General features: G+C 47.2%; 1 protein-coding gene across 5 annotated transcripts; it reads right to left on the bottom strand.

The window, feature by feature from the left end:
- Positions 1 to 1,244: 1,244 nt before the first annotated feature.
- On the bottom strand, positions 1,245 to 221,831 carry LOC129383544 (uncharacterized). Of its 5 annotated transcripts, XR_008611424.2 has the most exons (7): positions 221,573 to 221,831; positions 147,948 to 148,060; positions 90,709 to 90,925; positions 74,695 to 74,773; positions 60,233 to 60,327; positions 56,771 to 56,981; positions 1,245 to 1,345 (listed from the first exon to the last, which is right to left on the bottom strand). XR_008611424.2 is itself a non-coding variant. In XM_055068133.2 (6 exons), the coding sequence occupies exons 1-6, from the start codon at positions 221,666 to 221,668 to the stop codon at positions 1,319 to 1,321; spliced, it is 759 nt and encodes a 252-aa protein (XP_054924108.1). In that variant the 5' UTR covers positions 221,669 to 221,831; the 3' UTR covers positions 1,245 to 1,318. The 5 variants fall into 5 exon arrangements, 3 of the variants coding, with proteins under 3 accessions (XP_054924108.1, XP_054924111.2, XP_054924109.1); XM_055068133.2 differs by lacking the exon at positions 74,695 to 74,773; XM_055068136.2 differs by lacking the exon at positions 56,771 to 56,981.
- Between the last annotated feature and the right edge of the window lie 66,527 nt (positions 221,832 to 288,358).

The following is a 288,358-nucleotide window of genomic DNA, read 5'->3' on the forward strand; positions in this document are numbered from 1 at the left end:
ACAAAGTGCTGCATGAGCGGAGGTCTCTCTGTGGCGGCTCCTGTGAATCTCGCCCACGCAAAACACACGCGCTGTCTCTGGTGGTCTCCCGATAAGCGAGGCAGTCGCACAACACTTCGCACCGTTTGCAACGTGAAGCACGGGACGGGTTGTCCGAGCCAGCTAATATATGGCGAAATGAAAACGCGTATAGAGCTGCGCTGAAATATTGAATTACGGAGTATCGTACTAGCCGGTAATTTTTTCAGGGAAGTTTCTAGGCAAGGCGGATATAGTTTGTCGCTATTACCATGAGCGTCATACGTATAATTATCACAACTTATTTAATCACCATATTCTTAGCACCATGGGGCCCATTGACTAAATGGCGAATTTGAAGGCAGCGACAGTTTGATGCTTACCCATCATTTAAAAAATGAGATTCTTTCGCAGCATAGAACGCTAGCAGTGGGAAACACATTGTAGCAAGCAACGCAAAGTTACTTCTGTGCTTTGAATAGTAACCACTAACTGCAAACTGTTCAGGCTTCCATCGTACAAGTTCTGTTGATTACGGCATTGATACAGGCCTCTTCTTCTGCTGATTACCTAGATTATAATGTTATAGTTTACCTATAGCGTACTTGTCACTAGAAAAAATTCTGAGCTCATCTTCGTTACAAAATCAAACCCCCAGCCACGCTTGCACAGATTGTCATCGAAGTGAGCTATTCCAAATATATTTTCCCTGTTTGCGCAGAATTCCACCTAGCACGTGTCACGGCGCCAAGGTATGAATGTAACATGAATCACGGTTTACTTGTTCGTAAACATGATAGTAATGATTGTACTTTGAAGCTTAGCGTGATGTGCCTTTGCGGAAGTGCTTTCTCCTGATGAATCATTCATATTGTTATGGTGATCAACCGGATATATCACAAGTTTTCTTCCTATAAATTTTAATTGGAAGCAATACAAAATTATTTTCGTGTGTTTTACGAACAGCCTAGAATGTGCAAACTGCATTTCCTTTTATATAATATTTAGTCACACATGATGGTCTTTAGTATCCTGAAAAATATTCACTGTAAGAGAACAATTACCATCTGGGGCAAGCTGGTAAATAGGCAAGAACGTTTGCAGTATTCCTGAATTTACACTGTGATTTGGCAAAGTCGAAACTGAGTGGCTTCCATTGCCAAGCAAACTGTTTAAACTGAAAACTTTAACCGCAGTAGGAACAGAACGATTAACGGAAAAACAAGAACGAGCTGGTGATTCAACTTTATTTAATCATTTATAAATCGTAATGCGAAAAGATTGAATTGGTGCTATTAAGTCAGTCATGAGGGCGGCGACCAGAGTGCTGTAAACGAAGAAAAATACAAAATCGTGACCGATTCAAAGCACATTTAAATGATCTTGTGCAGTATAACGTGGTGATACAGTTAGGCAGGATGTCTCTTTGCTGAGAATCCTATACACGCTCCGTAGTTACATTTAAGTGTTTTGAATAAAGAACCACTAACATGGCATTTCTGGCTTACGATTTCTTGCGAGAGATGGGAGCCGATACGCTCTGACAACTAAAAAAGACACTTGCAATGAGTGTCTGAACGTCCAAGACAAGTTACTGAAACATTTATTTTAATACGAATGCCGTTCTTTGCTTGCTTCAGCGGTTACGAGTCTCAGTCTTCATTATTACTTACAGCCAACCTATCTATCTATCTATCTATCTATCTATCTATCTATCTATCTATCTATCTATCTATCTATCTATCTATCTATCTATCTATCTATCTATCTATCTATCTATCTATCTATCTATCTATCTATCTGTCTGTCTGTCTGTCTGTCTGTCTGTCTGTCTGTCTGTCTGTCTGTCTGTCTGTCTGTCTGTCTGTCTGTCTGTCTGTCTGTCTGTCTGTCTGTCTGTCTGTCTATCTATCTATCTATCTATCTATCTATCTATCTATCTATCTATCTATCTATCTATCTATCTATCTATCTATCTATCATCTATCTATCTGTCTGTCTGTCTGTCTGTCTGTCTGTCTGTCTGTCTGTCTGTCTGTCTGTCTGTCTGTCTGTCTGTCTCTCTCTCTCTCTCTGCTCGTCTACCTAGATAAATACCTATTGTCAAGTTGCAAGAAACCAGGCCACATTTAGTTCAAGCGTAGAGCCCGAGTCTCTAACCGTCAACCGAGCAGACAAAAAACTCAAGCGCCCGTGCCTGGATCAATGGGTCTTCGTCTGATTCTTCACTGGCATCCGTTAAAAGAGGTGCCGGTACATGGCCAGAGCGTGGACAGAAGCGTTTTCGCCTGCTTCGCAATTCAGATACGCCTGTTGCAAGGTGGCATTATTCCCTCCACTCAAAACATCATCGATCGGCTGCTAAAAGAAGCGCCCGCACTACACTGTGCGCGTATAAGTAGACGCGCAGACACATGCACAACACAAACGCTTGCTGACGCGTACTTTTAGAACGACCGGTAGGGTCTCTAGGAAAACAAAAATAAAGCAAAAAGAACTACATGGTCCAAAAACTTTGGGGGTTATGAAGTGCGGTACGGCTTCAGCCGCACGACATGTACACTCTCGGATAGTGTTTATCGACGTCGGGCTGGTTTGCTTCCGCCAGGAAGAACTTCATAATTGATGTCGATCACTCGACGCAATACTTTTTAAAGGCCGAAGTACTGGGTGAAAAGTTTCCAGGATAGGCATTTGAAGCGGACAGGGGTCCAAACTAAAACCCGATTTCCTGGACAGCACTCGATTTGTCGAAGGCGGAGGTTCTGTCGTGTGTGGATGCACTGTTGGTTCTTTAGGTTCATGCGACGCAGTTGGCGTGCTCCTTTGGCGCGCTGCACTAAGATCTCGGCGTCTTTGTCAAGGTTATAAAAGTTGGCGCATGGGAGCATTGCTTCAAGCATTGTCACAACTTCACAAGCATAAACAAACTATAACGGTGTGAAGCATGTTGTCGCTTGCGTAAAGGTGTTGTACCCAAAATTAAACTATGGAAGTGCTTTATCCCACATTTTGTGCTGTACGTCTACACACATAGACAGCATGTCAGTCATGGTTTTGTTGAGCCTTTCAGTCAGGCCATTCGTCTGTGGGTCACACGCAGTTGGCTTTCGATGAGTCGTGAAACTTAATTGGAAAAAATGGCTGTGGCTTAGCTAAGGTTAAGCCCAGGATGCGAAGCATACTAGCCTTTATTTTAGTTGTTGGTGAACTGCTGTTGCTTGGCTATATTTGGTTCGGCTAGTAGAAGAAACAACTCATGCGTTACTCTGCTTCGCCTTCAAGAGTGGAACGCGACAGCGTTCCCGTCGACCCGCCAAGGGGTGTAAGACAATGGGCTACGGCGCAGCGACTACGCGCCCCGCATTGGACGCGGTGAGCGTCGAGCAACGCAGCGTTCGGCGCGGCAACGAAATGTGCGCCTGAGCAAGCGACGCACGCCTGAGCCTTAGAAACAGCTCGTTTCTAAGGCAACACCGCATTCACTAGAGGCGCTTTTGTACCGCTTCGAAGCATCGTACTCGTGGCTCAGTCATTCTTCTTCCGGCTACCGTTCGGTGCGGACGCGGAATCATGTGCTCCAGCGGAGCGGCGACAGCGGCCTCTGCAAGCCGCGGAAACAGGATTGAAGACAATGACGGTCAGGACTACGAGATCATTTTGCCTACATTGCCCACCGGACGTGTTGTGGTTAACACCGTTTTTTTGCACGGCGACGTACGAGTTAGGCCCTACAGGGTTGAGGATTTCCGCGACGCCCTAGCCAACGCTGGTGCGCTTCCCGACGTGGTGGCGTTGGGGGCGTACCAAATCAACCATGTTTGGGCGGTGACTCTCAACAGCATCGAAGCAACTAAGAAGCTGGCCGCTCTCAAGGAACTGGAAGTAAAAGGACGCCGCTGCATTATCTTCGATCCAGATGACCAACAGGTGAAACTACGGCTGCACTGGATGTTGCACGGCGTGGCGGACGACGACATTCGGACGGCTCTCGCTGCTTACGGCAACGTATTCGAAGTGACCCGGGAGCGTTGGCGTGTCTCAGGCGTCAAGGAGAAAGTGTCCACAACGAGGACCGTGCTCCTGAAGCTGAAACCCGGTTTGAAGGTCGATGATCTACCTGACCAGCTACGCGTTGCAGGAGAGTTGGCCCTTGTGGTGGCGCCTGGGCGGCCTATGCAGTGCCTACGCTGCCGTGGAACGGGCCACGTTCGACGTGAATGCAAGGTGCCACGGTGCTCAAAATGCAGACGCTATGGTCACGTCGACAGCGATTGCGTCCGCACATATGCGGTGGCTACGGAGCCGGCATCGCAAGACAAGTCGACGGAGCTGCTGATGGACGTCGACGAGGCGGAAGAGGCAGCGAAAGGAGCCGAGGAATTGGGCAAGCCAGCAGGAATGACCGACCCGTCGGGGCTTGCCAGTGGTGACACAAGCACGTCTAGCAACGGAGAGACGCACCCCGATGAGAAGGAATTGCCTGCCAGAGGTGACACAACCAAGTCAAGCAACGGAGAGACGCACCCCGAAGAGAAGAAATTGCCTGCGTCTCGGGCGAAGGCGTCAGAGAATGGGAAGAGCGTTCCGGCACCCAAGGTCGGCGAACCAGGGAACAGCTCGCCGAACGCGGACCTGAGCGGTGGCCGCGCAGTCAGCGTCTCCGCGCCAGCCAAGCGCCCTTATGGCCACACCGGCAACGAAGGGGATAAGGTGGCAGCCACCAGCATCGAGGAGCCGCCTGCGAAAACAACTCAAGCCAGGCGGGCCAGTCTCCGGCAGCGACCTAACATTTCGTCTGAGAGGCGAACTGGCGATACAGCACCTACGCTGCAAGTTTCGGAGCCTGCACAGGGTGGCTCCGGCATCAACGATGGCGTCTAGCCATGCGCTAGACGCGGAGGGTAAGCACCATGCTCTCGGCCTTTTCACTTCCTTGCGAAAATGGCTCCTGCATCACCGTTGAGGGTAGCTACACTTAATGTCAGGGGCTTGGCAGGAAAGAAAAAGCAAAGTCAGGTGTATTGGCTTTTAACGGAGCGCGACATTGATATATTGGCCGTGCAGGAAACAAAAGTTGACGGTGAGGAAGAGACCGGGAGCATGGTGCGACGTTTCACGTCTAGATTCTATGCTATTGTAAGCAAAGTCAGGTGTATCGGCTTTTAACGGAGCGCGACATTGATATATTGGCCGTGCAGGAAACAAAAGTTGACGGTGAGGAAGAGACCGGGAGCATGGTGCGACGTTTCACGTCTAGATTCTATGCTATTGTAAGCCATGCCATCGGCACATCTGCTGGTTGTGTCCTTTTTATTAAGAAGTTGCCGGCTTTGGTCGTGCATGCTGATTTCTCGTGCTTGTCAGGTCGGTGTGTTGCTGTCGATTTCACACTCAGCGATACAGAATGGCGGGTTTTATGTTTGTACGCACCAAATGTTGTGGATGAAAGGGTCGATTTCTTTAGAAGCGTTGAGCAGCGTCTCAGTTTCGATAAACAGCTGAATATCATGGGCGACTTCAACTGCGTCCTGAGTGCTTGCGATAAGACTAGTGATCGGGGGTTCAGGGACGCAAGTACTGAGGTACTGTCGCAAATCATACACAAATGGAACCTTGAGGATGTGGCGGAGTGTATACAAGGCGCGGGTGGTGTGAAGTACACACATTTCCAGCGTGCAAGTCATGCCCGTCTGGACCGCATTTATGTAGCGCTGGACGTGATTCCAAAATGCAACAGTTATCAAGTAGTGCCGGTGTCTTTCTCAGACCACTGTTTAGTAGAGTGCGGGATTGGGGCACAAAAACGTGGCAGTGCTTTTAGCTGGGAACTGTGGAAGATAAATAACAAGCTGATTAAAGACGATGCTTTCAACCGTGCGGTAATTGAAGAAATCGGCAAAATAGAGCCGAATAAAGAACTGAAAACATGGCAACAGTGGGAGCTTTGTAAGGAACATCTTAAAATAAAAGCAATAGAGTGGTCTTGTTCTATGGCGTACGAAGAGAAACTAAATGAACGTAATCTAAGGTCTATGCTTGTAAAACTGCTCGAGAAAGAATGCGAAGCGCCTGGTAAATGGATCGATGACATTAGGAAAACGAAACAAAAAGTTGAAGTGATAGAAGAGGAGCGTTATCGTGGTGCGCTGGTCCGGGCGAGAGCGGAACATGTAGCTGCTGGGGAGACGCCGTCTAAACGAGCGCTCGCAATTGAAAAAGCCCACGCTCGTCGAAATCACATAGACAAAATAGAATGGGGAGGCGTCTTATCGTATGATAACGAACATATTAAGCGTGCATTTTTTCAGTACTATCAGGCGTTGTTCGCTTTACATGTTGCCAACACGAACACGTTTAAGGATAAGTTCCTTGGGGCACTGCCGCGACTCAACGATGAGCAGAAGGATAGGTTAGAGCTGCCAATAACCGAATCAGAGGTAGAAACGGCGATGGACAATTTAAATCCTGGTAAATCCCCAGGACCGGACGGGTTAAGCGCGGCGTTTTACAAAGCTTTTAAGCGTGGAATCGCGCCAATATTGACGGTAGTGTTTAATGAAGCTTACGAAATTAACGAATTGCCTCCGTCTTATGCTAGATCACATACTGTCTTAATCTCCAAAACTGACGAAGCAGAGAAGTTACGACAAGTAACAGCGTACAGGCCAATCGCACTCACAAATGTGGGTTACAAAATTTATATGAAAGTTTTAGCGCGAAGCTTACAGTCCGTAATCCAGGAAATCGTTGGACCGCATCAAACGTGCGGGATTAAGGGACGATCTATTACGACTAATATTCACACAGCAAGATGCGCGCTGGAGTGCTGCGATATTACAAGTAGCCGCGTGGCCATCTTGCAACTAGACCTTGAAAAAGCTTTCGACTGTGTCGCGCATGAAATTTTGCTTTGCATACTAGACCATGTTAACGTTGGTTCTGTTATTCGCGAGGGTGTCGCCCTGGCGTATCGGAACTGCACGACGAGATTGATCGTTAACCAGAGTCTGGGGGCCCCAATTAGCGTGCAGCGGTCGGTACGCCAGGGTTGTCCCCTCGGCCCTCTTTTGTTTTGCATATACATAGAGGCGATGTGCTTAAACATCGTGAAAAAACAGACAATTCCCGGCTTTCGGTTGCAAGGAGCGGAAGTCAAGCTGTTGGCATATGCGGATGATGTGGCGGTTTTTTCAACCAGTAGGGAAGGTGTAACTGAGGCTATTAAATGTGTAGAGAACTTTTGCCAAGTCACAGGCAGCAGAGTGAACTTAGCAAAATCACTAGGGCTCTGGCACGGAGAATGGCAATCTACGCCCGACCGCTTTGCAAACGTGTCCTGGGTTACGACCCCAACGAAGTATTTGGGAGTACCTTTAGAATGCTACCGTGATAGCGCGACATATTGGACAGCGCAGACGCATGATACACGTGGAAAGGCGGAAAGGTGGAAAGGAACGAACTTATCGATTTTTGCTAGAGCCACCGTGTGCAATCTGTTCTTTATTAGTAGGCTGTGGTATGTAATGCAGGTGTTACATTGTGCAAGGCTCAATGTACAGAAGCTGCATCGAATTTTCGCCATTTTCGTGTGGGATGCGCAATGGGAAAGGTGCAGCCGAACAAATTTGTTCAGAGGAGTCAAGAATGGTGGATTGGGCCTGGGACACCTTTTTTTTGCGGCAGATTCTCAACAGGTTTCTTTTCCTTCGCGACGTCAGCGATCCTTTCTTGCGCACCGCATGCCAAGTAAGGCTCGGGCGCGCGTTGCCAGACTGTTGTTTCAACCGAAACACTCACGGGAGGCATTTTTGGATATTTTAGAGAAGTTGTCGCAAGTGTACGATTCCTTGCAACGAGGTTTTCAAATGAATATTTATCTACTGTCAAAAAGAAAAAATTGTACAAGGATTTGTGCGACGTTGTTCTGCCGGAGCCAATGTACAGAGCCTTGTACAGTGGAGGCCCTGGTAGGGATGTGTTAAAGAGAGTAAAAGAAATGCAAGTTGCGCCAGGGGTTAAAACCTTTTTTTTTACGTTACACACTGGAACGTTGCCAGTAAAAATGTTTTTACAGGAAAAGGGCTTATTTCTTCCATGGGGATCTCACTGCCTTATCTGCAAACAACCAGAAACGATAGATCACGTTTTTCCTCATTGTTGGGGAGGGGTATTTTTTTGGGACGTACTACAAAGAACGTTAAAGAAACAATTCCCCCTCGACCCTCATGGAATACGGTATCTACCCATTACTAACGAGGATGGTTTTCCGTTTGATTTAATAATGTTAATTGGCCTCCACAGTATTTGGCGCTCTCGAATGGCAGGATACTACTGTGATCCCGACGCACGACCTACGCGAATTTATTTCCGTGAAACTGTGCATCGGTTTGTTGAGATATTGAAGGCCGGTGGCGATACCCCCGAGTGGCTGTCAAGGGTGGAGCCATTGATGGCTCTAAATGAATTTTAATGTGGCGTTGCCAGCCCCCTACCAGGCTGTTTATGTCAATACTACGTGTTCATTGTATGTTTTATGTCTTGTTTTGTGTATTGCTATTGCTGTTGTTTCTTTGTCAAAGTCAGGCATTAAAGAAAAAAAAAAGTACTCGTGGCTCAGTGGTAGCGTCTCCGTCTCGCACTCCGGAGACCCTGGTTCGATTCCCACCCAGCCCATCTTGCAAGAGTTGAGCCAAAGCCACCTAGAAAAAGCGCAGCTGCTTATATACCGCCGCGACGTCGCGGGCGACGGCGCGAGTTGGAGCCCCGTTTCTCCTCTGTCGTGACGTCACGGTGTCACGTGGTATTGAAGGCGACACCGCCGCGCCTGAGGAGCTGGGTTGAGCTCTAGTAATATGCTTCGCATAAAAGTATTGAATAAGCCGTGCCACAAATGGCGTTCCTTGGTCTCGAATAGCATACGATGGTGCGGCCTGTCACAGTACAGCGTTCTCCACAGAAAGGTGCGCAACCTCGGAAGTTGTGCTTCGAGGGAAAGCCTTTCTTCAGCATGGCGCGTTAAATAGCTGTGGCGATGATTATCCGCTCGTTTCCCAAAGATAACAGAGTGAACGGGCCCAAGAGAGCCATGCCGACTTGGTCAATTGGTCTTCGACGTGGGTGAATGCCAAAATTTCAGTAATCCTGGGTTTCAGTAATCCTACAGGTTTCACAGCTGGGGGCGTTCGGCGCTAGCGCTGACGACAGGCTTGGACATAGCGCTTAACACGTGTGGCAACCTTTGGCCTATAGTACAATTTTCGCACTCTCGCAAGGGTTCTGGTGCAGCCTTGGGGGCCAGATAGAGGGTCGTCGCGGCCCGCGAACATAATTTTGTCATCAAGCTCTGCTGACACAATCAAAAGTGATGTTTTCTTTGCTGGCAACAGAGTTCTTCTTATACACTACGCCTTGTCGTAAACAATCTGACGACAGTCCACGAGATATTTGCCGGGGCAGAGAGGCGTTGCGAGTTCGAGAACAGACCGTAATTCCTCACCTGCGCGCTGTTGTAAGGACAAACCTGTCACGCTTACAGTCTAAAGGAAACAGCTGCCGTCCTCACTCTCTTAATAATTAGGTTCGAGAGGCGCGTGCGACAGTGTGTCTGCGGCTTTGTGTGTGCGCACAGACTTGTGCGCGATGGTTACGTTGTATTTATGAAGGCGTAGGCTCCACCGTGCCATTCGACCGGAAGGATCCCCTAATTTTGTGCGCCAGCACAACCAGTGGTGATCTGTGACGATCTTGAATGGGCGGCCGTAAACGTAAGGTCGAAACTTTCCAAGGGTGCACACGACGACAAGGCACACTTTCTCTCTAGTGGTGTAGTTGGACTCTAGGCGCGACAGAGTGCGACTTGCGGAAGCGATAACCCTTTCAACGCCCTCCTGACGTTGCACGAGTACCGCGTCCAGACCAATCTTACTGGCGTCTGCATAAATTTCAGTCTCTGCCTATTCGTCAACGTGTCCAAGAAAGGCCGGCGACATCAGGTGGTGTCGGAGCTCGGTAAAGACTGCTCCTTGTACAACGTTGCAAATGAACGGTACATTGTCTCTTGCGAGACGACTAAGTGGTCCAGCAATCTTTGAAAAATTACTTACCCGTAGTACGCACCCAGACCCAGGAAATGTCGGAGAATTTTCTTATCGGCAGGGGCGGGATGGACACCTTCCACGCTCATGATATGAGCGTTAAACCGGAGCTCTTAGTAGGCGAAGCCGCATCCTTGAACTTGAAAAAGGGGTACCAGCGAAGCACAAAGGGACGCGCACGTAAGTGAAAGACGTTAGACTCGGGCGGATGCTGGTCCGTCCGTGTGTAACTCTTTTCCTTGTGTGCGCGTCCATTGTGTTTCGCTGGTACCCCATTTTTCAAGTTCATCATGCAACAGCTGGCCCAACAGCTTGCGCTAAGGCATCTTTGAGGCTTTAGCGTAAGTTTAACCGATCGGATTGCCTCAAATACTTGACGTAGACGGAATAGACGCGCGGAAAATCTGGCTGAAAAACGAGCAGATCATCTAGGCGGGCGACACAGCTTTGCCACTTCAGGTCGGCACGCAAAGATTCCATCATCCGCTTTAATATTTGTGGAACAGAGCAGCCACCGAACTGAAGCACCCGGAACTCGAAAAAACCATCCGCAGTGAAATAGACGTCTTTTTTTTTTTTTTTTTTTTGCACAGTCCCGCTCGGCGACCTCAATCTGCCAAGAACCGCTTTTTACATCAATGGATAAAAAATACACAGCTTACCGTAGCCAGTCGAGAGAGTCATCGATGCGCTGTAGCGGCTAAATGTCTTTTTTGGGGCGTTGTTGAGCTTTCGGTAATCAACACGAAAGCCAAGCAGGCTATCCTTCTTTTTGACGAGTACGACTGCTGATGACCACCGGCTGCTTGAAGGCTGCATAGCCCCATCGTAAATGGTTTCCTTTACTTGTGCTTTGAATGGATCATGTTTTTTTCTGAAAGACATGATGCGGCTGCTAGTGGATAGGACGTACCTCTTCGTACGCGATTATTCTTTGTTGCGTGATTGGTATTTTACTAACTTTAGACGGACGAGCAAAGCACGTCTTGAATTCTAGCAATAGTGGCCGTGGTGCCCTCTTTGTTTCCTCCGGCGGGTCGCTATTGATGTCAATGCCTGCGAGCAAGGCTTCATCGACGTCGGCTCCTTCAGAAGCAAAACAATCAATGTCCTCCTCCAAGTCTTCAGCATAGGCGATGGCAGTGCCGCGAAAAAGGTGTCGATGCTCATTGGCTAAGTTTGTAGGCAATAGCTAAGCCGGGCCATCGCGAACGTGTACGATGCCTCGTGCCGCATCAATTCCTAGCGTCAACAAAAGGGAAATGCTGCCTTCTGCTATGACTTAACCATTGCTCGTCCCCTCAAATAGCACCCGAACCATAACGCTGGAACGGGGCGCTATCATGACGTGGTCGTCAGAAACGCGGAGACAGGCTTTATGGCGGCACGAATCATTTCGTGTCGTAGCTTTCGTCGTAGAGAAAGTGATGCAACACTACCTGAGATTGATGATGGCACCATACTGCCGGAGAAAATTCATTTCATGTAATAAATCACGTGCACATTCACGCAGAACAATGCAGCTAAGCAGCAGCTTGGACTTTCAGATTTGTATTATAGCAGTGTTCACGCCTAGAGGTGCCACAACGTGTCCGTCAGCTGTACGAATTCGCGTCCAAGTCCGCGGTGTAATAACTTTCTCGAGAAGGCTCGCCAATTTTCGGGGAAGACGAGGAAGTGGCTCCTGTGTGGAACCCCGTTTTCTACTGCTCTCATTTTACGAGTATTTGTGCGTGTGTTTTGGAGGTGCCGCTCCCGACACCTTTGGCGCTGGAAGCGGAACCAGCTAGACGTCCGGAGGAGACCGACGTCACAGCGTCAAGCGCTCCGAGGAAGCGAAATCACCTGATGAGCGACAAAGGCAGCGAAGACACCTTGCTGTACTACTCTGCTTCAGAAGAAGATCTGTCGGATGGCGGAGACATGACAGTTGTGAGGCAAAAAGGAAAGAGGAGAATCGTCACTGCTTCCTCGTCTTCAACAAGGACGACGGCGGCAGCAAGGGCCAATGAAACGTCTCATATCATCCTCTTCTTGCCCGACACGCCGACCAACAACCTGAATCGGCTAAACAGGCAAGCCAAATCTGTCACACTGGAGGTTCTTGTTCCAAATGAGATTACGGATATGAGAATTAACACCCGTAAGAACATTCTCGCGGTTGATGTCAAGAACAGAGCAGCATTGGATATCTGGAGTACAGTGAAAATGCTGGGCAAGATAATTGCTCGCACCCTAATACCACAGGACAGCAATACCACATCAGGTGTGATTTATGATGTCGATGAGTTAATCGACGACAACGATCTACCTATTTTGGCCAAACCTGTCACAGCAGATATAACTCTTATTGAAATCCGTCGCCTAGGAGGTTCACACTTTGTGAGGATAACGTTCAAGGGAGGTAGCTTGCCGTCCCACGTGAAAGTAGGATTTTTTCGTCATCTAGTGCGACCGTTCCTTCCAAGACCACTTCAGTGACGTAATTGTTTGAAGATCGGGCATGTCAGCGGCATATGCAAAAATTCGACTGTGTGCGCAAGATGTTATGAGCAGCACAGCGCTGATGCTTGTCATGCGACACACTTCAAGTGTGCCAATTGCTGTGGTCCCTATGAAGCATCGTCGAAAGACTGCCCGACACACAAGAGAGAGCGGAAAGTCCTACAACAAATGGTGAGAGACAACTCAACTCACAAAGAGGCCGCCACCAAAGTGCGACGGCGTCGTGTCCACCGTCACCACAGACGATCCTCATCTACTAGAAATACTGATACCGCCGCAAGACAGACGCTACTTCCTGAGGCTGGTGCTCCCAAGGCGCTCACCCACACTAACAACACGGTGTCTGATGATGCAGTGAATACCTCTAATGCAAACGAATGGCCTGCACTTCCGACATTAAGTCCTCCAGCCCAACAAAGGTCGGTGGTGGACTACCAACGCACCAATGAGGGCACAGATCACGTGTGAGGTCAAAACAAGCAAGTACTCGCCCTAATTAAATCTATAATGAAAGTCATTCGCGTGCTGATAAATGACATGCAGACACCATCGGCTCGAGGTGCACTACAAGTGCTGGACGGCCTGGATCCGGTTCTTGCGAGCCTCGAGTAGCAAGCGCAATGGTTCTACCGCGTCAGCCGTTCTTCAGACAAGTCAAGGAAGCATCTATTATGCAATGGAATGCCCGTGGCCTGAAATCCCGCGTTGATTTTCGCCATCACGTTTTCACCAATCGATTCCCCATTGTTGTCGTCTGTGAAACGAAGCTACAGAAACCCGTCCGGATCTCAGGCTATGAACCTCAAGGGTCATCGACATGTAATGACATTCGCAAAGTGATCATCTACACACGGTCTGAATTGACTTACGTTGTTCATCCAGTGTGGCCACATGACAGTAATCAGTATGTGTGTTTGACTGTGAAAAAACAAAAACTTTCGTTTCCTTTAGTGGGCGCTTACCTTTCTCCATGAAGTCGTTTCGATAGGCAGAGACTTAATGACATTATAGATGCGACTCCTGGTCCATGGATGGTTGTTGGGGACTTCAACGCACATCATTCACTTCGAGGAAGCAACAAGATAAATTCCGAAGGAAGAAACCTCGTGTCCTTTGCTTGCGACCACGAACTTTGTTGTCTAAATGATGGCAGTCCCACGTTTCTGCGCGGCCGGACGTACAGTAGTTGTTTAGACTTAGCTTTTGTTTCGCGATGCCTCACTCGCTGCGTACATTGGTTCGCAGATATATAAACCCACGGAAGTGACCACATTCCTACCTACCTGAAGATAAAAGGCCAAACCAAATCCTCTCAATCAAATTTTAAACAAAGAATAGATTGGCCAGTGTTTAAATCACTTATGGAAGACGCATGCCACGAAGGTATTTCGTCCACACTCGAATTTGAGATCGCCAAAGCTCTGCAGGATGCTATGCGCTCATTTCGGCCATTAGAGAAATACACAGATTTTGATTCGGAAATACAGAGCCTCCGTGCAATCCGCCGGCGAGCGGAGCGACGGTACAGATGGACTAAATCGTTCCACGACCTTAGAGAGGCCAGACGCATTCAAAAGAAAATTCTGCGTCGCCTTGCTGTACTGCAAGATCAACGATGGAAATCGTTTTATCAGTCTCTCCACCCGCGTAAACTTCTGTCGGTTGTCTGAAGAACAATCCGTGGATTTCGAACAGCTTCTGAACAGCTTCGTCCATTTAAGTCTCTAGCCCTACATCAAGGACGCCGAGAAGTCGAGGTAGCCGAAGATTACTGCGCAAGGATCGCGGGTCCGGCGCTCACGTATTCACCTTGTGCACCTATCCCCATTGTGCCCCCTTGCTCTCGACATCCTCGTATGGACGCTCCTTTCTCCATCGAAGAATTGGAGTCCGCACTTACTGGGTGCAGGCGATCTTCGTCACCAGGACACGATGGCATCACATACTCTGCGCTTGCAAACCTCGGTCAAGAGGCCAGAGATGCCCTTCTTGGCCTATACAACGCATCATGGCGTGACGGCCTGGTCCCTACAACGTGGAAATCCAGTCGGCTTGTTCCACTCCTCATGGCTGTTCCACTCCTCACCGACTTAGAGAACAATCTAGTTTTCTTTTTTGATATAGCCATACGTATGATCCTTACTGAAAGCCACTGGTAGTGCTGCAGAAGCGAGCAATTCATTAATTTTTGTCGGGTTCAGATTACGCAGCCTCTGTCAAGCCACTCTTTAAGTGACATCAAATCATGCTTCGTAGCCTGTTATTAAGCTCTAAAACTACAATTAGGGTGTATAATTGTAAAAGTAACAATTGTCCGCTTCACTTTATCTCGTTTGTCTTCCCTATTTCCAACACGAGTCTACGAAGCCGCCAACTTCTTGCAGCCACTTGTAAAAAAGTGCTTATGGCAAAAGGCAGCCGTCTAGCGTTGGTTGCAGTCCATGCGACAGTCTTCCTGTTCAAGTGAAACGGAGTAAATACTTGTAAAACTGCTCAAATATAATTTCTCTCTCTCTCTCTCTCTATCTCTCTCTCTCTCTCTCTCTCTCTATATATATATATATATATATATATATATATATATATATATATATAGTTACAAATAAGATTGATGCAAGGATCCAAATGCTTCACAAGTATTTTCATAAATCTTGAACATTTAGGCAAATCATGTCCCTTACGCATTCAATGTCAATCGCGAAAGCTCCCAGACTGACAGATTCCGAAACAGCATTTTCGTGCCGGTCTTTCAGGTTCTACCGCTGCTGCAGCACATTCTCTAAGCAAGGCTTCTGTGAGAAACTCGGTAACTCGCATATGCGGACTACGAAGAAGTCAAACGACAAGCTGCTCTTGACAAGCCGCATCAAATGACGGATCTTGTCATCCGGCGTGCTAAAGTCGGCTCACCTGAAGATACGCGTCATGTCTTCCGCGTAGATAGTACCACTTTCATAAGGCTTCTGAGCGCGCAATTGAAGAGCCCGTTTTCATCGATCTCGGCGATCAGGTCTTGAGTAGGTCTTGAAGAGTAGCCAACGTAGCACATGCCATGAGGTCAGGGCCTCTTCGCGGTTTTTGAGCCAGGTGCGAGCGCCATCCTCGAGGCTGAGATACACGTTCCTTAATTTCGTTCTGTCGTCCCACTTGTTGAAAGCTACTACTCGCTCAAGGTCGCCCAGCGAGTCTCCCCCGTCTTCAAAAGGGTTGCTGTCGAAGGAACTTGGCCCTCGTGAGTTTTTCTGCGTGTACACAATCGGTACTCTGACCTCCATAAATTTCGCAACTGCCATTGTTCTCCCCGAAGATAGTACAGTACAATCTCAGGGGCTAATCCCCGGATTCTCCAGCTGGCACGGTCCACTGGTGTAAGCCCCGGTATGGCACTGATGTTCTTGCTAGGGAGAGGTTTGCTGCATAGGTCGGGGTTACCCAGCACCTCCACCAGAATTGTCACGTTCGAGGAGAGCAAGCCCCCTTTAGCTGAGGCGTTGAGCCCGAGCATCTGGCCGTCAACAGGGGACACAAAAACCAAGCACCCGCGTTTAGACCGATAGTTCTTCGTCTGTTTCTTCTTTGGTGTCCGTTAAAACAGGAGCCGGTGCAGGGCCGGCTGCTTCTTAGAGCGGCGCCTGTTGCAAGTTTATATATCTGTACAGCCTCTTACGCCGACTGAGTGGCAAAAGTTGCCTACTTGTGTGGAGCACTAGGTATGTGCTCCAGGCCGTGATGCTGTCGTGGTCCTTCCATCATCGTCATTTCACCGTCATGATCATACTATCTTCATGCCTATCGTCTTCACGCGTTCTGCTTTGGGCCCTTGGGTATGGGCACGTGCTCCTTGCATCGCTGTCATTTCAGCTTTGTCATCCACCTCTTATCATGCCGTCATCACCACACCATTGTAGCCATGCAATACTCACGAATGTTTTGTGACACCGTCATCGTGATGCAGTCGTGTTCGTTCAATAGTCCAAATTCCAGTTTATGACATGACTCCCGGCATGCTGTTATATTCATACCTTCTAATCTGAATCAGGGCTCCGAGTCGTCTAATTGCTTGGCCCACCAGCTTGTGTAGTCGGGATGCCGTCATGGTCATCACATCGTCGTCGTTTAGCTTTGCCACTTTACTCTCGTTATGCAGTCGCCATCCCACCATTGTTGTCACACAGTCGTCATCACGCTGGCGTTTTATTGTTGTCATCACTGCAATAACGTCATCCCATTGTCGCCGTGCCGTCATCATACTACCACACTCGTGGTTCCATCGTAGTCAATCTTTGTCATTCTATTGCACTCTTCCTGTCGTCATTCAATCGTGATTATGCCGCCATTGTCTTGCCGTCATCGTCAAACAGTCGCTATCATGCGTCCATTGTGAGACCGTCGTAGTCACTGTCATGACAGCGCCATCGTCGTCACACTAGATTCGTCATCCTACTATTGTCGTGCCGTCGTCATCACGCCAACCTCCTCATGCATGTTTCATGATACTGTCATCGTACAGCCATTGCCATCAAACACGCGTAATCAACCCATTGTCATGCCGTTGTCACGCCATCGTCGTCATACACATGTCATCTTGCATTTGTTGTACCGTCATCGTGATATCATCGCGGTCATTACGTCCAAGTCATTATAACTTTGACATCGAACACTCGTGATGCCGTCGTCGTCAGCCATCGTCGTCACAGTCTTTGTCATAGCGTTGTCAGCATGGCATTGTCGTCTCGATGTCGTTTTACCATCGTCATCACTTCAGTAAGGTTCTACCACTGTCATGATCCCTTCGCTTGCCTACCAGATTAGTCGATCCATCGACGTCATTTCTTTTTAGTGAATCTATCGTGAACATGCGGCCATTATTATGCCATCTCCGACGGTGTGCCGTAGTCGGAAAAACGCTATGATGCCTTCGTTGGTAAACCGTGGTCATCATGCTGCCGTGGTCGAACCATCTTCATCGGATTGCCGTCATATCGCCGTCGTGGCTCCATCGTTCTTATCTCACTGTCCTCGTTGTCGTCACGCTGTTGTCGTTACACCTTCGTAACAACTTAAGAATGGACTTCTCGTCGTAATGATGCTGTTGTCGTTATACCGCCGTTGTCATCCTATCGATGTCATTTCTTCGTCATTCCATCGTCGCTACGTCGGCGCCATACAGCCGTTGTCAAGCCGTCATGGTCATGAACAACATAGGCAAGTGAGTGGCATTGCATAGTGGGACGATTTCAGAGCATATGGCATATGTCGGAAGTAAAAAGGTCTCAAGATTGCCTATAAGCGTGTTAAGTAAGCGTTACTTCAGGAATACGAGGTGATGGTGGGGGTGTTGTTGGGCGGTAGTAAGAGGAGCGGTAGGCCTGGCCATCGAGCCCGGCCACTGCTCTAGTGTCCCTTACGATATCAATGTCGCGTTTCATCACATTTCCATCAAACCAGTCTGTCTTAAGAATGTTATAAGAAAACATGAGGACTTTTTGCGGGCTAAAAATGATCTTTCTGGAAGCACGTGGGACTTCTTTGCGGGCTATAAGTATTCCTTCGGGAATACACAGTGTTTTGCAGACAAGCATGCGGTTGTGGTGAGTAATACCGGTATCGTTATGGATCTCTACAAAATGCCGAAAGTACAAGTTTGCACGCTGAAATATTCGGCTACAAGATTATAATTATCATGTTAGCCGCCCTGCTGGAGTACTAAACCAGGTTACAGACGCTCTATCACAAAACCCAAACGACGAAGGCGTCCTGAAAAACCCAGAGGGCTGCATCATGTTGTCCCAGCAGCAAGTTTGAAATATCCAACGCGTAGACAGAGATTTGCTGCCCATAATTAACTCAGTTACGGGAACAACAAGCGATTCCCCTTTTTTTACGGGAAGGTATTTTATCCCGTATGCATTTGATTAATCAGCAAGACGAACGCCACCTTTTAGTAAGCCCTGGCTCTTTGCGTTCCCATATTTTACGTGCCGCCCATGACACCCCATAAGGACGCCACATCTGTCAACAATCCAGTGTGCGGAAGATACAAGAGCACTTTTTGGGCGACCAAGGATGAAAACAAGCACTCGTGCATACCTCGCAATCAGTGAGGTATGCCAACAACACAAACGGCTTCCGGGGCTGTAACCTGGCCCCCTTACAGCCATTACACCTTCTGAGACACTTTCTATTACAGTGGGAATTGGTTACCTTAGCCCTTTGTCAACAACGACCGCGGGTAGCTGTTACATTATAACCCACCGCGGCGTTTTAGTGGCTAACGTATTGCGCTGGCAAACACGAGGTTGCAGGATGGAATCCCTGCCGCGGTGGCCGTATTTCGATGGGGGTTCAATGCGAGAATACCTGTGTGCCATGCATTTGCGGCCCGTTAAAGATCCGATGGTGGTCAAAATGAATCCGGAGTTCCCCACTGTGGTGTGCCCGTAAGCGAATTGCGGTTTTCGCACGTAAGACCTCACAATTCAAACTGTTACATCGCAGTCGTTGCAAAATAGTTCCAAAAGTTTTTGGAGGTCGCCGCCGTGCCTTCGCTTGCGGCCAGCTGCGTAATAAGGAATACAGAGAACCGCTTCGAATGGAGACAGGGCATACCAAAAAAAGCTCATCTCCGACAGGTCGACTACTTTCCACAGCCACGACATCCGTACTTATCTCATTCAGGCTGGAGTTGAGCACCACTTTGCATTAGCCTACCACCTGCAAGCCAGCGGTCTGAATCAGAGATTGAACCAGACCATCCTTGCCCAACCTCCTATATGAACACAACAATCATTACCAGTACTCACGTACGGGGCAGAAACCTGGAGGCTTACGAAAAGGGTTCTACTTAAATTGAGGACGACGCAACGAGCTATGGAAAGAAAAATGATAGGTGTAACGTTAAGGGATAAGAAAAGAGCAGATTGGGTGAGGGAACAAACGCGCGTTAATGACATCTTAGTTGAAATCAAGAAAAAGAAATGGGCATGGGCAGGACATGTAATGAGGAGGGAAGATAACCGATGGTCATTAAGGGTTACGGACTGGATTCCGAGGGAAGGGAAGCGTAGCAGGGGGCGACAGAAAGTTAGGTGGGCAGATGAGATTAGGAAGTTTGGAGGGTCAACATGGCCACAATTAGTACATGACCGGGGTAGTTGGAGAAGTATGGGAGAGGCCTTTGCCCTGCAGTGGGCGTAATCAGGCTGATGATGATGATGATGATGATGATGATCCTTGCCCGACACACCCCATTTTCTACACGGAACAAGCCGGGAGAAACAGATTAGGACGAGCATCTTCCAGCGGCAGCACACGCAGGGAATACCGCCTTGCCGAGTTCAGCTGGAACGTCCCTCTATGAGTGTTCTACCGTCAGCTGCGAAATCTGGGTGCTACACTTGCCTTAAACACACAGGTCAAAATCGCGAGTTCATCGCACGGCAGACAATCTCCCAAAACATCCTAGAAGAGGCACGCAAGAGAGTTTCTTATGCGCAAGAGGCGCGAAAGGGATACTACAACCGTCGCTACCGTGCAACACCGCAGTACAGGATCTCAGGTAAGTCTGGGTAATGCGAGGCCGCTAGTTTCCGATCCAGAAGTTGCATGCGAAATACGAGGGACCTTTTTTGGTCACTGAACGGCTGGGAGCAACACTTGGTGAGTCGGCTGAACCGGCTTCTGACGCACCTGCGGACAGAAGAAAGTGTGGCAATTTTGTTGTGCACGCATCTCAGTTGAATAAAACGGCTCGTCGGCAAAACTTACATGCTCTGGCAAGCTGTGCTCTCTTTCAAATGAACAGCATATGCAGTCGTGTTCATATGTAATGAAAGAGGCGCACAAGCATGAGCCGTGCGGTAGGAAAGGACGAGGACAGATCTTTAAAGAGCAGCTCAAAGGAACCGGCGTTCTGTCTGTCCTGTTTCTTCCGTACATATTCTAGGGTTATATGCGCCAAAATCACAATCCATTTCAGAGGTAAGCTGTTGTGGAGAGCTCCGGATTAGTGTTCCCAACGCGAGGTTTTTATCGTCCGCCCAAATGTAACCGCAAGGGCCTATTTGCATTTCGCCATCAGTGCGGATGACGTCATATGTGCACGCTACACATGCATGACCAAGTAATCGTTTTTCCCTCTACATAATGGTACTAAAGTAAAGCGCATGGCTAGTACGGTTGTAAAGTTATATGTGGTAATAGTGTTATATGATCAGGTTAGGCGTGGTGTTACTCGTTTTAACTAGCGGGCCCTGTGCTGACCAAAGTGAAAGACCTTTCATGTAAAAAGACACTAAAATGTTAGTACACTTTCGCAGCACCGTTAGTATTTCCTCGTAAAACAAAGAAGTAAGTGTTTGGTTTTCACAATATTGCGATTAACATTATTCGCCTACTTCAGACATATTGAGCCTGCCTATCTATCTATCTATCTATCTATCTATCTATCTATCTATCTATCTATCTATCTATCTATCTATCTATCTATCTATCTATCTATCTATCTATCTATCTATCTATCTATCTATCTGTCTATTTACCTTATTCCGACGGACACAGTGCCTCAAGTTGTCTACTAGCTTGGGCCACTAGGTATGGACTGTTGCGGTCCTTCCATCATCTTCCTCCCGTTTTTGTGATCTGTCTCTAGTCAAGCCGTCGTCGTCACGCCTTCTACGTCAATCAAGTGGGGAAGTCGACCCAGCGGCCTTGATGCCATCATTCTAGTTTCCCATCAGGTACTGATAATGCCGTCATTGTAACGCCATCGTCGTAATGCATTCGCCATGCAATCATTGTCAAACTATTGACGTGAGGCTTCGTCATCGTTCCATCGCCGTTACTACAGCTTCGTCATTTGATTGTCGCCATGCCGTCTTTGTCACGCCGTCATCGCCCCACCATTGTAGTCATACCTTTGTTGATACGGCGTCGTTGCCACGCGGAAGTCTTACTATCGTCATCACTTCGGTAACGTCATCCCATCGTCGCCATGATGGCGCCCTTGTGATGCGGCGTTCGCAGTTCCATCGACGCGTAAACTTTGCTATTTTACCCTTATCATGGCATCAATAACTAATATTAGCGTTATGCTACTGTTTCCATGCCATCGTCGCCGTTACGTTGTCGTCAGAAAATTGCTATAATGCTTCCATCTTCTTACCATTGTCGCCACCCCAGGTACGTCATCCGAGTCTTGTCATGCGATCGTCATCATACAGGCTTCGTGGTAGTGACCCGTGTGCTTTTCTTTATCGGGTGTCTGCGTTTCACCGCCTATCAAATGTTATCCCTCAGCGTGGGACACGCCTGCATGTATCGCAAGTTTCTCGAATGTTGTCGATGCTTCTATCAGCTGTCGTCACCGAACGTTATGTAATCTAATTGCATGTATGCGTGAAGCGAATTTTGTAGTACTTTATGAAAGACACGAGGGCACCAGTGATTACTCCGGAAGCTTCAATGATTCATGTATAAAAGCCCACGCTCTTGACAGGCTGATCAGATTTTCGACGACTGCCGACTCCCTTCGGCGCTGTCGTTCTTTCAGTGTAGCCTGTCTTCGAGGGCACAGGTTCGCCCAATAAAATGATAGCTTCGTCATCCACAGCTATTCTGCTTTCTTCACCGTTCATACTGCGTGACATCTGGTACACGTGCCCGGTACGCTCATACACCGAACGCCCCCGAAAAGCCGTGATCCAATCACGAACCCGGAAGACCAGGCGAACATCGCTCCGGACAATCGAGCATGCCCTACGCTACCAAACTTGCCCCCGGCGCAAGCTCTTCTACCCGAGTAGAGCAGAAGGATCAACACCAAGCCAGCAGCAACAATGACAACAGCGTCGCCATCAATGGTAGTGCTTCAGCAAGCCAAAGAGCCACCTACGTTCCGCGGAGCTTCATCAAAGACCCGGAGGCGTATATACAATTGCTTGTGCGGGGCATGGCACTTGCGGAGACGCCGGTCGTTTTGGCGGATGCGCGAGTAAAAGTGGGTGTGAGAGAGGAAACGTGGGGACTTTCGCTCCTTGAATATATGACTGCCTGGGCACTATGGAGGAGTTTCTTAGCGCGTGTTGTATGCATTTGTCCCTATGCGTGCCGGCAGAAGTCGCGGGGGGCGGTAGTGCTAAACTTAACGTAGCAAGTTGGTGACTGGACGTAGATATATTTATTCAATCGTGTTTCTTTTTTTTACAAATTGAAACAACGTGTCATTATTTAGCATTATTGGCGGCGCCTCCAGGACACCAAAGTGGCAACAGGGTTACTAAAGCTGGAACCAGGACTAGTCCGTGGGTTGGGGCTCGCCAAGGCGTTTGCGTGCCAGGAGTGTATAAGATCAGCTGTCAGCTATCGCGGACATCCAATTTTTTATGCGAACACCCCCTGGCATGCTTCGGCCTCCGCGACCCCAACCCACGGGTCATCCTACTTCCAGCTCTGGTCCCCCCGCTACCCCTACAGTGCCCTGGAGTCCTCCGCCACCTGCTTTATTATAACCTCAGGTGCTCTCCTGGGGCCTCCATTTGCCGGTTACATGTGCCTTCCTGAAGCAGTGCTTGTGAAACATTCAATCTATCTGCGCGACGAAAAAATTGACCCGTGACTTATACAACACCAGTCAGAGCCTTGCCCCTTCAGACACAGCGATCACCAGGTGGGGCGTCCGTGCGCACACCGCGCGGGCAGCCAGCGCCGGAGCGTAAACAAACTTGACTGCACTCCGCAATGCCGTCATGTCTAATGCAGAAACGCATACAACACGCGCTAAGAAATCTCCTCCGTAGTGCCTAGGCAGAGTCCCATATTAATGGAGCAAAGGTCCCCAGATTTTCTCTCTCGCACCCGCTCTTTCTCGCACCTGCGCAGAAACGTCGAGCGCCACGAGAAACGCCATGCCTCACTGTACCTACTAGCGATTGTAGAGATGCGACCCGGAGACCTGGCTCGAGAAATTCGAGAGTGTGTCAGTCCAGAACAAATGGAACCCTGAAGACAAGTTGGGTCACATCTATTTCTCATTGGAAGACTCCGCCAGTATTTGGTTCGAAAATCGGGAGTCCTCTTTAACGACACGGCACTTGTTTGCAGCCAGTTACTGAAGGCTTTCACAAGCGTCAAAGCCTATCGAAACGTCGCCGTGTTCACGGAAGAAATTAGTAGTCTTTTTCCATGACGTTGACCCACAAATGTCTGAGGAGAAGAAAGCACGTCTCCTCATGCGCGGTGTAAAACAAGAATTCTTCGGAGGTCTTCTGTGCAACCCGCCCACGACTGTGGCAGAATTTCTACCAGAAGCAACGACGATTGAGAAGCTGTTAGAATGGCACACCAGGCACTTTGATCACCGCTCAATGCTAGACTCTACACAACTTCAAGCCCTATGCTCTGACGACTGGCGATACGCAATCAGACAAGCTGCGCGGAAACTACGGAAGATGTTCCCACTGCCACAGCCCCAAATTAATTTGATTGCTGACGTAGTTGGGGAAGAAATACCGCAGTCATTGGGAGTTCCGGAAGTACAACGGAATTGCCATAGCCTCAGCCTGAAGCAATGGCCTAGCCACCGACGGGGGGGTGAGGCGTTTCCCCCCCCCCCCGTGCGCGCGCCAGGGTTCCGCAGCGCTGCAATTCCGTCGTCCACCGCCACCATTGCCAGCATGTCCTACGATCGCTCTGCGCTGCATTCTAAAGAAGACCGAAGTATGGCGCGCCTCGGACTACCGTCCGCTTTACTATCACTGCGGAGAAGCGGACCACGCCTACCGTCGGTGCTCATATCACGATAAGCGATTACGAGCTCCGCCGTCAATGATCCCCGTCCACAGATTGGTGAGCAGTCACGTGACATCGCCGTATACATCGCCGCAATGCAGTGGAGACCCCCACAACCTTCGTGCTCATCGTCGCCAGAATGCTGCCCGTTGCCGCAACGCCCACCACACACCGGCCCACCCCGGTGCCGGTCCGTAAGCCCCTATATGATTAAATAAATGCGGAAACCGATGGAGGTGCGGTTTCTGTAAGTTCAAACTGGCGAAGACGCTCAGCTGCCGACGATGGCCCTTCAAGATTTATTTCAACAATGCAGCAACGACACGCCGTCATCCCTACGAAGCCTGGGACTCAAGAATACGTTGACGAAAGCCCACCTAACGACGCCACGTACTCGCCGTGATCCGACACCAAGACCTAATTGGAACGGACGACAAAGAATCACTAACGTCGACGTTCTTCTCGACGGCCACAACGTCGCCGCGCTTCTAGACGCTCGAGCCGGCTACTCTGTCACCAGTGGATTATTCACCGCCAAGCTGAAAAAGCCGGACAGGACGGCATTGCAATCTGAACCTGGAAACGTTTACCGCTCGAACTTTATCTAGTGAGGCTAGTCTAGAACTGCTATTGGAGGAATTAGAGGGCAGTAAATGGGATATAATAGGGCTCAGCGAAGTCAGGAGGACAAAACAAGCATATACAGTGCTAAAATGCGGGCACGTCCTGTGCTACCGGGACTTAGTGGAGAGACGAGAACTAGAAGTTGGATTCCTCATTAATCATAATTTAGCTGGTAACATACAGGAATTCTATAGCATCCACGAGAGGGTGGCGGGTCTTGTTGTGAAACTTAATAAGAGGTACATATTGAAGGTCGTACAGGTCTACGCTCCTACATCCAGTCATGATGACCAGGAAGTCGAAAGCTTCTATGAAGACGTGGAATTGGCGACGGGTAAAGTTAAAACAAAATACACTATACTGATGGACGACTTCAATGCCAAGGTAGGCAAGAAGCAGGCTGGAGACAAGTCAGTGGGGGCATATGGCATAGGCACTAGGAATAGCAGGGGAGAGCTAATAGTAGACTTTGCAGAAGAGAATAATATGCGGAGAATGAATACCTTCTTCCGCAAGCGGGATAGCCGAAAGTGGACGTGGAGGAGCCCGAACAGCGAGAATAGAAATGAAATAGACTTCATACTCTGCGCTAACCCTGGCATCATACAAGATGTGGACGTGCTCAGCAAGGTGCGCGGCAGTGACCATAGGATGGTAAGAACTCGAATTAGCTTAGACCTGAGGAGGGAAAGGAAGAAACTGGCACATAAGAAGCCGATCAATTAGTTAGCGGTGAGAGGGAAAATACAGGAATTCCGGATCAAGCGACAGAACAGGCATTCGGCTTCAACTCAGGAAGAGGACCTTTGTGTTGAAGCAATGAACGACAATCTTAGAGGCATGATTAGGGAGTGTGCAATAGAAGTCGGTGGTAACTCCGTTAGACAGGATGCCAGTAAGCTATCGTAGGAGACGAAAGATCTGATCAAGAAACGCCAATGTATTAAAGCCTCTAAACCTACAGCTAAAATAGATTTGGCAGAACTTTACAATTTAATCAACAAGCGTAAGACAGCTGACATAAGGAAGTATAATATGGATAGAATTGAACATGCTCTCAGAAACGGAGGAGGCCTAAAAGGAGTGAAGAAGAAACTAGGAATTGGCAAGAATCAGATATATGCATTAAGAGACAAAGCCGGCAATATCATTACTAATATGAATGAGATAGTTCAAGTAGCTGAGAAGTTCTATAGAGATTTATACAGTACCAGTGCCATCCACGACGATAATGGAAGAGAGAATAGTCTAGTGTAATTCGATATCCCACAAGTAACGCCGGAAGAAGTAAAGAAAGCCTTGGAAGATATGCAAAGGGGGAAGGAAGCTGGGGAGGATCAGGTACCAGCAGATTTATTGAAAGATGGTGGGTAGATTGTTCTATAAAAACCGGCCACCCTGTATACGAATGCCTCATGACCTCGAGCGTACGGAAATCTTAGAAGAACGCTAACATAATTTTAATCCATGAGAAAGGGGACGCCAAAGACTTGAAAAATTATAGACCGATAAACTTACTGTCCGTTGCCTACAAAGTATTTACTAAGGTAATCGCAAATAGGATCAGCAACACCTTAGACTTCTGTCAAGCAAAGGACCAGGCATGATTCCGTAAAGTTTACTCAGCAATAGACCATATTCACACTATCAATCAGGTTATGGAGAAATGTGCGGAATATAACCAACCCTTATATATAGCTTTCATTGATTACGAGAGAGCGTTTGATTCTGTCGAAACCTCAGCAGTCATGAAGGCACTACGGAATGAGGGTGTAGATGAGCCATATGTAAAGATACTGGAAGCTATCTATAGCGGCTGCACAGCCACCGTAGTCCTCCATAAGGAAATCACCAAAATACCAATAAAGAAAGGAGTCAGGCAGGGACATACGATCTTTCCAATGCTATTCACAGCGTGTTTACAGGAGGCATTTAGACACCTGGATTGGGAAGAATCGTGGATAAGAGTCAACGGAGAATACTTTAGTACCTTGTGATTCGCTGATGATATTGCCTTGCTTAGTAATTCAGGGGAACAATTGCAATGCATGCTCACTGATCTGGAGAGGCAAAGCAGAAAAGTGGGTCTAAAAATTTATCTGCAGGAAACTAAAGTAATGTTTAACAGTCTCGGAACAGAAGAGCAGTTTACGATAGGTAGCGAGGCACTGGAAGTGGTAAGGGAATACATCTACTTAAGGCAGGTAGTGACCGCGGATCCGGATCATGAGACTGAAATAATCAGAAGAATAAGAATGCGCTGGGTGCGTTTGGCAGGCATTCTCTGATAATGAACAGCAGGTTGTCATTATTCCTCAAGAGAAAAGTGTATAATAACTGTGTGTTACCAGTACTCGCCTACGGGGCAGAAGCCTGGAGGCTTACGCAAAGGGTTCTACTTAAATTGAGGATGACGCAACGAGCTGTGGAAAGAAGAATGATGGGTGCAACGTTAAGGAATATGAAAAGAGCAGATTGAGTGAGGGAACAAACGCGAGTTCATGACATCTTAGTTGAAATCAAGAAAAATAAATGGGCATGGGCAGGACATGTATAGCGGAGAGAAGGTAACCAGTGGTCATTAAGGTTTACAGACTGGATTCCAAGGGAAGGGAAGCGTAGCAGGGCGCGGCAGAATGTTAGTCGGGCGGATGAGATTAAAAAGTTTGCAGGGACGACATGGCCACAATTAGTACATGACCGGGGTAGTTGGAGAAGTATGGGAGAGGCGTTTGCCTTGCAGTGGGCGTAAGCAGACTGATGATGATGATGAAGCTGGAAAAAAATTAAGACTGCATAGGACGGCCCTTAAACTCAGAAAGCTGGAGGACACATCCTAATGCAGACGGTAATCTCCATGGGTAGAATTACAGTTCATGACCGGACTAATCCTGCGACGTTCGTTGTCCTGCAACACTGCTCACGAAACGTAATTTTCGGCATGGACTTCCTGTACTAACAAGGCGCAATCATTAACATGATGTAAAAGTCGATAACGTTGTTCACAGACCGAGCAATACCGACGGAGGGGCCTTCCAGTAAGCGTGCCTTGAGTGCACTTGATGACCAATTTAGCATCCTGCCTCGTTCCAGCATTGGCAATACCGTGGTAGAAGGCCACCTCGAGGGCGGCCAACGTCTAATGCCCGACCATGACCAAGAGGGATCGCCAGACTGCACGGAGGAAAAGCGAAGGTGATGCTGACAAACTTCATCCAGGAGTTAAAGCACATCAACAAGGGCACGACGATCGCAAACATCCAGGGAATTGTGGAAACCAGTAATGCGTTTCTCCTCTCGGATTCTGCCGCATCTTCCCCGACGACCATGGTTCTCGAACCAGACTTCAACTTAAATACATGTCTCCCCCTGAGTAAACAGCAACAGCTCAGAAGTCTTCCCCGACGATACAAAGATTGCTTTTCACGTTATCGAGGATTCGACAAACACCAGTCGCAAAGCATTGCATAATAGCAGAAGAGTGCGCTCGACTACTCCGCCAGAGCCGTTATCGAGTTTCGACGGGAGAACGTTAAGCTATAAGGCAACAAGTCGATGAAATGCTGCGCGACATCATACAGCCGTAGAAAAGCTCGTGGGCATCTCCTGTAGGACCGGTGAAGAAAAAGGACGAAACCCTACGTTTCTGCGTCCACTATTGTCGACTGAACAAGGTCACGAAGAACGACATATACTCCCGGCCACAAATAGACGACGCATTGGATTGGCTCTGCAACGACAAGTATTTCTCGTCGATGGATCTAAAGACTAGCTACTGGCAAATAGAAGTCGACGAGAGGGATAGAGAAAAGACCGCCTTCATAACCACAGACGGTATCTATGAGATAAAGGTCATGCTATTCGGACTGTGCTCGGCGCCTTGCACATTCAAGCGCGTGGTGGACATGGTGTTAGCAGGATTAAAGCAGCAGACCTGTCTTGTTTATTTGGATGACCTCTTCGTCTTCGCCAGAAATCTCTACGATCACCTTAGGCCGCTTGCGACAGCACTAGAGGCCATCAAGACATTAGGGCTCACTTTGAGGCCGGAAAATGTCATTTTGCTTACGATGAGCTTCTGTTCCTAGGCCACGTCATCGGGAAATGTGCAGTCAGCCCTGACCCGCGGAAGACAGCTGCCATCGCAAAGTTCCAGCAACCTATCGACAAGAAGGCAGCGTGTAAATTCCTGGGCATATGCGCATAACACGTGCGCTTTGTGAATGACTTTTCACGCATCGCTGTGCCCCCGACACCTCCAACTAAAGGTGCAGTTCAAGTGGGAAACGCCGCAGGCTGACGCATTTTAAGAACCCAAACGACGCATGCAGTGGCCACCAGTAGTTGCGCACTTCGATGAGGACGCCGATACAGAAATCCACACTGACGCCAGTAGCCTAGGCCACCATGCCGTCCTAGTCGAGACGAAAGACAGACTTCAACAGGTGATAGCTTACGCTAGTCGGTCGCTGTGAAAAACGGAAGGCAATCATTCTACGGCCGAAAAGGAATGCTTCGCCATTCTTTGGGCTACAGCAAAATTCCCCCTTTACCTATATGACAGGCCGTTCAACGTAGTAGGAGACCATCACGCGATGTGTTGGCTAGCGAACTTAAAGGACCCTTCAGGACGCTTGGAGTGGTGGAGGCTCAGGCTGCACAAATGTGACATCGCTGTCACCTACAAGTCCAGACGAAAACACTGATGCCGACAGCCTGTCTCGCGCTCCCGTGGAGCCACCACCCCAAGATGACAAAGACGAGGACGCTTTTTTAAATACAATAAGTGCAGACCACCTTGCAGAACAGCAGCGAGCAGACCCGGAGCTCAGAAACGTTGCTGGGTAGTTGCAACGCTAGACCGACTTTATCCCATGATCATCATCATCCTTTATTGGCTTTTAAAGACCCCTGTAAAGCATTACATAAAGGAAGGGGGCAAGGTGAACACAAAATATAACGAATATAAGTGGCAAAATGAAGCAAATAATAGCACACAGGCAACTATAGTAAAAATAAAAGGAAGTGTATATCTTAATGCAGGAATTTGAACATTAAGATAAAGCATCAGGTTTTCTTTAAATATGCAGGGTCACGCTCAGTGTCAATAGAACTCGGAAGCTGGTTCCATTCCTGAATTGCAGGAGGCAAGAAAGATTGGTTAAATGCGTTAGTAAACATAAGATCCTCATGGAGTTTAATAGATGGGATGACGTGCGAAACGATGGAACTAGTAGTTAATCGCGCAGATAAGGAAATTTGTGGTACAATTTGTGGAATAGGCATAAGCGAGAGAGTTTACGTATAAGGGTCGGCGGGCTCATGCTGAGAGATGACTTAATATTACCAAAGTCATTGAATGCTTTTCTGGTCACGAAACTCCACCGTTACAGCTTGCTATATTGCCGCAGCTGCCGCGAGGAGGATCTGGGAGCACGGTGGTAGCTAGACTAAAGCTGCGCGCTGCGTCAGGAGAGCTGGGCCCCAAGGAATACGGCGGCATCGGCTGTCCGTTTCCCTCATTTTAACAGCTTATTTGTTGATCTGACGGCTTTGAGCATTGTGTACGAGGACACAGGGAACGTGTACGCGACCGACGATGCGTAATACTTGCTGTGTACCACGTTGTCACTCCGGCTTCAGAGGTAGGAGCGAAAAGGTATCGTTTTTTGTTTGCCAAGGGACGCCGATGAGCGTGAGAAGTGGAAACGTGCAACAGTGGGATAGTAAGCTGGCGGCTTTACCTTCGAATCTCAACACGTCAGAGTGAGCGAAAAACATTTTGACATCAAGGACGTTATTCGAAGCGATAAGCTCATTGTGGGGGGAGATGCTGTGTCCTAGCGACGCGAGAAGGCTAAGCTGCGACCTGGCGCCGTTCCTAGGCCGATCGAAGGGCTGCCAGTTTACTTAAGCAAGCCGAAGCCCTGATCCCGATCAGCGAGGATTCAGCCAGCAGCAAAAAGACGTCGTTTGTTGTCGTCTGAGTCTGCAGAAGAAATTCTACCCTCTTCAAGCACGGAAGCATCCCATACACCCGAGGCTGGCAATAAAGGTAAGCTAAGCACCCTTGCCTGGCGATGCTGCACGTTTTGCCCATCTGCTTGCTGCTCTCAAATGCCCCAAAAGTACATAAATTGAATGTTGCGTCGTTCCGCAGATGCGATAGTAGACATCTATGGGTGCACGAGCACAGCCTGCCAAACGTAAGAAGGCGTCTGCTGCTTTTCAGAGTTGCGGGCAGTGAAGTGCCAGCTCAGGAGCACGAAGCCGTGACTCCGCCGTTGCCAGATGAAGCTCGTGAAGATGACCGCTTTAGCAAGCAGACAAAAACGAATGGATCAGTACATTCAGAAGCTGTCTTCTCGCAAAAAGCTGATGTTTGATTAGTGCATCATGAAAGCAAACGCGAAGTTTCCAACAGCTGTTAGGTAAGCTACTGGTGACGCGTGCAAATGCTCTATTACCTTATAATGACCTCATATTGTGTTCTGCGTCATTTTAAGGGACTCGGATGGGACCGAAGCTCACAAAAAAGTGTATCTAGTGCATTGGCTTTGTCAGCTTGGGATACTACCTAATAAAGTTCTAATTACGTGTGATTCGCATGTCACAACGCATCAGTTTATATGGATTGTAGTAATTGCTTTGCATTTATTTCAGCATTGCATTTTCTTTTTGCATTGTGCTTGCACGCATATGAGCATTCTCATAAACGCAAAAGAAACCAGTAACCCTTCTATGGTGTAGGACGCTTAGTAGTATTCTACTTTACGATAGACAAACCTTTTCATTGTTGCTTGTGGCGTTAGCACTGCACTGCATTGAATGTAATTCTTTGGTTGTTGGTGGCCTCTGTCATATACTGTGGTACTGCACGCAGCTCACACTGGCAGATGCACTTGGTGCGTACTGTCATCAGATACCTCAGTATATTTCCACTGAGCATGCACATCGCCACTCAACCACCACTGCATGCACATCGCATCTCAACCACCACTGCCGAGGATAACCTCGGCAGTGGTGGTTGAGATGACCAGCGCTATGGCAGCCTCCTCCGCCTCTATGGACGTGCGCGCCTGTATTGTGGCAGCTTTGATGTAACCAAGTTGTTGTGACACGGCACTTACGGCATAGGCTGGTTTCTGTGGGTTGCTAGCGGCGTCGACACACACAGTGAGGTGGTCGTGTTGGTGTTGTTTGTAGAGGGCTTTTGCCCTGGTCTGCCTGCGTGCGTCGTGATGCACGGGGCAACGTTACTAGACTAGCTTTTCTAGAAGCTATTCTAGTAACGTTGGCACGGGGTGCATGTTTTTAGGCAGGGGGAGAATAGTGATGCAGTTTTGTATGTCCGATGGTAAAGGACATGTCTGATGGGCCTTGGAAGTCGGGATTAGTCCTAGTTCGTCCACGATGTGCCGACTTGTGGTGGTAGAGGACAGCCTCTCAATTTGGGCTGTGCGATGGGCTTCCGTGAGCTCATCAAGTGTGTTATGTACCCCCATGCGAAGGAGGCGCTCGTTTGGCGTGTGCCTGGGGAGGTTAAGTGCTGTCTTATACGCTTGACGTATAAGGGCATCCACTTTTTCCGTTTCCGCCCGGTTGAGATGTAGGTATGGAAGCGAGTATAGTACTCTGCTTATGACAAAGGCCTGCACTAACTTTATCAAGTCATGCTCCCTCATCCCATTGTGTCTATTGGCTATCCGCTTAATCAGGCGCATAGTGTGATGTACTGTGGTGGTGAGTTTGTTCAAGGCCGCCGTATGTCTGCCGTTGTTCTGCATGACCATGCCAAGCACTCGTAGCTGTGTGACTTCTGGAATGGAGTACGTCCTCATGTGGATACGGATGCTGGGGTTTGGAGTTGGCTCTGTCTTCGGAGGTGAATAACAAGAAGTTCCGACTTGGTGGGGGAGCATGCGAGACCTATTGCCATAGCCCGCTCCACCACCACATCGGCCCCTGCTTTTAAGGTCGCCTCCATGTCGCCTATGCTGCCTGTAGTGGTCCGCAAGGTAATATCATCTACATACAGGGAGTGTGAGAGGTTGGGATGAATTGCCAGGTCTCTGGCCATGGGAATGAGAGTAAGGTTGAAGAGGACTGGCGAGAGCACTGACCCTTGCGGTGTGCCTCTGCTACTCAGTTGGACCTTGTCTGTTGTCAGTTCTCCCACAGTAAGGACCGCAGTCCTAGCCTGTAGGAAGGCTGCGACATAGGCGTGAGTTCTCCCGCCTACGTGTAGATCGGATAAGGCGTTCAGCACTGCGGTATGTTCCACATTGTCAAAGGCCTTGATCAGGTCGAGTGCTAGTATGGCTCTTGTGCGTTTGGCATGCCGGGGGTGCAGGACTTCTTCAGAGAGCTGAAGCATGACGTCTTGCGTGCATAGATGCCCGCGGAACCCAATCATTGTGTGAGGGAAGAGATTATGTGTTTGCGTATGCTGTTGGAGTCTTTCTAGTATGACATGTTCGAAGAGCTTACCTAGACATGAAGTGAGTGAAATTGGACGTAGGTTTTTTAGATCTAGCGGCTTGCCTGGCTTGGGAATAAAGGTTATCGTTGCATTGGTCCACTGTGGTGGGAGGGTTCCTGCGGCCCAATGCGAGTTAAAGAGTTGGGTTATCGTCTGTATCGACCTGTCATCAAGGTTTCGAAGGGCTTTGTTCGTGATGTTATCCTCCCCTGGAGCGGATGTGGTTCTGAGCTCATGTAAGGCTGCGCGGACTTCCCAGACAGTGATGTCTGCATCTAGTTCTGGGTTGTCCTGGCCGGTGTAAGGATGTAAGGGGACCCTTGTGCTGTCCGTCAGATATAGGGTTTGCACAGAGTCCAGTAGTACTTTGTCTTCCGCTGGGTTGCTGTGCAGCAGCCGCGAAAGGCGTCAGCTCGGCAGTTAAAGGACCCCTGGAGGACGCCACAAGCCAAGGAGACAAGGTCTGCGCGCGCAGCATCGAGGGGCCGCCTGCGAAGACACCAACGAGTAGGCGCACGAACCTCAGGGCAAGGCCTGGGGGCACGGCGCAGAGGAAAGTTAACGACAAGCCACTTTCGCAAAGTGGTGAGACCGTCTCACCGGGCGGTCCCGGAGGCGTCTAGCATTGAGCTAGAGGCGCAATGTAAGCGCCATGCTCCGGGCCTACCTTTTCCAGAAATCAACGATGGCTTCTCAAACGTCGCTTACACTGGCCACTTTAAAAGTTCGAGGTCTGGCCTCTAGGAAAAAACAAAGTCAAGTGTACTGGTTGTTAATGGAAGATCTTGACGTTTTGGTTGTGCAGGAGACGAAAGTGGAAGGAGAAGAGGAGATGGCGAACATGCTGCGGAGGTTCACTGCACGGTACCACGCCGTTGTGAGCCACGCTATCAGCAGGTCCGGAGGGTGTGTGCGCCTTGTTCGAAGGAATCCAGGACTGTCAATGCAAAATGTTTCTCCTTGTTCTTCCGGTAGAATTGTGCTGTGTGATCTCACATATAGTGATACTGCGTGGCGTGTTTTGTGTGTTTATGCTCCAAGTGTGGCGCAGGAACGCGTAAATTTCTTTTGTAACCTAAGACAGTATTTGTGCATTGATAAGCATCTTATTTTGGCTGGGGATTTTAATTGCGTTTTGAACTCAAGTGATAGGTCAAGTGGAAGAATGGTTAAGGACAAAAGCAGTGATGTGTTGTCACAAATTAGAGCAGAGCATGAGCTAGAGGATATTGCAGAGTGCCTGGAGGCTCCCGAGCTATGAAGTACACGCATTTTCAGGGCAACAGCCATGTTCGCCTAGATCGACTCTACCTGTCAGTGGATACGGTCCCAATGTGTCGCAGTTATGGTGTTTGCCAATTTCTTTTACTGATCACTGCCTCATAAAATGTCAAATAGAATCAAGGAAAGAGAGCAATAGTTTTTCATGGGAGCTATGCAAACTGAATTGCAATTTATTAAGGGGTGAATCTTTCAATGAAGCAGTGATGCATGCAATTAAGAGTATCCACGGAGATACTGGGGACAAAATAGGAGAACAGTGGGAAATCTTTAGGCAACAGATAAAAATTAAAGCGATAGAAAGATCCAGCATTTTATTGTTTGAAACCAAAAACAGAAAGGGTTCAAGATGATTTTTGAAAAGCTAACAGCGCTTAAATGCGAAACGCCAGGTGTGCATGTCGAAGATCTGCGTAGTATCAAACAGAAATTGGAGCTTTATGATGAGAACCGTTATCGCGGAGCGCAAGTGAGAGCAAGGGTAGATTCGAGACTTCGACTCGAAAAAGGTCGCGCCCGGCGGAACCATATAGATGTTATTGAAGATAAAGGGATAGTAACGAGAAATAATAACAGCATATGACGTGCGTTTGCTCGACATTACGAAGCGCTCTTTGCTTCTAGACCTGTGAATGCGGAGAGGTTTAAAGAAGAATTTCTTGAGAGAATGAAACGGCTCCAAGATGACACCAGAACAGAGTTGGAATGACCCATATCACAAACGGAAGTAGAAAAGGCTATAGATAACCTGAATCTCGGCAAGTTGCCAGGGCCTGATGGTCTGAGCGCTTCGTTTTACAAGACGTTTAAAAAAGAATTGTCTTATCTGCTTACAGTTCTTTTTAATGAGGCTCACAAACTAGATGTCCTGCCCCGGTCATTTGGGGAAGCACATACTGTATTAATACCAAAGACAGAAGAGACTGAGAAGTTAAATTTGGTTTCCTCATGCAGGCCTATATCACTAATTGTGATTATAAAATTCTGATGAAAGTGCTACCAAGGCGGTTACAGAAAGTAATTAAGGAATTGGTTGGTCCTCACAAACATGTGGCATTATGAGGCGGTCGACTGTGACTAATATACATCAGACGCGGTGCGTGTTGGAGTGCTGCGACATTATGCAAGTAGGAGTAGCAATTCTACAGCTCGATCTGGAGAAAGCGTTTGATTGTGTACCTCATGGTATCTTGCTTGCCATCCTTGACCACGTTAATTTCGGATCCATCATTAGATATGGGGTAGCTTTGTCGTACCGAAACTGCACTACGCGTTTAATTGTTAACAAGTTAATGGAGGCCCCCATTAACCTAAAGCGTTCTGTACGCCAAGGCTGCCCCCTGAGTCCCCTTCTGTTCTTTATATATATTGAAACAATGTGCCTAGTGATAATTGAAAACAGCAGTATTCACGGCTTCAGATTAAATGCATCGGAAGTTAAAATTGTGGCGTATGCGGATGACGTCGCAGTTTGTTGTACAGATAAAGAGAGTGTAGCTGCAGCCATCGCTGGCAAGGTAACTGGAAGCACGGTAAACTGGGGAAAATGCCTTGGATTCTGGCACAGAGAATGGCCTTCTACCCCGGTCATTTCACCAACGTCAAGTGGCCAACGACACCCGTTAAATACCTAGGCGTACCTCTGGAATATTACAAAAATAACGATGAGTATTGGCAAGATCAAACAAGAGAAACACAGATAAAAGCGAACAAGTGGAAAGGTGGACGTCTGTCAATGTTTGCAAGAGCTACAGTTTGCAATATATTTTTTGTCGCCGAACTGTGGTATGTAATGCAGGTATTGCATTGTTCAAGGGAAAATATACAGAAGTTGCACCGAGTCTTCGCAGTATTTGTGTGGGCTTCGAACTGAGAAAGATGCAGTCGAACGAATTTGTTAAGGCGAGTTAAAGACGGAGGTTAGGGAATGACGCAGCTTTTTATACGACAGGTCATAAACCGGCTTTTATTTTTCCGCGACTTAAGCGATCCTTTTTTGCACACGGTGTGCCAACTGAGACTAAGGAACGCGTTACCTGGATATGTAGTCTGTACACAGGACATGAGCGGTCCTATTTGTGCATGTCTTAAAAAATTTATTTTAAGTGTACGGTTCTTGTCCGCTAGATTTTGAAATGAGTACATTTTTGCAATGAACCGTAAAACTCTGTACAAAGATGTATGCGATGTAGTTCTCCCTGTGCCAATGTACAGGGCCATATACAGTGGAAGCCAGGGGCAAGACGTGCTTAAGCAGGTGAAAAGAATACAAATAACGCCAGGGGCCAAGTCTTTTTTTTAAGCTTCACACGGGTACGCCCACAGTAAAAACCTTTTTAGAAGATCGTGGTTTTTTCTTACCCTGGGGCTCGCATTGCTTGATCTGTAAGAAACCAGAAACTATAGATCATGTATTTCTAGATTGGTGGCCGGGTGTCTTCGTTTGGAATGTACTTCAGAGGACTATCAAAAAGATTTTCCTTTAGATCCAGAGGGTATTAGATATTCATCCAAGGAAAACGATGATGGACTGCCGTTTGACCTTATTATGCTAGTTGGCCTTCACTTCCTATGGCGCGCACGTATGGCGGGGTATCACTGCGATCCAGATGATCAGCCGGCACGAATGCTTTTTCGAGAATGCATGTCGAGGTTTGTAGAAATTCAGAAAGCACAAGATTGTGTACCTGCGTGGCTGTCAAGGGTGGAACCCTTGACCGCGCTCAAAGAATTCTAATATAGTCAGCCCTGTAAAGCCGACACTTGGTGCAGAAAACTTGCTAATTTATCTTGTTTTCTCAAATGTCATTTGTTGTTTGACATAGTAGTACAAAACAGGCGATAAACTCAAAGGAGAACTCATGGCTGAGTGGTAGCGTCACCGTCTCTCACTCCGGGAGACCCTGGTTCGATTCCCACCCAGCCCATCTTGCAAGTTACTTTTATTTATTAATTGCTTCCGGCATTTTGCGCTCACGGCCAACGCCGCCAGCGCCGACTTTTCTGCGACACGAGCTCCTTAACGCTGTCGCGTTAAAACTGCATAGTACTGGCATGGTGGCATTTTTTTAAGCCAGCAGAAGTCAGCAATCCTTTTTGTAGTTCACTTTACGCCTATCGTTTTAAATCTCGGTGTATACATACGTGATGCAACACGTTGTTTAATATCCACATATATATTTGGTGACTAAGCTAGGCATTTACGTGAATTTCATTGTACTGGCACATTTATCAGCATGCTTATGAATGCAAAAAGCAGGCGCTACTTCTTCCCTAGGTACAAGAAGAAATGGCTATATCATTGCGTACTTGTGAAAGTAAAGCCCCCCCCCCCGACAGCTGTTTACACTTTTCCACAAGAAAACGGTTTCCTTCCCCTTCCCAACCCTCGCACTCTGTACGGCAACCTGAGAAGCCTCAAGGCCGCTTTCGGCTTTGATGCACGCTATTTTGAAATTTTGCGAGAAAAACTGCAAGGAGGTTTTGGAAGAGAAGGCCAAGGTTATAGACCACCTGGAATTAAATTACTATTGTTCTGTTTTTTGAATAAGCGGCGTAACTAAAGAAAACATTTTTGCAGGTGTGCTCATGTTCGATGAAATGAGTGTGAGGAAGTGTTCACATCAGAGAATCTGACATGTCCCTTTTGGGGAAGGTCGTTTTTTCTGAGCACACGAGACCAGCAGACCGAGAAAAGGATGGTGAACTTGTGCTCCTGTTTTGTATTCAGGCTCTTTCTTGGTGGCTGGTCCCAGACAGTAGGCAGTTTCTGTGCGTCTTGTCCTACACCAGGCTCAATAGCGACAAAATTACTGCTTCAGTGCATTGTGCACTTTGCGAATGCTTATGTTGCGGTGGACGCCATCACGTGTGACAATTATACGTCAACTCAATCAGCTCTGATGTTTCTGGGTAAATGTATAAGTATTATACCTGCAGTTCCGACTTGTATAGGGAAACAATTGGGCTAACAAGCATAATTTCTCTTCAGGTATTAGCGGTGACATAAGGAACACCAAGAACACGTTCTAACACCCGTGTGATCCATAAAAATTTGTTTACATGGTGATAGACCATCTAAATGTATTCAAGCGTGTTCGGAACAATCTGCAGAATGTTGGGCAGTTTCTGGTAAGAATTAAGTACTCGCATTTGCACCGCTAGTGCTGCAGATTAATTATTTTTCTTTTAAAATTTATTTTTGTTCTTGTTACAGCTGCGCCAAGGCCAAGAGGTTTTTCACTGCCACTATTCTGCCCTACTAGAGTATGAAGGAGAGCAAGCCGGGCTTCGCGTAGTGCGCAAGCTGACTAAAGCGAACATTGCCCCTAATGCATTTCAAAAATTGAGCATGCGGTTTGCTGTCCCGGTAAGAAATAATCTAAGCTAATCTTTATGTCGTAAACGAAACACGTTACCACAACCTTGTTTAGTTTGTGTCCCTGAAACCAGGGAAGCATGGTGGTCTAAAAATCATTCTGTGCATTTTACAAGAAAGCACTACTGCAGCCATGGAGTTCTACAGCAAACAAGAGGCATGCCCGAAGCTGCATCCCTCAACAGCAACGTCCGACTTCACAAGACACATGAGCAAGCTGTTTGACAGCCTTTATTCTCGCAGGCCAGAGCATGTAAAATGCAATGAAACCGAACACACTGCTCTGAGTAGCTGATATTTCTGCTGTATTATTAACAGTCCTTTTCCTTATGCTGAAAATGTTATTGAATTTCAGATATTGAAGGAGCATATAGCTTGGCTGGAGGATAGGCAGAAGTACATCGAGTCGCTGCCTGCGCAGAGTCGAGCATGTTTTCTAACCAAGCCAACGTGTTTAGCGCATAGAATAACGCTGCGCAGTACAGTAGCACTAATCGAGAGCTTCCTGAGCTCTGGGTTCGGCTATGTGCTCGTAAGCAACTTCGAAGGAAGATCCCTTGGAGGCAACTGTATTTACATTTCAAGCTAATGTGTTTGCTCCTTTTGTAGGGTTGCCTGGTCACCGGGTGAGGAAACGCGACGGTACAACAAACAGTCGTCAGCAAAGAAACGTAAGGATGATGGGATCCCAGAGGGGAGCTGATTGATATAGATGAGGACAAGCAACGCTCCAAGCACAGAAACTTGAGGCACACCTGAGATTACTTAGAGCGTGGCTGAATGACACGCCCTGATGACGGTATGCTGACAGCGGTTCGTGACAAAACAGTGAATCCAGGGTACTGTCAGGGAATCAATGTTGAAGTACGTATAAGATTTCCAACATAAGACGTCGGTGTGGGGCGCAGTCGAAGCCTTTGGAAAACCTAAAAATATGAGATCGGTTTCAAATAGTGATTCCAAATTGAAACGAAGATCAGTTGTGAAGTCAAAAAGTTGCGTCTCACATGAAAGACCAGGGCGGAAACCATGCTGCTTTGGAAAGAAAAAAGTTATTTTCAAGGTGGTTCGGGACTTGAGTATATAATATCTTTCATGAGCTTACAAGCAATAGAAGGTGATGAAATGGGGTGGTAGTTGGATGAATCCAAACGAATTCCTGGCTTGAATGCTGGGATCACCCTGCTTAGTTTCCAATCATCTGGGAGCGAGCTATCAGCCAGAGACTGGGGGAATATTGTCGCAACGTCATAACAGGGGTCCTAGAGCCCTATTCATGAGGCACGGCAGCAGGTCTTCTGTTTAATACTGAGCGCAACCACGACTTCTTCACTGCTCCTAGGCAAAAACACTCATGCACACCTGCGTTGTCCTCGTCTTCATCGGAGTACAGGCGCGGTAACATGATTTGCAAGATATGGGTAGAAATTTATTTAGCGGACTTGAGTATCGTTGCAGAGCTATCGTCAGAGCCGGGGATGCTTTATAGCTTGAAATTGTCGATGAGTTTTGCAATGCCTTCTGCAGTAATGTGAATGGGGAGCATCTGGTTAAAGTTAGAACGAGGTGACAGAGGTATGTTTTAAGCGCGTTAGCGAGTGACAATAGATGAGAAGTAATCCATTGTAGCGTTGGTCTACCGGTACCAGAGATCCATCTGGCGTAAGCAAGAAAACTTTCTGGCTTTTGCTACGCGTAGGAGTGAGCACGTGTCAGTATTTCTTTTAGGATTTGAACGAAGGACGCTAAGTAGGTCCTGATTGTGGAAATTTTTCTTTGAAATTCTTAATTGATTTATGGAATCCCTAAGAGAGAAAAAGTATATATCCCATTTAAGAGCAGAACTCGATACTTTGGCTGCACGAAAAAGGTGTTTTTTTTTTCTTTTGAGTTAGTTTCCTCAAAGCGTTAGAGTACCAGGATTTGCCGGCATTGCCACGAATGGAGACGAAAGAAATGTAGTTGTAAATTAGTGATGAAAAGTTTATGTATGAATGCCAACCAGTTTTTCTTGACCGGCTGGTGGATTCGCGGAAAAAAAGGAAGACTATTTCTTCATCATGGTTGATGCGAGTGAAATCAGCCCTGTTGTAGTAATGTATGCGTTTCGTTGATGGTTGTCGAATTGTGGTTGGGATGGATAGCTCATATAATAACATTTTATGATCGCTATGGTGATCTACACATGACATTGTTTGTATTAACTCTGCATCAACGACAAAAACTAGATCAAGTGCATTGTTACTGCGAGTCGGCTTGCTGAGTGGTTGTGTGAAATTAATACTAAGAACGAGGTCAACAAATGCTTTGTACAAGCGGGAGGATCCAGCTAAGGTGCTTCAGTCAATACCGAGAAAATTTAAGTCGCCGCAGAGTATGCACTTTACGCGAGCAAAGCGATAATTCAATTCGAGGATCGAGTGCAGTTTACTTGTAAAATAAATGTCAATATCCCGCGCTCAACCATGAGCAATGAGTTTGTTTGTTATTCCAGGAAGCGAAAAGTTAACACAGAGAATTTGGCGCCCGCAGTTTATGTCGACAGTGGAGGAAGGCGCATCCGGTTTTATGCAGGCGAGTACACCACCACCCCTGCAACCCACCCTGTCGTCCTTGTGAAGGGCAAATGTAGTGATATAATCAAGTGGTTAGTCGTCTCAAATATCTGCGGACCACCATGACTATGTGAAGACTGTGATGTCAGTGTTACTATTTTGTAAAATGGCTTCCACGGATTCCTTCTTGGGGATAAAAGTGCGAACGTTAGCAAGCAGAATACGCATGGTTCTACACGCAGAATCATTGGTACCTGTTTGAAATGGCTGGTGTGGTAGCAAAGACGGGCGCTGGCAGAATCGGGATGGCTGCTGTGCTTTTAATTGTTTAGTTTTACTTACGTAGCGCGGATTGTCTGCGCTTTTCTTAGGGAACCATATCCCGGTGAGGAACGTTTCGCCAGCCTGCGGTAATTATCCTCTCGTTGTGCCCGCGGCACTCCGGTCAGAAGTAGTGCACGCCCTGCACGATGATAAGACAGCCGGGAACCTTAGCTTTTCCCCGCGTGCTCGCAAAAATACAAGAGAAATACTATTGGCCGCACCTGTCCGTCGACGTCGCGCGTTATGTCGAGGAATGTTGACACTGGCAGAGACGCAAGACACCACCGACAAGGCTGGCGAGTTTACTAAAGTGGATCGAGCCTCCTTGACCCCCCTTTCTCCAGATCAGGATGGACATTTTGGGGCCATTTCCGGTGAAAACACCTGGAAACAAGTAAATTGTCATGGCTACCGGCTACCTCACCTGCTACGCCGGAACGAAAGCTCTGCCTAAAGGTAGCGCAGTTAAAGCCGCCAAATTCTTCGTAGAGAACATCCTGCTGCGACATGGTGCCTCAGAAGCCTTCATCACAGACCGAAGAACGGCCTTCACTGCCGAGCTCAGCCAGACCATTTTGCAATATAAACCAGAATAGCCACGGCAGGAGAACTGCCTACCACCCGCCGCTGAATGGAATAGAGACGGCTGAACAAGACCCTCGCCGACATTCTTGCAACGTATGTCGACGTCGAACGCAAGACGTGGGATGCCGGCCTGCCATAGGCAACCTTCGCTTATAACGCGGCGGTGCAAGAAACAAAGCAGACCACGCCGATCAAGCTGGCTTACGGCAGGAACCCGACGACTACTCTAGACGCCATGCTGCCACACGTCACCGACGAAGAGAATATTGATGTCGCCCCCTATCTGCAGCACAGCGAAGAAGCCCGACAGCTCGGCCACCTGCACTTAAACAACCAGCAGAGGACCGACAGCGGGTACTACAATCTTCGACGATGCGACATCGAATGCCATCCCGGCGATCATGTTTGGGTTTTGACCCCGATACGCCGACGAGGACTCACCGAGAAACTATTGCGACGCTATTGCGGACCCATCAAGTGGATCCGACGTATTCGCGCACTGGAGGTCGTCCCAGACAGCATTTCGCAATCACAGCGGTGCGGCGCATGGTCTGAAGTGGCCCACGTGGTGCTTCTTAAGCCCTTTTACGCACGCTTATGAACTGCGTTATTTTGTTGCCTCATTACGGCTGTTTTTCTTTTTCGCTTTTGCGTTGGTTTAAAGCATCGAGACGATGCATATTAACGGGGGGGGGGGGGGGGGGGGGCGGATATTGCCACGTGTACTTGCTTATCAAGTGACCGCTTTTCAACGGCTGCCAAATTTTATCGCTCAGAGCAGGGCGCGCCTGCGTGTAGCGCAAGTTTCCCGAATAAAAGACGGGGAATTCGGGAGATGGAAATTCAAGACGATGAGCAAAACGTGAACAAGGTGAATGCAGGAGCCAACGTTTCGACAACTGGACTTGTCTTCTTCAAGGCGACGCATGCTTTCATCGCCACAGTATATATAGGTGGGGTTCTTTGGTTCTGGTCAGATTAAACGGACATCACACGGACACAGCTAAAAAGCTTCCCAAAGCCGTCGCCGAGCATTTCAACCAACCAGGTCATAACTTTGATGAACTTAAACTCTACATCCTACAGTCAAATTTCCGTTCTGAACGAGAAAGAAAATACAGGTAATCATACCTTATCCATAAGTTCAAAATATTGCAACCAATAGGCATAAACGTTTCAAAGGGAGCTTTAGAATCTATTCGCTATGCTAAACTTCAAGCTATAGGCAACAACACTTAGGTTGATTTCCTGGCGTATCCCCCCCTCCTTTTTTTCCCCTTTTCATTCCTTTCCTTTTTTTTTTCAGCCGGCGTGTCAGCCACCCTTGATACGCCGACTAACGCGCGTGCCTTGACAGACCGGGGGGGGAAGGGGGGGGGGTGCCCTGGCTTTGACCTTGTGCACAGCGTTCCTTTACTGTCATTTCGACACGCTAACACATTTTCCTTCCTTTAGAAGAACCCCACCTATATATACTGTGGCGAGGAAAGCGTACGTCGCCTTGAAGAAGACAAGTCCACTTGTCGAAACGTTGGCTCCTGCATTCACCTTGTTCACGTTTTGCTCAAGTTTCCCGAATGTTATCCATGCTTCTATCCGCTCTCTGATGTCACTGAACCTTGTGTAATGTGACCGCATATATGGGCGATGTAAATTGTGTGGTACTTTCTGGAGAAAATGCGGTCCCTAGCGATTATTGTGGAACTTTTTCACGATCGTCGACTGTGTTCGTCGCTATCGTTGTTCTTTCAGTGAAGCCTGTTTTTGAAGGCGCAGTTTCGTCAGGTACAGTTTTGCTGCTTTCTCACCGTCATCACTATGTGACAATACAGTCATCCGAAACTCGTCATTTCATTGTCACACTACCATTGTTGTACCACCGTTGTCAATGCGTCATCGTCATGCGTTTGCTGTCATACCACCGACGATGTCACCGCGGTCCTTCCATCGTCGTCATTCTAACTTCGTCGCCATTGAATTCTCGTCGTGGAGGAGTGTTCATAATATTGTCGCCATGCCGTCGTCACGCTGCTGTTTTACCATCGTCCTACCTCCAGTAACCTCATGGCATTGTCGACATGCCGTCGCCATCATGCAGCTTTCGTCGACTCATACATGTCATTTCTTTTGCGTCATTTTATTGCAGTGATGCTATCGTCATTCAAGCGTGATTAGGACGTCGTTGTTGCGTTATTATCGTGATTGCCTCGTTGCCGGACAGACGCTATCGTCGGTGCACATCTATACATCGGCTCTCATGTCAATGCGCTCGTGCCATCTTCGTCATTGAAGCTTCGTCATTCGGTTTTCGTCATATCGTCTTCACGCTATCTCGTTATACAGTCGTCGTCATCCCAGTGTCTTCAAGTCGCCGTCGCCACACCGTCGTCTTTACACCGTTGTGATAATTTAAGAATCGCCATCTCATTGTCATCATACAATCAGCGTCATACTGCTTTTGTCGTCCCATCGACATTTATTTATTTATTTATTTATTTATTTATTTATTTATTTATTTATTTATTCGTTTATTTATTCATACTATTGGCCCGCTGTTGAGGGTCGTTACAGGGAGAGTATATGAATAAGGTTCTCAACACAATCACACATTATACTCGGGTCAACTAACAAATGACGGCGTATTAATCGAAATGACTATCAATGAAAGCTTGAAAATCACATATATAATTTTTTGGCAAACCTTCTTTTGGTAAGTTGTTCGATAAACTTGTGGCATCAGGAAAAAAAGAAAAACGAAACAAATCAGTACGGGTTCCATTACTCGCACCAAGAGGGAGTTAGTTGTCCGTCGGAATCCTTTATTAGAATGGGGCTGTATGTATGTTTCTTTCTTATTTTTACTTTTTCACGCATTATCTGAAAATAAAAACAATATTAATCCACGCTTCTGCCTTCTTAATTCTAATGTAATGAAGAAGGAGAGCACAAGAACAAGGCCAGCCAGATCGTCTCTTCCATGCCTGCTGTGCAACCAGTGGGCCAGCCGGATCGCCAGTGCTTGGCACGTGTGTGAGCCGTTCGGGCAACCAGCTGTTCCTGCTCTGCGTCACCTGTGTGGTATAGTGTCTCCCCCTATCAGATCTCTGTGTTATCATACATTTAGGTTTCGTAGTAGTCTAGCTAGATGGCGCAACCCCCTTCTGTCATGTGACGAGCTTGGACCAATCAGGAGGTGTCATCTGGCGTGTGAAGTCCTTTTTAGTAATAAACGGCCGCGAGCCGGCTCAGACCTTGTCCGGTTTTCATCAGGAGCAGTTTGCTCCGCGTCTCCCTCTCTGCGTCGGCGCTCGCCGCGCGTTCGCTGGTCGCGGGCCCCCACTTGCCTGCCGCTGCCGACACAACATCTTATGGCGACGAGGATGGGGCTCCCGCAGCGGTTCCGACCGAAGCCCCGGGAAACCAATGAGCTTCGTAAGTGAAGCGTCCCTTCCTGTGTCTTCACGGCAAGCAAACGCCGCCGACGCACTTGGCGTCGCGAGGCTTCCGACCCTAGGCCTTCTCGACACCTATGTTTTTCCTTGCCCCATTCCTGCTGCGACCTCCGGCTTGTCTCCTGCACTGTCTCCTGCACGCTACCGGGCATGGCTTCTTTTACGGCGAACCCTCCTGTTTTTCTTGAATTGCCCGGGCCACCGTTAATTCCATGGTATCGATGGAAAAAAATTTTTCAGGCCCACCTCGAAGCGGCCGGCGGTGGCGACTGGACGGACGCGCGACGAGCGTCCGCGCTCGTCAGCGCTCTCGGGCGTGAGGGACAACGAAAGTACTTTGCAGACGAGGAGCAGGAAGCAGCAAGGCAGTTAACCGACGCAGCGTCAGCGTCGGTTAACCCTCCCCCTGCCAGATCTCCGTGTTATCATACATTTATGTTTCGTAGTTGTCCAGCTAGATGGCGCACCCCCCTTCTGTCATGTGACGAGCTTGGACCAATGAGGAGGTGTCATCTGGCGTGTGAAGTCCTTTTTAGTAATAAACGGCTGCGAGCTGGCTCAGTCCTTGTCCGGTTTTCATCAGGAGCAGTTTGCTGCGCGTCTCCCTCTCTGCGTCGGCGCTCGCCGCGCGTTCGCTGGTCGCGGGCCCCCGCTTGCCTGCCGCTGCCGACACAACAACCTGCCTCCTCGGTTACGAAGAGACGTTACCCTCGGAACTATTCAGTGCACCCATTACAATTCGTGCAAGGTGCGCGGTACTAAAGAACATCTACACCCTGGAACTCCGGTCTCGGACTCTGCCTCCCGTCATGCCTGACTCTCCCCAGCCGACGTCGCCGCCACCCCCCGTTGCCTGCTCTGGCGCTGTCGCGCAACGCCATCCAGCGGTTTTCAGCGGTACGGATGAACAGGACGTCAATGACTGGTTGGCTACGTACGAACGGGTGAGCTTGCACAATCGATGGAATGATACCGCACAGTTAAATGCCGTCATATTCGACCTTGCGGGAGTGGCTCACCTGTGGTTTAAAATTGAAGAAGCCGACTTTCAGTCCTGGTCCACATTCAAGACCAGTTTCGCTGCAGTTTTCGGTCGCCCTGCCGTCCACAAGTTGCGCGCCGAGCAGCGGCTACGAGAGCAAGCGCAACAACCCGGTGAAACATTCACCTGTTATATTGAAGAGGTTCTCGACCTATGCAAACGTGTGGATGCGTCTATGCCCGAAAATGACGAACTGAAGCACATTTTGAAGGGCATCGCCGATGACATTTTCCAATTGTTGATCGCCAAGAGCCCGTGCACCGTAGCAGAGCTCATAAACTTGTGCCAAAGCTACGACGAGTTAAGAAGGCAGCGCGAGTTGACTAGGCGCCTCTCAGTGGCTGACGAGGCCCTCTCTTCCATGATAGCCTTCTCTGATCGCTCCTCCTTGCTCACACAAATCCAAGCTTTCGTGTGGGAGGAAGTTACACGTCAGCTTTCCCTGCTACCCTTCGCTGAGCTACAGCAGCCGCTGCCGCAACAGCCTCCTACACAGCCCGCTCCTACGCTCCGGCGGGTTATTGAAGACCAAGTTGCTGAGGCTCTACCAATGCAGCATCAGCAGTACCCTGCCGCCGCGCCACTTACGCATCCGTCGCCGCGCAGCCCCCTCGTCAACCACTCGTTGCGCTACATCCTCGGCCGTCACCACCCGTTCATAGTCCCGTTCATCGACCTGCTCCTGCCTTTACTAATCCTTGGCGCACGCAAGACAACAGGCCCATATGTTATGCCTGCGGTATTCCCGGCCATGCTGCACGACTCTGCTGCCGCCACATGCTGCACTCTGATGAGTTTGTGCAGTCGCCTCCCTACGCCAACGTGCAGCCTTTCCACGGCACTTATTTTAGTCGGCAGTCGAACAGGCCACCAGCCGAGCGCCCGGTCCTTACACGTCGTCCACCTTCACCGCGTCGCCGCTCGTTGTCCCCCATGCGTAGGCGCCCTTCACCCACGCAAGAGGAAAACTAAGCGCCGCAGTTCACGAGGCAAGAACTGCGTCGCCATCGATCCGTACAAGTCCTCCATTGTCGTCTTCGAACGTTGCCGATCTTACTGTTGACGGCGTCCCTACCGTTGCGCTACTTGATACTAAATCAACGCCTCTCTCGCGCTTTACGAAACGTTACGACGCCACTTTCTGGGTTTTCTCTTCGCACAGCAAGCGCCCAGCCAGTTCAGCCTTCAGCAGCATGCACAGCTAGAGTTGTTATTCAGGGCGTTCTCTATATTGTGGAGATTGTGGTTCTGCAGTCCTGTTCTCACGACGTGATACTTGGGCGGGACTTTCTTTCGCGAAATAACGCCGTCATCAATTGTGCACGTGCTGAAGTCAAATTATCGCCTCTGTGTGACGTGCCCCTCGTCGGCGCCGCTTCTCTTCCCGCTAAGCTAATTCCTCGAGAAGACATCGCCATACCGCCGTACTCGTCTGCCGTTGTTCACGTCTTCTGTGGCGCTGTCACTGAAGGCGCTGTCCTCTTCCCTCCTTCAGAACTCTTCATGACCCGCAAAGACGTTCCCTTGCCTTTCGCCGCGCTTGACATTTCAGTCGGTTTCAGCGCTGTCGTTGTCTCCAATCCGCTTCCTACAGCCCTGATGGCTCTTCGCGGCGAAGCACTTGGCCATGTTCAGCCTCTTGATGACATGTTTATAACCGACGTGCCGGATGCTTCGTATGCAGAGCTCACTGACTTCTGTGCACTTTCCACTTCTGCTCCGCCATCACCTGACTTATTCACACCTTTCATTGCCGATGACCTTACTTCCGAGCAGCGCTCCCAGCTTCTTCACCTGCTTGCCCAGTTCCGCTCTTCTTTTGATGTCGCTCCGCCTATTCTGGGTCGCTCGTCAACCGTCAGCCACCACATCGACAGTGGCTCCAACGCACCATTGCGGCTGCGCCCGTACCGCGTATCCGCCCAGGAGCGTCAGGTGATCAGTGAGCACGTGGACGACATGCTTCAGCGCGGCGTCATTCGACCTTCCAATAGCCCGTGGGCATCACCGGTGGTTCTCGTCACAAAAAAAGATGGTTCCATTCGGTTCTGCGTCGATTATCTCCGTCTCAATAAGATAACGCGCAAAGACGTCTACCCTCTCCCGCGCATTGACGACGCTCTGGACAGCTTGCAAGGCGCTAAATTCTTCTCTTCGTTGGATTTATGCTCGGGCTACTGGCAGGGGCGGATGTCAGCAGTTGATCGCCCTAAAACTGCATTCATTACTCCAGACGGTTTATACAAATTTAATGTGATGCCATTTGGCCTACGCAATGCGCCTGCTACCTTTTAACGAATGATGGACAATATCTTGCGCGGCCTAAGATGGAGCACGTGTTTGTGCTATCTCGACGACATCATTGTGTTCGCCCCTGATTTCAGCACGCATCCTCTTCGCCTTAGGCAAGTGTTGACGTCCTTGACCAACGCAGGCCTGCGACTGAACCTGAAGAAGTGCCAGTTCGCCGCGCGCAAGCTCATGATTCTAGGTCACGTCGTATCACAAGACGGCATTTGCCTCGACCCATCAAAACTTCGCGCCGTGGCAGAATTTCCGAAACCTAAGACACTCAAAGAACTCTGCGCCTTCATCGGCCTCTGTTCTTACTTCAGACACTTTGTTCGCAATTTTGCCTCGATAATATCACCTCTGACACAACTCTGAAATGGCGCCAACGACCTAGCCTCCTGATCTCCTGCATGCGACACCGCGTTCGTGACCTTACGCCGCCTCCTGACGACTCCGCCTATACTGCGACACTACGACCCTACCGCCCCAACTGAAGTGCATACCGATGCCAGTGGTATTGGCCTTGGCGCTGTCCTTGCGCAGCGCAAGTCTGGCTACTCCGACTACGTCGTTGCTTACGCCACGAGTGCGCTGACCAAAGCGGAACGTAATTACAGCGTCACAGAAAAAGAATGCCTGGCAATCGTGCCCGCTGGGCTCTGCGCATTCAGGAATACGACATACACGTCATATACCGCTCAGGTTGCAAGCACACTGACGCTGACGCTCTGTCCCGCTCTCCGCTGCCAGCTGACACGGCCTCCCTCTCCACCATTAAGGCGGTATCCTCGGTCGACATCGATACCTTCACATCAGAACAGCGCAAGGATCCTTGGGTGACCTCTCTTTTGGATCTCCTTCCTGGCTCGCCTGCATCTCCCGCTCCCTGCGTCGCCAGGCTGTCCGTTTTGCTGTCCGGGATAACCTCTTGTATCGACGCAACTACCAGCCCGATGGTCGCAAATGGCTCCTGGTTATCCCTAGGACTTTGCCTTCCGACATGTGCGCGGCTTTCCATACTGACCCACAATGTGCACACGCAGGCGTTTTGAAGACGTGTGAGTGCCTGCGGCAACGTTACTACTGGCGAGGAATGTTTACTTTTGTCCAAAAGTTTGTCCGCTCGTGCCCGCAATGCCAACGCCGGAAATCTCCGCCTCATCCGGCCCACGGTTTATTACAGCCGCTTCCGTGCCCTGCTCGTGCCTTCGCCCGTGTGGGAATTGACCTGTACGGGCCGCTACCACTAACACCCGCTGGAAAACGATGGATTATTGTCGCAGTTGATCACCTTACACGCTATGCCGAAACCGCTGCTCTACCTGCAGCGACCGCCAGGGACGTTGCATCCTTTCTGCTCCATCGTTTCATTCTTCGTCATGGCACACCTCGGGAGCTGCTGAGTGATAGAGGCCGTGTGTTTCTGTCGCAGGTTGTTGAAACTCTGCTTGCTCAATGCCGCATAGTTCACCGGATCATCACGGCGTACCATCCTCAAACTAACGGACTTAAAGAGCGTTTCAATCGCACCCTTGGTGATATGCTCGCCATGTACGTTTCATCGGAGCATACAAACTGGGACATCATCCTCCCATTTCTCACGTACGCATATAATACGGCTACACAAAGTACCACAGGATTTTCTCCATACTTTCTTCTCTACGGTCGTGATCCTTCCCATACCATCGATACGATTTTGCCTTATACACCAGACGCGTCAGAATGTGCTCCCGTTTCAGCCGTCGCCCGATACGCCGAGGAATGCCGTCAATTAGCCCGAAAGTTCACCTCCGCTGACCAACAACAACAAAAAGCCAATCGTGATGGCGACGCTACGAATCCGAACTTCGCTCCCGGCACCATTGTCTTGTCGTCCGTGCCTTCTACCACGCCTGGACTTTCGACAAAACTTCTCTCGCAGCATGGTGGACCATACCGCATCGTCGAACGCACCTCTCCGGTCAACTATGTCATAGAGCCGCTTACATCGACATCCGACAAGTGCCGCCGTGGACGGGATGTTGTTCACGTGCACCGCCTGAAACAATTCGACGACCCGCTCGTCTCCACGTCGTGAATCGCCAGGATGGCTCCACTTTTGCACCGGGGTTAATTGTAATGAAGAAGGAGAGCACAAGAACAAGGCCAGTCAGATCGTCTCTTCCATGCCTGCTGTGCAACCAGTGGGCCAGCCGGATCGCCAGTGCTTGGCACGAGTGTGAGCCGTTCGGGCAACCAGCTGTTCCTCCTCTGCGTCACCTGCCTCCTCGGTTACGAAGAGACGTTACCCTCGGAACTCTTCAGTGCACCCATTACGCTAATGATTCCAAATCACATACGCTTAACATAGCAATAACCGGGTCTGTGCGCCTATATTTCGAGCATATAAAACTTAGAGAGAGACGCTGATTACGGTACAATTTATTCTTAAGAACCTTTTGATGCGGACTCCAAACTGTACTAGCATATTCTAAGATCGGACGGATATAAGTTCTATATGCCAATAATTTCACGTCTCTCGTCGCTTCCGGCATTTTTTTTCTTCAAGAAGCATAATGTTTGATATGCTTATAAACAGACATTTTCTACATGACGAGTCCAGTTTATTTTGTCGGTAATAGTTATGCCCAAGTACTTGAAGCTGGTGACGTTGCTCAAAATTCTTTCTTCAATGTTTTATTCGAACGAAAGCGGAGATTTATTTTTTGTTATGTGTATGTGGATTTCTTATAATTGATTTCCATCCCCCCTTTTCTGCACCACGTACCTAATAATTGAAGACAGTGGTTAATTTTAAGCTGGTCATCTCTGCATGCAACTGGATAGTAAATTAAACAATCATCCGCAAAAAGCTTTATTTTGAAATGTAATTCGATAACTGAAGCAATGTCTTTAAGATATAACAGGAACAAGAGAGGCTTTAATACAGAGTCCTGCAGTACTCCTGAATATACCTACAATTTACTCAACGCAGTGTTTTTTTTCACTTTAACCGCTTGTTGACGATGTGACAGATATGCACCAATCCAATCAAGCTATTGCGTATCGATTTCTACACTGTGAAGTTTAAATAGCAGTTTATGATGGGTGACTTTATGGAAAAGCTTTGCGAAATCGATACATATAACATCAATTTGCTGATCTGCATTGAGAGAAATACGAAAATCGTGAATTGTTTCAATTAGTTGCGTAACGGCAGAAAGACCGGATCTGAAGCCATGCTGGAAAGGACATTGGAAATCTGTTTTTTCGAGAAACTGTCGGTTATGTTTTGCTACTACGTGTTCAATCAGTTTACAGCACGCAGATGTCACATATACAGGTCTATAGTTATCTACTAACAATCGATTACCACTCTTCAATATTGCAGTGACTATTGCATCGCGCCAATCTTGGGGTAACAAGCAACACTTCAAGGATTTTTGAAACATGATAGTAAGGTAATAAGATAACCATTCTGCATATCATCGTAAAAATGCAGTTGGTATGCCATCAGGCCCGGCAGATATTTTTGTGTCTAACATCAATAACTGGTTAAGTATTCCTTCTTGTGTACTGCAGAGTTCTTCCATTAAGCATGGAAACAAAGAAGGCAACTAATATTCTTCAGTGGCATCTTGGCTTTTGACGAAGACTGAGTGAAAATAACCATTGAACTTATCACAAATTTCCTTCTCTTCTTCTATGATTTCCATTCCTTCTGATATCTGTTCAATACTTTCACCATTATCCTGGAAAAAAAACCCTAACTTTTTCTTGGGCAATCTTTGAAAGTTAGCAAGCGTACTGTCAAAGAAATTTTCTTTACACTGGCTCAGTTCTGTTTTTAGGTTTCTTTTAGCTGCTGAAACTTCTCCTATCATAGCTTTCCCTTTGCGCAGTCTCTTTATCTTGCGTTTCAAATGAATAATGTTTCTATTTATCCATGGATTGGGTGGTTTTATTCTTTTTGCCCATGTGGGTATAAAATGATCTATACCGTGCTGTACTGTTTCCTTAAAACGCCTCCACAGTTCTTCAATAGATTCTGTTTCTAACGCACTTTTACGATCATCAAGTGATATTTCTAAATAATCAAGCATACATGTGTCGTCTGCATAGCAATAATGTTTAACATAAGTATACATATATGATTTCGTTCTTACACAGTTGCTACAGATCACATTCACACAGATCAGTTTCTGTTCACATATACCACATTCTACTGATGTATCACATTCATACACTTTACTAGAGATGAAAACCAACTCCAACAATGACTGCGACTTAAGAGTAAACCTTGTATGATGTTTTACAATTTGTCTCAGGTTATGAGAAAGCATTGCTTGAAGTAACAAGTCGGCACTTGCAGTCTCTACATGCCCGCTGTAAAAATTTTCCCAGTTGATACGAGGTAAGTTGAAATCGCCGGCCATTATTAGTCTTGTATTTTCATTTACATGGGAAAACAAAAACATGTTCAAGTCTTCCAAAAATTCCGTTGGAGTATAAGGCGGTCTGTACATGGCTCCAATAAGGTACGCTGTATTGGAATAAGTGACCTTACACCAAACTGTTTCAAATAAGGTGCAACCTATTTTTGTTGCGATTATTGTGCTTTAGATCAGCAGTGCAACACCACCACCTGGGCAATCCCGATCCCATCTGAAGATCTTGTGACCCGTAGGAACAGTGCAACTGTTTTCAGCAGCATTGTTTACTCATGTCTCTGTTAACACCACAACATGCGGGCTATATGAAAGTAATAAATATTCAAGTTCCGTTACTTTGTTAACTACGCTCCTTCCGTTTAGTGCAGTGTGAGCTACGATTCCGACGGTTCCCCTCACTTCCCAATCATTCTGACTGCCGCATCAACTGATGATGAACTGCGTAAGGCAGAACTGTCGGGATCATCATTGCCTTTTGCCTTACCTTGACTTCTTTTACATGGACAGCGGATGTTCCTTTCGTCATTCCATTAATTTCAATCATCGTTTACCTTAAGCTTATCATATATCAGCTTCACTTCCGCTCCGTGTGCTCTTTCAGTTTCACTACTTTTCCACAACACCTTTCTGCGCATGACTTTTTCTTTAGCATAATCATGGCTAATTCGAATAGAACCACCCTTCAGTTTTCTAGCGTTCTTTAATACAATTTTCTTTTCGCGATAATCAAAAACGTCTTGATTAAAGATCTGGCGCTGCTTGCCTTTTGCCTACCCAATCCGTGTATTCGATGAACCGACTTTACCTTGACACCCAGAGTACCGTTAAAAAGTTTATCAAAAACGGCCTTTGCCAAGTCCGATACGGACTCGCAAGGCACTTCAGGAAGGCCAAAAACTAACAAATTATTGCGCCTACTCTTGTTCTCGTACTGAGTCAATTTATCTGCCTGCCGACGAACAAGATGTTCCAGACTACTGATACGTTTGTTCATTCCTTCAATAACATCTAACTATCCTGCAAGCTTGTCGTTTTTAACGGTCAGGTCTGAAATCTCTTGCCTCATAGCATCTATCTTAGCATCTGATGCAGTCTGGTTTTTTAAGATTTTCTCTAGCATCAGCGCAGTAGTTGGCCCGGGATTTTCCTCGACATCACCTGACTTCAATAGCATCAACACCGCAGACCAACAATCAGTCACACAAGCAATAAAAGTAGCCGGCCACAGCAATACTAGCAAAAATCTATTACCAGTTCGTAAGCATGCAGTTTTGTAATAACAACGAACCTGCAGAAACACGATTGCCGGTTTAGGCATGTTGTCTATAGGCCTTTCGCCGTGCCCTCTGAAGATGCCTCGATTTGGTTCGTCCTTTTGTAGCTGACACACCGATGGCATGACTCCAGTTGAAAGGCCATCCACCGACGTTGTGCGCCCGGCATCTATGCCCTGACCCACCAAGGGAAGCAACGCATGGGTACTGCTTATCGATGTTGAAGCTCCGAAAATCCACGGCAAGATCTGCAAAAACAGTACTGCCGGTTTAGGCACGTTGTCTGTAGGCCTTTCGCCGTAACCCCTGAAGATGCCTCCGTTTCGTTCATCCTTTTGTAGCTGATCCACAGATGACGTCACTCCAGTTGAAAGGCGAACCACCCACGTTGTGCGCACGGCACCTACGCCCTGATCCACGAAGGGAAGCAACGCATCGGTACTGCTTATCAATGTTGAAGATCCAAAAATCCATGGCAAGATCTGCAAAAGCAGTGCTGCCGGTTTAGGCACGTTGTCTATAGGCCTTTCGCCGTGCCCTCTTAAGATGCCTCCGTCTGGTTCATCTTTTTGTAGCTGTTCCACCGATGACGTCACTCCAGTTGAAAAGCGAAGCACCCTCGTTGTGCTCATGGCACCTATGCCCTGATCCACGATGGGAAACAACGCATCGGCATTGCTTATCGATGTTGACGCGCCAAAAATTCACGGCAACATCTGGAAAAACAGTATTGCCGAATTAGGCATGTTGTCTGTAGGCCTTTCGCCATGCCCTCTCAAGACTCCTCCGTTTCGTTCGTCCTTTTGTAGCTGATCTACCGATGACGTCGCTCCAATTGAAAGGCGATCCACCTACGTATGCGCACGGCACCTATGCCCTGATCAACGAAGGGAAACAAAGCATCGGTGCTGCTTGTCGATGTTGACGCGCCGAAAATCCACAAGATCTGCAAAAACAGTATTGTCGGTTTAGGCATGTTGTCTGTAGGCCTTTCGCCGCGTCCTCTGTGGAGTTAAGGTGGTGATTGTCCGTGTTACTACATCGTTGTAACTGCGGCCATGTCATAAAGTCATCGTCTTGCCGTAATGCTGTTAGGTGACCCTGGCAACCGAGTGCCATAGCAAAGTCGAACGATACTGAAGTAGGTCGCACATATTTGAACCAAAGTAGGCGTAAAAAATGACCAATACAGAGGTTTAGTAAACATCTCTTCACAAATACTGTGTGTCACTGCATTTCGGAAATGCTAATCTCACTACCATTGACGGTGATCGCGACATAAGTTTTGGCGTAATTTTTGCTAAAGCTTCACGTAGCACTCGTAAAATCGCTAATTGAGCGAAACGATCCAAATTCTGCACACAAATTGGTAGAGTTGGCCGGTCTATTTTAATGTCCTTCCCAACGGCCGTATTTGCTTCTTTATTTATAGTAGGTGAGTCGTTTTCGAACCAACCATTAGCTGGCTAACACTTACGTAGTACCTTCACAAAATTCAATCATTTTTTTTTTGTTTCATGCACTGAAAACAACATACAAAAATAGCACCTTGGCGGGAATGAGTGAAGCAAGAACAATAGTAGTACGCACTTCATGCAGAAAACGCCACTCCCATAGCATACAAATTTAGTGCTCGTTACTTACGATCTCCATGTCTTCTACTTCCATATTGATGAACGCGAGATACACGAATTCATCACCTGGCATTTTGGTGGTGATTGTTTGTGTCGTCCTATTATCAGAGACTGTGGTGTTTAAATCATTTACATATATCATGAAAGTAGCAGGCTCGCTGTTGCCGTAGGCGTATGTCTTATACATATGCTGGTGCCCCTTACCAATGCCGATTGCTATGCTGCGAAAATTGCAACATTGCAATGAGAAACTTGCATCAACGTTATTATTTGGAGTGGCAACAGTTAAAAAAGATCGCCATATTGAAAAAAGCGTTACGCGCGCAATCATTCTTCGCACAATAAAATGGCAGACACTCTCTGATCTTCGCTCTTTCGACACACGGCATGCTGTTGGCGTCTAAGCAAAGCGCAACTGATTATGTCACCATGGAAGCGCTATTTTTCTGCGACCCATACGGTAATCGTATAATTCCTGTATTTTAGATATAAGCTAGTCCAAGAGATACTTTTCGCGTATTGTTCTATGCAGCTTCGATCATTTGCAACGACCACTAAAACCACCTTTAATTGCTTCTGCATTTTGTAAAAAATTTGTCCCGCCAGAAACATTTCAATGTGACGGATTAGTTCGGCGAATTGGTAAAGTCACTTTGAGGAAATTGTGTTCCTCCTACCTCCTAAACGACTTTCCACGCTGCGTAAAGAAATGCAATGCTCTGTCCTATGGGTGATATTAACTTTGACATTAATCGAACCAAAATGTATCACTATACAGACCTGATAACAAGCTAAGGAAAAGAACAATTACCACATTACCAACAAGCATTACTAACTTAAGACAGAGCACATCTAATCACATAAGCACAAACATATGGGACACGAATTCGCAAGTGAAACATTACAATCTGACATTACTGATCATCTTCCTATTTTGCAACCATCACATCCAGCAGCCAGTTATACACTCAGCAAAGGCGTATAACAAACAAATATAACACCTTTTTTTGGCGCCCTTATGAAAAATTTGGCACTCTGTATATTCGGCAGACACAACTGACAACAAATATGAACAGTTAATCGCGACATTTAGTAGATGTAAAAAACTAGGTGAATGTGTTTCAATGGTATTCAGGAGAAACGCAAAGCGAAAACCATGGCTAATAGCCGGTATTCTAAAATGAATACATCACAAAGATAACATGTATAGAAAAATAAAGCAAAAACAGCACAACGTCACTTTAGAAAACAAGTATAGGAAATACAAGAAAAAACTTGAAAGCCTAGTCACTGTTTCTAAGCGAAATTAATTTCAAGCTAAAATTAAACCACGTGGTGAGTCCAAAGCTACATGGAAAGTGATAAATGCTGCCCTATACACGTGCAACTGCAACGATATATGTGGAATCTTGGGAAATGACACGATAGTTAGCGAACCTTCGATTATTGTTGAAAGCTTCACCCGCTACTTTATTAGAATGACCAATCATTTAATTGTAAATAACTCGCGTACATTACGGTCACATACAGTAACAAGTAACCCTTCTAGTTCTCTCTTAAGCCTATTGACCCTCATGAAGTCAACAACTTAATCGTCCGTTTAAGAGATAATGCATCAACCAGACTAGACTTGGTATCTGTATCACTACTAAAACACTGTTCGGTTATTACATGCAAGCCCATTTCACATGTCATTAATGAAATGTTCATTTCAGTGTCGTTCAGGAAGGTGTAAAAAATTCCAAGTTTGGGCCAGTGTTTAAGAAAGGGAATAAGATGAATATGTCCAATTACCGACCAATATTCGCATTGTCCCCATTTCTTCAGGTTCTCATGAAAACTACTGCTAGCCGGACTAGATAACTTTTCACAGCGCAAAATGTTTATACTAAAGCCTAATATGGATATATAAAAGGTCTACTGAGAGAGCGTTAACATTGTTGAAAAAAACAAAATAAACTTAGAAAGAAAATTATTAACCATAAGCAATTTGATGGACAACCATGGCTTTTGATCTTGTGAATCACGACATATTACTCAAAAAAACGTGAAAAGTATGGCATTCGCGACGCACCCTTAAGCCTGATTAGCACATATTTGAAAAACCGGAAGCAGCACGTAGTGGTTACCAATATGTCGTCATGCCGAAGGATAAGTAACACCAGAATTCCACAGGGCTTCATAGTAGGTACTTTTCTGTTTCTAGCATACATCAACAATTTACACGACTGCCTCTCATAAGACTGCATTTTATACGCAGACGATACCAATATTTTTCTGACAGCTGCTACGGACACAGATCCTTACAAAAAAGGCAATGATGTCCTGCTAAAACTACCTGACTGGCTTCAATCTCTCTTCCGGGAAATACAAGGAAACGTAACTATAGAGTTTTCGCTGCAAGAACCATCCGACTAATAAACTATAAATCATTAAACTTCAACAACACTCCTTTACAAAGCGCTAAATAGACGAAATTTTTAGGCGTCCACCACGACAGTCAACTAAAATTACATAAGCATATCCAGGACTCTACACAAACGGTCTACAAGAAAAACGCAATACTGTATAAACTACGTTACATTTTTCCTTCCAACACGCTCTGTCTTCTTTATGTCAGTTTTATAAACTGGCATATTACGTAAGCTATTACCATATGCGGACTCACGTACCCCACTACTTTATTGCCAGTTATTGCAGCCCTAAATAAGCGCTTCGAGCTATTCTCTTCCTAAAAAGATTGGACCCAATCACATTCGCGGACCCATTACTGAATATACTACCCGCGAAACATTGCAGTGATTACCACATTATCGTTTTTCTTTACGAAATCATGCACAAAGTTACACGATGTAGTCCTGTAAAAAATAATTATCTAAATACCACATACCTTTTACGATCAGTCACCTGGAAAACGCTAACCGTTCCTAAATCCCACACAGATTATAGAACAATACATTCTCGCATGCCGCACCGCAGTTCTGGAATAAGCTGCCAACGGATCTAACAGTTCAAAAGCCATTTATCAGCTAGAAAACTAGCCATCGCTCTTTTATGCTCGCGTCACTTCCTCAATGATAATGTACGCTATTTGTAATCACACGCTGTTCTGTTTTCTCACGCGCTCTAGTGTTTATATAACAGCATATAACACAGCGTTATACCCTGTTTATGCATACTATATATATATATATATATATATATATATATATATATATATATATATATATATATGCACACTCTTCACAACTCCTACGAGAATTATGGGGCCCCACCTTTATTTCATACTCAAAGTAGTTGTCTTCATATGATCAATAAAGGAATTTAAACGCGACGTTACACAGCGGACAAAATACAGCGTGGTATAGCAACTAGAGCAGAGCAGGTAACTCGGTTAAGGTCGCGCTTTCTGCACATATCCCGTTGACACTCTGAATAAGACTCCTTTCACATATTGCTGACATTCGCTTACCCGTTAATTTGGGGGTTCTCTGTCTTGAAGCGGCCTTTCATGACAGCGTAGCCGCCAGACGACATGAAACACATATTTTGATCTCGCAGTAAATGCTGCATTGAAAAATAACATGTCATAAATTACGTATAAGTACACTTACAGAAGGCACAAGGAGCCTCTACCACTCAAGCAGTAACCCACATACAGCAGCACTAATATTGAAGAGTGGTGCAATCTCACATTAGCACTTTTATTTGCTAACAATAATTTACAAAGCAGTTCCAGAACATCGCGCACCACTTTTCTGACATATTTACCGCATTTGTTCAAAAACCTAGTGAAACCTACATGCAAAGCTTTCTTTGTCTCGTCACGAAGGAATCTGGCGAGCACGACAAGTGTGACTTAAGCATTCAACAATGGTATATTTTATAGCTTGGTCCCGCGAGTTCAAGCGCCACTGTGTTTGGGATCAACCACTAGATGCAGACATTTAGTGATATTGGATACTCCTGTAACTACGGTGCCTTACCGCGTAGCCTTGTGACAGTTGCATACTCCACGTTCGCACGCAATTTACTTTTGTGTCAGCTAAATTATGTCACACCTAAATTTACTCCAGCTGTAATATTTTTTTTTTCTTGTCCCAGACATATTCTCCTATTAAAGCTGAAAAACGCCATATACAGGTTTTCCCAGCAATCATGCACCAAATTTTCCTCAAGAAAATCAACATGTATCAGTCTACTTGAAAACGGGCAAGTGCATGTTTTTTAAAGTCTGCTGGAGCAACCGTCAGTAATGTTTCGTCCCTCAGAGTTAATTGTTCAAATAAAAGTAACTATCTATAATTATTCCTCTCATTGTCAAGATGTCAATTAGCTTGTTGTCAAGGATCGTTAGACGTATTAAGACAAGCTGTCCCCTTGAACTTAGCCGTTCGGAGCGGCGCGTTTCCTTTCTCTTGATGCGCAATAACGACCAGGAGCATTTCCGGCGTTGCAGAAGGAACACGTGTTCATTTGTAGCCACCGCTATGTCACGTAAGGGATGATATCATCAGGACATATATATTCTTCCAGATCAACAAACTAGTGTCTGTCCGAAAAAGAGGGGCAGCTATTGTCATTTGTTTTTGCATGTTGGTAAACTGATTTGGAAAGCATATTTAGTGCCAACGAACAAGGACAGAAGAGAGACTACACCGCAATGCGCTAAGTTCCACAACTTGATTTTCAGGAAACGCCAACTTATTTAACCCATGCACAATGGCGTCAACTCATCCAAATCTTGACCATCCGAAAAAGCCGTCTCGTTATCTAACAAGTCAACCGAAGAGGCACTAACACACGCATCACTATTCCGACAGATAGCCTGAGCCTCAATAAACTCTCGCACATCTTTGTCTTCGTGCTTCGCAAGAATCTGGCAGGATCCATACACCAGCACAGCTGCATTACTGACAGTGAGTTGACAGATGACCGTGTTGCTTATTTCTTATGTTTAGACGATGTTCTCGTAACTGGTCATTAAGACACCTTCCTGTCTGTCCGATGCATTTGTTTCCACAGGACAGCGGGAGTTTATAAACAACAGCTTCTATGGAACCCACTGGTTTCTTGCGATGATTCGTAGCGCATCTGACAGCTGGCTTACAGTACGGGTCCGTTAATCGACATATTTTCGCTAGTTTTTCTGGCACTGAAAAGACCATTTTTGTGTCCACCCGAAACTCGGAAAATAGGAAAGCCTGCACTGCGACTGCCTCTGTATTCGACCAGTGTCGTAATGTATCTATTAGAAAGATCAAGCTAGAAACAAAGCGTCTTTGCAAGAAGGCAGACACTTATCCAATTGATTCGCAAAATTGACAGCGCGAAGTCTGGTTACCTTCGAATCATGTTTAGTGCGAAGACGCACAAGCCCGATTGCCCATTAAGGGTAATAGTTTCAGAAACCGGGTGATGGCAAAAACGAAGCTTGCTCTTTTTGTGCAAGAAAAACTCAGAATTGTTAATATTGACGACACATTTTTTCTTAGAAGCTCTGCAGAAATCGTGGATCTCCTGAAAGAAAGTTCTCACAAAAGCTTATCAGCTTTCTCCTTTGACATAAAGGACTTGTACTACTCCTCGCCTCAAAAGAAACTAATAACAAGCGTAGAAGAGTGCATAGACGAGTACGGTGTCGTTTCATTTCAACATTCAGGCAGTTTATACGTTTAGGGCTTTTGAGATATGCTTAGTTGCTACCTTCACTCGACGTATGCAGCATGGAATGATGAAATATTCATTCAAAAGCAGGGAGTCTGCATTGGTTCACGTTTTGCGCCTATACTACGCGAGATTTTTGTAGCTCACCATAACAAAAACCTGTAGCTTACCTTGTCGTAGCACAGTGTGGTTAAGGTTGTCAGGTACGTTCATGACAATCTAGTCCTTATCGAACCAGACGCACGTTCTACAGTAGACAGGCTTTACGAAGTGTTTTTTCTGCAGGCCTTAGTCCAGTTACTCTCACGCTTGCAGAGCCGACAGATAACGTGCTGCGTTTCTTAGATATTCAGCTCGAGTTCATGGAACGGCACACTTGTTAAGAGTATAAACGTAGAGCTAATAAGCAACTGTTGTATCGGTCCGCCCGCTCGAAGCTCGTCAAGAGGAGCGTTGCCAACTTGTGCTTTGGAAATGCATTAAAAAAATTTTGCCACCATAATATCAATACGAGTATCAATACGAGAGCCGGTCGGGAAGCTTATCAGCAGCAGTTTTTCCGGAGTCAGTGCAGGTTTCGGTCGCAGAGGGGCTGCTCAAAAGGTGCGGATCCGACAGCACAACTCGGCACGTTTCAAACCAACGGACGGAACGCAGACGGAAGGTAGCGGTAGTGCCCTACCTGCATCGAACGGCACATGGTCTTCAGAACATGGCTGGCCGGGTGGACACAAATGTGGTCTTGTCAGCGCTAGAAAAACTTGCGAAAATGTGTCGATTAACGGACCCGTACCGTAGGACATTGTAAAGCACCAGTGGGTTGGTAGACGCTGTTGTTTATGAGCTCCCGCTGTTCTGTGGGTAAAAATACATTGAACAGACAGGAAGGTGTCCTAAAGACCGGTTACGAGAACATAGTCTAAACGTAAGAAATAAGCAATACGGTCATCTGTCAACTCACTGTCAGGAATGCGGCTGTGCGCCGGTGTATGGATACTGCCTGGTCCTTCCGAAGCATAAAGATAAACATGTGCGAGAAATTATTGAGCCTCAGGCTATCTGTCGGAATAGTGACGCGTGTGTTAGTGCCCCTTCGTTCACTTGTTAGATAAGGAGACGGCTTTTTTGTATGGTCAATATTTGGATGAGGTGGCGCCACTGTGCAAGGAATAAATAGCGTGGGGCTTCCTGAAAATCAAGTTGTTGAAGTTAGCGCATTGTAGTGTCGTCTGCCTTCTGTCCTTGTTCGCTGGCGCTAAGTATGCTTTCCAAAAAAATAAACAGAGCAGCCCGATCAAGCATTACACAAATTAAACGAGACCTTCAACTGCCGCCATTAGACAGCCGCCGCAACATTGATCTTCTGTGTTTATTCCACAAATATATTTACACTAGTAAACGAACCCGGTTACAACTATAAGTACCCCACTGTTTTTGACCCCGATTACATAATCAGTTCAGTTTCATGCACATATACGGTAAAACAAAAGCATTTAATTCCTCCGCACTACTTCGTGCCATTTGTCTCAGGAATGGCCTCCCTGATAACATAACCTCCATTTCTAGCCCCGACCCGTTCCGCTATCAGTTACTCACCCTTTACCCATTTAATACAGTTCATGAATCCCCAGTATAGTGTAAATTATCGCGCATTTTTGCAGTGTTATACATTCTTTCCATTAACACTATTCATTTTTCTCTGTTAATGGGAACAAGTGCTCTTGTGCCTGCAGATTTTGCTTTGTATTCCCTATGCCTTGAATATATCATAATACGGCAATCTTTTTATAGCACTGTTTCTGTTGGAAATTTGTACCTTTTATGCCTTTACCGTTTGAAATGCCCCCCTTGCTTTATGCCCTGCCATAGGGCCTGTACGGTTCTTATGAATAAATAACGTTCGCCGCCAGCGCTTTTCAGTGAACATTACCGTTACATAAGCTGCACTTGCCAGAAAGCGTGAGAAGCAGTCAGGGATCTTTGAATGCTATCGCGCTCCACTCTCAATGGGCAAGATTAAGCGTCGTCCAAGTTTTTTCTGCACACCTTGAGCATTTAGACGAGGTTCCCAGCTTCCATTGTAACGCTGGTCACTAGTTTAATATTACGAAGTGCTAATTTTCCAGAAAAACCGTTGAAATGCTCGGCCAGCTCCGCAGTAAAAATGGCAGTAGGCTGGGTCCTGACAAAGGTGTTGCTGTGCTTCAATTTTTCGAATCTACCATTCTCAAATAGCTTTTTTTCCATTACTGTCTTAACTTTGTCGGTTTTTCCGTAACTTGGTTACCATAGCCACTCGTGTTCCCAAGCTTCTCACCTCAGGTAAGCTTCTTGCCTGGTCAGGCAAGTGTGAAGCCGCATTCGGAGATCTTAACAATTGTCGCACGTCAGGACCTGTGTGCGTCACTCTGATCCAACCACCTATACTATACTACACATTGGTGCTATGGGCTTGGAGTCAGCGCGGTAATTCTTCTGCAAAACTCTGACTCCAAAAAGCAAGTCACTATTTGTGCAAGCCGTACATTGTTTCCTGCCGAAGAAACTGCACCCTGGCGGAAGGAAAAATACGGCACACCTCATCTCGTGATGATTGTCGAGGTAATGCGATTAATATTTGAGCAATGTAGCAACAAATCACATTCCCTAAGTTATTTTGGTTTTTATGCCAAGTAATATCACCATGGGCGTCGTCCAACCATCTCATTCGTGTAGATGTTGGTGTAGTGGGAGACTGTTCCACACATGTACTTCGCATACTTAAACATTAAGTGTCTTCGTGCGTAACCGTTGACAATTTGAACTTTTCGCAAGGACAACGGATTTTATAAAGAGTGGTGCTTCGTCTTCTCCACATGTTTTAAAGAAACTGAACTAGTCAACAGACGGCGAAGTTTACGAACTAATTGTCATCATCATTATCAGCCTATATTAATGTCCACTGCAGTACGAAGGCCTTTCCCAGCGATCTCCAATTACCCTTGTCTTGCACTAGCTGATTCCGTTACGCCATTAAATTTCCTTATTTCATCACCCAACCCAAATTTCTGCTGTGCTCGACGGCATTCCCCTTTTCTAAGCATACATTTTGTAACTCTCATAGTCCACTGGTTATCTACCCTACGCATTACATGGCCTGCCCAACTCATTTATTTTTCTCAATGTTCGCTAAAATCAACAATATCCGTGTTTGCTTTCTGGTCCCCTCTGCGCTTTTCCGATCTCTTAACGTTATGCTTAACATTTCGTTGCAATAGTTATACAAACACTCCAGGCACATTTCCGCCGGCGCCGTCGGTGTGGCGTTCTGTATAAAGTACGAGTGTGCGAGAACACCGTGGCCGTGCTGTAAGTGCGCGTGAAAGCGTATGAGGCTGACTCGAGTATGGTGGCTGGATCTCTCGCGCGTAAGGGAGGCGCACAAGGCATCGGGGGGGAGAGGCTTGGGAGCCGTTCTACACCGACGGCTGCGTATATGGCTGCGTATGGCGTCAGTGAGCCCAGCTGCCCGGGGTCTATCTTAAAAGTGATATGCGAAGCGCACAGCGTCAGCCACGCGGCCCCTGTCTTGAAAATGATCTGCGATGAGTACAGTGTCTAGGTGCACCGAGGGCTGATAGCTTCGTCTGCGCTGTGTTCTCGCCGCTTAGTTCGCGTTGAAGCGAGAGGCAGCACGAAGGTCAATTCGCTCGCTGATGCTGCCGTTCTTGCTCCCCACAGCGTTTTGGCAACAAGCGTCCGCGCTCGACGAGTGAGATGCGGATATGTTTGCCTCTCTGCGCGTGACACCAAGCTTCGTAATTTAGTTAGTAAGCCAATGTTTAGGCATTTATACGGTCGATAAAGCTACTACACACAAACCTGTTTATGACGAAGTTTCAGTGACAGCCGAAAATACTTCGGTATATCCGTTATTTCGCCTGTCTATAATTGACAGACACACAGACATAATTGCCGTATTCGCAGTAATAAATATAACGGCGGAGGAGGGAAAAATAAATGCACTATTTTTCTCCCCACGGCGCATAGCATGGCGCGGCTCGTGCAGGCTTGGGCGTGGCTCCAGACTGCGCCGGGGAGATAACGAAGGCCACCGCCAGTTGCTCGGCACGCCGAGCAGGCGCGCGCGCAGTAGAAGTGAATGCACTAATCACTCACTCAGCCGCGCGTAGCCGCGCAGCTTGAGGTGGCTTGCACAGCCACGAACGCCTAAAGAAGAGAGGTCAGTTGTACGATAGGTCGGAAGTACGATAGTAAGCCGCTGCTTCTGCCACTTGAGCGCAGCTCCGCGCGTCGGGGAGAGAAAGAGAAAAAGTTTATTGAAAGTCTTTACTGCGGTCAAGGGAGGCGGGGCGCCGGGAGACTAGTCCTAGCGGAGCCCCCGATCCTCAGGCGGCCACCATATCTTTATTCCTGGCTGCGTCGTCGCGCTGCCGGGCTACCAATAGTTGGTCCTCCGGGCATTCAATGAGCACCATGGCCTCGCGCTGCTCGGGCTTGGTGATTCTGAATGTAGGATTGGTACTGTGTTTGATGGTGTGTGGTGCTGCAGGGCACGCCCAGAAAATGTGGTCCAGATCTGCTCGTGGTGCGTAGCATGACTTGGGCTACGGTGTCTGATGCCATCGATGTAGATGTGATGGTAATGAAGTGGTGCAGAAAACCTGGACCTCTGTAGGAGCCGTCACGTCGTCGGGCCGTGCTTACTGAAGGACTTGTCGGGGGGGGGGGGGGGGGGGCGCACTTGAGATGGGGTTTACGGTAGTACGTGAGGATCTCGCCATGGATGATAATTCAACCGCGCGCGTGTTTATGCCAGGAGGCTACGGCCTCGTTATCAGGGGCTTGCGGATGGTGAGAAGTCCGGAAAACGGCTGGCCGCAAGAGGGGGGACGCGCCCAGTTGAAGCTTGTTCGGGCGTCATCGGGTGCGGCTTCCTTTCCGGTAAGAGCTGCATGGCTCGCGGCCCAGTTCATCTGGACGTTGCGGCGACAGGAGCGGTGTGTGCCGATGAGGATGTGGTGCGCTTGGGACGAGATGAGTCCTCTTGTGTAGTTACGTAGGACCGTCTCGGAACCTAACGATGCTTCGTGCAGTAGTCGATACATAGGTGAGAGGCATAGAAGTGTCTTCGCCTTCTTCATGATGAATGCGGCGTAAGGAGCTGGTTATTGTGGTGTCCACATTCGAGCCAGCGACCACAGCAAGTGTCATGCCCGTGTCGGTCGAGCATTCGGCGGCGTCGACATAAGCCACGTGCTGAACAGCCCTCATACCTATTGTCGAGTTATTGTAGTGTTGTCATACCTATTGCTTATTCGTTGCGGTTGGAAGGACCTAGACCGGGCATTCGACGCGGTTAAGCGGGAGTTTTGAACTGCTGCGGCGAACGAGTGCCGAACGCCTCGAAAAGCGAGGTGCTTGGCGCGCAACGCTGAGGTACTTTTGGTTTCGGAAACGAATCTAGTTAGTTATGTATATTAGCAAGACAACTTCCCGTCGTTGAAACGAGGTTTTAAATAGATGGAAGTCTATGGAAGTTTGAAGAGGAATCTTATTATCTCCATTGTATGAATCATTTGGTTATATTCTTTCTCATTATAAGGAGGTTCTATTGTGGTCTTATTTCCTGTGCTCTACTAATTTGCTATCACAATCGGTGCTTCACCTTTTGTACCAGCTGTGGCTGCTTAGTAGCTACAGTGTTGGGCTGCTAAGCACGAGGTCTTGGGACCGAATACCGGCCACGGCGGCCGCAGTTGGTTGGGTGCGAAATGCTAAAAAACTTGTGTAGTTTGATTTAGATGCACGTTAAAGAAACCCAGGTGGTCCAAATTTCCAGAGTCCCCCACTACGGCGTGCTTCATAATCAGATCGTGCTTTTGGCAGGTAAAACTGCATAATTTAATTTTTTTACTTCGTCTTCAGGGCAAAGTTCCGATATTTTTCGTCCCATCACACTTTGCATGGTCCTTAACTTGTTCGCGAGATTCTTAGTTAACGTCGAAATTTCTGCCCCATATGTGAGCACCGGTCGTACACAATAATTTGACAGTTTTCTTTTTTCAAAGCGTGCGGTAAGCACCCATCCAGGATTTAGTAATGCCTTGCGTACTCACTCCTTGCTTACTTATTATTCTGTGAATCCGCCTTTCCATAATTAGGGTCCCCTGTTAGCAATTGAGCTAGATAAACATGCTCCTGCACAAGTTCCAGAGGCTCGCTAACGATCCTGAAGTCCTGTTCTCTTGTCAAGCTAGTGAAGAATACCTGTGTCTTCTGCGTAATAATCTTCAACCGTTTTCTTAAACTCTCTCGGTTAAGGTCCCCAGTCATTTGTTGCAGTTTATCCCCTGGAGCTAAACGTTTCGACAGAATTGGCTGTCGGGTTGTGAAATTGATTAGGGCTTTCAGACTGACTCCAACCAAATAACTGAATTTTATTAGCCCGACGTTTCGCAGCCCACTAGGCTCCTTCATCGGGGGGCTGTTCTTCGAGGGGTGGCGGAGTGCAGCTGTTAAAGGGTCTTTTGTAAAGAAAGGAAGGGGGAGCATGGAAGGTGGCGAGACACTTCACAGACGGGAAGGTGGGGGGAAACAAGAAAGGGACGGTTGACGGCTGCAGTTGTGCTGAGGGGCTGGGATGACCGGTGCTGGGGAGCTTGGCCCGCGAGAGTGCCCTTGATGGGAGGCGGAGGGTGGGGGAGGTTACAGGGTCGCGCTAACGTTTTTGTGTTGGTGAACCGAGCGGGAGTCTACCTGGCTGTCCGTCCTTTTCTTCTTTTCGTGATGTCGCCAAGGCCATGGACACACACCGAGGGTAGGTTGCCCTTCATGCCGTTTATGTTACACCCTGTGCTCTGAATGTGCCATGACTCCAGTGGTAGTCTATTCCGCGAATTCTTCTCTGAAGGATTCCAGTTTCCTGGAAAGCAATTTTGTGGTCGGCGTCTTCAGAGTGTTCAGTGACGGCACTGGGAATACGACTGAATGTTCTGACGTCGTTCTCGTGTTGCCTGATCCTTTCTTTTACATATTTGTTTTCCCCGATGTACGACGCCGGACAGTCAGTACATCTGATTTTGTAAACGGCGCCTTGAGCTTTTTCTTTTTGTAGACGACGCCTTGAGCTTTTTCTTTTTGTGGACGATATTTTAGTTTAGGGGGGAGGATATTGAAAGTGTTTATCGGTTTGTGCGCAACTTTGAGGCCTTCTTTTTGTAATATTCGGCTGAGCGCTTCGCTGGTACCTCTGACGTACGGGATGGACACTCGCTTCTGGGGTTGGGGAGAAGTCAACGGCTGAAGGTCCCGCAGTTTGTTTCTTCTTTTTTGGTGTCTGGTTGTTGTTTGAAGGAAGTCACCTGTGTAGCCATTTCTCTTTAGTTCGTTGGGAACCGTTCTCTTTCCTTTCTTTTGATCCGATTCTGATGAGGAATGAGTTTCGGCTCGTTTGAATAAAAAATTTACAACAGACGCCTTGCGGTTTGCAGGATGGTCGGATTGGAAATGAAGGTAGCGGCCTGTGTGGGTTGGTTTTCGGTAGACTGAAAATTTTCAGAACGCCGTCTGCTCGTGTAACTTGTACATCTAAAAATGGGAGCGATCCGTTCTGTTCACGCTCAAATGTGAACTGTATATCCGGGTCTATGGAGTTTAACTGTTTCTGCAGGTTTTCAGCTTGCCCCGTCTTCACGATGCTGAAGCAATCATCCATGTACCTGAGGAAGACTTTTGGTTTCGGGGAGAAAGTATTAAGAGCTCTCTCCTCGATGCTCTCGATTGTCAAGTTAGCCATGGCAACGGAAATTGAGGCCCCCATAGGAGTTTCTTTAACCTGTTTGTAGTAGCTGCTTCGGAAGGTGAAATAGGTATCGGACAGGCACAGTTCGAGAAGGCGACAGATCTCGTCTACACTGAAAGGGGTTCTCTCGCTGAGCATATCGTCGCGTTCCAGGGCATCTCTAGTTGCGGAAACAGCCAACTTAATGGGTACTCTGGTGAACAGAGAGATTACATCAAAAGACACCGGACATTCATCATCTTCGATACGTACTTTTGACGTGAGTTTGATGAAATTCTCGGAGTCGCGCACGCGGGATGCTGTCCTTCCAGTGAATGGTGATCTGATCTGATGCAGGTAAGTGGATAGTGATCGTAGTGGGGCACACAAAAAGGAGATTCCGGGTTTATGGAGTTTTGGCAAGCCGTAGAAAGCTGGGGCAGATCCGTTCCTACACATTAATTTTAGGTAGAGATTTCGAGAATTTGGATGGCTGCGGAATATTTCAATCAGCGCCTTATTCAGCACCGATTGGGTTCTCGTAGTGGGGTCCTTCTTTAATTTCTCGTAATCTTGGCTGTCAAGTAGGGCGGACGCCTTTTCCTCGTAGTCCTTTATGTTCAAAACAACGGTTGAGTTCCCCTTGTCCGCCCGTAGGATTACAATGCTTGTATCTTCTTTCAGTGCTGTCACTGCTCTTATTTCGCCGGAAGATGAGTTGCGTTCTCTTCTGCGGTTGTTACTGGAGCTTATTATGCCGATTGCTTTCAGTTTGACCTGTTCGCGCACTTTGAGGTCTAGTTGCTAGATGCCGCTCTCAAGGGCAGCGATCATCTTGGGGAGGGGTGGGTTATCTGTGGTAACATTGAATTTGTGACCTTTTGCCAGGATTGAAGTTTCTTAGCTCGTGAGCTTCCTCGCTGATAAATTGGTTACTGTGTGTTTAACACTCCTGTTTTCTCGGTTTCGTTGATTAGGGAAGTGAATTTCTTCTTCTGCGTTTGACTGTGTTTCTCTGAGGACGCCACGGCCATTGCAAACGATTCAATAGATGTGTTATTGACAAGAAAAATGCCCCCTCCGTACTGTACGTTGTACAGATAGCTGCCGTTAATCTTCACTGCTAAGCCTTCCAAATCCAATGGCTTCAATATTCCTTCTAAGCATGCAGGAAATAGCTTTGTAGAGATTGTGTCATCTTCCCTGACCCCTATATCGACAAGCATTCTGTCACATTTCTTTCTGTGGAGAAACAAGGTGACTGTTCAGTCTTTGTAAATATTTCGCAAGATCTTCATGTATGCCTTCCATACTCGTTGCATACGCACTGCCTCCATGACTCCATGACTGCTTGTATCTCTACTGAATAAAATGCTTCTTCATAATCTATAAAGGCTATATAAGAAATTTGTTATACTCAGCAGATTTCTCAGTAACATGATTGATGACTTGGACATAAGTCATTGCAGAATATCTCTTTCTGAAACCAGTCACGTCTCTTGGATTGATGGAAGTGAAGTGCTGCCCTTATACTAGTAGAAATTACCTTTATGAATATTTGATACAATGCTGAAAGAAAGCTAATGGGCCTATAATTCGTTCCTTTAATGCCTTCCTGTTCACAGATTAATATCATGTTCTCTGCTACAGCACTGTACAATTGCAAGTGAGCGTCTTTCCTGTCCATGTCTCCTTTCTTCCGCAACGCTTCTGCGCTCCCTCTTTGCAATAATACTGGTACAGTACTAGTTGTTTGGAGCAGTTGAAGGTATGGAACATTGCGTATAAACGGCCGCAAGCTTTTTGGCACGTAAGATCTCCTCCACACATTAATAAATTAATTATTATTCCAACTTCTCCTACCGATTTCCCCAGCACATATATTGCAGGGCCCTTCGAATTTATTCGGTAGTTATAAAAGCAGTACCCTGATCATGACTATTCTAGAGTCTAGAGTTCTTCTGTTTCTTTTACTATATCATCTTTCACTACACGCATCATGCCCTGTTATATGCCAAGGATTATTGATAAGAAAGCGTCAAATGGCCCATTGAGCAAAAAAGTCGGCGTCGGTTACCTGTAGCAGCGAATCGGCACCTAAACTTGCATTTCCACTAGTTGCAACGCCACGCCACGAGCTGCGCCTCGACGGAGCTGAATGCGCGAAAGGGAACACCTACTGCTGCTATGGCGCGCCAGGTGTTGCATGAGGGTGGAGGATATTCCCACGAGGACCCGTCACCTTCGTTCTCGCTCTTATAAACCTGTGTTATTCGCACGTTCCTTGCCTGCGCAACATGTCACATGCGTTCTAACACTCTTCACGTTGTCACATTCTTCTAAAATGCCAAATTAAGACCCGCCAAGCGTCTCAACGCACTCTCTTCCCCGCGAGGAGTTCATAACTTGAAGGTCAGCTCAGCGGCGTTCAACTCAGCGTTAATGCTTTCGCATTCACAACTCTAGCTGCGTTTTCTAAAAGGCCGAATTAAAATGCGCCAAGCGTCTCAATGAACTCTCTTGCCCGCGAGAAGTTCATAACTCGGAGGACCGCTGAGCGGCGTTCAACTGGGCGTAAATGCTCTCGCATTCACAAGTCATGAGAAGCGCTTAGGTGTCCTCGAATTTTACGCGCAAGCTTAGATGCCCCAACTGTAAAATCGGTGAAATTATGTTTGCCACCGCGATCGAAGATAGCACTGGAGGGGGGAAGGCGCCTGGATGTGAAGTCGTCGTTATGCCATTCTGGTCGTACACTTTGTCATCCGAGTGTCATCATTACGTTGTCATCCCATCGTCTTCATGACAGGCATTCGTTGTCATAGCGTCGTCGTGACACTGCCGTGGTTATTCCGCTGTCGCCATCGTGCTCTTATCATGCTGTCGTAACCACGCGATTGTGGTCACGCAGGTCACACTATTGTCACCATACCATCCTTGTCAAACTGCCTTCATCGTCCCTTCGACATCAATCCTTCGTCGTCACACTGTCGTTAATTAGGTTGTCGTCATTCAAACGTAGCCACGCCACGGTTGTCCGGTCATCATCGTCATTGCGTCGTCCTCATACATTTTCCATTAGGCATTCGTTGTGGTGCTGCCGTCGTCAAGCCGTGAGGGTCATACCATTGTCGTTACTCCAGCTTCATTCTGCTTTCGTCATGCCGTCGTCTTCATACAGCCCTTGTCATACAGCCCTCGTCGCGCCATTCCCGTCACACTCGTCGTCATCATTTCGTATTAGCATCCATTGTACCGTCGCCGTCATGGTAGTATCATTGTCGCTACTGCAGCGTTCGATATCCGAATCTCGTCATGCGGTCGTCGCCATGTCATCGTCGTCATACAGTCTTCGTGATACAGTCATCTTCACGCCGCTCTCGTCGTGCACCATTCGTCCTGCGAGGGCCCATATATCGCCTCATGCGATTGTCGTCATTGCCTCGTCGTCGTACAGTCGTCATGCATTTTCTGTCGTACAGTCGTCCTGATGGCGTCCCGGTTACTTCATTCACGCCGTTTTAACTTCGAACATACTCTCATCGTGCCATCATTGTCCCGCCATCGTCGTCTGAAAGTCGTCATCATATCATTGTCAGCATGTCATCATTGTCAGACTGACGTTTTATTGTCATGTCCACTTTATTATCGTCATCGCGTTGTCCTGATGCCTTCGTAGTCATACCACATCCATTGATCCATCGAAATCATTCCTTCTTCGTCATTCTATTGTAATCACGCTGTCGTCATTCAATCGTACTTATGATGGTCGTACTTATTGTGGTGGTTATGATGGTACTTAGTGGTCATGCCATTACCTTGATTCCAGCGTCGTGAACCTGTGGTTGTCATACTGTCAACGTCATCTCATTGCTCTTTTGTCGTCGTCAAGCAGCAAGCGTTATACGATTGTCATTATGTAAGAATCGTCATGTCGTTGTCGTCATGCAGCCTTTGTCGTTCCTCTGATGTCGTTCCTTCTTCGCCATTCCATTGTCGTCCCTGCGTCAGGGTGAAACAGTCGTGGTCATGCTTCCAGGCTCATGAGCAACCTTGTCAAGTGAGTGCCATAGCAAAGCAGGACGAGACCGGAATATGTCACATAGAGCGGAAGCAACGGAAATCTCTGAATCGCCACTGCAAGATGTAAATTAGGGTAACTTCAGAAGTACATTGTGTCGCTACATTGCTCTAACGCTAATCGCATTACGGCTGAAAGTGACTGTGGGATGAGACCTTCCATATGCGTTTTCTTCTACACGTTTAGTCGTCCTTTTTTGTAGGGAAACTGTAAAATGCTCGAAATATTACGTAAATTGTTGCTCACGGAAAGTTCAACTTTTAGCAATTCATCACACAAGCTACAAGGTGAATCTGCGTATGCAATGCACTTACCAAATCACTACTCAAGTCAATGGCTTCCGTTATTGCGGTATACTCGAAATGAATCTCTCTGAGCTCGATCTTCTCAAACACATACTTACCGCAGTACACATTGCGGAATTCCTCGGCCGTGCTGGTCACGAATGAATACCATCTCATAGGTATGCCATTTTGCTCGCACTGCAAAGGACACAAAGCTCACGTTACTCAGGTAGTGAAAAAAAGGTAGGAGGCGTTTCCTTCCCCGATTCTACAAACAAGGAAAGAAGGTTTTATGTAGATAGCAGAGATTAGATATAATCCGTCGTGCACAGAGCTAGTTCGTCATGATCGCTTTTAGACCAAACAGTACGCTCAGAAGATCTCAACGATTTGGGAGCTTTAGTACTGATGAAAAACGTGTTCGTGCGACGTACAGTGCTCAGCGATTGAAACGCGGTGCTCGGACAACATGGTGGCCGGTACTTCCCTGCGCCAGCGGTAGGTGCTGGTCACACTGAGGTGATGCATTGTAACTGCATTCGGCCTCCTCAGCGATCACCCAGCAATCTCTGGTGGCGCAAAAGGCGACGGTGGCCATGCTGTCTGAATATCGCGTTTCAATCGTTGAGTACAGTATATTGAACTTCCACGTCTGTAGTACTACTAGTAAACGAATAACAGCCACATGATCACTTTTCAGTTTATTGCGATAGAAATTTATAGACGCTCAAGACGAACTTCAGCCGTAGCCTTTAGCGTGACATTATGCATACAGTCAAAGTGCGATGACACAAGGTCGCTCATTGCATGATTGTATCACACAGGAGCAGTGCAGGCAGTCACAACAAACGAATGGCGTTTAACGAAGTACTTATTTTGTGCAGAGCACCCGTCGCCGTTTTACGTTGCGCGCCTACGCCTAGTCACACTGCCAGGTCACGCAGCGACAGAGGGACCATCCAACTGAGCATTCGAAAGAACCCGCCGGACCAACAAATGCTTCTGCGCATCCTCATGAACCCTGACGTCACCAGCCGGAGCGCCCATCGCCGTTTTTACGTACAGCGCCTACGCCTAGTCACTCTGCCAGGTTACGCAGCGACAGGGGGACCATCCAACTGACCATTGGAAAGAACCCGCCGGACCAACAAATGCTTCTGCGCATCCTCATGAGCCCTGACGTCACCAGCCGGAGCGCCCATCGCCGTTTTTACGTACAGCGCCTACGCCTAGTCACTCTGCCAGGTCACGCAGCGACAGGGGGACTATCCAACTGACCATTGGAAAGAACCCGCCGGACCAACAAATGCTTCTGCGCATCCTCATGAACCCTGACGTCACCAGCCGGAGCGCCCATCGCCGTTTTTACGTACAGCGCCTACGCCTGGTCACTCTGCCAGGTCACGCAGCGACAGGGGGACCATCCAACTGACCATTGGAAAGAACCCGCCGGACCAACAAATGCTTCTGCGCATCCTCATGAACCCTGACGTCACCAGCCGGAGCGCCCATCGCCGTTTTTACGTACAGCGCCTACGCCTAGTCACTCTGCCAGGTCACGCAGCGACAGGGGGACCATCCAACTGACCATTGGAAAGAACCCGCCGGACCAACAAATGCTTCTGCGCATCCTCATGAACCCTGACGTCACCAGCCGGAGCGCCCATCGCCGTTTTTACGTACAGCGCCTACGCCTAGTCACTCTGCCAGGTCACGCAGCGACAGGGGGACCATCCAACTGACCATTGGAAAGAACCCGCCGGACCAACAAATGCTTCTGCGCATCCTCATGAACCCTGACGTCACCAGCCGGAGCGCCCATCGCCGTTTTTACGTACAGCGCCTACGCCTAGTCACTCTGCCAGGTCACGCAGCGACAGGGGGACTATCCAACTGACCATTGGAAAGAACCCGCCGGACCAACAAATGCTTCTGCGCATCCTCATGAACCCTGACGTCACCAGCCGGAGCGCCCATCGCCGTTTTTACGTACAGCGCCTACGCCTGGTCACTCTGCCAGGTCACGCAGCGACAGGGGGACCATCCAACTGACCATTGGAAAGAACCCGCCGGACCAACAAATGCTTCTGCGCATCCTCATGAACCCTGACGTCACCAGCCGGAGCGCCCATCGCCGTTTTTACGTACAGCGCCTACGCCTAGTCACTCTGCCAGGTCACGCAGCGACAGGGGGACCATCCAACTGACCATTGGAAAGAACCCGCCGGACCAACAAATGCTTCTGCGCATCCTCATGAACCCTGACGTCACCAGCCGGAGCGCCCATCGCCGTTTTTACGTACAGCGCCTACGCCTAGTCACTCTGCCAGGTCACGCAGCGACAGGGGGACCATCCAACTGACCATTGGAAAGAACCCGCCGGACCAACAAATGCTTCTGCGCATCCTCATGAACCCTGACGTCACCAGCCGGAGCGCCCATCGCCGTTTTTACGTACAGCGCCTACGCCTAGTCACTCTGCCAGGTCACGCAGCGACAGGGGGACTATCCAACTGACCATTGGAAGAACCCGCCGGACCAACAAATGCTTCTGCGCATCCTCATGAACCCTGACGTCACCAGCCGGAGCGCCCATCGCCGTTTTTACGTACAGCGCCTACGCCTGGTCACTCTGCCAGGTCACGCAGCGACAGGGGGACCATCCAACTGACCATTGGAAAGAACCCGCCGGACCAACAAATGCTTCTGCGCATCCTCATGAACCCTGACGTCACCAGCCGGAGCGCCCATCGCCGTTTTTACGTACAGCGCCTACGCCTAGTCACACTGCCAGGTTACGCAGCGACAGGGGGACCATCCAACTGACCATTGGAAAGAACCCGCCGGACCAACAAATGCTTCTGCGCATCCTCATGAGCCCTGACGTCACCAGCCGGAGCGCCCATCGCCGTTTTTACGTACAGCGCCTACGCCTAGTCACTCTGCCAGGTCACGCAACGACAGGGGGACTATCCAACTGACCATTGGAAAGAACCCGCCGGACCAACAAATGCTTCTGCGCATCCTCATGAACCCTGACGTCACCAGCCGGAGCGCCCATCGCCGTTTTTACGTACAGCGCCTACGCCTGGTCACTCTGCCAGGTCACGCAGCGACAGGGGGACCATCCAACTGACCATTGGAAAGAACCCGCCGGACCACCAAATGCTTCTGCGCATCCTCATGAACCCTGACGTCACCAGCCGGAGCGCCCATCGCCGTTTTTACGTACAGCGCCTACGCCTAGTCACTCTGCCAGGTCACGCAGCGACAGGGGGACTATTCAACTGACCATTGGAAAGAACCCGCCGGACCAACAAATGCTTCTGCGCATCCTCATGAGCCCTGACGTCACCAGCCGGATACTTAAATGATTCCTTGACTGAGAACGGCATCACACATGAGCATTCCAGGCAGCCACAACAAGCGAAAGGCCTTTACCGAAGTACTTATTTTGTGCAAGTCCATTCTATTCATATCGTTACTTAAGTAATCATTACTTAGGCTGCCGGACTGCTCCCTACTGTGTGCGTAATATGAGTAAAAAGGCTCCTACAACCGTTAACGAACATGCCAAGGCTTTGGCAGACGACTAGTAGACTTGATGAGAAATATTATGAAATGAAAGATGACCTAATGAGCTGGATAGGAACTTAGCTGAACCCTGTAAAACAAGCAATGAACTTAATGAATGAAAGCTTTGAGGCATTTCGATCACAAATGCAATCACTAAAGAGCAAAATAACCAAAGTTAAGGTTGACAATAGGGAAGTAAAAAACAACAACTTGCGTCTTGCAAAGTAACTCGGAGACATTAAGAAAGAGTTAACTGACATGCAGCAATACAGTCATAACACCAACCTGGAAATAAAAGGAATACCTCTAGCCCGAGAGGAGGATCTAACATCGACAATTAAAGCAATTTCGACTTGCATTGGCTCCGAGATTGCCGAGTCTGACATCGAAGTAATTCATTAAGTCCCGTCGAAGGACAAAGAGGAACCCAACATCATAGTAAAATTATACTCTCGCAAAGTTAAGGACCGGGTTCTGAGGGCGGCAAAAAAGCAGAGGCTGAACACGTCCACCTTCGGATTCAAGTATAGTTCGCCAGTGTTAGTGAATGAACACCTTTGTCCAGCAAATGAGATGCTTTTGGCAAAAGCATTACATGCAAAACGAGAAAAAAATTGGAAGTTCGCCTGGATGTCAGACGACAAAGTTTCAATGCGCAAGACAGAAAATTTGAGGGTTCTGCACGTGACATGCGCAGGGGACCATAATAGAGTACAGTAACCGATCTAGATTATTATTAACGCAGAAGTTGAAAGGGCGTCGCACAAACATAAAAACATATCAATGTTCCATTGCAATATCCGCAACATAAAGAAAAATGTCGACCAGCTACTAATCTATTTGTCGCAACATTCATTTCGATAACATATAATCGCAATAACAGAAACTTGGCTAAAGGAAGATGAGTACGTAAATATACCTGGATATGTGATGTTGTCACAGCCAAGAGCGCATGCGACACGTGGCGGTGGAGTAGCCATGTTTATCAGGAACGAGCTCAGTTTCCAGCGTCTAAATATTTTCTCGAGCACTCAACAATCTGCGGAAACGCTATTTGCGACCACCTCAATTTTATTTTCATGCCACAATCATACTGACATCATACTCGTAAAACAGAAAAGTTGCTCGCGAGAGACCGCACACGTGTTAATTATTCGCAAGTACACACCCTCTTGCAACACACAATGTTCGAAATGCTGTATAACGATGATGTCCAAGTAGAATGTGATAACATTATTTGCAGCATCACGAATATAATAAAGCAGTCATCGTATACGTGCGCACGGCGTAGGTATGATCACGCCATATGTCCTTGGATAACACAGCCTATTCTAGCTCTACTGAAGAAAAAAGATTACTATTACAATAAGCTGAAGTTACGCAAAACAAATGAATATTACAAGGCTCAATTTAAGTACTTCAGAAATTAATCAGTTGGGCTAATGCGTAAATACAAAAGGGCATATTACGCACGTCTCGTTGCCCGTTGCGATACAAAACAAACATGGCAAATAGTCAGAGAAATGACAGGGCTCGATAACAAAAAGAAAATTCTCCCTGACAATGTGACAGCTAGCCTTAGAAATGATTTTAATGATTACTTTGTCACGGTTGGCGAAAACATTACGAAACATTTTATTACTGCTCGGCCCACCACTTATGTTGAAAAAAGTGAAAACAGATTTAGCTCTCAGGCCATAACAGAAGAGCTGGTGACGTCTTCTATAAAAAATCTACAGTTGAACAAAGCCACTGGAATTGATGGCATACGAGCTAGGGTACTGAAAGACAATCCAGATATTTTGAGTGCTCCACTTTGTCATTCATTTAACCATTCATTAAATACGAATTCCTATCCAGATGCATTAAAAATGGCAAAAGTTGTACCAATATACAAAACGGGCAACCATAATATGCCCAGCAGCTACAGACCGATATCCGTATGGAGTATAGTGAACAATATCTCAGAAAAATTAATCGCTCAACAGCTGAAGGACTTCCTTAGCAAGAATAACATAATTTGCCCGGAACAGCATGGTTTCGTCCCCGGGAAATCCCCATCAACAGCTGTGCTTACTTTATCTCAAATACTCATCTCTGCGCTCAACCATCAAAAGAGTGTTATTGGAATTTGTGTCGACATAAAAAAGGCGTTTGATACCATTTGTCACTCGGCACTACTGAAAAAACTGAAGTGCTATGGCATCATCGATGGCGCTCATGACTTGTTTTCCAGTCATCTCGCATCGCGAAGGCAGAAAGTACTAATTGATGGTTTTCTATCCGAATCTAGAAATGTCACATGTGGTGTGCCGCAGGGATCCGTATTGGGTCCCCTTTTATTCGCTCTATACGTTAATGATTTCCCGCGAATTCTACAATCATCCGTCATCAATCATCTTTCATTCAAGCTCTCGGTGAGGCTTTGGTAGGCCTGATTTTTCTGTACGAGAATTGATATGAATAAAAGCACTATCTACTATGTATCTAAACCATTAATGTATGCGGACGATACTGTAATTTTATTCAGAGGTAGTTCACTTGATACCTTACAGTATACTGTACCCAACGAGCTACAAGCTGTTTCAATGTGGTTTCGTGAAAATCAACAATTACTAAACGCCGATAAAACAAAATACGTTACTTTCCATTCACGAATGAAAACTCTGAACTACGTTTCAATTAGCATATCATTAAACAATCGAACCATTGAATGTGTTTCGGCTATTAAATATCTAGGCATTATATTTGACCGTAACCTTCCCTGGAGCGATCAAATGAATACCGTTTGCAAATATTTGTCATTCAATTGTTACACTCTGATACGAGCACGTCAACACTTTTATTTGACATTGCTACGAGCATTATATTTTAGCCTATTTCACTGCCACCTTAGCAATTGTTGCTAGTCGTGGGGCCAAACGTACATAACATACCTTACTCCGTTATTCCGATTACAAAAACGAACTGTTCGTGCGATTACTTTCTCCTCCGTGCGTCATCCTTCTAATCCTCTACATCAGAGGCTGCGTATACCGCCGTTTACGGACATACGGGACTACAACATTTCCTGCTTAGTAAATAAAATAATAAACACGAAACACACCTCTTCCACGCACCATTTTCACGTTTCTATCGTTAAACACATGGCATGCACGCAACGGTAATCTTAATCACCCTCTTTTTCGAATGTGTACGGTGAAAGATTATTTCAATTCTCTGGTGTTAAGCTGTAGAGTAATTTGCCTCTTGAAATAAAACTCGCGAAAAATTTTGACATTACTCCAAATGCCACTTGTTATCTCACCAAGCACGTTCTTGAGTTTTCTTTGTTTTGTTTGTTTTTAGCGCAGTTCTGTGATTATATATAGTATTTACCGCTTATGTATGGTACTTTCGCTATTTCCTTTGTATAAGACTGCTAATTATTGCAGTACATTTTTTTGTATTGTACCCATCACTAGCCGCTTTAGGCTATGGGATCAAAAATCTTTGTACGCACTTTTCATATTACTATGTAATGAAATTCCCTTTTGATTTGATGAATTGATGTGGGGGCGAGTGAAAGCATGTGATGCTCTTCACAGCTCTAGGTGCAATTTCGGCTCCTTTTCCACAGGCAAAAAACCTGCCAAAGGTAGAGGCGCTGCTATATATGTAGCCCCTGGCGCTTCAACAAAATGCGATTGCCGTACGGTATGCTTTCTAAGAATAGGCGCTACATATTTGTAGTCATATTCCGGTGGAGTGGTAATAACATCCGTAATATGTCGGCTGATTTTCGCATATGAATTGCGCAAGAAAATTTCCCTTTAAAATGTAGACACAAAGCAGGAGTGCGAGATGACTTTCGTCTTTCTAATTATTTGATGTAGAATTTTTCGTGTCCGGCTGGAAAAATTGGAGCAATGTCGTGCGTGACAAGAAACATCCCATCGCATTTGATGGGGTCAAGCAACTCGGACGCCCCAGAGTTCGACGCCTGTAACGTATTTGGACACACCCGTCTCACAGGAATCAGTATTTACTTTAAAACTTCTAGTAGAATCATAGCGGAAAGTTTAGTGAATATATTCGGCTTCGTGAGTTCTAATACAGTGGTTTGTGGCGATCTCAATACACGTAGCGTCATCTGGGGCAGTGAACACAGCGCTGCTCAAGAAAATGTCATGTTGCAGCTCAGAAATGCATTCTGACACCTATAAATTATTTCTCAGATATTCCTGCATGGTTGTCGTTGCTCTACTCTTATAGATGTCACTATCGACTCAATTCACCTGTTTGGGGTTTGCGCACGGGTAACAGATATTTAAATGCAAGACTGCGACCACCGCTCGGTTCTGATAAAGCACCGAGCCGCTGAAGAACACAGGAGACAGGCTTTACTAAAAAAATTCCAAGTGGCAGGATTTCTGTCACTGCATAACTAGCAGGGCAGGCGAAATAGGTATATTTACAGTTGTGCAGAAACAATTTGAAAGGGATATTGAGTGACAGTTCAAACATTTCCATAAAGCAGGTACCCGTTCAAAATTTTTCTGTAGTTGACGGTGAATGCCCAAGGGCTATGAGAAGACGAGCAGAGCGTGCATGCGACCGATCCAGAAGACTGCAGGCGCACGAAAATGCACCAACAGTGCATTCAAGCTCGCATCTGCAGAAACTAGCTAGGGAATACTGGCGCGAATTTCACGCATTGTTGTCTCCTGTCCCACTAGTTTCACGAACATGGTCGGTAGCCCACCCTCTGAGTGGCCGAGTTTCTTGAAGCCATCCTCTTATTGCCCTTGTTATAGCACACAGCGTATCTGAAGTGATGATCGCTCGTGAATTTTGTCAGCAAATAACTGGACCTTGCTTATCAATTACATGTTATAAATTTGTTAGTTGTGTAGCCCTCGCAAACCGGAAAGTTCGTGCATGTTTTTTTTTTTTTTTTTTTTTTGAGAACAGCCTTCACTAGAATGTACGCTTCCCTTAGATGAGTTGAAATGTGCAAATGCATCATGCTGTAAAAAGACAGCTACAGGAGCAGATGGCGTTACGTATATGATGTTAAAGAACCTCGGGTGTGCGTGCAGAATAGCACTCCTAGAACTTGTTAACGGCCTCTTGATAACGACAACTCTTCCTGATTCGTGGAAAGTCGCACATGTAATCCTCTTCCTTAAACCTTGTAAGAACAAACTTTGTCTCGACTCCTTCCGGCACGTAAGCCTCACAAGCTCCTTTTGTAAGCTAATGGAGAAGATGGCAGACTGACGACATCAGCGGTTGTGTGAAAACATAAAGGCACCATCTGGTTATATGAAGCTTTAGAAAACGCAGTTCTGCTATTGATGCCATGGTGGACTTTGCCACAAATATTGAGGATGAATGTAACTGTGGAAATATGACAACCACGGTCTCTCTAGACATTAAGTGAGCATTTCACACTATTAGTCATATACATGTGCTTTTTAGCATGTTAGAACTTGTTCTATCAGCACGATCTCTGCGATATATTTCACAGTTCTGAAGAGACAGCAAAATTTTTAGGCAAGCCAAAGAAGGGCCGAGTAAATATCACACCGTCACAGAAGGCGTTCCACGGGGCAGTATACTTACCCCCTTTCTCTTCAACTGTGTAATGGCAGCTTCACCACAAAAGCTTCCGCTTGGTGTACATTATTCATTGTACACAGATGACGTCCACAGGTGGGCTTCTGGTTCATGTGTACATCAGTTACAATCGACGTCATAGAAATGTCTTGTTGTTATTGACAACTACTTAAAAAGGGGACATGTGACTATATTACCATACGACAGCTGTACTGCCTTTAGCGAGAGAGCCGTTAAAGAATTTACAGTTTAGTATAGAAGAAAAAGCTTCGATGTCTGCGAAGCAGAATAATTTCCTCGGCATTATTCTAGCTTGCCAATTGTCATAGGTCTCGCCATAGCGACACGCTTGAAAGGAAGTAAATTATGCAGCAACCTAATGAACGCCTTCCGCCGACTAGAAAGCACAGCATGGGAAGGATCAGCCTCATCGCTATCTGAACTTCACAATGTACTCATAAACAGAAATTGCTTATTCGGGGCCCAATCGCCATGGTCTATCGCGAAATTCGGGGCAAAGACGAAGATTTATTCTCAAGAGGGGTTAGAGTGCATCTTCGTGTCGCCCAGCAGGCTCGTGTCTTCTTATTATCGCTGAGTCATGCGAGCGGTCGAAACTTGTAGACTCGCGTACTCTATTCTAAAGAGGACTTCAGAAAATGAACGTAGGTGAAATGCATATGATTCAAGATAATAAAACATAATTACTGAATTGTGAATTATGCAGAATGGATCTCGGTTATTCCTATTGCATGTTGTCAACACCCAACATATAATAATCAGTCAAGGGTATCATACGCAAGATAGATCTGTTCATGACAGCTGCACAACCACTTGGACCATTCCAAATTAACTACTTATATTCACAGTATATACGTTTGTACACGGACGCTTTGTGCAAAAATAATTCGTCGGCATATGTATTCATTTTAAGGGACCTGAAGCTGCAACAAAAGTTTAGATTATCCCGAGTGTTATATTGTGAAGCCACTGAGCTAAATGCAAGCCTTTCTGCCTTGCGCTTCATAGTGTCTGTTGAGATGCAGAGAAATTGGTTATATTTGGGGGTTCCCAATCCGCCGTTATGCATGCGGCACATAATGCATTTAACCCTTTCTCTGCCGCGACAGAAGAAGATTCTACTAAATTCACCAGGAATGTTTCCTCGCTCAGTTTGTAGAGCTTTCTGTTTAAACAGCGCCATTACTTCAATTCAAAGGGAATCCTTTATTTCGCAAATTAAAGATAAGTTGAAAATGTTTTCACTGCATGACTCTATTGTCTTGCAGAAAAGGATTTTGCAGAGCACGATACACTATGAAAAAAGAGAATACGAAGAAAAACGTTGCAAAAACACACACAAGTTAGTGGATGCTTTTACGTAGCACCTAACGTAGTTAGGAGGCCGCCTTCGTATGGTAGACTCACGGGTAGCCCCAAGGTCCTCCGGGCCATCCATAAAATCGTCGACATTAGACTCCTCAAATAAAAGCCCACTACTTTCCGTTTTCGAGAAAAACTCTGCAAGGCTGTGGTCTAATGAGGAGTCGTCAAAACTCTTTCTTTTACGGGCGGTTTCACTGCCTCGCTTCGAGGAGGCAGCCATGCTTTATGTGGGTTTGTCAGAAGCGGCAATGCACTGAAAGGCGAGACACAAATGGCACAGCGTGGACAAATGTGTCCATCTAGTATCAGGAATCGCAACTAGATGCAATAGGAGGAGTATAGTCGCCATAGATCCCCTGAGCGAGAAATGTTTGTTTATCACGACTACGGTCGTCATTGGTTATGCTGGTGCTAATTTCATGGCGTATATGCTTGTCAACAGGAGGTAAGGGGCTAATGCACATTTAGTATATGAAAACATCAAGAAACACACAAACGCAAGTGCAAGAAACGGCATTGTAACATATGAGTGGATTGAAGCACACTGAAATAATCCATGAAGCACTACAACGGAACACTGTTGCAAAATAGGCGCCACGAAAATGAAAATGAAATAAATCTCCCTCATATTAATAGTTATGTTGTCCTCTGGTCGACTCAGCAAAAACAGCTGGTTTGATCAGAAGTCAACGTGCTTCGAGTTATTCGTCATAGGTTCTAGCATTAAATCGTCCAACCCGCCAAAGCTGAGCAACAATAGAAACTTAGTAACACAAGTGCAGCGTCTGCGACTCGAGACAGCGTTCACGCATCGCTTCTTAGACGGGGTTCGACGCGCTGTTGGTCCGCAGTGCTTCATGTTGACGAAGACGTACAGTACCATCTGCTCCAGTGCCCACAACACGTTATTGCGAGGCCAATACCGGCCGAATGCATATTGTTTTTTGGCCGCGACCCCAAATTCAAAAAAAAAAAGACACGACAACTAATCACGCGGCTGTTACTCATTTACGAGCCGTATCCCAGAAATGCGGTCTTGCAATATACGCCGCGTAGAGGCATCGTTTATCACACCTAAACCTCTCGAAAATATAGCTTCTGAACGTACCGTGTGGCCTAAAATATGATCATGACGAGCTCTATCTGTAAATGAATGATTATATACAATGTCACAACCTGAGTAGTTGTCTTAATGCGCGCATAAATGATGATTATCTCCAGTTCAGTTCATTTTGCGGACAACACAGTGTTACATGCTGGTATGCACTACACATACCGCTCCATTTAAACAAACATCCTGTAGGTAGGTTATAACAATGTCTGTCTGAAGCATAGAAGAAAACTGCAGCTTATCTGCTTCTTGCAAAAAACGGAATAATTAACTTTGAGCGTCAGCAGCCTCATTGTAGCTCATAAATGCGTACATATGTCTGAATGAGTTGAGCTGAAAAATACCGCATGATACACTACGGCGAATTAATTGGAAGCTACGTTTACTTGCTTATCTCGAGTTCACCATCCGCTGTTTTGCACCTAATCCTTCCCTGACGTACTGCTTTGTTGTCATTCATACTTGGATGATATTAAGTAGATACGACCCTACCTTGGACGATGTGCGTCATACTCGTTTATACATCCGCACAATTATACGAAATACACAAAAGGGTGATCAAATAAGATAAGGGCCCCTGAACACGCAATAAATCAATCAATTTGGCATTTGCTCCCGGTATTAATCAACATGTTCAACACCCTCCATGAATCAATAAGATATATAATATAGCAAAAACAGAAAAAGAAAGAAAAGAAACACATGGATGCGGTATCTTTGCATGATAAGCCCGTTCGCACAATTAATTGCACATAGAATGCCACAGAAGTGCTAAGGTTGATGAACCTGGTACAAATTAAAGCCAATCTCGGTCTCTACACCATGTCTGTACTTTGCGGCACGAGCTCGAGTTTTCTCATTAGCGCGCCATGTCATCGCTCACGTGTCTACACATAGTGAGAGATGGCTAGTACTTGTACACGGGTACACTAAAATATAGATGCCACAAACTTGCCGAAATAGCTTTTTTTTTTCAAGGCATCTGAGTGGCTATAGTTGTTCCACTGCGACGTTTACTGATATGCGAGAGAAATTACCCGATAAATCAGCATACAGAAATGTTTTAAAGTTGACAGCTCTTACATTATCTCAGATAACGCGGCACCTTTTTAAAAGGTAGCCAACAAACCAACGTGTTTCAGAACGGCTTAACATTTGCATTCCTGAGCAGAGTGGGAAAGGCCACATAGAAAAACACATGTGTGTCCCCGTCGCTGCTCGAAACAGCTTGCTTCGGATGAAGTGAACGCAATGGGCTTCCGCAGTTCCTCTTTGCGTGGCGGCACCGAGTTCCGCATCGTATCGCAGCGCACAAACGGGCGCGCGAAGCACGGTAAAAAGTCAACGACAACGTCTTGTGCCAAACTGCGTGCCTGTCATCGAGGGCGCTTCTCTTACGGTCTTCTGGGCCGGTTTCCCTTGTCGTGCGCTTCAAGCTTCCCCTGACGGTTTTCCTCCTCGAGCGAATCAATGGCATCTCTGCCGCAGTTAGAGCCTTTTGTTGAACTGTTCACCCATTCAGACGAAGATGCCATGCAGCACGAGCAATCAGACTCCTCCCGTGACGAGGAGGAATTCGACGCGGCTGACGTCGACACATGCCCCGCCTCGTCGTCCCAACGATGAGTCGGCAAGGGCATTAAAGGGACAACCTGCCTATTGTGACAAGAGAGATTCGCCACCCTCCGCCCAGTTGGCCTGGCGCGCTCTTACCGCGACATGTAGACTATTTTACGCTATCTGTAGATATTAAGGTTTTCGTCTACTCCAGAAGTCCGTCTCTCTTCCTCCTCCCCGAAGTCGCAACAGTGCCGACCAAGAATGGAAATCCCAGGTGCGGCAAAGAAACAAAATTAGGAGCCGGATGAAGAACCGAAGGGCCAAGAACAGCACAGTTGCCAGCGTTCTACAGAAGAAACTCACGCGGAAGCTAGGATAGAGTACGTTCCTCTCATATATCGCTCTAGGGATTCGTTAAAGAAATTTCGGCGGAAACCGCCTCAGCATGCCTGGTAGAAAAAAGTTAATTTCTGGGGATTTACGTGCCAAAACCAGTACAAACTCATCAGACACGTTCAATGGCAGGCTCCACAATAACTTTGACCACCTGGGGTTCTTTTACGTGCACTGTATCCACGGCACAATGGCGTTCTTGCACTTCGCCCCCACCGGAATGTGTCCTCTGCGGCTCGGATTTGATCACGTCACCTAGCGCTTAGCAACGACGCGCCGTAGCCGCTAAGTTACCACGGCGGATGCCGAATGAGTGTCGACGGTATAAGGTGATTAGCATTGAAGCAATGCAGCGACGCCGCATTGCCACCAGCGAAACGCGTCACGAATGTGGCCTGTACTACCGCCGGGCTCCTCTGTGGCGCCTTGCTCTGGACATGGTGCATCATCTAGCTGCTCCCCTGTGAGGCATGCGCCTAGCACGTGTCCCAAGTTGGCGGCAGAGAGGTTCAACGAAGAACAACACATACCCAGTGGCGCATACCCAGTTACCCAAGGGGGCGTCACGTAGGTTCATTAAGGATCGGCACATACCCAGTCAGCCGACTCCTTCCAACGGTTGGCTCGAACTGCCTGAACACAGCAGCCCCACGCTCTGCACATTGGACCACGGATCACCCAGCGACCTAAGTTCTCGTGAAAGTGGGTAGGTACACAGACGAGCATACCGTAAATTGCGTGAACTTTTCAAATAATGACAAGTGCATTGGCGCTTCTAGCGTCACTAACCTATCGGTATGCTTAGCGTTTCTGCACCGCCATATTTCTTTGCACGTTCATTTTGACCTATACGAACGTGAGGACTACACAGGAAGAGCATTTGTCATTATCGGTGTCATTTATTTCATTTCCGCACAACCGAAAGTAAACCGTAGCGTTCGTTTCATAATATCCGAGAAAAAAATAAAACTGGCGCAAGGGGGTTCGTCACCTCCGAGAAAACCTCTCACTAAAAGGCGTGAAAACCTGCTTACAATTTAAAGAGATGAGGGGTAGACTATCCATCGCAGAAATTCTAACCCGCATACGAGGGACCGCTACACCCGAGGACGCAAGCGCACCTCCATCAATGTCTTTGATTTGAGCTCCGGTGAGCCTCACGGGCGAGGCTCACCGGTTTGCACTCGTAAAGATGACAGTTACATTGTTGACTGGCTATTTTCAGTCGAGCGTGTGAGAGCTTACAACAAAAGGGACGACGCCGCGAAAATCTTAAGCGTTATTTTTTATCTTTCTGACGTCGCTAACCTTCGGTTGAAAAACCGCGAGTCTTCATCGTGGTCCCCACTCAAAGGAACCTTGGAATGAGCGCTTGGGCGCCCTGCCGAGCGACACTAGCATGCCGAACAGATTTCGTGCGAGCAGGCAGATAGCCAAGGCAACACTTCCATTCATTACGCCGTCTTACAGAGCAACGAAAGCTTAGCGTGCAGGGAATTGACGAAACAGCTCAATTATTCCGGACATAGCGCACATGGCTTCAAATTCAGCATTTTACTCTGCAGTAAGTTTTGCGAACTAAGAGAGTATTTATTAAATAAAAGGTAAATATGCCCTAGCAGAGCAGAATATTGCATTCGTCGTGAAAGCCGGTTCCCGAAGCCATTGTGCCCTGCTGCGAGGTAAGCTGCACTCGCGCTCGGGAAGAGTCCGCAACAGACGTGTGAAGGTGCGAAAGACCGAAACTCTGTGTCCTTCGTTGACGCATGCGAGGCCCAGCCAAAAGGAGCCGAACTGGCACGTGACTGAACGCCTCGCGAGCACTGACAACGCTGGCAAAAGCGACAAAAAAAAAAGGAACTGTGGAGCGATAATTTTTACGGCAGCTGCCAGCATCGCCATTTATCGAGCATGGGAATGATGGTTATCACGTGTATTTGCGTAACCTTCGTGTTTCTGGCTACGGGTGGTTTGTTACTTGGCAAATTGATAATTTTGAACAACTTATTTTGTTATAAAATTCACAATTTGTAGGATGATGCCAGCGTGAAAAAAACTAATTAACGTCCTCTGTTCAAGAAAGTAGGCGCGTTTGAATATCTGTAAAGATCATGCCTAATGTAGTCACGCTAAGGTTTTAAGCCAGAATCACGAAGGCTAGAACAAATCCATTCTATGATTCCCACGCTAGGTGAATGATCAGGAGTTCGCTCTAGCAGTTCTAGTGCGCAGCTTATGTTTGCCCTTTGCGAGTTAATCGCCACCCGGTTGCTTGGAATTTTACGGAGTTGAGCAATGTTAGAAAAGCACTACGTTCTCGTCGTGACACAGATGCATAACATGCGACGGGGATTTACTATGTGTGATTACCCTTTCCTCACATTTCTGTACGGTCATACTCCAAGGCAAGAAATATGCAGGCGAATTATCTCAGTAAGCGCCATATAGTTGGGACTGATTATATTAGTTCTTTCAGAAAGGGCCAAATATAAGGAAGCTCACGCACCGCCACTTGACTAATTCCTTTTCCGAAGCCATCCTTATTTGAGATAAGAAATTTGGTGGTAAGAAAGTCGTCCTTTTTGGCAACAAACGCTTCCTGGGAACAAGCATTGTCCTTCCAAGTGCCGTCTTTTGCGCGCCCCATGAAACAGAAGGAAGGTCCTCCGACTCCTGCTTCCATTGCTGTGGTGTCCTTGTCATCTTCTATTCCAACGATGTACCTGCAACATAAATATGAAAGTACTGTGAAAGCTGCAATGAAAGGCTCGAAAAACAAGTGATTCATGTGTATGTCAGCACACTTACTGGGTACCCAATTTTTCTAGTCTAATTAGACAAGACTACACCCGCATGACCCTCAATTATTCTTTCTCTCCATCCTGATATGTTGTTTTCTTGAAAATAATGACTAACAGATTCGCGGTCTTTGCCATCACAAAAGTATTGACGAAATATAAGAGAAGCGGCACTGCAGAGCTGAGGAATGCTTTTTACCAATTCAGATTCATGAAAATGCGCATAAATCAATGTATACCAGAGTTTTTCCATTGGGCCCCAGTGATATGTGCCAGTAGGGCTCACTAATCAAATTCGTGACCTTCAGCTCAGCAGCAAAACGGCATAGCCGCTGAGAGTCACCTCGACGGGAAAGATGAATATTGATAACTGATCAACAGGCATGACACCAACGTCCGTTAGACGCTTATCTCTAAATTTGTGAGTCGGTGACCATTTCGAGAGGACATGCATGTGCCAGTTTACTTTGCGGCAAAGATACAGAATGAAATCCGCAAATTTATGGCACCTTAGTAGGCGCGTTACTAAACTTTGCTCCACCTGGATTCCGCCAAGTGAGTTGCGTCTACATATTTTTTATCCATATTTTCGCTGTTTACATTTGCAACTGCGTGCGGAGCACTCTCCTTCCGGTCGAACAAAAAACACAATTTATTGCGTAGGTGGCACGGCCAGTTCTGAAATTGTGAGAGACTCTTTCTTTATCCTCTTTCCTATTCTGTGTACCAAATACCAGTTCTTTCACAATGGTGCTGGTTTATAAATAGCGGGTTGCCAGGCGACATCGGTCTTCAATCCCTGTATGCTTCAATCGCTGTATGCAACCAGTATGCTTGAGAATATGCATAGTGCTAACGGTTCAGTGACAGCGGCTTTTTCTAGTCGGGAAATCGTGCGCAGGGCAGTGACTATCAAAGTATTTTTCCCTGTCTACGTTAAGCTCGCTTGGAATCGCACGCCGTATTTTTTCACGTAGGTGTCCCAGTTCGCAAGTACAGCATTCGAGATTTTTGCGACGCGCTACTGCGACTAATACTCCTATGTGTGGGGATTAAGATTTTCGAGTGCTGTAACTGTAAAGGTGATCGGCGATATAGGCCCATTCCAGAAAAAAAAGACGCCGCCGTTCTCTCATTGAAACGACGAACCACGCTTGGAGATCAAGCTGCACTATCCCCTTCCTTGTGTGGCTGACAAGGATATCCGACTGGCCTTTGCGCCCTATCGGAGGGTCACGGACATTTCGCGGGAACGCTGGCGTGCACACCGACCAGGTCAATGAAGGGTCAACTACACGGCCGACGCCACTGGAGCTAAAAGCCAGTGTCAAGTTGCAGCGGCAGCTAAGTGTCGCTGGTGACCGGCCTGCGTCCCGACGAATCAGTCACGCGAGAGTACTTGAAGGGAAAAAGTGCGCTGCACGCACCTTGGGACGCGCTCACATTTCGTGCATCGCCAGCATTCTGTCTTCGTTTGCGTGGCTTTGACGAGCGTGCGCCGAGCCTATTCCTCATGAAGGTGAGCTGTGTGTTCGGATGCATGAATGGCATGAATATTATCGGTAACATCGGGTTTTCACGAGACGAGATGTGCCGCCGAGCTTGGGTTCTGGCAGCGACAAATGGCAGCCGTTAGACGCCGACAGAATCTGCGCTATTACCTTGCGCTCTTCATGAAAGTTCAAACTAAGCTGCTGCTGCCTGGGCAGTGTCCCACTGATATTGTGTTCGATGTGAATTTATACCGCGAACAGACAAGAATGTAAAGCATGTTTCATGCAATGAAAGCTGTCAAAGCAGCGAACGGGGTTGTCGTTTTCTAAAGTGTGAAGTCGTGTTGAGCGTGATTTTCATGAAAGCCTTTTGTCTCGTTGTCGCTTTCTTAGATTCGAGCTCCGGTTCCGGGTTGCGCACACCCTACAGTTGCGTGAGGTTGTGATCAAACCACTGTCTCTCACTTACCTTGCAGCTGTGACCGCACTCAGAGTCGAGGAATTCTCTCTTGAACCGTCCATAGGCACCCTCCGTGGGAGAACTCTGTCTGTTTGGACGTCTCTGCTCCGTCTCCTACTCTCAAAATTGGGGTTTAGCTTGCCTCTGCTGGAGCTTGGCTTCAGTTGTCCTCTCTTGAAAGTAGGGGTTGGCTTGCCTACACTGGCACTTGGCTTGCGCATTCCGTTCTCGATCATCGGTGGTAGCAGCTTCCCTCCGCTGGCGCTTCTCGCTCTCGAAGCTGGGCATTCGCCTGACACCGGCGCTGCCACTCTGGTGCAATCTCCCGCTGCCACTTGCGTCGAACGGAATCCATGGGACGAAAGGGCGCGCGCCGGCGAAACACCTGCCCATATACCCCTCTCCTCCCGCTCCATCATAGTTGGTTTGTGCCATTAAAGGCACGCCAAATGCAAATAGTTGTTCAAGTTAAAGTAATACATTAGTGCTCGGTAATCTCTAAGGCGTCAATATTATCGCGAACAGAGCCTTAATAAACGAGAGATTTGGGTAATTACAGGAAATCATTAGAGACTCCCGAGCGACATTCAAGTACTTGCCCGATGACGAAAACCCTCCTCGGTTAAATTCTGTCACTAGTACTCAAGCACTCGTTGCAAAAAAACATCCCTGTATTGCATTATAAGGCGAAATAAAATGCTAGTTGTCCAGTTCTATTTTATTTTTATAAAAAAGGAACTCACTCAAATTGACCTTGACAACGATGCGGGCGGTCAACAGGTCTCGTTATCGCTCTACTCCGCGCCGCCCACGCTTTTGCGTTTCCGTAGTTTAGTTATCGCTTAGTGTTGCGCTGGTTATGCTGGCTCGTGAAACTCTCACAAATTGCAAGTAGCAGAGAATTCACCTTCCATGTGATGTCACGGGATGCCAGAACGGCCTACGACCCTTGACCAAAAAGCAGCTGCAGCGGCTAATCCACCTTGGATCGGTACCCGTATCGGTCTTGGATCGGTACCGTCGTCTATCGGGCGCCATTTTACTGACCGACGGCAGCAAACGGCGGTGATGGCGCATTCAACGTCACCACTCCTCCAGTTGGGTGGCGGGACCTGTTTTTTCAAAAAGGTGTTTGGATTCTTCAGGTGGAATTCTCTCGTAAACTAAGCATTTTCTTCGCACGAAGCAAACGTTGCGAGATTTCTGGAATGGTATACTGACACGTGTACTTATATTTATCGGGCGACCAGGTTTCGCCGCCTAACAAATCTTATCGCACAGCGCGAGACGCGCCTGCATGTATCCGAAGTTTCTGGAAAGTTATCGATGCTTCTATCCGCTGTCTGTTGTCGCCGAACCTTGTGTTATCTGATTTCATCGCGTGACGCGAATGGTGTAGAACTTTCTGGAAGGCACGTGGGTTCCAACGATTAGTCTGGAACATTCGATGATTACTATATAAAAGCCGACTCGCTGGACCCGCTGATGAGATTTTCGACGATCGCCGACCGTGTTCGCCGCTATCGTTGTGCTATAAGTGTAGCCTGTTTTTCTGGGCACAGGTTCCCACAATAAAAGTTAGTTTTGTCCTTCACAGTATTGCTACTGTGTTCTTCAACGTCGCCACCACGTGACGTCTGGTGAAGGTGCTTTTTGTTCATGTACCGGACGTCCCCGACAAGCCGTGATCCGAGCCCGGACCGCAAAGAGAACACCAACGTAGTACCGGACCATCGATCCGCCGTTTTCAACAGCTTCCCCCGGAGCACGGACTTCTACCGGAGAAGAGCAAGAAGATTGTGACCAAGGCAACCCCAACGGCAGCCCCAGCGTCCCCCATCGTGCTGCAGCAGCCTAGGGAACCACCGACGTTCCGCGGTTCCACATTTGAGGACCCGGAAAGCTGGCTGGAAACGCATGAGAGGGTCGCTACGTTTAACAGCTGGGCAAGCGACGACGAGCTACTACATGTCGATTTCACATTGGAAGACGTTGTCAGGACGTGGTTCGAGAAGCGAGAAGCCACCTTGACGACGTGGGACCTCTTCCGAAGCGGCTTCCTGCAAACATTTACAAGCGTCGGGTGAAAAGAGCGAGCCCAAGCGCTACTGGAGACCAAAGCGCAGCTGCCGAATGAGACGATCGCGATCTTCACTGAGGAAATGAGCCGTCTGTTCCGCCACGCCGACCCAGAAATGTCCGAGGAGAAGAACGTCCGTCTACTTTTCGCTGGAATGGAAAGAAGCCCACCGAAGACCGTTGACGAGTTTCTTCGTGAGGCGACGAGCATTGAGAAGACACTGGAATTGCGGAACCGGCAATTCGACCGACGCACCAAGCCAACAAGCTACGCCGGAATTCGATCACAGGCCACGTACGATCTGTGCGAGACCATCAGGGCCATTGTGCGCGAAGAACTGCGCAAGGTCTTGCCATCGTCGCAGCCTCAAGTGGCCTCGATCGCCGACATCGTGAAAGAAGAGGTGCACCGATCGCTTGGAGTTCCTGGGGTGCAACCACAATTACCGCAGCCCCAGCCAGAAGCGATGACTACGCCGCCGTCGCACGCCGTCAAGGCCACGCTCCGCGACCGCGCCAGCGCCCTGTAACGCCACAATTCCGTCGACCACCGCCACCGCCGCCAGCACGGCCACCCGTCGCCCAGCGCAGCTACCCGAGGAAGACAAACAATTGGCGCGCCCCCGATCACTGCCCACTGTGCTACCACTGCGGCGAAGCCGGTCATGTGTACCGCCGATGCCCATACCGCGACCTGGGATTGCGAGGCTTCGCCGTCAACGCACAGCGCCTGAGGGAAGGTGAACGCCCTCGTGACATCTCCGACTGCCTCGCCGCTACTCAGTGGAGCCCTCGACAACCGTCCCATTCGCCGTCACCAGGCCGCTACCTGTCGCCGCAGCGCCGACCATACACTGGCCCAGCCCGGCGCCGGTCAGCGAGCCCATATCTGGAAAACTAAAAGCAGCAACCGATGGAGGTGCGTTTGCTGTTCGTCGAACTGACGAAGATCCTCCGCCGCCGACGAACACACCGAAGAAACTACCTCAACGACATAACCACACGCCACCGTCCCGACCATGTCTGGAAGCAAAGAATACGACGACGAAAGAGGACCTGACGACGCGACGTTCCAGCTTCAGTTCAACACGACGCAGCCGTGATCCGACGCCAAGACCTAACTGCAACGCCAGACAAAGAACCACCGACCTCGGCGTGCTTCTCGGCGGCCACGCAGTCACCGCCTTAGTAGACACAGGAACCGATAACACCGTCATGAGTGGACCCATCGCAGCCCAATTTAAGAAAGTTAAGATTGCATGCGCAGGCCCGTTAATTCGGACCGCTGGAGGACACCTCATCACGCCGAGCGGAATCTGCACGGCAAGAATTACCATTCATGACCGGACTTACCCTGTCACCTTCGTTATCCTCCAACAGTGTTCACGAGACGTCATTCTCGGCATGGACTTCCCGAACCAACACGGCGCAATCATCGAACTGAAGTCAATAACGCTGTCGGAAGATCAAGCGATACCGCCGGAGAGCCCTCGTAGTCACCACGCCTTGAGTGCGCTCGAAGATCAAGTGAGCATCCCGGCTCGCTCCAGCATTGTTATTTCGGTCGGCAACAAAACACCCGCTGACGTAGAAGGCGTCATCGAAGGCGACCAACGTCTACTGCTCGACCGCTAAATTTGCGTCGCAAGAGGAATCGCTCGACTGCACGGAGGAAACACGAAAGTGTTGCTGACAAACTTCAGCCAGGAGTTCACGCACATCAACAAGGGCACGACGATCGCATACATCGAGGAAATCCAGGAAACCAGCGATGCGTTTGTCTTCTCGGATTCTGTCGTATCTGCCCCGACGACCGCAGTTCCCGAGCCAGACTTCGACATAAATCCAAGTCTCCTCGTGATTAAGCAGCCACAGCTCAGAAGTCTGCTTCGACGATACAAAGACTGCTTTTCGACGTCATCGAGGATTCGACAAACACCAGTCGCAAAGCAGCGCATAATAACCGAAGAGTGCGCTCGAACACTCCGCCAGAGCCCTTACCGAGTTTCCACGCGAGAACGCGAAGCTATAAGACAACAAGTCGAAGAAATGCTGCGCGATGACATCATCCAGCCGTCGAAAACCCCATAGGCGTCTCCAGTTGTTTTAGTGAAGAAAAAGGACGGAACCCTACGTTTCTGCGTCGATTATCGTCAACTGAAAAAAATCACGAAGACGTATACCCCCTCCCACGGATAGACGACGCATTGGATCGGCTCTGCAATGCTAAATACTTCTCATCGATGGACCTCAAGTTTGGCTACTAGCAAATAGAAGTCGACGAAAGGGATCACGAAAAGACCGCCTTCATCACGCCAGACGGCCTCTATGAGTTCAAGGTTATGTCATTTGGACTGTGCTCGGCGCCTGCAACGTTCCAGCGCGTGATGGACAAGGTTTTAGCAGGATGGAAGTGGCAGACCTGTCTTGTTTACTTGGATGACGTCGTCGTCTTCGCCGGAAATTTCGACGATCACTTTAAGCGGCTTGCGACAGTATTAGAGGCCATCAAGTCATCAGGGCTCACCCTGAAGCCGGAAAAGTGTCGCTTCGCTTACGATGAGCTTCTATTCCTGGGCCGCGTCATCAGCAAATCTGGAGTACGCACCGACCCGCAGAAGACAGCTGCCATCGCAAAGTTCCCGCCGCCAATCGACAAGAAGGCAGTACGCAGATTCCTTGGCATGTGTGCCTACTATAGGCGCTTTGTCAAGGACTTTTCACGCATCGCAGAGCCGCTAACACATGTAACGAAATGTGATGTCGAGTTCAAGTAGGAAATGCCGCAGGCCGACGCATTTCAAGAACTCAAACGACGCATGCAGTCGTCGCCGGTACTTGCACACTTCGGCGAGGACGCCGATACTGAAATTCACACTGGCGCCGGTAGCCTAGGCCTTGGTGCCGTCCTAGTCCAGAGGAAACACGGACTTGAACAGGTGATATCTTATGCTAGCCGGTCGCTGTCAAAAGCGGAAGCCAATTATTCTACGACTGAAAAGGAATGCCTCGCCATCACTTGGGCTACAGCAAAATTCCGCCCTTACCTCTATGGCAGGCCATTCAAAGTCGTCAACGACCATGACGCGTTGTGATGGCTAACTAACTTAAAGGACCCTTCAGGACGGCTGGCGCGGTGGAGCCTCAGACTGCAAGAATATGACGTCACCGTAATATACAAGTCCGGAAGAAAACACTCTGACTCCGACTGCTTAAAACGCGCCCCCATCGATCCCCCGCCGCAAGACGACGAGGACGACGACGCCTTTTTTGGAATAATAAGGGCGGAAGACTTCACTAAACAGCAGCGAGCAGACCCGGAGCTATAAGGCATCGTCGAGTACTTGGAAGGGAACACCGACGTTGTCCCTAGGGCATTTAAGCGCGGCTTGTCTTCGTTCACACTACAAAACAACCTGCTCGTGAAGAAGAACTTCTCACCAGTCTGCGCCAGCTACCTTCTTGTTGTACCGTCAGCGGTGCGTCCAGAAGTACCGCACGCCCTACACGACGATCCAACCACTGGGCACCTCGGATTCTCCCGGACGCTGTCGAGGATACAGGAAAGATAGTACTGGCCGCGTCTGACCGCTGACGTCGCCCGTTACATCAAGACATGCCGAAACTGTCAGCGACGCAAGACACCACCGACAGGGCCAGCGGGATTACTACAGCCGGTCGAACCTCCTCGTCGACCATTCCATCAGATTGGGATAGATTTGTTGGGGCCGTTTCCGTCGTCAACATCCGGAAATAAGTGGATCGTCGTGGCGACGGACTACCTCACCCGCTTCGCTGAAACTAAAGCTCTACCAAAACGCAGCGCAGCCGAAGTGGAGAAATTTTTCGTCGAGCACATCCTGCTGCGACATGGTGCCCCAGAAGTCCTCATCACCGACAGAGGAACGGCTTTTACAGCAGAGCTCACCCAAGCCATTCTGCAATACAGCCAGATAGGCCACGGGAGGACAACTGCCTACCACCCACAGACGAATGGTCTCACGGAGCGCCTGAGCAAGACCCTCGCCGACATGCTAGCAATGTACGTCGACGTCGAACACAAGAGCTGGGGTGCCGTCCTGCCGTATGTAACATTCGCTTACAACACGGTGGTGCAAGAAACAACACAGATCACGCCGTTTAAGCTGGTTTACGGCAGGAACCCGACAACGACGCTCGACGCCACGCTGCCGCACGTCACTGACGAGGAGAATCTTGACGTCGCTACCTATCTCCAGCGCGCCGAAGAAGCCCGACAGCTCGCCCGCCAACGGATCAAGACCCAGCAGCGTACCGACAGCCGACACTACAACCTCCGACGACGCTTCGTCGAGTACCGGCCCGGTTACCGTGTTTGGGTGTGGACCGCGATACGCCGATGAGGACTGAATGACAAACTATTGCGACGCTATTTCGGACCCTAAAAGGTCATCCGACGTATTGGCGCACTGGACTGTGAGGTTGTGTCAGCCGGCGTTTCGCATTCACAGCGGCACCGCCCACGATCTGAAGTGGTCCACGTGGTGCTCTTTAAACCCTTTCACGGACGCTGACGAACTTCCTTATTTTGTTGTTTTCTTTGCTACGAGTGCTTTTCTATATCACTTCCGTTTGTTTGCAGCATCGGGTAGATGCTTTTTAAGAGGGGGTTTTGACACGTGTACTTATATTTATCGGGCGACCACGTTTCGCCGCCTAACAAATGTTATCGCAAAGCGTGGGACGCGCCTGCATGTATCAGAAGTTTGTCGCCGAACCTTGTGTTATCTGATTTCATCCCGTGACGCGAATGGTGTAAAACTTTGTGGAAGGCACGCGGGTTCCAACGATTAGTCTGGAACATTCGATGACTACTGTATAAAAGCCGACTCGCTGGACCCGCTGATGAGATTTTCGACGATCGCCGACCGTGTTCGCCACTATCGTTGTGCTATAAGTGTAGCCCGTTTTTGTGGGCACAGGTTCGCCCAATAAAAGGTAGTTTTGTCCTTCACAGTATTACTACTGTGTTCTTCAACGTCACCACACGTCACAATATAAACAGTCCACGTCAACTTAATATTTGTCTTTAGTGTCCCTTAAACTTGACCCCCTGCGTGGCACAGGACGCCGGACGGCGAAGACTCAACTGAGAACAGCTCCGCTGTTAAAATTTACCAAGCTGCCCGCCTTTGGATTGCCTGCATCACATTGCATCGCCAACGCTGGAGGCCACTGCCATGTTCGTCGGGCAACAAGGGGCCACGTCACTTATCTGGCCGCTTGAAAAAGGAGGGATTCCTGCGGACACCGTGGGCCACGACACTGTTGCTATGCATCCGTACTCACGCAGAACACACGTACAGGTTAGTTATTTGGAAACTAAGTGTTACCGGGACAATAATGTTCGTCTCTTTGCGGTGTTGTGGCCACCTGGTGTAATTGATTATGTGAAGTATGTGCGCGCGGCTGTGTTGTACTTTTGGCGCCTTTTGGTTCTCGCGGGTGACGAGGAGGTAAACCCGAGCCCTATGACTAAAGCGCAAGAAGACAAGCTTGATGCCGTGGCAGCAACAGTTCAGCGTCTTGAAGCGAACAACATAAGCCTTTCTGAGTCTATAAATAAGGTCCTGCACATCCACATCACCCTCGAGAACGACCTTAAACTGTTAACTAAGAGGGTTGCGGAATTGGAATCCAAACTTGAAACTCTACCTTCTAATCAGCCCGTTTCTAATGAAAATACTGACATCTCTAAAATTCAGGACAAGGTGGACGACCTGGAAAATGGCTCAAGGCGGTCAAACGTGTTGTTTTTTGGCATTAATGACAGCGATGCTGCTGAGCCTTGGGAAAACTCAGAGCGGCATGTGAGGGAATTTCGCTCTCAAAAGCTTGGCATTGCTGTTACCTCCATTGCCAGAGCTCACCGCTTAGGACGTTTTTCGACAGACAAGAAGCGACCCATCACTGCAAAATTTTATAATGAAAAAGAAGTAGAATCTGTCCTTAGTCTTGGCTACAAACTAAAGAACACCCATTTAAGTATATCACGTGATTACTCTGAGGCAGTTCATCTGAAACGCCGTGGACTGTGGCAGTTTTCTAAAACGATAAGGAGGGAGGGGGACCGCATTCGTCTCTCGTTCAATAAACTTCGTGTGAACAATGATGTTTATCTCTGGGATACTACTGGCAATCGGGCTGTGCGTACGTCCGAGTCTTCTACCGAATGACACTATCAAAGTCATCGTGATGCTTCCGATCGTGCAACACCATCATTGTCGGGATCAAAGTGTTTAGATAAGATGTGTTTCCTATACACTAACATCAGAAGCGTTACGGCGAAAAGTGTTGCCCTCTCCTCCCTTATCGACTCCACTGGGGCCTCGATATTAGCACTGACTGAAACGTGGCTGAACGATTATATTGCCGACCATAACATCCTTTCATGCGAATCAGGTTTCAATATTTTTCGATGTGACAGAAAGCACAGGAGAGGAGGTGGCGTCCTTATTGCGACGAAGCAAGAACTGATTACGGTACCAGTTGTTGTTTCCTCTTTTCTGGAATGTATATTCATCTCGATAAAGTGCATTTCTACAAATATTGTTGCCGGTGTGTTGTACCGTCCACCCGACCTGTACGATGGATTTGCTGACGAATTTTGTCACCTACTGACTGATGTGTGTACGCGTTTTCCTAATTCCGTCCTAATTATCTTTGGTGATTTTAATTTCCCCAGTATCAGTTGGGACACTCTATCTGTCTCATCAAGTGATAAAGATGCGCACGCTTTTCTGCAGTCTTGTCTAGATTTTCACCTAACTGAGCTCATTACAAAGCCCACGCGATCCGCAGGTACCACTGCCAACATTCTCGACCTGATTCTAAGCAATAATCCCGATGCTTTTTCTAAAATATTTCATCTTGGTGGTCTTTCTGACCATGACATCATTACCGGGTGCATCAATCACCATATGCTTGACAAAAAAACTACCTCAAAGCTGATCAGGTGTTATAACAGGGCTAATTTTGACCAGATGAATCTCGAATTAACCACTTTTTCTGGGCGTTTCTTAGCTGAATGTACTTTCCGCTCCATTGAACAGAACTGGGCTTCCCCTGATGCTTCTGAAAAGTTATCTTTCGGAAAGACGTCAGTTTGTGTCAATGAATGAAATGGTATCTGAAAGAAAGCAAATAATCTCAGGAGTACCGCAGGGTAGCATTCTCGGGCCTTTAATTTTTAATTTATATATAAACGACATAGTCCGTATATCTTCAGAAGTTAAATTTATAATTTATGCTGACGACACTAGCATATTTGTTTCGTCTTCATCAGATGCCGAACTTTTTCATAAAGGTAATGCCATTTTAGAGGAACTAAGCACGTGGGCAGATAATAACCAATTAAAGATAAATGCAAAGAAAACAAAGGCTGTGATGTTTCATTCTATAGGCAGGAAGGTTTCGGTAGTACGTAACCTAATTTATCGCTGCTCAGAGATAGAGCTAGTTAGGTCTATTAAAGTACTTGGTGTACATTTTTCAGAATCACTGCAGTGAGATGAGCATATCAACGCGATATTACAAAAGTTAGGTGCAATAACGGGAATTCTGAACAGAAACCGCTACTTAATTCCGAAGTCAATAAAATTCTTAATCTATAAGGCGCTCTTCGCTTCCTATCTAAACTATTGTCATTTGGTCTGGGGGACTACAACACAATCGAATTTCTCGCGGCTATCAGTCATGCAAAAAAGAATTTTGAGAATAATTGAGAATGTGCCACTCCGGCATCCTACTGTGGAGCTCTTTAAGAAATTTAAAATAATTAGAGTACAAGACACATATGAGCATAAATTGTTGCGTGAATATCGCCTTAACTATGATGGTCATGATTCTATCTTCATGGGTTTGGTGAATCTCCATTTGAAGGAAGCATCATATGCCACTAGAACAACAAAAATATGGAATGTTCCATATTGTCGCACTGGCTATGGTCGGCAAATGATCCAAAACAAACTTCCACGTCTACTAAATGAGTTTAATAAAAAACATATCGATATTCGCGAAGCAACATTATCTGACTTGTACACATTCTTTCTAGCCTAACATTGACCACTAGAGCTGTTTACGATTGCTATTTAATTATATTGTTTCAATGTCACTATTACTAACCGTACATTGTTATGAAATGTGCTGTCATTCGATGCTGAGGTGAAGTAAAGTATGTTAACGCATGTTGCCCTACGTAGGACAGTAACTAATGTGTTTCATTTTATGGTTTTGTCAAGGTTTATGGCAATGTTGTGCTTAATATGATGGTTTTGCAAAAGTGTACGACCATGTCAACAGGACGTGTGTGCCTCTGCTGTTGTCTTTTGCCAGCGTGGGGGCGAAGGACTCCCTCAAGCCATCCTTGAATGGCTTTTCCCTTCGCCTCCCATCACATGTATATGTGATAAACCAATAAAGAATCAATCAATCAATCAACTGGACGCTGTTCAAAACAACCCTACTTAACCTCATTACAAAATTCATACCGGTTATCTGAATTAGGTGCAGTAAAAGAGCGCCTTGGTTCAATGAGCGGCTGCGAAGAGCCAATAAAAAGAAAAAGCGTTTGTATAGGCAGGCAGTTGATAACAACCTATTAACTACGTCGGAAACCTACAGGAAAAGCGACAAGGATTATCAACGAATGCTGAAAGCCACCCGGCGCCAATTTTACAGTGGCGTCTTACCCACTATGCTATCTAATAATCCCCAAAGGTTTTGGAGCGTAATTAACCCACATTCACGTCCCGATTCATCCTTAACAAATTCTAATGGTGATCAGCTGGACAATGCCCATTGTGCTCAACTCTTTAACAACGCTTTTTCGTCTGTTTTCACTCATGAAGTCATTACCCCTTCTCTAGCACTCAGTTCACTTCACGATTATTCCATGCCCTCTATAGTCAAAAGTGATGATGGTATTCTTTCTTTATTAAAAAACCTTAAAGATACTACTAGCACGGACCCGCTTGGCTTTCACTACAAAATACTTCGAAATATATCTCAGAGTTGTTTTCAAGTCCTATCTGCACTTTTTTCTCAGTCTTTATCATCTGGCTGCATCCCTCATGACTGGCGAGTAGCTAAAGTAATGCCAATTTTCAAATCTGGCAGCCGCTCTGATCCCCTAAACTATAAGCCCATTTCATTGACTTGCACCTTCTCAAAGCTCCTCGAACATGTCATGCACACCCATATCATTAATTATCTTGAAGATCACAACATCATATTTAAATATCAGCACGGTTTTCGCAAGGGATTTTCTTGCGACACTCAGCTTGCTGGGTTCACAAACGACTTATTTACTTTAGTAGACGGCGGATTTCAAGTCGACGCTTTGTTTCTCGATTTTTCTAAGGCATTTGATCGGGTTCCCACCATAGACTACTACTCAAGTTATCGCATCTCAATGTTCACCCCCAGGTTTTAGCATGGATTAAAGACTTCCTCTCATCTCGCGTTCAGTTCACAGCTGTTCATGGTTCTAACTCTTCAATGGCTCATGTCAGATACGGTGTACCCCAAGGGAGCGTGCTTGGTCCCCTGCTCTTTCTAATATTTATTAATGATTTACCCACTTGTGTGTCTTCCCAAATTAGACTGTTCGCGGACGACTGTGTTGTGTACCGAGCCATTAAATGTGAAACTGACCACCAATTTTTACAAACTGACCTCGATTCAATTAACACTTGGTGTTCATCGTGGCTAATGATCCTAAACCACTCTAAGACAAAGCTGGTCTCCTTTACAAGAAACTCTTCCCGCATCCCAACCGCATACACTATTAATCACGTAACAGTTGAGACAGCTTCTACTTACAAATATTTAGGAGTTCACCTTCAGTCCGACTTAACCTGGAATTATCACATTGATCTGATTCTAGCAGCTGCTAACCGTTCTCTTGGCCTCTTAAAACGTAACCTTCGACACGCTCCGGCGCCTGTGCGTAAACTTGCTTATACCACCCTAATCCGACCTAAAATCGGGTACGCTTCAGCCATATGGGACCCGGATCAAGCCTACCTCATAGATAACATCGAATCCCTGCAGAACCGTGCTGCTCGTTTCATTTTTTCAGATTACTCACGTTTCAATAGCGTCACAGTGTTAAAGGCTCGTGCTGGTCTTGATAAGCTTTCCCATCGTCGCAAACTTGCTCGCTTAACACTTTTTCACAAAATTTACCATCATCCCTTGCTTCATGACGATTTCTTTCAATCACCATCGGCGGTCTTTCCACGCCGTGACCATCCTTTCAAGATCAAACGCATCATTTGCCGTACTTCATCTTTTGCGAAATCATTCATACCCAAAACAATAATTGAGTGGAACCAGCTGCCTGCTTCAATCGCAACTGAAGTGAATACGTCTAAATTTTATGAACTTCGAAAAAATGAATGCAATGAGTAGCTTTCCTTCTAGTTTCGTGTTTGATTTTGCACATATATATATATATATATATATATATATATATATTTTTTTTTTCTTGTGTTCTGTTTATTATGTTGCGTTTTTCCATTGTCTCATTCTGTGTTGCTGTTCTACTTTTTTTTTTTTATTCTTGTTGCCTATTCCTTGAATACGCTTCTCTATATGTTTGTTGAATTTTTGTCATCCCCCTATGTAATACCCTCGTTGTGAGGGCCTTTAGGGGTTTCTTGAAATAAAGCAGTTATACACCCTAAATACGAAATATCAACGCAGCTCTTTAGGTATTTTCATTTCGCGGTCTATTGAGGCAAAGCATTTGAGAGAGACATGTACCAGAGTCGCAGATCGTAGAAAACCTGATCTTCGTGTAACGCGCGTCGGCCTTTACACATGAGTCGTCGAAGATTCCAGTGTAATCTCTGGTGCTGCGTGGCATCCAGAAAGTACTACACAATTCCCGTCGCGCGTACAATCAGATTACAAAACGCTTGCAGGCCAAACCTAGCTGACCAAGCAATCGCGAGCGAGCGCTGACGGGAGCCAAGGAGGTTTAAATAAAACTTGCTGGAGCGGAGGGGACGCCCCTAAGCTGAAGCCGCGCGCCGCCATCTTGCCATAGGGAGAAAGCGCGCCTTCTTCCACGGCAGCCGAAGTGTGCAGTCAGCGTGGTAGCGTCCGGAAGTTGTAATGGTTACCCCGTGCGTTGCGTACGGCTACACAAATCAAGTGAAATAGTACTCTGGGATTACGTTTCACTTGTAAGTAGCACATATTATGCTTCACGAAAGCTTTACCTGTCTCAACGCATGCTGACGCCAGGCAATCTGTCTCCAAATTCACATCTGACGGTCGTTGTTTGTTCCCAAACAGGTTTCCTAAGGGCCCAAATGTGTGAAGCACGTGGGAGCAGGCTGTTCGGTGGGGAGGCTAGTAGCCAAAAGACGGCGATTACATATGTACGAGGCATTTCACGCCGGTTTGTTTCGACCCGACCGGGCAGACGATTCGGCTGCGACTGGGAAGTTGAATGAGCAGGTTTAACGCATTTCCAAAGCACCTGCAAAAACGGGTGAGCACAAATTCTTGTGCTAGTTGATATCGCCGGTGCGAAGCGTGAAAAGGAAAAGAACGCACCGTTTGCTATTCGATGAAATTACACAGACGACATTTTTCATCGGTTGCTGTGTTGTCTTGATTAAAGGGGGTTGTCTGATGTGTGAGGAGGACATAGAGGCGTTCACTGCAGCCCGCTGATGCAGCCCCGCTGATGCAGCCCCGCTGATGCAGCTACGCTGATGCAGCCCCGATAGAAAGCAACTCCTCAAGACCAGAGAGGCATGTACCAACCCGTGCTGCGTGCTTTTGCGGTAATGCTGCATTTCTCCAGTCATTGAGCTGATGAGTGTGTACGATCGAAGTTTACTGGAGCACTGCCAGCAGAACACACTATACCAGAATGGTACAGTTACATCAACGGGAATCCTAGCTTCACAGTTGAGTCACTGTCTTTCTTGAAAAAGCTTGTCCAATGCCGCATGAAGACACTGTACTGTACTTTGATTGTCGATGACATGCCGATCAGGAAACATGTTGAGCTTGTGGGCGACAAAGTGTTAGGATATGTGGACTTTGGGACTGGAATGAACTATGACAGTCTGCCTGAAGCCAGGAATGCGTGTGTCTATGTGCTCGTTGACTTGAACCTGCGACTGAAGTTGTCAGTTGGGTATTTTTTAATTGATTTACTGACAGGAGTGCAGAGAGCCGAGCTAAACAAACAGTGCCTTGAGCTAACGTCAATACACGTTTAGGTTGTTTCACTGACATGTGATGGCGCTGTGTTGCATATCATGCCCTAGCACGGCGATAACCGCGCTCTTGCTCTCGCACCCTCCCCTGTCATGCTTATCCTTGTAAATAAGGTGGCTCTAAATAAAGCGCTTCGCGCAAGCCACCGGGCTGACTTCTGTTCGCCCAATTATGGAATAAACGGTTCCATTCTGTCAGCACGGTTGCCTTGCCGTGAACACGACATAAATGGCGATGAGGATGCCGACTGTACCCCGGTATAAGACCTCTTGAAGTCCTTCGGCACCTAGAGCAAGAACTGCGTCGATGCCGTCGTCACACCTTAGCCATTTGGGACAATCGAACATATTTATGAGCCTATAAGTGACTGGCGTTCATACAAAGAGCGATTACTGTCTTATTTCCGTGCGAGTAAGGTAGCGAAAGAACTGAAGGTTGAAGTGTTTGTAAGCCTAATTGGGCCACAGACTTCTGAACTTCTGAAATCCTTGACCGTTCCCCAAAGGCCTTCAAGCCAGCCGTTCGAAACGCTGCCCCCTTAGCCGCTTCGTAACCACTTGTCTCAAAAACCATCCGTTATCGGTGAAAGGGCCAAGTTTCATCGCAGGTCACAGAAAAAAACCGAAAGCCGACGAGGAGACGTGTGCAATCTTGGAGCTGTGCTGAAGCGCTTATCAGAAAGAGGCGACCAGATTAAACAGGCGAAGTGCGAATTTCTCAAGGAGCGCCTGCACTACTTGGGTCACATTAGAAGCGCCGATGGCGTTCGTCCAGTCCCGGATAAGGTCGAAGTGATTCAGAAGGCGCCAAGGCCAACAGAACAGGCAGCAACTCGGGTCCTTGCTGGGGCTACTTAACAACTACGGATAATTCATTCCTAATTTCGGCAGTGTGGTTTCGCCCCTCATTAGGATTTTGCGCAGCGACGTCCAGTGGTCCGGGAGCGACGAGTGCGAAGCTGCCTTCATTCGTATGAAAGGCGTGCTGTCTGCGCCTCTTGTATTGACCCACTACGACCACAGCCTGCCGCTACAGTTGTCTTGCGACGCTTCAGCGAATAGAATTGGTCAGTGCCTAGCCACATATATTCAAACGGTCAGAGTCACCCAAATGCTCATTAAAATTACATTAATTAAATTATGTGGTCTTACGTGCCATAACCACGGTCTGATTATGACGCACGCCGTAGTGAGGGACTCGGGAAATTTTGACGACCTGGGTTTCTTTAGCATGCACCTAAATCTAAGTACACCAATTGCGTATTCATTCAGAACTTTATGCAAGGCAGGGTGCAAGGCAAGGTTGGGTGCAGCCGAATTGAGAAAGAAGCACTAGCGTTCATTTTTGGAGTGAAAATGTTTCACTATTACCTTTATGGGCGTAACTTTGTGCTAGTAAGCGACCACAAAGCCGTGCACACAATTTTGCGACCTAAGTCATTCCTACAATAGCCGTCACAAGATTGCAGCGTTGGGCAGTTCTGTTCTCTGCGTACAATATTACTCTGAAGTTCTAGTCGTTATACCAAAATGAAGAGTCCGACTGCCTTTCCCGTCTTACACTTCACGCCTTCCGTGAAGCACAGGAAGACAGATCTTATGCTCTATGCTTCAGTACGGCCGGGAAATTGCTGAAGAAACAAGCCGCGACCTATGGCTGAAAGCTGTCTCATGCTACTTGCTGATGGGATGGCCTAATCACGCACTAAATAGTGAACTAAAACCGCTTTTCAGCAGACGCTGCGAACTTTCTTTGCAGCAAGGATGCATGCTGCTTGGTACCCGCGTCGTCATTTCCGAACGTTTCCGGTCGTTCATGCTAGAGCAGCTGCATCAGGAGCATCCTGAAATCGTGAGGACCAAGAAGTTGGCGAGAAGTTACGTGTGGTGGCCAGCCATAGACCGCGACATTCAGCATCAAGTAAGCATCTGCCAGTCCTGTCAGCCGCAACGTAACTTGCCTTGCCCCGCTCCGCTGCACCCATGGGCTTGGCCGACCCGTCCTTGGGAACGAGTTCCCGTGGCCTTCGCAGGTCCGTTCAAGGGTGTCATGCAATTATAGACGCGCACTCCTAGTGACCGGAGGTCTTCGTGATGAAAGGCGCTTCAGCTGAGAAAACAATCGACTGCTGGTACAGTTTGTTTTGCCGTTTTGGTTTTCCAGCGACCCTCATGTCAGATAATGGCCCTCAGTTTACATCCAATACTTTTGCTAGCGACATGTGGAGCATTGATATACGTCGCGTGCGCAGCGCACCATATCATCCTAGCAGTATCAGTCGAGCAGAACTCTTCGTGCAGTTGGTGAAGATAGCGTTACGCGAGAATTTTTGCATCACTACCATCCACACCCGCAGACTTGCTGTTAGCTTATCGCAACCTTCCGCACGCAACTACAGGCGACGTTCCAGCGGCCATGTTCCTCTGAAGACGTTTGCTCACACGGCTCGTTCTGATGCTGCCTTCAGTTAAAAAAAATGTCTCCATGAGGCAATCGCGCAAACTCTACGTTGGTGCCCGAGACGACAAATTCAGAAGTACTTTAGTGTTGCACGCTGTGTTAAGGTCCGGAACTTTAGGTCGGGTGGCAAATGGTTCTCTGCTACTGTACTCGCGCTCATGGGTCCAGTTTCGTATAAACTAAGTGTCGCTACTCCTCGAGGTGTGTTTCACTGCGTTCGTCACAAGAACTACATAGCGCGTTTACCACCATACGATGACTACAGTGCATCTAGCACCGTTCCTGGAGCCTTAGCCACAGCCTCCAGCCAACCAGCTCCCGATTCGTCAGGCCAGGGTTCCAGCCCTGCAGGGTAGCCAGGTGTCTGCACTGCCTGAGCGTCGCTACCCAGTTCTCAACAGGAGAGCCCCTCATCGCTACGTTCCATAGTCAAGTGTTGTAAACAAAATAATTCAAAAGGCGCAGCGCGACAAACCACATCACAAGCGCTCACTAACAACTAGTTTTATTCGCACTGAAGCCGGCCTACTTTTGCGCAAAGGGCTTGCATGTAACACCGCAGTTAGCACAGATACGGTCTCACATGGCCAACCAAAATCAAGATGCCGAAAAAGTTTAAGAACACGTTACTAACTCCATAAAAGCAGCAAGAACAAGATATGTTCGTCGAACATATTTTACTATCGCCACGTATCTCAATACTTGGGGCTAAGGTAAAGTCACTATGCAGAAAAAATGATAATGAAAACAAGGAACATTGGCCCAGAACAAGGCGTCCATACACTTGGTTTGAGCAGGCTTCTGTATTGAAAAAAAGACACCTTTAAAAGGGTGTGAATCATTTCAGACCTAAACAAAACCTTCAAGAAACTTAATCTCATCGTCATTCAAAAATATCGATGGCTTTCTGACGATCTTTTAATAAAAAAAGCTTCCACGATTTCTCGCTCGGTCCTGTTTCTTTCTTTCCTCAGAAACTTGTGTCGTGAAACTTTGGCTTGCAGCCGCACAGCTTGCTACATTCAGCCAGAAAGCCACATGTCTATGTGGATATGAATGTTTAATTTCTCTCCCTACTCGTTGTCCTAACATTCCAGATGACACCTTAATTGATCACGCATTACCGAACTTAACAGATCCACCTGAGGCTGGCATTATTACCACCGATATTACCGATCACTATCCTATCCTTCTACGCCTGCGCAATCACTCAGCCTTACCTAACACGTCATTTTACAGAGGTATACTTGACAAAGAGATGTTCCTTGCTAGCGTAACTAAAACTGACTGGTCGGAAGTTGTATCGTCTAATGACCCTCAATAAGCTTTATCGCAATTTTTAACGACACTTTCATCGCATTTCAACTGCCCCTCTCATAAAATCAAATGCAAAAAAGGTATCATCGCCAGAAAATGCGTCGCTTACATATAGCCCTCTGAAAGCAATGCGGTCACGTGAAAATTTTTATAAAAAAACAAAGAAGCAACCTTTCAATACTAAATTACTTGCCCGTGGCAAAAAATGTTCTAACACACTTTCTGCACAGTTGAGAAGTGCGAAGAGAAATTATAACGAACAAAAAATTATAGAATGTGGTAATAACATTAAAAAAGTGGGAAATATTTAACACCTTTTTAAACCATAACTCTCAGAACGTTATTTCGAGAATCATTCACAATGGCATGGTATACATTAATCCGCTTGATATTGCAAGTGCCTTTTGTGATGCTTCCTTCAATAACACTTCTGATTCCGCTTCATGCTGTAACATGTCCTCTAACCGCTTACCTCATTCATTTTTCCTTTTTCTAACAACCTTCGATGAAGTATTTTAGTAAATAAAACCCTTAAAGCCACTAGTGGTGGCCTAGATAATAATAACGCTTACTACAGTAAAGTGATCGCGTAACATATCACTAACGTCCTCTCAGCTATCATTAACCTGATTCTTAAAACCGGTGTTTTTCCACGCTAACTTAAACGCGGTTGAGTCATTCCCGTTTGCAAAAAAAGGTGATCGCACGCTTACACAGAATTAAGACCCATTTGCGTTCTTCCATTTTTTATAATAACGTTATTGAAAAACTTATCGAAAAGCGTCTAACAAAATATTTAGATAAGTTCAGTATTGTTTCCCCTCATCAGTTGGGCTTTCGCTCTGGCTTTTCAACTAATCCAGCACTTATTTCTCTTACTGATTATCTTAAAAAAGCGATTGACGATGGTAAATTTGCAGCATCGATATTCGTTGATCTATCCAAGGCTATCTATCTTGAGGCCATCGGAATAACTGGTACGCCTCTACTACTTATCAGCAGTTACTTACAAGATAAGAAACAAGTCGTTAACATTTCTGGGTACTACTCTAAAGAAGCTACTACTAACATTGGTGCACCACAGGGGTCCATATTAAGTCCTCTACTGTTTCTAATTTATATTATTAATCTGCCTAGTTGCCTCTCCTCATTGAAGTGTATTGTCTACGCTGATGATACTACTATATTTACTTCTAACAACTGTATATCGACGCTAACACGATAGCTAAACGGAGATCTCGTGGAAATTTCCATATGGTGTGTACAACTTAACAAGCTGGAGATTATCCATAATAAGACCAATTTTGTCGTCTTTGCCTCACATCCGCGATCGCCTCAGCTCCTTCAATCTATTTCCATCAACAATCTCCTAACTAATGCAGTTGATCATTGCACCTATTTAGGTGTGGAATTTGATCGTCGTCTTAAATTTCACCTTCACATAGCTAATGGGAAAAAGAAAATGGCATACGGAGTACGCGTTTTAATAAAAGCACGACCATATTTCTCATTTTCTACTCTCAAGTCCCTTGATTATGCTTTTGTTCATTCCCATATTAACTATAACATTGAATCATGGGGAATCACTCATAACTTTCACCTAACTTCGTTGCAAGTCATTCAGAATCGAGCTATTCGACTAATAACATTTTCACCTCGTAGCATTAGCGCAAATCAGCTGTTACATGCACATAATATTTTGAATAAGACAGATCTTGTTAAATATGTAATATGGCCATATTTATTTTTAGGGCATTAAACAATAATATTCCAGTAACCATCATACCAAAGACATCCCTTACTAATGTAAATAATACTAGATTTGCAGGAAATATGAACTTCATTTTACCCATCATTCACGCAAACTATGGTAAGCAGTCATTACATTTTTCAGCTTTATCTATGTGGAACACATTACCATTCCCTTTAAAATTGTTCAAAGCTCACAGGTTTCATACATAACTTAAGTATTTTCTTTTATCTTCCACCGACTTTCCCATTTGAATGTACTATGTGTTATATCTTTAACTTTCACTTTGTTTCTCTCTGTATGTCTCTCGCATTTTCTTTTACTTCTTTTTTTCTTCTTAAGTTATTTTTTGTAGTTTCACCTTTTGTTGTCTAATCCAAAGCCTTGTTATTGCTTAATACATTCCTCTGCTGCTTTTCTGTTCATTGATGCCTTGTCTCCTAAAACCTTTATTCTCGGAAATTTCACATGTTGCCATTGTTGTTTTATTAATTCTAGTCATCATGCACAGGAGGTCCGATTTCAGTTTCTAACTACGGACCTGCTTCTGTATATACTTATGTAATTATCCCCATTTTTGTCTTGAATAAACTGATTCTGATTCTGATGTCTTATTACGTACATTAAGATTATGCTCCCTGGCCGGCTCGTTGGAACGCTTCCCCGTTTGGCCTATATACCAGCGAGCGCAAAGCAAGGAAATTTCATAAACATTTTCATACAGTTTGTGAATTTATTTCTGTGCTGAGTCGTGCACCGTGGCAACTTCTCTTTGTCATTGCACACATTTTTGGCAACTTACACGGCACAGAAAGCACAATCGGGAACTTATGCTTCGAAGCAATCTTCTTGACGCGGTGTGACAGTTCATGAATATACGGAATCGCCTGCACCGGCCTTGTTTTGCTTACCAAGCTTACTTTTTGGATTAGGGCTCTTAATCTTTCGAAAAAACGCTTCCGAAAACGCAGTAACTAAAACCGATGATTATCCGGCTTCTTTCAGCCACGTCACCTGGAGGCCGAAGCTTTCGCTCATTACGTGGAAGCATGCTTTCGTTAGGGCGCATTTAGGGCATTTCATTACAAGTTATCATTTGGCAAGTTTGGAAGGGGCACTGTTAAAAGGTAGCAGCCCCTTCTTAGACCTCGGGTTATATTGCCGGCATATATGGTCATCCCAGAAGAGAAGTTGCCACAGTGCACTACTCAGCACAGAAATAAATTCACAGACTGTATGAAAAATGTTGTTTATGAAATTCCTTTGAGGCGCAGTCGCCGGTATATAAGCCAAACGGGGAGACGTTTCAATGACCGGGCCCGCCAAAGTTTCACGACACTTAAGTTTCTGAGGAAAGCAAAAGACAGGACCGAGCGAGAAATCGTGGAAGCTCTTTTTTATTCAAATATCTGCGAACAACTGCGTCAGCAAGCCATCCATACTTTTTTATGACGATGAGATCGAGTTTCCTGAAGGTTTCGTTTAGGTCTCAAATGTTTCACCCCCTTTTAAAGGTGTTTTTTTCGACACAGAAGCCTGCTCAAACCAAGCGTGTGGATGCCTTGCTCTGCGCGTATGTTCCTTGTTTTCATTATAATTTCTTTCTGCATAGTGACTTCATATTAGCACCAAGCATTGAGATAGGTGGCGATAGTAAACTATGTTCGATTAACATATCTTGTTCTTGCTGGTTCTGTGAATTTAGTAACGTGTTCTTAAACGTTTACCGTATCTTGTTTTTGGTTGATCATGTGTGACCAGCTTCGGTGCAAATAAAACCAGATCTTATTCAGCGCTTGTGATGTGGTTTGTGTTTCTTTGTCTCCGTCCCAGTCGCGTTGCGCCTTTTGAATAGTAATGAACCAACTCACCCACATCAAAGTTTTACTGAAACAAAATAAGTACGGCGCAATGTTGCATAGCACGCCCTAGCACGGCGACAGCCGCTCTCTTGCTCTCGCACCCTCACCTGTCACCCTTGCCCTTGTAGATGAAATAGCTCTAAATAAAGCGCTCCGCGCTAGCTACCGGGCTGACTTCTGTTCGCACAATCATAGAATAAAGGGTTCTATTCTGTCAGCGTGACTGGCTTGCCGTGAACACGTCACGCTGCATCATGCATCACCATGGCGAAGTTTCTCACTGCAGGCCCCAAACCACAATCTGAACACTTTTCTACATGCTTTGAGAACTCGTGCGACCCTAACAAAACAGTGTACATATTGTAGGATGCGTGTCACATGGTCAAGGTCACCCGTAAACCCTTCGCAACCGTCAATCCCTTGTTTGATGGCGACGTCAACTATGTCAAGTGGGCATACATAAAAGCACTTGAAGCACTAGATCGAAAAGAAGGGCTGCCGCTAGACAATAAATTAATGAATATCCATGCGAAATGGGAAAAGCAGGAAATGAAGGCGAGAGTCGCAGTCCAGGCATTAAGTGCGTCAGTTGCTGATGCTCTGGAGTGTTGTGATACTGAACTAAGGTTGCCTGAATTTAAAGGTGCAAGTGGTACTACAAGATTAATAACAATTCTTGACCAGGCTTTTACATGCTCAACTCCAGAAATCATCTCGCGAAGTCGTTCAAGGCACCGTTGACTAAGCAAAATAAAGCATGCTGGAGGCTGTTCTCTTGCGAAGCTAAAGCCTAGATAATGGCTGCGAAAAACACGAAAGGGCAACGCATCCTAAAAAGTGCAAAGAAGACTGGATTTCGCAGGCTTCCTTGTGAAGAGTGGGCACGGTGGCACTGCAGAAGCCATGTCACCTGTAACTCGTCTTCTGTTCCTTGAATAGGTGCTGTTGATCTGCGCATCTTGCCATGAGAACGCATACAACACGTGCATCGTTGGATCCGTTCCTGATATGGCCGTCTTCGATTGGGAAGTGCCTGTCAGCGACACCCTCGGCACCAGATACTATGGAAGCATCACGGGTACTTCGTGCTGTCCTATAAAGGCAGCGGATTTAGCAACCCGCGTCAGTGGGCGCGGTGGCACCGCAGAAGCCATGTCACCTGTAACTCGTCTTCTGTTCCTTGAACAGGTTGGTTTCTATTCGTATTATGTTTACAAGAATGATAATCGCTTCAAGCTAGTGCTGCCGTGCCCAAAAGTGCTTTATTTGTCATTCGCTTCTCTGTGTTTGTTATCTGGTGACATTGAGACGAATCCAGGTCCTAACACAACAACGCTCTTGAAAGAACTGCTTGACGGGCAACAAGCCATCAAAACGGATTTAGCCGCCTTGATCGAGAGAATAAAACAAGTTGAGCAGACGGTGCAGGCTGTCAGGGACAAAGCCAAAGTGATAGCTGAGTTGACTAAGACAAGCAAAACCCTGAACGCGTCTGTAAAAACGCTGCACGATAGGCTTGTGTCATTGGAAGATAGAAGCAGACGAAATAACCTCATGGTTTTTGGAATTCCGGAGGGCGAAGAAGAAACAGCACAAGAACTATCTACAAAAGTGCTTACAGATTTATTTGACAAACAGCTGAACGTAACCCTGCACACAGTTGAACGAATACATAGGGTCGGGAAACGGCAGAGCAGACAGCCGCGACCTGTTATTCTAAAGCTTTAAGATTCCAGAGAAAAATCAATAGCATACAAAGCTGTAAGAAACTAAAGGGAACTGGCGTATCCATTGCTGATAACTACAGCAAGGAAACAGTTACCAAACGCAAGCTTCTTTGGAATTCTGCGCAGGATGAACGAAAACAAGGGCAGCGCGTGCGTCTTGACTATGATAAAATGTTAATCGGTGGTGATATGTACAGTTGGGACGACGAAAAAAACCGTCGAGTCAAGCTCAGGCGTAATAAGAGTGCGCTATCAGCTGTAAGCGAGGACTGACCGAAACAGAGAGGGCATCATGAATTTCGTCTAGTTAACTTTAATGCTAGAAGTATCGTGAATAAGACTGCAGGCTTAGAGTACATTTTAGTGAATTATGATCCGGACGTTGTTACGATCACAGAGACATGGTTGCGTTCAGAGATTCAAGATAATGAGATAATGCCTCCCGGATACAATATAGTACGTCGGGATCGACAGCCTCGAGGAGGTGGTGTTGCAATAATAATGAAAGAAAATATTGAATTCAAAACACTAAACGGTATCCCAGGGCACGAAAGTCTTTAGTGTGAAATGAATATTGGAACGTCACGAGTCCTACTCGGTACAATTTACCGACCCCCAAACTCACCTCTTTAATTCTTAGAGTCGATACAGAGTTACTTAGAAGCAAACAAAAAGCGCCACTGCCGACTACTCCTAACCAGTTACTTCAATTTACCTGCAATTAACTGGGACACATTCGCAACAGAATTGCGGGAACAGGCACACTGCGATTTGCTCCTTGAGATTGCATTCAATCATGACCTTTCACAAATTGTTCGTTAAAGTGCGCGAAATTCAGGGGAAAGTCCATCTATCCTGGATCTCGTATTCCTTGACGGGCGCTTTGACCAGTTTGAAGTGTCGGTTGAGGAGGGTATCTCAGACCATGAAGTTGTCTTCGTTCAGACAGCACATAACGAGACAAAGTAAAAATATAAAGAGGCGCTTACATATGTTCCAAATTTTTTGGAAGCTGATGACACAAGTATCATTGACTACTTGTCATTTGCACTGAACAAATTTGATTCTCAAAGTGATAGCAATACCATGTGGCAATCGTTCAAGCATATGATTTTCTATTGTATTAGCAAATTTGTGCCGGTTCGTAAAAGAAAGAAAACTAAACGGAACCCTTGGATCCAGCAGGGAAATCATACAACTAAAACGTCGAATAAGCCGCCAGAGAGAGAAAGTAATAAAAGACCACGCAAAAATAACTGAGTTTTCGGCACGATTGCGTTCTATGATCACTGAAGCCAAAGGTAAATATTATAAAGAAACATTGACAGATTTCATGAGGTCGTCTCCCGATCAATTTTGGCGTCACATGTCGAGAAAGGACAACGAGTCACATAGCATTGTAGTTGATAACACTGTAGTTACTGATCCTGCAGTGATTGCTTCTTCTTACAACGAGTTCTTCCAGTCTGTGTTTTCTGCTCCATCACAATCCAGTACTGAATTCATAGTCTCCCCATCGCTTCACTCGGAAGAGATGCCAGACGTTGAAGTCTCGTATGAGGGAATTGTAGTTCTTCTACTAAACATTGACGTCAAAAAATCGGTAGGCCCCGATGGCATACCCAACGCATTTCTGCGAAGGTATGCGGAATGGGTTGCGCATTACTTAAAAATTATGTTTGACGCGTCACTTGCGGAAGGCCGAGTCCCTGATGACTGGCTTACGGCAAAGGTTATACCTGTGCACAAATCTGCAGATAGACAGATCATTGAGAATTATCGTCCAATATCGCGGACCTGCGTTTGCTGCAAGCGCCTAGAACATGTTCTAGTCAATTTATACGTACATCGAAAATGCGAACTCATTTTTTCCCAACCAACACGGATTCCGACAGCGCCTTTCCACAACCACACAGCTTCTTGGAACAATCCATGACTTTGCCAGCACATTAAACAATAAGAAACAGATAGATGCCATCTGTCTTGATCTGTCGAAAGCATTCGACAGAGTGGTACATGCAGAATTGATTGCGAAACTGACTAATATGGGAATAAACGCGAGAATAGTAAAATGGATAACCGCGTACCTCCGAGGCAGAACCCAATACGTAGAAGTGGAACACATTAAATCAAAGCCGTTGAACGTAACGTCTGGTGTCCCACAGGGGTCTGTGTTAGGTCCTGTACTATTTTTAGTATATATTAATGACATTTCCTCTGCAATTGACGAAGGTGTCACGGTGGGACTTTTCACCGATGGTTGCTTACTATACAAATAAATTAATAGCACCGAAGATCAGAAATTGCTCAGTGACGCTCTTAGGGCTATAGAAAAATGGTGTGACAAATGGAAAATGAAAATAAATGAGAGTAAGACTGTTGTATTGCGCATAACGAATAAAAAAGATCATATTTTTTTTATTTTAATTACACAGTGAATTCTTCGGCGCTTTCCACGGTTGACGTGCTGAAATACTTAGACATACATATATCCGCGAATTTAAGCTGGTCTAACCACGTTACAAAAATATGCCAAACTGCTGAAAAGAAGCTTTGGTTCTTGCGACGGAAATTGCAGTCAGCCTCACAGTCAGTAAAACTAACGGCTTATTTAACGTACGTTCGACCGACGTTAGAATATGCCAGCATAATCTGGGACCCTTATCAGTCAGGGTTAATTGAGAGACTCGAAAGAGTTCAACGTCGAGCAGCAAGGTTTATTCTATCGCGTTATGCTCGCACAGATTCAGTCTCCGAAATGCTCGGTTTGCTGAACTTGCCTACGCTCGCGGAACGCAGGTGCATAGCTAGGTTAAAGTTCTTTTTTCTTCTAACTAAAAACACATTCAACATCAATAGCGAACAGTATTTGATAGCACGACAAGGTAGAACACTACGGAAAAGCAAATATAATACTTTTCAAATGCCTAAGATGCGCATTAACGCTTACGCATTTTCTTTCTTCCCAAGAACCATTAAAGAATGGAATGAATTACCGGAGTTAACGCGAGAAAGCATCAGTCCGGAAGAATTTGAGAAAAACTTAAAGCAACATTGAAAGATGCACGCACGTATACGTGCTTTTCCTCTTTTTTTTCTTTTTTTTTTGAGGGGAGGGGTGTATGACCTTGTTTATTAACACTGCGTTTATAATCATAATAATCGGAGTATCTGTAGAATATTTCGCTTATGTATCTTCTTTGTTCGCTTATGTTCACCTATTAAAACACTATACATGTACTGCTTTCATGTACTGTACTAATCGCCAAAATACTGCAATTTACTTGTTTTATTTTTGTGCTATATGTATCATTTTAATACCATGTATTGTACTAATTGTTGAAGTGCTGCTTTGACCCACCGTGTGACGGCCGACAGGCCAAGAGTATGAGTAAATAAAAAGAAAACATAGAAAGCACTGAAAAAAATATTTGACAAGCTGGTCAGTCAAGGCAACCTCAACTACACCCTGAATCACAAAATGAGTCAAGACCAGGAAGAAACGCTCTAGATTTATTAGAGGACAAGGTGGATACAATAATAACCCGACAGCAGGGCAGTTCATGGCCTCGTCAAAGCGACTTCCTTTCCAAACTGAAGTAAACTCTTCAAACAGTGAAAATTATGTACAAAACATCATGTCCATTCCGAGTGGCACAGCAGCTCTTCAAGAAAGTGTAGGCACAGCTGCTACTGCAGCAAAGCGGTTGCCAGCATGTCATCTTTTCTGGATTGTATAGTGCCCTATATCGCGGGCTTTGTTGCCAGAAAGGTGGTCGTGACGAACAGTTGTGAGGAATGCATAGTGGCCCTGCAAGCAGATCAGCAACCACCCCTAGTGAGGCAGAAGTGCCGGGGTATGAATGAATGAATGTATGTTTAGTGGCGCAAAGGCCTGGTATGGCCAAAGAGTGCCAAGCCAGCGTTAATGAGTTTGCAGTGGAGTTATGACTTCTATGAAGTTGATATGACGTGGCTGTAAAGGGGCCTTAAAAATACTCGCTCTGAAGTGCATAAAGTCTATGCGTAGTAAGATTGTGTCAATGACAAATGACGTCTACTATGAGCATTAGGGTGCATTGCGAAATAATGGTACGATATACAAAATATATAAGATGCTAAAATTGACTAAAGCACCACTGCCTCATTAGAGCGTTTGAGGCACAAGAGCCTGGAGGCATGTGCTATACAAAACAACTATCAGAGCGGCATCTTCAGGAAAGAGGATGCGCTAAGAATTTGATGGGCTTGTAACATGTAGGACAACATCATTTAAAAAATTGAGGACTGCTTTGGTGTTAAAAAACGGTTCTTTACCAAGAAACATAGCTGGGTGAAGATAGACGCAATATTGATATGCTATAGGAAAATGTTTCTTTCTCTCATTTTCATTGGAGAGGGGCCAAAAACCTAACTGCGCCTTTATAACGTGCAGGTTATTTTTTTTTTCTGCGTTCCAAATGCGTTGCCAGTGTTTTCGCAGTTTCTCTCGTAAGAAGGGCTTCAGATCTTTGACAGGGACAGCAGCCGTAGGAATAATAGCTAGAGATGTGAGTAATGTGGCCATTTTATCAGCTAGTACATTAACCCTTGATGCCTCTATGGCCAGGTACCCAGCAAATTACTACATGCCCATGTGATAGATAAATTTTTCATAAGAGTGAGTAAAGTTCAATAAAAACAGGATTTTATGCTGTTGTAAAAAAATTAACGCTTTTACAAGACTTAACGAGCCTGTGAATACTATTGCTCTGTCGAGTTTTAAGTTCTTTATTTGTTTTACTGCAGACAGTACAGCATAAGCTTCTGCAGGGAAGATACTTCTTTGCAGGTTCAATACGTCAGATTAAGAAATAGAGGGACCAACAGCAGCATAAGATACACCAGCATGTGATTTTGACGCGCCTGTATAGAATTCGGAGCAGGAGTACTTCCATTGAAGTTCACAGAAATGCATAGCGATTTCGAGGTCAGGTGCGTGCTTTGTGACCTCTACAAAGGATACGTCACAGTCTATCACCTGCCACTACCAGTGTGGTAATAGCTTAGATGGAGGCATTAGGTGATGTTCGAGAACTACGACATCCATTTCCTCGCTAAGTTCTCTTGCACGCAGTGACAAAGAAAGTCTCATAGAGGGTCTATTGCGAAAAAGTGTTTCACACGTCAAGTCGTTAACGGTTGTGAAACATGGATGTTCCTTATTAGAGCGCACTTCGAGAAAATAGGTGACGCTAATGTATGTTCTCTGAAAATGAAGTGACCACTCATCTGGCTCTACGTATAGACTTTCGACAGGGCTTGTTCTAAATGCGCCAGTGGCCAGGCGGACACCCAGATGGTGAACGGTGTCTAACATCTTTAGGGTGCGCGGTGCTGCAGAGTGATACACTACGGCACCATAGCCTGTTCGTGATCGAACTAGGCTCCTGTAAATATTCAGTAAACACTTCCTGTCGCTACCCGATGTTGCGTGAGATAGGATTTTAAGTAGGTTCATTGTTTTTAGACATCTTGCTTTAAGACATTTTATGTGTGAAATGAAAGTAAGCCTGGTGTCAAGCATAATACCTAGAACCTTGTGCTCTTTGTTGACAGGGATTCGTTGTCTGCCAAGTTCTACACAAGGATCTTGGACCATGCCTCGCTTTCTTGTGGAGAACAAGAACATTTCTGGGGGTTGATTTTAAATCAATTTTGGTCTGCCCACTTGGACACCTTGTTTGGGCCCTGCTGCACTTGTCTTTCACACACTGTAAGGTTGCAGGATTTGAAACTCATTTGTATATCGCCTACGTAGACGGAATAAAAAATGGCTGGTGGCAGTGAAGCACGAAGTGTGTTCATCTTAACAATAAAGAGAGTGCATCTTAGTACGCCTCCCTGGGGTACGCCAGTTTCTTGTATAAAAGGTCGCGATAATACGTTGCGAATTTTCACATGGAAGATACGATTTGGCAAACAGGTTTCAATTATGTTCAGCATATTTCCACGGATGCCCATTCCCGACAAGTCTCGCAAGATCGCGTAACGCCATGTTGTGTCATACGCCTTCTCCATGTCAAGGAATATCGATAAGAAAACCTGCTTATGTACAAATCCATCGCGGATATTTGCTTCTATGCGCACAAGATGATCGGTTGTCGGCCGCCCTTCTCTGAAGCCACACTGATAGGGATCGAGCATATTGTTGAGTTCAAGAAAATGTATGAGTTTGCGATTAATCATTTTCTTAAAAAGCTTGCACAGACAATTTGTAAGAGCTATCGGACGGTAACTTGCCGTCAAGGAAAGGTCTTTACCCTCCTTCAGAACAGACACCACAATCGCTTCTTTCCATGTGGATGGGAGGTATCCCGCGGCCAAAATAGTGTTGAAAATTGAGAGTAGTGCACCTTGAGTGTCAGTATGTAAGTTTCTGATCATCACTGACTCTGTCAGGTCCCGGTGCAGAGCTCTTGCATGTGTTCAAGGCAGCTCTCCACTCGGCAATACTGAAAGGCCGGTTATACGGTTCATTCTGTCTGCATTTACGTATGATGGGCTTACGTTCTTCTATTGCTTTGTGTTTAAGAAAGGATTGAGAATAATGGACTGAATTCGACACAACTCAAAGTGCTCCCAAAAAACGTCTGCCTGCTCTTCTAAGGTATTCCCTTAATCGTTCACCAGAGGCAGCGGATTTATTTGCGGCCCTTTTAGCCTGCTTACACCATTTCAAACGTTCGCCTCCTGTGTGTACGATTTTATACCTGAGAGGAACCTCTTCCAGCTTTCTCTCTTCGCTTGACGTCGTATCCGGCTTCCCTGCGATTTTATGTGTTTAAATTCTATTAGATTTTCTGCATTCGGCGACCTATGCAATATTCTCCATGCCTCATTATGCCTCTTTCGCGCATTTCTAGTCATCATTCCGCCAGGGAACACGTCTTTTAAGTGAAGCACCATTCTTTTCAGCAACATCACAAATAAAAGCGGTAAAATATGCGACAGCATCATCTATACTAAAATTGTTTATAAAATCGGGTCATAAATGAGGTGACTTTTTCAAATGGTCCCAGTCAGCCGATGCTACTTTCCAAATGGGAATGCGGGGACGATTGTCATGCTGCTTTATTAAGTATAAAGCTATAGGTAAGTGATCACTTCCAAAACAATTATTGATCACATTCCATTCCAGATCAGGCAGAAGAGAAGCAGAGCCCATTGCTAGATCTATCGATCAATATGAGTTGTGTTGTATGCTATAATAAGTCGGCTCCTTCTTATTAAACAGGCAGGCAGGCACTAGAGGTCAGAATAAAATTTTCAATGAGTCGGCCGGCTGGGTCGCGTTGCGCGTCTCCCCATAACGTGTTGTGAGCATTAAAATCACCCACAAGTATGTAGGGTTCCGGGAGCTGATGTATGAGGTTATAGAAACCAATTTCTTGGAGGTGATAGTTTCGGGGTCTATATATGGAACAGACAGTTAATAACGCATTGAAAAGAACACCTCTAACTGAAACTGCCTCAGGGGGTGTCTGTAAGGCTACGTGGCAACAAGCTAAAGACTTGTCTGCAAGGACTGCTACACCGTCACTCGAGGTGTTAGCCTCATCACGGTCCTTTCGGAAGATGGTGTACTGACGAAGAAAGTTTCTTTGTGTACGTTTTAAATGTGCCTCTTGAATACACAGCAACTTTGGAATATTTTTGCGTAGGAGTTCTCTAATATCGTCAAGGTTATGGAGAAGTCCTCTAAGATTACATTGTAATATTTGTGTATCCATTATGCTAAGTGAGTTTAGGGCTGTGTCTTTAAGAGACGAGGATTAGTTCACGGGCCCTTTGGAGGCGCCGTGACGCGAGGTTTGTCTTTTTTGGAGCAATCGGGAGAGCCTCGCCCCTCCTTAGGCGCCAGTGGATCCGTCTTGTTGGTGGTTGTGTCCATCGCCTCTTGCGAGGCGCTGGACACGCGCTCTTCCGAGCGCTTTGCTGGATGTGAAGGTCTCGGAACGCTGGATGAGACCCTTGAGGCAACCTGCCCGGAAGTGGATGGCCCCTTCTGCTGGCCTGGCGGTGCAGTGCTAGCTGCTCCGCCACGGGTGGGGCGGGGAGGGGCTCCGCCATCCGCGAGGGCGGATGGCGTCACTGCCGCCTCACCGAGTGTGGGTCGGACAACCGCCGGAAGCCTTTGTGTCGCTGCCCCCTGACGCGTCACATCGGCAAATGTGTTCTTGGGCAGGTAGGACACCTGCCTGCGTGCCTCCTTGAAGCTTATACTTTCCTTTACTTTAATTGTTACAATTTCCTTTTTCTTTTTTCCAGGATGGGCACGACCATGAGGAGTGCTTCCCAACACAGTGTACACAGTGGAGAGTGTTTTCGCAAGCTTCAGAGGTGTGGTCACGGGCGATACATTTCGCACATGTTTGGCGGCCTCGGTAGCTCTGCGAAATGTGGCCGAAACGCTTGCACTTGAAACATCTGAGGGGATTTGGCACGTATGGCCTAACACGGAGCCTAATGTACCCAGCCTCGATGGACTCGGGCAGGACACTTGAACCAAAGGTGAGTATTAGGTGCTTCGTTTCAATTTGTTTGCCATCCCGCCTTATCTTGATGCTCTTGACATTCACAACATTCTGCTCACTGAAGCCCTCCAAGAGCTCAGCCTCTGTCAGCTGGAGCAACTTATCACGAGAGACAACGCCGCGGGTGGTGTTCAGAGTGCGGTGTGGAGTTACTGTCAATGGAACGTCCTCAAATGACACTAGACTGGGCAACTTATTGTATTGTTTCTGATCATGCAGCTGTAAGAGGCGATTACCACTTGCCATCTTTTATGTCTTGTAGCTTGGGCCAAGGACATCAGTTAAAGACTTGGAAACTAGAAAAGGGGAAATCGTTCGTAGTTGCTTATCTCATTTTTCTGAGTGAATGACATGATATCGCGGGAAGTTCAGCCTTTGACGTCCAAAGAAGTGGAGACCATCTTCAGTGCGCCCTCTTTTCTGAGAGGGCGATGAGGAAGGAACTAGCCATGGACAAATGTAATTGTCGGCAATAACGCCAGCCGCCCGCCATGCAGCCCTACAAGGAGACGCTACAGGGACTTTAAAAAGAGGTTCTGTAAGCGCCAGCTGTACGTTATCACTATAATCAAATATGAAATAACCTAGGTTGGCTATTAACACAAGGTTAACAATTGCTGCCTTGAAATATTGGAAGAAGCGGAAGCTAGGAGAGGACAGGAAACATGAAAAGTGAGAGAAAGACGAAGGCTGGAGGAAGAGAGAGACAGGAAAAGGCAACTACCGATTTCCCCCAGGTGGTGAGTCCGGGGGTGCCGTCTACGTAAAGTCGAGGCCAAAGGAGTGTGTTGCCTCCGCCGAGGGCCCTTAAAGGTCCTGACACTCAGCATCGGCTCAACCCCCAGGATCCCCTTTTCTCCCTGACACGGCTACGCCACGCACGGTTAAACGCGGGATGGTCCCACCCTCGTGTGCTCGAGTACGTGCTGTCGCAACGCACCAAGCACCTGCTGACGCAGACGCCCCCGCAGGGATAAAAGTGCCGAGGTGGGTTTGTCTCCTTCGCAGGACGTGATCAGAATTTGCGCTGCTGTTGAGAAGGGGTCCCGTCGACTGCAAGATGAATGCCCGAATTTGAAGTACGTTCATGCAAAGTGAAAACATTGGAAGTCGTGAGCTTTTCTACAGAAAGGAAATAGTTTTCAAGCCTCTATGAGCATATCCTTGACTGTGATGCTTTCAACAACCACATTTATATTCTATGCCAGAAAGTGGCCGAACTCTACTTAAGCATCGGACTCAACACAGGACGAAAGAAACAAACAAGGAAATGAGCGCCGAAAAAGTGAAGTCTCCTTTTACAAGGCCGATTATATTTTAAAACAAATGGCACCCCTACTAGAAAATCTATATGTCTCACCATTCCAATATCCAACCATCCGATATGAAACCTATAGGATACCATCCAAAACCACTTTTTCCTATATGCCATCTGATGCTATTGGACATAGGAGTTATGGGCAATACGGTATTCTTACAGTAGGGACAGACCCTTCACCGCTGTTCATGCATGTTCAAACAAAATAAAGTTGACTGCAGTGTTATCTGCCATTTGGCTTATTATTGAATAGTTTCCCCTTAGTAGTAAACATAACCGTTCAAAACCATGGCAGGGAGACGCAGTCAGCGTGGCAGTCACGCTGCGGCTTCCGTTTCTTGCCTATGGCAAGCTCGCTGCGCCGCGCAGCTTCACTGCCGCCCATTGGTAGGTATGGGCCACCTGCGCCCACGGGTGCTTCTCCGCATGGCTGTCATTGGCTGTTTTGAAGTAGACGCTCTTTTGACGCTAGCACTAACGTACCCTTCAGTTACGGCCTTCACAGGAGGGCGATGCTTTAGCAAAATGGCGGCGCACACGATTGTTTACGTCGTCATGGTAACAGGAACAGCAGCCGCGCGGCACCTCCTCTTCCTAGCGTTCTTTTTCTTGTTGTTTTTATTATGCCGACCCGCTCCGCTTCCTCTCCACCCTTCGCCATGCCCCGCGCGCCTTACTTTTGCTTTCTTTTTGCATGTCTGCCCGCACATATTTTTTTATCGCGCGTATTCGCGACCCCAGGCATTGTTTGTGAACTGACGAGTGGTGCGCCGCGGCTTCTTTATGCGTTAGCAGGCTCGCCGTCTTGTCCGTGCTTTGAGTATGCCAGCATATGCCAGAACGTATATAAATTCCACCTCCAACCCAACAGATCTTTGGCCTGGTTTATTGACTTCCGTTTCCGAAAACAAATATTTTTGCATAACTTGGTATGATACACGCTCAAAAAATAAACAAAGGAAGAGGACTGGACTCCGACCAAAATGGTTTAAAATAGTTATTTACGTTGGACTCCAACCAAAATGGTTTAAAATAGTTATTTACATTTCGGGTACCCCACGGGAGCCTTATTCACGATTGTGAACAAGGCTCAATCGTGAACAAGGCTCCCGTGGGGTACCCGAAACGCAAATAACTATTTTAAACCATGTTGGTCGGTGTCCAGAAAGCCTTCTTTTAAATATGCATCATCCCGACCAGACGGGCTTCCGTCGTACTCTCAACTTCACCAAAAAATAAACAAAAGCGAGAAAGGCATCACATGTACATGACTACTAAACTACAGAAAAGTTCACAGACAGTGAAATAACAAAACATATATAAATAAAACTCGAGAAAACACAAAGGCCTTTTCATGTACACACATATAACCAATTTTTATATAATTTCATTAGCACCAAAGGGTAGAAAGTGTAGAAAAGCGTCTGATATGCGCACTGAGAGCTTCTGATATAGTCACGGAGGTATTGCACTAAACTGGACGACGTGTATGACATAGTCATGATAACTAAAGAAAGGGAAAATTCACTGGTAATGGCAAAAACAATTACTTGCAACATACCTAAAAAAAATTATGGGGCTTTACGTGCCAAAACCACTTCCTGATTATGAGGCAAGCCGTAGCCGAGGACTCCGGAAGTTTCGAACACTTGATGTTCTTTACCGTGCACCTAAATCTAAGTACATGGGTGTTTTCGTATTTCGCCCCCATCGAGATGCGGCCACCGTGGCCGGGATTCGATCCCGGACCTCATGCTTAGCAGCCCTACTCCATAGGCACTAAGCAACTACGGTGGGTCCTAAAAAAATTGAATAATATGCTAAGATTGTTTTATTCATAGCCACACCAAGAAAAAATATAAGAATTTACTTATAAACCTGCACAAAATTATATGAAATGCGTTAGCTGAACAAAATGAGAACGACATGGCAGAACAAAAATAACATTGCACTAAAAACGTAAATACACATTATCACATTATTTTGCACTTGGCCACAAATTTATTAATGGTGGCAAGGGAACGCAGAAGGTGGTCAGCTTTTGCAGCAGCACATACAAAACATTCGCAGAAAAGACTTTTGTTCCATCAAAGACCAGGTGAAATAAACCAATGACACTACTTTTCTTTCCCCACGAGTGCAATGCTTAGCAGTAAAATTATGTCGCTTAAAGCACTAAGTCATACCTACTGGGCACTCCTTTGTGTAATAAACACGAACTGCAAAAATCTGCATAGAAGACACTTGCGATTCTCATGCTTTCCTGGGAAAAAAAGCGTATAATGCCTAGACATGACGGTTCTTCGTGCGGTGTTTTCATCGCCAGTTACTGTGATAATACATAAACACGAACAGTAATCTTGCAATTGTTAGTACGTTTCTAGAACAGTGACACACAGAAAAAGCGCTCAGGGTGGAATGGAAAGCTGGGCGAGTTATTGAAGTTGCAGAATGAGATTTGGAAGAGAAAAACACAAGTCATAGACCAGGTGACAATGAGGAGGAACATCTATTTGTCAGCTTTCTCTACCGGTAAGAGGGACGCGTAGCACGATCAAGGCACAACGACGTCTGGAGACTCACGGAACACAGGCATGCACAGGGCCACGTTCGTGTACATGCGTCTTCTTATATCCTTGGGTCTGCGCGCTCACCTGTTCTCATTAGGCACCCCGAACAACCTTTGAGGTATTCGGTATTTGAGGTATTTTGAGGTATTCGTGCACCACTGCACGATGCACGAGCAGTGCGAGTCGTGAAACGGGTGAAACATCACGGAGCACAAGCACACAGGTATCTAGGACCACAAAATTGACAAAACTGCCCATGGCGCTCAACGCAAAGCAGCGCACGCTTCCCGATAACAGCAGATAACGAAACAAGAAACTTTATGCAGCGGGCAAACTGGCGCCGGGCCGGCGGGCGCGGGCGAGGACAGTGGAAATTGAGGGAGTTACGTGGGAGGGCAAGGGGAGAGAAGTTGAGAGGAAGGGCGAAAGGGCACATCCTGCTGCATCGGTGTACGCAGCGCGCACCTCCTAAGAGGCCGTGCAATAGAAGTGAAGTTGCTTTCTCGCCCTCCCGATGAATGGCGCCAGTTACCTCTGTCGTGGAAGCGGCGGAGTTTCCGAGGCCGGACCTTCGCTCCAGCACTCCTTTTTAAACCTCCTTGACGCGAACTGTTGATAGCACGAAACGAGCGTTCGGCCTGGTCTGCATGACATCAGTTTCCCGCGTGCACGTCATTGAAGCGGCCGCTCTTACTGGTCTCCGCCTTCCGCAGCTCGCGTTCTTTATCTAACGCTCCGCGTTCGCTCTTTCATCTTTCACTGTGCTCGTTCGCGCGCTTACGCCGCTTCCGCCACCGACGCTCGCCGTAGTAACGGGCGCCTAAGATCAGCGCTCAACAGAAACCGCCGGACATATGCGGCCGCTTTTACGTGATGAAAACAGTCCATAGCCTATAAGCAGCTATCCGCTTGACGCGTTCTGTTAGATTAGCATCTAGTACGAGAAAAACGGTTTGCTACGGTACCGAAGAGATGTTTAAACCTACAGCAGGATCGGTTGTTGTTCCTGCCACACGAGCACTTTCAATCGCGGCTTCATCATCATCATCATCATCATCATCATCATCATCATCATCATCAGCCTGGTCACGCCCACTGCAGGGAAAAGGCCTCTCCCATACTTCTCCAACTACCCCGGTCATGTACTAATTGTGGCCATGTTGTCCCTGCTAACTTCTTTCGCAGCTACTCAGGACTGAGGGCCGGGGTTTGCCTGTTGTATTCATATAGGAGGTTTAGCCATATATAGGTAGAGCGCTGCTACACAGATATTTCTTAACGATATTGAGTTCGAGCTTCTTGATGGTGATAGAAAATGTCGATCATCTTCGCTTTCAATGTTAGGTAAGCTCTACCAAATATCGGCACATGTCCGTTCATTGTTAATCTGGGTTCTAACGAGGGACCCAATTCTCTGGATGATCATGACGGGGCTTACCCGCTGCAAATTGTGCCACCAATAGCCTATCTGTTTCGCCTTCTGTGCGGCGTGAAAGGTTTTCACTAAGCTATGTGACGCTCGTCCACGGAATTTGATCCATCGTCAGCTTAAGCGAGTGCTACGATTTCACTCCTATAGTAGATTATGGCTGTTTCCTGGGCTAGCTGGCAGCTCTTTTCACACGGTCTCTATCATGGTCACATCCTTATGTTTCGCGCTGTTACATAAGGCAGATTATGATCCAGGCGTGTTCACGCGGTAAAAACATGTCACCAAATCGCACGTTTACCCAACACTTTTGTTTGTTTTTCCAGCAATCTATGAAGAAAGGACCATTGCACTGTTCCCCGCAGGACGAGAAGCTTTTCGACGTACCACTGACGGGCAGCTTCCGGCAGCAAGCTCATCTACTCGGGCAAGTCCATCACAGCAGATAACATGGTAGCCATGGCGTGAGCGAAGTGTTTTGCCCACCGCCTTTTTGTACGTGTCTAAAACTGCTCTTCGCGCAGTGCCCATGATGTCAAGCTGTTTACGAAAGGGAGATGTCCATTGGTTTAGGAGCTCACCCGAAATTACAATACAGAATCATAAAGATTCCTCCGGCGTTACAACGACTAGCTGTATCTTGTAATGCGCTTTGCCCCTTGCTGTTGTTCGTGAGGGCTACCGCTCCCTAGAGGCTGGCTCATCATTTGTCACATGATTTCACGCTACTTCAAATTCGATCTCCAGCTCGCATCCCAACGTTCCAATTGTGCTCCTCGTACCCTTTAAGTATTCTGGAATAGCTTAGTTCGACTTTCCATTAACCATAACCTCATAGGAGACGGAAACTGATTTCGCCTGCCTAACATTCGGGTAGTAATAACGGATCGTTCTTTAAGTATCCTCGACCTCTTACTAACATCTATATTAGAGAGTATCTTATCGGTTTCATATCTGACACGGTTAAGCATTGATATTTTAATAAATAAAACAATAATTGTTCACTTACGAAAACAAAAAGGCCAAAAAAAATTTACTCTTTACGATAACGACAACTACGCCCCTATCATAAGAAACGAATAACTTGAATTTTTCACGACTGATTCCTTCTTGACTATTCAGAATTCACTGTTAAAATCTAACTGGCGTCTCTTTAAAAAACCAAAGGCATAACTTGATCTAAACTTACGTTCTTGCTATGCGGTAACAAAGCGATCGCAATACCTTTGGTTTAGGCTAACACTAAGCCGTCTGAAAAATCAAATGCGAACGACATTTTCGGTGTACGAAATTATCGAATACGCCACTTCCTTGGGATAACTACCATGACAGCGAAAACTGTTTTATTCACTTGCTACAAAAGCCAAATGCCACTTCTCTGTTCCAGCGTTACTGACATGCCAGTACTAACCCTAAGCAATCTTGGAAAATTGTCATCCCAAACGCTTCCACAAGGTTCTTACTCTGTGACGAACATAATCGACCCATCCTAGAACAGGACGCTGCGCATGTAGTGAACTCTGCGGCTCTGTGCTTACCGAAGAACATGATAAGGATTCGCCCTAGACGGTCCCAATCAGTTGCCTAGAAATGTCTGTTGGCTCCACTGGTTGAATCGACACACTAAAGGTAATGTCGTCAGCTCGCATAGGTGGCCCCAACACTAAAATATTAAAAAAGGATCAAGAGTGTTACCAATGTCATTCTTTCACGTAACTGCCGGCAATGGCTTTCTACTGGCATCACTCCATGTGACCGGAAAGTTGGCAAAGTTATTCAAATTATGAAAACGATAAATTTGTCTTCACCAAAAACTATCGGCCCATCTTCCTTATAAGTGTCTGTTCCAACTGTAGTGAACACATTCTCTATAGACGGGGTGGACCCGGGAACCCCTGCCAAAGAACTCGAGACAAACCTACGAACCCGAACGCAGGGTGTGAAGATTTTGGCGGCAAGAATGCTAGGCCGGTCGAGCACCGCCGTCATCACCTTTGATGGCCCCACCCTCCCCAAGCAAGTTCTGTACTATGGGGGAGAAATGTGGTGCTATCCCTACAGACCAACGAGACATATCTGCTACATCTGCTGTCAGCAGGGACACCGGTCAGACGTCTGCCCAACTCCCGGGATCAAGACCTGCAGGCAGTGTGGCCAAAAGGGTCCAGAGGAACACCATCAATGCACACCCAAGTGCCTGCTGTGTGGGGAGCCCCACGCAGCCGGCACAAAGGACTGCAAGCAACGTTTAAAGACAACAAGCGAACTACGATGGGGACCCCAGGGTCAGCAACGACGCGGCCGCAGCCGAAGCAGAGGTGGAGCGCGGCGCACACGCTGGTTCCGGAACGAAGACCAGGAGAAGCGAGGCGACTACCGGAGCGAGTCGAGGAGCCGCAGCCGGGTCCGCAGTGGCAGCCGAGACCAGGACCAGAGCCGGGAGCGGGACGAGTCCTACCCACCCCTGGGCGGTCAGCAGATCTGGGCGAAGCCGAAGCAACTACAGAAGAAGAGCGGCGGAGTTAAGGTGAGCTGGGGAGCCGGCCCTCCCAAGACGCTTTTTGCTCCGCACAACAGTAACACAAACACACAAACAGAAAACGAAAAAAGGCTTACTGCCGAAATTAATAATCTTAAGAGGGAACAGGAACAGACCCGTGAGGAAAACAGGCAACTCAAAAAACAAATAAGTGAACTAATAGCAGAAATACAAGAGACGCGAAAAGCAGGTTTTCCGGCTGTCAGGCCATCCTCACCCCCGCAGCAGAGCGTAGGAAGCTTACAGACTAACGAAGGGGGAACCTCCCCAATAGACGATTTGAAAACAATGATACAGCAAATGCAACAGCAAATGCAGCAGCTAAATCAAAAGATAGCCATGCAAGATCAGAGCTTTCGAAATTATGTAAAGAATCAAAACACACAGAAAACTGTAAACGACGCCAGAGAGCGGCTCTACAATGAGCGCAGGTTCGGATCAGAATCCCAGGGAACGAACGCAAACTCTAATACATCAACATGGCAGGACAAAACCAACTAGAGATATGGCAATGGAACTGCAGGAGCTACAAGCGCAAACAAGGGCTCCTACAGCAGTTCATTAACACTAGAGGAACCCCACCAGATCTAATACTTTTACAAGAGACAAACTGTATTCCAGCCCTGAGAGGATATACTTGCCAGGAGAACGGACGAACAGCTACTCTAATTAGCAACAAAATCACCACCATTGCACACAAAGAATTCGAGAATACACAGCTTGAACACATAGTAACCGAGATAATCCCCAAGAGGAAGCGGAAAGCTAAAAGTACCTTCATAGTTAATCTATACAGCCCACCTAAAAATAGGGGAGACTTCATTAAACTCTTTACAGAAGCAAAAAAGCTAGCGGGACAGAACACCCTGATAATAGCCGGGGATTTTAACGCCAAAAGCCCGCAATGGGGCAGCAGAATTGAAGATAAAAAGGGACGCAGCATCTGTGCAGCAGCAGAAAACATAGGCTGCGAACTACTCACAGATGAGGGCCAACCTACTAGACAGGGGAATAGCGTCAGTGTGGACACATGTCCCGACCTAACTTTTGTCAGGGGCGCCAAGCAAGCGACATGGGAAAACTTGCAAGAAAATCTGGGAAGCGATCACTACATCATTAGGATCAGCACGGAAGCAGAAAGCATCAAGAGGAAAATTGGTAAGGCAACCCTAACAGACTGGGACGCCTTCCGAATCCACTGCAAACAGCTAAAAGGGGATATAACTTCAATAGAAGAATGGAGCCAACAACTCCAGCAAATCAGGGACCTCTACACCAAAGAGGTAGATCGAACAGAACAAGCGCCGGAAGTGGACAAGCGACTCCTCAGACTATGGGAGGCACGACGGGGCCTAACCAAGCGCTGGAAGCGCCAAAAACTAAATCGGAAACTAAAGAAGAAAATTGCTGAAATAACACAGCAAGCGGAGGAATATGCAAAGCAGCTAGCGAGACAGGGGTGGCAACAGTTTAGTACCTCCCTGAATGGCAGCCTCGGCACAGCTAGAACGTGGCAGATCCTCAGAACACTGATGGACCCAAGCAAAAGCAAAACAGAAAGCAGCAAATCTATTCAGAGACTAATTCACCAATATGAAGGGACCGAAGACCAGCTACTCCAAGCAGTACGAGAAAAATGCTATGGGAAAGACTCGGTGGAATGCTATCAAGGCGACTACCAAGGAGAGGAGAACCCCACAACAGACCGGCCCATCACAAGGGAAGAAGTTGTCGAAGCCATACGAGCAACCACGAAGAACACGGCGGCAGGGGCGGACAAGATTCGCAACTCGCTAATACGAAACCTAAGTGAAGAAGCAGTAGACCAACTCACCATCTACCTCAACAAATTATGGGAAGACGGAACAGTCCCAGCAGAGTGGAAACACGCCGTGGTGGTCATGATTCCCAAGCCCGGCAAGAAACTACAAATTGAAAACCTCAGACCAATCTCGCTCACATCGTGCCTCGGCAAGCTGTTTGAGAAAATTGTTACCCGACGAATCCAAACGCACCTAGAAGACGGAGGGTGGTACCCCAACACCATGTTCGGCTTCCGGGCAAACCTATCCACCCAAGACATCCTGCTACAACTAAAAGAAGAGGTACTCGAACCAATGCCGAAAAACGGGGAGAACGTCGTCATGGCCATTGATATTAAAGGGGCCTTTGATAACGTATCCCACGCCGCCATTATGGAAGGACTCAACACTACCAACTGCGGGAAGAAAGTACACGCCTATGTCAGAAGCTTCCTCACAGATAGAACAGCGACTGTAGGCCTCGGAGACCTGCGGAGCGGCACCTTTCAAACGCCATGCAAGGGCACTCCGCAGGGCTCGGTAATTTCGCCGATACTTTTTAACATCGCCATGGTCAACCTTGCGAAGAAGCTCAACGAAGTCCAGGGCATCAGTCATGCCATATATGCAGACGACATAACCATCTGGACCACCGAAGGATCACTAGGGAACAAGCAAGAAGCGCTACAGAAAGCCGCCGCTTGCATCGAGGAATATACGCAGCAAAGAGGCCTCAGATGCTCCACGGAGAAGTCTGAGCTCCTCAGAGTGGGAAGGCACCAAACAGATGCCCCACTCGAAGTAAAAATCGAAGGCCAGAACATTCCGGAACAGAAAATGATCAGAATCCTCGGCATGTGGCTGCAGGGCAGCCGGAGGTGCAGCCACACCCTCTGCCTGCTGAGTAGAGCAGCTGGACAAGTGGGCCGCATGATCAGCAGAGTTGCGCACAAGAGATACGGCATGAGAGAGGAAGATACCCTCAGGCTGGTCAACAGCCTGGTGGTCAGCCGGGTCACATACTCCCTGCCGTACCATGTAACCATCAAAGCCGAAAGAGAACAAGCCGAAGCAATCCTTCGGAAGGCATACAAAACAGCCCTTCATCTCCCAAGAAACACATCCAATGACAAGCTGATGCAACTGGGAATCAGCAATACGTTTGAAGAACTAAAAGAATGCCAGCTCAAGGCACAAGCGCGAAGGCTCAGTAACACAACAACAGGAAGGGCGCTCCTGACAAAGTTGGGTTGGGAAATAGAAAAACCGCAAAGTAGTAGGGCAATAATACCGGACCTGCTAAGGAAAAAACTACGTATACAACCTGTCCCCCGCAATATGGACCCCAATCTCCATACCAGCAGGCGACAGGCTAGGGCCGAATTCTACGAAAGAACGATGGGGCAGAGAGACAACACATTCTACACAGATGCTTCCCTCTATCCAAAAGAACACAGGAAACACGCAGTAGCGGTAGTAGCTAATAATAAAAGCAAACTAATCACGAGTCTCACGGCAGCGGTATCAGACATAACCGAAGCAGAGGAAATAGCTGTTGCACTGGCAGCAGAGGAAGGATACAGGATAGGAAAATCCCTCAACATCCTAACAGACTCACAAGAGGCGTGCCGAAACTATATCAGGGGTAGAATAAGCAGCACGGCACTCAAGATCCTTAGTAGAGCACCGCTCTATGAAGGACAACCTACACACAACATAATCTGGATACCAAGCCACGCAGGGATTCAGGGCAATTAAGGGGCGGACAGCTTAGCTCGAGGCTTCACCATCCGAGCGGGCACCTCAGTCCCCCCGGGAGAGCCTCAGATTACTTGCGGGGACAGTTATTCAGATCTGCTAAACCTATATAGGGGGCGAAGATTCCAATACCCCCCACCACACAAAGCGTTGACGAAGGAGGAAGCCGCAGGATGGCGTAGACTGCAGACGGGTTCCTTTCCAAATCTTTACGTACTAAGCAGGATGTTCCCCACACAATATTGCGGCGTATGCCCGTGGTGCGGAGCAAAGCCAACACTATATCACATCACATGGGAATGCGAGAGAAACAAGACATTCCACAAACATACAACACCAAGTGCGGAGCAATGGGAGAGCCGGCTCACCAGCTGCGAGCTAGGGGTCCAAAGGGCCCTCATAGCACACGCAAGCGAGGTGGCCCGACTCAGTGGTGCCCTGGACTAGGGGCCCACCCAAGGCTGAAGAGGACCCAAAGTTTTCAAGAATGAAGACTTCGTCCTCAACTCGCTAATATGTTAAAGAACCAATAAAGTTTTCCACTCCACTCCACTCTCTATAGACACATCACAAAGCTCTTACCTATGTAATTTTTTCGTCCCAATCAGCGTACCTTTCATCTGATACACAACTTGCGCTTTTCGTTAATGATATTAGTTCTTACATAGATACTAACACATCCATCGACGGTCTGTTTCTTTAATTTGAAAAGTGGTTCGGTAAGATACCTGAAAACTGGCTATTTTTACAACTTCGCAGTTTTATCGTTATGTACAGAAGTCACAACTAAAGTTGTATTTGCAATATTTACAAGAGAGAAAACGATGCGTTAACAAGATAGCTGTCGAGGCAGATTCCATCTCTGCACGTCAAGTGGTCTACTGGCTGGTGCCACTCTTGGTTTCTCCATAACATAACCCCGGCCTGTAAAGGCGCCGTCTCGGCACTAACTATAAGGGGGGTGAACTCGCGGCAAAGTAAGGCTTCATCCGGGACACATGCACAACGTCCATCGGGACACGCGAGTCCAGTGGAGCGATCTCGTGGTTCACATCACCAAGCTGACGCAATATCGTGTAGCGCCCTGCGTAGCACGGCAACAGCTTTTCAGACAAGCCGACGTGGCGACATGATGTCCATAGGAGGACAACGGAGCCAGGAGAAATTAGAACGCCCCGATGCTGGCGGCCGTGCCGGATCTGCGCAGCCTGAGACACTGTTAGCCAGGAGCCAGCAATTTGGCGTGCCGTGCGAGCCCAGGCGAAAACGTCTTGATCATATTCAAGCGTTCGTCGAGGAAGGAAGCAGTGTGGCAAAGGGAAGAGGGTGGCAGGCGAACGGAAGGTAAAAGGGTGAAAAGCCAGTGGTCCCGTGACGGGACGAATTATAGGCGAATGTCACAAAGACTAGCGTGCTGTCCCAACCACTGTGGTAGTTAGAAGCATGCATAGACAGCATTTCTGTCAACGTGTGATTCAGTCAGTCCGTTTGTCTGCGGGTGGCAGGCGGTGAAAAAATTGTGCTCGGTTGAACAGGAGCGAAGTAGATCGACTACTCGGGACGAGAAGGTGCGACCGCGATCAGGGAGGGGCTCCGAGGTGCGCCGTGATGGAGGATGATGTCATGTAAAAGGAAATCGGCCACCTCAGTTTCACACCTTGTGCGCAAAGCTCGCGTGATCGCGTACAGTGTCGCGTAATCAGTCGCGAGCGCGACCGATTTATTGCCAGGTTTCAACGTCGGAAAAGGGCCAAGAAAATTGAGACCCACGCCAAAAAATGGCTCTGTGGATACATCGATCGGGTGAAGGCGTTCAGTGGGCAGCGCAGCAAGATTTTTGCGGCGCTGACAGAGCGCACAGGCCCGAACGTAGCGGTGCACAGAGCGGTATAGGCCTGGCCAGTAGAAACGGTGCCATACGCGGTCGTAAGTACGCGAAACGCCGAAGCGGCCTGACCTATAAGGGCGTCATGCAACTGCTCAATAACTGATGTCCGGAGATAGCATGGTACAACGAGTAAAAATTGTGGTCCTTCAGGGCGTAAGCTACGACGGTAGAGAACGTCGTCGCAGAGCACGAACATGAGCAGTGTAGGCCCTAAAAATGTCCAGAATTGAGACAATCGATGACAACACGTAAGCAGTCATCACGCCATGGTTCAGTGCGGATATTGTGCAGATCAAATGTGGTCAGTACACAAGAGTCATTGTCGTTCGCATAGTATTCAGGCCGGTCGGCAGGATGAAGGGAGAGGCAGTCGACCTCCTTGTGTAAACGGCCTGACTTCTTTGTGCGATAGAAAATGTGCGGCCTACAAACAGGGGGGGAATTTGGCAACTGCCCAAGCTAACGGAGGCATTCCCGCTCGGTAACTGAAAAATTCCGCCATCCCCAGTGTAGGGTAGCAAACCGGGTGCTGTTCTGGTTGACCTCCATGCGTTTCCTGTCCTTCCTTTCTCTCTCTCTCTCTCTCCTCTCATCGGGTGACAGGAGGCGGCTGCCGTATGAAATTACGCAATCTGCGTTACGCTGCCATTGAACAAGTACAGCTACAATTCCATGGCCGCTGGCATCCATGTGAAGTTCAGTGGCGGCAGATAAATCATAATGAGTCAGCAATGGGGGAGCCGTGAAGAAGCGTAGAAAGGCGGAGAAGGATTTGGTTTGAGCAAGGCCCCATGTCAAAGCAACGTCCTTCCTAAGCCGGTTAGTGAGCGAGCGGCTTCGGCGAAATTCTTGATAAAACGAAAAAAGAATACGAGCATAGCCCAACAAATATTCTTACGTCTGCGGCAAAAGACGGAACAGAAAAGTTCTGGACAGCGCAAATCTTGTCAGGGTCGGGCTGAACGCCAGCGGTACTGACGACATGGTCAAGAACGGTAATTTGACGACGGCCAAAATTGCACTTGGATGAGTTCAGCTGTAGGTCAGCGCTTCGTAAAACAGCAAGAATAGGCAATAGACGCGTTAGATGACTCGTGGAAGTTGGTGAAATGACTAAGACATCGTCTAGATAACACAGACGTGTGGACCATTTATAGCCGCGAAGTAAGGCGTCCAGTAAGGCGTCTTTCGAAGGTTGCCGGGGCATTACTAAGGCCGAACGGCATAACCTTGAATTGGTGGAGGCCGTCAGGTGCTACGAAGGCAGTTTTCTCATGATCCGTGTCATTTACCGAGATTTGGGAGTAGACTTATCGGGGCTCTATCGATGAAAAGTGCTTGACTCTGTGCAAGCAGTCCAAGGCGTCCTCAATACACGGCAAGGGGTAGACATCCTTGCGTGTGATTTTGTTGAGGTGTCTGTAATCTACACAAAAGCGCCAACTGTCGCCCTTCTTGACAAGGACAACAGGGGACGCCCACAGAGGGCAAGGTGGCTCGATGAGGCCTTTCTTTAGCATCCTATCGACTTCTCCTTGTATCGCTTTTCGTTCGGCATGTGAAGCCCGCTACGGCCGGCGGCGTATTGGATTGGCGTCTCCAGTCTAAATACAATGTGTGGCCATCTACGTCGGGGCTAAATCACGGCCGTCAAGGTAAAAATCGTCGCGGCAATTTCCGAAAGACTGCGGGGGTCAGCAGCCTGGGCCGGAAGAAGATCAGATGCAATCAGCTTGCTAAGTTCGTCTGTGAGAGTCGGAGAATCGGAGGTTCCTGTAGAGGGCGCTGGAATGTTGGCGCCAAGAGCCGTTATCTGGAAATTGTTCACAGGCAATATGTCACCCAATGACATGCCTCTGGGAAGAACTTGAGAGGAGCAGTTAAAGTTAATGAGAGGGGTCGAAGTCTTTTTACCTGTAATAATGAGCCCGGTATGGGGAGCGGCCGAATTTCTTTCAAGCAGCATGTCAGCGATGGGACAAAGTAAATAGACGCCGTCAGGAACATATGGGAACGACAGTAGAGTGGCGTACGTAGTGGCTTGAGGCGACAGACAGATATCTTCGGGAAAGCGTAAGCGTGGTTGTGTGACTGGTGGACTATAGCAGCCGTGGGGCCGTTCAAGCTCAGTGACACTAGCGCAATCAAAGAGGGCTGAATGGGACGATAAAAAGTCTAAGCCGAGTATAACGTCGTGAGGGCATTGTTCCAAAACGGCAAACGAAACAGTCGTTAGTCGCCCCGCTATGCCAATGCATGCGGTGCACATGTCAAGCATCGTAGGCGTTCCTCCGTCGGCAACGCGGACGGTGCGTGACGCAGCGGGTGTAAGAACTCGGTTCAGGCGTCGGCGCAAATCGGCACTCATCACGGATATGCGCGCGCCAGTGTCAATGAGTGCTGCGACACTGACGCCATCGACTGAAGGGTGCATCAGGTTCTGTTTGGTCGGCAAAGTGATCAGAGGGTTTTGCGGTCGAGTCGTCAATGCAGCTTCACCTCCCGCAGCTGCATCGCCTAGTTTTCCGGAGATGGAGGTTGGGGCTGCATCGGGAGCGGTGGACGACGAGCCTGCGGCGATAGGGACGATGGTCGACGAGCTGGTGACGAACGAGTCTAGTGACGTTGGAATGACGGCGAGGGACTGTTCCAAGGGGCACGAGCGCCATTGTTTGTCTATTGCGGTGCCAACGGAGGCTCGTAGCGACGCTCGCTCTGTTCGGCGCGATAATTACTGGTGAGTGGTGGTTGCAGAGAGGCGGAGACAGTACAATTGTTAGAACGGTGAGCAACGTAAGTGATACGCCGGCAGGCAAAACAGATTGGCCGATCGTCTGCAGTTCGCCCTCGGCTCGATTTCGGCCGCATGCAAGATACCGCGGACCAGTCGATGGACTTGGAGCATGAGACCTACGAAGCGGCAACGGCACACAGAGAATGAACTCGAAGATTTGAGAGTTCTTTGCAGATTATTGCCTGCCAAAATCGTGCTGTAGGCAAGTTGTTCGGCTCACGGTGGCGGAAAAAAATGCTGTATCGGGCACTATCACATGCTCAGCGCTGTCAAATGCTTTTCAAATGTCTAGAGTGAGTAATGCCGCATACTCCCTTTGGCGCCGTCCCAATTGCATACGGCGTTCAAGGTCAATATGATCTTGCCATATAGAGCAGTCTGATCTGAAACCAATTTGTTTAGGACTCAGGATTTATCGCTCATTAAGGAAATTTATCATGCGAATATGTATAACTCCTAACAATTTTACGAAATTTGAAGTTAACGCTATGGGCCTAATATTGTCTAGGACATATGCGTCACCTGGATTGTTAAGCCTTGGTAATTTTTCACTCCGATGTGACTCATGCCTTTCTGACTGAATAATTGATAATGTCTAATAAATAATCTTCTGATTCTTCATATGAAATATTTACCATGGACGAAGTGATTTCATCGGTGACACGAGCCGCTCATGGAAACCTTAGTAAAACATCTGGGGCCAATTTCAGAAAGCTTTTCGCTCGTAAAAGAGTTTTTATTGCTTGATTGCCTTCGTTAATTATAGGTCCTAATCCACTACCGGCTGGCATGAGCGCTGTTGGCGTAACAACGTTTTGTGAATACGGACGCTGGCAATTCAGACTTCGAGATTTCCGTGAAATCTTCCTCAGTTGGTGGTATCAGTGCAGGTAACGGAAGGTGGGAAGAAAATCGACGTTCTCTCCCTCTAGCAATTACCTCCAATGAGTCATATATTTCTTCGTGGGTCAAAACCGCGGAGTCAGCATTTATCAACCGCGAAATCATTTTGTTGGAGTGCAGAGAGCTATACAGTGCGCGTTTAGTATTTGATATAGAAAGGAATTCCAAGTGCGTAATTTCATACTCGTCCTTTGCCTTCAACACAGTGTGTCTAACACTATCAACATACAATTTATAATTCATCCAGCTTTGAGGGCTTTGACTATGCAACACTTTCTTCCAAACTACCTTTCTTCGCCTGTACTCACTGAAACAATCATCATTCCACCAAGAAGAAGTCGATGTGGCTGATTGTACCACAAATTCAGATTTTTCCCCAGAATCCTTTAAAACAAAACAAATGCTAAATGCTTTCGATTTGAGACTAGTATCAGTGAGAGAAGCGAATGGGGATCGCAAGTAATTTTCAAATTTACTATAATTTATGAAAGTGCGCACACTAAAAACTAAGGAGGTTACTGGAAGTATAATTTTAAAAATGACTGGTATGTGGTCGCTATTTGTGGCATAATCAACATTCGGCTAAGCGGACAGGGAGAAGCAGGAGTCTGCGAGAGTTTGCAAGTCTAGGACAGAAGTAGCCCGACCTCTGACAAAAGTAGTTCATCCTGAATTTGCACAGCTAAGATTGTTGTCCTGGGACAATTCCCACAACCGAGTGCCACTCTAGTCTGTTTTTAAGCCCATCTAACATGATGGCAGTTAATGTCGCCGCTAGCGAAATGTCTTTCCACAAGTAGTAATCGTGGCATAGATGATTGATGCTTGATGTTTAATGACGCAAGGACGAGGTGTGGCCAAAGAGCGCCAGTTTATGGCATTGGCCTTGGCTAATGGGCATTGGCTATAATAAAAATGTCCTACAGACCGGAAGTTTTATATTTAACCCTACAATTTCAAAATCGGGGGACAGGAGCTGTAAGGCTTCCTTTGCCTTATGACAAATTTTGGATGATATCAGTGTGAGTAATCCACCCTCTCTCGAAGATCGATCTAATCGGAACGAACGATAATTTTCGAAAAGAAAATTTGTCTTCGCTGAGCCGTGTTGGTTGGAATAATATTACATTAAGGTTTAATCGACGCAGCAAATATCGACCGGTCCATGGCAATACTCTCAAGGATCCTACTTCGAGGATAATATTTCAGTAGCGACTACCTTCTCCAAGGGTTCTCCTTGAGAACCTTTTGGAGGAAGCTTTCTGGACTTTTTGTGAGAGGCCATCGACGATGTTCAGTTCAGCGGGGACCGGCTCCGCTGCTGAGCCCGCGCGTCGAGTGAAGCGTCTACGAAGACGGGGAAGTCCAGTGTGTGCTGTTGGCCAGGATTCGACGAAGACTCGGAGGTCATGTTGCTGTTTTCCGAGGAGAACGCGCCAGCGGCATTTTTATTTTTCAGTTCCCTATTGAGTGGCAGTGCAGATGTTAGTTGCAGAAGGTTAGCGATCCGCGTGCTGACCACTTGAGGTATGCAGTCTGATGTGCTGACTACTAAGCGCTCCATTACGTTTGCGGTTGCTTTTTCAACTGCAGCGTCAATTGCCTGCGCAATAGCTGCGTCTGCGAAAGAAGTCTGACGTGCTGTTACGCCAGCGTACCCGTGAGCCCTCTCCTTAAGAGTGATATTACCTTCTCTCCTAGAACACCTCCTCTTGTCAATTATTTTCAACACCTGTGTTTGTTGCACTCAATGTGGGCAGTTTGAATACACTGCAGGATGCGCTCCACCACAAAGGCAGCACTTCTCATCTTGGGCCACACTATCACCGTTAGAGTGACGCTGACCACAGGCGCAGCAGCGTCAAGCAAATTTACAACGGCCAGCACTATGGCTACAGCGCCAGTAATTCCGGCATGAACTGTAAGGGGCGTGACCTCAGCGGTCGACTCTGAACTCTTACCTCGTTTCTAACTCCTCTTCCTCATCTCTTAAGCCGTACCCCCACTATTAGACCATGTCCAAAACCAGTGAAGCGCGAGAAGAGAAGTTCGCCACACCTTTATGTCGGATATCAGCTTTGATTGCTATACGCGCACAAATTTTGTGTGGTAAACTCTGAAGTTACGCGATTAGCACCTGGTTTCATGGTGATTTAAAAAAAACACCTTCAGCTTTCCTATAATAAGCGGTGAGACATCTCATAGTGTGTTGTTGACCCTCTCGGTAGATTAAATTATGGTATCGTTAGAATATTTCGCTTCCTGCTGTGGGAACTACGTTTACTTGGCTCTTAAACACACTTTAATAGTGCACAACCTATAATAGCCTCTTAAGCAGGCGCTACGGTTACTAAACGCTTCCCACTCATAGTTTGATCCTCATCTACATTGTTCAAGTGCTGATATCAGGCTCTGATTCGAAGTTGGGGATATTACAGGCTTCGATGGTAGTTTGACGTTACGTGAATTAAGGAAAAGCGCTGCGCAATGCACCAATGTATTTTTCATTGCGATAGAAATTGAATGAATACTCCAGGCGCATTCCTGCTTCGTCGTGCCGCGGCCATCGGCGTCGCCGCGATGTTCCATATAAAGTCCAAACACGATGTTATCGTCGCCGTGCGCCGTTTTCTCTGTGGGCGAGTCAAATCGTGCGAGGGTGAGCAGACTGTGGTCGCTCAATCTCCCGCGTGCTAGAGAGAAAAGCGGTAAAAGCGGGGAGCAAGCGCGCCGTCTTCCGTCGCCCGCAGGTACTAGGGGGAAAGGAGAGAGAAGGGGGCGTTCTAAAGCCCCTTAAACTTCGTAAAGTAGTGCCACGCTTTGAAGAATGCCGCCCCCTCCTCGAGCGCTCTGCCCGAAGCCGACGCCGCGTCGCTATTGGCCTAATGGCATCACGTGGCCCCTTGCACCGGCTTCGTTTGTTTACAGTCGCGCTTCAGTGCCATCTTTGCTCGAGAAGCGGCGCTTGTTGGCGGCATTCCTTCCGTTCCTATTCTGTGTTTTGATCTTGTGAACGCCTTGAAGGATGTTTTGTGGCAAGTGCGACGTCGCTTCACGTCATTTTCTGTTACCATGACCTGCTGCGTGTTTGGATGCCAATATAGTTTTAGCAAAGGCAAGAATATGTTCGCGATACTGTCCGGTAAGCGCAACGCGTTAAGGAGAAAGACATGGCTTCACCGAATCGGGAGGGACAACTTCCGACCAACTTCCTCCGCGCGACTATGTGATGTAAGTTGTGGCTCTCTCAGAGTATTGTATGTGCCAGGCTTGCGTATTGTGCTGCGGGCAATAACGTAGTAGATATTGCACAGTTCACTGTGCATGTTGTCATTTGTACGCACGCTTTAACATGATTTTTACGCAACGTCCGCTTTGCTTATATGCGCACTACGTGGTCGTGTTAGTCACATTTGGTGCGCTTAATCGTTTTGAACGCCAACCGGCTTGAGTTCGCGGGCACGCGAGGTTGCGTGCGATAACGTGATTACGAAATTTTAAAGATTCAGCGCAGTCCTTTTGATAAAATTTCAGTCTCGATCATGAAAACGCCTCAGGAGAGCAACTCTCTGCCTTTTGTGGTTACTTACTAGCCTTCTTTAGATAGACTAGCTTTGTTTGCCACATTTGTTCGTCTTCCTCGTTGGCGGTCGCCCGGTGGATTTGTGATACAGAGGCACCGATGAAAAGCGTGCGTGCTCTCCCGAAACCGTGTTACGTGGTGAGTTCGTCGTCGAGCGACCGCATCATATGTAATTGAGACGTATGTGCTAATTCGCGTGCGCTTTACAGTGTGCGAAGCTTAAGATGCGGCGGTGGAGCACTCGCAAAGAAAACGTGCGGTCGCCCGCGCGTTCCCTGGCTGGTTTAGTCGTCGTTCGTGCTTAGTCATTTGCTCGTTCGTTCGCACGCTCGTTTAGTCGTTTGCTCGCTCGTTTAGTTCGCGTGCTCATATAGTCGTTCGCATGCTCGTCTATGCCACTATTAGTTTCTACAGTCACTATGCCTAATTGAGACGCGCTTGCTGTAGGACTCTTAGGCTGGTGCGTTTTTTACGCAATGAGACAATAAATGGTGCACACGGACTTGTGACTGCAAAGGCAAATCTGTAATGCATCTATGTGAAAATAAACTGTTTACTTGCAACTCGAATGCCGTTTCATATCATTTTAACCTATGGATTAAACATCGTTTCACTTGCCGCAATTTCGGCCGCGTCATGGCGGGGGGATTCTTTGCGCGATCATGACTTCACTAATAAAGTCATGTCTCGCAAATGTTACTTCGAAGGGAGTACAACCGTCCTGAATGCATGCACCTCAGTGCAACTCGGTTCGCGACAAGTACGTCACTTAGTAAACGGACGAACCAACGCACGATGAAGTGTTATTCGTGATAAGTCATTAACCTGAAAAAATTACTGGTCTTGTTTGAGATTGAGTCAAGCATTGTTATCGCGCTCCCGCTTCGCCCACGAATGCTAAAAAACTCATTTTATTTTCTTGGCTACGCACAGTACCGACTCGATGATCGGCCGCGGTATTTCTGTCGGCGTTGAGACACGAGAAACATAATAGCACCATCGCCCACCTCTGAGGCTTTGCGCGCGCTTAGATTGGCAAGCACGCACGTTGGCGGCATTGTAGCTTGTAATACACTATCGAACCTCCAGAGCAGTGATCTCCGTCAGTCTTTGTACGTCATAGCTGATACGCGCCGCGAATTCACATGGTAAGGGCGGCGCGGATTCTTTAGGCTGAGGGCTTGCTGGAAGTCAAGAGGTTGTCATTCGATGGTAAACGTGTTATTTACAACCATTCGCAACAAGATCTTGCGACACGCCCATGAAAAATGTTGCGTACCTAATTGTAGGGCACGCGATACATTCGCAGTCGTCAACGCACAGCGTTAACACTCCTTCAGATACTTTTTTTAAGAAATAGTTATCAAAAAATGAAACAAAAGCTGCCGTTACCGAATTTGTATAAGCATCCGACTAGAAATTCTATGCTGTACACGAAGTTACGCGGAGCTGGAAAGCCAACGTGAACGCCTAAAGAGCACTGCCTTGCTATGCGTGCATTCACTCTGCGAAAGGTCGTCTGCTGCGCTCGAGCAACGTAGGCAGCGCCATGGTCGAGGAGGGAGCGTGAAAGAGAGGAGAAACGAGGAGGAGTGAAATCGGAGGAGGAGAGTGGCACTACTTTACGAAGTTTCAGGGGCTTTAGCGGCAGCGCACGGGTCCTATCTAGAAAGCGATCTGCGATGGGTACAGAGTGTCCTGAGTGCTGATAGGTTTGTGGGCGCTGTGTTCTTGCTGCTTAGATCGCGTTGAAGCGAGAGGCAGTACGAAGGTCGATTCGTTCGCTGCTGTTGCCACGCTTTCCCAATCAATCGTTTTGACATCGAGTGTGCGCGGTCATCGAGTGCGATGTGTTCATGTTTGCTTGAGCATGCACGGCAACGTGTTGCTTAATTTAGTTAGTAAGCGCATGTTATCGGCTTTATGCAGCCGATAAAACAACTATCTTTCCTTCGAATACGTATCCTCTAATTTGCTATGACAATCGATGGTTCGCTTTTCGGTTGAAACTGCAACTGCTCTTGTTTTTTTATCCCTGTGGTTTACGCAAGTGACAAAGTAATGTATACCCTCTAAAAATGAAGCAACAATCCCTTTAACCTGGTCGGCTACAGCAGCGAAAAATAAGTCTGTTAAAAGCACCTACTCTTCAAATGTCCTAAGCGAAATTGTCGGAGAAACTTGGAGCATAGCATATGCGAGTGAGATGCACAGTGTGGCCGTTCATTACTTCTCTTACAAATACTACCAATGTTTCGAAATCCCTATTAGTCAAAGAAAAACATCACAGTTAGACTCCTTTGGTATTATGCAGCTTTGCATTGTTTAAATTTTGCTGAGGTGATATTTTAGCTTACTGTGGTTTATCTTCAAGAGCTCGAAGAACAAACGTGATGTTCATGTCGCTGCAGTTGCATTTCTGTATTTGCTGTATTGGAGTAGAGAGTGAGAGCGCCTTTGCTGGTGGCTCCTGGTCAAAAGAAAAGAATGTACGCAAGCATTATTGTCACGTAAATATTTAAGAACCATAATTGTGCGCATTATTCTATCTGAAGCATAGCACCACTAAAATGTAGCATTCACTACGACACCACCGTGTCATATTTTAAGCAAAGTATCACCCACAGTGGCGGCGTAGGGACTATGGCGTTGCGCTATAAGCCCAAGGGCACAGGATCAAATACCCGCCGCGATGGCCACATTACGATTGGGCGAAATGTAAAAATATCCGTGTACCGCGCATTTCGTGCTGGTTGAAGAACCCCGCGTGGTGAAGATTCATCCGGAGTCCCTCATTACGACGTGCCTCATAATGAAATGGTGCCTTTAACAAGCAGAATTTAATTTAAACAATTTAGCAATGTACCAAAATTTACGATTACTTAAGCCCTTGTTGCATAAAGCGAGAAGACCAAAAATTTTTTATTTATTATTGCGTTTCTAATTTTCTCCTTCCAGAAAAACGAGGTCAGAACCTACCTGCCCAGCTCTACAAGTACGCGAAGGCATACTTAGGTTGTGTTGATTCTGACGTCTTGACAGCTGTGCATACGTGCCTGGTGAATGACCTTGCGCACTCATAAGGGCGGGCTTTCTATACCTCGTGTATGTTTCAAACTTGCCATGTACCCGCCGTGGTTGCTTAGAGGCTTCGGCGTTGCGCTGGAAGCCGCGTGATCGCGGGATCAAACGCCGGCCGCGTTTCGGTGGGGCTGGAATGCCGAAACGGTGGTGCGCCGCGCAATGGGTGCACGTTAAGGGACCCCAGGAGGGTAAAGTTTTTACTGAGCCCCGGTCCACTACGGCGTGCCTCATAATCAGATCGTGGTTATGGCAAATAAAGCACCAAATTCATTTTTAACAGCGGAGCTGTTTATGTCTACCCTCCCATACATTTTTCAATGTTCGTGCCTCAGAACTCCCGCACCCTCCATGAGGAGACAAAGCGAATCAGTAAAGCACGTGCTGACGATTGGCGTACGAAGTGGAAAGCTAAGAAATCTCCCAATACTAGATAACGCCGCCCTCTATGAGAAGGCGGAGCAAACCGGTATAAGGCTTGTTCTGACACTTGGCGGAGCAAGAGGAAAGCTAGGAAACGGGTGGTGAGTAGCAGCGAGGATCCTGCCCGCCACCTAGGGTCTGTAAGCGGCGGGCTTGGCAGAAAGACTGGTGCCACGAAGCGGCGAATGTGGCGAAATGGCGCAGGTATCATGCCAGTAAATTGGACGAACACATGGGTGCGTGCGCGAAATTTCAGAGGGACTTTCTGGACAAGCGTTTCTGATTTATTTGTGCGGCGTGCGACAGACTGTGGTTCGAGAGCGATTTGATGGTGATTGGTAACGTTTTAGATGTCGCGAAGCGCGCACTAATGCGGTTTTCACAGCTACCCAAGCTCCTGATTAAGCTAGCTGCTCGGTTTTGCTACTCCGAGGGAGCGCTAATGGCCGTAGCGCACATCGATCATTTGGTGTGACAGGTGGTTCCGAAGAAGCCATCTGCTGCATTTCTGCCCTGCGAAACGAATGGAATAGGCAGTTAATATGTTGCATGCGCTAGTATAGGGAGGCCGCGTGTAATGCGTACTGCTAAAGAACAAGCTGCTCACAAGGCCCAACTGCGGCACCGCAGACGTGAGCGGGAGCGTCGGGTGGCACGAACCAGTGAGGAGCGTACCGAGGAGCGTACCGAGGAGCGTACCGAGAAGTTATCACTCGAGTTATCAAAGTGAGAACTTCATGATCATCATCAGCAGCAGCAGCCTAGTTACGCCCACTGCAGGGCAATGGCCTCTCCCATACTTCTCCAACTATCCCGGTAATGTACTAATTGTGGCCATGTTGTCCCTGCAAACTTCTTAATCTCATCCGCCCACCTAACTTTCTGCCGCCCCCTGCTACGCTTCCATTCCCTTGGATACCAGTCCGTAACCCTTAATTCCCTCGGTTATCTTCCCTCCTCATTATATGTCCTGCCCATGTCCATTTCTTTTTATTAATTAATTATTAACTGAGATGTCATTAACTCGCGTTTCTTCCCTCATCCAATCTGCTCTTTTCTTATCCCTTAACGTTACACCCATCATTCTTCTTCCCGTATCTGTTTGCCTCGTCCTCAATTTAAGTAGAACCCTTTTCGTAATCCTCCAGGTTTCTGCCTCGTACGTGAGTACTGGTAAGACACAGCTGTTATACACTTTTCTTTTCAGGGATAATGGCACCCTGCTGTTCATGATCTGAGAATGCCTGCCAAACGCACCCCAGCCCATTCTTATTCTTCTGATTATTTCAGTCGCATGATCCGGATCCTTGGTCACTACCTGCCCTAAGTAGGCAGTGACTACGTGAGAACTTGACCACGGCTAAAGCCAATTACCCCGGACGTGCCCCTATAGCTCAGAAGAGCTATGTGAGGATCTTTCACCTCACGAAGGAGGTCTTTCACCGTGCGCATCATCCTTTCCATCTTCCCATTAGACTGTGCATAATAGGGGCTAGTGATGACGTCGTCAAAGCCATAGGAGGTAGCAAATGCGGCAAATTCGCGTGAAGAGAAGGGTGGACCATTGTCTGGCCTAAGCTGTTGCGATGTCCTGTGTCACGCACACAGGCTCTTCAGCGCATCAATGGGCACTTCCGCTGTTGTGCTCGAGAGTGTCACCACTTCCGGGAACCGAGAACAGTAGTCTCCTGCCATTAAGAAGGCTTGGCCGTTACGGCGAAATAATTCCAGGCCCAGTTGTTAGCAGGGAAGGCCAGGGAGGTGGCTAGGGAGGAGTGGTTTCGCTGAATTAATTCCCGTAAGGGCGCATTTTTCACAACTGGCGACGAGAAAAGTGATTTCAGCCGCTATGCCCGGCCACCATACAGATTCACGAACGAGGACTTTTGTGCGACTTACACTCTAAAAACAGTTTGCTCCCTTTGGGGTGTATATTTGTCCCACAACAATAATCGTCATCTGCCTTGCTTGCGTTTCCTTTCTTGAAAACTCGGCGCTGGCTACTTTCCTGTCGAGAATGCTGCGTCACACTGATAACGCGCATGCCGTTCGTGACTGGGAAGTACCGGGCTCGCACCGTTAAAGCAAGAAATATACACCCCAAAGGGTGCAACTGTTTTTAGAGTGTAAGCATCAAGACTGCTGGCCTCAGTAACGAAGGGATAGTGCGGTGAGTGCCCTCCAGAAGAAGGCCATCACAAACGGAATGGTCATTTTTCACTGATGCATACTTTGACAAACGAGAAAAAATCATCGACATGTTTGGCCAGTCATGTTGGCAGAACGAAATCAGCACGCTGCCCTATCCATGACGCCTCTGGGCTTTCCTGATATCCTATGTTCACAGGCAGCACATCTGGAGCAGAAACCACGACTTCTGTAGCAGAAAGCTACACAAATTCTGGGAATGGTCTACTAATGCGTAAGAATTGTTTAGCTCGTCTGTGACTTCGCTCTTGCTTAGTTTAGCCTACTTGCTTTTCCTAGCTTATGTGCTTCTACTCATCGCTTTTCCGGCGGCAAACAATGCGTTGGCTTTAGTGGGAAATTGTCAGGTCTCCTCGCCGCATCCAGCCCCCTTAATGCAATCATACCAATCGAGCCGGAACGCCGGGCACGAGCGCACCTCGACGGAGCAGAGCGGTCCGATGGGAAAACCCCCTCCCGCAGTATCACTCGAGGTGTTGCGTGAAGGGAGAGTGCATCGCCGCGAAGCCATGTCACCCTCGCTGTCGCTCTCGCAAGCCTGTGCTATGCGTGCGTTCCTTGCCTACGTTTTGATGACGCCTCGGCAAGGCCCAATGAAAACGCACCAAGCGTCTCAACGTGCCCGCTTGCCCCTGAGGTGTTCTTATCGCGAAGGACGCTCAACAGTGTTCAGTTAGACAGCGGGCCACCAAAATTTCTTGTTGGCCCACCTTAATGTTAACAGCGTTCACCGAAACTTTTAAAGTTGGCGGAACCGCACATTTCAGTTGTGCCAAGCACAATTTACAAGTAGGCCGAACCGCACATTTCAGTTGTGCCGAGCCCAAATTTCAAGTAGGCCCACCCCCGTCTACTAAGTTCATCTACCTCCAAATTTCAGTTGGGCAACCCCCCGCACTACACTTCAAGTTCACCCAACGCCCAATTTAAGTTGGCCCACCTTCAAATTTAGGTGGGCCCACCCACAAATTTCAAGTTGGCCCACCGCAACTTTAGCCTGACCCACCCCAGATGTACAGTTGGCCCACCCCCAAATTTAAGTTGACCCACCCCCGAATTTCATATTAGCCCATCCCGGAATTGCAAGTTGGCCCACATCCAAATTTCAAGTTAGCCCATGCCCAAATATAAGTTTTCCCAACGCACAATTCATTTAAGTAGGCCCATCCAAGAATTTCAAGTTGGCCCACTTGCAAATCGAAAGTTGGCCTACACCCAAATTTCAAGTTGACCAAATCCCAAACTTCATGTTGACCCACCCTCATAATTCAGTTGGCCCTTCCCTACTGTAAGCTTCCCCACGCATTTCCTACACCCGCCGCGGTTGCTCAGTGGCTATGGTGTTGGGCTGCTGAGCACGAGGTCGCGGGATCGAATTCTGGCCGCGGCGGCCGCATATCGATGGGGGTGAAAACACCCGTGTACTTAGATTTAGGTGCACGTTAAAGAACCCCAGCTGGTCGAAATTTCCCGAGTCCTCCAGTGCGGCGTGCCTCATACTCAGAAAGTGGTTTTGGCACGTTAAACCCTATAATTTAATTTTTAATGCATTTTCTACGGAGCCTTCTGTATCACGACGTGTATTCTCTTTTATTGCGATAGCAATTATATGGGCACTCCAAGCGCACTTCTGCGGCCGGCGTCGCCTTCGCCCTGATGTTCCGTATAAAGTACAAGGGTGATTTCACCATCGCCACGGGCCTTGCGCTGTATGTGCGAGTCGAGGCGTGCCAGGGGAGCTGACGATAGCGGCTCAATCTGGCCCGCACGAAAGAGACGAAAGCGGGGACGAAGTGCGCCACCATCTTCCGCCGTGGGCGACGCACCCAACGGTGCGAGGCACTGGGTGGAGGGGAGAAGAGGGGCAAGGTTCTACTCCGGCTGCAACTGCGCATGTGGCAGCTGCACGTGATCGCGCGGCCATTTGATGAGAGCGATCTGCATTGAGTGCACAATCTAGGTGCGTCGGTGGCTCGTAGCCTTGTGCGTGCTGTGTTCTCGGTGTTCATTTTGCGTTCAAGCGATAGACAGCACGAATATCATTTCGCTCGCTGTTGCTGCCGCGTTTCCTCAAGCCAGAGTTTTGAAAGCGCGTTCCCGCAGTTATCGAGTCCGATGTTTCCACGTTTGCTTGTGCGTGCGTGACACCATGCTTGTTCTTTAGTTAGTGCGCCTATGTTTACAAGTTTATACCACCTGCAAAGATACTATCCTTACTTCATATAATTGTCCACTAATTTGCTGTAGCAATGGACGCTTCGCCTATCAGGCGAAACTGCAACTTTTTCATTTCATTTTTTTTGTTGTTCCTGGTCGCCTAAAAGTTTCCAATCATATATATTTACACTATCATGACGATTAAACGTCTTAACGTTGCAAATTGCGCAATTTTCTGCATATTTAAAGCATTACACTTTTCTTGTTACCGGGCTCGGGAGCTTGCCAAACAAAGCTTACGCATTAAATGTTCCACAGTGTCCACTTGAGGGACGCAAGAGGGGTGCGACAGAATGCATCAGCCGTAACCAGTAATTTTTCTGGGACGTGTACCAGCTGGAACTGATAGGCCGTTGTCTTTAGTCTGAGTCTTTGCACCCTCGGAGGTAGCACATCAAGTTCCATCTTGCCAAACACACGAGGGGAAGGTGATCAGTTTCTACAGTGAAGGTGATACATCTGATAAACTCGTCATACCTCCGAATGGACCACCCTGTAGCCAAGCCCTCTTTTATGCGAAGCATATTACTAGAGCTCAACCCAGCTCCTCAGGCGCGGCGGTGTCGCCTTCAATACCACGTGACACCGTGACGTCACGACAGAGGAGAAACGGGGCTCCAACTCGCGCCGTCGCTCGCGGCGTCGTGGCGGTATATAAGCAGCTGCGCTTTTTCTAGGTGGCTTTGGCTCAACTCTTGCAAGATGGGCTGGGTGGGAATCGAACCAGTGTCTCCGGAGTGTGAGACGGAGACGCTACCACTGAGCCACGAGTACGTTTTTTTTTATTTATTTCCAGACAATCAACAAATACATCAATACATACTGCTCCCACCATCTGACAATATTCATCTTCCCACCGCTGCGCTTGAAGCTTGCGGTTGAGATTACAAAACTTTCATTTTGGCAAGGGCATCCATCAATGACAACAGATCATCCTCATACGCTAACTTCTGAAAAACTTCCCGCAGTTTACTGATATTCTCAGCAAAATACGAGCTTACTGTTCTCACATTTATATCACAATTCCTTACAGCCATGCGGTTTCTCCAGATACTGTGAAGGCCGAGAAGAAAGAACATGTCATAAGGTGTACTGTCTTGCACTGTGGATAGGTAACGGATACCATGCGCTGTTAACGGCAATTCTTTTTTAATAGTTCTTTGCATAATATCCCAAAAGAAGACCGCACTCCAACAGTCCAGAAAAACGTGTTCTATAATTTCTTGTTTCTTGCAAATCAAACAGTTAGTCCCCCATGGTAAATATTCCCCTCTTTCTTCTAGCCACGTTTTTACAGGCAATGTATTAGTATGTAGTTTAAAAAAGAATGTTTTCACTCCCCCTGGTACAATCATTCGTTTCACACGTTTTAGGACATCTTTCCCTTGGCCTTCGCGGTACATTAATCGATATAATGGTTCTGGGAACATAATATCTATTAAATCCGAGCTTATCCGCTTACGACTGACTGCAGCCAAATATTCTATGGAAAAGTGGTGGTTTAAAAATCTAAATGCTACGACCACCTCACGTAAAAATTTACTCGTTGCGTAACACCCACCCTCCCTCATCGAGACAACAAAGTTAGGTAAGACATTGCTCAATCGGACTTGAATAACTGTTCGTAAGAAAGGATTTGTCGTGTCTCGTAAGAACAAAAATCTAGAAATCAGTTGCTTTAAGTAGAAATTTGGTAATGACAAGCCCCCCTGACCCAACTTGCGAAACAAGTTGTTCCTGCTTGTTCTTTCATATTCAGACTGCCACACAAAAACAGCAAATACTCTATGGAATTTCTTGAGGTTGAATCGGGAACAACTCAGGACTTGCCTGAGATACCACAGCTTGCTCACCAAGAAGATTCTGCAGATAGCCGCACGTGCAAATATAGAGAGGTCACGTCCGGCCCACTTATCAGTTTGAGCTTTTAATTCCTGGACTTTGCCATTCCATAAGTCTTTAGTGTCTCGATGTGTGCCTAATGGTACACCAAGGTAAATCCCAGGCGTGAGCTTCCACTGCATACCTTCAAAAACACGCGGCGATGTTTGCCACCGGCCGTGCCACAAGCCGACACACTTATTCAGATTTATATTGCTGTCCGTCATGTCACAAAACTCACGCATAATTGTCATGGTAGCTTGAACACTCTCCTTATCGTCACAGAAAACAACAACATCATCAGCGTAAGCTAATAAACGTACCTCACATCCTTCTAGGCTGAATCCTCGCCCGTCCGGACTATCAATAATTCTTTTACAGAGAGCCTCTAGATATATTGCGAACAAAAGAGGTGACAGGGGGCACCCCTGACGAACAGAGGAACGCAATTCAATCCTTTCAGTTAGCTTTTGGTTGACAATGAGGTTAGTTGTACAATTACTGTATGCAATTTTAACTCCCTCTGTTATCCGTGATCCAACACCGACATAGCCAAGAATTGTAAACAGGAGATTGTGACATACTCTGTCAAACGCCTTTTCTAGATCAATTTGTAACATAGCGACTTTCCTAAAATCTGCATCACAAGTTTCAAGAATGCTGCGAGCCACATGGATATTAGTAAATATAGACCTCCCTCATATCCCGCAGGTCTGATGCGGTCCTACTATAGCACCAATAACCCCTTGTAGTCTCCGCGCAAATATCTTCATTAAAACTTTATAATCTACGTTTGTCAGCGTAATTGGCCTGTAGCCTGTTACTTTGTTAAGTTTATTTGCGTCATCGCTTTTTGGTATCAAGACTGTATACGCCCTTTTAAAGGACGGTGGCAAACGACCTTTTTGATACGCCTCCATAAAAACACGCTCTAATAAGATGGCTATCTTCGAGCAAAAGGCTTTGTAAAAAACAGCTGTTAGGCCATCAGGTCCTGGCGATTTTCCAGGGTTAAGGTCTTCAATGGCCGTTTCGATCTCCTTTGCTGTGATATCTTCTGATAATCTATCTGTTTCTTCGGCGTCTAACCTAGGTAGAGTGGTTAGAAAATGGCTTTCATACCCAGCCTTGTTCGGTATTCTACACTTGAAGAGCTCCCTGTAATATTCCGTAAACGCATAATTGATTTCTTCGGCATCTCTAGATATTTTCCCTTTGTATTCAATCTCAACTATTTCGTTTCTCTTCGCATACTTTTTCTCAGTTCCCAATGCACGCTTTGTTGGCATTTCATCAGCCAAGATCTTTCCCATTCGTGCGCGAATAAGTGCGCCACGGTATTTTTCCGTGTCGATAGCCTCAATTTTACTCTTTGTTTCCCTTATTTCTTCCATGAAGGTGCCTGGCGCTGCAGTTTCGGCATCCACAAATTCCTGAAGCATTTTTTAAGGTTATTTTCCTCTTGGCGCTCTTTAAAACGCATTTCTACTGCTCGCTCTATTGCATTCATTTTTACGACTTCTTTAAATCGCTCCCATCGCTCACCCCATCCTTTTTCACAGTCATTATTTGCTTTGGCAATTTCTGTGCGTACACTATCTAGAAATTGGTCGTCCTTTAAGAGTTTCGCGTTTAATTTCCATGTTTCCCATTTCATTCTAGGTTTTGCGGTGATCTTTTTCCCTATCGTGAAGGCTACTAAACAATGGTCGCTAAATGTTATGTTCAGCACCTTGTAGTCATCGCACATTGTGGCGATTTCTTGCGAAAGATAAGCTCTGTCTAACCTTGCATGGCTATTGCCTTGAAAATGAGTATAATGCCGATTATTGCCTCCTTTCGGGTAATGTGCAATGTCTTCCAACAGAGCTCTTCCAATGGCCCCCCTCAGAAAGACAACGCTCTTATGAGCCCAGTATCCATCACTCGAACGATCTTCCGAGCTCAAAACGCAATTGAAATCTCCTAACACTATCAAACATCTGTCTGTATTCAGATAGTGCGATATTTCTTGAAAGAAACTTAGCCGGTCATTCACTTTCGTTGGTGCATACACACATAATATTCGGTATTTTATGTTGCAATATACAAAATTGCACAGCACGAATCGACCACCCTGACAACTTATAACTGTTTCCTCAACTATACCCAGACCTTTCTTAATAAACGTACAGCAACCGGCCGTTGTGCCAACAGCATGACTAACGCATACAGTATAGCAGTCCCTAAACTGTGCAACCATACTATCAGTCTGACTCTCACTCTCTATTTTAGTCTCTTGAATCGCCAATATATCTAAATATTCTTCCAACATTACGCGTAGGAGCTGACGCTGCCGCCGTCTCGCCCTAAAACCTTTGAGGGTTCCCACGCGCAATGGAGCTAACGACATAGCCATTTCAAAGAGCAAGAGCAAAAAAAAAACAGTAAGGCCCCCAGCAAATAGCAACCCTCACAAACTGAGCGTCCCTGTCGGCACGACAGCTTCAACGGGCACCCGCGACACCAGTCGCGTTGGTCACTGCGTCGCCTGCCCTTCTCGGGGGAGCGACGCTGACCGTTGCGGTGGGGCGGACTTCCCTTTCTTGGCCCGGGTCGACCGGACCACCATCCACTGCGGCTCCAGGCGCTGAACACTGTCAGCCGGCGTCTCCTCTTCTGGAGCATCGCTTCGGTGCCTCTTGGAAGGCACGGCTGGCTCCTCAGTGACCATCTCATCCGGTGTCTCATATGGCGTCTCTGGCTCCGCGTCCATCTCCACGTTAAACGCGTCACACCCGTGGTCCGTTTCTGCGGGCGCAGGCGGTGTCTTCTCTTCTTCATTCCTTCTTCTTTCTCTCTGCTTTCTTCCTGCTGTGGCATCCTGTGTCGACCCGGATGGCATTGCCACCTTTTTTGCGACACTTGCCACCTGTTGAACCGGCGTTTCCGAGGACGCTGTCGGTTTCTCCGTTACCTCCTCTTCCATCAATTCGAGACCATCGTCGTCGGGTTGCGTGCTGCCAGTAACTCTTGCATACGTACGTACGCAATCATATGCTTCATGGCCGAATTCCCGGCACTCAGAACACCTTGGCACTCTGCAGTCTCTTCTAATGTGTCCTTTGCGTCGACACCGCAGGCAAATGGGAGCTCTCCCGGGAACGACAACCAGCACAGAGCCACCAAATATCTTGAACAAATGGGGCAGAGCGTCCGGTGTTAAGTTCTCTCGGAGCGTCATCCGCACAATACGTGTGGTAGACTCAGCTTGTTCGAAGCCCCTCACCTTCCAATCTTCTTGTCTTACTTCTTTCACTTCGCCATAGTGGTCGAAAGCCTTCTTCAATGCTTCCCCGGTAACGTGGAATGGAACCCAGTGCACATTGAGTGTGATGTCTTGTTGCACTGGGTCAATGACGGCGCAACAGCGCCCTTTTACCTCCAGGCCTCCCGCTCTAACCAGCACTTCCTTCACCTCTGGAGTTCGTAGCTTGATGAGCCACACATGCGTCATTTGGAAGGGCCCAATACCGGTCACGTCTTTCAATACACCGAGTTCTTGCAGCGGGTCACGGAAGTCTTCGAGGCGGTATGGTCTCCCGGCAACGTCACAATGTAAGAACAGACACTCCTTCATAGTTTCGCCTGATGGCAAAGTCGGTAGTACATACCGATAGCCCGGTGGGGCGACAGAAGACCTGTTACCACGGCCAGACGCGGCCGCTGAAACCGCTCTTGCAGAGCTCGACATCTTGCGTCCGAACGCGTCCAGAGGCAGAGTGCACTGAGCCACGAGTACGATGCTTCGAAGCGGTACAAAAGCGCCTCTAGTGAATGCGGTGTTGCCTTAGAAACGAGCTGTTTCTAAGGCTCAGGCGTGCGTCGCTTGCTCAGGCGCACATTTCGTTGCCACGCCGAACGCTGCGTTGCTCGACGCTCACCGCGTCCAATGCGGGGCGCGTAGTCGCTGCGCCGTAGCCCATTGTCTTACACCCGTTGACGGGTCGACGGGAACGCTGTCGCGTTCCACTCTTGAAGGCGAAGCAGAGTAACGCATGAGTTGTTTCTTCGTCTAGCCGAACCAAATATAGCCAAGCAACAGCAGTTCACCAGGCTAAACAGTGGTTCAACAACTAAAATAAAGGCTAGTATGCTTCGCATCCTGGGCTTAACCTTAGCTAAGCCACAGCCATTTTTTTTCTGTTTGACTGTACCTTTGTTCTGTGATGGTCATTGACTTTGAGGCAAATGCTACTGGCCTGCATTCACCACATGGTTGTGATTGCAACATGACTACTGCAAATCCAAACCATCTGGTTTCAGTCGAGAGTGCGGTGGCATAAGATGGGTGATACTTGGCCAAGCAGAGGCCGGACATCAGAAGCTCCTTGATTGTTGTGAGTGCTGCTACCAGTTCATGCTACCAAGTCCAACTAGTGTTCTTGTTTAGTAGAGTGCGTTTCAGTGCAGTGGTTTCCGAGACATGGTGTTGTAAACCTGGCAAAATGATTTACCTTCCCGAGTAGATGTCTGACACTTGCAAGGTCTGTGGGTGGTGCCACGGCATGGACTGCTTCAATTTTGCACCCCAAAGCAACACTTCTCTTGGTTTAAAGAGATGCCTGCAGTTGTAAGACGAGTCCACACTTATTCAAGTCTTGCATCATGTTCCTGCTTACTATGGCCAAACACAAGAACACCCTCATCAAGACACTATCCGGACCTTCGATAATCCGTGCCGTTTGTTTTTGAAAATACTTCGTGGCAGACGTGATCATGAAGGGCAGTTGGTAGAAACAATAGGGACCGCAAGGTGCCATGATAGTTACATGTTCTTGAGAGTCGGCCGACAATTTCACTTAGTGAAAGTCTGCATTCATATTCAGCTTTGAAAAAACAGGTGCATCACAGAGCAGACCAAGGTTTTGTTGAACAGCAGGCAGAATGTGACACTCTCAGATAATCACGTGGTTCAGTTGAGTGAGGTCAACACAGAGACGATACTATCCATTCTTCTTAGGTACCACTACCGACCGGCCCACCACGAAGTTAGCTTACCAGTACAACGAATGGCGCCGTCGCCTCCAAGTTTCTAGACTTCCTGCGGTACGACTTCATGCAGCGGGGTAGGTATCCGTCGAGCGGCACTGAGTGAAAATAGTACTGCGTCTCACAGTAAGCAGATTGTGTACTCATCTCGGTGTGTGCCGACGCCATGGAACAGTTCGGTATGAAGCGTTGGCTAAGGAGTGTTCACGACACCAAAGAAAGGGCGTTGATAGCCGGTAGACACAGTGATGGTGCAGAAAGGGACTGAGTGACGTAAAAACGCTGAGAGTGTTTCCTTCCCTTGCCGAAATAAACGTGCCAGATACGAGCCCCGCACACGGACAGGTTGGCCTTTAGGTCCTGTCAAGACTGAATCAACGTTGTCGAGCTCGGCCGGGACCCCAGGCAAATCACTTCGGTGCGCAGAAATCCCAGCTCTTAAGCCTGCTTTGAATTTAGTTGTGTAACTGTCGACTGTGTATATCCACGAACATGGCTTTGGCAGGTGACTCCAGAGGGTGCAGCTTTAAGGTACTAAGTTTGGTGTGCTTCGACTTTCTGGAACGACAAACTTCAGCAAACTGACATTTCCTGGCGCAAGAATTGCAGACATAGTTCCGTGCTGGGCACTATGAACGTGCGTGAAACACGCGACAGCCGAAGAGGCAAACCACAGTTTCGCAGTTGAGTTCGCTGTTCTGCCGTCTGGACGCTGTGGCGAAGGGAACTTTCAAGGTTTTGCAGCATCAATGCTGATCGCGGCTTGCGAAGTAGCCTGCGCGAGTGAGCGTTCCTTATCAGCGTCTTCGTATTGACGAGTTTGCGTCCAAGTTCCTTCAAGAGTGGGCTTCAGGCAGTGGCACAGGTGATCTGAGAGACGCGTATCCCGCAAGCTGACAACTGTCGCAAACCAAGCGTTCTTCCACGGCAGATGACGGGTAATTGCATCCTTTTGCTAACTTGCAGAGTTCGGCGTATGCTCGGCCAGGTAGTTGGACGCGCCTATGAAAGCGGAAGGATTCATAGAGTTCATTAGCACGGTGCATGAAGTGCTCGGTGAAGTGTTTGACAGCGGCCTCCTAAGACGCTAACGAGTCTGCGTCGAGTGAAAGGGTGTCCAGGAGCGCACGAAAGTCTGGGCCGAAGCAGTAAAGTAGCGTATGTACTTGGACGTCTTGCGAATCTTTTTGTAGTCCGGAGGCATTAACTGCATAATCTTCGAAGCGAGGCTTACACGAGGACCAACTTGCGGGGCTAGAGAAGTCGAGCGAGTCCGGTGACTGAAAAGCGAGGCCTAGCCACTCAGTCAATCAGGCTCTTTCTTCGAAGGCCATCCCGTCGTTGCCGTTCAGAGACCGAAGTTTTCCAAGCGGATCTCACTTCCTACACGATATCGCGTGGCCCTCCTGTCAGGACGTGCTGGCGGGCCACGACGGAGCGGGGCATGTGAGACGACAAGCACAGCCTTTCCGAACAAAACTCCAAGTGTTTTATTTAGCATGCGTCCCCCTTCCTCGTGACCATGAGGCACCACTGGTCAACTGGTATGTGGCGACCACTACAGGTGACACGTACTGAAGTTATTTATATCGGCATAGCTGGAGGTTCTGTAGGCGTCAAAGCACACGCAGCGCGATGCGGGTGCCCGTGTTGATTCGAGCCTGCAATTCGCCTGGGAGATCAGTTATGTATTTCGGGAAGTCGGTCTCACGAATGTGGCCCAATTGTACCATTCTGGCTCTAATTCTATGCTGTGGTTGGACAATCGTAACAGCGTGAGTACTGCTCGGCTATGGAATACGTTTTGCTGCTTAATTTGACAAACGTTGAAAGTGTTATCTGCAGACACACTACGCGACCACTTCTTCGCGACCGCACGAAATAAATACTCTTGGTTAGTAATAACAACATGACGTACAGAGTAAACCCACTTCTGGAGTCGTCAAGCGGCTGGATGCGGACTGCGCGAGCGTCCGTAGCATTGGCAGATGCTGGTTTTAGATCTGTTTGTTTTATAGCGCATGAAGCGCATGGCCCGAGTACATGCAGCGTGGTCGTACGACGGCGTTAGCCAGCGCTTTCTTGTTTCTAGAGAGATAGTGACGAAATCGGCCGATTGGCTACTCTGTACAAGCGCACGTGACTGAGGCATTATACAAGCCGCAAGAAAATAAAAACAGATCTTTTTGTTCGCTCTCGTTCGTCCCGCCGCCTATGCCACACACGCCCGTTCTACGGAAATAGTCATTGCATTTTTTTTAAATGCAATACCGTTTGGATATCATTGCCTTACAGGACAAAAGTTAGTGCCGAAACGCTAAGCTTATATTTATCACGAGGGTTTGCCAACCGCAGTGATCGCTCTCTTGAACGTACCATCGGTCTCGTACAGCCGCCTAACAAAGACATAATTATTTCAAGTCTTCTATACTCGAAATTCCCGAGAACACTGCCGGTGGTTCACGCAAATAATCTTTTGCACCGACGGCCGATATGGAGTTGGATTGGCCGTTCACGAGCACTCCTACGTATTAATTCCCGCGCGAAGCAATCAGACGGTGAGTTTCCTATTTCACGCTGTTAATTCACAGATGCTGCTGCTCCTCGATGAGCGGAAACCGATACAAGGAAAATACTTCACAACGCGTACACCCACCGTGGCTGATGATGCGCGTTGCATGTTTGTGCAGCCAAGGTGAATTTCCGCTTACTAGAGTTACTGCTGCACCGAAAGTGATTCCCCAACGACCTTGTATGAACTCACTTCGCGGTCATATTTGGGTGAACGAGCTAAAACCCATCCTAATGTTTCTGCAGCCCACGCCGGCTCGCGCAAGCCAGAGATGAGGAAAGGCTCGCGGCGCTTCCTTTTCTCTTCCTCGGATGAAATTAGAATGCACTAGAATACGGTTCTACACGAAATTGTCTACGTGCTGTTTAATAGTCCTGTGCGGCACTGTGAAAGCTACAGGCTTCTTCGACCAATCAGGGCGCGAACACTTGTTATAGATGCCATTTCGCGCCAAGTCATCTTCAAGCATCGAGCGATGCAGCGCAGGCGGCACCATCATCTACTCAGACTGCAACTCTGCAGCGAGATCAACGGTTGAGATAGCAGCGATAGAAAATTCGTTCCATATTCACTCCGACACCAAACGGCCGTGAGTCTTCAAGATATGTCGATACACACGAGAAAGAGGGTTGCAACGGCAGATGTGGAGGGAGCATTGGGCCAGAGAGTCGCATGGAATAGTGGTGCCATCTCTCGATGCCTCTTGTAACATATACTTCTACATGGTGCGCTCGCTCACATTATTATAGGCCAACTACAACTAAATTTTAAACTTTGTACAAAGCCCAGTTTCATATAGTTTAGACATGCAGTAGCCTCTGTGCAAAATCTTACGCTTCAAATACAGCTCAATCCGTCACGAAGAGCTCTAAAAATTTATGTTTTTAATACCGAAACTGAAAAGAAAAACCGACGCCGTCATCGCCCGGCGGAAGTGACGTACAGTGAAAAATGTGGACAAGCAGCACCTGTGCTGTCTGCTTTCCTTGCTTGTATTCCGTTCCGGTGTATCAGCGAACAGGACCCGGAGTTCTGCTCGTCACATAGTTAGTGTAGTTCAGTAAAGTGGAAAGTTGGGCTAGTTGGTCAGTAATCGTCATACCTTGCTGCTGAAGCAGCGCACTGACACGGACGCAGTCTATGTGTCTTCACTGTGTCCGTGTCAGTGCGCTGCTTCACCAGCAAGGTATGATGATAGTTAGTGTACTTTGTTAGCTGCTTCGTGCGCTGTCAAGCCTTGTCACAGCGAAGGATGCGAAGTATTCTCCGAGTCCAGCCGGTTTTCTCCATCTCGCGGTCTACGTTAAAAAGCAGGGCCTCGATGCGTGCTGCCTCCGCTCGAAGAAGGGCGTATTTGGGTGGCCAAGCTCAAAGGGTGGTATAGTCCGGCTTAACACGGACGCGATCCAGGTGTGGCGAACTTATGCGGAATTGGCGAAACTTGGACGCCCTACAGACTTGCGCGGCTGGCGGTGGTATAGAACATGTCCTATCACACGCCGCAGCAACTGGAGCAGGGTGCATCGCGCGCTAGCTTTCCTGGCCAGCAGCATGCTGCTCGGTTTCACTCAAGTGATCGTGTTGCTTGCGCCTTCGACAAACAAATAAGCGCTCGCTCGCCGCGCGCTTGTCCGCTAGCGCTGCGCAACACTGTTGCTGGTCACGTTTAAAGCGCAGGATAAAATTTCAGCGATCTTACCGTCTCAGGCATGACGGATCCGACTTCGCCGGCCGCTGCCTGGCATGCTGGAAGCGCCGGACTCGTCGACCGATCAGATCGACCTAAAACCCCTTAAACTTCGTTAAAAGGACACTAAAGGGAAAAATGATTCCTTCTGCATCAGTAAATTACCGTTCTACAAGACCAAAAACACCACTCTTACAACGATAAGACGTTTGGTAAGCCATAGAAAGCGCAAGAACGAAATACGGGGGGCGACGCCTACTTAAGTTCCCGCGCTTGGTGGTTGTGACGCCTTGGATTTTGATGGCATCTTCTAGGGCCTACTAATTATATATAGAGGTACCAGGGGCGTAGCCAGGGGGGGGGGCTCATGGGGCTTCAGCCCCCCCCCCCCCCCCCGAAATTTTTTCGTGAAGTCCATGCACCGTCGACCAAAGCAACCCCCGGCGCCGGAAATCATTCTGGATTTTGTCTAGAACGTCTTTTTCACGCTCGAAAAGACACCGCACCGTAAAAATTGCGAACTCGGGCTGGATTTATGTGACCATTTGTGTGACCGTATATGTGACCGTTATGTGACCGGGAGTCGCATAACGCAAGCAGCCCCATCCGAGCACAAAGTTTCAAGGGCGTTTTTGTGGCGAACGGGCTCGCCGCGGAATCGCGCGGAGGCCGCGGAATCTACGGAGCGCATAGATTTCAATTCCAGAACCTTATGGGCATAACGTTCTTATAAATTTTGATGTGAAACGTGCATTGGCATTTCCGAAATTGTGCTTCAGAGACTCAATTGCGGAAGTTTGTGTGTTTAATGTTGTTATAAACATTTTACGCCAAATGTGCATTGACTTTTCTAAAGTCTTAGATCGGAACATACAACGAGACAAGCCAAATCAACACGCTATCAGACAAGTTGACAAAACACGCAGTGAGATCCGATGAGACGAAGCGTTGTGATGGTTGAGTTGTGCCGTCATGTCGCATAAAAAAATATCAACATTTTTTTTTTCACCTACGCCAAAGCATCCATGTCTAGACACTAAAGCCAGCCAGGGTAACTACGTGCTTATTTGTTTCTTCTACTTTGACTTTTATTCGTGAGGACACATTGAGCCTCATAAATTTTTTTATACTCGCTACCCTACCAGCGGGCTGCCAGAGCCAGCCAGAGCGCATGCGTTTTTCTCGTGTTGCCCCGACCACCGCGCTATGCACTTCGGTGCGCGTTTGGTTTTCTCTGGTCGAGTAGATTTTCACCTGGCAGAGTTTTGGACGCCTTCTGGCTAGCAGACGAGAAAAAGAAACAATGGTCGCCCACCGCCATCACTTTGAAGACTCGACGGATTACACCGCGTTCGCTTGAGAGCAACCTCTCCGGAAAGTCTTGTCACGCCGGTAAGGATACCGAGCAATATATGCGTATGGTTCTCGGTGGACCAAACATCTGAAATTTTCTTCGATATTCATTTGGTAGCCACATTAAGGGGCCAAAGTAGGCATTGGATTGTGGCCAACATACTCTCCTTCGCGTTTTTTCTTTTCTTTCATTTCGGTGCCCCCTTTCCACAAAAAAAAAAGTATACATTGTTGTGGCTCAGCGAATTGTCGCACGGTGACAGCTTGTTACTACCTTTGCGGGAAGTAATCAACCACGGCACGCTTCGGTTGCCGGATACCATTATTATATTATTGCGATAGCAATTATATGAACACTCCAGGCGCATTCCTGCTGTTGGCGTCGCCCTCATGTTTCGTATGAAGTCTAAGGGCGATAACGTCGTGACCCCGCGCCGCATGCTGCTCGTGCGAGTGAAAGAGTAGGGGAGGGGGGTACGAATGGGTGAGCCGACGATGGTGGCTATGTCTTGTGTGCGCAAAAGAGAAAAGCGGGGAGCAAGTGCGCCGCTTTCCGTCGCGCGCGATACATCGAGGGGAGTGGATGGAATTGGGGCGGGATCTAGGATGTTGTGAACCTGCGATTGGGCAACATGTTTATTTGCCTTGTTTGACGCATTATATACAGTGACTTTTTCTTAGATACGTAGATTTATTGGAGACTTATATGTATATTCAAATATCTTGTTGCGAGGTTTTGTGTGTACGTGCAGTGAACTTTCTTTCCAGTGACACTTTTGCCCTTTATCAAGCATTTGTATATTTGCATTTCTAATGAATGAGGGCGAGTCAAATGAAAGTGAGCCTACCCACCCCGCGCAATAATGGTTCGGTTCGTTATCTGCGAGGCATGCGCGTAACACACAGGCCTTTTTCATTTACAAAAGTGACACACAGGTGTGAGGGTAAATGTTCCTTAATGCGTTCATACACTGGGTTGAACACGGTTGCGTGACATAACGGACGCTTTAGACGTTGAGCAGCGTGGTGCCGTGAGGGTTTTGACAGCTGAAGGTATTTCCCAAAAAAGAAATTAGTCACCGTATGACTGCCGTGTACGTTGAACATTGCATTTCATTGGCCACTGTGACGCGTTGGAGCGATTGGTTGAAAGAAGGACGTGAAAGTTGCAAAGATGATCCAAGACCGGGCCCAAGCCATCGTACAGCCACCCCCACAAAATTGCGAAGGTTGATGAGCTGATAAGACAAGAACGGAAAATAAGCATCGAGGAATTAGCAGAGCGTATGAAGAACAGTCATGGTTCGGTTCACGCCATAATTCATGAGCATCTCGGTTATCGGCTCTTGTATGCGCAATGGGTGCCCAATATTTTGAACCACCGCCAGAAGAGGGAGAAGTTCGGCGCTGCCTTGACTCATCTCATCCGGTATCACAATGAGGGTGACAACTTCTTGTCTGCAATTGTGATCGGGGACGAACTATGGTGCCACTACTACGAGCCTGAAACACGACGGCAAAGCCTACAGTGTAAACATTTGAATTCACCACCCCAAAAGAAAGCAAAGACTGTCATTTCCGCCGGAAATGTGTTGTTGGCGTTTTTGTTTTTTGATCGTCAGGGGCAATTACTGATAGAATTTGCTAAAGCCCGAGAGACTATCAATCGTTTCCGATATTGTGAAACGCCGGATCGGCTGCATGTCGCAATCAAAAACAAACGACGCGGAAAATTGACGAATGTGATCATCTTGATCCACGACCTGGCTATGATGTTGGGCTGCTGATTACGAGGTCGCGGAATCGAATCCAGGCCACGGCGGCCGCATTTCGATGGGAGTGAAAACGCCTGTGCACTTAGATTTAGGTGCTGTTAGGAATGGCCGTACGGGGTGACAACGTGCCAGCTTTCAGCCCGCTGCACGTGTTCCAATCCGGCCGACGGGGCGCACTTCAGAGAACTGCGAATTGCCGGCAGCCACGTGGCGCACGGTCAGCTCAGGAATGTGGTACTTGGCCGAGCCACCCGGGACAAAACAGAGTTCTACGAAGCCCTCTGACGTCGGCTCCGGCCCTTTTCACCTGTGTGTATGTGCGGCACGGGTATGTGAGCCCTCATCTTCCTCCAAGTCGACAGACCTCATCCTCCAAAAAGGCGGGTCATCTTGAATGACGTCGAATTATGACGTCGATCAGAGAGCTTATGAGCAGCGATTGTCGGCTGCTACCAGGCCCCGCACACTCTCGAGTTCAACAAATGGCCACAGAGGGCGAAAAATCAGTCGAGGCGCGTTTCAGCGTAAGCGCGCAAGTGGAGCTACTGTAATTTGGTCGAATAGTTTAATTTGTGCTTTCTCTGCTAGGGGCGCATAACATGCTGAATTTTTTAATTTACACAAACCATTGACATGAACAATCGAGGTGTCTAAGGATGCTTTTTTACCTCAGGCAAATAGGCAGTTGATTTTCTTTTAATTTGATTGTTGAAGCTGCTTTTTAGTCATAGCGTCAAGGTTTTTGTGCTCGATTAACCACCGACAGCCGACAGCCTATTGGTATCGATGTGTTTCCTGGCCGTTGGCGTTCGAATACTACGGCGGTAAAACATTTTCGAAAGCATGCTGGTTTCGTCTGCGAGTCATTACATAGACTTGCTGTAAGAAGGTCTACTCTTGGCAAAGAATAGTGCCTCATTTTGTTTAGGCGTTGACTATCATAATGAATGCGGCGGAGGTTGAGGGAGTACGCTTGAAGGTACGTTTTTATGCCGTTGATCTCCATAACACCGTAAGTACGCAAACCGATGTCGCAGAACACCCGATGCATCATTGTGTGTTCTCCGTCATCGCTTGTTTGCTGTACGCCTACTAATTCTTCATTTCTTCAAGTGTTGTATCCTCCTTTTGTCCTTGTTCTCTTGTGCTTCACTTACAGTATGTCGTTCCGTCAGCTGTAATGCGCATTTGCAAAACCAATACGTTTGATAAGACGCAGTGGTTATCATAATTTCACTACACGTGTATTAAGCTGGCACATATGGTTCAGATACAGATACCTGTATGCGAACTTGCATGACGTTGATGCGGAGATTAGGATAATTATGACACCCGTAAGGAAGAGGCAGCTGACGGCCGTATAAGCTGTTGCGTTCTTTCCGCCAAACTACCCGGCCTGGTAATGCTGTAACGATGCTGTATAAAAGGGACACGCGGTGACAGGGAAATTATTATACTTAGCAGCCGACCGTACGTTTTGTAGCTTAGGTCTTCTTTCTTGTGCGTTTGTGCTACCCTTATTAATGAGCCATCTCTTGACTATGTTCTTGACTATGTAACCGCGTTTGTGTGGATGCGTAGACGTGTGCTTTTTGTTGTACTTGTAAAATACAAATAAAATATTTTCAGGCTTACTCAATCTTTGGTGTCGTGTGCGTTTATTCCAGTCGAGGCCATCGTGCCATCTGGAAACCGCATTCTGTCAGTAGCCCTACACGAAATGCAACAGTCGGAGCGCGGCGGCGCTACTCGGGATGCCCTTAAAGTCAGTTCAGAGTGTGCCTTAACTCGATATGACTCAGCGCTACATGTATTCTGCTGCGCCTCGATCGTGCTCCCGCCAGTTTGGTTGCTGTGTGGCAAACGTAGCGCCTTTATGTAGGCGCTACGTTTGCCACACAGCAACCAAACTGGCGGGAGCACGATCGAGGCGCAGCAGAATACATGTAGCGCTGAGTCATATCGAGTTAAGGCACACTCTGAACTGACTTTAAGGGCATCCCGAGTAGCGCCGCCGCGCTCACATACGTAGCGCCTACATATTTATGTAGGCGCTACGTTTGCCACACAGCAACCAAACTGGCGGGAGCACGATCGAGGCGCAGCAGCCAGAAACCCAGTAAAGCCACAGAACACCTGGTAAAGCGTGTGCAAACCTGGTGAAGCGTGTGCAAAACCCCGTTTCCGTTTCCTGTTGTACAGCGCCACCTGTGGTCACATACTTTAGTTCACGACGCCACCGCTACGCTTATTTCCGTAGCACTGTGGAAGGTACAGTTTCCCTTCTCTAAGTTTGTATAGGTGTTCTGTGCTGCTACACTCTTAGGCAAAGTTACACCCTCTGGCTTGCCCCTTCTGCCACACAACAATAATCGTTATCAGCCTTGATGCGTTTCCTTTCTTTAACGCTGCGAGCCCGGAACTTTCCAGTAACGAACGGCACGCGCGTTATCAGAAGGGGCACTCCAAGGGGTGTGAACTGTTCTATGCTGATAACGCGCGTGCCGTTCGTTACTGGAAAGTACCGGGCTCGCAGCGTTAAAGAAAGGAAACGCATCAAGGCAGATAACGATTATTGTTGTGTGGCAGAAGGGGCAAGCCAGAGGGTGTAACTTTGCCTAAGAGTGTAGAGGGTGCTCGTGTCGTGCTCGTGTCGTGCTCGTTGTCGGGAGCTGAGTGCTCGTTGTCATGATAGATATGTACTAGTGAGCTGTGTGCTCGCAAGCTGTTTGCTGTATGTTAGTCTTGCGGGCTCCATATGGGAGTCGCGCTAGACTGCCAATGTATCTTGCTTAAAATGGTAATATGTAAATAAATCCTGTTCACAGAGTTCCTCTCTACGACCTTCAACTCCTTCAAATGGTGGCAGCGGCAAGGTCGTCCGACGACTCCTACATCTGGTTGACAACGGTAGGATCGTCCGTCAAATCTTACAGTGCACGTTAAGGAACCAATGGTGGTCAAAATATCTGGAGTCCACCACTACGGCGTGCCTCATAATGAGAAAGTTGTTTTGGCACGTAAAATCCATAATTTAATTTTTAATTGTTCCACGACAATGCCCGTCCCCACGTCGCTGATGTGGTTAATACAAAACTGGCAACGTTCAAGTGGAAAACGCTGCAACATCCCCCATACAGCTGAGACCTCTCGCCTTGCGACATCCACATTTTGGGACATGAAAAAACAGCTCAAGGGAAACAGTTTTGTACCGGACGATGACGGGAAAGAGTCAGTTGCAGATTTTTTGAAGCAGCAACCCAAGGAGTTTTATGAGATGGGAATCACCCGACTCGTTAGTCAATGGGACAAATGTCTAAAGGCTGATTGAGACTACTTTCAAATAAAGTACTCCGTTTGTCATATATTCGCATTGGCTCACTTTCATTTGACTCGCCCTCGTATATTTTGCAGCACGGCTTCATATACGTCTCTCTGTTGGGACAATAATCTCGGTGCAATTACTCACGATACACGACCGGTGACAGCTGCTCCTGCGTAATACATTAGAACAAATGACAGCGCCATTGCGATTTTTCACTGGCCGTTGCATATGTACAAAAATGTAAACAAGGTTCTTGAATGACAAAGTTTCGTTTACATATTTGTCCTAGACTTGTTCATTTCATGCCGATTTTTAAGGACCTAGTTTTTTATGGCGCAACACAATGTGCACCCCCGGTAGTGTTTACAGCTGCAGCGGTTACTTCCAAAAGCTCGTGAATATTTAGTAACCCGAATTTTCCGATCTGAAAATTTTTGATATCAGTGGCATGCACTGCTTTTCTGGTTTCGTATTGATATAGTTCTAAAGATTGTGTGATACTTTTTTTACTTATTAAATAGACAAAACCATGTAATCATTGATATCAGTTATTTGGGGCACAATTTTAGGCACATGCGAGTATATCTTTTGATGAAAAAATACACATAAAACTTGTTTTGACAGTGCGTAGCGTTCAAGAATTCATTTGCAGCGTCTTTGACGATGGCAATGCAATTCATGTATTTGAACCCTCGAAAAATTGTTTAAGAGGAAGCTTTAGCTCGGGCTCGACTTCGACGCGGCCTATTCAAATACATGTAAAACACAGAAAGGCTTTTCTGAGATAACCCCTAGATCACTTTTAATGAAATTTGTTGCATTTAAGAGAGAAAGTTAAATTCTAGTATGTGTTTGAAGCGGAATTTCGATTAAGGGCCTGAATTTTGTTTAAAATATTTTGAAAAATTCGACAGAGCGAAGAAAATAGAAGTTCCACGTTTACAAACTAATAGCTCTGCATCAAGAGCAAATATCGCGGTTCTTCAAACGGCATCTATTATAAGAATCAAAGCGGAAAAATTTAGTATGACGATTTGTACCTTACATGAATTGGTTACGTGGTGCACAAGGGTCCTGCAAAAGCAGCATTTCGATAATACTAAATTTTTTAGATTCATTTTAACAAATGAATTTTGTCCTCTGTGGGTGTACTATTAGATGCGATTCACAGAATTGTGACATTATTTTTTATTGTTGAGTTAAGAGCTTTAAACGTGATAGTCTGGTTTTCTGAAAATTAGCGATTTTTGCCAATTTTTAATAAAGAATTGGCAACCTAAAGGAAAAATGCAAAACCAGAACTAAGTAGAATTTACGCTTATCTTTTAAATGCAACATACCTCGTGAAATTTGGTGCTGTGGTTGCCGAGAAAAACGAATTCACCTTCTACATGTATTTAGATAATAGCACCCGAGCTAAAGCTTCCTCTTAAGTAGGAGGCCAAGCTGTAACGCGACCCCCCCCCCCCCTAACGAAATTTCTGGCTACGCCACTGAGAGGTACAGATTGACTACATTGTGTTCTAAAGGAACCAAATATTAAACATGGCAAGTTTCTGGAACCTTTACTCAGCCAACGCGGCCCAAATGCAGAAACATACTTTGGAATCCCTGACGTCACACTGACGTAGCAGCGTCGGGGTTTCGGCGTGAAATTCAAATACTGATACTTGGACCTTCATTTCCTCATCTAATAATCAAACAATTTTTGTAAATGACTGCCTGCAGGCTTCTCAAAGAATGCTTCATTAGTCTAAACTGATTTATTGTTTCGCTTTAGTGTCCCTTTAAGTAGCGCCACGCGTTGAAGAATGCCGCCTCCTTCTCGCGCGCTCTGGCCGAAGCCGCGTCGCTATTGGCCTAATAGCATCACGTGGGCCCTTGCACTGGCTTCGTTTGTTTACAGTCGCGCTTCAACGCCATTTTCGCTTGAGGAGCGTCTACGAAATGGCAATGAGCGCATGTTGGCGCGGTTGGTATTTTATGTTATTTGTTTTGTGAAAGAGTTGAACTAAGTTTTGAAGAAGTGCGACGTCCCTTCACGGCATTTTCGATCACCATAACCTGCTGCGCCTTTGCATGCCAAAAGAGTTTCAGAAAATACAAGAAGCTCTTCTCGATACCGTCCGGTAAGCGCTATGGGTTCAGAAGGAAATGAATTCAATCAATTGGGAGAGAGAACTTCAGACCAACATTCTCCACACGAGTGCACGAAGTAGTTGCGGGTCTCTCATAATACAGACCTACGCGACGTGTACTTTGCTTATACAGTGAACTCTCACTTGAGCGAACTTCAAGGGACCGAAGGAAATAGTTCACTTAACTGAAAGTTCACTAAACTGAATATTCACTAGACCAACATAGGACATGGCATACAGAGTCAAAAGTTTGAAGTGCAATTCATGGAGCAAAAGACATGGCATGTATAGTGTTAGAAATGTGTGAAATGGAATTTGTACATATCAAAAAGTACACGGTTCATAACAGTTATAATGCTGCCTTTGTCACTTAGAAAAAAAAATCTGTAATCTTCTTCTGCACTTGTACGTTTAAAGCACAGGAAGTAACAAAACTGTCCAAAAAAGTCAATTGCCCTTGTTACTTAAAATTGGAAGGCTGAACGGAGCCGATGAAAAACACACCACGTGGGTCGTTTGTGTGCTCACGTGGAACCGACGAGACTGGAAAGAAAGAGACGGGACGACCACGCCAAGACTAGCCAGTCAGAGAAAAACACACACCACGTGGTTTGTGATGTGACAGATCGCCGCTTTGCTCGGGCGGCGTTGTAAGCGCCAGCGATGTTACTTTGTTCATGGCCTCCGAGATTACATGCTTGCTCATTTTGTGCGGCAGATTTCGTAGGCCATGCCTCCTTGCCGTTCGTTCTCCGCGCCGCCGCTTTGCCCTCGGGGCGCTGTAGCGCCGGCGACGTTACATTGCCGCTGGAGCGGTGGTTTGATGAGGGCGAGCATCGGTCGCGCCTGCAGTGCAGGGCGCAAAACTTCGTTAAACTGATCGTAAAAATAAGCCTTGGTCCCCTGAGCGAGTTTGTTAAACTGAAATATTCACTCTTCCGAAATTCGTTTAAGTGAAACATTTTTGCATAGAGTCTATAAGAAAACTGCCGGGGATTTTTTAAAAAGTTCGTTATTCTGAAATATTCGATAAACCGACGTTCGTACAACTGAGAGTTTACTGTATAAGCAATACGTGGTCGTATTTGGGGCGCTTAATCGTACTGTGCGCCAACAGGCATGAATTCGCGGGCATGCAAGGCTGCGCGCGAAAACGTGATTACGAAAACTTTAGGATTGAGCACATTGCTTTTGACAAAATTTGAGGCTCGAGCGTGAAAACTCATATTAGGAAAGAAACTCTCTGCACTGTGTGGTTACTAACTAGCCTTGTTAAGAACGAATAGCTTTGTTTGCCTCTTTTGATCGTGTTCGTCATTGGTGGTCGCCCAGTGGATTTGCGTTACAAAGGAAAAGTGTGCATGCTCTCCCAAAACCGAGTTCGTCGGTGAACGACAGCCTCATAAGTCTTTGACACGTACGGGTTCATTCGTGTCAGCTTTAAAATGTGAGTATGCTAAGATGCGGCGGTGGAGCACTCGCAAAGAAAGCGTATGGTCCCCCTCTGGTTCACTGGCTGGTTTAGTCGTCCCTCGCTCGTTCGTTTAGTCGTTCGCTTACTCGTTTGTTCAACCATTACCTCGTTCTAACACTATGTCCCTGAGACACACGTAATGAGGCAACAAATGGCGCCTCAATGTGAACGACTGCATCATTTCACTTACCGCAATTTCGGCCGCGTAATAGCGCGGCAATTCTTTGCGCTGTCATCACTTCACTAAAGTCACATCTCGCAAATGTTATTTCGGAGCGAGCGCGTGCGTCCGCAATACATGCACCTTAGTGGAACTCGGATCGCGACAAGTACGTCAGTTCGTGAGCGGACGAGCTAACGCACGATGAAATGTTATTCGTGATGAGTCACTAACCTGAAAAAATAATGAACTTGTTTCGGCCTATAAAGTTCTTGTCACTATCACTTGTTTGAGCCCGAATGAAGCGCTGTTGCCGCATTCCCGCTTCTCGAACGAATACCAAAAATTGATTTCATTTTCTATATACGCAGAATCCCGACTCTATGATCGGCCGCGCGTATTTCTGTCGACATTAAGGCGTGATAAACATAATAGCACCACCGCCCACCTCTGAGCCTTTGCGCGTGCTTAGAAGATTGGCAAGCACGCACGTTGGCGGCACTGTAGCTTGTAATACCCTTTCGAACCTTCAGAGCAGCCATGCCCTCTGTCGGCATTTGCACGTCATAGCTGATACGCGCCGCGAATTCACATGGTAAGGACGACGCGGATTATTTAAGCGACTGAAGGCTCGCTGGAGGTACTGTATTATTTACGACTATTCCCAACAATCTATTCCGACACGCCTTTGATAAATGTTGCTTACCTAATTGTAGTGCAAGCGATACATTTCGAGTCGTCATGGCACAGCTCTAGCGCTCGTTCAGATACTACTTAAAAATAGTTATCAAAACAGGAAATAGAAACTGCCTTCACTGAATTTGTATAACCGTCCGTATATAATTTTTATGCTGTACACGAAGTTACTCGGAGATAGAAAGCCTCGAAAGCATTCACTCAGGGAAAGGTTGTCTGCTACGCTCAAGCTGTGTAGGCGGCGCCACAGTCGAGGAAGGAGCGTGAAAGAGAGAAGAAACGAGGAGGAGTGAAGGCGGAGGAGGAGATTGTCGCTACATTGCGAAGTTTGAGGGCTTTTAGACCGACCAGACAACTACCGCCATCTGTAGTCAAGGGTGGTAATTAGCTGAGGCGTGACCCGACCGGGCTGCGCATTTACATTCGCTCGCCTGTGCAGCCGGTCGACTGCAGCGCCGCCCCCGCGGCACCAACGGGAACTATATATCTAGGTAACTTTTCGCCCTAGGGGAGCATAGGTCCCCAGTTGTCGTGTAAAAAACGCGCCTAGCTCCTGAAACGCCCTAGTCCCTATGCGCGCGCGCGTGGGGCCCATAGAAATATACCATAGCGCAGGGTTTAACCCGCTGGAGCAACAGGGTGGGCGGTTCATTGCGCTTGCACGCAAGCAACACGACCACGAACGAAGCGATACAAGGTGGAACAGCGCGTTTTACGGCAATCGAAGTTGTGTGTGTGTGACGCGCTTGGTGTGCAAAGAGCAATTTAGTTGCGTGTGTGACGAAGGTGTATGCGCAAAATAGCACGACCACGAACGAAGGTGGAACATCGCGTTTTGGCGTTTGGTGTGTGCAGAGCAATCGAGTTGCGTGTGTGACGCGTTTGTTTGCGCAAACAGCACGACCACGAACAAAGCGATACAAGGTGGAACAGCGCGTGTTGCACAATCGAGTTGTGTGTGTGCGTGTGTGTGACGCGTTTGTTATGCGCAAAGCGCACGACGACGATCGTCTTCTAACTGCGCCAGAGCAAACCGATTGTTGAGTACTACATACGTATTGCGCGGGCGTTAAAACTAGAGAAACACGGGATTGCGACGCGACCAGCCGCAGTGTATAGGACTATACGTACGTAAGTTTACAGCACCGACTTTTAATTCGGAGTGAATAAGGGACACACCACGAGTTATTTGTATGCGGAGGTTAACACACGTGCATTAATTAGCGGTGGTATAGAAAAAGAAAGGGGGGGGGGGGAAGCGGAGGGTGGCGGGGATTGCTGAGACAGGTGCTCGAAAGCATTTTCGCGCAAGTTTTGTCGGTGTACTCGATGAACTAAATGCCGCATTAAAGAAATTGTGACGAAATGTTGGCATGTGCGTAGTGGCGCAGTTTAAAATGTGTCCGAGAGTAAATCCGAAAAGAACCGAAGCGTACCATGTGTAAAAAATGTGTGAAAACTACAGCTACAAGCATGTTATGCAGCATTGTCCAATGTCGAGATATTGTTGTTATGAATGTAGCACCCATCGCCCTTGTACACATATGTTCTGGCTTCGTTGCACTATCATCGAGGCATTGATCGAGGTTAATAAAACTGTACCCACAACGAGTGCGTCGCCCTGGTTTCGGTTTCGGTTTTCGCTGCCATTCGTGATAATAAACCGTTTGTAAATCGTACTTTTTGTTGGCAATTCTTTGGACAGGGAACGAAAACTGGCAATTAAAGTAAGCAATACGTAAAATGTTTTAAACAAAAAACTGTTTAACATTCTAGGGCTCTAAGCGCCATCTGTTTCCGGTAGTCAAAATGTGTCATGGCGGCTTCCTGTCAATTGGATGTGAGCGTGGACGTGAGCGTAACATGGGAGCTTCGATGGTACATCTTAGCTTTCTTGGTTATCCCAAGCTGTTCCTTATCCTTCCGCGTAATAACTCTTTCTTGTACCCAATAGAATACCGAATAGAGATCGTATAGAAGCTCAGAGGCTGCACCTGTCATTCACATAGACAGGTAAGGTAGCTGTTTGCGACCACTTTCAACTCATCTGGGGCGCACATAATTTTTTTTTTGTCACTTATGCATGAATAGGCATCATTTTTCACGCCGCCTGAAGTCCTCGCTAAAAGTACGCTTTAAATGCTCTGCACGCCTTAAATTGACACCCATCTGTAACGTGTTTGAGCCGTTATTTATAGCCCATATCTTGCGGACTACGATTTTAACCTTATGCGCACTACCGCCCCTTTGTTCTGTTGCGCGCGCGATATCAGTGTTTTTAGATCCAGAAGGCTGCTTCCGCATGAAAAAAGAGACTCGCCGTGTTAGATTGTACACAAGGAGAGCGAACGCTGTGACACGCTCTTTAAATTGGCCGACTGTTGCAAGCGCTGGCATCATTGCCGTCGCCGAAGTATATATACAGGCACACTATAATAGAGACATACGTATTTACAGTGCCAAATGAACAATTTTCGTCCCTTGGCGCTCTTCTGCTTGGCCTGACAGGCAGAGGTCACGGAGTGCGTTGCAGTGAAAGCGCATGAGCATACAGCGAAATCTACGCGAACGTTTTTATAGACAAATGCTCGAAGATTTCTATCACCAGCTGCCACTTGAAAGTGCGTTTAGCTAGCAAGCCAGCACTAGTGTCTGCGCTTTCAAGCATACACTTGATAATACGAAGATAATGCGACAAAGTGTACACATATGAATGACAGATTCAATATTTCTTGACACTCGTAAATCCTCAAACCTGCCAGTTCTTGGTTAGTGCGTGAAAAAGTGGAATTTTGTGTTGTTTGAAAGCAGACATTGGTTCATCCAAACGTGGCTTTGCGTAGGCCGTCGCATTGTATGAATGAATTATCAAATGCTTGGGCATTGGAGCAATGAGGCGATGTAGCTCCAAAAATGCACCTTTGTTCTCTTTTCACTTTGCCTCATGCTATTCTGTCTCAAGTTTAGCCAATGTCAAAGCAGCAATTTCGACTGGCACAGCAACGCTCATTTGAATGGCATCTGTCAATGTCGTAAGTTGTCATTGCTCCTTTCAGCACATATGTTACATGGCCTTTGACATCTTCATCATCATCATCAGCCTGGTTACGCCCACTGCAGGACAAAGGCCTCTCCCATACTTCTCCAACAACACCGGTCATGTACTAATTGTGGCCATGCCGTCCCTGCAAACTTCTTAATCTCATCCGCCCACCTAACTTTCTGCCGCCCCCTGCTACGCGTCCCTTCCCTTGGAATCCAGTCCGTAACCCTTGATGAACATCGGTTATCTTCCCTTTTCATTACATGTCCTGCCCATGCCCATTTCTTTTTCTTGATTTCAACTAAGATGTCATTAACTCGCATTTGTTCCCTCACCCAATCTGCTCTTTTCTTATCCCTTAACATTATACCCATCATTCTTCTTTCCATAGCTCGTTGCGTCGTCCTCAATTTAAGTAGAACCCTTTTCGTAAGCCTCCAGGTTTCTGCCCCCTACGTCAGTACTGGTAAGACACAGCTGTTATACACTTTTCTCTTGAGGGATGATGGCAAACTACTGTTCATGATCTGAGAATGTCTGCCAAACGCACCCCAGCCCATTCTTATTCTTCTGATTATTTCAGTCTCATGATCCGGATCCGCGATCACTACCTGCCCTAAGTAGATGTATTCCCTTACCACTTCCAGTACCTCGCAACCTATCGTAAACTGCCGTTCTCTACCGAGACTGTTAAACAGTTTTCTGCAGATTAATTTTTAGACCCACCCTTCTGCTTTGCCTCTCCAGATCAGTGAGCATGCTTTGCAATTGGTCCCCTGAGCTACTAAGCAAGGCAATATCATCAGCGAATCGCAAGTTACTAAAGTATTCTCCATTAACTCTTATCCCCGATTCTTCCCAATCCAGGTCTTTGTATACCTCCTGTAAGCACGCTGTGAATAGCATTGGAGCGATCATATCTCCCTGCCTGAATCCTTTCTTTACTGGGATTTCGTTGCTTTCTTTATGGAGGACCATGGTTGATGTGAAGCATTATATCTTTCAGTATTTTTACATACGGCTCGTGTACACCCTGATTCCGTAATGCCTCCATGACTGCTGAGGTTTCAATTGAATCAAACGCTGTCTCGTAATCAGTAAAAGCTATATATAATGGTTGGTTATATTCCGCACATTTCTCTATCACCTGATTGATAGTGTGAATGTGGTCTATTGTTGAGTAGCCTTTACGGAATCCTGCCTGGTCCTTTGGTTGACAGAAGTCTAAGGTGTTCCAGATTCTATTTGCGATTACCTTAGTAAATACTTTGTAGGCAACGGACAGTAAGCTTATCGGTCTAGAATTTTTAAAGTCTTTGGCGTCCCATTTCTTATGGGTTAGGATTATGTTAGCGTTCTTCCAAGATTCCGGTACGCTCGAGGTCATGAGGCGTTGCGTATACAGGGTGGCCAGTTTTTCTAGAACAATCTGCCCACCATCCTTCAACAAATCTGCTGTTACGTAATCCACCCCAGCTGCCTTCCCCCTTTGCATAGCTCCCAAAGCATTACTTCTTCCGGCGTTACTTGTGGGATTTCAAATTTCTCTAGACTATTCTCTCTTCCATTATCAATGTGGGTGCCACTAGTACTGTATAAATCTCTATAGAACTCCTCTGCCACTTGAACTATCTCATCCATATTAGTAATATTACTGGCTTTGTCTCTTAACGCATACATCTGATTCTTGCCTGTTCCTAGTTTCTTCACTGCTTTTAGGCTTCCTCCATTCCTGAGAGCATGTTCAATCCTATCCATATTATACTTCCTTATGTCAGCTGTCTTACGCTTGTTGATTAACTTCGAAAGTTCTGCCAGTTCTATTCTAGCTGTAGGGTGAGAGGCTTTCATACATTGACGTGTCTTGATCAGATCTTTCATCTCCTGCGATAGCTTACTGGTATCCTGTCTAACGGAGTTACCACCGACTTCTATTGCACACTTTTTAATGATGCCCACAAGATTGTCGTTCATTGCTTCAACACTAAGGTGCTCTTCCTGAGTCAAAGCCGAATGCCTGTTCTGTAGCTTGATCCGGAATTCCTCGATTTTCCCTCTTATCGCTAACTCATTGATCGGCTTCTTATGTACCAGCTTCTTCCATTTCCTCCTCAAGTCTAGGCTAATTCGAGTTCTTACCATCCTATGGTCACTGCAGCGCACCTTGCCGAGCACGTCCACATCTTGTATGATGCCTGGGTTTGCGCAGAGTATAAAGTCTATTTAATTTCTAGTCTCATCATTCTGGCTTCTCCACGTGCACTTTCGGCTGTCCTGCTTGCAGAAGAAGGTATTAATTATCCGCATATGATTCTGTTCTGCAAAGTCTACTAGTAACTCTCCCCTGCTATATTTAGTGTCTATGCCATATTCCCCCACTGACTTGTCTCCAGCCTGCTTCTTGCCTACCTTGGCATTGAAGTCGCCCATCAGTATAGTGTATTTTGTTTTGCCTTTACCCATCGCCGATTCCATGTCTTCATAGAAGCTTTCGACTTCCTGGTCATCATGACTGGATGTAGGGGCGTAGACCTGTACGACCTTCAATTTGTACCTCTTATTAAGTGTCGCAACGAGACCTGCCACCCTCTCGTTAATGCTATAGAAGTCCTCTACGTTACCAGCTGTATTCTTATTAATCAGGAATCCGAAAACATCTTTAGTACGACCTAAATGTGTTTCACAGCTGTGATTGCCTCAGTGCGTATAGAAGCAACGAAGTGATGCCAAATACTTTTGCAGAATAACTGAAATGTGGGCAAGTTCATTCGGATTCATGATTATGGCAGATTTGAACCCAACACTGTGTAACACTACTACACAGACTGGCGTTTCGGGTAGTCGAGACAAAATTCTTATTAAAACCTCTTTGAGATTTGGCAAACTGTTAGCTAGGTGGGATAAAGTAATTGTGATTCAGAATAGTAGCCTCAACATTGAGCACAAAGCAAGAGGTGAGTTTTTTATTGTGATCATTTTCTACAAGCATGCACATTAGCCTTACAGTAGTACGAGCATCTTTGTAGCACATCTTTCCCTGTATAAAAAGGGTCATGTTGCTTACTGCTTAGTTGGTGTTATGCATTGTCCAATTCTATGGTGTTGATGCCCAGGATCTCTACAAAACGGAACCTCTTTGGTACAGTCTTGTGGCTGCTTGTGTTCTCCCTTAGCCAGAGACGTGAAGGGGGGTTCACGGTCACTGACCAAGTCTGATGTATAACCCGACGTTTTGGAACTGCATACGGGCTCCTTGTTCACTGAGTTTGACAGGAAATCGTCGTCACTTATGTAGCCAGCACGTGACGTAACAAACATGCGTAAATGGCAGGCATAGTCCCTGGTGTCTGGTTCATCGTAGCTGGCGTTGATTGAATGATTAGCGATTCTAGCAGCCGCCGGGATGACATGTTCTTTTCTTTGGCAACAACAGTGGCATTGTCCCAGTCAATCTTGTGACTATGTTCCTGCGCATGTTTGGCAAATAATAGTCGTGTGACTATTATTTCTTAGATCACATTTTTTTTTCCCCGTTTCCATGCCTGATCAGACGAACTTTCGTCGAACCCTTGATTATGTAGCCAGAGGCAGTGGCACTGGTTGTGTCCTGTTTGAGATGAATGGTCCTTTTATCCGTCTCTATCCACTATGACCTGGGCTTATCTCCTGGCTGCTGAAGTGTGCCTGCATTTTCCAGGTCAACTACTTGGACATTAATGTCTGGATACAAATTGGGTAGATCTTGCATGCCATGCCCAACATCAGAGTAAGTTTTCTGTTTCTGCCAGCACTTTTGCTCATGCACTTTCATTTTCCTCCGGTCCGGGAGTTGTGGAAAGAAGCTGTCTGCAGTAGCTTGAAGTGTAGTCCTAAGCCTTCGGCTCGTAAGCATTTGCACTAACGAGGAGCTATATTTCAGAAGGCTCAGTCTATAATCGTGTCTTGTAGGCATCACCTGACGTCTCAAGGGAGTTCTTGGATAAGTTTACAGTGGCTTCTGTGAGATCACTGCGGTGTCGGTAGTGTGGACTGCATGCCATTTGTTGGAATTCTTATGAATTCTGCGAACAGCGAGCTGCGCCCTTTTCCAAGCTACAGTTTGTTGTGGTTCACGGCCACTACACTATTGCACGCCTTGTGAAAACAATGAGGCATTGAGTCACAACCACAGGTCCTGTCAAACTAGCCAGTACTAGCTCAGGATACCCTTACTAGTATTTTGTTATGATGAGCCACCGCACCCCTCCAATAGAAAATATGTCCATGGTGAACTTCTGTAACAGCTTTTCTCAGAATCCCAGTTGCAGGAGTGTCACCCTTCTCTTAGCCCTGTGGTGCTAGCATGCATGACATGACTTGAAGACATTTGCTGTTTGTATGTATTTATGATGCAGTACTTTGCCGTCTTGCTAGGCATTTATTGATTCCAAAGTGGCCTTCAAGTGAGAAGTGCTGGGTGGGTAAGCTCCTGTAGCTTCTTGGGCGCGATGGTTTTGTTACCACAATGTCAACATGTCTTGGACTACATCGTCCTTGTGAAGCCAGAATTCTTTCAGACTTTGCAACACCTTGGCCAGCTCTTTCAAGTGAAGATGCGAAGTTGGCAGCAGCATTAATCTAGTACTTGTTCTTGTAAAGAAGGTGGGGAGAGGCAGCATGCATAGCCTTCAATCTTGGTAGGCCCTTCTGGTGCCTGTTATTCTCCTTCACATGAGAACTTGACAGTGTATCAGCTGCGGGAAAGTCTTTGCCTAAGATGTACATTATGCCTCATAATGTATCAATCATGTGTGCATTTTATGATTTGGGAAACAGATTGTTGCCCCATTTATAGAATTTATCTCAAGCTTGCAAGAAAGAAAGCACTTCTTTCTATATCTAGGCATAGCCAGGCATTCTGTCTCTGCAAAATATCTTGAGGCGTATCTAGTAACATGTTGCCCATCGTCTTGCTTTTGGCTGAGCACTGCAACTAGACCACAGCACAAAGCATCAGCTGTGATTAGCAGCTGGTTTCTCATTTTGAGGAGCGCCAGCCAAGCACTGGATCTGAAGAAAGTATTTCTTTCCATTTTGAGAATTCTTGAACCTGTGTGGGTTCCAGATAAACCATGCTTTGAAAACAGCATGCTGGGCAATGGGTGTAGTGTTTGTCATGTTAGGAGCGAATAAACCTAGATAGGTGGTCATGCCCATTAGCAGCTGTAGTTCTGGAGGATGGTCTTGGCATGTCTGTGACAGCTTTGAGCTTGTTTTCGTTCATGATATGCCCCAAGTAGGATATTATTGTGATGCCAAACTTACATTTCTCTTTGTTGATGGCAGCTCTTGCCCAGTGGGTGCCCTCAAATGTACTGCAGAGTTTGTTGTGTTGCTGTTTAGTTGAGCATCAACTGATAACCTCGACCATATGACAAGCAACATATGTGTGTTTTGGATGAATATCATTCATATACCATTGTATTTGATCTGGGGCACGCCAGATACCAAATCGCATGAGCAGTTAAAGTGAAACCAATGGAATGGTGCTGTAAAGGTGGTCAAGAACTTTCCGTCATTTCTCAGGGATTTGCCAAAACCCTGAATTTGGGCATCAATTTTTCATACACCAAGCTGTGACTCGTAGTATCTGAAGGGTATGCTCTACTGCAGGAATTGGATATGATGCTCATAGAACTTGCTTATTCAGTTTTTGTATAATCCATAAAAGTGTAGAGTGCTCCTGATGGCTTCGTCACCACTACCATAAGCGTGCACCAAGGAGTTGGCTCTGTCATAGCTGTCGTAAAACCAATCTTAAACCTGGAGAAGTTTGGCTTTTGTCTTCTATAAAAGTAGCCATACAAAACAGTGAAATATTAGTCCAAAGGACGCAGGCTTGAGTTTCAACATTGTCATGCAAGCTGCGCAGAGTATTTGAGGATGCGGCTTTGAATCCCGTTAACCATTAACATTCTCAATCTGTAAGTGCTCGACTTCACCTTCACAATCACCTCTGTGACCTATAGCAAATTTATTTGGAAATAGCAGCATTCTGCCTGATGCACGAGATGGAACTTGATGTTGTGCTAGTCGCCTTACACAGTGACCACAGTAACTTGGAGATCACCACCTTCTTGAAATGTCACGAACCACATTGTTTTCAGGTTGATACAAGAAATCGTGTCTAATAATCATCTCTGACAAAAAGAAATAACTGATGCCCGTGGCAAGGTGCCATTCAAGTGGTTGAGTTCCTCCGGGAGGTAGGGGGTGATACGAGTGAGAACCCTCAAAATCCGACTATGGCCTTAGCCAAGCAGCCCTAGGTGACATAGTAAAGCTTTTTGGCACGATGTCATTAGGCACCACCCTATGTAATTTATTTGCTTCCACAACCCCTGCATGGCTCACGAGTGTCTGGTGGTAAATTTCTGAAGCCACATCAACCTCAATGTAGCATTCCTAGTTCCGAACACTTCAATCTGCATGCCACTATGTATGGCAGGTGTTACTGGGAAGGAGACTGACGAACAGCTACACATAGATAAAAACTCTCTAAAGGCTGTTATTGCGAAAACACTGCCCAACATCAACACACGCTAAATGATACAAGAATGTTGCTAATATGAAAGATTAATTCAGTCAGTAATTGAAGATGAAGATGGTTTTACTCAATAGCCTTATAAAAAATGGTAAAAGAAAGCTAATAAATTTGGAACTCATGTTTCAAATCTTGTCTGGAAAAAAAATCATTATGTCTTCAAATATCTCACGCAGCCGCTAATCCTGTTCTACTTCATCACCTTCAGGTATGCTAGAGAAGTCTTTCTCGTCATTGGGCTCCAAAATGTAGTTGAGCAAAAGGAGTAGACCTAGGTGGCTGACAGGATGGCTCTTCTTTAAGTGTGGTGCATAGAAGAAAAAAGCATGCAAACATCTTCAACAGTGTAATGAGCATTAACTGTTAGGGATGAAACATGAAAAACCCCAGGGAAAACATTTAGGTTTGGTGGAAATGTACAAAATACACAGAGACTAAAGACAGTGAAGGAAAATGAAAAATGCTTGTGTAAGCTTCTTCAGCAGTGCGTTTGTTGCCTGTAGACAACACCAGGTAGAACTTGGAAAGCGACCTTCACCCTGAGTTGACGTCAATTCTGCGTGCAATTGGTGCATATTGACACAAAGATGTGGGGCTCCCGCACCGCAGAACGGCGCGCGCAAAGGTCGGCGCTATGAAACACGAAGTGCGTAAGCTACACACTCTTGTTCTGGCCCCCTATTAAAGAGAAGCGTATATTTTGCAAGACTCCGTCTCCAATCTGCGTTACATTTTTCTGGTGGAGGTGCGGGGTACGTGCTACCACTCCCAGATCGAACACCGCCTACAAACCCAGTACGAAGTCCGGTCAAGCTGACTACTGTGCAAGTACGGACAAGCTGCCGACTTCAAAGACTGCCGCCTGAACATGAGCCTCTACGCAGTCAAGTAAGAAGGACGAATACATCGGTTCCATCTTCCTCGACCGCGCCGACCGAGGTCGTCCTCAACCAGCCACGAATCCCCACGTCCTTTCATGGGGACACCTTTGAGGATGTAGAGGACTGGCTCGATCACTTTGAGCGTGTTGCAGAATTCAACGGCTGGACTCCAGAGCGCAAGCTACCGAACGGCTACTTTGCCCTCAAGGACTATGTGTGGACATGGTTTGAGAATCGTGAAGCGGGGCCCTATCGACATGGGACGAATTCTGACAACAGCTAATCGGCACATACGCCAGCTTCGATCACAAGGAGCGAGCTGAATCTGCAATTCAGGCGAGAGTACAGAGGCCGAATGAAAGCGTCGCAATGTTTCTCGAAGATATATGCTGACTTTTCCGACGCGTGGATCTATCCATGCCGGAAGAAAAGAAGCTCAGGAACTTGATGCGCAGTGTCAAGCAAGAGTTATTCGGTGCCCTAATATGCAACCCACCAAAGACTGTTGCAGAGTTTCTCGCGGAAGCCGTATCAATGGAAAAGGCACTGCAGCAGCGAACAAGGCAGAACCGCGACGTGTCGACCCTATCGCATGACTCTCTCGCTATACCCCTGGACAATACCGACGCCTTGCAGGAGCTCATTAGGTTTATCGTTCGAGAGTAGCTTCAAAATCTTCAGGTGGCTCCAGCATCGGTACAGCGGCTCGATCTGGCTGAGGTCGTCCGGGAGGAAATCAGGCAGTCAGTCGAAGTCCCAGAGTGAAGCGAGACACCACAGCACGAGGTACGGCAGCCACAACCTTGCATGTCGTATGCGGAAGCAACGTGGAGTTCGTATTTTTCGCGATGTGAGCGACGTCCCGGACTTTCATGGTGTGCACGCCGTTGAACAAGCAACTGGCGACTTCAGGCCTTGCCGCACGCCATTCATGGCTGAAACACGACCACCCCGCAAGAGCGACGTATGGCGCACCGCAGACCGGAGGCCCTTGTATTTTTATTGCGATGAAGCTGATCACCTCTACAGGGCGTGTCCTTACCGTCGAGCTGGGCTCCTTGGATTTTCACTGAATGCACCGTGCCCGTGCAATGGTGAACGCCCCCTGGAGTTTGAAGCATACCTCGCAGAGGCCAGGACCTTGTTTGCTCCACGATTCCTTAAACCCCGGTCACCGTCACCCGCCCGAAACTGGTCTTCCAGCCCCCTCCTCACATCGAGAGCAACGAGGCGTCGCTCACCCAGCCCTGCCTCCCAGGAAAACTAAGTCCAGCGACCTGCGCAGGTGAGGTTGCTGACGTTGCGAACGCTGAATATCCTCCACTACGACGACCGCGATATGACGTAATTGAGATGCAGAGAAAGCAGTGTAGTTCCGTGTCAGTATCCTGCGACGTACGAGTTACCATAGTTGACCACGAAGTCACGGCGTTAATCGACATGGGTGCAGACACGTCTGTCATGAGCCAGAATCTCGCGTGTATGCTGAACAAAGTTTCGACGCAATGGACCGGAACTCGGATTCGTACTGCAGGAGGGCATCTCATAACTCCAATGGGTCGGTGCACGGCACGAGTCAACATGCAGGGCTTCACGTACATCGGCGACTTCGTCATTCTTCCTGAATGTTCAAAGGACCTTATACTCGGCATGGATTTCCTTGAGGCGAACAGCGCCATCATCGACCTGCAAGAGTCTAGAGTCAGCTTCACGACTACGCAAGCCATGGCGAACAGTAATGACAACGACCGTGACATCGCGCTTTGCGTAACTGACGATCACATCACGTTGCCACCCAAGAGTAGCGTGCTTACCCTTGTCCGATGCGACATGGAGGACGCCGCCGAAGGAATTACTGAGGCAAACATGCCCCTGCTTCTTGAGCGCCACATTTGTATAGCCAGAGGGCTTCTTCGGGTGCAAAACAAATGTTCAGTCATTTTGCTAACAAACTTTAGCAACAAGTATCGGCATGTACCGCGACGAACGAAATGGCTGAACTGAGCTCATTTCCTCGCGAAATCACTAACGTTACTGACATTGCCACATTGGAAACCGCATCGTCTCAGCAATCTGGGTTACCCAGCCTAAAAGAACGGATTCACTTTAACGCCGCTCTGCCAGACCATCAGAAAGACCGTCTACTGAGTCTTGTGAATGAATTTGTGGACTGTTTTTCAACGTCATCCAAAGTGCGGCGCACGTCCATCACAAAGCACCACATTATTACGGACGAGTCTGCACGTCCTGTCTGTCAGCATCCTTACAGAGGGTCTCCAGTGGAAAGGGAAGCGATCAAGCATCAGGTGAAAGAGATGCTCCAAGACGACGTGATCCAGCCATCCACCAGCCCGTGGGCCTCCCCTGCAGTGTTAGTCAGAAAGAAAGACAACACACTACGCTTCTGTGTAGATTACAGAAAGTTGAACCGTGTCACCAAGCGTGATGTTTATTCATTGCCACACATCGACGACGCAATGGATCGTCTACAACATGCCAAGTTTTTTTCTTTGTTGGATCTTAAATCAGGATATTGGCAAATCGAAGTTGATGAACAGGATCGTGAAAAAACAGCATTTGTGACACCTGATGGGCTTTATGAGTTCAGAGTTCTCCCCTTCGGTCTCTGTTCCTCACCTGCCACCTTTAATAGCACCAGTATACCGTGCTTGCTGAACTCAAACGGCAAACCTGCCTCGTATACTTGGACGATGTCGTCGTGTTCTCGAGCACGTTTGACGAACATCTCACATGACTCGAGAGTGTCCTCACTGCGATCCATACTGCCGGGCTCACCATCAAGCCTGAGAAATGGTACTTCAGGTTCCAAGAGCTCAAATTTTTTCTCCATGTCGTTGGTCCTCAAGGCGTCCGACCAGACCCCGACAAGTTAGCTGCCGTCGCTGAGTTTTCACCACCCACAGACAAGAAGGCTGTCCAACGCTTCCTTAGTTTGTGCGCATATTATGGGCGCTTCGTCAAGGGCTTCTCGAGAATTGCTGAGCCTCTGACAGGGCTTACATGCGACGATGCGCCTTTCATTTGGGCGGATGAGCAGCAGCAGTCTTTCAATGAATTGTGCGTTTGCAAGAGGCCCCGATACTTGCTCATTTCGACGAAGACGCTGACACTGAAATCCATACTGACTCCAGCAATGCGAGTCTCGGCACTTGTGCAGTGGCAAGCTGGTGCGGAACGCACCGTTGCTTATGCAAACCGCAGTCTCACCAAGGCTGAGAAAAACTACTCAACTACTGAAAAGGAATGCTTAGCGGTTGTGTGGGCAATTGGCAAATTCTGACCCTACTTGTACGGTAAACCCTTTAACGCTGTCAGCGATCAACCACGCCCTGTGCTGGCTTGCCAACCTCAATAGATCCTTCAGGCAGACTAGCCCATTGGAGCCTGCGCTTACAAGAGTATGATATTACGGTTGTCTACTGATCTGGCAGGAAGCACAGTGACGCTGACTGTTTGTCACGTGCACCACTCTCTACGACCTCATCGGACCCTGACCATGACTTGCCATTTGTCAGCGTTATCGACGCCATAAAGATGGCTGAGCACCAGCGCGCTGACGCTGAGCTGCTGCCGCGGATCGAACACCTCCAAGGAGTTGAAGGTGTTTTACCCCGCTCGCTCGTGCGCGGCTTATCATCATACTACTTGTACAACAACGTCCTTTACAGGAAAAACTGCGGAAGCGGCCCCAATACGTACCTCCTTGTCGTGCCCTCGGCACTACGCCACGACATTTTGCGAGCCTGCCATGATGAGCCATGTGCGGGACACCTGGGATTTGCCAAGACTTTAGGCAAGGATACGACAGAAGTATTACTGGCCCCGGCTTTATTCCTCTGTGCAACTGTACATGAAGACCTGCCGCGACTGTCAGCGCCGCAAGAAAGCACCAGTTAAACCGACTGGCTTTCTCCATCCTGTGGACCTTCCTCAAGCACCGTTCCAACAAATAGAATGGATCTACTTGGACCGTTCCCAGTGACCTCTTCGCGCAACAGATGGATAGTCGTCGCTACCGACTACTTAACCCGGTACGCCGAAACTGAAGCTATTCCGCAAGCAAATTCATATGAAGTGGCCAAGTTCTTTGTACGCGACATCGTCCTACGACATGGTGCACCGTCTGTTCTCATCACTGACCGCGGTACAGCATTTACAGTGGAACTTATGCAGGATGTTCTCCAGCTGACGCATAGCTATCACCACAAGAGCACTGCATATCACCCTCAAACCAATGGATTAACGGAACGTCTGAACAGAACGCTGGCTGATTTGTTCTCCGTCTATGTCGACATAGAGCACAAGACGTGGGACGCGATCTTACCCTATGTGACTTTCGTGTATAACACTGCTGTACAGGAGACTACACAGTTTACGCCATTCAAACTTGTATACGGGCGCCACGTCAGGTCAACACTTGACGCCATGCTACCACTGGCTGATAATAGCCCTGACACCCTTCGATACAACTAGGGTCGACGCGACATCCATTACAATACCGGCGGCTGCGTGTGGGTCTGGATGCCTGTCCGCCGCCGTGGACTTTCAAAAAAGTTGATCCGCCGGTATTTTGGTCCTTACAAGGTTACACGCCACCTCTGTGACATGACCTACGAAGTGGTCCCCTACAGTTCTGACCCCAGTTCACTCTGTCGTCGTCCTCCCGCTGAAGTTGTTCACGTAGTGCGCATGAAACCATACTATGCGCATACGTGAATGCCGAGATGCACCTGAGGAGCTCCATTTCTTATGTCACTGAAATAACTTTTTGACGCGACCGAGACGGTCGCTTTTCTCATGGGAGGCAATTGACACAAAGATGTGGGGCTCCTGCACCGCAGGACGGCGCGCGCAAAGGTCGGTGCCACTAAAGACGATGAAGTGCGTAAGCTGCACGCTCTTGTTCTGGCCCGCCATTAAAGAGAAGTGTATATTCTGCAAGACTCCGTCTCCAATCTACGTTACCATATAGTCCTTGTCGGGTGTACAATTAAACTTTATATTGCATGTTTTACATATTACTCATCTGATGTCTTAGCAGCATAGGTTTTTCCTCTGCCTTTCTTGTAAAAAAATGTTTGGGAAGTGCGCAAGTGCATCTACTTTGATTTTTTTTGTGCATGGCACATGTGCTGTTGGCTCGGAACTGATTCACAATATTAACAGCCGTAGCGTTCAGGGCCCCATGTCGCTGAAAATCCAGCAGTGGTGTTGGTGACCTTTTTCATGAGAAAATTAATCCCAAAACATGCATCCCGATTCATGCAGGCCCTCCACGTGGCATATAGGCGTTACTGAACGAATTAAAATTCTCAAAGTAGAATGTGTGAAAAATTCATAAAGTATGACTTGCACACAACCTCGAGACATGATAGCGTTGGATTGTAATTTGAATATGCGAGAAAACATAATTCTATTGTGCAGAAACTCAAACACAAACCCCTTTTCCAGCTGCCATTTCAGGTCTGTCTTAGGAGTGGCACACCCCAGAAAGCTCGCCTTCGTGCATAGCGTTTGCCACCAGCATTTCCAGGAAAACATTACAGAAGCATAAGCTGCAGCTGCCCGGAAGCGTGAGAAGCAGCCAGGGATCTTTTAATGCTATCGTGTTCCACTCTTAAAGGCACTCTTAAGTGTCCTCCAACCTTTTTTTTTTTTTGCTGTTTGGGGACTGCCTTCTTAAAGGTGTTGCTTCGTTTCCTTTCTGCTGTAGGGCGAATGTAATATCTGCTTTGAACAACAGCAAAGCCACATTTTGATTGCACTTGATGCTGGCTGCACTAGTGCGGCATCTCTCCTGAACACTATCCAACAGTTCACTATGATGTTATCACTGAAATAGAATACACAAGACACCTTCGTGTACCACTTCATCTACCTCGAAGTAATATGCCATAGCTCTATGATCATATCCTTAACATCCACTACTTTCTTGGATTCGTTTCAGATAGCTGGAATGTACAGACTAAAAAAGCTCGGAAGCGCTTGCGCTCTTTGGAGAATTTTGTATGAGCATTTTCAGGCTGTTCTGGTGACACTAAAAAATACTGGCTCTCCTGTAATCGAGAGTGGATGTAAGCACGAAATGGCTGCCAACAAAGCAGATTGATTGTAGATGATACTAGCCACAATCTTAAAATGGGTGTAGCGTACATTCCCAACGGCACACCCCACCCCACTGCACCACGCAACTGTACATTGGTCCATATGGAAGCAAGTTTCCTGTCAAAGACAGAACCCCATTGCAAGTCTCGTCTCGGTCCACCAGATGCACCGTGGACCTCGCGGACTGCTGGCATTGAAAAGAGCACAAGCAACTGTGTCTCAGTGCCAAAAAATGACAATCAAGTGTACAGTGCCTTGTATCTGCCTCTGAACGTCGCTATTAGAAGTGACCAATAAAACTTCAGCGTACTAGAAGTTACAGCTTGAGTGATATTGTGAGCAAATATTTAGAACTCAGAAGCAATATTTTTTGTAACATGTTTGGGAAGTAACTAGCATATGTATTGCAGTCTTGACTGTTTGCCCGGATGAGCTGGTTTGAGTGACAGGATAATGACTCTGGCTTTCGGTTCATTGAAGGTGGCTGACAACAGGAGCTAAAAGCATTTCATGCTTAAAATGTCTGCAGCAGCGGCACTGTTCGTTTAGTCAAGGACCTCATTTCATGGCCCTCATTCTGACACCTTCGAACACTGTTTCTGCCTTTGTAACGCTTCCTAGAATTTATCCTTCAAATTCTTATGTGAAAGAACCATGCATCAATTTTGGCGTATTTCTCAAACTGTACGAGCAGAATTGCTGCTGATTTCATAAATACAACCTATAAATCAATACAGCAGAATTGTTAGTTGAAATATGTAATCCAAATCAAGGAGCCATTCTCAAGACGATGTTCCCGCTGGCACTGATGCGTGGCATTCCTGGCGTTGGTGAAACCTTTATTCTACATGATAAAGCATGAAACATTCACACGTGCTTTTCTTTCCTTCTTTTTTGAGCTTTGCTGTTTCAAGGAGCTTTGCCCTTTGAGTGGCAGCAGCCTGATTGACATAGCTTCTGACTCACATATTTAACATTTTTGCACAGATTGGTCAAGGAGTAGCCAGATTTTGAGAAGTACATCTTTAGCAGAGTCTATAGGTGCTGGCTTTTGGTGTGGAGAGACAAGCAGCTTCATAGCTTCCCTCCTGTCTCTTGTCATTGTGTCAGCAAACTGAAATGAAAACTCTCGAAACAGTATATTTGCTAATGAGGAATCTTTGCAAGGCACATTGTGAAGCGCATGCCGATGAATTGCTTCAACCTTTTACTATAAACAAATTATGCCATGTGCTGTCGGGAGGCAAATAAAGCTGTTCGCTTTAAAAATTAACAATAATATCCGCAGTTTGTGAAGTGATTGAGATATTGTTACCCAGTACCTTCAACAAAGATGTTATGGGAAACAGTGCAAGGAACTAGCATACTTACACTAATTGCAGGTATTTGGCGGAGTTGTATGGGAGACAAGATAGCCAACCAATTTTCCTCTAATGCATGTGAGCTTTGTCATCCTCATGGTGTAATGTAATCGTTTCAGGTAGCGGATAAAGAATGTGTGGCAACATGAAATGGCCTTTGACGACACAAGCGAGTAGTGGATGCCACACTTCAGTTCTAATTAAAGTTACATCAGCACAGAGCATGTATGCTACGACCAAGTTGGGTCCATACTTTGGATTACTGTGTACAGTGTCACTCTCTTCTGCATTGCAGAAGATGGAAGCCAGTGTTTCTTTGCTGTTGCCATTTCAATTTAGTATATTTTCATGTTTTCATGCTCTGCAAAATACAGCCAGAGGTCGCACGGTCTTGAAATAAAGACTACTTTTTGTGTTTTCAAGATAAAGTTTAGCTATAATAAACGGAATTTCCAAAAAACAAATTTTATGTTTGGCCTGCCTTCTTTTGGGTGATCAAACATGGGAGCCATTGAGGCATCATGGCTCATACGTGCTCCATTTATGCTTGAGAGGTGTGTGCACAATGCTCCTTGCATGTTGAAAAAAAAAGTGGAGACCACCCATAATTGGTGTTGGTTTACTTTCTTAGCCACAAGTGTTATCTGAAAATATAGCTGGTTTTTGTTACTCTTTCTGGCGGTGCGTTTTAGATGCATAAAAATTATGATGGATGTGCATGTTCAGTGTGATTGCAGGAAGGAGAAACTTTACTAGAAGATCCTTTGCAAGAGATGCAAGTGCTTGCCCATTTCATGAAAAAAAAAAGGCTTTGTTTTCATTGTATACAGTAAGCTAAGGGTCAGGCGGACTTGATCACAAAAGCAAAGAGAGAAATTGGTTGACAGAGAAATGCAAAGCCTGCTGACCACATCGTAACTGTCTAGCGCATAGACAACACCTGCACGTTGGCCAACAGCATGGGAAAGGAGAAGGGATGGAAAGATGAGAGATTGCCATGAAGCACATGTGGTGAAAAGGAGAATGAAGCAAGAATTGGTAGCATTCAGAAAAAGCTAGATATTCTTGAGAAAACTGAAACATTGGACAAATAATAGCAACCTTTATTAAGTCTTACTGCCGTATTCAGCAATACATCTTGAAGCTCATGCTTGACTTGATATAAATGACGTATGGTGTGAATGTGCCCAAGATGCTCATTGCATTGCTTATGGTGTGTTCACGACAGGCGTCATTTAAATCGAGTCAAGCATGGGCTTCAAGTTAAGATGCATTTCTGAATACGGGGGTTAGTGTTATGGCATGGTGAGGCTCTCTGGAATGAAGCCTTCATGAACTAGAGAATAGATGTGCCCGTGAGAACCTACTTTTACGTATTATCGCAGATATCTGAATCACAGGAGCAGTCTGAAGCATGTGGTAGGTTTGTGAAGAATTTCCGAGAAACCTGCATGGGTTTTCTCTGTAACAGTTTGCTACAATCGGGTGTATGACTCATTTTACATTTCCTGATCACCTTGCATATTTCCGCACAATGCTTTCGTCATTACTGTTCAGATTCATTACTATTCAGTGGTTCTTGTTTAACAAAATGGAGTCATGAGAAAAGAAGGAAAAAGGGAATTTTTAGGCACTGAAAAGGCAATACAGGCATGAATGTCAAAAGAGGCACTTGTAGACAGGATAAATGCAAGATTACCTAGTTTACATGGCCATAGTTTGTGCTTACAAAGAAGGCAGAAGAAGGATGCGAGGAAAAAATAAGCATTTCGTCTGAGGTTCCTCTCATTATGAAGCTATTTACAATGATGAGAGCTAAATACAAAAAGTGTGGTCCTAATGAACGGACACTTCTCCCAGTTGCAATTCATAGTTTAAGTAAGATTTTGAGGGACTTCAATCGCACCTCAAAAAGAAGTCCATGATCAATAAACAGTGCAGAAAGCCAGTATAACAGTTTTCATTGACAGTGAGTTGGCCCTAGGATATGATCCAGTTTGCATCTTCAATAAAATGGCTATTGATTGGCTACTATTGATCTGTACAATAAGCGCAGCACGCATACAGAACAGCACACAGTCCCATTTATGCCTTGGGCCTCACTTATACCATGTTAAAATTGTGGAAATACAACAGATTCATAAAACCAGCTCTCTTTATCACCTTATCTTAGGGAGGGACTTGTCGATGTTACAGTGCAGAGCACGAACATTTCCTTAGGAGAAGGCTTCCAGTTATTTATGTATATGGCAGAGGTTCATTACCTCTTGAAAACTGTTCTGCATAACACTCGTGCTTCTTCACACATCTGTCACGATCCATCAAATACGGGATAAGTTGGGTGCTGCAGATAAATGGTTCCTGCAGAGCCTAAAGCTACAGCATCAATAGGTAGCTAAATTTTCATTCTTGATGTTTGGTCCAGTTCTCTGAAACATACACATAGCACTGAAACTGTTCAATCTGAATACCAATATTAAATGTGTTATTTTGGGGCTTCAATGATTTGCTGAAGTTGATGGAAAGTGAAGGACTGTATAGAAAAAATGGCTGTAAGGTCAACTATCATCTGCGCATAACCTTTCAGATACTGCACTAAATATAATCTAAAACACATGAAAAGTTTTTATAGAACAAAGTACAGCCACACTGGATTACGCTGGCATCATTATCATATGTCACTGGTGTGGCACTTCACAATGTGGGAACCACCATGGCTCGTACAATGCTCCGAAGGATACATTGCAATAGCGCAACTATGCTCAATGGCATTTGAACTGTTCCTTGCAATTTACAACTTCTAGCCATGCACTTATTCATTTATGACTTGGATGGTCGTGAAGCCTAAGTGCTTTTCTACCTAGCAATACTGCAAGCTTGTCTGCTGACACTAGCTGCACAAAAGAGCAACAGTAGCTTGTGCTCCAGCAGAACTTGAGGGCGGATTACAAGTTCTTGCCACACTATAGATGAGAAATATGAACATACTCCTAAGCTTCAATATCTTAGCTGGTGTAAAGCTGCAATACAGGTACTGCACTCCCTTAATTGCACTGCTTACAGCTGTCAAACTATACCTCTGGTGCTATGCACATTTTGGGGATGGCAAGAAGTTCCACTAGACAAGGTATCAACCACACAGGCATCTAAAACATTGAGTTAAGGGTGTTTAAGACTGACTAAACACAATTTGCCACTTGGCTTGGATCTCGATTCCTTTCCCCTCTAGTGTCATTGACTGAAGAACCACAACACTGAGGAGTAAAGTAGCAATGCTTTGTTGTTTTGCCAGTTTACTAATAGCAAGAAACTACGCTCTAGCACTGTAGCATAATGAAAGAACAAAAGGTCAAGTATATTGAGCAAGCTTGATCAACCAGCTCTCCAGCAGTCTGGGCCCCACGTCAGAGGGTATCGTCGTATGGTGTCATGACTACAAAAGTGCATGAAGCCTACTAGAGGCTGCAGTTTCAGTAGAAGGTAGGGGATAACCCCTAATTAAGGGTAAGCCTTTGCTTTTGACAATGATCGGCCAAATTTAATCACGATTTCCCACTTCTCCGCCGGTGCAGAAATGCCATCGTCCTTTTAAGATTGGCCACATTAAAAAACGTACGTACGTACAGTCCTATACACTGCGGCTGGTCGCGTCGCAATCCCGTGTTTCTCTAGTTTTAACGCCCGCGCAATACGTATGTAGTACTCAACAATCGGTTTGCTCTGGCGCAGTTAGAAGACGATCGTCGTCGTGCTCTTTGCGCATAACAAACGCGTCACACACGCACACACACAACTCGATTGTGCAACACGCGCTGTTCCACCTTGTATCGCTTCGTTCGTGGTCGTGCTGTTTGCGCGAACAAACGCGTCACACACGCAACTCGATTGCTCTGCGCACACTAAACGCCAAAACGCGATGTTCCACCTTCGTTCGTGGTCGTGCTATTTTGCGCATACACTTTCGTCACACACACACAGCTGCGATTGCCGTAAAACGCGCTGTTCCACCTTGTATCGCTTCGTTCGTGGTCGTGCTGCTTGCGTGCACCCTGTCGCCATAGAATAAAGACTAAAAACCCTGCGCTAGCGCATACTTCTATGGGCCTCGCGCGCGCGCGCATGGGGACTAGGGCGTTTCAGGAGCTAGGCGCGTTTTTTGCACGACAACTAGGGACCTAGGCTCCCCTAGGGCGAAAGGTTACCTAGATACATAGTTCCCTTTGGTGCCGCGGGGGCGGCACTGCAGTCGACCGGCTGCACAGGCGAGCGAATGTAAATGCGCGACCGGGCTTGAGGGGCTGTGGCACATTCACACCAACGGAGGAAGGAAACTAAGGAGAGGCCCTGACGTCACTCTTTTTGAAGCTCAAGTGAAGCCGGAAGTTCGCGTTACTCGTGGCGTTGCTCCGCTTATCGGGCCAGCTCTCCTCTCTTGTTTACATTTCTCGCGAAACCACACCGCGCTGCGCGCAACCGTGCTGCTCGGATCCGCGCGCTCCGCAGCAATACTAAGCAATCGTTAGCACGTTAGCACGATTCCGCGAAAGAGAGCAAAATTTCCCGCGGATATTCCTTCGTCCGTAGCCATTGCCGTGCCGCGGTACATTGCGTACAGCGTTGCATGCGCGTTCATTTCACGAACTTTAGTTCCTCCTGTCCCACCTGGCCACAGCAACATCCGGTAGAGCACGGTCCAGATAACGCAGCGCAACAAAACACGGAGACCTACGCAAACCTGCCTGCACAGCGCCTTTACCACGGTACGAAACCTACGGAGCAACACATGTGAGAGCACAGAACCATAACAAAGCCGCCATTGTGGCCCGAAAGGCGTGGCCGCTACAGCAAAGAAATAAAAAAACAGCAAAAATGAGGAGAACCTACTACGTCATTTCCTCCACACTTTTCTCCTAGCGCGCGGAGGGGGTAGGGCCTCTCCTCGGTTTCCTTCCTCCATGTTCACACCGAAAGCGAAGCGTCTAAGCGGACAAGCGGATTTTCACAGCGGCGAGGCGGCGAGTGCCCGCGCCTGTTCAGACCAGCCACGTTGTCTGGCTGTCCGCGCCGCCAGGAAGGCGGGGCATCCCGCAATATCTTTAGCAATTTCAGGGACGTGCCGCCATCTCGCGGCACTTTAGGTTTGTACGCGCACTTTCGATATTTTTTTTTCGTCGTGGGTTGGCGCGCTCCTGTCCGCTATCTACTTCTGCAAAATGATGAGCTCAGACGAAGAAGACGAGATTGTTGGCATTTAACTCGCCACTTGTATAGTCGCTTTTCGAGATTTTGTACAGCGCAACGCAAGGACGAAAGAAGGTATAATGCGACGACACGGCGCCGTGTCGTCGTTTTATGCCTCCTTTGGTCCTTGTGTTGCGCTGTAACAAAGCTTACTATAAATTCCAACCAACTGGCCCAACTTGCCGTTTTGACGCTTTTCAAGAACAAAAGCGGAAAGCCCAGAGAAATACATTCGTTTACATTCGTTCACCAGCGCTTCAGCTGTGTCGGGTTCTGATTGGCTGCGACCAAAGCGGCCAACTTGTCCGCGCGGAAAAAATCGGTCCGGGCGCGATCCAGCCAAGCGGCCGCGTATTTTCCGCAGAGCGGAAAATTCGCGACAGCTTAAAAATCCGCAGCGGGAAATCCGCGGTGCCTTAAGTGTGCGTAAACTCCCCGCCAGACAGGCCGCACTGAGGCAGTGATAAATATTCGCTCATTTCGCTGTGGCGGCATCGCATTCCTGCATGGCTTGCCACCGCGCATACACCACGGCCGCCGCGTCACGTTCTCCTTCGTCACAAATGCGGCATGCAGCTCGTGCTCGTTTCAGGCGCTGTGTCAGAACGTATTTCCTTCGTCTGCGACACCTCCGAGGTAGAGACGCGCGAAACATGTTGAAGATGGTGCACTCTCCGAATTGATCGCTCGAGAATTTCACCCTTGAATACAACTTACCTTTGAACGTTACCTTTGATTTTCGTGCGCCATCGTGGCATATACTACTTATAGCCAGCTCGAGAAAGCGTTTGCCAAGCAGATCTTGACGGGTAAGTGACTGTTCTGTTGAAGTGCAGCTTCGTCAACTGCAGTTTACATGTTTTGTGCACGTTGTACTGTCCGCGTCGCCCTTGCATGCCGTCACGCTTGCCCTCGCAAAGCTGGGACAGGAAAGGTATGTTGGGCCTTCCACCACTTAGTCTGGTGTACTGCACAGCCATTGCTCGTGCCCGAGTACGTCTTCCAGCAATGGACGGCCACGCAACGCATCGACATTATTGCAACAGTCCAAATTACGAGCGCGACAGGGACAACGCACGACAGGGACAACAGGAAAACGCACGCCGAGGTAGACGTCCGTCAACTCGCAAATGACAATCGAGCAACGCGCCTGGCTGCCTATAGGCGCAACATGGCGCAACTGAGAGATGAACAGTCACGTGCGATTCTTCGATATGCGCCATATTCGCATCATGGCGTCACGAGAAAGTGACGTTGCGTTCTCGTGACGCCTGCGGCAGTAAGGATGTTCCACATCCGCCGCCAAGGTCTGTGAGTGCTGGCGCTGGCTAAGACTCCCAGGGTTCTACTAGGAAACAAAATAACCCTAGAAAGCTAAATTGGTAGAGCATCGCACGCAAAATGGGAAGGTTGTGGGATCATTCCCCACCTGCAGCAAGTTGTTTTTTCATCCACTTTCATTTCCATTAATTTATCGTTTCTTTATTTCATCTATTGAGCACGAGTAATTTCCCCCTATGTTGTCCTTCGTGCCAGTGTTTGTTGGCTTCTTATGATATGACTATATATAAACATAGAGACAAAGAGAGAAATGGAGCGAGAGAGAGAGAAACCTAATCTGAGAGTAAAATATCTTAAGGAGGGGTGGTCGGAGCCACAGTACAGGGCAACACTGGCCTCTGCGGCCTGCCTGACCTGGCTAATTAAGTACTTTTGGCCTGTTAAGTTGGAACGGGCAAGCTGTGCTTCCCAATGCTCCATTGTGTTATTGCTATGTGGCCTATGAGGGCGCTAAGTGCACTCCCAGGTTACATCTATTAGAGTGGGTATGCCACCGTACAAAGGGAAGTTGGCCCTATGGCGAGTGGGATACATGGAGTTTAGCAAGATGGGGGTATACCTCAGTCTGAATTTTGCGCCAGTCGACGGCCTCTGCGTGGGTGAGGTGGCGGAAATTTGCTGCGGATCCCGCGCCGATGAGCAAGAATGTCTTTGGCATTTAAATTGATGGGATATTAAGCGCGCTAGTGCGAGTGGTTGGGGTTAGAAGAGGACGCCGTCGCTCGGTTTCTACACCCTCAAACTAACGCTTTACGCTATTCGTTCCCTTGTACCCCGGCGTGTCCCGGGCACCATAGTAGGCGATGATGGTTGTTGAAAGAAATGGGAATTATCGCGAAGCTAGCCGTAGTCACGTGCCTCTTGAGAAACGTGCGACATGTCTCCCGGGAGTCCGTAAACACAACGCTGTGCGAACGCTGTGCGGGAGCGAGGACTAAGAGCTGTTTTCTCAGTCGCTCGTTTCCCTTTCCATTCCCTTGATGCGTTGATCATTTTCGCCGGTATTCTCTTTTCGAGGAGTGGAAAAAACAAGCCTCGCCCAGCTCACCCGCTGTTTTTGAGACGGTGGCGACTTCGACCGCTCCGAAGCCCTTGAGCTGGATGAGTCCTTCGATTTGGTATTGCTGTTCGCTCTGCTTCTGTGTGGCGATCTGGATCTCGATCGGTCCTCCTCAGTCCACTCGAACCAACTCCTCGGTGACTTTCTGCTGTTCTTTCCCGACCACTCCCGCGATCGAGACTTATGGGTCTTGTTCCCGCGCTTGGAGGCAATCAATTTGTTCGGGCACACGTGTTTCATGCCTCGCCGCGCCACACAGGGCGTACTTCACTTCACATTCGTGTCCTTGTGGGCATGGGTATTCGAGTTTGCAGCCCCGGCATATGTTCTTGGGGTTTGGACACACGTCTCAGCGGTGGTGTCCCTTTGCATGCAATCCAGACACATTTGGATTGTCTGTCTGTATTCTATACACCGCACCTCTACTCCCATGCAGTACACGCATTCGGGGCGCGTGCCTCCCGAGAAGGTGAAGAAAGTGATGTTTGAGCTTTCGAGCATTCGGGCCCTTTCGGTGGTCACTCCGTGGGTGCTGACTCGCAGGTGTTTCTGAAGATCTGCTGATTCGGTTAGGGCTGGGAATCCGTGCACCAGCCCTTTGTAGCTTTCTTCTGGATCCACTACCTATGCGTTGAAGGGGTGTTGCTTTCCTCTAGGCATTGATTGCTTTTAAAACATTGGTGAGAGTTCATCATTATCATCATCATCATAAGCCTGGCTACGCCCACTGCAGAGCAAATGTCTCTCCCATACTTCTCCAACTACCCTGATCATGTGCTAATTGTGGCCATATTGTCCCTGCAAACTATTTAGTCTCATCAGCCCACCTAACTTTCTGCCGCCCCCTGCTACGCTTCCCTTCTTTTGGAATCCAGTCCGTAACCCTAATGACCATCGGTTATCTTCCCTCCTCATTACATGCCCTGCCCAATCTCATTTCTTTTTCTTGATTTCAACTAAGTTGCCATTAACTCGCGTCTATTCCCCCACTTGTGGGAGCGGCGGTACGGCGTTGAACATGTCGTTCAAACATGTGTGGATTATCTTGCAGATTGTGCCATTTATGACTGCCTCGCAAGGAACGAGCTACAGACTCCCTGCCTTGCCTGAATCATCCTTCATCCTTCACTGCGACGTCACCGAGGAAAGCCTCTGGATGCACCCCGGCAGGGGCACGTCACCTGACACCGGGCCTATAAAAGCGCCCCTGCATCGACCCGTCTTCAGTGGGAGCGGTGGTACGGCGTTGAACATGTCGTTCAAACATGTGTGGATTATCTTGCAGATTGTGCCACTTATGACTGCCTCGCAAGGAACGAGCTACAGACTCCCTGCCTTGCCTGAATCATCCTTCATCCTTCACTGTGACGTCACCGAGGAAAGCCTCTGGATGCACCCCGGCAGGGGCACGTCACCTGACACCGGGCGTATAAAAGCGCCCCTACATCGACCCGTCTTCAGTGGGAGCGGCGGTACGGCGTTGAACATGTCGTTCAAACATGCGTGGATTATCTTGCAGGTTGGATATTACACTTTTGTATCACATTTTTGCTCAAATGATCCTTTTCTTTTAGTACTGCCGCTCCCAATGAACATTCTTGAAATGCTCAGTGTGTTATGGTCACGTCTTTCACTTATGCTATCTGGGGACGTTGAAAGGCATCCGGGTCCAACAATAGAGGCGTTATTGCAGCAAATCCTGGACAAACAGACACAGGCGGAAGCTAGTCTAGCTGGCATTGAACTAAAACTAGAATTTTTCTCCGAGCTGTGTGGTAAGTTATGAAGTAATGTTCAACATCTTCATCGCTGAATCGACCAACACCAACAAAGACTGATTGAAATGGAATACAGAGCATGAAGAAATAATCTGATTGTTTTCGGTGTTCCGGAGAACATTAACAAAACAAGACAGGATATTGAAGAAAAAGTGCTGAAGGGAATATTTTCTGATACTCTTGGCGTCACTATTTCATCGGTGGAGCGCATTCACAGGATTCGTCATAGGAAAAAAGAGGGACAGAGACCAGTTATTATGAAGTTATATGACTCTAATGAAAAAGCAGCCATATTCAAACAATGCAGCAAACTGAAAGGGACCAATTACAGTGTCTCTGAAGACTACTCTCGGGAAACGGCGCAAAAGAGGACATTGCTTTGGCGATCAGCTCAAGAAGTAAAGCGCTATGGGGCAGAGATTAAGCTGGTCCGCGATAAACTTTTTATCGATCGTGCCGCTTATACCTGGGATTCGCAGTCTAACACGCGTGTGAGGCTTGCGAACAACCAAGATGGTGAATCGCTCCACCGGGACTAACGTGACCAGTGTGAGACCAGATTACTGAACGAAAATGCTCGAAGAAAAATAACTTGCCACTCGCTTTTAAATGTGAATTCTCGCAGTTTACTCAGCAAAACTGTTAATTTTAACTGGCTTATAGAAACTCACCGCCCTTCTATAATTTGTGTGACCGAAACTTGGCTCAATAACTCAAGCTTAGATGAAGAATTTGTACCACCTGGTTATTGCCTCTTGAGAAAAGATAGATCGTCCGGTCGCGGTGGCGGTGTGGCCTTATTTATTAAAGACGGCATCGACTTTTCTTTGCTACCCGAGCTTCCAGGAACTGAGTCAGTTTGGTGCAAAGTTAATATTTCCTTCTCAACGTTAGTTATAGGTGTTATATATCGTCCTCCAAATGCCGATTACAATGTGTTTTCTGCTCTGAATGATTATATCGCAGCACATAGATTAGATAACTACAAAATGGTCTCGTGTGGGGACTTTAATTTGCCACTCATAAATTGGGCTTCACTCGTATTGACTGGTCGCGCCAAGGTACAGTGTGACTTGCTCATTGACATAGTAGTTTCTTTCGATTTCTCACAAGTTGTCCACTCTCCGACGCATGGTGACTCTTTGCTGGATCTTGTGCTTTTGAATGAGCAGTTGGTTAAATGTGAGTTCGAATGTGAAGTCGGTGAAGGTCTGTCTTATCACAAAGCAGTCGTTCTTAAATTGAATATTGCACCTGAACGCAAACGACCAGAATACAGGATGGTTACTGACTTCACTCGTGCTGATGATGTCATAATACTGGATGCTTTGGCGTCACATTTTGATGATTTTTGAGTTAGTAGTGAACACTGTAATATTGATATGTTGATCGAGCGATTTTATAAAGTTCTGCATGACTGTCTGTGTAACTTCGTGCCCAAGAAGTGTGTGAAAAGAAATCCCAAATATATCTGGTGCAGCAGGGAAATTATCCAACTTATCCGTCGCATAAAGAGACTTCGCAAACGATGTAAGTCACAACATTTAAGTGATGGTGCGCTTCTAGTTTCCTTGAAAACGGCTCTACGAACCAAAATGCATGACGCTAGAAAATATGATTATGAGAACACACTCACAACATTCATGAAAACCAACCTACACTAATTCTGGAACACAATTACTCCGTCTGGTCGCTGTTCTTCATCCTTTGTTGTTAATGGTAAGCCATGTTCTAACCCTCCTGTTATCTCTGAAGCTTTTAATAAGTATTTTAAATCAGTATTTGACAGCGACAACGACACTAGGCCGGTGTTTAGTCTAGTTACTGAATTGCCATCCTTTCTGAAGTTGGATATAAGTTATAGCGGAGTTCTGAATCTTTTGTTGCAGATTGACACGACCAAAAGTGCTGGAGCCGATAATATTCCTAACATGTTCCTAAAAAAGTATTCTGAGTGGTGTGCCCGGTACTTGACTGTTATTTTCCAAAAATCCCTCCAAACTGAAACCGTTCCACAAACATGGAAAATAACTAATGTTGTACCAGTATTTAAGTCTGGTAACAAGCAAAGCCTCTCCAATTATAGACCGATTTCGTTAATATGCACTTGCTCCAAGGTATTGGAACACATTATTCATAAATATATTGTCTTGTACTTGTCTAACAATAATCTTCTGTCTAATAATCGGCATGGTTTTCGTGCTGGGTTCTCTACTCTCACGCAGTTAATTGAATTCACACACGACATTGCATCATGCCTAAATCATCGCGGTCAGATGGACGCCATTTTTATCGACTACTCAAAAGCATTCGATTTGGTTTGTCATAGTAAGCTCATTGCTAAACTTGGCGCCTTTTTCAAGGGAACTCACGGTGTCCGAATACTAGGCTGGATTTAGGACTACTTGCGATTAAGATCACAGTTTGTCACGTTTATTCACTCGCAATCAACGTCTGTTTATATAACATCTGGTGTCCCGCAGGGATCAGTTCTAGGGCACTTTTATTTCTCATTTACATTAATGACGTCGTCCAGATAACTAATAACACGTTAGTTAAAATCCGTTTATATGCGGATGACTGCGTTCTGTATTCAAATATAAGTAATGCATGCGACCAGCTTATTCTAAATAATGTGTTTTCTTCTTTCTGTGATTGGAGCAACACATGGCAGATGAGGTTAAATTTTAGCAAAACTGTATCGATGACATTCACTAACAAGAAAAATCCTTTTACGCTTTTCGTACACTAACAACACACATCAACTAACGCACGCGAACGAGTTTAAGTATCTCGGTGTAACGTTCTGTTCAAACTTGAATTGGTCTAAGCATGTAGATTTAACTTGCTCCAAGGCACTCGGGAAACTCGGGTTCTTAAAACGTACATTAAAGGATGCAACCACAAACTGCAAGCTGACGGCGTAAAAACCTTTAGTAAGGCCTGTAATTGAATATGCATCGGCGGTCTGGTCGCCACACTTCGCCAAAAACATCATTAAACTCGGAAATGTGCAGAAAAAAGCAATAAGATTTATATAAAAGCGTTATGACCGTCACTTCTCTCCCACAGTTCACGCCTGCACGTTATCACTTGACACACTTGAACACAGACGCATATGTGATCGCATTATCCTACTTCACAAGATTATCAACAAGCGTATTTATGTTGACGCCCCCTTTTCTTTCGCCAGTTCTTTAGCACGTGTCACGCGCCGTTACAACCCGCCTAATATCGTGCCTTTATGCCGTTTTTATACAGCTTCAAATGCTCATATTTTCCTTTCACAGTCGAATTGTGGAACGATTTAGATGGCACATTACCTGAAATCTCTTTCGATCATTTTGTGCGAGAATTGCCAAATCATGTATTTTCTTCATGATATTGTACTGTTTTCTCTGTGAATCTTTGCACTCCCATTTGTAATCATGCACTTTCCTAATATTGTTTATGTATAATCATCTTTACCACTCCTGCAATGTACCAATTCATGGGATAGCAGTATTTGTAAATAAATAAATTAATTAATCTGCTCTCTTCTCATCCCCTTCACGTTGCACCCGTCATTCTTCTTTCTCTTGAGGCATAATGGCAACTTGCTGTTTATGATCTTACAATGCCTGCCAAACGCACCCCTGCCCCCCCCCCATTCTTATTCGTCTGATTATTTTAGTCTCATGATCCAGATCCGCGGTCACTATCTACCCTAAGTAGAGGTATTCCCTTACCACTTCAATTGCCTCGCTACCTATCGTAAAATACTGTTCTCTTCCGAGACTGTTAAACATTACTTTAGTTTTCTGCAGATTATTTGTAGACCCACCCTTCTGCTTTGCCTCTCAAGGTCAGTGAGCACGCATTGCAATTGGTCCCCTTAGTTACTAAGCAAGCAATATCATCAGCGAATCCCAAGTTACTAAGGTATTCTCCATTAACTCTTAACCCCAGTTCTTCCCAATCCAGGTCTCTGAATAACTCCTGTCAACACGCTGTGAATAGCATTGGACAGATCGTATCTCCCTGACAGACGACCTTCTTTGTCGGGATTTTGTTGCTTTCTTCATGGAGGACTACGGTGGCTGTGGAGCCGCTATTGATATCTTTCAGTATTTTACATACGACTCGTCTACACCATGATGCGTAAGAATTACTTTGGACATTTTAAGTATTTAGATCCTGTGCTTATCGGCTTTTGCTAGACGGCACGTGCTCTGCATTACTATAGTATTATAATACTATAGTATTTCTATTTGAAAAAGCCCTGCAATACATGGCAAGAAAGCCGGGAAAGCGTGCAGTGTGCGGGGGGTCCCTCAAGGCAGATGAGGGGACGAATGAGAATGGAGAGGGAATCGAGTCAATCAGCACACACGGTGATGTCGATGCTAGGCTGAAGAAAATGGAGGTTTTCCAGGAAGAGCTTGTCAAAGAGGTTGAAGAGCTCAAAAATGAACTAAATATGGAGCGGGATGCACGGAAGGTAGTGGAAGAAATAATTCCAGCAGCCGAGGAAAAAGCTGGACAGGGCCGCCATTGAAAACGAGAATGGTCATGACAATGGAGCGGAGTCCCCCGACGTGACAGGAGAAGGAGCGTCGGCAAAGCATGTGGAATGCGTGCAACGTGGGGAGGAGCTAGCTGGAAAGAGCGGCACGTACCTTGAGGCCGCCACAAACAAAAAGCAAGAGCGCAGGGGTCAGTGCCCCTTGTCGAGTCCGAATCACTTAGAAAATGGCAAAGGGAAGCAGGGAGAGCTAGGAGAGAGAGAAATGGTGATTATCGCCGGCGACGGAAACCTGGCTGGGTGTCTAGAATCAATTATGGAGAGGGTGAAAGGCCATAAACGAGTGGTGGCAGGGACATTTCCAGGGCGGACACTGGGTTCGGTCATGGAGTGAGCAAAAGCAAAGCTTGCGGAAAATACCCACGTGCGCAACCTTGTTATTGTAGCAGGTGGGTTAAATGACGTCCTAAACAGGAAAGGGACAGGACTAGTCCAGCGCTTGGCGAAGGGGGTGGACGATTTGTGCGAACTATCTCCTCGGGTGCAGATCGTGGGTTGCACGGTGCCGCAGGTGCCTGTACGTGACAGTCACGTGCAAAGAGCCGTAGTGGCTGCTAATGAAGCGATATGGAAAATGACTCGAGAGAAAGGTTTCGAGGTTGTCGAAGTAAACAGGGAGGTGTGAAGGTGTGGTGGTTTTGAACGAGACGGGATCCACTTCAATTACAGGCTTGCACGAGAAGTGGGCTGGCGACTTGCTGATCGCGCTGTTGCTTTTTTAGGGGTTCCACGGGCGCTCAAGAGGCCAGAGTAGGTAGTAATGAAGAAGGCCCCTAAGGGAATCTGAGAATAGCATCGCCGTCAATAACTGAAAAAGGAGGAAAACAAGAAAGAGAGCTCGCCATGCAATACGCTAGATAAACATGCAGGGCCGTAGAAGAAAGGGAAAGTGGGCAGACCATGAGGAGCAGTTAAATAGAGAACAAATAGGGGTTATGCGGTTACAACAACGCACATTAGAGACTCTGAAAAACCGCCAGTGATTGAGAAATATGTTTGGGTTATGTGCAGCGGAACTAAGTCGGAAAGAAAGGAGGGGGAGTCGGAATGCTCATTCATCAGGAAGCCAAATGGAAAGGAGGAAAACAAGAAAGAGAGCTCGCCATGCAATACGCTAGATAAATATGCAGGGCCGCAGAAGAAAGGGAAAGTGGGCAGACCATGAGGAGCAGTTAAATAGAGAACAAATAGGGGTTATGCGGTTACAACAACGCACATTAGAGACTCTGAAAAGCCGCCAGTGATTGAGAAATATGTTAAGGTTATGTGCAGCGGAACTAAGTCGGAAAGAAAGGAGGGGGAGTCGGAATGCTCATTCATCAGGAAGCCAAATGGAAAGGAGGAAAAAAAGAAAGAGAGCTCGCCATGCAATACGCTAGATAAACATGCATGGCCGCAGAAGAAAGGGAAAGTGGGCAGACCATGAGGAGCAGTTAAATAGAGAACAAATAGGGGTTATGCGGTTACAACAACGCACTTTAGAGACTCTGAAAAGCCGCCAGTGATTGAGAAATATGTTTGGGTTATGTGCAGCGGAACTAAGTCGGAAAGAAAGGAGGGGGAGTCGGAATGCTCATTCATCAGGAAGCCAAATGGAAAGGAGGAAAACAAGAAAGAGAGCTCGCCATGCAATACGCTAGATAAACATGCAGGGCCGCAGAAGAAAGGGAAAGTGGGCAGACCATGAGGAGCAGTTAAATAGAGAACAAATAGAGGTTATGCGGTTACAACAACGCACATTAGAGACTCGGAAATGCCGCCAGTGATTGAGAAATATGTTTGGGTTATGTGCAGCGGAACTAAGTCGGAAAATAAGGAGGGGGAGTCGGAATTCTCATTCATCAGGAAGCCAAATGGAAAAGAGTAAATTCGAATGTCAAGAGCATTTTTAGTTATCAGGTACAATGAGTGGGAAGAAAACTTGGCTGTACGTTACGCATTTGTGCACTCGAAATAATTGCACAGAGAGTTAGTGGAATGCATAAGTACTGATATTAAGAGGAACCTTTAACTCGGGTCCTCCTACCTAAGTACATGTAAAATGAGAATTCGTTTTTCTCGGCAACCACTGTACCAACCTTGGCGAGGTTTCTCCCATTTAAAAGAAAAAGTTACAAATCTAGTCACTCTTCATTTCGAATTTTCGATTTAGATCCTCAATTCTTATTAAAAATTTGCAAAGATCGAAAATTTTCAGCAAACGAAACTATTAAATTTACGACTCTAACTCGGCAATAAAAGATGATATCACAAATCTGTAATTTGCGTGTAATACTACATCTAAAGTGGAAAATATTCATATGTTACACATGAATCTAAATAATTTGGTACTACGGAAATAAAGCTTTTGCAGAACCCTTATACACAACGTAATAAATCCACGTAAGATATAAAAGGACAAATCGAGTTTGTCCGCTTTGAACGATCTAACGGATGCCGTTTACAGAATCACGATATTTGTTTTTGATGCTGAGTTATTCATTTGTAAACTTCATGCTTCAATTACTTTTTTCGAGCTCTCAATTTTCTGAAAATTCTTTAAACAAAATTCATTCCCTAAATCGACATTCCGCTTGCAACAATCACTAGAATTTAACTTTCTCTTTCAAATGCAACAAATTACATTAATATCAGTCCAGTGGTTATCTCAGAAAAACGTTTTCGCGTTTACATGTATTTGAATGGCCGCGTCGGAGTTCGGCCCCAGCTGAACCTTCCTCTTAAGGGTTGCGGGAATGATGGCGAAATTATGCTATTAATTGACATGAATGCCCACATACATGATTTAGATGGCTGTACCGACCACAACGGGAACTCAATGCTAGACCTTTGTGAGCAACATAACCTTGTTATCGTGAATACATGGCCTAAGTGTGAAGGGCAGATCACCTGGGAAGTGGGAAACCGGTTATCAACCATTGATTACTGTCTGATGACACAAGGAATTCATGATAAGTTGAGAGAAATCGTCATTGACAAGGAAGAATATAGCAGTATAGGGATTGACCATAAATGCATCATTTTGAAAATGCGATATGTAGTTGGGAAAAAGAGCAAGGAGTGCAAAATGGACAGTCCAAATTTGAACGCTGAAAAAATAGCAAATATAGTCACTAGAATTGAGGAAGAACTTGGCAAATGGCCTAGTAAAGAGTGGGAATATGGTGAGCTTCTAAGTCTAATATCGACAGAAATACGCATAGAGAAAGAACATGTTCGTTGGAAAGGAAAAAAAGAAACCGAAAAGCTGGTGTAACAGGGAGATACGAGAAGCAATCGCCGAACGACAGAAAGCATCTCGAGAGCATAGGTAGGCAACTAAGGTCAGTTGCCGTAGGATCAAGTAGCCAGTAAATGGTATATACAACGGGAGAAAAGGCGTATGGTTAAAACACTCGTGCAAGCAAAGATAAAAGGTGAAAGTGAATATTGGTTGTCAGAAATGCGTGAGGAAAGCAAGGCCGCACCTAGGATATTTTGGAACCACATAAAATAATAAGGCAGGAAGTCAACAACTATAGAACAACATATCCTAGACGAAGATAGAAACAAACTGGAAGGGGAAGTGGAAATAAATTACATCCGAAAAATAAGAGCCGAATCTTTCCAAGGCAACGACGAGGTTCTTTTTGAAGAAGAAAGAGCATGAGAGAGAACCAGATGGAAAAGGAGCTGGTGCTGACAAATTTCAACTGGAAGAAAACCGAAGAGAACATTCCTAAGGGCATAGCCACAGGGCTGACGAGGTTCCCGTTAGGCTGATTAATGCACTAGGACCAAGAAGTAAGGAAGCTCTGGTGAAAGCAGTGGAAAAAATTTTACAAGATACACGAATACCTGATAGTTGACGACAAAGTAGAATGAATTTATATAAAGGTAAGGGGGAGAAAGAAAGAATTCACTCGCATAGACCGTTGACCATTACATCGGTAATATACAGGCTAGCAATGCAGGCAATCAAATTAATGCTGTAAGCATGAGCAGACAATAATGGCATTTTGGGAGATGTTCAGAATGGCTTCAGAATAGGCAGGGGTTTGGATGATAACTTATATGTTCTTACTCAGTGTATTGAAATATCAAGAGTACAAAGCAGGCCTTTTTAGACATTACAGGGGTGTATGTAAACGTAGACCGCTACATTTTGTGGGATATTCTGAAAGAGGAAGGCTTAGGTGACGATTGTCTACAGCTTTTGAGAGAGATTTACTTAGAAAACACCGTTTGCGTTGAATGAAAAGGGATGAGGGGCGAGGAGAAAGTTGATATCAGCAAGGGACTGAGGCAGGGGTGCCCTTTATCCCAACTGCTGTTTATGATGTACGTGGTGAGGATGGAGAGGGCGCTGGAAGATAGTTATATCGGGTTTGATCTCTCATACAAACAGATGGGTACGCTAGTAGAGCAACAGCTTCCAGGTTTATTTTATGCGGACGACATTGTGTTGCTAGCTAACAAGCGAAGTGATTTGCAATATCCGGCTATTAACTGTGGAGAGGAAGGCGAAAATTTTGGTTTGAAATTTAGTGTTAGAAAATCAGGTGTTATGGCAGCCAATGAAAACAGTGAACAGATAGTGGCAATACAGGGCCAGGAAACACCTACAGTAAAAGAATATAAATACCTTGGTATATGGATAAACGAAGGCAATAGATATGTGGAAACACAGGAAAACAACAATAACAGTAAAGAGGAAGAGAAATGCAGACATAATGAAGCACAGAGCGCTGCGGGGACACAATAGGTACGAGGTCCACCGAGGTATGTCGAAAGGTGTAAGGGTTCCAGGACTTTCTTTTGGAAATGCGGTTGCTTGCTTGGAACAGGGGTACAAGCAGCACTCGATGGGAACCAAACGTCAGTGGGTCGCCTCGCATTGGGCGCTCACGAGAAGACTACAAATGATGCTCTGCAGGGTGATATGGGCGGGACTAGTATTGAAGTGAGGGAAGCTCGCAGTGAAATTGAGTATGAAGAACGGCTGAGGAATATGGAAGAAAGTGAATGTGCTGGGAGGATTTTTAGGTATCTGTACAGGAAAAACATTGATTCACAGTGGAGGAAAAGAACTAGGAAGCTTACCAGCAAGTATGCGGCCTGTAGGGTGAGCAACAAAGAACGTCAAGGGGAAAGTCAGAGAGGCTGAATTAATCTCATGGGTAGTGGCAATGGAAAAGAAACCTGCCATGAGTAACTACTTGAGCGGAAAGAACGAAATCAGGAAAGAAACAATTTATGATAACTCAAAGGGAAGCTCATTACTTTTCGAAGCGAGATCAGGATGCCTTTGAACACACAACTATAAAGCGAGACATAAGAAGGAAGAAGAAGCATGTGCTTGCTGCGTAAAGTTAGAGAAACGATGGAGCATGCTTTATTAGAATGTGAAGACGTCTGCCCAGCGGTAGATTTAGGCACCACTGGCCTCCTTGAAGCCCTTGGGTTCAGCGAGAGCCGGGGAAAAGTAAACATGTCCGCAATAGATATTAGTAAGAGGCGATTCGAAGATTGCTGGAAGTAGGGAAACGACAAAAAACGGAGAAGTATGAAAGCATAGTTCACAATAGGGGTCAGGAAATTTGGTTGTGGGAGTTCATCGTCGTTTTTGTTTTCTTTTCTTTAACCTAAGTAGGACATCAGGCAGTATAATCACAAGAGCTTGGTGGCGCAACCTACCGCCCCATTCCAAAGGGGATGCTCATAACATCCATCCATCCATCCATCCATCCATCCATCCGAGTGTCAGCTATTGATGATGATGATGGGGATGATTATCTATGCGGCATTCCCCTTTGTATCGGGTGAACTACGAGAGTTCAGATCTCGCGACGACGCGCCATTGTTTGCCAGGTTTGGCTATAGATAGCCAAATTGGGCTACAGAAAAAAATTTTGGCGTCGACTTGCGCGAGTTAGCTATGTGGTTATATTTGGGCTACTGAACATCTGTCACTTGGCTTTGTTTTGGCTTTACGTGACGCCCTAATCCAGGCTTCAGAGGTGGCTCTTATAGAGCAGAAACAAATCTCGAAGGCTATGTTTTATTGCTGAGCCGGCAGTTAGGTTGTGCGTGTGTGCTTGCGGGAAATGCCCACACTCCCCTCAGTGTGCCGTTGTCTGAGCCGATGGATTTGATCTTTGCAGCACCTAAATTTAGACCCCGCTTCACCGTGCGAACATCGGCGCCAGCAACATCGTCTCACCATCGTCTTATCTGTTTCAGTCATCCGACACCCGATCACCAGGCATCGGAATCAGTCTGGAGGTGGAGGGCGTTTCACAGTACACTGTACTAACGTGGCTATGCTCAGATAGGGAGAGCAATAAAATAAGGTCGGGCGATTGTGGCGCCGGCATTAAAGAATGGTAGCACGGGTAGATGACACGCTCCAGTCTGTTCATGGCCATCGTTTCTGGGGGGAGTATCGCGCCTCGTGCGGCTTTCGACTTGCTCCACGTTTCTCACGGCAAGCTTTACCGTCATTTTCCTTTAACTGCGAGATGAATTTTAACGCGACAGTGTTAAGGGCACCGCGCCGCAAGAAAATCTGGTTTTGGCGCCCGGTGTCGACGCCGCTGTGCGTATGAGAAATATGATTCCGAACCACGCAGGTTCTGCGCGTGGGCCATAGGCGTTACTGAACTAACCGAATTTCTCAAAGTAAAATGCGTCAGAAAATTCTGTAAGTGCGACTTACACAATACTACAGGCACGATATCGTCGGGTTGTAACTTGCATGTACGAGAAAACACATTTCTGTTGCGCGGAAACTCAACAGCAACCCCTTTTCGAGCTGCCGTTCGAGGTCTCTCTTATGACGAATTCGGCAAATGGCACCGACGCGCACCGGGCCGCCCTGAGGCAACGATGACTGGGTGAAACGGCGCATTGGGGCGCCGTGGTATGCAGCGGTGTGATTTGCCGATTTGCTATTAGTGGGAACCGTGCGCTCGGTTCCTTACAACACCATCCCTATGGCGCTCGCATCCGCGGCAGCGGCGGCGCCCGCTGTGCGGGGGCGAAAGACAAAAAAAAAAGAAGCAGAAAGCTCGCCTTCGCGTTTCGGGTTAAGCGCCGGCGTTCGCACGCAAGCATTATGGTTACATAAGCTGCAGTTGCCAGGAAGCGTGAGAAGCAGTCAGGGATCTTTGAATGCTATCGCGTTCCACTCTTGCATAGTTTATTTTTTTTTTTTGCGTCCGGCAACAGAAACGGGCTTAGCGATTTCTTACACTCATACGGGTGCAGTGCGGCCGCGCAGATGTCAAAATGGGGTACAGATTAGAACGCACGCCGTGAACAATAGCATGACGTCAAGGTTATCGCAGTATATAAGCAGGAGAGCTATCGATGCTAAAAAGCTGCGTTATCAATGGGGCGGACACGTATAGTTCGTACACCCGAAGAACAACATGCGTACGAGGAGCGCCGCAGGGAACTGCAACGAGAATGTAAACGGCGCCGGCGCGAAATAACCATTGACGATGAACGTTCCCGCAATGCTGGACGAAAGCGAGAATCGCGAGGCCGGGCACCTCCGAACGAGCAACGACGCCAGACTCGCAATGCAAAAAATGACAACCGTTCCACTCTCTGGAGAGGGAATGGCAGCGAGAGCACTTTGCTTTTCGTTATAGAGCTTTGACTGTCGTCAGCTTTCGCTGCCATTCCATCTTCACAGAGTAAAAAGGTTATTTTTTTCACGTTTATATTCAAGATTCATCTCGATAGGTTCGCCCTGTGCACCGATTCACCGGAACATGACTTTCTGGGGCCAACCAAAAAGTGTTCTGTCGGCAAGCATGATGTCGCTGTTGATAATGTCGAGGGTCGACGGTCACGAAATTTTTGCTACGACGGGTTGTGCTACAAGGAATTGCCGCAGTCGAATGTGAAATTGTATATGCAAATAAAACTGCAAATAAATATGGCTCCATTCGGCTACAACTTTTTCTTGCGGTTTATTGTGTTTCGCTACATTTCGGCTACAATTTCTCTAGCTTTGGGCTATGCCGCCTTGTCCTACCTGGCAACTCTGCAATGCGCGAGCAGCAGCAACAGCCGGCGGCAGCCATGGCCGCAAAGGTTCGCAACGAAAGCCTCGCTTTGAAAACCATCACTTCGACCGTCTTAATCTTTCTCCTTACCTTGCCAGGACAAACAAACCTCTATAAGTTTTCCTTTCTTCGCAGAACATTAGAAGAAAGGATTGCCATACCCTTTCATCATCAAAACGCTACACAAACACTTGAGACTATTGTCGTTATTAGTTTGTTCTAGGTAAAATACCTCTATTGCGCTATTCGTATTGTTTTCTTAAGGTCTAATTTTTTTCTTGCGATTGTATGCTATCGTTCTAGCCTTTTGAATCGCTTATCTGTCAGTGCACCTTGCCCCTTCTGCTTGGACCACGAGGCCTGCAGTATGTTGTAAATGTGAGAAAAAAAATTCAGATAACTAAATGAATAATACAGGGCAACACAACTCTGTACATTGCGTCTATTGAGGCATCTAAAGCAGACGAAGTCAACGCATTAAACTCCCATTTGGAAAATATTACTAGCTAGGAAATAGAACAATCGAAAAACCCTCTTGAGCGAGTCAACGACTTTTCGTAAGCTATAACCTCACAGTAAAAGTTATCCACATCAGAGGTTGCAAGCGGTGTAGGTAACTGAACTTCGATGTCAGGCTTCCTTCTTTATAAACATGATTCAATTTTTTGCCCTTTTCGTTCCTCGTAAAAAATTGTGGGAACGCCAAATAAATGTTCCCCTTCCTACAGTCTATAGAATTCGGCCTTCTCTTCTATATTGAACAATTATCAGTCACTTTGGTTTAGCAGTTGCCAAATTACAGTATTCATTTGTCCCGCATGAGTTTCAATATGAAGATAGTTGCCTGCCTCGCGAGGTGTATGTTCGCGCCACGAACCGCATCAACGACCGACAGGTTGGCACATCTCTATACATGAGCTTAGACGACCAGGTTCCCCACACTTAGCACCTGCGGTCGAAACGCCTGCTCCTGAGAGACTTACGTTGTGAGCGCGTTAGGCTGCGCATGGCGGGAACCTCGTCCACCTTACTCTGCGGGAAGTTCATAATTGATGCAGATCTCATGCACTTTTCGAATCGGTGTATATAAGCGAAGCTTCCTACACTGCTTGCCTTGATTGAGGGCAACTGGCGGGGATGTTAATAACATATGTTTAGGTTATTGGGCACTTGATGCAATACGAGAGTGGTGGGATAATGTTCTCTTTGCCTGGCATCACTTGAGCATGCCCACGTAGTACACAAAACAGACAGCGAGAGGAGTCTGCTTGAGCTGTGGTTGCGGGGTATTTTTCATAGCCTGCGAAAGGCTAACACTGTCATTGTTCACATGACGCATCACGTCTTGGCACAAGTGTTAACGTTTCTTTAAATTATGGTACTTCACGCGTACAAAAAAAGAGAAAACAATCTTATTATCATTAACGCTGGGAAAATCCGGTTTATTTTGACCTCGCGTGGTTCATTAGCGTAACCTAAGTATTCAAAGGTTTCTTGCATTTCGCCCCCATCGAAAAGCGGCCACCGCGGTCTGCATCGACCCCGTGGCTTCAGCAACGCCACAAGATACCGCAGCGGGTACTAAAGTCCTAATTTGCTGTGCAGTCGCTTGCGTTCTGGCGTCTTGGTGCTGAGGTGCTTTCATGCCGCTTTGCGTCTACACGTCCAGCATCAGTTATCCGGAGGACATATCTGCAAGGTGTTTATTTTATAGCAGTAGCAATTATATTGACACTGAAAGCGAATTTTCGCCATTGCCATTGGTGTCACCGTGAGGCTCGGCATATGTTTCGACATGCTATCGACCCTTTGTGCAGAGCAGTTTGTTCTAGGGAAACGAGATGACGCTTGCGGCGACAGCGCACAAATACGAAGTTATTACCACTTCCACCTTGATTCTGTGCGAACAGCTGTCGCAAATGCAACTGAGTTTTCGCTAACACACTGTGCTCCAGTCATGCCGGATTGAATCATCTGGATGGAAAACGTGTGCAGTAGTTGGCTGCGAAAATAGTGGCTGGCATATCAAGGAATGCAACGAACCTGTGTACCCGAGTTCGCGGACCGTTGCCGCAACTGTCCGTGCGTGTTACCGGTGAACTTCGACATGATGCGGCTTTCTTCGAGTATGCATAAATTTGCTCATCCGTCAGCGTTGTATCGCTAATCTTCAGAAAAAGGGCTTGAGCCCCGGAACGTCGGCAAGAATGAGTACCGCTAATTAAACATTGTGAAAGCGGGTAGCGCCGCTTCCTCTCATAGTACGTTCCGTGCACAGTATCTACACACGTCTGCCCCAATGAGCAAGGAATCTTACACCCACTCTATCATCAACGTGTCAGGAAGTGAATGGTCGCACACTTGAATATATGTGCACCACAAATGACGGGCTACACCAATAGCGCACGAGTGGCCGAAGCTGACAGTTTCGTGACTATTTAATTAATGTAATTATGAGGTTTTACGTCCCAAAACGACGATCTGATTACGAGGCACGCCGTGGTGGGGGACTCCAGAAATGTGGACCACCTGCGGTTCTTTCACGTGCACCTAAATCAAAGTACACGGGTGTGTACGTGCGTGTACGTGTGTGTACGGGTGCACGGGCGTGTACGGGTGTGTACGTGTGTGTACGGACGTGGCGTTTGTGTTGTCCACTTCTCTACTCTTGTGTCCTGTCTGCACGCCTCACCTCTTTTTTGCATAATGTTTTCGTATTTCGCCTCCATCGAAATGCGGACGCCGTGACCTGTATTGGATCCCGCGACCTCGTGCTTAGCACTTAGCAACCACGGCGGGTGCTTCGTGAATATCCACAATAGTAAGCGAGTTAATAACGATAATACATCTTTGCTACAAGGTATTACAATTTACAAAACGACTACGTTTCATGCCTTGCGCGCAGCAAGAACAAATCTATCGGAACTGAGCACTACCGCGAGCGATCAGGCAGAAATAGTCAGTCACATAGTGACCGCACCAAGGAAGCTTACTGAGTCACAAATCTGAGAAGCCGCTGCTTCAAAATATTTGCCAAAGTAAGAACGAAGAGTAAAACACAGTAATCCTGATTCAATTAATGAGCGGAAAGTTTTGATAGCTTGGAATACATATCTAGCCTCGTTTTTAAATTAAGCTGCATATACGCTGCTCGTGTCGTTTGGACATAGCTTAATCAGTTTCCAAAGCGCTTTTGCATGTTATCTGAAACTTTGGCCAAAAATTATTGTCGTCCACCCAGTCACCGTCTACGATATTTCCCAAAACAGAGGTTTGCTAAGCCGCACCGACGTCATCTACACCTATTGTAAACGTGGAGGCAACGGAGGCTCTTTAGGCAAGAAATGGACGCGTCACCACGTGGTCAAACATGGCAGCGCCCACATGATAGTCGAGAAAAGGGTCAATATGCTTATCCATGACGTATGTGGTGCTTGTGTTGCTACAGCCTTAAAGACTAAAGTTTCTTATACCAGGTCCTTCTTGATTAAATTATTGTCAGAATATTTAGAATGGTGGCCCAGAAACAAATCTCATGAAACATAACATTCACATAATTTGAGGCTATTAATAAATGTACAAAACAAGAGAGGCGCCCGCGCCTGAAAGTGATGTAATATTGCTGTCGCGGCTTCTTACATGCAGGGTAGTGGCACCTGTGCGATGACATTACAAACCCCACACGTCGTTGTTAAAGCTTTTAACGATGCCAGAAATGTTGACGCACGCGCATATGTTGCGTCCACGTTCGTCGGACCCGCATGTAGCACGAACACCGTCCGAGAAGTTGAAGGGCTACGCTAAATCTCGAATCACTGCTTCGCACTTCGGGCAACACTGCCTACTAACTTTTTTTTTTCAGAAATTGCAGGAACGCACTATACGTTACCTTGAATTTACATTATCCACTTAGTCACCAACTGTTGCCACATACAGTAGTAGCCTGTTCTTTAGTGAAGGGACCCCAAACGACGCATGCTTTCTGACATTGCATTGTCCCTGTCCCCCACCGTGGAGGCGAGCTGGCAACAGAAGCTCTTGTTCCCTCGTTCCGTGACATAGAGTGTGACTGAGCCTGTGACTCAATGGGCAGGGCATTGAGTTTTACCCATTCTCTGCCACCTCTCTCTACTCCCTCTCCTGACTGTTGAGCGCCAGCACAGAGGCAAACGCTGCAGCTTCTGCACTGCTTTTGTGGGGAGAAGGCATTCTGGCCATGCTTCTCCCAAGAGGTCGACCTTGCTTTTTTACATCGATCTCTTCTCGCGCACTTCTGCTGGGCGCTTTCAACCACCTTTTGACCCGGCGCGCAATACAACGACCGCAGCAGCAACAGCAGTGAAAAAGTCGAAGGAATAGGCAAATAAATCTTCGCTCTAAAAAAAAAAAATGGCTGCGGCTTAGCTCGGCTAGGCCCGATTATGCAAGGGAAAGCTTGTTATATTTGGTTATGCTGTGTTGCTAAGCCGGGTGAGGCTCAAATAGAAAAACACATGTTTTGCATTGCTTGCGTCGTTTATTCACGATTTGGTCTTGTCGCTGTCGTCTCCCTGCATCCTTCTCCCGACGCTTAGCTCGCCGAGGTTCCAGTTCTTGACTCGTTTCAGCTTGTCGCTTTGCGCGCTCATACTCGCGTTTCCGTTTTAACTCATTAGCTAGCTGTGCGACATTTGCAGGATGGTCCGACCAGCTTGCCCCTTTCGTCACAGGTTGACCATGCAGGCAACTGCGCCACAAATGGACCAGCGTCCTCGCGTCCTCCTTCCTTCGCACAGCGGCTGAACTGAAGCACTGCTATCGCGAGAAACTGCGAGGCGGCCGAGGGAGCGGCGCCGTCCCCTTTATATGCGATCGGCGAGACACGTGGACACAGCTGGCGAGGCGGCGGTCCGTGCACCGGCGGCTGCGCTCACTGCTAGGTCAAACCGTCACGCACGGCGCAACTCGCTCGACTTGGCCCGCGAAGCCTTCGCTTTAGAATACGTCCTGCGTCAAAGTGGAGCGCGTCAGCCTGCGTTTCCTGTGGCTGCCCGGCCAACTAGGAGGCAGACTGGTGGTCGAGAGCAGCGCAACACCGCGTGGCCCAGAAGCACGATGGATCAGCGGGCACTGCACAGCACACGCAGGCGGTCGCATTGCCGCTGGCCTCCCGCCGCCGCCGCCGCTCGTCGGCTCGTGCGGCCGTCCTGCAACACGCTACTATTGCATCGCATGGTTTGCACGTGGAGGACGACTCGTCGCCGTCGCAAAGACGACGTTGTCTTCAAAAGCGAGCATCCCCAATGCGGCGAGGAGCGGGACACACTGTTATCATCTCTTCCTCGAGTACACACACGACGGCGCATGATGCACGAGGGTACTAACGACCCTTTCTGCAGTCTGGTGCTGACGCAACAGCAGCCATCCTCTTTCCGCCAGGCACAGCCAAATGCCGGGCCTGCGCCCATGAAAGTCTGATGACATTCTTGGACGGCGCCGGAATCACCCAGCCCCTCACGCTTTCTGTGGTGCCTCACCGTGTGACAGCAAGGGAGCTCCATTGGTCAAGCAGGGCCACAAGGTCTCCAGAGCTAGCTGTCGCTTTATTTCATGCCTTCCAATCTCCTTTATTTATTTCATACCAACTAACCCTGCCAGCCATCGCTTACCCCTTACTTATTTTTACCATTCTTTGACGGCAATATAGTCCACGTGCGTGCAAGTTGGCCAGTTAGTGAGCGCCTAGCCAGAAACCTTAATCTCTCTTCTCAATATCTTAGTACTATACGGTGTTTTATATTCAATAATAAACAATATATCATTTTAAGTAAAGCTTCCTGTTACGAGGTCGACTTACTTGCGTAAGAGCGAGGGAAAAAAATTATTTACAGAAAGGCAAGAATCTTACTTGCGCAGGCAGCAGAGAAGGTTAGTGACAAATACTTACGTCAAAATAAATATGCAATCCCTTCTGTTGTCTTGCATATGCTATCGCATGAAGTAAGGTTAGATTCCCTATTGGCGGCTCCGGGTAGATGGCCATTTTCTCAAATATTTTTTTTAAAAATAAACTTGCGGTACGAGAAGTCGACTAAGTCCTGCGACGATGTACGATTGCTATCTGCTCAGGGATCTTTGTAGGAGATCGGAAGGCCTGCGTGACAGCAACGCTCAAAGCCAAATCCTAGGACTGCTATCGGGAACGAATACAAAGAAAAATATAACGTTTGATGCTTTTCTGCGTCGTCAATTCCTCACATTGTATTCATGTCTATGGTTGAGGTTGATGAACGTTCTTCGTCGTGTTAGGCCGACGTTTGTAGACATCTGAATTGAGTTTGCAATCGCCCCATTTGTTCAGGCCAAAAAGAGCTTTCCAAAAAGAGGCATGAAGGGTTGCACCTGGGAACCTTCCGATTGTTTATACGTTGGCCAGATGGTCGGAAACGGAAAATATTGCCACGTAGTAGTGACAATCTTTAGGAGCAACTAGAAGAAGTTTATTTAGATTATTTATTTATTTATTTATTTATTTATTTATTTATTTATTTATTTATTTATTTATTTATTTCAATATTTATTTAGCTTATTTAGGAGAAGTTTACCTAGAAGTAACTTGCCAAGCGTATCATATTTTATGAATGCACACTCGCCCATAGTGAACAAATGTACGAGAACCTAGGGATTACCAAAAACCTGCTTTCAATGTTCGCTCTTAGTTGCGTAAATTTTATGCCCCGTTAATGCCCCATAGCTGCCCACTATAAGACGGTTTGTATTTATTGTATTTCTCTTATGTATACCATATTTTCCATCTCTAAATAATCAATCTAAACTTTTTTGCCAGTTATAAGCATTCTCTCTTTTTTTCAAAAAGCTCGGCTGTTATGAATTGCTCAACGTGTGCTCAGTAAAAGTGCCTTCACAGTCGGCAATGTAGTTGGTCGCATTTAATTTTTACTTTGTTTATTTACCATACTGCAAGCTTGTATGGGTTCTTGCAGGGTCGAATCGCGCAGATACAACAGAATAAAGTGAAACGTCGATCAGAATGCGAATGCAATTATGGGAAATGTATGGATTGACGATACCTCCTCTGGTCGAGGATGATTGCGGTTCAGCTGTGCAGAAACGCCTATCGTCAACCAAATAAAATACTAAACGTCGATGTGCTCTTCGTAAAAAATGTGGTCGTCATTCAATCCTCTCATTTTTTCTTCGTCAATCCATCGTCATCATACAGTCGCCGTCATGCAGCCATGGCCGCTCACCTGTCGTCTTTCAAGTGTCTTCATCGCATCGTCGTCATTCGTTCGTCTTCATACGTGGCGCGCACATGTATGTGTGACACAAATTTATCTTGATTCACGCGTTACTTCCAAAAATGTCAGACGAGGCCGTGTGCTTGCATATCGCTGTGAACGAAGAACAACGTTCTTCAATTATACGGATTCTCTCAGTGCTTGGGGACTGCAGCTTTTTTTTTTTTTTTTAATTTAGGAATTTTCAGCAGTTTTGTAAACGAACGTATGGCCTAAATGAGGACAATTACTGCTGCACGCACTATACTTTAGCTTCTTTATTATGCAAGGAGCTTCAGCCGTTTGAGTTCAGTTGTTACGAAGAAAAGCGATTTTTTTCCTTCTCACGTATTTATAAAGGATCCCCCGAGTTAAAGCTTTCTGTTAAGTCGCCTGTCAACGTTACTAGTTTTGCCGATGTAAACCTGGCTGTACTTAGCGCAAGAATTCGGTACGCAGCAGACGAGCATTTTTAAACCGTTTCATGCAACCACTAACAAGTGCGCAAGCGCACACATAAGACAGAACGCCGCGTTCCCGCAACTCTGCGAAAATAGGGCCACTATACATATACAGCGTGTTTCAAGTAACTTCAACCAATGATTTAAAGAAATTGGTTAGCCGAAGCTGAATAAAACCAACGGCATATGATGTTTCGTCACGTGGCGCTCCTGCGAGTATTTATATTTTTTTATATTCCGCTTCAATGAAATATCATAATTTATGCAAAATTTTCAATATTCAATTTAGGACCAAGTGCGCTTCGTTGTGTCGTAGATAGTGTTCAGAAACTACCGATCCAAGTTATTGCGGCAACGTACCTGCTGTGTGGCAATTTTTGTGGGCGTTTACATAAAACCCGCGAAATATTAAATAAAATCACGTGACTGCACTCGCGCGCTATCGCATTGCAGCGCTCTCAACCGCGCATCGAGCCTGTCGCTCATCAGGGATGGCGGCTGTTGCTCTCCGTGTGCCACCGCTAAAGATGCTGACTCACTTCGCCACGGAGCACGCGCACGGTTCTTTCTCACGAAGCGTGGTCGAGAGCGCTGAAATGCGATGGCGCATGAGCGCAGTCCCGTGGTTTTATTTCATATTTCGCGGCTGTGGTGGGAAGTGGCTTTCACAAAGGCGGGCACTACTTTGATTGGAATGACCGACAGTGCTGCATGCAACGTCTGCGGCGTGGAAGAGAACACAGAACACTGATTGTGCCATGATCATCGATATCAGCCGGAAAGAGAAACATCGCCCTGCGACGACTGGGCGATCGGCCGTTGTCTATGCAGGTGCTACTTGAAGAACGTCCCCTTCGCTCGTGGGGCCACAAAGCTACGAAGGCACTTCTGTCTTTCTTGAGGCCGACTGGTCTATGTGAACGTCTTTGACTCGCTCAGGCCCTCCGTGTGCGTGCGCGAGCTCAACGCGGATTTTCTCCCCCTCCCTCTCTCATTTTTCTCTTCCCTCTTTCCCTGTCCACCTTAGTCGGGTAGCCAACCAGACGCTTTTTCTGGTTAACATCCCGGCCCTCTCTATTTTCAGCTCCCCATATTTCGCGGTCTTTCTTCAAAAGCCGAAAAAGAACGCCGCGCACCGTGTAGGTTGCACAAAATTGGATCGGTCCTTTCTGAATCCCCTCTACAACGCAACGAAACACTTGATTCTCAAGTCCAAACTCAAGGAAGGGGCTGTAAACAGGGAGAAGATGCCTCAGAAAGGCTGGCCAACGTTTCGATAGGAGGGCCTATCTTCGTCAAAGGCGGCCTCGTCATCCTCGGCATGTTAGTTTTAAACGGTTAGTGCAGTGACGTCACGAGCGGGTGTTGTCGCTCGCGGCTGGTTTTAAAGGAGAGCCTTCAGAGGAAACGAGCGCTGTCATCCGACGTCTGTGAGCTTCGTTCCCAAGACGGGGGGACTAGAGCGGAAAAGTGGGAGCGTGGTGAGGAAAAAAGAAAAGAAAGAAAGCCAGAGAGAAACAAAACGAAAAAAAAGTGGGGGGAAGCCGGGGTGACACCAATACAGAAAAAAAGAGAGAGAGAGAAAAACAAGAAAGAGGGAAACAATTTTAATAAAGACGGGGGCCTGGGAGCGCGTTGGGTATGCGGGAGGTTAGGAACCATCCTTGGCGGCATGCACTTGTAGCATTAGAAGAGACGGTCAGGCGGTCAGTGCGCGAGTAACACAAAAGTAAAATAAAACACATGACTTGAACGAGTGACTTGAATAGCATAGCAGCAATACGTCGAGTAATTTTGAAGTAGTTAAGATGGCGACAAGGAGTCTGCGGTGCAATGTATGGGGTGTCTGAAAGGCAGCGGCATGGTCTTTCAAGGGGCATTGCCCCAGTCCCTCAGCGTAAGTGTCGTTACGGCGGCATCCAGAAATGGCGATACCCTGGGTTGCGAGGCCGAAAAAGGCATATTGACTTCGGAATGTGTTGGTGAGGGAGTTTCAAAAAATATATATAAAGAAAAAATCAGGTAAAGGAGAGGGGGGACCGAAACCGGAATAACAAACAGGAGGGTGACGTGTGCAAAAGCGGGCGGGGGCAAATGTACTAGGGAGGAAGGGTCCGTACAGTTTATATAGGCCTAAAAACCTGAAAGAGTATATTAAATCGAGTAGTAGGCAGGAAGAATTTTTCGAAATGGAAGAGTAGGTGAGGTTAAGAATTAAGGTTAACTGGTGGCATAATGTGTTTTGTGTCCTGGTTGATGATATGAAAATCTCAGATTTAAGTTACCGCTTTTAAAGATATTAAGTTGCCGCGTGCCAAATTAGTTCCCGTCGGGTGTAGGCAATTAAACTTGTGTATGAGGAAGTCTCTTCCTTCAAAACCAGCCGCGAGCGACAACACCCGCAGGTGACATCACTGCACTAACCGTTTAAAACTAACATGCCGAGGATGACGAGGCCGCCTTTCACGAAGATAGGTCCTCCTATCGAAATGTTCGCCAGCCTTTCTGAGGCATTTTATTCCTGTTTACAAACTTGATCCACAAGTGAATTTTAAAAATGTTGCATAATTTGTCTTACCTAATTGATTAATTAAGCGGAATACATATAGATGGGATGGATGGAAGTTATGAGCGTCCCCTTTGGAACAGGGCGGTGGGTTGCGCCACCAAGCTCTTGCTGGTATACTGCCAAAAGTCCTACATAGTTTGAACAATGCAAAAACAAAAACACTGTGAACTACCACGCCCAAATTTTCTGATCCCCTATTGCGAACTGTACTTTTGTACGTCTCCATCTTTTGTCGTTTCCCTACTTTTCTTCCACCAATCCTACAATGGCCTCTTACTAATGCCTATTGCGGACATGTTTGCTTTACCACTGCTCCCGCTGAACCCAAGGGCTTCAAGGAGGCCAGTGGAGCCTAAATAGACTGCTGGGTAGACGTCTTCTCATTGTCATAAAACATGCTTCACAGTTTCCCTAGCTTTACCGCAGCAAGCACATGCTTCTCCTTCCTTCTTATATCTCGCTTTATAGGTGCGTGTTCTAAGGCATCCCGATCTCGCTTCGAAAAGTAATGAGTTTCCCTTTGAGTTATCAGAAATGGTTTGTTTCATGATTTCGTTTTTTCCTCTTAAGTAGTTACTCATGGTACGTTTCTTTTCCATTGCCGCCACCCATGAGATTATTTCAGCCTCTCTGACTTTCCGCTTGACCTTCTTTGTAGCTGTGTTGCCCAGCCTACATGCCGCATACTTGCTGGCACGCTTCCTAGTTTTTTTCCTCCACTGTGAATCAATGTTTTTCCTGTAAAGATACCTGAACACTTTCCCAGCCCATTCACTTTCTTCCATATTCCTCAGCCGTTCTTCATACTCCATTTTACTACGCGCTTCCCTCACTTCAAAACTAGTCCAGCCTATATCACCCAGCACAGCTTCATTCGTAGTCTTCCCGTGAGCGCCCAATGCGAGGCGACCCACTGAGCGTTGGTTCACGTCGAGTCCTGATTGTACCCCTGATTTAAAGCAAACAACCGCATTTCCAAAATTAAGTCCTGGAACCATTACACCTTTCCACATACCTCGGAGGACCTCGTACCTATTGCATCCCCATAGCGTTCTGTTCTTCATTATGGGTGAATTTCTCTTCCCCTTTACTGTTATGGTTTTTTCCTGTGTTTCCATATATTTATTGCCTTCGTTTATCCATATACCAAGGTATTTATATTCTGCTAACCGAGGTATTTCCTGGCCCTGTATCTCCGCTGTCTGTTCACTGTTTTCATTGAATATCATAACACCTGATTCCCTAACACTAAATTTCAAACCGAAATTGCTTCCTTCCTAGCAAAGTACGGACTGCACCCAAGACTGCTTTCTGAGTCCTGTTATGATGAGCCACAGCCGCTTCTGGGCAACATTTCCAGCCGCTGTTAAAATTTGAATACATTGTGGGGCTTCGGGCTAACGTGCCCGAACCCGGCTAGCTAAGGTCTAAGGAGACACGTAGCTCGTCCCCACTCCGCAGCGCACGCAAAGGGGCGCCGCGGCGGGTTCACTGACTCACCTGCAAGGCGTAGAGACGACTCCAGCCGTGGCACCAACGAATGGGGGTTTATTCCCTGCTATGTACAAAATGCGAGTACAATACAGGAATAACGCACTGGGGTGGCAGTCGCAGACTACGGATGAAAGCTCCCGGGAAGTCTGCTCCGCCACGCTGGCTCTTCCGAGCAGGTTCGCCACACCAAAGGGGGCCGCCGCCTTGCTCAGAGGGGCGCGGGACCAAGGGGGTCCGCACGTCCGACAGCCATGAGCAACGAAAGTCAATCTCCTCGGGCGAAAGCGCCCGCGCACCTCCGATGCTGAAGGAGAGAGAAACCGAAGAGAGGACGAGAGGGGCCTGCTCCTCAGGCACTGTTCTTACGCGCGGCGCACGGCGTAACGTGAGCCGCGCGCGCAAGCAGCAGGCTCCGCGTCGCGCCGGCGCCAGCGGCCGCGGGGAATGTACGCTATCCAAAATAAGGCTTGGAACTGCGTGTCCCCAGCGATCGCGCGGCCGAATGGCCCAAGTCGCGCGTGAACAGGAGACAGGGATCCCAAAAGGGGTCCCCACATCCCCCCCCTCCTGAAGACTCGGGCCGGCCCATGAGGGAGCCGACCGGAATCAATGGCGAAGCTGACGTCTGACCTGTTTTATTTTCTCAAGCGAAAACATAGAAGTCGAGAGTCTCTCTCGCAGGGTCGGTGCCTCCGGCTTCCGGCGATAGGACGGAGTTGTGGAGGGGCGCCAGCGCCGTCGCCTGCTGCACAGCTGCCGCGATGGTCGCCGCGAACACATGGTCCGAGGCGAGAGCGCCGACCACGGAACGCAGCAGGGCAGGGTTGACGTCCGGGTCCGTGTTCTGCAGCACCTGTGGGGCTGGATCCGTCCCGGGCTCCTCGGCAGCTGGCTCCGTCACCCTCACGTGAAGCTTGTGCACCCCGCTGGAGTCGTGGGCAGTACACAGCCGCAGCACACCGCACACGCCGCAGTACACTGCCGACGGGTCCGGGGCCATGACGGCTCCGCCCGAGGCCTCGACCATGGCTGATACCGTGCGGCCGCGAAAAATGCGTGGTATCTCTCGCCCGCTCATGTGGTTCTCCACCTTTCTTTGTTCCTTCCACCGTTTCGTCGACACGAAGCAAAGTGGTGCTTCGGAACCGGATTGGATGGCCCAGGTAGCGACATGGCGGCGTGAAGGCAAACGGGCAGCTGGCTGTGGAGACACAGGCAACGACCGCACCTGGAAGGATTCGGAGGTGGTAACAGCGCCAGCTTGGACCACGGGTCGTGCTGTGGTCTCAGGAGCGAGTGCGACCGCAGTGGCTTCTCGAACGGCTTGCGACTGGAGACGCCCGTGGCGGCGGCGACGGCTCCCGTGAGACCTGGGCGAGTCGGTCGTCGTCCTCGAGGCGTGTTGGGACGGGTTCATTGTTGGGGTCCGTGTAGCACCAGCCTAAAAATCAACACTTCACACAACTAATCCGCCCTCCGATTATAATAACAACACTACAAGCAAATCTCACAGTCCGACGACAATGTTCACACACAGAACACGAAGCTCACACTGCATCCGTCAGCTTGCCAATCACGCATCGTTCTGGCGCATTCACCATTGCAGGCGGCTGCCAGAGGGAAGGAGGATGCTCACGGAAAGGGGCATATTGGGCTTATGGTAGCCTCATGCATCCCTCCGGCCAGCGCTGAAACGCTAACCGTGTCTTTCATGGCAATCGAGCGCCACTGGAGGATAAAGTTCCCCGGGCGCGAGCAGTAAGGCAATGGCTAGGTCGGCTTTCACAGCTCACGCCGGCGGGCTCGCGGATCACTTGGGTTCACCACGGCCCTCAGCAGAAGCTGCGCACTACGAAAAAGCGTCTTATTCGGCTAATGAGTGCCTTTTTTCCGCTTTAACGCGTGCATTCACGCTATAGTCACACCTCTCCGCTTGCCAGCTCGGCGGGGAATAGCGTCCCTCTGCCTACCAGCGAGAAGCGGCGACTAAGAGCGTTTTCGCAAGTTATACCGGCGAGTGCGCGGATTGAGATCCGCCGTCTTGCTCGGTTGCGCTTGCTGTGTCTCTTCCTCTTCCCAGTTGCTGCTTCTGGCAACGAAAGGTTTGAGGTCGGAAACGTTCACTGGACCGCCGGATGGCCTACCGTTTGAGTCCACCAGCTTATACACAAGAGGCGACATTTTGGTCTCCACTCGGTCTGGGCCCGACTACTTGGCCGTCAGAGAGGCTGAGATGCCCTTTGTTGCGTCACTCAGCACATGATTGCGCCTGAGGACGAGGTCACCTAGTTGATAATGTACCTCTCTATGCGACCGGTCGTATTGTGCTTTTTGTCCAGCGCGTGCTTTCGCCAGGTTGGTGCGGGCATGAGAAAGGGCCTCGCTCATCCTAGCGCGCACTTGCACCGCGTAGTCGGAGAGACCCGACGTAACGGCGCTCGCCCCGCTGCCGGTTCGCAGAACGCGATCCATAGGGTTTGGCAGCTCTCTCCCGCAACTGAGGAAAGCGGGCGTGTACCCAGTCGAACGGTTCACCGATGTGCGCAAAGAGAAACCTATCTCGCGGAGACAGGCGTCCCAGTCCCTGTGTTGCCGGACAAAGGCCGCGAGCAAGGGCTTCACATTTCGGTTCATCCGCTCGGTGGGATTGGCTTGAGGGTGATAAGTCGTTGTTTTGCGGTGCTTTATGCCAAAGGCTGCACAGACATCGACGAACACCTTGGCCGTGAAATAGGACGCGTTGTCAGTGATCAACTCCGCCGGAAAGCCAAAGCGGGTGAATACTTCGAGCAACTTGTCCCATATGACGCGTGCCGTTAGCTTCCGAAGGGGAAATAGTTCCACCCACTTCGTGAAATGATCCGTGACGGCCAGCAGGAATGTGTGACCTTGCCGGCTTCTTGGGAAAGGTCCCATAACGTCACAGGCCGCGATTTGCCGGGTAGCTGGCTGTCGATCGGCTGCATGAGGCCGGGGGGTTTGCCACCACGGGGCTTCACACTCTGACACACGCGGCTCGAGCGAGAGTAATGAAGTACATCACGCTTCATGCCTGGCCAGGTTGCGGAGCGGCACAACTTAAGATAAGTCTTACGGCCACTCGCGTGTCCGGCCAACCGCGAGTCATGGAAATATCTCAATGTGGCCCTCCGTAGACTGCGGGGGATCACCACCTTAAAGGACTCATTAGGAGCCTCTTCAGATGGGAGATAGCGCAGGAGCACTCCATCAGCATCCAGCAGATACGAATCCAACGTGCCTGCAGCAATACCAGCTGCGTCGCACCCGGCGCCAACAGCAATACCAGCTGTCAATTTGCGCCCATCGGCGTTGCCGCCTCGCTCCCTCTCGGAGCTGTGCTCTTTTTCGAGCTCGTCAGCGATTTGCTGACAAAATGGGTCTTTCCGCTGAGCTTCCAGCAGCTCCCGTCTGCTGTACGTGATACCCATGGACGTTACAGGGTCCAGCAGGTACGCACTTTCGCCCGGCGACGGCGGCTTATAGGCCGCACAGCCGCCTGAACTCGCTCCTTCCGTGCCTTTGGAGACAAGGGCTCCGGCTTCGTTCGGAAGCGTTGTCGCGGAGGGGTGCCGGTCAAAGGTGTCCGGGTCTGAAACGGGGGCGCGCGACAAGGCGTCGGCCACCACGTTTGTGCTCCCCTTCCGATAGCGAACAACAAAGTTGTAGCGCTGTAACGTCAATGCCCAGCGCGCGAGGCGGCCTGAGGGCTCGCGCAAGCGCTTCAGCCAGGTGAGCGCCATGTGATCCGTTTCAACAACAAAAGGCACTCCGTCGACGTAGTGATCGAACTTACGCAGAGCGAACACTATCGCTAGACACTCACGTTCGGTCACGGAATAGTTACGCTCTGCGGGCGTCAACGACCGGCTGGCAAAGGCCACTGGCCGAAGAACGTCCTCATGTTCTTGGAGCAGCACCGCACCTATACCCAGGTCGCTCGCGTCAGCTTGGACTACGAACTCCCTGTTCAGGTCGGGCAGCTTCAGCTCGGCTGTGTCCACAAGAGCTTTAGAGAGAGCCCTGAAGGCATCATCTTGCTCCGCACCCCAGCTCAAGCTTGTAGACTTCCTCAACAACGAGGTCAAGGGAGCCTGTAGAGCGGCGCAGTTGGGCACAAATTGGCGGTAGTAATTCACCATGCCCAAAAAGCGTCTGAGGGCCTGTATGTTAGCCGGCGTTGGGTACTCGAAGATAGCTCGGACCTTGTCCTCGCTCGGCAAAACACGGCCTCGCTCTATTGTAAAGCCCAGCAGTGAGACACGGGTCTCTGCGATCTGAGCTTTCTTCGGGTTCAGAGTGATTCCGGCAGCGTGCAGCCTTCCGAGGATGTCCTCCAAGTGGCGGAGGTGTTCCTCAAAGGTGCGAGAGAAGAGGACAATATCGTCTAGGTAGGCTAGGGCGTATTGCCATTTTGCTCTTCCGAGAACTCTGTCCATCAATCTCTGGAAAGTCGCTGCAGCGCCCGAGCAGCCAAAAGGCATGCGAGTGAACTCGTACAAGCCTCTATGTGACGTGAAAGCGGTTTTCTCCGCGTCCCTTGGCTCCATCTGCACTTGCAGGTAACCGCGGCTAGCATCTAGAGTGGTAAAATAATGTGCACCACCTAGGCTCGCCACGATTGAGTCAATGCTCGGCATAGGGTAAGCATCCTTCCGAGTGACTTCATTGAGTCGGCGGTAGTCCACGCAAAGACGAGAGGAGCCGTCTTTTTTCGGGACCAGCACTACCGGAGAACCCCACGGACTATTAAATCGGCGGATTACGCCAGTCTCGATCATTTCGTCCATTGCGAGGTCGATAGCTTTCCTTTTGGCCACACTCACGGGCCTGGAATTGCATTTCCACGGTAGCGCGTCGCCTGTGTCGATCCGGTGTCGCACAAGAGTGGTGCGTCCCGGCCGATCTGTAAACATCGCGTGAAATTGGTTCATCAGCGATGACAGGCGCGCCTTCTCACGTTCCGACAAACTGCCAGGCAAAGGCGGCAGCGAGCGGTTCGTTTCGCCGCGCGCGCTTGCGATCGTAGGATTACATGAAATCCGATCCGCTAGCGCTGCGCTCGGCTCGGGAGAATGAGTCTCGCAACGAGCTCTGCCCGCTTCGCTGGCTGACGAGGGGCCGCGTACAGCGGGTTTTGTGACAGCCGGAGTCTGGGGGGTCAATGGGACTCGCCCCTCCTCCTGCCGTGGTGCCGCGCCTGGGGCTCTAGGTGCCACCGAAGCGACAGGGAAATGCGCAAAAGGTCTCAGGGGCGCACCAGGGCCCTCCCTGTATCCTTTGTTCGCAATGTCTATCACGATCCCAGTGCGGGCCAGAAAGTCTCGGCCTACTATCACGGGTACGGACAGACCAGGGAGGTACACGAACCTGTGACGGCGTACATGCTCCTCCCAGCGCACAACCAATCTCGCCGAGCCACACGAGGTAGCCGCACCGCTCGCGAGATGGAAGGCGGTGTTGCAGGCTCGCAGCCGGACTGAGTGCCGGCGTAAGTGAGCCAAAACTTCCTCCCCGAACAGCGAGGCTGTGGCGCCACTGTCCAGTAGCGCTGCAAACGTTCGACCAGCGATCGTGAGCGCAAGGAAGGGGGCTGGCGACGGGTCATCAATTCCGACCCTACACGCCATCGGGGCTAAGGAACCCCTTGTTTCAGGCACCGCCGGCGAAGGCAGAGTCACCGGCGGCGCACGCCATTTCCCGTCGGGCGATTGTGCCCTTCGGTAGCGCGGCGGTTTGTGCACTCCCGGGCAATGTGGCCCGTCTCAGTGCACTTGTAAGAGACGACGCTGCGTGCAGGCGGAGCTGCTCGCGGCGCGCTGCGCGCCGGCGGTGGTTTCTGTTGCGCCGCGTGGGCATTGGTATCAGTTTCCACCGCCGGGCCGCTTCGGGGGTCCCAGTTTCGTGCTCGGCCGGGCTGGGCGACTGTGTGCGCCCGCCTGGCATACGAGTACGGGTCAAGAGCGCGGTCAGAGAGCTCCCACGCGCCTCGCTCCGTTTCTCCAACGAGGGCTGCCGTTGCGTCGGTTAGCCGGAAAGGGGCGGGCGTAAGCACGTTGCCGCCGTTCCAAGCGCACCGGGGTTCAAGGGACAACGACGCTGGCGGCGGCGGGCGGTAGGCCCGCGCGGCCAGAATGTCACCCTGAATACGCTTCGCTTCAGCGGCCAAATCGTCCAGGTCGTGGAACCGGCCGTTTCGAAGGTAAGCGGCGAAGGTTGGATGGGCTTGCCGAATCACCCGCTCCACCTTCTCAGAGTTCGACGCCGAGTGCTCTGCTAGGAGATAAAGCTCCTGCATGGCTCTCACGTACTCGAGCAGAGATTCGTCCCTGTGTTGGGTTCGAAGCTCCAACTCGCGCCGCATGCGTCGCTCATAGTCAGGAGGGAGGAATTCATGGCTGAACAGCGCCCTAAACTCCTCCATGCTACGAGCGCGCTGTTTGACTAGGCGGTACCACCGCGCAGCTTGGGCGGTCAGCGAGACAGGCAGTATGGTGCCTATAATCACGCTGTCTTCCAGCCCCATCGCTTTCTGGTATTGGCATAGAGACTCCAGGTATTCCGTAGCGCTCATGCGGTCTGAGTAACCGCTGTACGTCGGAATATGTACCTTGAAGTTGCTCGGCAGGGCAGGCCTAGGGGGACTAGGCTCCACCACGGGAGGCCTGACGCTAACCTGAGATTGCGCCATTTCCATCAGCGATGATAGCAACTGCGCGGCTGCGTTGTGCAGCGGCAATTGGTCCGGGCGAGGCTCACAGGGTGCCTGCCGGGATGTGCCCGCTCGTGGCCCTAAGGGACCGGCGAACGACGGAGAAATGTCGTGCGGGCCTATGGGAGGCCGGCCGACGGTGCTGCGAAAAGGTTGCCCTCCAGGCCAACTGAGGCCGGATAGCGGACCGCAGTCGCCGGCGGAGCGGGATGGCTCCTGCTCGGCAGAACGCCGAAGCAGCTGAGCAGTTAAAGGGCTCACGCTGCTTGGACCGTAGGGTGCCGCTGGGCGAACGGACTGACCAATGGGCGTCCCTAGGGGGTCGCACTTGGCATCTGATAGCATGGGGTTGCCACGAAGAGCATCCCTGAAGCTTACAGCATTGTCCACTGCCTCAAACGACAGAAAGTCCGCAACCAAGGACTCAGGCTGCGACGGGGGCCGCAAAGGGGCCTGCTCCGGCGCCATGCCGAAACCTAGTTGGGCGCCAGATATGTGGGGCTTCGGGCTAACGTGCCCGGACCCGGCTAGCTAAGGTCTAACGAGACACGTAGCTCGTCCCCACTCCGCAGCGCACGCAAAGGGGCGCCGCGGCGGGTTCGCTGACTCACCGGCAAGGCGTAGAGACGACTCCAGCCGTGGCACCAACGAATGGGGGTTTATTCCCTGCTATGTACAAAATGCGAGTACAATACAGGAATACGGCACTGGGGTGGCAGTCGCAGACTACGGGTGAAAGCTCCCGGGAAGTCTGCTCCGCCACGCTGGCTCTTCCGAGCAGGTTCGCCACACCAAAGGGGCCCGCCTTGCTCAGAGGGGCGCGGGACCAAGGGGGTCCGCACGTCCGATAGCCATGAGCAACGAAAGTCAATCTCCCCGGGCGAAAGCGCCCGCGCACCTCCGATGCTGAAGGAGAGAGAAACCGAAGAGAGGACGAGAGGGGCCTGCTCCTCAGGCACTGTTCTTACGCGCGGCGCACGGCGTAACGTGAGCCGCGCGCGCAAGCAGCAGGCTCCGCGTCGCGCCGGCGCCAGCGGCCGCGGGGAATGTACGCTATCCAAAATAAGGCTTGGAACTGCGTGTCCCCAGCGATCGCGCGGCCGAATGGCCCAAGTCGCGCGTGAACAGGAGACAGGGGTCCCAAAAGGGGTCCCCACAACATCGACGTGAATTGTTTCAAATCGCGTATCACCCTCTCCACCATACCATTTCCCTGCGGGTGATAGGGCGCACAATGCCGTAGTGTGATGCCACGGTTCTCTACCCACTCTTGAATCTTCTTGCTAATTAATGCAGGCCTGATTTCACCTGATTTTTTAACACTAAATTTCAAACCTAAATTGTTGCCTTCCTGTCCACAGATATCAGCCAGACGTTGCAAATCACCTTCCTTGTTAGCTAGACACACAATGTCGTCCGCATGAAATAAACCTGGGAGTTGCTGCTCTACTACTGTACCCGCCTGTTTGTATGAGATTAATCTCGATATTACTTCCTTCTAGCGCCCTCTCCATCCTCACCATGTACATCATAAACAGCAGCGGGGATAAAGGGCACCCCTGCCTCAGTCCCTTGTTGATATGAACTTTCTCCTCGCTCCTCATCCCTTCCCATTCAACGCAAATGGTATTTTCTAAGTAAATCTCTCTCAAAGGCTGTAGACAATCGTTACCTAAGCCTTACCCTTCCATAATATCCCACAAAATGTTGCGGTCTACGTTTTCGTAGGCTCCTGAAGTGTCTAAAAAGGCCACATACAATGGTCTGCTTTCCGCTTTTAATAATTCAATACACTAACTAAAAACAAACAAGTTATCATCCAAACGCCTACATATTCTGAAGCCATTCTGAAGCTCTCCCAAAATGCCATTATTCTCTGCCCATGCTTGAAGCTTTAATTTGACTGCCTGCATTGCTAGCCTGTACATTACCGATGTAATGGTCAACGGTCTATACGAGTGAATTCTGTCTTTCTACCCCTTACATTTATAAATTAAGTTCATTCTACTTTGTCGCCAACTGTCTGGTATTGGTCTATCTTTTAAAGTTTTTTCCATTGCTTCCACAAGAGCTTCCTTACTTTTTGGTCCTCGTGCATTAATCAGCCTAACGGGAACCTCATCTAGCCCCGTGGCTGTACACTTAGGAATTTTCTCTTTCGCTTTCTTCCAGTTTAAATTTGTCAGCACCTGCTCCTTTTCCACTTGGGTCTCTTTCCTTTTGTTTTTTCTTCAAATACAACCTCGTCATTGTCTTGGAAAGATTCGGTTGTTACTTTTCGGATGTAATTTATGGCCTCTTCTCCTTCCAGTCTGTTTTCATCTTCGTCTAGGTATGTTCTTGTATGGTTGACTTCCTGCCTAATAATTTTATGTGGTTCCAAAATATTCTAGGTGCTGCCCTCTCTTTCTCACGTATTTCTGACAAACAACGTTCACGTTCACCTTTTAATTTTGCCTGCACCAGTATTTGAACGATATACTTTTTTCTCCCGGTACATTTCCCATTTACTGGTTACTTCATCCTGGGGCAACTGCGCCTTCTTTGCCTGCCTGTGCTCTCGAGATGCTTTCTGTCGTTCGGCGATTGCTTCTCGTATCTCCCTGCTCCACCAGCTTTTCGGTTTCTTTTTCCCTTTCCAACGAACATGTTTCTCTTTCCGTATTTTTGTCGTTATTACACTTAGAAGCTCACCATATTCCCACTCTTTTCTTGGCCATATGCCAAGTTCTTCCTCAACTCTAGTGACTATATTTGCTATTTGTTCAGCGTTCAAATTTGGGCTGGCCATTTTGCGTTCCTTGCTCTCTTTCCCAACTACATATCCCATTTTCAATATGATGCGTTTATGGTCAATCCCTATACTGATATATTCTTCCGTGTCAATGACCATTTCTCTCAACTTATCATGAATTCCTTGTGCCATCAGGCAGTAATCAGTGGTTGATAACCGCTTTCCCACTTCCCACGTGATCGGCCCTTCACACTTAGGCCCTGTATTCACGATAACAAGGTCATGCTGCTCACAAAGGTTTAGCATTGACTTCCCGTTATTGTCAGTACAGCCATCTAAATCCTCTATGTGGGTATTCATGTCACCTAATAGGACAATTTCAGCACCATTCCAGAAACCCTTAATATCCGGCTTATGCATTCCACTAACTCTTTATTCTTCTCTGTGCAATTTTTTCCGGTCCACAAATACGTAACGCCAAACCAAGTTTCTTTCCCACTCATTGTACCTGATAACCAAAGATGTTCTTGCCATTGTGAATTTACTCTTTTCAATTTGGCTCCCTGATGGATGAGCATTCTGACTCCCCCTCCCTTTCTTTCCGACTTAGTTCCGTGCCACCCTTCCCAAACATAATTCTCAATAACTGGCGGCTTTTCTGAGTCTCTAATGTGCGTTTCTGTAACATACACCCCTATTTGTTCTCTATGTAACTCCTCCTCAGTCTCTGCCCACTTTTCCTTTCTTCTGCCGCCCTGCATGTTTATGTAGCCTATTGCATGGCGAGCTCTTTTTCTTGTTTTCCTCCTTTTTCTGTTATCGACGGCGATGCTCCTCTGATGTTCCCCTAGGGGACCTTCTTCATTACCATCTAGTCTGGCCTCCTGAGCGCCCGCGGGCCCCCTAAAAATGCAACAGCGCGACCACCAAGTCGCCAGCCCACTTCTCGTGCCAGCCTGTAATTGAAGTGGATCCCGTCTCGTTTAAAACCACCACAACTTCTCAGTTCCCTTTTACTTCGACAACTTCGAAGCCTTTCTCTCGGCTCAGTTTCCATAGTGCCTCATTAGCAGCCACTACGGCTCTTTGTACTTGAGTGTCACGTACAGGCGCCTCCGGCACCGTGCACACCACGATCTGCACCTGAGGGGATAGCTCGCGCAAGTCGTCCACCCCTTTCGCCAAGCGATGGGCTAGTCCTCTCCCTTTCCTGTTTAGGACGTCATTTCGCCCACCTGCTACGATGACAAGGTTGCGCACGTGGGCATTTTCCGCGAGCTTTTCTTTTGCTCGCTCCATGACAGAACCCAGTGTCCGCCCTGGAAATGTCCCTACCGCCACTCGTTTATGGCCTTTCACCCTCTCCATAATTGCTTTTGAGCACCCAGCCAGGTTTTAGTCACCGGCGATAATCACCCTTTCACTCTCTCCTACCTCGCCCTGCTTATCTTTGTCCTTTTCCGCGTGATTCGGACCCGACATGGGCATTGTCCCCTGGGCTACTCCTTTCCGCGTGGCGGCCTCAAGTTAGGTGCCGCTCTTTCCACCTACCTCCTCCCCACGTTGCACGCATTCCATGTGCTTTGCTGACACTCTCTCTTCTGTCACGTCGGGGGACTGCGTTCCATTGTCCCGACCATTCTCGTTCACAATGGCGGCCGTGTTCAGCTTTTTCTCGGCTGCTTGAAGTCTCTTTTCAACTACCTTCCGTGCATCACGCTTCCTGTTTAGCTCATTTTTGAGCTCTTGCACCTGTTTGAGACGCTCTTCCTAGAAAGCCTCCATTTTCTACAGTCTAGTATTGATATCACATTGTGTGCCAGTTGATTCGATGCCCTCTACATTCTCATCCGTCTCCTTATCTGCCTTGAGTGACCCCCCGCGCACTGCTTGCTTTCCCGTCTTTCTCGCCATGTATTACACGGCTTTTTGCAAATACTACAATACTATAATAATGCCACTACTGATGCAAATACTATAATACTATATCAATGCAGAGCGCGTGCCTTTTAGCAAAGACCGATACACACAGGATCCAAATTCTCAAAATGTCGCAAAGCAACTCTCACCACTGTTTTAAAAGCGATCAATGCCGTGGAGACCGAAGGTATGACACGCGCTCAACCACGCGGCCACGCTATCACTTTCCTACCAAAACACGCACAGTAAAGTGACTAACAGCTCTTTGTCTTGCCACTTCCAAGCTACCATTTAAAGACTGCAGACACTCAACGTCCCACCCGGCTGCACGTGTTGGAGCACGTGGCACGAAAGGACGCTCTAACCATCCTGCAAAACCATAAGTACACGAAGCACACCCGCGCACCCAAAATACGAGAGACAAAAAAGGAAAAAAAGAAAATCACCCAATTACTATTTAAAGGCAAAGTATCTGCAAATCAAAAACATAAGCAAGCTCAAAGCATGCAAAAGAACGTATGATTTCGTCGCCGCCACAGAGCCCCGAAAAGCACGTCCATTCGCCATGAAATCCAAACTGACTCCCAGAAAATGCTCTTAAGAAGAAAATGCTTAAGAAATGCGCCACATGACGGCAGACAGTATACCGTTGCTTTCATTCAGTTCTGGCGGAGCAGTTTTTTTTTAATCCTTGGTTAAAGCTACGGTAAACACACTCTATATAAGGCGCTGTTTTTAGATTTCGAGAAAGCTTTAAGCTAAAATACTCCTTAAGCGGCTCCTATTAAAACTTTCGTGCTTAAGTCCTGATCCACACGCTTATTACTGGACATGCAGCTTCTTAACATAACCTCCAGCAATATGTGTTCGCAAGTAACCCACTCTATCGTAATTATCCTGTTCCCACCAGGGCCTTGGCTCACTCCTGTTTTCAATTTGAATAAATGATATCCCGGGCAGCACTTTTTTCTGCATGCGTCCATTCGCGAACGATTTCGTTATCTACCGACCTAATAGTAACACCTCCGATGTTATTACTTTTGGCAAGAGTTATACGTAATAGAAAAATGGTGTAATACGTAGTGATTCGCTCTTAATACTAACAAAACATCTCTGGTCTCTCTTCATCTACACCAGCTCTGCCCTCCTTCCAAATACGTTATTAACAAATGGTTAATAACAGGATTTCCCCACCCTATTCTTTTTAATACGTAAGCATCACCTTAGTGCATGATCTCTGTTGGTCGGAGCACATAAACAAAATGAGTAATGAAGCTAATTGCGTTCTGGATTACTTACGTCGCTCTCTGACACTCGCAGTTACTTCTGTAAGACCACTAGCAGACAAAACAACAGTATGACCCCAGCTAGAACACGCATGCGCAGTTTGGCACCTTCGTCTATCTAACCTGTCTTCCTCACTCGAGTGTATTCAAAAACCTTGCAGTCAGATATATTCATTACTCTTACTACAATCGTGGAGCTAATCCCCAAGTTTTAGATGGAGATTAGCTCCAACTAAAACTGCGCGTAACAACGTACGCGTAAGCGTAGGCGTCCCCGAGTACTCACACGGGTGATGAAGGGTGGCCAGCCACACGATTCGCGCGTGCACGCTTCACTGCGCGTAGCACATGGCGGACAGACCAGCGACGGCGGAAACGCTTGGGTTCGTGAAAAGGACATACTTAATTTCATAATGGGCAGCATTTTGTATATAATTTGTCAATGCTAGAGATCGTTTTTAAGTTGAGAAATGCAGGCTGTTTGGATCTACACATCGTTAGTGGTAAGTAAAACTACGTCGACGATCAACACCACCACTGATATATCCGCAAGCCCGATAGCGGCTGCTTGCCCACGACAGCAGTTTACATCTGCTGCGCGCGACTAAGCACGACATTGCTGTCGAGATTTTGCTTATCCGCTTACTTTGCCAGCTTCAGCGTTCTCTGCCCGCAATGTACCACATGAGAATGAAGCTTTTGCTTCTTGCACAGGAACTTTTGCTGTTGCTGTTCTTGCAAAGGCGACGGAGGCGGAAGCGCAGAATGCGTCTGCAGCGATGTTGGTGGGTCCGGGCCGTCTTTCAGCGGCGTAAAGAAGAACGTCTTTACTATACGGCTGCTAGTAACTTCCTTCCTTTCGATGATCTACAGTGGTACAACAAGGAACCAACGTGTTCACATGGGTACTTGTCTTCGTCAGGATAGCAATTACTTTCCTTATCAGTCTTTTTAAGTGCGCCCATAGGAGACGTAAATGAAAGGGTTAAAATAGTAATGCGCGGCACGCACACACAGCGCCCGACCGCCCCAATTTGCAGAACGGCACCGCGTCATCGGTAGAAGGTTCGTCCAGGTTGACAGCACCCGTCGGAACGATATCGTGACCTGCGCGAACAGAGAGAACGGCAAGAGCAGGACGCATTTCGAAAAGCTCGAAAGCAGGGGTGAAGATCGGGCTGAGTAGCCGCCAGAGTTACGCAGATTGTATATAAGATACTCAGTGGCGATACCTCACGCCATTTCAGCAGCCATCCGTCTAATCCGTATAGGCGTATGCAGTACAACATACCATCACTAATTCTTAAGGTTCAAAGAAGGAGACGCACTCCGGTCTACTCAATAGACAATCAATTAATAAAAAATTATTTTCCAGACCTTCATATATAGAACTGAGGTGTAACCAGTGCCAAAATAATAACTTGGAGCTCCCTTCTTAAAGAGTAGACCGTACTGAGGAAATTATGGCAGGTCAAAAAAAGAACCGACTGCTTCGTTTGAGGTGAACAAAACAACTAAACTTTATTTCGATAGGGATGCCCGTTGCCGAGCGAGTTCGGAGGAGCACAGGGTTGCCCGTTGACGAAAGGAATGAGGCTAAAGTTGGCAGTTTCTTCATACTCCCCCCGGAATGAGCTTCAGGTCATTCGTCCATGTATTCCATTGGGTACAACAGTTGAATCGGTCTTCTCAATGTGGTTCCATTAGGCATGCGCACCATGCAAGCTCTGATTCTTCCATCTCGTCCGAGAAGAGCTTCTGCCACTTGTCCAGTTTTCCAGAGTTGCCTCGGTAGATAGTGTTCATGGACTAAAACGAGAGTTCCTTTCTTCAGTGCGCTTGACGAATTTGGCACAGCAAAATGTGCTGATCGGAGACTCGTCAGGTACTCCTTTTGCCAGCGACGCCAAAATTGGTCGACCATCCTTTGTCGGTATTGCCAACGACGAGTGAGTTGACCAGGAAGCTGAGCCACCTGTGTAGCGGAACCACTGTCAGGAAGAGTGGTCAGTCGCTTTCCCACTAGAAAGTGCGACGGTGCTAAAGGTTCGGGTTCGCTCGCCTCCGTGTAGACGTAGGTCAAGGGTCTAGAGTTGATGACAGCTTCGATTTCAGTTAGGATTGTCGTGAGCTCCTCGAAGTTGCAGTAGCTGTTTCCCAATACCTTCTTCAACGATGTTTTCACGGACCGAACCATTCTTTCCCAGAATCCTCCCCACCAAGCAGCTTTCTCAGCTATAAATTTCCAGCGGATCTGGTGGCTTGTGAAGAAGTTGTGAATTTCTTCTCCTCTTATTGTAGTCCATAGTCGCCTTAGATCCTTAGAAGCGCGCTGGAATGTCCTGGCGTTGTCAGAAAAGATCACTCGACAAACTCCTCTTCTCGAGATAAATCTTCGAAACGCCATCAGGAAGTTTGAGGTGGACATGTCGGTCACCAATTCAAGGTGTATTGCCCTGGTCACTGCGCATGTGAAAATAACGATGTAAGACTTCCGGTTATTTCCTTGATCCTTTGTGTTCAGTGGGCCAGCAAAATCTACACCGGTAACATCAAAGGGTGGAGCTTGTGTCACCCTCTCACGAGGCAGAGGAGCGACTGGCTCAGTAGCAGCTCGGCTGTTGAAACGGTTGCAAGTCACACATTTCTTAAGCAGCTTTTTCACCATTTGCCTTCCCCGCACGATCCAGTACATTTCCCTCAATTCGGTAAGAGTCTCCAGTGCGCCGGCATGCAGGAGACGGCGGTGGGCTGCGCTGATCGTTAGCTCTGTGAAGGGATGTCTCGACAGTAGGATAACAGGATGCTTCACGTTGTAGGACAACTCGGCTGCACTGAGCCTTCCTCCTACTCTTAGCACTCCATCGTCGTCGTGGATGACGCTGAGATCACGTATCGGAGAATCGCTTGGCATGCGTGTCGAGCGGCGAAGACACTGGAGTTCCTCTTGGAAGGCCTCGAATTGTACTTGAAGAATCAAACAAGTATGTGCCTTTTGAACTTCCTCTGTCGTAATAGGCCCCTCGTATTTTTGGTCGGGGTGCCTGGCGTTGTGGAAAAATCGTAAAACCCAGGCCTTCACTCGAACCAGTCTAGAGAGGGAGCTATATTTCTGCAGAGGCAAGGCAGATTCCTTTACAGTCACGTTGTGAACGCGAAGCGTTCTTCTTTCCTCCTCTGCGATGATCATGTCAGCGGCGCCTTCATGCCTTGGCCAGCAAGTAGGTGCCTTCGAAAGCCAAGCAGGTCCATTCCACCAAAGTGAGCTCGACTTGAGTGCCTGAGGTGTGACTCCCCTTGTCAAAAGGTCGGCGGGATTTTCGATCCCAGAACAGTGATTCCAGATGTCTGGATCCGATCGCTGCTGAATTTCCAACACTCTGTTGGCGACAAACGGTTTCCATTGTTGGGCGGGACCTCGAACCCAATGCAGCGCAATAGATGAATCAGTCCACAGATACCATTTGGCTATTGGAAGGCTCAGTGACCGCTCCAAATATTCCCTCAGTCGAGCACCTATCACCATGCCCATCAATTCCAGTCTTGGAAGAGAAATTCTCTTAATTGGTGCTACTCGGGACTTTGAGAGGACCAGAGTAACTTTTGCTTCCTTGACCCCGGAGATGCGCAAATATACAACTGCGCCGTAAGCTTTGGGGCTGGCATCTGTGAAGATGTGTACTTCCTTCCAGCTATCGTTGGGTAAGCTACCATATCGTCTTGGCACTGTTATGTCCGTTAAATGGTGTAGCTGGGTGTGCCACTGCGTCCAAGCTGCTTTGACTTCTTCAGGCAGAGGGGCGTCCCACTCAATACCCAATTCCCACAGTGTTTGAAACATCAACTTGGTTGTAACTGTGACCGGAGAAATGAGACAAAGTGGGTCATATATACGAGCCGATGCTTGAAGAATGAATCGTTTGGTGTTGCTGTTTCGGTCTAGGAAATCTAAGATGGCCTCCATGGAAAATGCTAGGTGATCTCTGTCCTTATCCCATACAAGTCCGAGGACCCGTGAGACACTTGTTGTTGGACATTCCACGTAGCCAAGGGCGCATCCGGTTCCTTCGTCATTGAACAGCTGTTGCAGCTTCTTGGAATTTGAGTTCCACTTACGCAGTGTCATGCTTGCTCGATTCATGACATCTAGTGCCCCTCGGTAGAAATCTGTAGCCTCCTCCACTGTCTTCGCTCCTGTTATGAGGTCGTCCACGTAAAGGCTCTCGCTAATGGTTTTTCTTATTTCGGGATAATCTTCTGTCGTGGACAGATGGTGGCGCACGGTGGCTGCGAGGAGGAATGGACTACTTGTCACGCCAAAAGGGACACGAGTCATTCTCCAGACCTCAATAGGAGGCTCTGGGTCTTCCTTCGTTGGAAGATGTCCATACCAAAGAAATCGGAGGGCATCGCGATCAGCCGGTTGCACCGAAATTTGCAGAAATGCCTTTTCAATGTCTGCACTTAATCCAACACGATGAATTCTGAAGTTCAGCAAAACCTTAAGTAAATCTGGATTGAAGTTCGGTCCTGGTTCTAGGGCTTCGTTCAGAGATATACAACCTGCATCGTGAGAAGATGCGTCAAAGACGACTCTAATCTTGGTCGAAAGGCTGTCAGGTCTAAAAACTGCACGATGAGGCATGTAGTATAATCTGCTTACATCGTTGTTGCTTTCTTGCGATGGAACTCGTTCTGCGAACCCTTGTTCGAGGTACTGACGGATAGCCTCGTCATACCTAATCAGTGTCGCCTCCTCTTTGATTAACTTCTTCGTGAGGTTAGTCAAGCGCTTCTTTGCAACAGCTTTGTTGTCGGCGAGTTGCATGTTCAAGGGTTTCCAGGGCAGTGCTACCTCGTAGCGCTTGTCCATTTTCTCTACCGATGCCGAAAATGTGCTCATGACTTCTTCGCTTTCTTCGTTCGTTTGGGCACAAGAGTCGATAATTCCAATGCTCTCAAGTTCCCAGAACGATTTAAGCTCCTTGGACAAGCTGGTTGTGTCGGCGAACACTCCGGCACGAAGCACTGCCACGGTTGAACAGTAGGCAGCTGAGCTACTGCTGGGAATCGCTCCTTGTAGAGTCCAGCCAAATTCGGTCTTTACCGCAACTAGTGCGCCTTGCAGCTTCTTGACTTCACCACACACCAAAGTCCAATAACAGTCAGCACCGATAAGAATGTCGATCCCGCTTCCCATCAAATGGGCTGGCGCAACAGTCACGTCTGCCAGTTCATCCATGTCCGCTTGCACCTCATTTAGGATGTCCTCAGGAACATGAAGCCGATCAGAGCCGATCTCAGGTATTTCCAGAGCTTCGATAGAGTGCTCTTTACGGTCGTATTGACTTCTTAGCCAAATTTTTACTCTTCTGCGCTTCTCTTTGATAATGTTTCCTGCTCCTCCGAATGGGTAGATTGTGATGTCCTCTTCACCTACAACCTCTAGTTGCAGTTCACGTGAAAGTTTTTTAGTGACAAAACTTCGTTGGCTACCTCCGTCAAAGAGTAGACGAGTGAGCGCTCTTCTTCGTCCCTCTGCCCATACTTGAGCGGTTTGGAGCAGCACAGTTGGTACCTTTTCAGATTTCTTTTCTGTCCAAGAGTGCAACTCTGTGGCTTTATTCTCGGGTGGTTTCCATGTCGGGTCACACATCTGAGTCAGATGTCTTCTGCCACATTCCTTGCATTTTATTCTTTTGTTGCGGCATTCCCTTGAAGTGTGCCCTTTTATGCAGCATCGGAAGCACCGGCCAGCTGCAGTGAGCCTTTTCTTCTTTTCATCCAATGAGATCTTCGCCTGACAATATTGAGTCGCATGATCTTTTGCAGCACAGAATGCACATGGATCGGATTGCTTCGAAGCACCCGCAGAAAAAAGAGAAGCTGCTGACCCTTTCTGAGGTTTGCTCTTTTCTTTGTCTCGATGTTTTGATTCTCTGGCTGCGAGATTACCAGGTTGCAGTGCCTTTTCCCGGCTCTCTACTTCTGTTTTAAGAAAAGCTTGCAAACTCTTGATGCTGATCGCGTCATCTTTGCTTGCAGCGGAAAGTCCCTTATGGTATCCGACAACAAGATCCGTTGGCAGCATTCGCAGGAGTGCAGAGGAGAGCAGGGCGCCGTAACTGTCTGTCTTGACTCCGAGCGCCGTGAGACCAGCGATATTGCGTTGCAGGTGGTCATAGAGTCGACGTAGGCCGATGTGCTCCTTTTCGTTCTGTACCGGTGGCAATTCGAGTAACTGAGTCAGGTGTTCTTGAATCAGCACGTCTCGTCGACCGAAGCGTTCTTTCAGAAGTTCGATGACAGTGGTGTAATTTGCCCCAGTCACTTGAATGCCGGCAATGGCCGCTGCGGCTTTTCCCGAAAGCACCGATCGCAAGTACAAAAACTTTTCTGCGTTGGAGAGGCCGTTGTTTCCGTGCACCGCTTGCTCGAACTGCTCCCAGAAGGACTGCCACTCCGTGGCGGCGCCGCTAAATCGTTGTAACTCGAGCTTCGGCAGTTTCACTTTGCACTTTGCCCCCGCCGGAGGGCCGTCGGTCTGCGCCCGCGTCGCCGCCATTTCTGCTTGTTTTGTTAGCAGGTCTTTTTCTGCTTCTTGGCGGAGTTTTGCCATGTGTGCGACGATACGGTCGTTGTATTCTATGGTCCGCACATAATTTAGCTCTGCGTCTTGGTCTTGTACTAAGGGCTCGATGGCTGCGTCCACCTCGTTTAGCTGTATTTGGAGGGCGCTAAGCCTCGCAGACAATACATTAAGAGCTCCTTCGTCTGCATGACTCTCCAAGAATAAGTCCGCTTCAGAAATCAGTTTAGTGACTTGAGCTCTCAATACACTTCTTTTCAGTTTGAGCCGTTCCATCGTGGCATCAATGTTTAGAGTTCGCTTACCGCGATGGGGCTTCAGTCGTGGTGTCGGTTTCAGTTGGGTGTGGCGTCCCTATAGGCCTTGTTGTTGAAGGCGCGCCTCGTCGACCGTTTTCTGCCCGAGGATCGTTGCTGGTTTTCCCCGAGCTCGTTGTGGTGTCGACGTCTGTTGACCTCGTTGCCTCAATGGTAAGTTCGATCGTTTCTCCCGGGTTTCGGCACCAAATATTTGAGGAAATTATGGCAGGTCAAAAAAAGAACCGACTGCTTCGTTTGAGGTGAACGAAACAACTAAACTTTATTTCGATAGGGATGCCCGTTGCCGAGCGAGTTCGGAGGAGCACAGGGTTGCCCGTTGACGAAAGGAATGAGGCTAAAGTTGGCAGTTTCTTCACGTACAGTATGTAGAGAGCTTGTGCAGCACGCACTTTCGTTGCACAAAATTTGTAAAGATTACGTTTTGTAATAAATTTTCTGCTATTCGATATTTCATTCGATATCCACTTTTTCTTTTTCTTCATTTGATTTGATATTCGAATGTAAATCTACTATTCGGTATTTGTGCAGCCCTAGAAAAAATTTAAGGACTGCTAGTTAAATTTGTGCCTTTAATATGGCACGTGGATTCAAGAGCACTTTTTGAAACGTTATACGTGCGGGTTGTCAAATATTGAATTTGTTGATGAGATATGACTCCCTATATTTTCTCTTTGTCGGAAGTATGACTTTAGAATGTGAAGTGTAACGCAATAAAATTAACACCTGGCAGGTTAAAATGCCGTGCGACTGTTTTCGGAAGTTTCGTGACCTACAAAATTTCTTGGACGTACGATTTTTTTTTTTTCATCAAACAATCACTGGCTTTCCTGTTTCGCCGACACACTGTTTCTACTCAAGCATATAATTAATGCAGGGGGTAAAGTGAATCATGGCTAGTGGCTATGAGCGTGTGTCAGTGAAAAGTATACAGCTCCTGATAACTGCGCGTGTATGTGGGTACGGCACGGTCCTTCTGCCAGGTAATAATGCACCATTTTTTACAGATGCAACGGATGCGTCAGGGTGACCAAGAATGTTTCGAGAAGCTCTTTCGCGTGACGCTGAAGCTCTTCGGCAAGCTCTTGAGCTTTGTAGCAGAGGACCTCACACGGCAGCTCCGCCTTCCAGAACCCTGCAGCCTGAAAAACTAGTTGCTATAGCAATGACGTTTGTAAAGGCTAGTTGCCCCCTAAAGAAACAATGTGCGATTGAAGGAATACAGAATGTGAGGCCTAAAGAGTAAACCCCATTTCTTTGTCATCTTGTGTATGAGTTATTTTGCTGTATTTATTTACGTAATAGCGCCAGCCTCCTTTTGACAGCCAGAGCAGGGAGGAGCTCATGAAACACTGAAGCAAAACAAAAGAAAGAACGAGCCAACTGACAATGCGCGGGAAAAAAAAATACAGTTACATAATCTGGTTCATAATATACAATTAAATAAAACCCATAAGCCCATAAAGAATAGGCTACAAAACGCTGATAGAAAACAAGAGAAATAGTAACGAATGAACTGATAATGCGCATGAAAAAAATATTTCAAAATAAATGTCACTGAGACTGAAAGTTTGCACTCCGTGCATCACCAGTGTAGGAGTTAGGCCTAACTTAATCGAAAAACTTTGCCAACGAGTGGCATCACACAAAAGCTACATCAGCAGTTTATGACCTTGCGCAACTTATAAAACATGCACTGAGGAATGCTTGCGCATGTAGTATTAAACAAAGTGGTAGCTAACCTACACAAGTCAAATTTTGATCGTATGTCACCCAAAATGTGCCCCCATAACCATGGAAATCATTGTCAGGAAAGTGCTGTCATCATAATAATGGGCAAACAATTCAGAACTCGCTCCTAATCTTTTTTTAATCTGTATTCCAACTACTTGGCATCCGGGCCAGAAATAAAAGACTTTACCTTTGGCTTGCCGTGAGGGGATTCAAGACTCTGCATTCAAGTGATCTTTCAAGCCATCTGGGCAAGGATGAAATACAGGTATGTGAAGGTAATGTCACACAACTATGCGGGACATTTCTGGCACACATGTTAAGGTACTGCTATGCATGTAAACCTGTCGCTTATTTCATCAGTTTTCATAAATTTCTACTTTATTCCCATAACATCAACAAAGTTATAATCGTAACTCTTAATTACACATATTACTTGCACAAATTATTAGCGGTAGGTTAATGTCAACTTTGTCGAATGCGAATTGAATATCAAATAATCAAATGCAGACTCATGCATTTCTAACGATAATATTTATTTTTGTATAATTAGGCACCACACTCGTACTGACACGTCAAACAAACACGACTGCCAGGGTTACTTACGATCAATTTCAAAAACAATTATCATTAAGAAAACTGTACACAGCATCTGAACGTCTTTAGGGCCTGATTGGAAACAAGACTTCCAAGAATGAATGGCTCCTGTGTGACTATGTTTGCATAAACGCTAAATAAATGGTTGCCTAAAAATAATCAGCAGTTGTGGAATGAAGAAGTTGTTGAAGGACTTCTGTGCTGTAGACATATGTAATAGGGTCCGTTACAAAACATGACCTATACACGTGTAAAAGATAAAACTGATGCCTGAATGGGCTGTAAAGAAAGACTAAATGACAGCAGGTGAAAAACAGTAACAAAACTGTTAACAGTTCGTTTTTGCGAAATATTTATTCAGTTTTGATATTTCAAAATACACATAAGAAATACTCTTCGAACACGAATTGTTGGTGTCCAATCTCTATCGAATTTGAAACTTCGAATATTCGTCAACCTCTACAAATTTCTCATTATCTAAAGGCAGCCAGTCTGGACACTCCCCTGATAGCAATAACTTCCTTGTGAATTATATGGCTCTATTAAAAAAGATCGCGTAGCTGAAAGATGCATATGATTTTGCACAATCAGAACTGCATTTCCACTGGTCCTTTCGATCACTTGTATTAAGAAATCACAGGAGCAGTACTTGTTGCTTGGGGTATTTCCAGATACGAAATACGTCCGAGTGGGCGCAGATTGCTGATAGATTTGCCGCACAGTGGCAGTTCCCAAACTGTTTGGGAGCATTTCACAGAAAACACTTTGCCATAGATGCTTCTCGGAATTCCGGCAGCTTGTACTACAACTACAAAGTAAATTGTGCATGTATAAGGTGTGCTAACATCACTGAATTAACATACAAGTGTGGTTGGATTTCCAGTTGCTACCAAATACTTGTTGCCAAACTTAATGATTTGATATTAGTTTTATTTATTGAAAGGTTGCATTTATCAAAAGGGTATTACACATATTGTTTTGCTGTTTTACATATTTATATAAACAAATGCAGGCAACTTTGTGTTTGTGTACTCTACAGTTTGCTTTCACTACATATGATGCATGTCGCCAGATCTCACAAGATTGCAATACAACTGCTGCCCCTCAGTTATCCTTATCCCATGTAATGTTGGTGTAAAAACCAATGTAGTGAAAACACCTAACTATACATATGCTCATTCAATTTCCATATTAGCTGCCTGTCACCCTTGAATTATGATAGGTACACTTGTGCCTCCAGTGTAATTCTTAAATGCCAATTTTCAGGGCACTTTTTCAGTGGTACTGATGGCATTTGTGCACGCCAGCTACAACTACATCTTGATAGATAATGGAGTAGAAGGCCGTCATAGTAATTATGGTGTTTTCAAGAACTCCACATTTGGAAAAACCCTACAACAAGAATGCCTCTATGTGCCTGTTTAACCAGGTCCATTTTGCTTTAGCAAAATGGAACTTGTTAAGGCGTACCACCAAGTTCCGATATAATCCACCGACATAACCAAGGCCACCATCATGACGCGCTTTGGTTTGTTTGCCTACGTGAGTATGCCTTTTGGATTCCGCACTTCGGGTCAAACCTTCCAACGGTTCATCGCTGGAGTCACGCGGAGCCTTCCTAATGTGTTCGCGTACCTTCGTGGTGTCCTCATCGCCAACACTATGCCTGATTATCATAAGCACCATCCACGTGCTTTGTTCTAGCACCTACAGCAGTACGGCCTGGTTATGAAGACATCCGAGTGTGTTTTCGGCGCATCTGAGCTCGAGCTTTTGGGCCATAACATATCATCCGAGGGTATACGCCATCTCCCGTACCACGTCAAGACCATCCAAGATTACCCCCAGCTTTCAACAGTGCAACAGCTACGCCAGTTCCTGGGGCTTGTTAATTTTTGCAGGCGCGTTATACCGCACTGAGCACAGGTGCTTCGTCCACTCATCCACCTCTTTAGGTCAACCGCTTGCCCGTCCTCTGCCATTTCTTGGTCATCAGAAGCAAGGGCGCCTTTACTTCTGCCAAGCAAGCAGTTGCGAACGCCGTGATTCTTATACATCGGCGCACCAACGCTCCAACTCGGTTGATGGTGGATGCCGCCAGCGTAGCCGTCGGTGCCGTCTTACAGCATTGCATTAACTCCGAGTGGAGAGCATTGTCTTTTTACTCCCGGAAGCTACTTCCCGCTGAGAACCGCTCCAGCGCCTTCGGCCGAGAGCTTCTAGCCATCCACAGTGCGATACAACACTCTTGGCATTTTCTGGAAGGATGTCAGTTTTACGTGCTGACCGATCAAAACCCACTGGCGTAAGTTGTCCGCACGAATTCATCGAAGTACGTGGCCTGCGAACTCCGCCATCTCGGTTACATTTGGGTATTTATAACAGATATCCTCCACGTGAAAAGTACCGTCAACTCCGTCGCTGATGCCCTTTCTCGTTTAGCTGCGGTTGACTCTCCGTTTCCAACTGCCGACTGATCTGCATTCGCTTCCGCACAACAGAATGACAGAGAGCTCGCCGCTTTTCGGGAGAACCCCGTTCTTTCCGACTACGGCTTGTGCCCCATTAATGCTCGCCTGTCTCCTTGTGGTGCGATGTCCCAGCAGGTCTTCCACGCTCTTTTGTCCTGGCTTCACTAAATCGCACCATTTTCCACTCTCTACACGACATATGTCACACAGGTATTCGAGCTACTCGGCGCCTTCTCACCCAGCGCTATGTCTGACCCATAATTAACGATGATTTGCGTGCTTGGACGCGTACGGGTCGGCCCTGCCAGTCATAAAAGGTCTCCCGTCATGCCAAGACGGCTCCCCAAGCCTTCCTTTCACCCGGCCGTTGTTTTGGCCATGTTCATCTAGACATCGTGGGCCCTCTACCTGTGTGTCAAGGTTATGCTTATAAACTCACCATGGTCGACTGTTTCGCACGCTGGTGGGAGGCTGTTCCCATTCATAGAATCACTGCTGAGACTGTTTCCCGCGCTTTAATTTCTGCGTGGGTATCTCGCTTTGGTTACCCTAGCACCGTGACAAAAGACCGTGGACGCCAATTTGAGTCCTTGCTGTTTTCTTCGTTCCCGTACCACTGCGTGTCACCCGTGTGCCAATGACATAGTTGAACACTTTCACGGACAACTGAAGGCAGCCTTGGCTACCCGCCTCAATTACGCCACCTGGGTTGACGCCTTGACCCTTGTGCTCCTGGGCTTACGGGCCGTCCTCCGCGCAAACCTAAAGCCCTCAGCAGCAGAGCAGCTTGTGTATGGTAGTTATCTGAGTCTCCCCGGAGACTTCTTTACATCAACACAGCTACCAGCACAGCCGCAAGCATTGCTACAATGCCTCCTGGACTGCATTAAAGACCCTCGCCGCCCCCCCCCCATCCTGCCCGCCGCAATACAATCTTCTTGCACCCCCGACCTGGCCACTTCAATACACGTTTTCGTGCGCCGCGTCACTGCCTGACCACCACTAACCCAGGCCTACGATGCGCCATTGCGCGTCCTCCACCACACCCTGAAAACCGCCACCCTGATACAAAACGGCTGTGAAAAGACAGTCAGCTTAGACTGCCTTAAGCCGGCTTACGTGGACACCGCGATTGAAAGTCTCGCTTCGCCGCCTGACCTCGTGCTAGAGTGCCATAACCGCTCCTCAGTCCAGTTTCGACTTCCAGTCTAGGCGGGGGGCCCTGTAGTGCCCTCCCTTGCGCGCCAACTAGAATTCGTATAGCGCGCGCCCCGCATGAGAAGAAAATAAAGACGGCGCCTGGTCTTCGCACGCGAAGCCACGCGTTTTTATTCCGCGTCGATTCGGTTCGGCTGTCTTTGTCCTTCGCTCTTGCGGCATAAGCCTACATCCTCAATGATTTCCTTTATTTTATTTTCTCTTGCCTTTATTATACAAAAGGCATACATTAAAAAGCACTAATCTTTGAATTCTTTCACTGCTTGCATCACTTTAATTTTCATATCAAGATGCAATTCCTCACTGAACTCTCGTGTGTTTAAGCAGAGGGACAGCTAAACCTCGAGGTCGTCCTCTGGTTTCAATCTTTTGATTCCGCTTTAAATATTGCCTAATTCCTCTAATATGACCTGACCCTCATCTTTCTCTTTCCTCCCCCCTCCCTACATGATTATGTCGCTTTAAAAGCAGGGCTTCCCAACCTTTTAGTTCTCCCTGCTGAAGACTGCCTGCAGAAGCGCGCGATGCTTGTGACTGTGGCCTGCTGTTGTGTGCCTCGGAAGCCTCTTGAACCTATAGCACCTCTTCAAGCACCGGTGATTCAAGACGTTCCAAAATGCCCCGTGATTCCGCACTCATACAACGTCATACAGTGTCACTGCTTGCACTTGTGACTCTTCAACCGACGGTGACGGAACTTGAAGCGTTACCCGATTAGAAAACTGGCACACCTTCGTTAAGATGTCCGCAGCGCTTCCCTCCTCACTCGATGGAGGCACTGGTTGAAGATTACCGGACGTACTGCATGTGAGCGTAATAAGGTTTGCACCGATTGTGAATGTGCAAATAATGTGCCGGTCTAAAGCAAAAAATATGTAATGGGTCATGCCCGCCCATAGTTGTTTCAATGTGTCATTTTATTACAGAGAAACGCCTAACTCTGAGTTTTGTAGGGACAAAACTGGCTTGCATACGCAATTAGAATGAACATTTTTTGCATGCAGTGAAGTGTAGCTTTTGTATTCTCTTTATTTCATGGCTTTTGACGCCTTTAAGCCGTTTTTATGAGATCTTCCTGCCTAACGTCCAGTGATACCTTGTATTTGAAACAGTGCATGATATCCGGAATGTTTCAGTTCTGAAATAATTATTAAAGTTAAAAATTTTACTGCACTCAGGCAATACAACCCCTTACTAAATTTCACGTTAAAAGGCCTACGCTGGTGCTTTCTAAACGTAGAGTAATAGTAACAGAACAGACAACTAGACCGACAAGCCAGCCATCACTGTTTATTTCAGTTCATCCCCACCCCCCATTCTTCGCTTTCGGAATCACCCTTCTCGCTTATTCTTCTTCGGCTAGCTTACATTTGCCCACTTTTCTGCGTCACTCTTCCTGCGGTGATAACTAAGAATGTTCATTATGGCCGCAAACTCCAGCTGGCCATTATTTATGCACCCCACAGTACTGAGTACACCTTGTTGCACCGATAACGTCACTACTTGAAAAGGTCCAAGAATTTTCGCTTCACTGGCCGGTAGTCCTTTTCGAACGAGCACAAGGTCTTGTAGTCCAACATCTGGTGTATGGCCTTGGCGCCGCTTCTATAAGTGAAACTTCATGGCTTTTCAATATCTGTTTCGCTCCTCAGATGTTTTTCAACGGTCAATTATCATTAGCCTGTCTGCAATTCCAAGCGCTTTGTCTGCGGTTAGCTTTGGAACCTCACCATACGTAGCAAAGTACGGACTGCACCCAAGACTACTTTCTGAGTCCTGTTATCATGACCCACAGCCGCTTATGGGCAACATTTCCAGCCGCTGTTAAAATTTGAATACATCGACGTGAATTGCTTCAAATCACGTATCACCTTCTCCACCATACCATTTCCCTGCCGGTGATAGGGCGCACAATGCCGTAGTGGGATGCCACGGTTCTCTACCCACTCTTGATTATTCTTGCTAATGAATGCAGGCCTGATTTCACCTGATTTTCTAACACTATAAATTTTAAACCTAAATTGTTGCCTTCCTGTCCACAGATAATAGCCAGACGTTGCAAATCAATTTGTTTATTAGCTAGCAACACAATGTCGTCCGCATAAAATAAACCTGGGAGTTGCTGCTCTACTACTGTACCCGCCTGTTTGTATGAGAGATTAAACCCGATATTACTGCCTTCTAGCGCCCTCTACATCCTCACCATGTATATCATAAACAGCAGCCGGGATAAAGGGCACCCCTGCCTCAGTCCCTTGTTGAAATTAACTTTATCCTCGCTTCTCATCCCTTCCCATTCAACGCAAACGGTATTTTCTTTGTAAATCTCTCTCAAAAGCTGTAGACAATCGTTACCTAAGCCTTACCCTTCCAGAATATCCCACAAAATGTTGCGGTCTACGTTGTCGTAGGCTCCGGTAATGTCTAAAAAGGCCGCATACAACGGTCTGCTTTTAATATTTCAATACACTGAGTTAGAACAAACAAGTTATCATCCAAACGCCTACCTATTCTGAAGCCATTCTGAAGCTCTCCCAAGATGCCATTATTCTCTGCCCATGCTTGAAGCTTTAATTTGATTGCCTGCATTGCTTGCCTGTGTATTAGCAATGTAATGGTCAACGGTCTATACGTGTGAATTCTGTTTTTCTCCCCCTTACCCTTATAATTTAAATTCATTCTACTTTGTCGCCAACAGTCTAGTCTGGTATTTGTCTATGTCTTAATGTTCTTTCCACTGCTTTGACCAGAGCTTCCTTATTCTTGGTCCTAGTTCATTTATCAGCCTAACGGGAACCTTGTCTACCCCTGTGGCTATGCGCCTAGGAATTTTTTCTTCCGCTTTCTTCCAGTTTGAATTTGTCAGCACGAGCTCCTTTTCCACTTGGGTCTCTTTCATGCTCTTTTTTTCTTCAAATACAGTCTCGTCATTGCCTTGGAAAGATTCGGCTGTTACTTTTCGGATGTAATTTATTGCCGCTTCTCCTTCCACTCTGCTTTCATCTTCGTCTAGGATATGTTGTTGTATTGTTGGTGACTTCCTGCCTAATAATTTTATGTGGTTCCGAAATATTCTAGGGGCGGCCTTCTTTTCCCCACGTATTTCTGACAACCAACGTTCACTTTCACCTTTTAATTTTGCTGACACCAGTATTTGAACCATAGACTTTTTCTCCTGGTATATTTCCCATTTACAGGTTACTTCATCCCGCGGCAACTGCGCCTTCTTCGCCTACCGGTGCTCTCGAGATGCTTTCTGTCGTTCGGCGATTGCTTCTCGTATCTCCCTGTTCCACCAGCTTTTCGGTTTCTTTTTCCTTTTCTACGAACATGTTCTTTCTCTTTCCGTATTTTTGTCGTTATTACACTTAGAAGCTCGCCATATTCCCACTCTTTACTTGGCCATTTGCCAAGTTGTTCGTCAACTCTAGTGACTATATTTGCTATTTGTTCAGCGTTCAAATTTGGACTGGCCATTTTGATCTTCTTGCTCTCTTTCCCAATTACATATCCCACTTTTAAAATGATGCGTTTATGGTCACTCCCTGTGCTGCTGTGCCCTTCCTCGTCAACGATTTCTCTCAACTTATCATGAATTCCTTCTGTCATCAGACAGTAATCAATGGTTGATTGCCGGTTTCACCCTTCCCACGTGATCTGCCTTTCACACTTAGGCCCTGTGTTCACGATAACGAGGTTATGTTGCTCACAAAGGTTTAGCATGGAGTTCCCGTTGTGGTCGGTACAGCCATCTAAATCCTGTATGTGGGCATTCATGTCACCTAATAGGACAATTTCAGCACCATTCCCGAAACCCTTAATATCAGCGCTTATGCATTCCACTAACTCTTTATTCTTCTCTGTGCAATTTTTTCCGGCCAACAAATACGTAACGCCCAGCCAAGTTTCTTTCACACTCATTGTACCTGATAACCAAAGATGCTCTTGACATTTTGAATTTACACTTTTCCATTTGGCTTCCTGATGGATGAGCATTCCGACTCCCCCTCCCTTTCTTTCCGACTTAGTTCTGTCGCACCGTTCCCGAACATAATTCTCAATAACTGGCGGCTCTTCCGAGTCTCTAAGGTTCGTTTCTGTAACGGCATGCACCCCTATTTCTTTTTCTATGTAACTTCTCCTCAATATCTGCCCACTTTTCCTTTCTTCTGCCGCCCTGCATGTTTATGTAGCCTATTGCATAGCGAGCCCTTTTTCTGTTATCGACGGCGATGCTCTTCTGATGTTCCCCTAGGGAACCTTCTTCATTACTATCTACTCTGACCTCCTGAGCGCCCGCGGGCCCCCTAAAGAAGCAACAGCGTGACCACCAAGTCGCCAGCCCACTTCTCGTGCCAGCCTGTAACTGAAGTGGATGCCGTCTCGTTTAAAACCACAACTTCTCACTTCTATGTTTACTTCGACAACCTCGAAGTCTTTCTCTCGGCTCATTTTCCATATTGCCTCATTAGCAGCCACTACAGCTCTTTGTACGTGACTGTCACGTGCAGGTACCTCCGGCACCGTGCACACCACGTACCTGAGGGGATAGCTCGCGCAAGTCGTCCACTCCCTTCGCCAATGGCTGGGCTACTCCTGGCCCTTTTCTGTTTAGGACGTCATTTAGCCCACCTGCTACTATGACCAGGTTGCGCACGTGGGCATTTTCGCCAGCTTTTATTTTGTTTGCTCCATGACAGAACCCAGTGCCCGCCCTGTGAATGTCTCTACCGCCACTCTTTTGTTGCCTTTGACCCTCTCCACAGTTGCTTTTGAGCACCCAGCCAGGTTTGAGTCGCCAGCGATAATCACCATTTCACTCTCTCCTACCTCGCCCTGCTTCCCTTTGTCCTTTTGCGCGTGATTCGGACTCGACAAGGGGCATTCTCCCCTGGGCTCCTGCTTTTTCCGCGTGGCGGCCTCAAGGTAGGTGCCCCTCTTTCCAGCGAACCCTTCATCACCCTGCAAGCATTCCACGTATTTCGCTAACCCCCCTCGCATGTCGCGTCGGCGATCTGCGTTCCATTGTCACGCACATTCTCGTTCACAATGGCGGCCCTGTTCAGCCTTTCCTCGGCTGATTCAAGTCTCTTTTCAACTACCTTTTGTGCATCACGCTCTCTGTTTAGCTCATTTTTGAGCTCTTGCACCTGTTTGAGAAACTCTTCCTGGAAAGCCTCCATTTTCTGCAGCCTAGTATCGACATCACATTGTGTGCCAGTTGATTCGATGCCCTCTTCATTTTCATCTGTCTCCTCATCTGCCTTGAGGGACCCCCCGCGCACTGCTTGTTTTACCGTCTTTACTATGTATTGCATGGCTTTTTGCAAATACTACAATACTATAATAATGCTGCTACTGATGCAAATACTACAACACTATATCAATGCAGAGCACGTGCCTTTTAGCAAAGACCGATACGCACAGGATCCAAATCCTCAAAATGTCGCAAAGCAACTCTCACCGCTGTTTCCAAAACAATCAATGCCGCGGAGACCGAAGGTATGACACGCTCTCGCACGCGCTCAACGACGCGGCCACGCTCTCACTTTCCTACGAAAACACGCACGGTAAAACCTCTAATAGCTATTTGTCTTGCCATTTCCAAGCTACCATTTAAAGACTACAAACACTCAACGTCCCACCCGGCTGCATGTGTGGGAGCACGTGGCACGAAAGGACTCTCTAACCATCCTGCAAAGCAAATGTACACGAAGCACACCCGCGCACCCAAAATACGAGAGACAAAAAAAAAGGAAATAACAAGAAAACCACCCAATTACTACTTAAAGGCAAAAAGTCAGCAAATAAAAACAGAAGCAAGCTCAAAGCATGCAGAAAAACTTATGACTTCGTCGCCGCCACGGAGCCCCGAAAAGCACGTTCATTCGCAACAAAATCCAAACCTCAGAAGATGCGCGGACGTGAGCGCCATCTGGTGGTGCTTCAAGGTGGCTTCCTCTTCACTCTTTTTCGCGCTTTGCTAGTTATCACAGTCTTCTGCTTTTCTCCTCACCTTTTCGCAATACTCTTTCTTGCGCTTTCCGCCTCATGCTTTCACTAGAGCCTCCTCTTCCACTTTCCTCGTCACGCTGTCTTCGTTATCGTCCTCTTTCACTCCCCGCTGAGCTGCCCGTTCGCTCATTTACGCCGACGAGGCTCGCCGACGCTCAACGCAGGAACGGCCACTGAAGGGCTGCGCTTTTAAAACCTCGTTTATTGATACTACTGCCGAGACATCAGTCTCAATTGGGACGCCGTGCTATGGATCGCTCAGGTGTATAACATATAGTACATGAACATTATTTAAATGATGGCAAACTTATTTCACCTCAAATAGCGGGTCTTTGCCGAGAAACCATGACAGATGTAATGGAATACACTCTCTGTATGCTTGGGAAAAGTACTTTCTTCTTGAATTTTCTACTTTGAGACATTCAAGCGAAACGTACAGATAGGTCAGAGTCTCGCCACATTTCCCGCAGACAGGAGGATCACCACTGGCCAATAGATAAGGGTGTGTTCCATACGTGTGGCCTATTTGAAGTCGACAGAAGATTACCTCAGTTCGTCGTGTTTTCATATTAGTGGCTAAGTTCCTTAATGTGGCTTGATTAGGTGGAGCTTGTTGGAAGATTTCGCTTCTCACAAGCGTTGCTAATAGTACTTCAGTTTCTTTGCGTAGGGACGGTTTCAGATCTACGCCGGCAGAGACAGCGATGGACAAGTTGCTAGCTTTTGATCCTACAGATGTAGCCAGTTTGTCGGCAAACATGGTGCCTTCAGTGCCTCTATGCCCAGGAACTCAGCACATTGTGACATGTTGTCGAGAGGCACCGGGTTCTCAGAATTTGTACTTCGTTTAGTTTCCACTGCACAACCTTTTGACGGCAAATAGCGCATTCACTGACAAGAACGTTTATGTGCTGATAGAGTGATTTAAACTATAAGGAGTCTACACTGTATATAAATTGTTTTTCACAATTTGTCATGAATAAATCGCTGTTCGGCCTACGATCGCAACGATTGCCTTCCTTCTTTGTCTTTTTTTAGGGAACGTTCCCTTGATATACATGTTGTGGTTGCATTGCATAGGATCTGTAAAGTCAGTAGGTCGCTGCTCATGTTCTCACCGAGTAGGCGCTTCTTCACTAGTAAAAGAAGAAAAAAAGAAGCGCGTCTGGCACCGCGGTTCGAACGAGGCTACTTCCGCATACCAGCTATCATCATCATCATCATCATCATCAGCCTAGTTACGCCCACTGCAGGGCAAAGGCCTCTCCCATACTTCTCCAACTACCCCGGTCATGTACTAATTGTGGCCATGTTGTCCCTGCAAACGTCTTAATGTCATCTGCCCACCTAACTTTCTGCCGCCCCCTGCTACGCTTCCCTTCCCTTGGAATCCAGTCCGTAGCTCTTAGTGACCATCGGTTATCTTCCCTCCTCATTACATGTCCGGCCCATGCCCATTTCTTTTTCTTGATTTCAACTAAGATGTCGTTTACCCGCGTTTGTTGCCTCACCCAATCTGCTCTTTTCTTATCCCTTAGCGTTACACCCATCATTCTTCTTTCCATAGCTCGTTGCGTCGTCCTCAATTTCAGCAGAACCCTTTTCGTAAGCCTCCAGGTTTCTGCCCCATATGTGAGTACTGGTAACACACAGCTGTTGTACACTTTCCTTTTGAGGGATAGTGGCAACCTACTGTTCATGATTTGAGAATGCCTGCCAAACGCACCCCAACCCATTCTTATTCTTCTGGTTATTTCAGTCTCATGATCCGGATCCGTGGTCACTACCTGCCCTAAGTAGATGTATTCCCTTACCACTTCCAGTGTTTCGCTACCTATCGTAAACTGCTGTTCTCTTCCGAGACTGTTAAACAGTACTTTAGTTTTCTGCAGATTAATTTTCAGACCCACCCTTCTGTTTTGCCTCTCCAGGTCAGTGAGCATGCATTGCAATTGGTCTCCTGAGTTACTAAGCAAGACAATATCATCAGCGAATCGCAAGTTGCTAAGGTATTCTCCATCAACTTTTATCCCCAATTCTTCCCACTCCAGGCCTCTGAATACCTCCTGTAAACATGCTGTGAATAGCATTGGAGATATCGTATCTCCCTGTCTGAGGCCTTTCTTTATAGGGATTTTGTTGCTTTCTTTGTGGAGGACTACGGTGGCTGTGGAGCCGCTATAGATATCTTCCAGTATTTTTACATATGGCTCATCTACACCCTGATTCCGTAATGCCTCCATGACTGCTGAGGTTTCGACTGAATCAAACGCTTTCTCGTAATCAATGAAAGCTATATGTAAGGGTTGGTTATATTCTGCACATTTCTCTATCACTTGATTGATAGTGTGAATATGGTCTATTGTTGAGTAGCCTTTACGGAATCCTGCCTGGTCCTTTGGTTGACAGAAGTCTAAGGTGTTCCTGATTCTATTTGCGATTACCTTAGTAAATACTTTGTAGGCAACGGACAGTAAGCTGATCGGTCTATAATTTTTCAAGTCTTTGGCGTCCCCTTTCTTATGGATTAGGATTATGTTAGCGTTCTTCCAAGATTCCGGTACGCTCGAGGTTATGAGGCATTGCGTATACAGGGTGGCCAGTTTCTCTAGAACAATCTGACCACCATCCTTCAACAAATCTGCTGTTACCTGATCCTCCCCAGCTGCCTTCCCCCTTTGCATAGCTCCTAAGGCTTTCTTTACTTCTTCTGGCGTTACCTGTGAGATTTCGAATTCCTCTAGGCTATTCTCTCTTCCACTATCGTCGTGGGTGCCACTGGTACTGTATAAATCTCTATAGAACTCCTCAGCCACTTGAACTATCTCATCCATATTAGTAACGATATTGCCGGCTTTGTCTCTTAACGCACACATCTGATTCTTGCCTATTCCTAGTTTCTTCTTCACTGTTTTTAGGCTTCCTCCGTTCCTGAGAGCCTGTTCAATTCTATCCATATTATAGCTCCTGATGTCCGCTGTCTTACGCTTGTTGATTAACTTAGAAAGTTCTGCCAGTTCTATTCTAGCTGTAGGATTAGAGGCTTTCATACATTGGCGTTTCTTGATCAGATCTTTCGTCTCCTGGAATAGCTTACTGGTTTCCTGTCTAACGGCGTTACCACCGACTTCTATTGCGCACTCCTTAATGATGCCCATGAGGTTGTCGTTCATTGCTTCAACACTAAGGTCCTCTTCCTGAGTTAAAGCCGAATACCTGTTCTGTAGTTTGATCCGGAATTCCTCTAGTTTCCCTCTTACCGCTAACTCATTGATTGGCTTCTTGTGTACCAGTTTCTTTCGTTCCCTCCTCAAGTCTAGGCTAATTCGAGTTCTTACCATCCTGTGGTCACTGCAGCGTACCTTGCCGAGCACGTCTACATCTTGAATGATGCCAGGGTTCGCGCAGAGTATGAAGTCGATTTCATTTCTAGTCTCACCATTCGGGCTCCTCCACGTCCACTTTCGGCTAACCCGCTTGCGGAAAAAGGTATTCATTATCCGCATATTATTCTGTTCTGCAAACTCTACTAATAATTCTCCTCTGCTATTCCTAGAGCCTATGCCATATTCCCCCACTGACTTGTCTCCAGTCTCCTTCTTGCCTACCCTGGCATTGAAGTCGCCCATCAGTATAGTGTATTTTGTTTTGACTTTACTCATCGCCGATTCTACGTCTTCATAAAAGCTTTCGACTTCCTGGTCATCATGACTAGATGTAGGAGCGTAGACCTGTACAACCTTCATTTTGTACCTCTTATTAAGTTTCACAACAAGACATGCCACCCTCTCGTTAATGCTATAGAATTCCTGTATGTTACCAGCTATTTCCTTATTTATCAGGAATCCGACTCCTAGTTCTCGTCTCTCCGCTAAGCCTCGGTAACACAGTACATGCCCGCTTTTTAGCCCTGTATATGCTTCTTTTGTCCTCCTAACCTCACTGAGCCCTATTATATCCCATTTACTACCCTCTAATTCCTCCAATAACACTGCTAGACTCGCCTCACTAGATAGCGTTCTAACGTTAAACGTTGCCAGGTTCAGATTCCAATGGCGGCCTGTCCGGAGCCAGGTATTCTTAGCACCCTCTGCAGCGTCACAGATCTGACCGCCGCCGTGGTCAGTTGCTTCGCGGCTGCTGGGGACTGAGGGCCGGGGTTCGATTGTTGTATTCATATAGGAGGTTGTGGCCAAGTACTGCACCAGGGTGGCCAATCCTGCTCTGGTGAGAGAGTGCGTTACCGGTTCTGGTCACCGGGATCAGGCCGCACTCCAGGCCTGTTTGTGCAATTTTCTCAACACACGGTTTTTTTTTGTATTTTCCGGTGGAGAATAGCGCGGCACCGGGATTTGAATCACGGTCTTCTTGCACTGGAGACGGATACTCTACCGTCCCCGTAGGAGTTAAATTAAAATTTAATTTATGGGGTTGTACGTGACAAAACTCTGGGCCGTTTCCTTCTTTTTTTCGAAAGTAGTCCTATTAGGGTTATTATAATTACACGAAGGTATTTCGCCCTCATCAGCAGCAGTCCTTGGTATAGTTATTCTGGCGGCTAGCTTCCCACGCTATGCGTGCCGCCATCGCACCTGGTTAAGCTTTTCCTAGACGCTAGAGTTATGCTTTGTCCGCGCAACCTTGAGCGATCGGAAAGCGCGTTTCCCCCTCTTGGCCGGCGGAGAAGGGAGGCTTCGTTCCGGCCGCGAAGCTCTCCACATCTCTGTAAGGTGCCTTGTGGATGTCTCGTGCTGACGATGCCCTCTCGGTGAGCGCATATTTCCCCCCCCCCCTCATCTTTTAAGAGGTTCAATACATACAAGCAACTGTCTCGCAAACCAGATTTTTTTTCAAGGGAATTTTCCACGTCTCAGTAATTTCTCTCGTCGTATTCGAGTGCTGATTGCCGTGTTATAGTTTGTTAACGAAGCTTTCCCCTCAAGTCTAAATATTTTAAGGCAGTTTGTCGTGTGCGTATCATGGCCACGCACGCTTATATCGCCTTCCGTTTCTCTACCACGGTTGCGCTTTAAAACCACGACGCTGCAAGTTTGCTTCAGAGACTATCCTTTCCTTCCCACTTCTCCGCCCTTAAACTGGCTCTCTCAACTACTACACGCAGAGACAAAGCAACAGCGCGCGCATTAGATCCCATAGATGAGATGAATATTTACAATTATTATTAGGGTTATAATTATATTCGAGTGCTGATTGCCGTGCTATCGTTTGCTAACGAAACTTTCCCTCAAGTCTAAATATTTTAAGGCAGTTTGTCGTGTGCATATCATGGCCACGCACGCTTATATCGCCTTCCGTTTCTCTACCACGGTAGCGCTTTAAAACCACGACGCGGCAAGTTTGCTTCAGAGACTATCCTTTCCTTCCCACTTCTCCGCCCTTAAACTGGCTCTCTCAACTACTACACGCAGAGACAAAGCAACAGCGCGCGCATTAGATCCCATAGATGAGATGAATATTTACAATTATTATTAGGGTTATAATTATATTCGAGTGCTGATTGCCGTGCTATCGTTTGCTAACGAAACTTTCCCTCAAGTCTAAATATTTTAAGGCAGTTTGCCGTGTGCGTATCATGGCCACGCACGCTTATATCGCCTTCCGTTTCTCTACCACGGTTGCGCTTTAAAACCACGACGCTGCAAGTTTGCTTCAGAGACTATCCTTTCCTTCCCACTTCTCCGCCCTTAAACTGGCTCTCTCAACTACTACACGCAGAGACAAAGCAACAGCGCGCGCATTAGATCCCATAGATGAGATGAATATTTACAATTATTATTAGGGTTATAATTATATTCGAGTGCTGATTGCCGTGCTATCGTTTGCTAACGAAGCTTTCCCTCAAGTCTAAATATTTTAAGGCAGTTTGTCGTGTGCGTATCATGGCCACGCACGCTTATATCGCCTTCCGTTTCTCTACCACGGGATGCGCTTTAAAACCACGGCGCTGTAATTTTGCTTCAGAGACTTTCCTTCCCTCCCTTCTTCTCCGCCCTTAAACTGGCTCTCTTAACTACTACACACAGAACAAAGCAACAGCGCGCGCATTAGATCCCATAGATGAGATTAATATTTACAATTAGTATTAGGGTTATAATTATATTCGAGTGCTGATTGCTGTGCTATCGTTTGTTACCGAAGCTTTCCCTCAAGTCTAAATATTTTAAGGCAGTTTGTCGTGTGCGTATCATGGCTACGCACGCTTATATCGCATTCCGTTTCTCTACCACGGGTGCGCTTTAAAACCACGGCGCTGCAGTTTTTGCTTTTCTTTTCTTTCTTCTTCTCCGCCCTTAAACTGGCTCTCTTAACTATACTACACGCCGAGACAAAGCAACAGCGCGCGCATGCGATCCCATAGATGAGATGAATATATATATATATATATATATATATATATATATATATATATATATATATATATATATATATATATATATATATATATATATATATATATATATATATATATATAGAAAACTATCAGTCATAGCTCTCGTAGTATAGCCCTCTGGACCGTTTCCTTCTTTTTTTTCGAAAGTAGTCCTATTAGGGTTATTATAATTACACGAAGGTATTTCGCCCTCATCAGCAGCAGTCCTTGGTATAGTTATTCTGGCGGCTAGCTTCCCACGCTATGCGTGCCGCCATCGCACCTGGTTAAGCTTTTACTAGACGCTAGAGTTATGCTTTGTCCGCGCAACCTTGAGCGATCGGAAAGCGCGTTTCCCCCTCTTGGCCGGCGGAGAAGGGAGGCTTCGTTCCGGCCGCGAAGCTCTCCACATCTCTGTAAGGTGCCTTGTGGATGTCTCGTGCTGACGATGCCCTCTCGGTGAGCGCATATTTCCCCCCCCCCTCATCTTTTAAGAGGTTCAATACATACAAGCAATTGTCTCGCAAACCAGATTTTTTTTTTCTTCAAGGGAATTTTCCACGTCTCAGTAATTTCTCTCGTCGTATTCGAGTGCTGATTGCCGTGTTATAGTTTGTTAATGAAGCTTTCCCTCAAGTCTAAATATTTTAAGGCAGTTTTCCTAGCCTCTAAAGCCGCTCGAGTTCGCTCTTCTCTTCGAGCGGCCATTTTTCCTAGAAAATATGCCTTCCAACTACTCGGAATCAGCAAAAACCGACTATCGCGGACAACATGAGTCTCTTTCCACGTAAGTGTAAGTGTGAGTGTGAGCCCAAAAAGCTCTCGTTGCTCATGGTGGCATCTTCGTCGGTTAAGCAAAAGTTCGACGTGCACTGCCGGGTGGCGTCACGTGGCGACGAATCGGCCGCAAATTGGGTGGTTTAATTATCTTGTAAATGACGGGTAAATAACATCTTAGTTGAAATCAAGAAAAAGAAATGGGCATGGGCCGTACATGTAATGAGGAGGGAAGATAACCTATGGTCATTAAGGGTTACGGACTGGATTCCAAGGGAAGGAAAGCGTAGTAGGGGGCGGCAGAAAGTTAGGTGGGCGGATGACATTAAGACGTTTCCAGGGACAACATGGCCACAATTAGCACATGACCGGGGTAGTTGGAGAAGTATGGGAGAGGCCTTTGCCCTGCAGTGGGCGTAACTAGGCTGATGATGATGATGATGATGATGATGATGATGATGATGATGAATTATCTTGTGTTTCTTCGTTTTCAGGTGTCGTATTGAAGTGCCCCACTAGAAGGCCAAGCCGCGCCCTTTGCCGTGGTCCTGAAGGTATTCCGCTGTCTCTGCAGCCGGAGAATCTGTAAGCAATGAACTAATGACGTTGCAAACACAAAGCAATGCGAGCTATAAGCAATGCACCGAACGCGATCGAGAGAAAACTGTATATATTGAAAGTGAATACTGCTCCAGCCAAGGTTAAGAAGTTTCCGAAGCTTCGCGACAGGCTCGGACCCTTCTTCGGGGAGGGGGGGGGGAGGAGGAGAGTGATTGAACTGACCGAAGAACCAGCGTACTTTAAACTCCTGTTTACAACAAAACAGAGAAGAAAGAAGTTTAAAGGACGCCGTTTCTCCGGCCGCTTCAGTCACTCCCTGAAGAAGGGAACCAGCGGGCTCTGAAACGTCGGGAACTCATTAACCTTGGCTGGAGCAGTTATTGCTTCTAATGTTTCCGACCGAGCCAGACGGATTTCTGTCGAAGATGTTTGCTCAAAACTGTATGTGTGCTGCCGCGAACGCAAGAAGCAGCGCACGAGGCGAAGTCCCTACATTCCACTGGCCGGACACACTTGTACTCAGTTTTCACGGGACACACATGAGCCGACCTGGGTTACCTGCTATCAGTTCGCACACTCGAGGCGCAAATGCAATGCGAACAGAGCAGCTACACTTCTCATTACCTGCGTGCACGGAGCTTAATTATCAACTTTGACGAAGAGCCTTGCTACCGAAGCTTCGACATTTCACATTCGACGCATTTTCTTGCGGACCCAACAAATCTGCGGCATTCTATTACGATAAAAGGTACCTTTACAGGCTTATAACTCGAAAGTGAAGAGTGCATGGTAATTTTTTTAAGGCACTAAGCTCAGGTTCAAAATGCGTCGCCAAAAAAATAACGTGGTTTCGTTCCGATTGAGGTAGACAATTATACAGTTTAAGGAAGAAGGAAAAGATCAAGGAGACAGAGAAAATGCTAGACTGATACATATCTCTAGAAAACTTGATTAGCTGAAACTGACTAGATGATTATTTGTTGCGACCCGGTTTAGAAGGGACACCATCATCATTATAATCGTGGTGAAATTATATTTTCGGGGAAAAAAACTTATAATTTCCGCGCCAATAGCACAGCTACTGCAATTTGTCATGATGAGCAGGCTTCATCGATTCCTTCTGTTCTGAGCACTCTCATGGCGAAAGCATTTTTCCTCCGACATCTAAGGGCACCGCAATGTTTATAAAAAATTGATTCGTACTCGTGCAAGCAGCCTCAACTCAATGTAAGGAAGCAAACATGACAATGACGCTAACGGTGTCATGACGACGACATTGCAACAACACGGACAGTAATGACAGCTAGGATGCTGACGACTGTAGCCTGATGACTACTGCGTGTCTTCTAAAACGGTGTCGGGACGACTTATGTCGCAGTAAATGTTGCCTAACGCATCTATAATTTATACAAAATGATCTGTTCCTGAATGGCGCAACATTTACATACCCCGATGATTCAAGGAATGGTCTGACAGACTGCTGAAACCCTTTTGACCTTCCTAATTGTTGTCTAATAAAAAAACTAAAATCTAGCCCGAACGGCGTATACATTTCGCTAAAGCTAATTCTCAAATTTATTGAGGAATAAACGGTTTGCTGACAACAGTTGTTTGTAAATCGATACTAGGTGCTCGGCCGAGCACCGAATAACCTTCAATCAGCGCAAGCGAACCTTTGTTGCAGGCCACAGAATTTGTTTACGTGAATTATTAGCGAACATATGTCACAAAAGCATACAGAAAATCTGCAACACTATCAACATCAGAACTAGAGGCTGTTTTGGGAGCGAGACTCTTGTTGAGGCTTTAAAGCCATATTGTAGTCAATAAGTCAATAAGGTTGCTGTAATAACGGCATAACAAAGACTAGGCCGGCTTTTTGCGCCGTTGACATTAAAGCCTTGGTGTTCCTTGTTGTGTGTGCGTGTCTTTTTTCCTCAGTGTATCAATGAAGGTCAGTTGTGCAAGGACGCATCTCAGCTTTCAGGCTCAATGAGCGCTTCTCGCAGCTGGAACTTCCGGTTCCCTCAGGTTGATCTATTTAGAAAATAAAAAAGTGCGCAAAGTAATAAAGGAAGGCATCGCAGTTTATCTTTCGTGTGAAAAAACACGCGCATAAAAGAAAATATATATTCTTTCGACGCTAGCAGGAGTCATTTTATCACAATAACTCAAACACGCTTTCCCGCAATGTACATGGAACTCTGAAATCAGTGTACGTATTGAGGAATAGAAGCCAACATTAAGCGCGCGGCACCTTGGGCTGTTAATGATTTTCGTGTCCATTTCGCACCTCCACTCTATGTTGCCTTCCGTTCCGGCCGTAATGTTTTAATGACAACAATGGCAATGTTTGGTGGTCTTAAAGAATTACTGACATCTCAATTTCAACATTTCATTTTTTTGCAGTAAATGAAGGTTCCAGACGTCGAAACAGTACAAAAGCGTATACATTTCCGAGGTGGATGTTAGGATAAATGTGAAGAGAAGCTTTCATCATCAGCAGCCTATCTTATGTCCACTGAAAAACGAAGGCCTCTCCCTGCGACCTCCATTTACCCCTCTCCTAAGAAGTAGCTGTGCCGCTGCTTTGCGCCTACCGATTCCAACTAGCACGCGCGAATTTCCTAATTTCATCGCACCACCTAGTCTTCGGCCGTCCTCTACTGCGCTTCCCTTCTCTTGGTATCCATTCTGTAACTCTAATGGTCCAACGGTTATCTAACCTGCGCATTACAAGACCTGCCCAGTGCCATTTTTTCCTCTTATTGTCAATTAAAATATCGGCTATACCCGTTTGCTCTGTGATCCAAACCACTCTCTTTCTGTCTCTCAAGGTTGTGCCCAGCATACTTCCTTCAACCGCTCTTTGTGCAGTCGTTAACTTGTTCTCACGCTTCTTTGTCAGTGTCCAAATCTGTGCCCCATATGACAGAACCGGTAAAATATCCTGATTATACACCTTCCTTCTCAATGATAATGGTAAGCTTCCAGTCAGGAGCTGACAATGCCTGCCGTATGCGATCCAACCCATTTTTATTTTTCTATGAATTTCCTTCTCATGATCAGGGTTCCCAGTGATTAATTGACCTAGGTAAACGTACTTTTCCACAGATTCTAGAGGCTGACTGGCGATCCCGAACTCTTGTTCCCTTGCCCAGTTATACATCAGTATCTTTGTCTTCTGCATAACAATCTTCAACCCCATTGTTACACTCTCTCTGCTAAGGTGATCAATCATTTGTTGTAACTCGTCTGCAGTGTTGCAGAATAGAACGATGTCTTCGGCAAACCGAAGGTTGCTGAGGTATTCGCCGTTGATCCTTGCTCCTAAGCCTTCCCAGTTTAAAAGCTTGAATACTTCTTCCAAGCACGCAGTGAATAGCGTTGGAGAGATTATGTCTCGTTGCCTGACCCCTTTCCTTATGCAGGTATCTTCCTACTTTTCTTGCGGAGAATTAAGGTAGTTGTGGAATCTCTGTAGATATTTTCGAGGATATTTAGGAAAGGGGTCTGTACTCCTTGATTACGTAACGCCTCTATGACTGCTGGTGTCTCTACTAAATCAAATGCCTTTTCGTAATATATGAAAGCCGTATATAGAGGCTGATTGTACTCTGCGTATATCTCGATTACCTGATTGATGACATGGATGTAATAAATTGTAGAGTATCCCTTCCTGAAACCGGCCTGTTCCTTTGGTTGACTAAAGTCCGGTGTTGCCCTTATTCTATTGGAGATTATCTTGGTGAATATTTTATATAATACTTGGACTAAGCTAATGGGCCTATAATTTTTCAATTCATTAACATCGCTCTTTTTTTGGATTAGTATAATGATTGCATTCTTCCAGTTTATTAAAAAACAGTTTAGTAAAGAAAGCGTTAAATGAAACTCTTTGCAACTGACGGCGATGCGTATACTGTGCATCCTACACAGCTTTTAATCACGTACGCTGTATATGCACAACCAAAGTCACCACTTTTTGTGATACAAATGTTCGCTCTTCTTTTTTTTTTTTTTTTTTGCTATACCGGAGCTCACAACCTACGCCGAATCATAAACACCAATTCACGGGCACGCGAAGTGTGAGCAGGCGGAATCGCGCCTTTGGAAGCACCTTGAGAGCATGACGACGGCGACATGTACACAATATGATGACGACTATGTGAAGACGATGAAATGATGGTGGCATGATAGCACTGAAATGATGACGATGGCATGACAACAACGGGCTAACAACGCTATATTGATTACAACGGTGTGGTGACGACGAGCGTACATAAGCGACGCGACGGCATTTGCACGAAAATCATGCAATGACAACTACAGCATGAAGATGACGACATGACGACAATGGGATAACGACGCAGGAATGACAACGACTAGATGACGAAGACAGTATTACGGAAGACGGCATGACAACAACGCGATAACGACGCTGAAATGATGACAATGGCATCACTGATTGGGCAACCATGACAGAATGACCATGACGGCATGACCATGACGGCATGACGACGTCTATATTGTTATGCGAAATGGAAGTAAACGATAAAGGCTATTTACAATGTATACTTGCAATATAACTGCAGTGCCGACCAGTTAAGCTGACAGCTCGAGACACAAGAGCAGTTCGTCTTCATAGTCGCGACACCCACACGCATTGTGGTAAAGAAACAAGCAATATGCATGCAGTATTATCCTCGGCGGTAGAAGCCCCGTGCCGGTGCGTCTAAATATCGGTGTTAACAGAAGTAACATATTTTTTTTTTAATTATGGGGTTTTACGTGCCAAAATCAGTTTCTGATTATGAGGCACGCCGTAGTGGAGGACTCCGGAAATTTCGACCAGCTGGGGTACTTTAACGTGCACCTCTATCTATCTAAGTACACGGGCGTTTACGCATTTCGTCCCCGTCGAAATACGACCGCCGTGGCCGAGATTCGATCCGGCGACCTCGTGCTCAGCAGCCTAACACCATAGCCACTGAGCAACCACGGCGGGTGGAACATAATTTTTCAGGCGTGCGATATGCACAACGTCTGCGGAATGCGGGGCACGTGAGCCACTGGCATTGACAGGGCCAATTTCATACGTCACTGGAGTCACGGCACGGAGCACTCGGTATGGGACTGTGTACCTACACAGGAGTTGTTCTGACTGCTCAACGTGATGGGTCGAGGACCACAGCAGTACCAAAGATCCAGGCGAAAAGTTGACGTCTCTGTGTTGGCGATCGTACAAGCACCGTTGGTTCTCTCGGGAGGTCAGGAAGCGAGCGCGGGCAATTTCGCATGCTCCATGGGGCTGCCCTGGTGATCTCGTCAAGTGCGTATTCGCTGGCCTCTGCTGCGGCGGATGGAAGGGATGTGTCCAGTGGCAGTGTTGGTTCTTGGCTGAACAACAGAAAGAACGGGGAATAACCAGCCTTGTCATGGCAAAATGAAAACAATTATATGCAAATGTTACAAATGTACAGTAAGGTCCCAAACAGTATGGTCGAATGAGACATACTTTGCAAGCATGTCTTTCACGGTTGGATTCCGACGCTCCGTGAGAACATTAGTTTGTGGATGGTAATATGTAGCCAGCTTGTGCGTGGTTGAGCAGGACTACAGGATGTCAACGATGACTTTTGATAGGAATAACCAGTCACGGTCAGTGAGGAGTTGTGGAGCTCCATGATGTAAAAGCACGTCCTGTAAAAGAAGATTGGCGACGTCTGTGGAATACCTGGCTGGGAGCTCTCTGGTGATTGTGGAGCGCTTGGCGTTATATGTCGCCACAGCGACCCAATATTGACAGACGTTGATAGCAGGAAAGGGCCAAGTAAGTCTAAGCCGACGCGAAAGCACGGCTTCAACGGGACGTCGAGTGGTTGAAAGCGCCCGGCGGCAAGCATCACGGTGTTTTGCGGGGCTGGTATTTCTCACACGCCGCAACGTATTTATGAACGGAGCTAGCAAAGCCTGGCCGTAAGAACCGTCGACCAATCCGGTCCTAAGTGCGGGAGATGCCGAAGTGACCGGCGTTTTGTAAGTCATGAAGTTCGTGAAAAACAGCTGATCGCAGGTGCTTAGAAAAGACGAGGAGTAGGGCAGGACCGTCGGGGCGAACGTTGCAGCGGCATAATGCACCATCCTGGAGGACAAAGAAGTGAAGGGACGAATCGCAAGGCGAAGATTCCATGCGATCAATGATGGAGCGCTCGGTGGCCTCGCGGCGTTGCTCGTCGGCGACGTGGAGTAGTTGACAAACGGCGAAAACGCAAGCGTCGGCACCCGTTTCAGGGACGGCGTGTGGTTCGTCCACTGGATAGCATGGTTAACAGTCTGCGTCTTGACGTAATCGGCCCGACTTGCACGCTGCTGCATCGGAATATTCTTGCAGCCGCAGAGCCCAGCGACCAAGCCGGCCGGTAGGATCCTTGAGTGACAAAAGCCAGCCGAGCGCATGATGGTCTGTGATTACAGAGAAGTGCGTGCCATACAAATACGGGCGGAATTTGGAAACCGCCCAGGCAAGAACCAGGCATTCATGTTCTGTGATCGAATAGTTGCACTCCGCTGCTGTGAGGAGGCGGCTAGCGTAGGCGATAACACGTTCTTGTCAACGCTGGCGTTGTGCTAAGACGACTCGAATTCCGTGACCACTGACATCAGTAAAGCCCTCTGTAGAACAAGACGGGTCAAAGTGGGCAAGTATAGGTGGCGTAGTGACAATGGTAGTGAGGTGGGAAAAAGCGGCAGCTCGAGCGAGACCCCGCGTAAATGGCACACCATTCTTCAGATCAGTAAGTGGTCAGGCAATCGCTCCGAGATTTTGCACGAACCGTCGGAAGTAGGAACATAGTCCTACAAAACTACTGACGTATTTGACAGACTTAGATAAAGGAAAAGACGTGACAGCACGAATTTGCTCCGAGTCTGGCCTAATACCGGAAGCGACAACGAAGTGGCCCAGCACAGTAATCTGCCGGTGACCGAAGTGACACTTCGATTAATTCAGCTGCTGCCCAGCCTTCTGGAATACTTGAATAGCCGATAAGTGTCCAAGGTGCGTCTCAAAGGTAGGTTAAAATAAGAGAACGTCGTGTAGGTAAAAAAAAATCAATTATCGGTTTTTATGCGCCGAAACCACGATCTGATTATGAGACACACCGTAGTGTGGGCCTCCGGAAATTTGGGCCTCCTGTGGTTCTTTAGCGTGCACCTAAATCTAAGTACACGGGCGTTTCCGCGTTTCGCCCCCCACCGAAATGCGGCCAATGCGGCCGCTGGTCATCTAAGTAGCAAAGGTATGTTGACGATTTCAACACTTGACGCAGATAGTGTTGTGACGTTGCTAGATAGTGACCCAGATCATGTGTTGGAACGTTGCTGGGGCGTTGCATAGACCGAAGGGCATAACTTCCAATTTATGTAGACTATCAGGGGCGACAAGCGCGGTTTTCTCTTGGTCCCTTTTATCCACAGAATTTCGCGAATAACCAGTCCGAAGGTCAATTGATGAAATGTAGTTGGCATTGTGGAGACAATCAAGGTTGTCATCGATGCGAGACAAGAGGCAGATGTCCCTTTTGATAATTCTGTTTAGATAAAAATCTGCGCAAACTTCCACGTGCCATTTTTCTTTTTAACAAGCACAACAAGTGACGCCCAACGGCTCAACGAGAGTTCGACAATGCCTTTGGCTAGCATCTTGTTCAATTGATCTTGAATAACTTACGCTCTGATGCATAAACACGATGTGCCCGGCGATGAATGGCACAAGCATCACCAGAATATATGTGATGCTTAACAAGTGAAGTCTGGCGCAATTTTCAATTGTTAAAGTCGAACATGTCGCAAAACAAAAAGGCGGCATAGAACTGCTGCTGCTTCAGGTAATGGGTCCACAGCAATCATGGGACTGAATGACCCGCCGTGGTTGCTCAATGGCTATTGTGTTAGGCTGCTGAGCACGAGATCGCGGGATCGAATCCCGGCCATGGCGGCCGTATTTCGATGGGGGCGAAACGCGAAAACACACGTGTACTGAGATTTAGGTGCACGTTAAAGAACCCCAGGTAGTCGAAATTTCCGCAGTCCTCCACTACGGCGTGCCTCATAATCAGAAAGTGGTTTTGGCACGTAAAACTCCATAATTTAATTTTTCTTGGGACTGAACGTGGCGTCGATGCAAATTGCATCCTGTGGACATGCTGAAGAATCAGAGCAGACTTCTGAAAAAGTTGTGACATGATCGCCTGGTATAGCACGCAGCGTGACAGCCGATATGCCTTGTGGCAGAACTTGATTTGTCAGGCCAAAATTGACGATGGAGAGTCCGGTAATCCCAATGTTTACAAGGAGTGGGGCACAGTGATATTGCGCATCCGAAGCACATCAGGAACAGGTGTGACGCCGTAATCAGTATCGGGTACAAGGAAAACACGATCGCAAATTGACAAAAGTCAAGGCTTGAGGCGGAAGAGGGACGATGGCATTCGAACTCACGTTGTCCGGGAATTCAGCACGACGTGCGGGAGAAGAAGTTCGACACAAAGGGGACCGGCAGAACAGTCGACGCTAGCGGAAAGCGACGTAATAGAGTCTATTACGCATTTATGGCAATCAGTCAAGACATTGGTGGTGCATTAAAGCTGTGTTTTGGTCAAGGATGGGCGGTTATGTCACACGACAGGAGCAAATGGCTTTGTACCCTCCCGTCAGAGGGCACATTGACTTAAGGAAGCGCGAAATTTAAGCCGTAAAGCAATTTATTACAGCTGGAGTTTGAACGGTAATTGCAGAGCCAGTGTCATTCAGTCTGCTTGCACGCGCATGCTTTTGTGAGCAGCAATGATGGAGATGGAGTGTATATGCGTGCGCATGCCTTGAGCATGCGTGCGTGTGTACTTGCATTTGCATGCGAGCGCGTGTTTGTGTCTCCATATTTGAATCTACGTGCGCACGAGTGCGCGTATGCGTGTGCGAGGATACGCGCGTTTGTGTTTGTCCATTTCCGTGTACGGGCGTGCGTGCATTTTTGTGCGTATGTGCATGCATAGGTGCATGTAAATATTAGTGCGGGCGAACATGTGCCGCATCTCTCTCCCTCTGTGTGTGCGCGTGTGTGTTGTGTGTGCGTGCCTGCGTGCGTGCGAGCGAGCGAGCGAGCATTTCCCTGCTTACACCTACTCTCAGGGACGAATGGCATATAGACTTTATTTAAACCCATATTTAAATCAATAAAACAAGAACGAATGACGCTGCATTTTATGCATTATCTCTTTCTGAAAGCAAAACCAACGCAAAAGAAGTGCCTGAGCCGTCAGCATCACGACCCCAGATTTCACAAGGATGGCACCGTCACCGTCTACACGGCTCCTTGAGCCGCTACCGAGCTGTTCACCTTTGTTATCTCCGTTTCCTCGGCGGCAGCGCGTTGACTTGATACCAGCGGCGCGCTGAATCGGCACCGTTATTGTGTCATTTATAGCTTATGAGATCCAAGCAAGCTTTCGGCTGCACGCGTTTACTGCTTTATTGACATTAAAACTTTAAACTGTCTGCCTTCGAAAAAACACTGAACAAAAATCGAAAGCGCACTGGATGCAAGGAACATGCCTACGGGGCCGTACTTCACTGATGACAATATCACAAAAGGCTAAGTGCGGTCAGGTTTACCTTACAGACGTGCTTTCTTTCTGCGTCAGTTAGGCTTTCAGAGAGCGTTTAACTTCAAAATATTGGTTCCGATAGATCTTAAAGAAGCATGTTTAATCAAAATTTCTTCGCTCGGCTAGATAATATAGAGGACGGGCTCCAAACTACCCATTTTCTTTAACCAGCTAAAATCAATTACCGGGAATTTAAGCAACGTAGCTTCGTTAATTACGCGCACTTCTCAACCTGCGCTCCATCTAGAGGTTACCGATATGAACAATCGAATGAAAAAAATGTCACCAATATTTGTATCGGTTTAATAGTTTTATTTTGTGCAATTAAAAGCAGCCGGCATATTGACGGTGCAGTGGGCTTCTTATGAAGCAAGTGTGCCCGCTTGGACAGTATTTCTTGGTGCAAATCAATTTCATCACGTGCCCGTCACGTGCCCAATCGTGCACTTCTGCCTTTACAACTGACTGAACATGAACATTCACGGCTGTTTACCCCCTAATTGACGTGACAGTGTATCGGACACGTTGCATAAAGACTGGGTACACTTCCCGTCCGTAAACGTTTGACTAAGTGGTGCTACCACTATTTCATGTTTCGTGAGCGCTGTCACATGGTTGTGGTCATGTGGAGAAACTGCACTGGATATTTCCTATCTGCTGCACGTATTTCCAAAAATGCATTCACGCAACTGAAGGCCTTGCTTAAGTCGCAATATTATATTACCGTATTTACGCGAAAACAAGGGGAGACTTATTTCAAGGTTTCTGGCCTCATAACGCGCCTGGCAGCTTCTTTGGCTTCATAACACAAATTTAACGGATATTAAACTTTTTTTTTTCTTTTTATTGTCGGGTGCTCTCCGTGCTGTGCCGTGCTCTGCATGCCCGCTGCCACTTCGCCTCAAGCGAGAGAGGTGAGTTGCCACTGTGTATATTGCGCTGTTTTTCTTTGTCGGATGAATAACTCAATTATCGGTCACGACGTATAAATCGCAACCTTCAGTAAGACGATAGGCGCTGTTGTGCAGGCGCGTTAAACGAGTGCTCTTCGAAGTCACGTGTTGCATCACCAAGCAATTCTTTTAAGGCTTTGCCGTGTCAGATTATGGCACGGACATTTCTGAATAGATGTTTGTCCATTAACCTTGCTGGATGTTATGGGATACGACGGCGTTCTCGCCGACAGTGGTAAATATGTCAGCCCTCGCCCATTCACTTTATTTTGCGACGACACTTCGCACTAACTATAGGTAAAGCCTTTCGGCCACCTGCTTTTTAGCGTTCATTTATGTTTTTATAATAATAATTACTGTTTATATCGTAAGTTTTACGAATATATTTTTTTCTTTGGCGCTTTGTTTTGTCGATGGACAGCCAAGGGTCTACCTGGCATTGTGGCCAGTAAATGTGACGTAATACTGAGAGCAGATTCGGCCATAGCATGCTAACGGACGACGACACAGGGACAGCATGCTCAATTCTTGTGTCGTGACTTTTGCGTTAAGGTGCACAACCAACATATCCATGTATAGGTCTTAATACTTAAGAACATCTCGATTTGCAGCTGTTACGGCAGCCCATGAGTGCGGATAGCAATGTCGCTAGGGAAATAATTGGGGACACCTTAACGAAATCGATAGGTCAAAACCAAAATCCATCCACGAGGGCGTCTCTCCTAGACGCTTTGCGATGTTCGGACGTAAAGAATGTGTGCCGACTGAAGAACGGCTGCCAAGGAGTGCTTCTGACGGTTACCCCAGCTTGTTTAATCCGTAGCATCAAAAAGAAAAAAGAAAAAGGAAAAGAAAAGAACCGCATCAAAAGCCCTGAATCAATAATCGCAGCTGGCGACTATATTAGGATTATAAGCCATTTCCAGACGACCAGCGGCTACGCTTTATCAAGAACACTGATTATGCCGGCGGGACAAGCATTTTGCCGAAGTCCAATGCGCAGTGATAGCTTTTGATTATTTTATTTTTGTTTTGTTGACGTCATCGCGCGTCAGAAGTTTGAAAAGTTTAAAGTCAGTACGCCACGTGACGGCACTCACGCGAACTAAACACCCGTGTCCAGAAAAGCTGGATACGGATGAACGGCAAGAATGTAGAAGCTTGAAGAAGGTCATAAGTAAATAAAATGACCTTTTGAGCAGCATGCTCAGGTGGTGTGCTATGGTAGCGACGTCTATTGAAAATCCCCTACGATATCAACAGAGGCAGAAAAAAAGTACGCAGTAACTCCACTGGAGTTGTCTAAGTATGCGTAAGCATACCCCAAAACTTCAAGTTGGCCCGCCCCTAAATTTCAAGTTGGCCTAAAATATTGCAAGCAGCTTCGGCCAAAGCCTGCTAACAGACAACGAAACAGAGACAGTTTACACATTTCTTGTGTCATGCCTTTTCCCTCAAGGTGCAAAACCAACTTGTTCTTTTGTCTATCTTATAGGCACATCTTTTCTCGATTTGCAACTGCTGCGGTAGTCCATGAGTGGGGATAGAAAAGTTACTTGGGAAATATTTGGAGCACGTTAACAAAACTGATAGGTCAAAACCAAAAGCCGTCCACGATGGCGTCCTTCACTAACGCTGTGCGACGTTCAGACACTAATGATGTGTGCCGACTGAAGAAAAGCTGCCGCGGAGTACTTCGAGAATTACGCTAGCCTGTTGACACTGTAGCCTTAAAAAAAAGTGGCTGCCTTTCGTGAAGCCTCTAAAAAATCCGGAATGAATAATTGCTGGGTTTGCCTCGCTCTGACTAAACTCTTTTAGGATGATAAGTAATTTTCAGACGACGAGCGGCTACGCTTTATCAAGAACACTGATAATGCTGCGGGACGAGCTTTGTGGTGAAGTTCTGCGCGCAGGGATAAGTTTCAGTTCTTTTATTTTTGTTTCGATCGCATCATGATTACGCTGCCGCGGGAAGTTTGAAAAGTTTAATTTCACTACGCCACGTGGTGGTACTCTTGCGAACTACACTCTGATTCAGGACAACATTCATTTGGGCTAGATTATGCATACTTGAATTGGGAAGGAACAGCGCCAACTAGGACTATCACGAGAGGGAGAACGACACAGGACAAGCGCCATGGATGTCCTGTGTCGTTCTCCCTCTCGTGATCGTCCTAGTTGGCGCTGTTCCTTCGTAATTCAAGCATGCACCATCTAGCCCAAATGAATGTTGCCTTGAATCATGTTTCAAAAACACTGGGCCCTTTTCTTATGTGACAGCATAACGTGATGACGCTTGTCCTGTGTCATTCTCCCTCTCGTGATCGTCTTAGATGGCGCTGTTCCTTCCAAATTCAAGTAAACCCTGATGTCCGGAAAAGATGAATACGTAAAAAGTTACTGGGGTGAACAGTGGACGCACATTTTCCGCAGTCACCAAAAACAATTGCAACATGGCATTTTCCCAGAGGACGCATTATTACATTTTCAGGCCCGTTTGTTGTACAAAACACTGCACCATATTTCAGCCGCATGGGATGTCTCTCTTCTTTTACTTCAGGGAAATTATAGTGGAATCCACTGACACCGTCATAAGCGCCTCTCTTACACAAGTCCACAAATATAGCCACTTCAACAGTCAGGAAGTATGCTAATTAAAAAGTGTTTATCAAGAGTAGTCATTTTAACCAGGGAGTTAAGGTATTTTGCGAGGCACTACCTAGAAACTGCACCAGTAAATGTTCACTGTATGCATATATGCCCAGCACAGTCCACGAAATTGTTCGCGTCCATACATTGTATTCCATATACCCTCCTGTTAAGAGAACAAGGAAATAGTGAAATCTGAACTAATATACAAACAAGGTGGAAAGCCACAACAAGGCTGAGGTTTAAAGACACCTACAATTGTCAAACAAGGAATGTCGCTGGAACCAACAATTCGATCGCGGGACTTGTTAAAACTGTGACCCTGACAAAGACAAGTCTCGATGTGAAACAATATCTCCAGCGGCCTTCCTTGTTCACCAGGGCTGATAACATGAATGGACGGTCATGTAAGGGTGCTTTCTTTAGTTGCACCAAATTTTTAAAATGAGAAATATATAAATCACGGTAATGTTAGGTATACCATTCGCGTGCATGGATTGGAAGCATCTAGCTACAGAGCAATTTCCGTACTTACACGCGTAATTAGCGAAGTTATGGTAATTACCTTTCTAATTATCGACAATAGGTGGCTACAACAAATAAGTACATTGGAGCCCGTCCTCAACATCACCTATCCCAACAATCTAAGTTTGATTAGCGCAGCTTATGTAGGAGCTACGCGAACAATTAGTTCCCCTTGTCAGGCTCCTTGAAACCGAAACTGGCAGAAAAAAGAGCGGTTTCGTCATCGATGTCGCCCCCACCCCCCGCCTTTCGCCACATCTCCGGGGTCACTGCCGGTCCGGCCCCGCAACTTGCGCTATCTCCTTGCTGTCTGCGGCGTTGGCCTAGCGCTTCAATGCCGGCGGGCCTCCGAATTTACTTCGTCATGCCGTTGGGCGCCACGTTGGCACTGTAGCGCCAACCTCACTCTTTGGGCTTTTAGACATTGCAGGCACGGTGTGATATCAGTAGTCTGTAGAGTCGACCATATGGTATTCCTTTCTTTTTTCCCCTTCACATGGTGAGTGATGTTCCTAGCTGTTTTAGTTTACGCGTTTTGATTTACACAACTCGCACGGGTGCGTTTGAGAACACTTTCTCGGAGAAATCGAATTTTGACTAAATGTTGTTCTCATCCAAAAGCCTGAAACAGCATTTCGTCGGTGGAAGTGGACACGTGGTGCCCACCGGAATGACGAAATAAATTTGGCGGCCCGCCGGCATTAAAGCACTGGATCTTCGCTGGACCCTTGCCATCGCGGCCGTGCGCCAGCCCATCGTTGCAGGTGACTTCCATTGGCACTACGGGTTCGTCGTCGACGTGCGGCTTGGACTCCGAGACGAACTCAACCGTCCAAGGCGTTTCCTGTCGCGCTCCACCGCTCCGCCTTCTCCGGGCTCACAAGGCTGTTCCCGAGTCTTGGTTAGCCGTCCTTGCCGAGTTTCCGGACGTCTTCCGACCTCCCTCCTTTCAGTCCCCGCTCGCTCACAGCGTGGCACATCACTTCGTCCCGAATGGCTCTCCCGTGTTCGTTCGGACTCGTCGCCTCGAGCCGGATCATCTAGCTCTCGCAAAAAAAAACTTTGAACACCTGCTTGACCTTGGCTTCATTGGTCCCTCCGCCAGTCCTTGGGCGTCGGCACTCGATATGGTGCCTAAGAAGACCCGTGACTGGTGCCCCTGAGACGATTACCACGCTCTCAACAAGGCCACTATACCGTACCGGCACCCAATACCTCACATTAAGGATTTTACGTCGGCACTGCACGGCTGCACCATTTGAAGCAAGGTTGACCTGGTGAAAGCCTACCACCATATTCCTGTGGAACCCTCAGGTATTCCAAAGGCGGCCATTATAACACCCTTCGACCTGTTCGAATATCTACGCATGCCTTTCGGTCTTTGTAATGTGGCCCAGACCTTTCAGTGTTTCGCTGACCAGGTATTACGTGGCTTGACGTGGTGTTTGCCTATCTTGACGACCTCCTCGTCTACAGCACCACTGCAGAAGCTCATAAACTCCATCTACGCCAACAGCTCGCAAGACTAAGCAAGTTTGGTCCTGTCCTTAACGGTCCGAAGAGCGAGTTCGGCGTTACGGAGTTGCATTCCCTCGGCCATCGCGTCAACGCACATAGCATTCGTCCACTCCCAACCGCCGTCACAGCCATCCGTGATTTTGCTGAGCCATCCACCACCAGGCGACTGGACGAATTTCTTGGCCTTACCAATTATTACCGCCGCTTCATTCCTCGCTGCGCGAATATGCAGCTTTCTCCACTCCAAATGCGAAGCCCCAACATCTGTCATGGTTGACGCTTCGGACACTGCTGTCGTCGCAGTCTTGCAGCATTTCGTTGCTGGTGCTTGGCAGCCCCTTGCCTTCTTTTCCAAGAGCCTTGCGCCCCCTGAGCGCCGCTACAACACGTTCGGCTGAGAACTGCTCGCCATCTATTTGGCTCTGAAGCACTTTCGACATTTTCTACAGGGACGCTGCTTCCATGTCCTCACCGACAATAAACCACTGACTTCCACCCTAGCGTCCAGCAGCACCTCCTACGCGCCCCGCGAAATCAGACTGCTCGCCAACATTTCTGAATACACCAGCGACATTCGTCACGTCAGTACAAAATCCAACGCCGTTGCCTACGCTCTTTCTCAAGCCACCATCCATGTAACGGACCATGGCCGACTGGTCATCGACTTCATGGCCATGGCTACTGCCTAGAGTGTCGACGCCGAGCTCCAGCGGCTTCGCAAGAGTGGTGCCTCGCTGGCGCTTCAAAATATCTTACTACCTCACTGCAACATCCCCTTCGTGTGAGATACGTCCACCCAACGTTTTCGTCCTTACCTCTCCCATACCGCCGGGCCTTCTCTGATGCCCCCCATTCTTTGGCTCATCCTGACATGCGTGCAACGCAGCGACTTGCGACTTCGCGTCGTCTGTGGCCCAGTATCAACGTAGACGTTCGTCGTTGGTCAAGCGCGTGCCTCAACTGCAAAGAGTCTAAAGTACATCGCCACAGTGCGACTCTTTTTGGCACATTCCCGTCGCCGGACGCCCGCCTCAGCAATCTGCATGTCAATATTGTTGACCCCCTTCCTCCCAGCGGGAACCATCGCTACCCGTTAACCTGCACTGCCAGGTTCACCAGATCGCCTGAAACGGTGCTCCTCCCTGACATAACGGCGGACTCGATAGCTCGAGCACTCGTAATACTCTTGATTAGCCGCTACTGTATCTCTTCAACCATTACGGCCGACCGTGGTTGCTAATTCCACTCAATATTATTCGCTCAATCTATCTCGTCTACTCAGCGTCAATTACATCAAGACTACTCTCTTACCACCCGATATCCAATGATATCATAGAAAGTTTTCGCCACCAACTGAAAGTTTAACTCATGGCGTCGACTTTCCCTTCATCATGGATGGAGCGCCTTCCTTTCGGTATGTTTGGCATCCCCACCACTCTTCTCTTCACAGTGACTCTTCCACCAGCACCGCCGAGCTTACGTTTGGCACCTCCGGGACTCCCTGGCGAATTCTTAGACGAATCGCCCAACCTACCTGCTGACGTTTCCGACCACGCCAACTGTCTACGCAGCACTATGCGTACTGTCGCCCCCCTCCAACAACGACATTGCTCCCGGCGTGTATACTTCAACCCTGGCCTTGAGAACTGCACGCACGTCTTACTCGGCACAACACTGTGCGTCCTCGCTGTCGACCCTCGTATGATGGCCCGTTCAAAGTACTCAGACGTGCACCTAAACACTTTCTATTGTTCATCAACGACCGGGAAGATACGGTCTCCGTCGACCGTCTGAAGCTTGCCTGCTTATACTCTGACCCTTTTAGCTACTTGCGCTGTCACATTGCCTCCCGACCAGGCCAGTTCTATTCGCCGCGTGCGCTTCACCCCACCGCCACCCGCACTTCGCCATTCGTCCAGGTCACTGCTTCTTCGTTAGAAGGGGGCGCTGTAGCGCACTGCTACGTGTCATAATGGTCCGGTCACGAATAACGACGAGGACACGCCCAGCACGCTGACGGTGCGCGAGCAGTGGTATCGATGGAAGCAGGCTTCCACGTGATTGAGTGGGCTCGGCTAAACATATAATTTGTGGACACAAGGCACCAGCGTGTTTCTGGTTTTCCTTCTACCACAGCTGTATAAACTTGCAGAGCGGATAGCTGGATGTGTCGGATAGTGCCAAGTGTCCCGGGCACCAGATGTCTTGTCAGTGCTCTTATCTTACATGTTCTCATATCTGTACATGTATGATTAGTTACAACCGCCTTCCAGCATTGAATTCTTTCGTACTGTATGAAAGCTGCAGTCATGGGCCGAGTAAAGGTTACTGCGCCAATGAAATAAAGCGTGGATTTCTTTCGGAAAGAGAAACTGGGAAAACAATAGAAAGATTATGCTGGTAAAACAACAGACGATCAAGCTAATGGAAGAAATCAGAAGAAAATATATGTAAGAAAATTTGCTATACTTTTTCTATTTTCTTCACTAAAAATGTTCAGCAGTGTATTCTAAGCTAACGTAAAATAACAACAAAATTTCATAATATGGGGCACAGGGCCTCTTTAAGAAGTTTTCGCAGTAAAACTTACATAGAGCAACGTTATCTGGTACTAAATAACAGTTGACACGTCGTCGCACAAGTGTGTGCGAAGCAGCTTGAGAGCGCAGACAGACGCAAGCTTTATGCAGAGGCAGTTGATGCAGTTTATGCAGTTTATGCAGTTTATGAAGGTTATGCAGTTTTATGCAGTTTTATACATACTCTCGGAATAAATTATTTGTCGCAATAAAAAAAGTGTGTATTTTTTTTTTTTTTTTTTGAACGGGGTATTAGAGTTTAACTTTAGGAGCGCAACCTTTCGTGCACATTATGTCTGGCTAAACGTTATATGTTAGTGGACTAAGGATGGATGGATGGATGGATGGATGGAAAACTTTATTTGGTGCTGCAAGTAGTGATAATCAACCGCTAAGCGGGCCGCTCCCACGTCGGGACCGGAAGGCCAAGCCTCGCGGCCACGTCGTGAGCCTGCTGGAAAGCCTAGAATTGTTCATCCAGGCCCGGGCTGTGAAGTCCCACCTGGACGCGTCGTCAATTCTTTCGCAAGACCAGAGCATGTGTTCGAACGTGGCTAAAGCACCACCATCCTGGCAATAACGCTCTGTATACATCTCAGGACAAAACATGTTCAGCCTCCGTGGGCAAGGATAAGTGCCAGTCTGCAGTAAGCGTAATGTAAGTGCCTGAGCCCTGTTCAGTTTAGAATGCGGCAAACCCTAAACCCTGCGATTAAGAAGGTAATACTTCGTGATCTCATTGTATGTGGAAGGGGAGTTTCTGTTCTCGGGGAGTACCGCCACGCCGTGGCGCGGGGCAGAGCGGAGGGTAAGATCTCGCGCTGCCTCATGAGCGGACTCATTGAGATTCGGAGGGGCTCCCTCAATCATCCCAAGGTGAGCAGGAAACCAACGTAAGTAGTGTTGAGAGATCTCGCAGGTATGCATAATTTTAAAAGCAACCTTAGCCGCCGAGCCCTTCTCAAAGGCCCTAACGGCCGACTTTTAATCACTATATATAAAAGGCCTGCGCCTGTCAACCAGGGCGAGCGCAATAGCCGCTTGCTCCGCGACCTCTAAGAAGACTACGGAAGCAACCATTCTATTTGCAAGTTACTGGCAAGAAAAGTTGCTCGTAAGACGACAGGCTTTTATTTCATTTGAACTAACGATTTTCCACCTCTCTTACAGTCCGCGCAAATAGCTTTTGCGTCATTAACTTTGATCAAAAATATGGCCGTTATTCTTACAAAAGGCATAAAAAACATAATGAAGCATAGCACCACGTGTGAAATTCATGGTCATTACACATTTCGACACGCCTCGAGGTCACCGTTGAATCTCTGACGCTGCTGCATTATGAACGAAGCAGATGGCTCATGTTTTTGCGTTGTCATCACTGCTTTCACATCGATTTTTTTTTTTAGTTCTTGCATATGCAACGATTCTTCAGGGACGCCTCTGAGCATTTATATACATTAAGCGCTTTACGCAGCTGTAACTTCCGGCCGTTTCCAGTGGATCTGTTCAGCTAAGGGGAACGCTAAAAAAATGATGAACGGATGTTTTTGTCCTTCATAACACAAACACACGAGCAAAAGCATAATTCCTTTGTGTTATGAATAGAGCTATTCTGTGGCAATAGCACTTATGTACTTCCCCTGAAAGTTTGGCGACACGAATCTGCTTATTGAGGAACAGAAAGGCCATAGATAAGCACGTGGCACCCTCGGAAATCAAGGATATCGCTGTTTTTATTGCAACTCTCCTGAATGGTGTCATTTCGTACTGGCCTTAATGCTTCAACGACAGCAGTCTGAGCGTTCAATTCAAATATATAGACGTTCAATGTATTTATATGCATGGCGAGCAATACTTCGACGCGTCATGATATAGAAATTCCGGGTCAAAACAGCCGTGATATCACGGCGTGCGCGCCAATGCCAAATCCGAGCTACATGACTTTTTTTTTTTACTGTTTGCCTTTTATTCAGTAAGATTTCAGAATATTGCAGGCAGAGTTGGAGTATAAATTGAGTATATATAGGCCGATGTCACACCATCGACAGCACCGTACATATTTTGTTGTATATCCGGACGGGCTATCCGGCCTAACGACGACCTCATCTGCCATGCCCGCCATTCTGCTTCTCCTGGGGCTTCTCATACCTGCAGGCATCGTGGCATGCAGCAGTAAGGGGCCATTCTTCAAATTACGCGTGTTGCTTGAATTCTGTGACTTTACATAAGTTCAGTACTTCAGCGTCGTTTCTACGGCCCTCAATTGCAACGGTATTTCAATTTATCGCCGAATGTTTTTTATATAATTGTGTGTTTTAGATAATGAAGTCCGAAGTTTACAAATGTATACCTCTGCATAAAGAACAGATGTCGCCGTTCGGTAAATTGCATCCATCAGAACATCCAAAGCGGACAAATTTGATATGTTAATTTATACCTTACGTGAATTGGTTAGAATGTTAATGACAGTATTGCAAAAATGTTACTCACATATTAGTGGTACACTTGAGAACCATGTACAATGCATCAAATGTATCCCCTTTAGATGTGCTATTAGACGCAATTTACTGAATTGCGATAGCGTTATTTTATGGACGAGTCCCCACGTTCTAGACTTAATAGGTTCGCTTGCTGAAAATTTGCGATGTCTGAAAATTTACATAAGAACATCAACTGCCTTAATAGAAAATCGGCATCCACCAGTCACTAGATTTCAACTTGTTCTTTTAAATGCAACAAACCTCGTCGAATTTGGGGCCGTGGTCACCGAGAAAAACGATTTCTCCTTTCCCATATATTTATATAGGAGTCCCCGAGCTAAAGCTTCCTCTCCCGAGCCAGAGAAGTCCTCCTCTTTTTACCGACAGAGTGGGTAGGGCAATATCACAGATGGAATACGGTCTGTCTTCTATTTCTTTTTTTTCAAGGTTCTAAACTCATTCCTCATTCTAAAGAAGGCTAAGTGCCTGAGTATGGTCTTTCAGAAGGTCTACTTACGAGGTCTGCCAAACGAGACACTGTTCAGTTACGTCACGTACTACATAAAGCACGCGTCCGCCACTACTCATCTTCCACGAAGCAGCCCCATCACCCAACCGCCTCCATCATATAACATGAATTAACGTTGCTACTACTCGCCTCTCCTTGGTCGTCTCATGCTGGTCTCAATTACGTTTTGGTGTTGCAACGGCGATTCTCATTTTCACGATCCTTTCGCGGTGTTTCTCGCAATTATACCAAGCACAGCGGCATACGATAACGACATAGCAGATGATTAGTAGCAAATGCTTACGCATCATTTAGATAACTGCACAGGAGATTATGACTCTGGTGAAAAAGAACATTGTAGTTGTGTAGCTTACGATGATGACGATCACCTCAAAAAGCCACTTTGAAAGAGAGGCTACTAATCTGGCGGTATTGGGAAAACCAAAAAGTTATATAAAATTATTAGTGAAATAACAGAAAATATAATAGCGAAGACGAAAGAATCCGAGGACACCTAAGCACTTCTAATAAGTTGTAAATGCGAAAGCATTATGTCCAATTGAATGCCGCTGAGCGGCCCTTCCTCACGAGCAAGCGAGCGCGTTCAGAAAAGTGGCGTGTTTTGATTTGGCCTTACCGAGGTGCCGTTAGAACGCAAGCGAGACCTCGGACGGACAACAAACACGCG

The sequence above is a fragment of the Dermacentor andersoni genome, chromosome 8 (genome assembly GCF_023375885.2).
Source record: "Dermacentor andersoni chromosome 8, qqDerAnde1_hic_scaffold, whole genome shotgun sequence".
Classification (NCBI taxonomy): Eukaryota; Metazoa; Arthropoda; class Arachnida; order Ixodida; family Ixodidae; genus Dermacentor; species Dermacentor andersoni.

What these genes read in the sequence shown, in the direction of transcription:
- LOC129383544 (XM_055068133.2), bottom strand. Translation starts at nt 221,668, where the DNA reads ATGGCCATCTACCCGGAGCCGCCAATAGGGAATCTAACCTTACTTCAT. An exon ending in GCTCTTGAAGATAAACCACA is followed by an intron (nt 90,926 to 147,947) that starts GTAAGCTAAAAT and finishes TTTATGTTGCAG; the next exon opens with GTACATCGTTGGAATAGAAG. An exon ending in AAGGAATTAGTCAAGTGGCG is followed by an intron (nt 60,328 to 90,708) that starts GTGCGTGAGCTT and finishes TTTTCAATGCAG; the next exon opens with CATTTACTGCGAGATCAAAA.